Here is a 260957-nt window from a genome sequence, read left to right as displayed (position 1 = left end):
ATTTTATTGCTGAAATTCATCTTTTTAGCCTCCTCCGGAATCTGCTCTCCCTGCCGGATTTGCCTAATCATGATAAATTAATATTCATTTCCCCACCTCTTACCCAGCTCCCGCTCTTGGATAGAGTTGGGGAGGGTCTCTTTTCAGCCCCTCTGCCAGGCCTTGGTGGGAGCCTGCGGGGTGGAGACCCTGAAGGGGCTCCTGCAAGCAGGATACAAAGTGGAGCCTGAGGAGGGCTGGGGAGAGCCTGGGAGAGGAGGTGCCTGTCACCCTGGGTGGTGAGAGTGGGGGTGATGGACTTGGGCTCCCAGATGATAGGCTCCTGAGGACCCTGTCTCTCCCTGGGCAGGGTCAGCCCAGAGGGTCCAGGGTGCCAGGATCAACTACCCCTGCCCAGCTGGGGCCTGGGGAAGGGTCAGGAAGAGCCTGCCTGAGAGCACTCTTCTGGAGACTCAGAGGCTGAGACGGCGCAGACAGGATGGATTTGGGAGATGGATTTTGAAGGCCAGCTTGGGTTGAGAGGTGAGGGGAGAGGGTTGGTTTCCTACCTGACCTGGTGTTTGCCCATTACCCCACCAACTAAGTACAGGCCACCTTGCCCTCTGCAGACTCCAGGGGGGACCCATCCTCATCTGTGGGTCCTCATAGGTACCCATGGTCTCTGACCAACAGAAGCAGCAGCCTCTCTGCTTGCCAACAGCCCAGCCCAGCTGGATGACTGGGCGCCTTGCCCTGGGTGCCTTGGTTGTGCTGTGACTGTCCCCTCTACGGCTCTTCCTTAGTAAGACTTTTTCGAAGGCCCGCAGGAGGGTGTTGCTGGGAGGATAATGTAGTCCTACCGTTCTCTGGGCAGTGGGGACCCCGAAGTCCAAAAGATCAAAATTCTCTGTCTTCTTGCATCACAATTAGTATGTGAGGCCTGGAAGGAATTTTAGATTTCATCCAGCCCCTTGCTCCATTTTACAGATGAGGAAGCTGAGGACCAGAGATGGGAGGTGACTGACCAAAGGTCTCACAGAAGCTAGGGGTGCTGAAACCAGGAGCGAGGGATGCTTCCACCCCACCTGGGAAGCTGAGTGTGATGGGCAGGATTGTAAGAAAGACCCCAAGTGACCCTTGCTCTTGTAGACCCCCCCACCTTTCCTTTTGAGAGTGAGTGGAGCCTTTCGACTATGATGAGGTGTTATTCCCGTGATTATATTACCTTACATGGCAAAAGAGGAATTATTTGAATAGGCTTAGTCTAATCACATGAGCCCTTTCAAAGCAGTTTTCTCTGGCCAGTAGCAGGAGCAAACAGGGAGATTCAAAGCATGAGGAGGATTTGCACTGCCTTTGCTGGCTTTGCAGATGGAGGGGGCCAGGACCAGGGAGTGTCCTCAAGGAACTGAAAGCACCCCACAGCTGACAGCCAGCAAGGAAAATGAGGACCTTAGTCCTACAGCCATAGTGAACTATATTCCGCCACCAACAAGAATGAGCATGGAAGCTGATCTTCCCAGGAGCTTCCAGATAAGAGCTCAGCTGAGTCAACACCTTGATTTCAACTTTGTGAGACCCTCAGCAGAGAATTCAGCTGAGCCTGCTGGGACTTCTGGCCTACAGAACTGTGAGATGGTAAATTGGCCTAATTTTAAAGGGTTAAGTTTATGATAATTTGTTATGCAACAACAGAAAACTAATACATAGGGGAAGGGTGTCTTCGAATGCTCCTCATGGGGGGAGGAGATGAAGTTGGGAGAGATCTGGCTCTATCCTAATGCCACATCCCTTCCTCCATATTCCCACATGGCATAACTGACTGGAGTTGCTCCCCAGTTGCCAAAGTCCTCACCACTCCCTATTGGTTTTCCTGGGACCAAACCCTTGTAAAACATTTTCATTCATGACACCTGCTAGGAGGCGTCTGGACCCCTGGGTTATGATGGGTTATGAGGAGCAGTGAATTCACCTCACAGGAAGGGGTCCTTGACAGGAGAGTTTTCTAGAATGTCATGGAATATGGTTGGAGAGACCCTTCTAGGATGTGGGCATTATGAGCCAGCTGATAATTTGGTACCCTTTCAAACCAGAGTTTTAAAAAAATTATTCATGGGGCCTGTGTGGATACTGGTGAAAGATGTCTTGATTCCCATTAGAAATAGCAACTTCTCTGGAGTTTGGAGAACCCCAGTTGACATCTTGCAAGTTATGGAAAAAGAGACCTGGATTAGCTGCACCAGATTTCTGGTTTATTTCAGTGAGGTTTCAGTAGCATTTATTGATTGACTTCTGAGCCTGACCAGTCACCCTTAACCCAGTCCTGAACATGGGTTATATCATACAGCTTTCCCAATAGCACTATGGGCAGTTGTGTTATCCCATTTTGCAAATGAGGAAAGTGAGGCCCAGAGAGGTTCATGCACTTGTACTAAGTCACACAGTACATGAGGAACAGAGCTGGGTTTCAACTTACATCTCTGTGACTCAGGAAGCCCAGCTGTCTTCCTTTGCTCACCTCTGGGAGTGTCTCTAGTGAAGATCTAACTGGGTTTTCTCTTCTAACCTCACTCCTTCTTTCTCCCATGTATCCCATGGTGGGTTCTTAATGCTGATATTGATACCTGCTGGCACTGATACCTGGGGATCTGATTCAGCAAATGCCTACTTGCCCTGACCTCCCACCTCTATTAGGGAATTAGTGGGGGTGGGGGTAGGGGGACAGATTCCTAAGCTCTAGCCCTACTGGAGGCAGGGGTCCTGCCTCTATAGCTTACATATATCCCCATATATGCCTCCCTTGACTCCCATGGCCCCCACATGTGTCCCTGCATAAACCTGACCTTTTCCCTTCATTCTCTCACACATGTTCCTGCAGGTGCCTGGACCCTCCCTCACCATGCCCACATGCTTGAGCTGCCACATGGGCTCCATACAGGGCATGATTGGCCCTTGCCTGGCCTGAGACATCCCCTCCCCCAAGCTCCAGGCTTCCCCTGAGGAATCATTTCTGATCTCCATAACCTTGGACACAACACTATATGGGAGCATTTTGGGACTGGTTTGACAAGAGCCTCTAGTCAGGCTACCTTACCTACCTGCCAGACCAGACACCTCCTTGGAAAGGACTCACTCCCTGCTTGCCCCGCTTCTCTCAAGCTTCCTAATGGGAAGAAAACCCAGGCCCCTCAGGGTCTGGCTGCAGGCGTGAAGACCCAGAGGTTATATCCGTCCTCTCCCTGCCAGAGATCAGTGTTGGAGCTATGGGCAGCCCCAGCTTCCTACCTCAGGGGCCAAGGACAGCAGTCCCCCTCTCAGAGCTTTTGAGAACCAACGTCCCACCTTAAGGGCCTCCCTGAGCCTCCCCGACCCAAGTTCCTATGGAAGCTGCAGGTTCAAGTGATGGAGGAGGGCCCCAGGGAGATGGCCTGAAGAAACCCCACCTGCCGCTCTGTGAAATATATTCTCAGACTGAAGATTCCCCTCCGGAACCCGGCTTCACGGCAAGAAAAACTCTCTCTTCACTCCATGCTTCAAGTCCTGTCTTCCTGAAAGAACAAATGGGCCTCTCTGGTATCTGGAGTGGCAGTGACTGATCCAAAGCAGAGTGAAGGAGGGACAGGGGAATTCTCCATGGTGTATCCTCAGGTGCAGGGGCGTCGCCGCAAACAGGTATTTGGGGGCGCGGGCGAAAACTGTGTCGCCCAGGGGCGTGGAGAGCGTATCGAGGCCGACGAGCGCTCTTCCTGAGAATCGCCAGCAGAGGGCGCGCGAGGACCGGCGAAGAAGTCCGGCAGCCAGCCAGGGCTCGGGATGGGGGTATGGTAGAGGGGGCGTCAGGTGCCGCCGAGGAACCGTCCAGGGGGGCTTTTTTCCGAGCTTGAGGTGTGGGGAGTGGGGCTGGAAGGGTCCGGACTACGCTGCCGTGGTGCCGCTCCTCGCCCTGGAGAAGGCGGCCGATGCGGATGTGGCCCAGCGCGCCCCGCGGAGGGTGGGTTGACCCTCCCATCACCCGGCAGGGGAGCGGGGTCTGCGGATCCAGGACTGGTGATGTGGATGCTGAATCGAGGGGGACTCATTTCCCAGACTCGTCTCTGGTCGGGACTCTGTGCTTCAGTTTCCCTCTGGGTGAGTTCTGCTCCTGTTCCTGGAAGCTCTAAACTGAGAGGCCAGGTGGGGTGAAACGGCCCAATGAGAGAGAACCAGCATCTCCTCAGTGCCGCCTACCCACCCTTCCCTCGTCCACCTTGTACGCAGAGCTTGGTGGGAGAGTAGAGAAAGAATGGGAGAGGAGAAAAAAGTGAGCGATGGAGGGAGAGGTGGCCTGGAGAAGCAAATGGAAAGGGACCGTGGAGGGGGAGAGAGGGAGGCAGGTGGGGTGGCTGGGCAAGGAGAGGGGTCCAGCCCCCTCATGGAAACTCCCCTGAGACTGGGGCCAACCTAGCCGCTCCGGGCTGTGCAGGGGGCCAGCTCTCCGCTGTATCCTGGGAACCATCGCTCTGCCCAGAGCCCCCTCCAGCCGCCATGATTTATGGCTGGGCCAGGCCTGGCGACCTTGGACGGATAACTAATGGCAGGTCAATAACGCTACAGAAAAAGTGAACTGGTGAGAGAGGAGGGAGGAGGCCCATTAGCTTGCCGCCCCTTTCCTCCCGGCATCTTCTCTGTAGTCCTCGGCCTGTTGTCGCAATCCCCTTGCTGGGGGTTTCCCCAAGGGCTCTTAGCAGGTCTGGTAGGTGATAGTCAACACAATTAAAATAGGGGGAGGAGGCAGGGACCAGAAGATACTGAAGAGATCCAAAGTGGGTCACGTGAGGGTGAGGAAGACAGGTGGGGGGATCCTGGGACTTCTTCCTCCCATTCTGTACATAGAAACAGGAGAAGGTTACATGCTGGGAAGCCAAAGTCAGTAGGTGGAGTCCCTCTCAGGCAAAAGGCAGAAATAGGAAAGAAATAGGGAGAGACCATGGTGCCCTCTACCCCCCTGCATGCCTCTTCAACCAGGTTTCCTCCCCTAGCCCATATCTCTGGAGGTGTCCTCTGTCTACCTTCACCCCAAGCTACCTGCAGTCAGTGTTTACTTCAGTCATGGGCACTTCATATTTGCCCCATGTCTCCAATGGCAGGTGGGTTGTGGTTGGTGGTGGGCCTGAGTCTCAACTCCTAGAACATCTGACTCTATTGAGAATGGACCAAAGCCTCCTCATCCTAGGTCTGCCAATTCCCCTTCCTCTGTTAGAGGTCACCTGGGTAGTCCTCTGAGTCCCCACTCTATTTTCAATACCCCAGGAACCCAGAGTTGAGGGGAAGGAAACAGCTGTCTCAATACCTGCCTTGATGAAATCTTTCTCTAATAATCTCTGTTAGCATCAAGGTGCCTGTAAGTGTGTTTCCATCTTAAGAGTCCCATTGTGTGGAACTTGAAGAGGAACAGTCAGCGGATGGATGAGCTGACACTTGAACTCAGATCCCCTGGCTCTAAATCACAACCTCTCCCTCCTCATCACCCCAGGCTCATGGGCTGCTCCCTCTGCAGGCTCCTCCTTAACCCAAGTCCAGTTTGGTCTGCAAAGGAGACACCCAATGTGGGGTACACCTAGGCAAGGACATTCTTACCTCAACGTGGACACCGGGTGGCAGAACAACCCTGGAGGGCTGTGGATATGGGCTAGAGCAGCAATTGTCAACCTTTTTCATCTCATGGCACAAGTAAACTAATTACTGAAATTCTGCAGCACACCAAAGAATATATTTTTTGCCAACCTGACAAAAAGTAGGTATAATTTTGATTCATTCACTCTGGACAGCTATTGTTGTGTTGGCTGTTGTCATTATTTTATTTGACAATCTAAGGAAAAAGAGGTCAGTGCTTTCAACTAAATAGTCAGGTATTGTATTTTTCAAAATTTCTTGTGGCACACTGGTTGAAAATTGCTGGGCTAGAGGAACATAGTGAAGCCTGCATGTACCTCTCATGGTGGGGGACTGGATGCCCAGTGTGCACATGTGTAGATTCATGTATACATACTCATTTAGTCATGTGTCATTCCTTCAACAAACAGGTATTGAGTGGCAAACACATGCCATGCCCTGGGGAAGAAGGGGCAACACTGGGGGAGCTTATATTCTAGCAAGGGGAGCACGTAGGATAGGTATACTTAGGAGGCACTCCTGCGGTGTGTGGCCACATGCAGACTCGTTGTAGAGTGGAAACAAGTGTGGCAAAGGTATGTGCAAAGCCCAGATCACGCTCTTTGGGTGGAGACACTGAATCCTCATCTATCACCTCAACCCCTCACTCCACACCCAGATTCTCACACACCCCTGAACCTGACCAAACACTCTCACCTCCACCTGCTCCTTCTGCTGTCTTACTCAGTCAACCTAGAAATCTGAGGGATCCCTGGCTCCGGGGCTGGCTACATAATTTTCGGGGTCCAGTGTCAGATGAAAATACAGACTCCTTATAACAAAAAAATTGAAGACTATTAAACTCAGCACAAGGCCTTTTTAAATGTAGAGTCCCGTGGGACTGCACAGGTTACATGCCTGTGAAGTTGGCCCTGCCTGGCCCCTCCCACACATTTATTTTCACATTCATTGTCTTCATGGTCCTCCTCTTTTCTATGTCCAGTGCTAACTCCTGCCTCGTTCGTCCCTCATGTGGACTTGCCGCCTTGCTGGCTCCGTAGCCTCCAGCCTCCTGGCCCCAATCTAAGTCTCATTCCCCCCACACTCATTCAACATGATTCTCCTGGACTCCTGGCTTCTTAGACTTGGCCCCAAACACTCCTAATGCTTTTCCATTTTCATAACCCCGCCCCCCAGCCCAATTCAATTCCTTTTGAAAATTTACTCTTCCTTTAATGGCCAACTTTTCTTCTTTTATTTTTTATAGGTTTGTTTTGAGTTTAGAAATCACAGAACTTTATTAAATAATCTTATCTTCACTTTCTTTTTTAAAAATTTTATTTATTGATTTGAGAGAGAGGGAGAGGGGGAGAGAGATGTCCATTTGTTGTCCCACTTAGTTGTGCATTCATTAGTTGATTCTTGTATGTGCTCTGACTAGAGATCGAACCCGCAACCTTGGCATATTAGGACGATGCTCTAACCAACTGAGTCACCCGGCCAGGGCTAGCCACCAACTTTTCTGATTTTCCAGTGGGAAATCTCACATCACAAACTGTGTACTTGGGTCAAAGCACAAATCATCTTCTCCTTCACTCGTAGCCATTTGTCTGGTCCCTCTAATAGACTTGAAATTCCAGACAACAGAAATGGTGTCATATTCATCATTGTAACTCCACAGCACCTAGTTGACATGCGCATGGTAGGGGCTCAGTTAATATTTGTTGAGGCAACTGTTGGTATCTTTTGTGTGGGGAGCTGTGTGTAGGGGCTGTGTCCACACACACACTTCTCCTATTATCCTTGCATGTGCAGGCATGTTGGGAACATACATGTGCCCAGACATAAGTGCTTTCTGTAGGCATGTGCATGAATTGCAGGTGTAGAGGTATGCATGGCTCTATGTGCATGGGTTTCTGTTGGTGGGTGTGTCCCCAGATCTGGGCGTAGATGTATGCCCATGCCTGGCACAAAAACATGTGTCCGTGGTCCTGTGAGGTGGGGGTTGCGCCTGGACAGGAGCTGCAGGTGCACCGTGCAAGGACACAGGCGGCTGGCGCGCGTGCAGGCCATGTGTGTGCACAGCTGCGTGTCCTGGCCTCGGGCAAGCCGAATGCCCAGTGCGCCCCCTGCTCCCGCTGAGCTCGCCGCTTTGTTCCTCCGCTGCAGGCAGCCGCGTGGGCTCCAGGCTCCTGGCCTGGCCCATGGTGATTGGCGGCGGCCGGCGGTTTGGCTCCCTCCCGGGAGGGTGGAGCCCGATGATCGGCTCCGTTACCGGCGCAGGGGGGTGGGGGGTGGGGGGGCGCCAGGCCATCCATCTTCTGTTATTACAGCGTAATGGGGCTGCTCGGGCGCCCGCCCATTTGTCATCGGCCTCGTTCGCTGATAACGGGCATTTGTCATCACTTTCCTCTGCGCCAATGTCATCAGCTCCGCTGACAGGCCGAGGTGGGGGTGGGGGGTGTCGCGTGCATGAGCACAGGCGCGCACACATGCACGTGGACCTGCTGGACACACGCTCATGCACATATAAATGGGCACACGGAACCAGAGGGGGCACACTGAACCTGGGGGGACACATGTCCCTGTGTGTGGATCAAAGCTCCCTGGAGACAGACACACGTACAGATACAACTCAGAACAGCCTCATCTGTCAAGCAGATATTCCCAGCTGGAGATCCTCTCCCTAGCTGAGGAGAGTATGCTAGGGGGAAGGGCTGGTCTTTGTGGTTAATGGCAGTTTGAGTGCAGGTGGCCCTCTGCCAGCTCCCTGTGTGCACATGTGTGACATCAGCCACCAACATTTATTGAGCCCGGCACAGGCTCTACAGGCTTGTCTGTGACTGTGTCCCCCATTGGCAGAGTGTGGCAGCACAGGGACCGCCAAACGGCCATACTCAGGCCTCCCAGACCTCTCAGACACAAGGACTTTGAGCAAGATGGCAGGACAGGGTAGTGGGGTTATGGGGTGGTGGATGTGCAGTGGTCCCCACAATGCCTTCCTCCCAACCTTCCAGAGACAGTTTAGTCTGGGAGTTACCCTTCCACTCCTGGCCCCACTCAGGCTCTGAGCCTAAGTTGATCTGCAGCACGAGAGACTCAGGAAAAACTTGAGAAAGAACTTCCCGCCTGGAAAGGGTACAAGGCAGTTTGGGGGTAGTGATGGCGCCAATAGCCAAGAGGGGAGCTTGGAAGGGAGAGATCTCCTGTCCATGTCCTGTCCCTCTGGGCTGCGCCAGGTACCCGCCCACCTGGGGCAATTATGATGTTTCTTCCTGATTCTGCAATCTAACGCATTCTCTTCAGGATGGCAGACAGGGTTCCTTTAGCCCTTATTAGGGAAGGAGCGCCCTCCTCCCCCATCTCTCTGGTTCCTGGTTGTCTAGCACATATTAGGTGCTCAATAAGTAACTGTTGAATGAATAAAATGATTGAAGATAGGGTGTGTGGAGGAGGTGGGGAGGTGTCTTTCTAGCCCCTCCCCAAGTGGCCATCAGCCACTGATGACCCAGATCTCACCTCCCGTCCTCCCCCTAATTCCCTTCTTCACTCCTTTGTAGCCCCCTAAACTCCCCTTCTCCCCCAGCCTCTCTCTCCTGGGCTGAGGGGGAAGGGTGGGGGGAAGATCCCCTGGCAAAGCAGGGCTTGCTTGTTCCTTGTAAATGAAGACCATAATTAACATTAAATTAAGGTAATACAAATGAAGGCAACATAGAGGCTGACAAGATGAGCGTTTGGGGAGGCAGTGGGGAGAAGTGATTCATATTTTTAATTTACTGTATGGATGGGCCGTGTGGCTGGGGAGCGGGCTGCTCGCGTGGGGGGGTGTCGCCCCGCGATGTTTGCTGGGCTCTGAGTGAGCACACAATGACTATTAAACTCAACTGTCCATATAATGGGACAGATTCGACATGACGCCCACCGGAGCACCAGGAGTCTGGCCAGCCGGGCTGTAAATCCTACCCACATCGTGCTCGCCTGCCCACCTGCCCATTTATCCTGGCTTGGCCCAGGCCTGGGGTAGGGTGGGCACAATCCCCAAAGGGCCGGAGAGTGGCCTTGGACCTGGGGAATCAGGAGGACCAAGAGGGCCCAGGCTCTTTGCCCTGGCTGAGCAGTGTTGGGGGGCAGTGGAAAGTCAGGCTTTGATTGTGTTGCGGGTGAGATGGGCCCTGGTATCCCCCTCTCAGCCCAGGGCCAGGATGGGGCTGGAGCTCTGTGGCCCACACACACATGGTCTGTTCTAGGAATTGAAGAGAGACACTGGTGCCCCACTCCAAACAGGGGAGCTAATCGTCATCTACATTGTTACCACCCCAGCTCCCATTTAGCAGTCACTGACTCGGCACCAACCCCTCCTTCTGACCCACGGAGTTCTCACAACCTCCTGAGGAGGAAGATGCTTATCCTCATAGGGAAACGGAAGCTGAGAGACAGGGAATAACTTGGTCACGGAACTTGCAAATGTCCACTGTCCCATCCCACACATCCAAGCCCCAGAGCCTGGGGCGACCCCTTGATCCTATAAATGTCACACATGAAATGAAAGCCAGCATCCCAGGTGTCCCTCACCCTCTGGACTCTAAGGCCTTAGATGCGGAGCTCTCTGGGGACTTGGGTGTGTATTGGGGCACAGGCATGCATGTACACCCTCACACCCTCCCCCTAGTCAGAAGAAAGGTGTCAACAAGTCCCACGCAGGCAACGAGGGATCCCTGCTTACTCACTCTGCAAATGGAGCCAAAAGATGCTCGTCCCTGGGATGAGAGACGCAAGTGTAATTTAGGTTTTGATATTATGAAAGTCTCGCTGCTCTAAAACAGCGGGGCACTCGGTGCCTCATTAATAAAGGATAAACTCGGAGTCTATTTACAAGGCGCTTTTTGGGGTTATTTACTCTCCAATATACATATGTAATGTTGTGCATACTTACCGCTAGGTACAGCTCATCCTTCCAGCTGGGGCCTTGGAGTCACCCAAGGGAAGGGAGTCCCTGCAGGGTGGAGAGGGTCCCTGGAGAAGAGGGAAAGTGGAGGGGGCCGCCTCTGGGAGTTGGTTGGCTTTGTGGGAGATGACAGGTCCCCATGGAGAGAGGGGAGTCAGAATTTCAGAGCTGGAAGGGAGAAAGGTCAGAGGATTCACCCCCTCCATCCTTCCTGAAGCCCAGCCCCCTTAAAGATACGGTACAGGCTAAGCTCCCTGCCTGGCCTCCAGGCTCCCCCTCCCAGCCCTTCCCCCTATAACAGGCAAGGGCACTGCAGCCTCCCTTACCAGGGTCCTGCTCTGACCAGATCCTGACCCACACTGGGGAAGAGCCCCCGCAGCTTTGAAAGGTCAGCTAATCCCTATCAGCTAGCTCCTCTGTGCAACAACTGCGCACCTAACCTTACACCAGCTTTGTCACAGCCCTGCCACCCCACCATTGTGCCCAGTGGTGCCTGGAGCGAGCAGGGCGTTCCTCAGACCGAGATGGAGACCGCCTCCCAGCATCTGGTGCCATTAGCCAGCCACAGTAGAGATGGTTCCCTATAGCTGCTCACCTGCCACTCTTCCCTGCAGCTGCCACCTCAGCCTGGCCTCCTCACCTGACCTGCTGTGTCCCAGTGACTGCAACCATCTACGAGGCTGGGAGGGCACTGTTTTTGTCTCCATTTTATAAATGAGGGAACTGAGTCTTAGGTTAGGGAACTCCCCCAACGTCATACAGCCAGCAGATGTCAGGCTGGGATTTTAAGCCGGATTAAGGCTGTTACCCCAAAACACCTCCTCGAGGGCCCTGGGCCTTGGCTGCCCATTCTGGCCGCTCTGCTCAGCCTGGCTTCCAACCAGCCCATAGCCTCCATTCTCCTGCAGCAACTATCTCTTCACTGGCTGACCTCAGTTCATTCAGCCATTGAACACCCACCACGTGCAAACTTGGGCATCGGTGTATGGAAGTGGAGACCTTGGTCAGAGACCCTGGTTAATGCACAGAGGAGCTTGGAAATAGGGCAACCCACCCATGTACCCCACAGCTTAGAGTTGTGAGGCTTTCTGAGCTTGTCACCTCCTCAGATGAGGACTGTATGGTCTAGGGCCCAGCCTGGGGTGGTAATGGTGGCATGTGAACCAGGCAGAACCAACATAACCCCGTCCCCCATACCTGGTCAGTTTGGACCAAGGAGATATCTGGTGGCCAACAGATCTGCAGCCTTTTTGCAGAGAGCCCTGGCTGGAGGTATCAGGGTCCAGCCAGTCCCTTGGGAGCCCCCAGGGGTCTAAAAGGACATAATCACCCTTGGGATGCAGCCATGGCTGCTCCAGCCTCAGTGCCCAGGACTCAGTGGGAAGAGACCATGTTCCCTGTATCCTTCCCAACCTGAGAGCCCAGAGTCAGGGGAGAGCTGACCTGGACGGTGCTGGACAGAGGGAGGATGGCAAGCAAGAGGATCTGATCCATCATTGTTGGTGAACAATGAGCCGTCACCAGCCTAATTAAAGATGTAATTACAGCAAATACATTCTGGGCTGAGAATGAATGACGGATGGCAGGAAGGCACCTTGTAGCCAGCAACCAGGAGGTGTTGCCTAAAGCTCTTCCCTCCTAGTTGGGGAACCTCCCCTCAGCATGCATGGCCCCCTCCCCCAGGATGGTCACAGGGTGTCCTGATGCCTCCCAAGAGGGTGGTGACAGACAGGTGGGAACTAAAGCTGGAGCCCAGGGACCAGGCAAGGGCCAGGGCTGGTGTGATCACCTGCCGGGCAGTGGGTCAGGGTCAGGAAGGAGTGGGTGTATCTGTGAGTGCATCACTAGAGCACAAAACAATTGTTCAAAGCACCCCTGCTTGGGGGGTAATAGAGCCCCTGCAAAGGCCAGAGAGACTGACAGCCATTGACCCTTGGCCCTAGCGTGACTGCAGGGGCCAGGCTGAGGGGACTCAGCCTATGAAGAGTAACCATAGCAGGGATCTTGTGGGCCACATTGGCTTTTAGGTCTGGCCCAGGTTTCAGGGATCAGGTGGCGAGGGACTCTCCTCATTAGTCCTGGGGGTTCAGGGTACAGGGCAGGGGACTGGCCATATGAAAGGAAGATAGGTGGGCTCCTCCCACTGCCCTAGCTGCTGCTGTTCCTTCTTTCAGCAGGAGAGGCCCTGCCACCCACCCCAGCGCCTGTCCAGGACATTCAAAGGCATGGGCACTGGTTGCCCCAGGGTTACCTGAGTTTGGGACATTCCTCTACTTGGGATCTGCACATCTGGATTCCAAGGTCTGTTTGCCCTGGGCCCCCACCCCCACTTACGCTCAGGGAATAGGAAAACCCTGAGCACAAGGTCAGGTCACTCCAAGGCCAACCTGAGCTGTGACCATCCCAGGGCCACAGCACGAAGAAGGCCTGCCCGGATGGTGAGCTTGGTGGCCTCAGCCTCTTGGCCTATCTGCCATAGTGGCCCCTGGCCAGGGGCCTTCAGGGTGTGTGGGCTGACCCCAAGGGAGGGTGGGCTGGGTAGGGATGGTGGGGAGCGCAGGCAGCAAGCGGAGGGGAGGGAGGGAAGGCCACTGACAGCAGAACAAATGCTTGTAATTTTATAACCAATCTCAGCGTGTCCATGGGGGGCCGTTTGTGCCTCCACTAAGGACCAATCAGCCTGACAGAGCTATGAGTCTGCCTGAGTGAATGTGAGCAGCTTCCCCCCCCCAACACCACTTACTGCAATCTCATTACCCGCCCAGCCCAAGACCAACCAGAGCTGAGGGGCTGCAGGGAAGGGCACCCAGCCCAAACTGGAGCAAAGCCAGGTCAGAGCCAGGGCGGGGCCTGGTGCCAGGAGGGCAGGCCTTGGAGATCCAGGTGCCAAGGGGGGAGGAGATGGAGGTTTGGGACATTTATTTTGCACCCACTGGCTGCTGCGCATGTAGGACAGGATAGGACACAAGCCCCTGCCCTCAAGGGGCTTGCAGTCACTAGGGGCAGATGGGAAGGTTACAGAGGAATGGAAGGTAGAGATGGAGAAGTGACAGGAGGGCGAAGAGGCTGAAGGACAAGAGGGAGGCAAGGAGGGCAGAGCCCCACAGCAGAGCTGGCCTTGGGCAAGGGTGGGAAGGAGAGGGTGAGAAATCGAGAGGGAACCAGAGAAGCCCTGGGCGGAGGGATGCAGGCCACGGGGGAGAAATGCCTGCGGAGGAGAGGGGAGGCTGGATGGGAGGGGCCGGCCGGCCAGTGGTGGATATTAAAGGACGGCCTTGCTGGATATCTGGCTCTGGGGATGGCTATGTGCCCATTAGTCTCTCTAATTGTCAAAAATCTAATTTAGTGTCTGGAGCCTGGGCTGGCCTCAGGTTAAATGGAGAAAGGCAGGCCTAGCCATAAATCTGCCCTCCCAGCCCGGGCTGGTGCTAATTCTGCAGTTAAGTGAGGGGGTGAGGAGGGCAGCAAGATGGGACAGGAGGGTTCTGGGAAGGGGTTATCTTTGACCCTGCTGCCTGCCGCCTCTTGCTAAGTCATGGCCAGGCCTCCCTCTCTTGCTGGAGGAGAGGGCAATGCTAGAGGCTCCTTTGAACCATGCAGGAAAGTGCCTCAAAGAAGAGGCGTCTCGGGGCCCCTGAGACTGGGATTGTAAAACCATTGGCAGTCCCTCCTCATCCTGGACCCACTCAGGGTCTAGGGGTTCACAAAGGCTCAGCTCTTGCAAAGGGATTGGGTCACATTTCCTAATAACACTGTGAGCCTTTTGTGAGGAAGGGGGTTCAGACCCTGTGACCAAATGACTGGTCATCCTATTCACTAGGTGGCTGCTAGTGATGGCCCCAGAGATGAGACCCCTGGGCCACTCCTCAGTAGGGAGTACAAACATGACCCTTGACAGCTCAGACTCCAAACTAGGTGTGTGGGGACAGGACAGCCCCCTCCCCCCAGGGCCTGTGTGGCCTGAGGCAGGGAAGGGCTATCCACCCAGGGTTTCCTAACGACCTCACTCCCCTCGGAGCTGTTAATTGAAAGCAAGGGGTGTGGTAGGCGCAGCAGGAAGGGTTGGGAGGATTGGGAGTTCCTGAGAGGCTCTGCTTCCATAGGGGGAAGGAAACGATTTCTCCTGGCTTCAGCTCCATCTCACCAGGCACCCACACGGTCTCTCCTGCTGCTAACGAAGTGCCTTTAATTAGCAGCCTAATAAAATGCTCTTAATTGGCAAGAGCCAATCAGGAAGGAGAGAGGTCTCCTCCCCTTCGTCATTGCTGATGGTGGCACAGCTTTAGGTTTCAAGGGGAGAGGGATTCCAGACCCAACCTGGCTTTGGCAAACAGTGACTTCAGGGCTGAGTCTTCCAGGGGCGTGCCCTAGACCCCAGCCTTCTTGGGGGAGGCTGACCCTGGGTTTGAAGGTGAGAACCTACCCCCCCTCCCTGCCCCCCTGGCTCAGGAGCCCAGCTGGTGAGTGACCACTGATTAGGGGCTAGAGGCCAGAGGCCTGAGTGGGCACCACTGACTCCCCTCCCCGTCCTGTGTTCAGAAGTATATCTAGTGTGGTCTCGGGCAGTGTGGGGAGCCCCTTTTCCTGCGCAGGTCCCCCATCATCAAAACGCTCGGTGCACCTGCTGCTCTGCTATGCCTCGAGAGCTCCGGCCAGGGTAGCTCTGTGGTGGGGCCCTGCTGCTTTGCAGTCCGAGAGTGCTCTCACGGCCAGTGTCAGTCCGGGTACGACAGGCACTGAGACCACAAGGCTGACGGAGCTGCAGAGCCTGGTCAAGCAGGAAGGACACTCCTGCTAAAATTCCACAGATGTAAAACAAGGACGGGTTTATTTTGACAAGGGTCCTGCTTGCAATTCTAGGAGGGGAGAAGAGGGAGATGATGTGCACCCCTGTATCTGCCCAGGTTTGGTTTCAGAAGGGAAGGCGGGTGTCTCCCCGAGATGGCCAGTGCTCCCTTCGTTTTTATACTTTGTTGGAGTTTCTCTGGAAATTGCTCTATAAATATTCTTACCCTCTCAGGAGGAACAGTTCTGGGCTCAGGTGTGGCTGTGGTAGGCTGAGGATATGGGGACCAATTCCCAAATTAGATACCACTTTGGCTTCAGTTTAATTCACCGTGGAACATTAACTGTATGCCAGGGGCCCCATGTTTATTCACACCATTTGGCCCTAACTTCTCGCCACATTGTTTTCTCACGCCAGACTGTCTTAAAAAGTATTTGTGCACTCTCTCAATTTGCATATTGAAAAACTCACCATCCTAGTGATGTTGGGGCAAAGAGACAAGACACTTGGAAAGTTAACTTTAATCTTATATTTGTAATTTAAGTTACTTTTTTCTGAACAGTTAAAAAAAAACAAAACACACCATATTACCATGATTCTAGGTTGTGAACATATTGGTACACTGACTACACACCACCAAAACATAATCACAGAAGTCAAAGCAGTCAATACTTAGTAAGAGTCTACAGAACAAAGGGCTGAACCAACTGAAGGCTCTCAGGGAAGCTCACATTTGTTGCCAGGCCTGCCCACAGCTGGAGTCCAGTGAAAATCCCTCAGGGCAGTCTGGGCTGGGCTTGAGTGATCACTGACTTGGGAAGGTCTTCATTTTCCTGGTACCCAGAGGTCTAACCCTCCTTGTTGGTCTTTTCCTTCAGTGTCCACAAGGGAAAGGGACAAAGGGGAGGTGACACTTTATAATGCCATTTACTGTGCTTATTCTTAAGCGCACACAGAGCCAATCAGGAGCTGAGAGCCAGAAGAGTGGGCTGGAGAGCACACAGTGTTAGATGTCATCCGCCTCCAGGATATTCTGGGACCTAATTGTAGGTACTCAGCTTCCAATAGAAGAGGTTTCAGGATATCAATGCATTAAGTTCCACCTGAAACCAGGCTGCCACGATCATACTTTTTTTGGTTTCTTTCCTTAGTTTCAAGAATATTGAAGTCACAAATGAACTATGGGTAAAAATAAGAAGCAAAACTCAGCCCTATTCCCCTAAGAGATGGCTGTGTGGAGGAAGCCCAGGGAGGACTCAGCCTGCAGGCTCTGGGTGCCCAAGGTAGAAGCGAGACTCATTCTAGGAGGGAAGAGGGGAAGGCAAGGAGAAGCAAGGGCACCTTCTCATGTTTTCACTTCTTGGCAAGCCTGTTGAATTCATCCAAATGGGGAAGGAGATCATAAATGTGGATTAAAGTCAAATGGTAAACCTGAGCATCAAAGAATGTGATGGTCATAGGTGGCTGGTATCTAAGCATCCCCTTTTTCTCCCTAGAAGTGCCTTGGATTCCTCCATAACCGAGCTTGCAGCCTAACCCCTCAGGCCAGCATTTTAGGCAAGAAGGTATTACCATCTAAGGTAAATGGAGGACACCAAGAAGGTCAACAATTCAAGGAAAGAAAAAATTTAAAATTGTCATTATTTCCAATATCCCCTACCCCCGCCATCCCAAGCCCTTTGCTTATACACCATCAAGTGCTAAGTAAGGAGACCAACCCTAGCATTCAGAACAATGGGCACCAAGAGATGGCAAAAGATAACACTGTATTTCCTTCTCTTCAGCTTTTGATTTTACAAAAGAAAAATAAAAAAGGATTTTTCTTACTCAAGCAGAACACAATGATTTAGGAGTCCCAGTGTCTTTCCAGTTCAGAAACAAATTATGAGGGCCAGACTTTATAATCCGTCAATAGAGTTCCAGAGAGTACCCATCTCTCAAGTTTCTGGTGAAGAGTCACCAGAAAGAATTTTGCCCAGGGACAAATGTAAAAGGCTTCCCATCCAAAACACACGTCTACTTTCAAACTGCACATAAGAAAGCGAAAGGATGTTCTCAGTGGTGGAAATACATAGCTGTGCATCAGGGCATGCTGGTTTTGTCCAAGCAGCCCTGTGTGAACAGAGCCCGCATGTCCCACAGAGCTCCCGGGGCAGGTGCACACGCCCCTTGTCCAATTCTGAAGGGGCTTCCTTCTATCTTTAAGGAACATTTCTTTCATGTGCACATTGGAATTTTAGTGAGAAGGGACCACTCTACAATGGAGACATTTCATTTCAGAGCCCAGAGACACCTTCAGCCCCTTTTCTACCATTCCTTTAAATGTATTGAGACTTTCTTTGTTTCTCTTTTTAAAAAGGTCAAACTTTACATTTATTCTAGCCCAGTTGGGGATTAGTGATAATCAATTCCCACTGAAATCATGCAGAGATGGTTAAGTGGGGTTTACCTTCTCTGGAAATGAACTTCTACTTACCTGATTATTTCTTCTACAATGAACTGGTAAATGACCCCCAAAGCTGAGAAATGTGACTGACTCAAGTTTTTCAGACCACTTAACTTCATTCCCATTTCCATCAGCAGCAGAGGACAACTTGAGGAATATCCTCACGGAGCTAATGGCTCCAGACTGCAGGGCCCATGTCAATCTCATTTATGATGTACTGGACAAGCTTCAGAACAGTCTTAGAAACAATCTACCTTCAAACCTAGATGGGAAAGCAAAACCCCAGGCACCAATGAATATTCAACAGCTCTCACTTTAGAACAGCAGCATGTAACAGAAGGGCTAGTTAGTTATGGCTATTGGACAATATTTTAAAACAGCTTAAAATCCATGCCTTTAATGCCTGACCTGTGTGTTTTTCAGGGCTGATGATCCTCTGCCTCATCTGTAGCAAAATCCTCAACCAATCAAAAAGGCATTAATAGTGAACACAATGGACAAGGAACCATGACAAGTGACTAGATAGAAAACATCTTTCTATAGCATTTGGGTAGTTGGGAAGGGAATTATACTCAGAAAATATTTCCTAGGCAATGACATATCATTACATTGGGGGATATTTTCAGAATATAACCTGGAACTAAAAGTTTAAAAGCACTCATAAAGCAAGAAAGGAAAAATGCATATGCATACCTGCCTCTTAATATGTAATAACATTTAGTCTGGGCACACTTTGGGAAGAGGACACCTTTCTGCAAATCAGAGGGACCAGTGAAGATGGCTTTCTCTCGCTGAAACAAAGGTGGCCTGGCTTTGAGGTTACTTGCAACTGACTCCCATTCTGATGTGTTTATAGCAGCTGGTTAAAAAGGGGCTTTCTTTTACTCAACTGCTTTGATCAGGAACGGAAACAATGGGCCTGACAGCTCAGCTTCCAAGGGAAACTTGAGACTGTACTGTGGCCTTGGGGATTTTGATGGACGTGCCCATGCCACCAGAATTGGCTGATGCAGGTCCATTCCTGCCCCTGGGAACAAACTAGGCACATGCTGATGGCATCCTCTGTGGTCCCAGGATGGGTGGCACATGTGCCCTGCACCTGAAGCCCCTACAGCTGCCTTTCAAGTGGCTGGGTCAGCCTGGCCCTTGCTGAGGTCCATTTGTTTATGTTATTCACCAACTCCCAGAGAAATCTTACTAGTCGGGGGTGAATGAAGAGTAAAATAAGACCAGAAGGGGGAAGAAAAGGAATAGAGAAGGCAGTTTCTGCCCCAGTAATAAACCCTGTGTGCCAAACTTCACCCTGATCTGCTCTCTCTGGCAGCTTTGCCCTTTATAAATATTGGGTTTGGGAAAATAGAAGGAAGGTTCTGTAGTGCAAGGCTGAGGTGATTATCTTGATTTTTGAAAAATTCTATTTACTGGCCTAGATGAAAAAGAAATAAACTTTTACTCCCGACCACCTCTTAAGCTACTCTGACCATGGTCTTGGCAAAGGTACAGGTGCCTTGCTGCTCACAGGCCCTGGTGAGGAAACCAGGGATCTGAACCATTATGTAGAACACACCGGGCGACCGGCTCTGGCCATTCAAGTCTTTCTGTAGGCTGAGCCTTGCCAGTGATTTAAGATGAAGTACAATGCTTTTTATTACACATCTAATTGTTAATGAGAGAAAATGCAATCAGCAATTTCTTTCCACACTCTACATGGTATCGAGGAGACTGCTGAGTCCAGAAAAGATGTGACCATTGATGGAGCGCAGGGACTTTTTGCTCCACCCCCCCTTTTTGGTGGGGCAGTATTAGAAGGAGAATAGAGTTGCAAATAGCATGTCTAAGAACCCACTGTTGTCATATATGGTCACTTACAGCAAAAGCCTCAATTTGAAATTCTGACTGAACAGCGTTTAACTTTTCTAAGTGTTGCGTTTTCTAGCTGATCTGCCTCATGCTAACTGAAGACACTCTTCATATCCTTTCTTCTCAGGTGGAGCAGAGAAATAGGCTGAAGAGGATGGAGGGAGGCAGAAGAGGTACAGAAACAGAGCAAAGAGATGGAAGAAAAGAGGCCCAGATCTTCGTGTGCTCATTCTTGTTGTCTCTCTTTCCTGCCCCAGAGACTGTACAGACACTGTCTCCCGAGCACAGTGGGGCTGCGCTGATCTTGCCAGGCGCTGGGCATTCCTGTAGTTCACAGGGAGACACTGGGTGCTGTCTGGTTGAATTTGTGTCCCTCTCTCCCCTACAAGTGGGTCTCTCCCAGCAGGCTATATAGGGAAACTAGTTCTTCTGCTTAACAGCAAAGCAAGAGAGATTCTGGCAAAACACTAAATATATTTATAAGTCATCTTTGTCTGGAACCAAATGAGGAAAAAACAGGTGCAGAGGGGAAAGGAGGAGGGGAAGTAAGGTGAGGTTTAAAAGTTCCAATCAGTCACGAAAGATAAAAGATCTTCTGATAGCAGCATGGAAGCAGTCAGCTGTGCTGAGTAGACCCTCCTGAGTCGACTGCAGACCGACTGTGTCCCGACAGGAGTCTCAAAGCCCCACTCCTCGGCTAGTCCGGGGAAAGCGGGTAGTATTTTGATTTTTACTGTTGTTGCTCATCCTGGTATTGGCAGATACGTTAAATACCGCAACTTTAATGAGTCCTGTGTGAAAACAGAGGAAATAGTCATTAGTCCCTTCTCCTGTATTTCTCACTTGCTCTATGAGAAAAAGAATATTAACGTGGCTGTCAATTGGGAGAAAGGCTCAGAAATCCTTCTCAATGCCTGCTCTTGGCCCCTGCCAAGGATGAGCTTCTTTTAAAGACAACATGGCCTGTTTGGGAACTTGGCAGGGGCTCACTGACATGTTCAGAGTCACGCAGAGTGACTATGGTGGGTGTAGCATCAAGCTTTCGCCTGCCCCCTATAAAGGTATAGCAGGTGAGGACAGCCCCGAGGTTCTGGCCGGAGTGGCCTTCAAAGACAGATGTGTAAGTGGTGGCTGGATACCTGGCCTGGGGATTAAGGCAGAAGCCAGGGAAGAGATGAGGCAGCCAGAGAAGGGGGTTTAGATAAGGAAGAAAAGCCTGAGGCAGACTCTTAGGGGACATGTATGTTTTAGGGGTGAGAGGGGAAGGAGACGTAAGCCATAAGAGCACCAGGGAAAACACTAACTACAGCAAAATGCCATAGAAATCTCAGGAGCAGCAACTTTTGGCAAAAGGAGGGGATAGGTAACATGATGATTTCAATATTGATACTAATAAGCCACTTTTACTAAGGGCTTATCAGGTGTTAGGCATTGTGCCAAGCACTAAGAATTTTATATATGATATTTCAATGCAATCCTCTGTGTAATACGGACTGCAGCCCTCCTGTTACAAACAAGGAAACAGGCTCTGGCAGGTTACTTGCCGAAGGGCACAGAGCTAGGACTGTCACCCAGGCCTGCCTGTGTGACTTGTTTGAGGGGGACTAGGAAGCAGCGTGTCCCCTGTGAGAAGTGAGCACTGAGATGAGCCCAGCAGGGCATGAGCCACCCCACTTGGAAAAAGCACTGTAAAAATATGTGCAGGAAAGTGTGCTAAATGTGTACTTCTGCCACAAGCACTGGAGCAAGTGTGGGAAATGATCCCCAGCAGTGGTGTAGTTTTCCTACACCAGCGATAGCCTAATGTGTTTCAACTGGTTAGGACACCAGGTATGATTGGCATATACCATGATATAGTTGAAGATGAATTTTAGGACTTTTTCCTGACTCAGAGGGAGGATGAAAACTTGAATGGGCGAACACATGGAGTCCTCAGCAACCCGAGGGCTACTTCCAAGGTCAAAAGACAGTTCTTTTCATTTTTAGAGGGAGTAGAGAGTGGGAAGAAGGATAAGAAAAGCTACCTCTTATAATCAAATGACACTAACAAGGCAGAGCTGTGAGAAATCAGCATTTTTCACTGTGAGATTTTTCCCATTCATACATTAGATTACCTCCCTGATTTAAAGAGTCTTTATTATAGGTACTGGTTTAATCTGGAAACTACAAAGCCACAGGCTTTGGGTCAATTACTCTTAGTTTTGAAACTGATTAAAATCTCTTACTTTCTTAACATTTCTATTAAATAACCAGGGCAGGAATTATTAGCTCTACTGCACAGGTGTCCGGCTAGATCTAGTTCAAGAACTGAGGCTGGCTACCGTGATGAAGGCAGCATTCAATACGCAGTCCCCAACCCTATCTCATAATGTCAGCTTCCCTTGCTTTACAGGATTTGGAAAGATAAAGGGCATGAGAAAGCTCCATGACCTGGGAACACCTTATAGCCAATATTCCACCTCCTATTCACAGTGCTATGTATACATTCTTTTTCATACCTGGGCAAGTATATGAGGTCAGTGTATGATTATTTATCTGGAGATATATGTGTATGTTCGAGAAGGTGAGCGAGGGGGTTCAGCTTGGGCAGTTGGATCGTTCAGAAAGTCCCAGATGAGGATTGTGTCATCATGTGAACTACTGACAATCTGGAATTCGTCAAACTGGAGTCGGAAAACTCTTCCAGAATGCTCCTAAAGAAGCAGAAACAGAAACTTTTGAACTATTCAAAATCAAAAGGACACAAATTCAGCATCACGTCAAAAGGAGTCTATGGTAAGGCTATGTTATGCTGATAATTTTCTCTACCGTTTAGCTGTTTCAAGAATACAGAGAAAAAACTTAATTTGGATTAAAGGCAGGATGGAAAAGTCAAATATTGGACAGCTGATTTCATGCACAAAGTAATATTCACTAGATCTGAGGCATGTCAAGTAGTATGCTAGTTTCTTATTGCTAACTCTCCCAGGCTTAGGCCAAACAAGACCATTACTTGGTACCTCCCTGGCCTTATCCTCCTCTCTCTGTACCTCTAGGATTCTTCTACAACCACAGGCCAAGGACCGATGCGCAGTAATAAGTGGTATGCTGGTAAATGTTTATCAATTAACTCTCCCAACTTGTAAAAGCATCTGCACATTTTCATGGTGCAAAAGTTCCTACCCTGGCCATTTTCAAGCTATTTGTATGAGCTCAACCAGCTTGCAAAATTCATGACAATTTAATATTTGACTCTCAAAAGCAGTTATAAGCATATATAGCACACCATTGTAGTAGCCACCACTCTAATTACTTTCAGCACCCCAGAAGGCTTCTTGTGCCCCGTACTAGTCAATACTACCTTCACCCCAATGGTATCATCAATTCACTTTTCCTATTCTTCAATTTCATATAAATACACACAAAAAAGCATGTATTCTTTTTCCTGGTTTCTTTTACTCAACAGTGTAAGATTCCTCTCTGATACTGCATGCAACAGTAGTTTCTTTCTTTCTTTTTTTAAATTACTGGTTGTGATTCCATTATATGAACATACTACAATTTATTGTCTCCTGTGATGAACATATAGGCTGATAATAGTTTTGGCTATTATAAAGTTTCTATGAACATTTGTGTTGATAAGATATATGCTCTCATTTCACCTAGGAGTAGAACTGCTGGCCCATGGAGTAGGTGTATGTTTAGCTTTAGCAGACATGGCAAAAGTTGTTTTTTTTTTTAAGTTGTGCCAATTTATACTCCTCTCAGCCATGTATCAGAATTCCAGTTGCTTCACATCTCCAACAAATTGACACTTGCAGTCTTTTAAATTCTGGCTATTTTGATAGATTTGTAGTGGTCTTTTATTGGAGTTTTAATTTGCATTTCTCTTTATGAGGTTGGAACAGTTCTCTTCTATTCCTAGTTTGCTGAGAGTTTATCATGAATGGATGTTGGATTTTGCCACATGCTTTTTCTGCATCTATTGATATAATCATGTGATTTTTCTTCTTTAGCCTTTTGATGTGATGGATTACATTAACTGATTTTTGAATATTATACCTGCTTTGCGTAAGTGGAGTAAGTCCCACTTGCTCATGGTGTGTAATTATTTTTATACATTGTTGGATTCAATTTGCTAATATTTTGTTGAAATTTATCTTAATATAAGTTACTTCATTTCATTGGCACATTACTACCTTTTAAATAATTTCAGAAAATTTTCTTATTGTAAAATTACTAAACCTATGGAGAGTTAACAAGATCACACTTAAATCTGAAGCAAATGTTTTAAAATATTACCAAAAAATCCTACCAAATAAACTCATATTACTTATGAAATTGCATGTTCGCCTATTATATTAGTATTTTTTAAAAATATATTTTATTTTGAATTACGGTAAAAATCACGTAACATTTACCATCTTTGCCATTTTTAGGTATACAGTTTGGTAATGTTAAGTACATTTGCTCTGTTATGCAATCAATCTCCAGAACTTTTTCATATAGCAAAACTAAAACTCTATACCCATTAAACAATTCCCCATTCCCCTCTCCCCACAACTCCTGGCAACCACTCTTCTAGTTTCTCTTTGTGTGTATCTGATCACTTTAGATACCTCACAGAATTTGTCTTTTTGTGACTGACTTGTTTCACTTAGAATAATAACCTCAGGTTTCATCCATGCTGTAGCATGTCCAGTATTGCCTTTCTTTTCAAGGCTGAATACTATTCTATTGTACATGTGTGTGTGTGTATACACACACACACATTTTGTTCATCCATTCATCTATTGATCGACACTTGGACTGCTTCCACCTCTTAGCTATTGTGAATAATGCTGCTATGAACATGAATATGCAAATATCTCTTTGAGATCTGTTTTTGATCTTTTGGATACCATATACCCATAAGTGGGAGTGCTGGATCAAATGGTAATTCTATCTTTAATATTTTGAAGAACTGCCATTCTATTTTCCATAGAGGATATACCATCTTACATTCTTTACAAGATGCAAATATACTCATAGATGAACATCTGTGTGCATGAGACATATTGGTCTGTAGTTTTCTTTTCTTGTAATACTTCTGTCTCATTTTGGTATTAGGGTAATTCTGGCCTCATAGAGTAAGTTAGGAAGTGCTCACTGTGCTTATATCTTCTGGAAGAGATTGTAGAGAACTGGTATAATGTCTTCTTCCTCAAACATTTGGTAGAATTCAACAGTAAACCCATTTGGGCCTGGTGCTCTCTGTCTTAGGAGGTTATTAATTACTGCTTCAATTTCTTTAGTAGGTATAGGCCTATTCAGATTGTCCATTTCTTTTGATGTGAGTTGTGGAGAATTCTATCTTTCAAGGAACTGTTTATCAAGTTTGGGGCATAGAGTTGTATTCATAGTATTTCTTTATTATTATCCTTTTAATGACAACAAAATCTGTAGTGATGCAAAGTTGTGTTTAACATTAAAAAAATCAATGTAATATTCCAATTAATAGAATAGAGGTGAAAATATAAGATCATTTCAATGGGTGCAGATAAATGCATTTAACAAAATCCAACATCTATTTCTAATAAAAACTTTTCAGCAATCAAGGAACAGAAAGGAGCTTCCTAATCCCCTGATAATGTCTATCTATGAAAAACCTATAGCTAACACATCTACATACATGTATCTATAAAGTGGTGAAAGACCAAATGTCTTTTCCCCAAGATAAGGACATCCACCCTTATTAATTTTTTTGGTCTTAGTACAATAAAACAAGAGAAGAATAAAAGTTATACAGGTTGAAAAAAACAGAACAAATGTATTTCTATGTATTTGCAATGAACAATCCAGAAACTTGAAATTTAAAAATACCATTTACAATAGCACTAAAAATATGAAATACTTAGAGATAAATATGACAAAAAGTGTATAAAATATTTATACTGAAAGCTATAAAACACTGCTGAGAAATTTTAAGAAGACCTAAACAAATGGGAAGATATACTGTGTTCATGGATTAGAATACTCAATATTGTTAAGGAGTCAATTCCAAAGTGATCTAGAGTTAACACAATCACAATAAAAATCTTAGCACATTTCTCTTTCGGGGGGTGGGACTTACACTACTTGACTTCATGAGTTATTAAAAAGCTGCAGTAACCAAGATAGTATGATACTGGCATCAAGATAGACAAAGACAAACAAATAGACCAAAAGATCAATGGAACTGAGTAAGTCCATAAGTAGACCCACACACATGTGGCTGACTGGTTTTTGAAAAAGCTGCAAAGGCAATTGAGAGGAAACAGGATAGTTCTGAATAAATGGTACTGGAATAACTGGATATCCATGTGAACTTTGAACCTACCCTGTACCAGCCACAAAAATTATCTCAAAATGAATCATAGACCAAAATGTAAAAACTAAAATGGGAAAATCCATGTGATTTTGGATTAGACAAAGTATTTTTTTCTTTTTTTAATAAAGATATAATATAGTATCAAATAACACAAACCCTAATAGACAAAGTTGATATACTGGGCTTAATCAAAATTAAGAATTTCTGCTTTTTAAAAGATTCTTTTAAGGGAATGAAAAAACAAAATGGGTATCCTGGATATGTAAAGACATCTCAACGCTCAATAATAAGAAAACCACTCAATTAAAAAAATACGGCCAAAAGATTCAAACAGATACTTCACCAAAGTAGATACATGAATGGCAAATGAACACATTCAACAATGCTCAACATTATTAACATTAAGGATATACAAATTAAGATCACAATGAGGTACCATGAGACACTTATTTGAATGACTCAAATTAAAAAAAGACTGTACACTAAGTCTCTGAAACTATCATTCACTATTGTACTATAAAGTTAAATGGTACAACTACTTTGGAAAACAGCATGGCAGTTTCTAAAAATATTAAATATACATTTGCCATATGATTTAGCAATTCTGCTCCTAGGATTTACCCAGGAGAAATGAAAGCATATGGTCACATAAAGACTTGCACATCATGTTTATAGAAACTTTATTTGGAATAACCAAAAATTGGAAACAACCCAAATTTTCATCAACTGTCAAGTGGATAAATGAATTGTGGTATAATCATACAATGAAATACTTACTCAGCAATGAACCACATGGGTGAATATCAAAATTAGGCTTAATGAAAAAGAAGCAAAAAAGAATACATACTCTTTTTTGATTCCATTAATTAAACCCTAGAAAATGCAAACTAATCATAATTGACAGAAAGCAGATCAGTGGTTGCCTGGGGAATGAAGCAAGGGGAAGTGGGTGGAATGGGAAGGAGGGATTCCATAGGGGCCATGAGGATAAGTCCATTATCTGGGTTGAAGTGATAGTTTCATTGGTATGTATATACGTTAAAATTTATTAAGTTATATACTTAAGTATGTCCACTTTATTGTATGTCAATTATATTTCAATAAGTCTGTTTTTAAAAACTTAAGACAACTCAATAAATGAGGATAAGATTTGAACAGACACTTCACAAAATACAAAAAGAAGTTCTACATCATCAGTTATCACAAAATGCAAATTAAAACTATATCCACTACACATTCACTAAAATGGCTATAATTTTAAAAAAACTGACAGTACCGAGTGCTGTCAAGGATGTTGAAAATGAACCCTTCAAACATTGTTAGTGGCATGCATTTGCAAATTCCCAAAATGTCACTTTGAAAATGGCTTAGTAGTTCTTTTAGGTTTAAACATACACTTATCATCATCATCATCATCGGCAGCCGTCCGTCTCGAGAGACGATGGCGTAGCTTCCTGAGAGTCTATCTGCACCGCCGAGAATGGCTGTGCAGTCCGACTCGGGAGTGACAATCCCTGCCGCACTTGTTACAGGTGAAGGCAGATGGCTGTTGTTGCTGCTGTTGACGCTGCTTCCGCCTCGATCTTTTCTGGACCGCCTCCTCTTTAATTTACTACTTATCATAGTACCCAGAAATTATACTTCTAGGTGTTTACCCAAAAGATATGAAAACAATATGTACATACAAAAACCTGTATGGGAATGTTTTCAGTATCACCAAAAACTGGAAATATTCCAAATGTCCTTAAACCGGTAAATGAATAAATGGATTAGTTTATCCACACAATGGAATACTACTCAGGAATAAAAAAAGAACAAAGTACTAACACATGCAACAACATGGATGAATCTTAAATAAAGTGAAACGAGCCAAAGGTAAAATACTATATACTGTATAATTTAATTTATATGACATTCATAAGATAGAAAAACTATAAGGCCCTCGCTGGTGTGACTCAGTGGATTGAATGCTGGCCTGTGAACCAAAAGGTCATTGGTTTGATTCCCTCTCAGGGCACATGTCTGTGCTGCAGGCTGGGTCCCTGGTTTGGGGTGTGCGAGAGGCAACCAATTGATGTTTCCCTTGCACATTGATGTTTCTCTCCCTCTCTTTCTCCCTTTCGCCTCTCTCTGAAAATAAGTAAATAAAATCTTTAAGAAAAAGAAAAAAAGAAAAGAAAAACTATGGGGACAGAAATCAGATGAGTAGTTGCTAGGGGTGATTTTAAGGAACATAATTTTAGGGGAATGATGGAAATTTTCTATAACTTGATTATGGTATATACACCTCTGTATAATTCATAAAAGTACACTAAAAATGGACAAATTTTGCTGTATGTAAATTATATTTTATTATTATTTTTTAAAACCTATTTTTCCCCATTTAGTTTTCTTTGTTATTTTATTTATTTATTTTTTTAGAGGGGAAGGGAGAAAGAAAGAGAGGGAGAGAAACATCCACCGATGTGCAAAAGAAACATGGATTGGTTGATTCTTGCATGCCCCCAACTGGGGACCTGGTGACTGGGGATTGAACCAGTGACTGGTTTGCAGGCCAGTGCTTAACCCACTGAGCCAAACCAGCCAGGGCTGTAAATTATACTTTAAAAAACCAGACTTAGATTAATTGTAAATGAATGACAAAACACATTTTTAAAAACATGTGTGAAATATGAAGGTAAAGCATGTTTGGTGCTGAAAGAATGAGCTTTAAATCCAACAAGGAAGATATGTATCCCTCTCTTTTCCAAAGCAGAGACTGCCTAAATGTTGAGCCAGGACTCAGAATATTGGGGCTTCAAATGCATGCTCACATCTTTTCCCTGTCCGAAGGACTCCCTCCTTCCTAGGGCCCCACCTAGTCTTTTTCTAATAGAAGCAGCTTTTAACTTTAGGACATTTTCTAGGCCAGGCCTTTGGCAAACACCATGATAGAGAATTTAGTACTTTCAAAAGTGACATTAGTTGTTTTGAATCACTTTTCCCCTGAAATGTCAAGATGTTCAAGCAAGGGGGTATACAAGGAATAAAAAAGATGGGATTCAAGGTGCTGGAGGCAGCACGCCTTGAACAGTATACATAAATAAGGGCCTGACCGGGGCTTCACGCAGACTCCCATGGCACTATTTGTAGGCACAGGTGTGCAGGTCCTCAGATTCTGGACAGGTTCCAATTTGAGTAATTATGCTCCTTGTCCCTAAATATCCCCTACCGTTTCTGGTGGATACAGAATTCTTACTCACTTATTCACTTCCTATACTAAACTCATGTGTAGAGTTGCTGTGCAGCTGCTAAACAGCTGCTACATTTTCCCCCATATATAGTCTCTAAAGCACTTTTGGACGAAAGGTGCTAATATAAACATATTTTATTATCATGTAGTGGATGCCTTTCCACTTGGTAGTAGGTTTTGTGAGGTTCTAGCTATCAAATCCGGACTGTATTTCATAGCACATCAGTGTTTAACTTCTTCTCCTTTCTACTCCCCAACTCCCTTTAAACAATAAGACTTACCACAAGGGTCCGTAGACAGAGAGTCCCTGCAGGAGCACGGGGGTCCAAAGCAGCTACAAGATCCCACACTTTAATTTTTCTAAAGATCAAAAAGGGGACAAAAGTCTTAGTTAAAAGCAAAATTAAGGGAGCACAGGAAGAATAGTAAAAAGTCATGGTGATAAATATGTATGGTGAATACAACTTGTATGATAAATGCAGCTCAGGAATATACAAAAACTTTCTTATTTTGGAGACCTGGTTCTTATAGTCATTCTTGGACAGAGGTTATTGGTCTAAACAGGGGGGAAAGGATGTGATTAACCTAAAAACAAGAAACAGGTTAGCTTTAACAAAACTGATGAAGATAGTGAATCGTAAAGTTATACCATACTTGGGGGCTAAGAGGAAACCTTATACATTAAACCTTTCAATTATAGAAGAGATCACTTAGACCTAGAAACCTATAATTCTGAGGCATCTTCTTTTTGGTCAGTTCTAAGAATGGCACAAGTCACCTGTACTAGAGAACTGGGTCTATATAAGACTTGGAGTTTATATAAACAAATCCTTATATTTTGATTTAAATAAGAAAACTCTAGCCCTTCTAAAAATTAATTATAGGTCATGTCTCCTCATGATAAATAACAGACAAAACCCAGGAAAGGTGGGTACAGATCAAAACCATGGGAATGAGAAAACATAATCTTGGACCTAGCTGGAACATGTCATCACACCCTGAATAATTTGCCAAGGGCATGAGAGTGATGGTTGATTCAAAGCAGAAAAGGAAGGTCTGCTACACTTCCTGCTGCTTGCACTGTCTTAATATATCAGTATAGTCAGTTCATACATTACGATAAAGTTGTTAAGTTAGTTTCTGATATTTATAAAGCTGCCAATATGTAGCTGTAGCTTTGTGCACCCCCAAATCAGGTACCTTGACAAGATGAAATGATAGAGAAGCCTTCATAAGCAAATACACCTTTGGAAGAATTTACTTTGTGTTTGGCATTGCTAGACATGGGATCCATCGACAACATGAATGGATTCTGTACCTACTGGAAATTAGACTAAATAAAATAAAGATTACTGAACTTACTGTAACTGAAGTGCCAGAAGCGAAGGGAGCTGTACTTTCTGGAATCATTCAAAGATATTAAAATTTAAGATCCTACCACACTAAGCCCCATAGATATTACCCTCTAATGTTTTAGTTTATTAACAAGTCACTATTTTATATGCATATCCTGTTATTCTGAATTTGTTCAGTTCTTTGTATTATAGGGATAAACAGACAAATATATAACCAAAACCCCAAATATCAATAAAAATCATGAGCAAACAAGTGCAATTAAATAACTGGAAAAGAATATTTTGGAAAAGAGTAAACAAAAGAGAGGTGAATATGTAGATTGGACACAAGAACTATTGGATTGGGTCCATCTACAGTCTTTTAGAGGCAAGGAAAGGCCATATGTATTTAACATCCTGAGGCAGGAGGGATTCAGATATAGAGGCAAACTCACCCATCATAGGCCCCACTGACTATCCTCTTGTTATCAAAACGAATACACCGCACCAATTCCTCATGGCCTTCTAATACTCGTAAACATGCACCACATTCTATGTCCCATAATCTGGAAAAGAAAATTGAGTCAAGTGAATGTTCATTTATTCTTTCCGAAGCTTTGAATGTTAAAATAATATACGTCAATGTTTTTTTTTAAAAATCAACAAAAATAAAATAAATCAACACCCCATACAAAAATGTACTGCTTTCAATGTAATTTATGTCCTTTCTGCCATGTAAGTCAGGTAGAAATATGTATGATTTAAGTTCAAACACAGTACATATATTCAAAGCACAATGCTTTATATAATTCTGTAATCAGGGTCTCCAAGGCATAAAAAGGATGAAGTCAATGCACATAGTTGCTTGTGAAGAAAATGACCAAGCTAAAAAAAGTAATGCTTCCTGAAATCACCAATAAGAACGAGAAGAAGAATGTCAGTGACATCTTGCCCTCACATAGCACATCCACGTCTTTCGCTGAGGACACACTCTGCTTTCACCCGTTGTCCAGGACAGTCTTTCTCATTTAATCGTAATGCAGAGTAAGTTCTCAAACACTTTTATATACTGATATACAAAAACTACATGCTTTCACATCAATCCAAATGATTCCTAGGAATGATAATTTCCTTACACACAGTAATAGCTCTATCTGTTGTTTTTTTTGTACATGGCCTTTTTCTTTGAATAGAGAGGATTGATAAATCATCCAAATACAATTCATATCTGTGTCATTCACTCTGTGAAGAGAATACACCAAAAATACTTCAATTTGTGGATTTCTTTATAATTTCAAAGACTGGTAACTCCCTGGTCACTTATGCAAAACTAAGAAAACAAAATGTACATTTCTAGTAAGGAAACAAATCTTGTTTCTCTTTTTTAAACCAGTGGCAGAGAGAAAAGGCCTTTAGCTATTTGTTAGCATTTTCCAGCTGTAGACAGGTGAAATTAAAAGAGAAGGGCTTTCAACCTCAATCTACTTATCTCTCTTGCCCACTTCCTCATTTAAGCAGTACCTTTTAAATAGGTCTATCTAGTGATAAAACTATTACAGGAAGGAAACACATCAACAGAAGGCTTTGCTGTGCTGCCTGTCTGCTTGGGGCAAACTTTTGACCTGCAAGAAGCTACAGAAAGGCAAAACATTTATTATAAACATAACACAGTTGAATACTTGTTTGAACTGTGCACAAACAATGAATGGCAGGATAATATTGATCCCTTCTGGGCAAGGGCACCTGCCGCTCACCTGATAGTGTTGTCAGATGAGCCACTAACGACCAGCCTGTCTCTGTACTGCAAACAGGCGATGCCGCGTTTGTGCCCATTTAAGGTCCTTACAAATTCACAAGTACTTGTGTTCCATACCTGAAACAGGAAATGACATTTGGCAATTAATTTGATGCTTTCACTAGTAAAATATATGGCAAGTGGAGTCTTGGAGAAGCACAAAATAGGTCTGAACCAAGTCAATTTCCCAAACCAAACCAAACCAATCAAAAGTCTGATTCATGGTAATATAGGGCTAATTTGTAGCTTGCTACTATCACACGAGGATACCTCAAATTGATTTACTCTCATGGTGTTAATCTGGTCTTACAAATTTTCTGGAACCTAAATTTACCCCTGCCTTTTTTACACTCACCATTATTTACAGCATCAGCTATCAATCTTTTTCATCTCATGGCACACAAACTAATTACTAAATTTCTGCAGCACAGTAAAAAATATATATTTTGATGATCTGACACAAAAAAATAGGTATAATTTTGATTCATTCACACCTGATGGCTATTGTAATTTTTTTTTATTTGATAATCTAAGGGAAAAGAGGTCAGTGTCCCTGACTAAACAGTCAGGTACTGTATGTTTTAAAAATTCTTGTGGCACACAGGTTGAAAATCGCTGTTTTATAGTAATAAAACATGTAACCAAAATTGTCACACAAATTGCTCTGACTGGTGTAGCTCAGTGAGTTGGGCATCGCCCGCAAACCAAAGGTTGCTGGTTGGATTCCTGGTCAGGGCACATGTCTGGGTTGCAGGCCAGGTCCCTAGTTGGGGGGCGTGCAAGAGGCAACCAATCGATGTTTCTCTCGCACATTGATATTTCTTTCCTTTTCTTTCTACCTCCCTTCTCCTCACTAAAAATAAAATCTTTAGAAAAATTGTCACACAACGTGTCTCGTTCATTACCTTTTTACACATAGACTAGTATTTGAATTAAATATTAAATTAACCTACAGTGATGTTTCAATATGAAATAGTTCTTGATCAGGTTTTCACATGAATTTCCCTACTCTTCAGTTGGGGACTTACTGAAAATGTCTTTTACCTTTATAGTCCTATCTCCAGATGCAGAAACAATGTACTTGTCATCAAAGTCTACAACATTGACGGCAGCTCGGTGTCCGACTAGCACCCTCCGGAGGGTGATGTCAGTCGGGGAAGCCATATCCCATACAGCAATGGAACGGTCTTTGGAGCAGGTCACCATCATGCCATTATTGAAACGCAAGTGAAGAACTGCTTCACAGTGATGAATCAGTGTGTTTAGCATTTCACCTGTATTTACATCCCACACTCTGGAACAAACAACATTAAGAAGGCTATCTGAGATTTTGATGGTACTGATGTTACAATCTATGACCAGTATTTGATCATGGCACTTCCCACCCCTCCTGCTCCACGTTCATAGTTAGTACTACACCTTACTCTTCTTCTACAGCTTAGAAGTTGAACTAAGGTACAGAGTATGGGTGGACCACAAGGAAGTAGTAGGTAGAGGGCAGGATTGGGAGAGTGGGAAAAGGGAGGAGGTGGAATGCTGCCAATGTGCAATGCTTAAGACACACTACTTGAAATGTGGGCAAGTGTCGGGGCAGGAATGAGGTAGCAGCCACCATCACCTACTAACTGGACCCAGATCTCAAGATTATTACAAAACTTCTGACATTCAATCTGATGCTGTTAATAAGATACATTTAAAACTGGTAGTCTGATTAATAAGAGAAGCATTAATTACTGTCCTATGGATAGCCCACAGGAACTAGAACTGATATAGGCCAAGAAGCTTCTGTAACAGACTGATTTAGTTAGTACCATGGATTTGAGTTTGATGACCCTAAGTCTTATATTTCACCACACAGATCAAGGTCCAAGATTACTTAGACTCTAAGTCTAAGACACCACTTCTGTGCTTTGCATGGGGTTGGGATCAAGAATAGCTATCCACTGTAAATATGGGCTTCACAGCAGAGCATGGGACCCCTGTCTAGCTTGAGAATTTTGTGTGAGAGATACAGAATTTGACTTTGATTACTCTAGTTTTATGTGATGAGATACAGTATTTGACTTTGAACACTATTTTTATAACACATTTTATTTCCTTTTCCAGTTTAACCCCCTTTTTCAGAAAATCATTTTTTCCTTTATCCTATATGTGATGTTAGCCTCTACACTGTTTCGGCTTCCTTGAGGCACTCCACATGCACCAATAAATGTTAAATGTCGATAACTGTAAGAACGGAGTTTGCAATGCCTTTAAATCAAAAGACAAGAACAAGAACAGCCTTTTCTATTCTCAGAGGATAACTGGGAATGGTAAACATTTAACTTCAGAGACTCTAACAACGCAGTTAACTGCTTTTTCCCATTTAAAAAAAAGTTACTTTTGATGCATTATGTTTGTTAAATCCTTTAGCTTAAGGCAAAATTCCTCACAGAGGTTTCCAGTAGTGCCTTTGGTACCCAGAACTCAAGCTACACTGGACTCCAGCAGCATAATGGCTGTGTCATCAAATCACTAATGCCCCTGGAAATTGAAGGCCCCTCCCTGTATGAAGCTTGCAATCAAAAACTGCAGGGACAGCAGGAGAGCACTGCTCACCTGTACACATTTTAAAGGCGAAAATGCATGCCTGCATTGCAGTTATAACTCTCTGAAAGGAAGGCCTCGTTCCTGTCATGTCATTCCCTTGCAAAGTGGTTTTTGTAAGGAATGCAAGGTTTACCAAGGGTATAAAATACAATGTGTGGTTTCTTAAATGTACAAAAATATAAACTTACCTTAATCATTTCTAATTCAAGTTTTCTAGTTCTAGATTGACACAGTGATGGGGGGAGCTAATGGCTTATTCTTCTTTAGTTATGAAGTTTCAGAACTGTGTTCATGCAGATATATACAGAGTTACTATCTATGACAAAGAACAGAGTGGATCTAATATTTAGAGTTCAAAAGCTCATTTAAAATTTCCTACCTGACCGTGGAATCCGATGATCCAGTTATGATCACCCTCTCATCATACTGGAGACACAGGACAGAACCCGTGTGGCCTGTGAGAATTCGCTTGCATTCCAATGTGCTTTTATCCCAGATCTAGGATGGCAAACAAGATCCTTTTGATCACTGTTATAATGGGGTGCTGCAGAGACTTGCTGGCTCTATTATGTGTTTGATTCCCCAAAAGAATCAAAGCCCAGAGTAGTGTGGAATGCATTCTTTTCTCTACATATAGCTAAGCACCTATATATATGTAGCTTTGGTACTAATGCAGACTTTATCCTTTTCATTAAGGAACAGGGGTAGCCTATAATTATGTGAGGGCCAAGAGTAACAGCCCATTCAGTGCACTTCAAGAAGAGAATTTAGCAATCCATTTGGATGCTCTTCTTGGGAAAGCTGGTATCTGTCCTTTAGGGAAATGATTTTGGCTTTGAGACTAGAAACAACCTAAAATGCTCACTTACTTCCTGAAAATAATATTTAGAATTTATGCTTTGGATAGTTTTATGAATGTGGTCACCCTTGCTTCTTCAGATCCCTTCCCACAACTGCAGAAACCTCACCTTGATAGTGTTGTCTCGAAGGCCGCTGACTATCTTCTGATCATCATACTGTAAACAGTAAACTCCTTTGCTTGTTTCACTTCGGCAGTGGATTCTCTGTAAACTATGTCTTCCACATCTCCAATTAGATTCTATTGTCTGAGAAGAAGGAATGGTAAAGAGGCAGTAATTAGGAAAGGACCAGAACTAAACTCTTAATCTGGTGTTCATGGCAGCCAATGATAAATGCTCAATGCTTCACTCTACTGGTTATACAGACTCAAGGCAAACTAAAAATTTGTTTTAAGAGAGCCACTATTGAAAATTATAAAACATTTTTCCATCTGTAATTAAACATTTATTTTCCAGAACTCTTCTGCATATAATTCATTCAATTACATAATAAACCTGGTGGAAAGAGACTGCTCACCAGGAGAGGGCAAGCTATGATCCACCTGAGGTTATGTGCTCAGTGCTCTTCTTATATGCATGGTGGCCATTTCTACTAGTGAACTTCCATGGAGGTTCAATTCAGAAGACACCTGAATATCAGGTTAAAAGTGCAACTTTAGCAGTCTCACTGCTGTTATATGAAGACAGCATAGTCTTTCTCTCTCATCTATTTATTAGTAAACAACTTTTAAACACAAATTTCTGCCTAGCAATTTACTATATTTTACCTACTCTATTCTCTTACAAAGAAACTGATTTTTAACCCACATCAATAAACTGTAACAGGTTTGCTGTAATAAAGCTGTTACTGAAGAATGATGATTCTCTAGTATTTGGCAAATACCCAAATATACATAGATTCTTACCTCAATGTCTTGTATAATTTTAGGATAAAGTGCTCTATAAAAAGAGTTGGGAGGAGCATTCCCGTCAGGAGGTTTGTTTTTGAATAAATACTGTCCCCTAAAAAACAACAAATATTTCCCAATAAAAATCATAATATTATGTATTCACAAGAAGCTTCCTATTTCTTCAAAGTATTCTCACAATTATCATTCCATATAGTCTCCATAACTAGCCTGGAGAGATGTGAAGTTAAGTTTGATTTCAGGAGTCCCACTTCAAAGGAGTAACTTTCTGGGCTCTAAGGAACTGGGCCAACATTGGTTTGCTTTTGTGTGAAACATGGTGATTTCCAGTGTAGAACACGTGAGTATCAGGTCTTCAGAAATATTACAATGTCAATAGATAAACAAAATATGTATAATCAGAATTCATCCATCGGGTCTATCAGACCTCTGGATAGACAGATTTATTGGCCTTATCTTTTAAAAATTTTGTTTGTGATAACTACTATCTTTGAACTAAGTACATGCCCCAGTCTTTTTTCACTAAGTAAAGCTGTGCTAGTCAGTGGAGCCTAGCATCAGGGGCAGCAGGAATGCCTCTCTGTCACAGAGAATACATTTTTGTCTTCATTTATGTGGGTTAAGGTGTGTTGGCAGCTCAGGTACCCAGGCTGCTGGTTAGTGATCAGTGTAGCTATGCAATTCAGTTCATTTGCATAGAAAACAAAGGGATCACAGGGGTGTTCAGAAGCAGGTACCAAAGAAGATGAAAAGAAATGCCTAAAAGCACTGTGCTGTCAAGTCTAAGGCATGAAATTGACTTTCACAGGTGTGTTCCTGGCTATGTACATACATACATACATGCATTTTACTGCCTTTGCTTGATTCCAGAGAGCTACATTTGTTAGTCTCTTTCCTTAAGACAGCACATCTCTGGAATACTCATATCCCAAGCTAGATCTTTGCTACCAAAAAAAAAAAAAAAAAAAAAAAAATCAGTAAATGGCAATCACTTCCTGCTGGGTAAAAAATTTAATTCCTTATCCTGAAGTTAAGAACCCACCAAACACGGTGTGGAAGCTAGTAAACCCCACTATGGGTGTACTAACTGCTGTTCTCACTGGCACCGTGCCTTGCAAAGTGGAGACAGGCAGAAATGCCTCTGAGTGTAATCCTGGCACCAGAGAAATCATGTTTTCTCTGGGCCAGTCATACACACTCCTCCCTCTATAGCTCCATTACAATATAATTAATTGTTCGATGTCTCCAGGAGCTCTTCTCTCCTGCCCTCTTCCTATTATACACCTTGAAAATTAGTTGAGAAAATTTCCTATCAGGAAGGTAGCTGTTGGCTTTGACTTCAGTGTTAATACAGAAAGGGAAGTCTGCAATGGAGAAGCTAAAGTAACAGTTTTTAAAAAGGGACAAACAGGAGCAAGCAACAGGATATACTACCATAAAGAAAGGGGTTAAACAAGATACTCTGAAATAATTCTGGCTTAAAGGTATTCTTCTCTAAACAATCTTATTTTAGAACCGCATCGTAGACAAACAGTAGATTGTAAATGAAGAGATTCTAAGTCTGGTTAATAATTATAATACTTTCAACTCCAACATCATTTAATGAGGTAGGAATCACTATGTTAATTTTACAGATGAGGAAATCTAATGTCAGGGAGGTTAAGTTAACTTGCCAAGGTCACACAGCTAGTGAGCAGAGCTGAGATTTGAATCTAAGTTGGACTTCATATCCCATACTCTTGAACTACTTTATTGTCTCTCAGTCCTCACTATTCCTCAAAGGTTCCTGTCCTCCTTTTAATCTCTGGCAGTTATACACAGACACTCTAGGATTTTCTTCATAAGCAATGAAACTATCTACATCCTAAGGAAAGAGAAATCATATAAATCTCGGATCTCATTTTCTGCTGCACGGCAGTTAGCATGACTTGCTAAAGTATCTAAATTTCTTCAAATCAAAAGAGTGGCAAGGTATTAAAACCAGGTTTCTCAGTCTATATGTTATAAGTAAAAACCCTTTATGACGGAAGCTCTTTGACAACAGGGACCACTGCTATATGAAATGCCTGGCACCACTGAGAGTGTGAGCACCTGATAAATGCTAAATATTAAACTCAGAATGTTATCATAAAATGTGATCTGCTGATTAAGAAAATGGACTTTTCCCAAGCTGTCTTTTATTATACTTTTAAGAGTTACCACTGCTGAGCAGAGAGAACATATTCAGTATCACTCGAGAGAAAATGACAGAATTCATGTCATATAGAGTCAGACTGTCAAATCCATCTAGATATAAATTACAGCAGCGAAGTAGAAGTTAAACATAAGGCTTTATTAGAAAACTGTATTTACTTATTTATTTTTGGTTGGAAGAAATGGACGGAACTATCATTGACAGCATTTGGGGAAGGGTATAACGGAAAGACTTTATTGATGTAGTAGGCTCAGTAAGATACCTTGAAAGAAAAAAATGAAAAACTGATCATAGACTAAAATTTAAAAACAAAGTGGGGGGAGGACACTAGCACAGGAAGAAAGGCAACATGTGAAAACAGAAGCAGCCACAGAAAGTCATGGGGATACTGGAAGAGGTCTTCATGCGGTAGATAAATATTTGTAATTTCATGGGGCTGTATCAGGCTAAGATGATAAATATGGCCCAAAACAAAGGAATTTAGTCAGAACTCTGATGGGTACTCAAAAGAGCAGGAGTGGGTTCCTGTGGTTGAAGAAATAGGGGAAAGAGTGAAAATTAGGGCTGGATCCTGGATTATTCCTCAGCTATACCTTCGCATATCTCCTTTAAAAGGCCAAAAAGCCACCTCTTCAATGATCTTTGCCCTCCCCTCTCCCCCATAGCTTAACATAACAGATCTTGCTATTTGGTGTCAACTCTAAGCAAAATTGTGAAACCTGTGTTTATCTTCCGCATTTTCACACACCATCTGTCAAAATCTGCCCATGTATTTCTTCTTCTCCCTATCTTCAAAAAAAGACTGTAAACTCTCAATGCCTGATAAAGGTTCACTGTCCTTTACAGTCCAAATGGGAACGAAGTGTATTTTAACAGGGAACAAAACCTTTATAGCTATGGAATAAATCTCTATAACAGAAATTTCAAGTCAGGAGTTATTTGGAGGAGAGTTTCTTTTCTTTTTTTCTCCCCCATGAGGGGTAGAGGAATGTTCCTAGCTGCCCTGAAATTTTCCCATGTAAGCAACTGCCTGGTTTATTTCTAAGGCTGATCTTGGCAAGCTTAACAAAATGACGGACTTTGAATACCATATAACTATATACTATTCTGCTTTTTTCCTACTATAAAGAGTTTATTTCCAAAGTATAAAGTAAGTTATGAAAGATAAGGTTTCTATTTTTCTATATAGTGAAATAAGTGAGGATAAAAAACACAGTTGGGAAGGAGATATAATATACTTTCATTGATGCAATTTTTAAATAGCCAAAGAATTGCCTGGCATTTGCGTCCTTTAATTAAATGTGAGAGACATTTTAAAGTCTTCCTAATAGCCAGAATGACAGAAATCTCTTATAACACTTGGTATAATATTTACAGACCATTTTGTTTACTACATATTAATTTCAAAGATGGCAATAAAAGGGAGCCAACTATATTCTTATGAAATTGCTAAGAAAACCTGATCCGCCATTCTGAACTGTTTTGTAAATCTTTACGATCCAAGATAAACAATTGACAAAATTAATTGCTCGGATAACACTGAGCACACATATGCCTGCTGGTGCATATCTATCAACTAAAATACTTAATGTCACTTTTATTTTATGGAAATATTCACCTGACTTTCTTAGAGTGACAGTCTAGAGGCATCCTCTAAGAGAAAATTATATATAGAAGATATCTTCCAAAATTTCTAATAAAACGATACCATTATGTTACGAAAACAACAAAACTGGTGAAGTCTCAGGCTACTAACTATATAATGCCTTAAGGAAGTCAAGATTAAGCAGTAAAATCTTCAGAAAATATGAGTCTTATGAAGAAAGAATTATTTATACCAAAGTCCATTTTTCATTTTTCTGATGGCTATAGTTCTTATTCTAGTTGGGCATTGAAATAATTTTGATTACAAAGGTGATAAAACACCACAGGCATGAGCTAAAGGCAAGGAATCTTCTGAAGGAGAAAATTATTTGTTCAGGACTGTTTTAGGGGAAAGCTGAATCTGATGGCTTCTATGTGATTCAAAGTCATTTCCTTGCCTTATAAATTGTTCCTCAGCCCTTTTTCAGGACACTGTTTCTATCCAGAGAACAGAATGCTTTAAACAGGAGGGCTGGTCAGTTTTCCATTATTTTCTGCAAAGCAGTATTAACACATTATTATGTCACTTATGTGTGATTAGTCAGAAGAAAAACTGCTGAGTACACGAACTATTTGACATTTTTTGCTATAAACCAGCAAAATCACTGTGTTAAATGAGAAATACTCTCACTGGTTTCCAGCAATATTCCAATGACTGAATGGCCAAATCCCAAAACTCTATAATAGTTAGAAAGTTAAAAGGCTCACCACCCTCTTCGTTCTGCCAGGCCTCTCCACAGAGAATCTGTCCTGACCATTCTCTCGATGAGCTTTTTCCATAACATGCCATCAGATGTCACTCGGTACCATTCCTTGCATACAAGTTCAGCAGCACACAGAGATTTGGCATCCAGGTATGAAAGAATGTTCTCAGCAATGTGATCCAAACCCCGAGCTTTTGGCGGGGAGAGGAGGCAAAGAAGAACATACGTGGTAAATGATTTTTTACGAATGCTTCTTTAAAACAGAACAGCATTTATTCTATGAAGGCACATTACTGTCTCTAGCACGGTCCAGTTTCTTTTTCAAACAGAGACTTGGGTCAAATGAGTGTCAATAATTTTTCCATAAGATTACAGAAATGAATGGTATTTTCTATCTTCCTTTAGATGAGGAAGTTAAAGCTAACATCCAGCAAACCCCCCAAGACATTAAAAATAAAAAGGATTTCAGAAAACAATTCACATCTATCTGTATGGATTTCAGCACTAGGGGATGTTCTATGGATGGCATCTCAAACTCTGTGATTCAGACCCCCCAAATCTCTATATTAGGTCCATTTCTCATTCTGTTTCTATTACTGCTGCAGTTCCAAAGCTGTGCAGAGAAGAAATATCCTTTAAATGTACTGGGGGAGAGGCACTAAGTCAGAATGTGCTGGGTTATAGAATTTTGGGCATGCAGAAAGGAGAGAAGGAAATACAGATCGGTATAAGAATATCCCGAGAGGGAAGACAGAGAGGTATGTTTAAGTTCAAGGATGAGTTTAATTTCGGATGTTTAAAAAAAAAAACAAACCCATATTTGAGAATAGTTGCTGCTATAAAACCCAAATGACAGTTGACTAAAAATGAAAAAAAAAAAAATCCCAGACCAAGAGATAACTTGGTTAGAATTTCAGAGTCTGTTTTGTAGGAAGTACAGGAAAAAAAAACAAACAACAATAGTGGAAGTAGATCTTGGGCTGTGTAAACTAGATGGCTTCCCAATTAAAATTCTCTACCACTCAAATCTGTACTGAGGCCCCAAAGGAATAGAGTCTATAAAATAGGATGATCACACTAATAAACCTTTTGGCTGCTGTTCTAATTCACAAGTGAAACAAAAACATTCAAGGTTATTTCTCTTTATGGGTTACATATCAAAGGTTTGCTAAAGACTTAAATAGTGCAGAAGGATTCCTTCAAACTTTCACTCCCCTAGGCACAAACTTAATAAACAGAAAACAATACCACATTTCATTTTCTGCCTTTCTCCTGAATCATATACAAAGACACACTTGGTCGCCATTAACAATCCAAAAGTGTTAAACATTATTCTAATTATAAAGATTGTGTGGATATCAGTCACATTCTTCAGCAGATTTAGAAAACAAAGCATTAAATGAATCTTGTTTGGCTGGCATCACATGTTCATATTTAAGCATTAGCAGATGGAGGCATCCATTGCCTCATTCTTATTAAAAGAACATGATTATAAGCCAATTAAAGATATAATAATTAGTTCTTCATGCAACATACAGTGATGAGACAATCCCTGCATCTTTATACTGAAACTTTCTACACCATCAGAAGTTTCCAAAATCTATTCCTGTGCTTTAAATGGCTGCCTCAAATTGCTCCTGATCTTTCACAATGCCCCTATAATAAGTCTTTGGAAGTAATTTCACCTAACATTCCCAACAAACCCATTACATTAGCAGACTACAGGCAGTTTTTGAAGTAGTTTTGTTTACTAAATGTAGCCAGATGATGTAGGTTTATAAAGTAAAAATGGACGTAAAGCATTAGACTGACGATTTAAAATCTTATAAAGTGGTCAGCAGATACACACTAGGGATCAGTATTAGGCAAAGGGATACACTGGTCTAATCAACTCCTGTTCAATTCTTAGTGGTATATGCTTGAGATAGTAACATGTCTCAGTGAACAGGGCAGAGCACAGTAATGAGGTACACACAGGTTGCTCGCACAAAGAAAACTGTTTGCCTTTGGCTAAAACAAAATTCAATGAGTGAAGAGGAGGCAGAAATATATTCTATTTAATAAAAAATACAGGTACAAATTCAGCTTTAAAATGGTTATTTCTAAGTCATACACAGGCATTTCTTTTGTTTAAAACAAAAGGGCAATTTAAATCACAATTTTTGAAAAGTAAATTTTTAAAAAATCTTTGGCAAAGATTAAGCAAAGTGGTCATAAGCAGATGTGTGGAAAGTATAAGTTGGTATATTTTTCTTAGATGATAGTTTGGCACATGTAATAAAAGCCTTAAAATTCTCATTTTTTAATATAGGAATCCCACTTCTGATATTTTTTCCTAGGATGCCCAAAAGATTAGCGAATAAGAATGTCTACCACAGAATAGTTTATAAGAGGAAAAACATTTAGAACTACCTTAATGTTCAAGAGAGATTAAATAATATGTGCTTTAACTATCACAAGGAATTAATCCTATAAAAATGTTTTTAAAGAACAAATACTTAGAAAATATAGTAAGAGAAATATTAAGAAAAATGTTACAAACACTTAAGATCCCAGCTTTAGAAGGAAACATACACACACACACACACACACACACACCTAGAAATAATAAGGCTACATGGCAAAATATTAATAACACATTAGTAGTTCTCCCTGAAAGGTGGTGCTCTAGGAAATTTTATTTTTATATTTTAAATTTTTGTGAGTTTTCTAAATTTCCTATAATATAACCTCTATAATCAGGAAACAACTGAAAAAAGCAAAAACTAAGATATGCTATTTTGGAGATTCATTCATCCTTGCACTTTTTTTTTTTAAAGCTTTTTAATGCAGATGAGATAGGATTTCCCCCAAATACTGATGTCTATGTTATATCCTAGGCTCACCATCAAGCATTCAGTAAAACCACCACAGCACCGTCCAGAAAACAAGTACATATTTTAAGTTTGTATGTGTGTGCATATATGGATACTTAAGTGTGTTCATAAAGACACACACACATTAAAGCATATGTATTTAAAACACACACACACACACACACACACACACACACACACAGAGTTTACAACAGCCATTTGGTTACTATGCAGTGAGATTATAGAGCCTGGAATTTACACCCTGACATACCCTCCTTTCTAAAATACTAAAAAATGTTTCTTATTCATTTCTACAATTTAAATATTTTGCTGATAAACTTTCTTAGAAATCCAAAGTCAAGTATAACAAATTAACATATCTTGAAACTAACACACATCTCAAACTAGGTAACACCTCAGAAAAGATGTTACTTAACTGGTATGTGGGTAAAAAGGGAGAAGGGAAAAGAGGAGTTTCTATTTACAGAGTTTGATTGGTTGTATTTATACTCCAAGAAGGTATGATTAAAGAACTCAGCTTGCAAAAGTCATGCCAATAAAGACTTTTAAAAATAGAGATGTATAGCTGAAGATCCAGCACCATTACCATTGTAACATATCTTCCAGGCAAATCAATGGCTCACAAACACCCGTGGACATACCTGGTAAAGCAGTTATGAAATCCCTCTGCAGCATAGGTTTAAGATATGAGTTTATGTGCCCATGTTGATAATGACACATTTGGGATATAAGATGTTCCACAAATTCCACTTGATCGGACTCTGACCACTGCTCAAAATATTTGACGCACAGTTCCTTTTCCTTCTCATAGCTTGCCGAGAGTTTCCGTTGCTTGGGCACAATCATACTGGAAGTGCCATTGGCAAGTTTTGTCTGTAGAAGGAGTGGATTAAAAAATATATATATAACAATAAGTACTGAAAATGAGGGAAATATATAATTTGCTGGTCTTGCATGCTATGTTACATCTATATGATGGACCGCACTGTTACTCTATTAGTAAATGAATGTTTGTGAACAGCAATTGCAAGGAAAACCAAATACCCCAGTAAGCTGGTAAATTGGAATACTGCTGTATGACTAGGCACCCATCTCTAAAAGTTCACAGGAAGACATTATTTGGAAACATACAGATGAAAACCAAAAGCTGAAAGCATGTTATTACTAGCAAGTAAGAAAGCTATTTTTTTTATATACACCAGTTAATAAACATTTATACCATTACTAACAACTTATTTTTTAATAGTCAAATAAGAAATTCTCCATACAAAGAATGAATAATTTGAGACTGGTAAATTTGGAGCTAAAGCTTAAATAACATTCATATGTTTCATCTACCTTTTCCTTCCCCCAAATCCCATCTCCACTGTCATCAAAATTATATGCTCTAGCCTTGGCCAGTGTGGCTCAGTTGGTTGGAGCACTGTCTTGTGCACCAAAAGGTTGCAGATTTGATTCCTGGTCAGGGCCCATACCTCAGTTGCAAGTTTGGTCACTGGTCAGGGTACATATGGTAGGCAACTGATAGATGTTTCTCTCTCACATCTATGTTTCTTTTTCCCCCAACCCCTTTCTCAAATCAATAAATGTATCCTTGGACAAGGATTTAAAAAATTACATGCTATAAAGTCTTTATTAATTGGTTTAGTAAATAAATATTAATTGAACATTTACAATGTGTCAAACACTGTCCCAGGTGCTAGGAATATAACACTGAACAAAAATAACAGTCTCTATCATTGGGGAAACTTATATTCTACTGTGTATAGCAAGTTAAAAGCATAACCAAATAAATAGAAAATATGTCTATAATGCTATGAAGAAAAATAAAGCAGGATAATGGGACACATAGAATTGTAAGATGATCCCTAGATTCTCGGCTCCTGGTGTATGTACATCTTCTCTCAGTTTTTCAAACAAACATGTAGGTACTGCTGTGATTTAATTAAGGTACCAAATTAGTTGACCTTAAGATTGGGAGATTACTCTGGTGGATCTGACCTAATCAAATAAGCTCTTTAAAAGCAGAGTTTTTGCCAACTGGTTACAGAAGAGGAAGAAGACCATGTGGTAAGGAATGTAGTTTGCCTCTAGGAGCTGACAGCCAGCAAGGAAATAAGGACTTCAATTCTACAAAGGCAAGGAACTGAATTCTGCCAACAACAATGAGCTGAGAAGAGAATGTTCTCCCAGAGTCTCCAAAAGAGAAGTCAGCTTGGCCAACCCTTGGTTTCAGCTTTGTGATACGCTGAGCCAAGGATCCAGCCATGCTGCCCCAGACTTCTGACTTAGAGAACTGTGAGCTAATGGATGGGTGTTGTTTTAACTTGCTAAGTTTGTGGTAATTTGTTATGTAACAAGTAAAAACAAACAAACAAAAAACCTAAACTAATCTAGTTATTTAAGTCTAAGGGGTGAGAGAGCTTTCTTAAAGAGATGATGTTTCAACGAAAACATGAAGGAAATAAGGGAACTATATATTTTATTACATGGAGGAAGAATGGTCTAGGAAATGGAAATTTTGAGAGCAAAGGTCTTGGGTGGCAGTCTGTCTGGCACATTCAAGGAACAACAAGAGGTCCCAGAGAGCAAGGAAACCGAAGTTGGAAAAGTAGCCCAAGCCAGATCATGCAGGTCAATTAGGTGGTGGTAGCTAATCTCTAAAGTGGGCTCCAAACAATTCCATTCCTCCTTGAACACAAATGCTGTTTCTTCCATCAAGAGGTCGAGTTTGTCCTCATCTTTGTGGGTTTTGACTAACAAAATCTAGAGAAAGTGACATTCTGGGACTTCTGAACCCAGACAGCTTCTACTCATTCCTTCTTAAAGCTCTGAGCCACTATGTAAGAAATTCTGGCTCCCTGCTGGAGAGGAAAGACTGGAGGATGAGAAACTAAGAAGAGGTTACATGGAGAAGAAGCACCTAGAAACCAGAGTGACATGATCTGACACCTTTTAAAAGGATCGCTGCTGTGTGGAGAATGGACTGTAGAGAATATGAATGGAAAAAAGACTAATTAAGGGACAACTTTACAAGAGTCCATGGAAGAGATCGCAATCTTTTAGAGTGGTAGCTGTGGAGGTGAGAAATAATTTGGATTCAATGTATATTCTGAAGGCAAAGCCAACCAAATTTGCTGATAAACTGGGTGTGGAGTATGCGGGGAAGAAAAAGAAGAGGAGAATTCAAGATGTTGGCAGAGTAGGTGGACTAACTGGAATTACAGATAAATTATAGATCATCTTGAATAACTAACTGAAGACTAGTCATTTTTTAATTTATTGATTTTTTTTATAGAGTGAAACACTGATCTGTTGTTTCACTTATTTAAGCATTCATTAGTTGATTTTTTTTAAAGTATATTTTATTGATTATGTTGTTATATTTGTCCCAATTTCTTCTCCCTTTGCTCCCCTCTTCCCAGTAACCCCCTTTCCTCCAGCAATCTCACCCCCCTTAATTCATGTCCATTGGTCATGCATATCAGTTCTTTGGCTTCACCCTTTCCTATATTATTCTTAACTTCCTCCTGTCTAGTTAGTACCAACTAATTATGCTTCTTAGTCCCTGCAAAATTTCCCCATTTCTCCCCCTTCTCCCTCCCAGCTGATAACCCTCCAAATGATCCCCATACCTATGATTCTGTTCCTTTCTGGTTGTTTGATTAGTTGAATTTTGTTTTTATTTTTTAGATTCAGTTGTTGATAGTTGTGAGTTTGTTGTCAATTTAATGTTCATAGTTTTGATCTTCTTTTTCTTAAATAAGTCCCTTTAACATTTCATATAATAATGGCTTGGTGATGATGAACTCCTTTAGCTTTATCTTGTCTGGGAAGCACTTTATCTGTTCTTCCAGTCTAAAGTCAAGCTTTGCTGGACAGAGTAACCTTGGTTGTAGGTCCTTGCTTTTCATCACTTTGAATACTTCTTGCCAGTCCCTTCTTGCCTGCAAAGTTTCTTTTGAGACATCAGCTGACAGTCTTATAGGCACCCCTTTGTAGGTAACTCTTTTCTCTTGCTGTGTTTAAGGTTCTCTCTTTATCTTGAACCTTTGGCATTTTAATTATGACGTGGTCCTCTTTGGGTCTAGCTTGTTTGGGACTCTCTGTGCTTCCTGGACTTGTATGTCTATTTCCTTCGCCAAATTTGGGAAGTTTTCCTTCATTATTTTTTCACATAAGCTTTCAATTTCTTGCCCTTCCTCTTCTCTTTCTGGGACCCCTATGATTTGGATGTTGGCACGTTTAAAGTTGTCCCAGAGGTCCATAAGCCTCTCCTCATTATTTTCAATTCTTGTTTCCTCATTCTATACCGGTTGACTGTTCTTTTCTTCCTTACGTTCCAAATCATTGTTTGAACCCTGGTGTCCTTCCCCTCACCACTGGTTTTGTGTGGATTTTCCTTCATTTCATTTAGCATAGTCTTCACTTCTTCCCTTATGTTTTTGCCATATTTAAGCGTATCTGTCAACTCTGAGCATCTTTATCACCAGTGTTTGTGTCTGTTGGGTTGGCTATCTCCTTGTCATTAAGTCCTCCCATTGGAACCTTGATCTGTTCCCTCTTTTGGGCCATACTTCTCTGTCTCCTCATCTTGACAGGCTCCTGTGTTTGTTTGCCTCTGTGTCTTAGGTAGAGCTGTTACACCTGTTATGTTGTAAGGGGCAGGGCCTTAGGTATTCATCAGTACAGGGTGACCTGTTTTCACTGCATTGTGTTGTTGTATGTGGGGGAGGGGGCTGAGAGGGAACAATGTCGCTTGCCAGCACTTGCCTCTTTTCCAGGCACTTCTCCAGCTTCCCATATGGAACTGGAGCCCCTCTAGCTGTTGTCCTGGCCGTCGTTCACAGAGTGGGTGGGTCTGTGGATGTTCTAGGTCCACGGGAGCCCTTTAAACAAGTGGACTCTGCTGAGAGACTGGCAGTTTTCTCCTCTGCCCCAACCCTCACTGGTTTTCACAGTCAGAAGCAAAGAGGTTTTATTTTCCCTGGCCCTGAAATCATGAGCTGTGAAGTCTGGTCTGGTGCTGGGAGTGCTCCCCAGGTGTCCTTCCCTACTCTTCAAAATGTGTGACTGCTCTTTCTGCCAGTCTGCCGCTGCTACTGCCGCTGCCACATCCACCGTCACACTGCTTCCTCTATGCCCTGGCTCTGCCCCTCCTACCTGTCTGGAGGAGTATTTCTTATTTCTATCTTTGTTTTTTAGACTTTCATGCAGCTTGATTTTCTGCAACTTTCGGTTGTCTCTAGTTTTGAGATAGCTGTATTCCTTCTTAGTTGTGGAGTGAGATGCAGCGTGTCTATCTAGGCCTCCGTCTTGGCCAGCAGTCCATTGGTTGATTCTCGTATGTGCCCTGACCAAGGATCAAACCCACCACAGTGGCATATCCGGACAATGCTCTAACCAACTGAGTTATCTGGCCAGGGCCAAGACTAGCTGAAGAGAAGGCTTATAACCAAGGACTTACAGAAGAAGCCAAATCGAGACTGGCTAGGAAGGGCAGAGGTACAAAAAAGTCTGGCTCTGCTATTATGGGTGGTGCTGAGGTTCTGGGGAAATATCTCAGCTGTGGGCAGGTTCCCCCTGAGACATGTAGGGTCTCAACCCCCAGCTGGACCCCCAGCTCAGAGCACCAGAGCTTGGAAGAGGCATCCACATAACATCTGGCTGTGAAAATCAGTGGGGATTCTGTTTGCCAGAATCAGAGGCACCCTCTTAAAGGACTAACCCACAAAATTTCATTCACAACCACTCACCCTGGGCTACAGTGGAGGAAGCAAGGACTGGACTAGAGTTGCATGAAGAGAGTCTGGGATTTGGGGCTCTGGGGAGAGCTGAAAGGACAGCTGCCAGGATTCCTGTGCTGAGTCATTCTCCCATAATACAGATGACATCTTTCTTGGGTGAAGCACTCCTCTCTGTGTGGCAGTCAGGCTGGGGCAAAGCAATATCTCTACCCTCTGGAATCTGTCTGGCCCCTCCATACAGAGCTTACACCCAGTGGAGGAGTCAGATGCCTTGGCCAGGATGTAGAGCTCTGGGCAGACTCAGGAGGTGTCAGTGACTGAGTTATATGGCTTTGGGGTTGGGGCCATTCTCCTCACTTTCCCTTGAACTCAACTGGCACCTCTTCCTCATGGGAGATCAACTAGCCCCACTCTCCTGGCTTTTGGCAGACCCACCCAACAGATTCCTAGTGGCTTTGCCCTGCCAAGGTTGGGACAAAATCTGGGTTTGACTGAATTGTGTGGCTGTAGGGAAGGGATCACACCCCCCACCTTCCCTGAGGTCCAACGGGCACCTCCTCTTCATGGAAGATCCACTAGTCCCATCCTCCTGACTCCTAGCTGGTGACCCCATTCTTCTGGGTTCAGTCTCCTCCCAGCAGAATCTGGAGCAGACTGAGTTGTGTGGCTCTATGACAGAGGCCATTTTTCCCCTGCATGCATAACTAGAGCAGAGCCCTCCCTTCATAGGGCCAAATCTTGGTCTGTTTGGACCTGACAAACTCTGCTGGCCTCACCCTGATGATTCCCTGAGAATATATAAAGCAATCTTGATGGATATAAAGAAAAAAACAGTAATACAGTCATAGTAGGGGATTTTAACACCCCGTTGACATCAATGGATAGATCTTCCAGAAAAAAAAAAAATCAATAAGGAAACAGTGGCCTTAAATGGCACATTAGATCAGAAGGACTTAATTGATATCTTCAGAGCATTTTACCCCAAAGCAGTAGAATATACATCTTTTTCAAGTGCACATGGAACATTCATTAGGAAAGACCACATGTTAGGACACAAAACAAGTCTCAATAAATTTAAGAACATTGAAATCATATTAAGCATCTTCTCTGACTATAATGATATGAAACTAGAAATCAATCACAAGAAAAAAACTGAAAAACACACAAAGATGTGGAGGCTAAATAACATGTTACTAAACAATGAGTGGGTTTACAATGAGATCAAGAAAGGAATCGAAAGATACCTTGAAACAAATGAAAATGAGAACACAATCCAAAATCTATGCAACACAGCCAAAGTAGTCTTAAGAGGGAAATTCATAGCATTATAGGCCCACCTCAATAAACAAGACAAATTCCTGAACTATCTAACTTTACATTTAAAAGAACTATATATAAACACCAATTCAAAAGAGCTTATGCACCCCTATGTTCATTGCAGCACTGTTTACAATAGCTAAGTGCTGGAAACAACCTAAGTGCCCATCTGTAGATGAGTGGATCAAAAAACTGTGGTACATTTACACAATGGAATACTATGTAGCAGAAAGAAAGAAGGAACTCCTGCCATTTGCAACAACATGGATGGAACTAGAGAGAATTATGCTTAGTGAAATAAGCCAGGCAAAGAAAGAAAAATACCATATGATATCACCTAATACAGGAAACTAAAGAACAACACAAACAAAGGAACTAAATAGAACAAAGAGCAGAATAGCAGTCAATAGGGGGGAGGGGAGAGGGAGAGAAGGGGGATAAGTAAGGGAAGGGTTTAGTCAAAGAACCTGTATAAAAGACTCATGGACATGGACAACGGGGAGGGATATGATTGTGGGAGAGGGGGTGGGTTGGGTGGGGGAGAGAAATTAGGGGAAAAGGGAACAACTGTAATTGAAAAATCAAAATAAATAAATAAATAAATAAATAAATAAATAAATAAGCGAGCTATATATAAAGAACAATAAACAAAGCCCAAAGTGAGTAGAGAAAAGGAAATAATAAAGATCAGAGCAGAAATAAAAGAAATAGAGTCTTAAAAAAACAACACAAAAGATCAATGAAACCAAGATCTGGTTTTCTGAAAAGAGAAACAAGATTGACAAACCTTAACAGACTCATGAAGAAAAAAAAAGAGGATAAATAAATACAATCAGAAATTAAGGAGGTGAAGTAACAATTGACACCAAAGAAAAACAAAGGATTGTAAGAAAATATCACAAACAACTATATGCCAACAAATTGGACAAGCTGGACGAAATAGATAAATCCCTAGAAATATACAATCTTCCAAAACCGAATCAGGAAGAATCAGAAAATCTAGACAGACAGATTACAAACAGTGAAACTGAATAAGTAATTAAAAAACTCGCAACAAACAAATGTACTGGATTGAATGGACTCAGAGGTGAATTTTACCAAACATTCAAAGAAGAACTAACACCCATCCTTCTTCAACTATTCCAAAAAATTCAAGAGTAGAAAAGATTCCCAAGCTCATTTTATGAGGCTAGCATCATGCTAATTCTAAATCAGATAAAGATACTACAAAGAAAGAAAATTATAGGCCCATATCCCTGATGAACATAGATGCTAAAATCCTCAACAAAATATTAGCAAACTGGATCCAGTGATACATTAAAAAGATTATACACTGTAATCAAGTGGGACTTATTTTCTGCATCTCTGTTACTTTCTTCTGTAAAATAAGAATAATTACAGAATCGACTCCATTGGGTTTTTGTGAGGATCAAACAAAGTAATCTAAAAAAGAAGTGTGCTTAGCTCACCTGGCACATAGTAATGTGACCAATAAATCAACACTTTTAATGACACTTATAATTCTGTTGGAGTTGGATTCTCACTCTCTATGTAAAAATATACCCTTCTTTCTCACTATGTAATACATATATTTTCTATTTTAATTTCATTGAAGTATAATATACATAAAAGTGCTTAATTTTAATTGTACAGCTTGATGAATTTTCACAAGGTGAACATACCCATGTAGGCAGCACCCCAGATCAAGAAATGAATTATCACAAGCTCTGCCTTGTGCTCCTTTATTCAGGTCATTAACTGTCCCCCACCCCATTCCACTGCCCAAGGATAACCACTATATATATTTTTTCCTTTTCACTGAATTTATTGCGGTGACAGGTTTCAGGTGCACAATTCCACAAGACAATCATAGATACACTGTATTGTGTGTTTACCACCCCAAGTGAAGTCTCCTTCCATCATCATTTATTCCTCCTATACCCTCCCCCACTTCCCTCCACCCCTAGGATATGCCACACTGTTGTCTGTGTAACCACTATATTTTTAAAAACTATCTGCCTACAGCCCTGGTTGGTGTGGCTCAGTGGATTGAGCACCAGCCTGGGTTGCTATCTCTTGCATACTTCTGTATCTCTCCCTCTTTGTCTCCCTCCCTTCCCCTTCTCTAAATAAATAAATTAAAAAAACAAAAACCAAAAAAGCCATGTGATACTTGGAATAAATTTAACAGGATACCTGTAATACCTGTAAACTCAAACTATAAATATTGCTAAGGAAACTTTAAAAAGATTTAAATAAATGGAGAGCTATATTATATTCACAAATTGGACTCAATATTATGAAGATGTTCACTTCCTAACTGATCTGTAGAATCACTGCAACATCTATCAGTCAAAATCCCAGCAGGTATGGAAATGCAAGGGACCTAAACTTTAACCAAAAACAATCTTGAAAAATAAAAATAAAGACTAAGGACTAATACTACTGAATTTCAAGACTTACAGTAAAGCAAAAAGTAAAATCAAGATAGTATAAGGACAAATATGTAGATAAATAGAACAGAACAGAGTCCACAAATAGATTCACATGTGGCCAGCTGATTTTTGAGAAAGGTAGCAAGATAATTCAATAGGGAAAGGATAGCCTTTTCAACAAATAAATATCCATTTAGAAAATATGAACTTGTTTTTACTTTAGACTATATACAAAAATTAACTTAAGTGGATTCTAAATTTATATGTATAACTTTTGGAAGAAAATATAGGAGAAAATCTTGCTGCTGTTGGGTTAGGCAAATATTTCATAGATAAGTGAGTATGTGGCAAAATTTTAACCTGGTTTCCAAAAGAAACAGATAAGAAAATAAAAATACAAATCACAAACCAGAAGGAAATATTTGCAACATAAGTATTTGACAAAGGACTTGTATTGAGAATATATAAGGAACTCTCAGAGCTCAGTAGGAAAATAACCCTTTTTGTTTAAATAGGCAAAAGATTATAAGAGACACTTCACAAAATAAGATCCATGGAAGGCCAATAAAACCAGGAACATCATTAGTGACTAGGAAAAAACAAATTAAAATCACAAGACACCACTATATACTTACAAGAATGGTTACACTTAAAGAGAATGACCATACCAAGTACTGGCAAAAATAAGGAGCAATTGCTGGCAGTAACGTTTAATAGTACAACCACTTTAGAAAACTGGTTGACAGTTTCTTATAGAGTGAGATATATACTTACCACATGACCCAGCAAATTCACTCCTAGGTATTTACCCCCCTAAATGAAAACATTTCCACACAAAAACTTATACATGAATATTCATAGCTGCTTTATTCATAACAGTCCCAAACTGAAAGAATCCCAATGTCCATCAAGAGTTGAACTGATAAACAAATTGTGATATATCTGTACAATGGAACAGTACTCATTTATAAAAAGAACGAGCTATAGATACACAAAATGATAAGGATGAATCTCAAAAACATGCTGAATGAAAGAAGCCAGGCACAAAAGAGTACATACTTTATGATTCTATTTAAATGAAATGCTAGGTACAACAAATCTAAATTACAATGATAAAAACAGATCAGTGGTAGCTTGTGCCTGAATGTGGGGGGTGGGACTGACTGAGTAAGGGCAGACCGTAAGTTTCCGGGGCAATGAAAATATTCTGTAGCTAACTGTTACATAGGTGTACACATTTGCCAGAATTCATCGAGCTGTACAATTAAAATGGGTTCATTTTATACGTGAATTACCTTAATAAAATTGATCTTTAAGACACCTAAAGGATAAATGCCAGCGTAAATATTAATTTCATTTGCAAATAAGATATTACATTTATAGAGAACTCTGGAGATAAAGACTTTTGTTATCAACCCTCTTTCCTCTATCATTCTTCCATACAGATTTTCCTACTAATTTCTAAAGTAAATGTACCAAAATTTCAATTTGAGAACCTTTAAAAATCTACAAGAGTACAGTGAAAAAGTTCAATTATTAAAAAACCAAAAGGTTGTATATTACAGAGGGTAATGGTTACTGGTGGCAATAGAATTGATTTGGCTTTCCCAACAAAAGCCTGATGACTCAACCACTACTGTTCAAATGTCTGGGAAGGCTGACAAACAACCTCAGTTTAATGATAACACTAACTTTCTGCCACCCCTGTACATCTCCTTTTCTGTTTACAATGAACAGTTATCTCCAAAAGAAAGAAGAAAGAAGCTGTCAGGTGACAAGCACACAAAATGAAAGAACTCAAGTATTTATACGACTGTCCACAGCTTAGTCCTCAAAGGCTAAGGGCTAACATCCCGCCCACCCCCCACCAACCCACTCCTGCACAGCCCTGAAAACATATTACATGCATCACTTTCAAAACTACCATGAAATTCTCTGAAGCTGCTGCCAGGGCCAGGAGGGAAAAACACACACTTGCAGACACCAACTACTCTAACCAACACACCACTGTAATATCAAATGTGCTAACTTTGCTAACTGTGTAGGCTGGAGGATACAACATGGACTGGCTAAACTTGATGGTAAAATGACAGGTGTTTCTAGTTTGCATGCAAACCTTGTTTTGTTTAACCACTAAGAAAGGGTGGAGTAAGCAGAGAAAGAAAATGTTCCAGACATAGGACACCATTTGGAATTAGGGTATCACGGACTAGGTGAAAAGCAGTATTTATGACTAGAGAGATGCAAATGATACTTACGTATTCTGTTTGGTTTTAAGTAGGGCTTTGAAGAAAGACTGGCATTGAAATCCATGGTAGGGGAAAGGAAATATAATGACTGAGATGGTGAATGAATGTAAGAATAAAATGCACAAGGGTTGTGCTGGGAATAAGGCTAAAGCCTAGGAGGTACAGGATAAGAATTGTGATTAAGGCTGGAACTTTAGAGTTATCAAGCCACCAACAACCATTTATTGAGTGACTACTCTGTGCTGGGCACTTTTCTAGGTGCTAGGGAAATTGTGGTGAACAAGAACACAAAGTTTCTTCACCTTTTGTGGGGAAGAGTAGAGGGAGAATATATAATGAATATGTTAATTCCAGAAACTAATAAGTATTGTGAAGAAAACAAAACAAGGTAACGTAAAATAGGGAATGCGCAGTACAACCTACTTTAACTGGGGTGATCATGAAAAAATGCTGAAAGAGGCAATTATAAGTTGAGATCTAAATGATGAGTCAGTCTTCTGAAGATTTGGGGGAAGGCCTTCCAGACAGAAGAAAGAGCAAATCGAAGGTATGTTCAAATAAAGGAAAGAAAGAAGGCTATTATAACTGGGGCAGAGTGAATGAGGTAGACAGTGGTGGGTGATGAGGTTGGCGAGGTGGCCTGGGGCCAGATCATATAAGGTGTTCTGGCCTCAGTAAGGAGTATGGATTTCATCCTAAGTGTAAAGAAGAGCACCCGAGGTTTTGATGTAGTCAAATATGACATAGTCTGATTTATGCTTTAGAGATATTTACACTAGCTGCCACACAGAGAATGGTGGTGTTGGGGGGGAGGGGTTGCTGGGGAAGTGGGGAGAGGATAAGACCAAGTTGTAAGACCTGAGGAAGGAAGACCAACCAGAAGGCTGACAAAATAATCCAGCAAGTGGTGATCATGGCTAAAATAGGAAAAGGCAGATTAGGAAATGCTTAGGAGGAAGGTATTTTACCCTCACAAGAGAGGAAGGAAGACAGGGCCTGTTGAAAATTATAAGTCTGGGTTATAATACACATTTTGAGTTACGTCTTCAGGAAAGCTGATCCTTCAAATATTAATCCGGTACATTAACCTGAATGGAGACTGAACCAGGGTTTTTGCTCCTGTGGCCAGGAGAAACAGGGTAAAACATTCCACAGTTCTGAGGGGGAAGGAAGGACTTTTTTAAAGGTCTACACTATACTTTCTATTGTCTGTTGCTAGGCTTCAGTTTAACAAAAATATAAAAACACTGAATTTAAAGTTCTTTCTTAAATTGTTTTTCCTTGATTTCTTTTTAATAATATCTCTTTTTAAAAAGTCAACATTGTCATGGTATTGTCTACATTTTGATTAGGACTGAAAGAAATAAGTAAGCACACCTAGTGATGGAGGTGGTGAGAGCAGAAACGTCCCCAACAGCTCTTGAATTCCCAAAGAGCTAGAGTAGAAAAGGAACCAATAAGGCACAGAACCCATTGGCACGTGGGGATCTTTTAACAAGAAGACTTCAAGAGAAACAAAAAGAATCTGGCCATAAATTGAACATGCGGAATAAAATGTAATGAATGCTCCAAAGTGGGACATAACTTTCAACATTGCAGTTTTTTGTTCTTAAAAAACCTTTAAAACTTTTAGTGACCAAAGAAGTAGTCCATTGTCTTTTGGGGGTGGAGTGCAAATGAAAAGGAAATGGTGGCTGTACATATAGACCGGGACTTACATTTCAACAGAAGTAAACATCACATTTCACAGTGGGATTTATTGCATTAATATTTTAACAGCTTCTACTAAATATGATTACATATTAGGTGAACTCATAAATGTGTCAGATCTGATTAGTGAACATGGAAGACAGGAAGGGGCAGATTTGTCAGCAGAAGGAAAGTTCATGTTATGAATCTGACTGGTTTCTAATAACCAACAAGGAAAGTGAAGCTTGCAATCACTTCAATTCTTTTAAATAAAACTCACTAAGAAATGAACTCACAAATGTACCAGTATAAACGATTACTTGAAGACTGGATATTTGCTAATCTTTTTTTCTATTTACTAATTATAGGAAAAGCCACATAAAAAAATTCACCAAAGCCAAGCCAAGCCATTTTGATTATTTCTGGATTTTTAAGGTAAAGGGATAGGATAGTCACTTAATATTTTTAGGTTTCAAACTGGGACTCTTGTTTCTGTAGTGAGTTCCCTCATGCAACTTTATAAGCTTCCAGTGCTATAGGTTCTTTTGTTCTAAACCAAGAAACTCACAGCAGTTTAATTTACTGCAGCATTATTACAGCTACTAACTACATACACCTCCAAGGCTGGTAAACCCACTGATGTAGATAGTGCCACCTTAAAAGGATTTTTGGATGGGTCTTAGTAATGGGGGGTAGGGGGGTGGGGAGGACATAATGTTTAATTATAAGAAATGATTGAAATAGGCACAGACATACCCTGGGTGCCTCTGCACTGCAGCAAGCTCTAAACTTGTTATCGTTAATGGTTTAAATTTCACTGTGCTAATCATTTCAGGACACAAGCCCTTCTTGATAATCTAATGAATTATTCCAACATCCTTCAGCAAAAAAAAAAAATCCTCCATGACAGCACTAATTACAAGACGTTTTCCCAGTGCTTATGTAAAATATGACAGAGCAGCAGCTTAGGGAATTGCAGAAAACTGCTTCTAATTTCCACTGAGAAACTGACAAACACCTCTCTTTCATCTCTCCCAGCTCTCAAGTAAGATTTAACTTTCTCATTTAGTTAATTACCGAGTGAGGATCATCATTTCCCCCGATCGGAGCGGCACAGAGCCTTTATCGTGTTAACTTGTGAACTTGATCGATGGCTGCTGCTAAAACTTAATAACTTCACCCCCTGGCAAATTGTAAGATAAATATAATAGGAGAAACTCTGACAGTAAAAACCTGCCAGAAATGAGCACTGTGTTTATGTTTCTTTGCAGGCAGCAAAAAAACAACCAACAGCTTATTACTGGTTGCGTGTTACTTATATTTAAAAGACTCCAGGCAGTTAAGTTTCTATATACTGTTAAAACTTTGCTCACAAGATGGGGAAAAATGGGAAAATGCACCAGTGATGCAGATTTGGGGAAGTGAGGAAAGAAGGGGGGAAAAAATACAGGGAGAAGAACAAAGCAAGGGAACAAATATATTGTGTAAAACCTTTTAAAATGTCAGTTTATCCTATAAAATGTCCAAGTAGCATAAACAGGTGTAAAATCATTTTAAAAGAACCTGGACTTCTAGGATACTATATGAACTATATGCAGTAGTAAAACAAGAGAATTTCGCTCGCTTAAATTTTTTCAATGACCATAAGTTCATGCCTGAAGAATTCAATTAACTGCAGAATTCCTAGATCTCTTTTCAAAAACCCCTGCAGCTAGAAAACCATTCACTAACTACATCATTTAACCCTTTCTGAACTAAGTAGCCTATAGCTAGGAAACTCATAAATTTTTCTAGAACACATCATCTTCTACACCTAAGCTAGCCAAAGCAGAAAGAAAGAGTCTGGAAGTCCTTCTTTTGGTCAAACTTGAATCTGAACTTGGAATTTTAACATTTAACTGTGGAAGAGTTTGTATCATGGCCTAGGACAGTATGAATTTTATGCTTTTTTATAATCCATAGTACCAAGGACAATAGACAAAGTATAACAATGAGGTATAGCAGTAATAGAATGGCTGCTCACCAATGTCAGTCCCCTCTATCCCCCAAAACTGATGAACAGGGCTGAAAACAAACCTATACAAATTGCTACGTCTGTCACACTGACCACCCTCATAGTACAGAAATATTACAAAAAACAAAATATGAACTAAATTTTGGTGAAGATAGAAAAGGGCAGGAAAAGTCATGTAGGACATAGAGTTTAAGCCTAACTTGTGAGACTGTATTTAACATCCACCATGTGCTGTGAAAGCACCAAGAGCTGAAAGGATTTGGAAAACTGAATATCAAAATGGCAAACCAAATTCATATTCACTGGAGGATCAAATCTTATTCATCATTTTGTTTGGTTTTCACTTTCATTAAATAAGAATCTATTGGGGTCAGGTAAAGAAAGATCAAATGATTTTTTTTAAAACAGCATTTTATAATAGACACACTTTAGAAAATATGAAAAACATAGAAGCACAAAGAACATAAAAATTGCCTGTAATTTCCACCATCAACAAATAAACAATGTTCACATGTTGATAGGTATACCTTTCTGGTCTTTAAAAAATCAGTCAAGTATAATGATGCATGGGGGTGGGGGGCTGTTTTTGTGTTATCTAAAGGATTCTTTGTCTATAAAACCAAAATAGTCATAGCAGGCAAAATTTATCTTCTTTGCTGAACACTTTAGAAAAGTCAAGATGTGAGCCTGGAGGTACAGAATTACAGGTGATGGTGACTGTGGAAAGGAGGGGAGAGAAGAGGCGAAAGAGAAGGAGAAAGAAGGAGAAAAGGAAGAGAGGGAGGTCAAAGAGAAAGAAGGGGAAGAGAGGGAAGGAAAGCAGAAAGGGAGAGGAAGGAAGAGAGTAAAGAAGAAAGAAATGAGGGAAGTGACTGGGGGTGGGATAAAGGAGAAAGTGGGGATGGGGGGCGTGGGCAGGAGAGAGATGGGGAAGTAATAGGAAGAGTAAAGTATGGTTAGGGAGAGATGTCAAAGGGGAGAGAGATGAGGGGCTAGGCAAGAGAAGGGGGGAGTAGGGGTAAGGTAGAGAGAGATGAGGGGGAAAAGAATAAATATACCCAAATGCAAAATGGATCTAGCATTACCAAGCTCATCTGTTCAGAGAAAAACAATATGCTTGCTAGATAAACAGGTCCTCTCCCAACAATAAACAATAAACATCAAAAGGGAGAGGAGATGATGAACTATTTTCCTAAACCACTACCAAATGTCTCAGGCAGATTAATAAAGTTTAATTGTCTGGAATCTGGTTGCTCTTTCTGTAAACTTCCTCAGATAGAGGTTGATCATCCAAATGTTAAATAATGCTAATATTACCAAAATAAAATTTCTGTGATGGAAAAAGTTTAAGAGTCTTCTCCCTGACTTTCCCTTCATATCCTCCCTTTATTTTAGCATCAGAAAGTTAAGTTCTATAAATAACAGGAAATGATGGAGGCATTGGCTGCCAGAGGAAAACACACGAGACACTTCTAAAGCACAATTAAAAAGTACATGGGGAAAATATCGTCAGTTTTAAACAAGAGGAAAAACTACCCTCCTCTTCTTTGTGCTCTAATCCTTACATTTTTGTGTCCAATAAAAAGGTCTCAATGACTTGGTAAAACTTGTTCCTAAGGAAAGCCTTTGAGAAGCTATATCTAAAACCTGGATTAGGAAAATACAAGGTTTTGGGGATAGGATCTCAAGAAGCCAACTCAGCTTTCCAGAAGAAAGTCAACTCTTTCCAAGTGCTTGTTAATGCATGTTAAATGCAGCAAGAAATAATCCTATGAGGCAGCAGCAAAGGCCTCTCTTAGCTGCAGTGAACGAAGTAAATGACTTGTAACTTTTGGAAGTCTTGGTTATCTGCAGGTAAAACTTTAATAACCCTTGGACCATCAAGGGACTAAAGACATTTCTCTCTGGAATAGCTGGGTAATTGTTTTCTTAATTTATCCAGGAAAAAGCTTAGTTTGGATGCAGTGTCTGTTTTTTTAGCAGAGGTGATCAAAATAACTTGCTAAGATTCACGCAAGTTAGTTGCGTTGAGACAAAATTTTAAAATGCTGTTGTTACATAAAGTGTACTCTCTTTCTAAAATGAAATTCTGGCCCTTCTTCTTTTTAATGACAATAAAGCTCCATGTCAATGACTAAGACTAAATGCAGAAGACCTATAGGACTGCTTTGCATAGATGAATAAATACATTTTTTAAAGCCAAAAGCAGTTTACATGAGCACCAACATCACAATCACCACACTGAAGACAGTTCAAATGCACCTTCTGAAGGAGTTATGTTTCTGTAAAAACATAGCATAAAAAAACAACAACAACAAAAAAACCACACTGTAATTTGGAACCGCCTCCATCCTAGAGTTCTGTCATTTACTTGATGTGTAATCCTGGCTAAGTTACTTAACTTCTTTGTGCCTCAGTTTCCTCATTTGTAAAATGGTGATTCTTACAGTACTTACCTAGAAGGATTAATGTTAGGATAAAAATAAGATAATACACAGTAGGGCTTTTACAAAAGTATCTGGCACATAGTAATTGTCATTATACTTCTAACTAGAAAGAATTGTAATGTTGTAAAGTGCATAGTTACTGATAATAATTAGCCTAATACTTTATTAAATGCAATCTTCTTTGCTTTTACAATAATTTTATGCCAAAAACCTTTACTTTTAAACTCTGAAGGCAGAGATTATGACATAAGTAAGCCCTTCATATCTATGTAACAGCAGCTCAAAAATTAGTAAAATGAATTTTTAATCCAAACTAATGTAAGGAGTGGATATTGATTTTTGGAAGTGCATTGGTAAATTGCCTTGTAGTGTAAACATAACTGGACTCTTCTTCTCTCACCAACAAGGATGATATTACATTGATGCTTTTTCTAAGTACTCTAACCTGGTAACCTTTAATCCACTGTTTTCTAAGGTTAGTTTCAACACTTTTATGTGGTAATAAAACATGTAAATATTACCATGCAAATTTTAAGAATCAAAGTAAAATTGATTGTACACTTGAAACCTGTATGGTTTTGCAAATTGATGTCACCCCAATAAATTCAATTAAAAATAAAAAGATTCTGTCCTGGCTGATATGGCTCAGAGGGCTGAGCGCTGGCCTGAGAACTGAAGGGACACTGGTTCGATTCCGGGTTGGGGCACATGCCAGGGTTGAGGGCCAGGTCCCCAGTTGAGGACACGTGAGAGGCAACTGATTCCTGTTCTCTCCCTCTCCCAAAAAGAAGAGAGGGAAAAAAAAGAAAAAAAAATCAAATTAAAAGTAACTTGCAAAAGGAATAATGACCGACATTTAACAACTGGAGAAGACAGAAAAGAGCAAAAGAAAGACCTCAAAATATCCTACAATATGGAGTAAAAGACATCTGAACATTAATATTTTTCACTTTCAATGTTTCAGAGCAATTGCCAAAACATATTCCCATAAAACTCAAATTCATTAAGGGAAGATCAATAAAGAAATTATTAGAATGGTAATAAGACTTTTAATGTATTGCTGGTTTCTACCAAAGAGCTAACATTCTCTAAGTTATTGGGTTGGCCAAAAACTTTGTTTAGTTTTTTTCTGTAAAATGAAAGACTTTATTTTTACCAGTAACTTTATTGAGTTGGATATTTTGAGTTTGTTGGCTATTTCCTGTGTGTTATAACATTGTTTGTTCTCAATTTAATGTCTCAATTTGATCGCTATCATCTTCAACTGGTCTATGCAACTGTGGAGCATCATCCAGCGAGAAATCTCTGAAACAAAAATTCGCAAACCACTTTTGACACATTCAATCAGTCACAGCACCTTCTCTATACACTGCACAATCTTTTTGTGTGTGTATTTCAGTTGCATTTTTACCTTTCTTGAAATAATAAAGCATAAAATGCCAAAAATGTTGCTTATTTTCTTCCATCTTCAATATTAAAATGGCTACACAAAAATTCACCAGTTTTGATGTTTTAAAAAAAAATGCATGCTGATATGACAGCTGTCACAATACAATCTAAAAAAAAAGTATTTTGAATGAAATTAAAAGACAACTAAGCAATAGTAGAGCCATCTTACAGAAAAAGCCAAATCAACTTTTTGGCCAACCCAATAAAGAGTCCCACAACAAAAATGAGTGAGTGGATGGCCCAGTCCTATCATTTATTAGCTATGTGATTTTAGGCAGGACTCTACTGCCATGAGATGTCATCTGTAAAATGAGTGGGTGGGTGGGATAATCTGAGGCTCAGTCTGGCTTTAATATTTTGAGTCTTATATTCAGTTCCATGTTATATTAAAAGAGTTGAGCAAAAAAAAGAAAAACAAGAGGCTCATTCTGTGCATTTTCTTACTAAAAACTAACATTAGGGTTTAAGGATGCAGATCAAGTAAAAAGAAATATTTTTCATAATATTACTGGGGCAAACAATATATTATAAAATTATAAGAATAAGTCAAGCTTTTCTGCAACAACTGAATCTTTTATGCAAAGAAATGCTACCATTCTGAGTGACAGGTACACAGGTAACATTACTATTCTGACTTCTCTCCATGCCAAAATATTCCAAAATTAAGAACTTAAAACTTTATAAGTATTAACCTTTCTCAGGACTGACACTAGGATCTGAAGACCCAAAAAAATCTTCTTAAAGTTTTCTGTGTTTCAATTTGCCTCATTTTTTTCATATTTACTCTGTTATTTTCTCATCCATCTCCCTTCATTGTTCCCAACATATAAGGGAAGGTTTTCTAGAAAATGTCAATATATGAATGTATCTCTTTATTTAAAAAATCTTTTTACTGGACTTCCAGCCAAGATGGAGGCCTAGATAGACACACTGCGTCTCCCTCCACAACTAAGAAGAAATACAACTACCTCAAAGTTAAGACAATCAGAAGTTCAAAAAAACTGAACTGCATGGAAGTCCAACAAACAAAGATGTAAAGAATAAATACTCATCCAGACAGGTGCAACAGCTCTACCTAAGACACAGAGGCAAACAAACACAGGAGCTTGTCAAGATGAGGACACGGGGAAGTGTGGCCCCAAGAGGGAACAGATCAAGGTTCCAGTGGGAGAACTAAATGACGAGGAGACAGCCAACCTAACAGAGGAGATAGCCAACCTAACAGATGTAGAGTTCAAAACACTGGTGATAAAGATGCTCATGGGCTTGACAGATATGCTTAAGTATGGCAAATGCATAAGGGTAAAAGTGAAGGCTATGCTAAATGAAACAAAGGAAAATCCACACAAAACCAGTGATGAAGGGAAGGAAACCAGAATTCAAACCAATGACTTGGAACATAAGGAAGAATAAAACAGTCAACCAGTACAAAATGAGGAAACAAAAATTGAAAAAAATAAGGAGAAGCTTAGGAACGTCTGGGACAACTTTAATTGTGCCAACATCTGAATCGTAGGGGTGCCAGAAGGAGAAGAGGAAGAGCAAGAAATTGAAAGCTTATGTGTAAAAATAATGAAGGAAAACTCCCCAAATTTGGCAAAGGAAACAGATATACAAGTTCAGGAAGCACAGAGTCCCAAACAAGATAGATCCAAAGAGGACCACACCAAGACATATCATAATTAAAATGCCAAAGGTTCAAGATAAAGAGAGAATCTTAAAAGCAGCAAGAGAAAAGCAGAGAGTTACCTATAAAGGGGTACCTATAAGACTATCAGCTAATTTCTCAAAAAAAAGTTTGCAGGCAAGAAGGGACTGGTAAGAAGCAGTCAGTGTGATGAAAAGCAAGGACCTATGACCAAGATTACTCTACTCAGCAAAACTATCATTTATAATGGAAGGGCAGATGAAATGCTTCCCTGACAAGGTAAAGCTAAAGGAGTTCAACATCACCATTATTATATGAAATGTGAAAGGGACTTATTTAAGAAAAAGATCAAAACTATGAACATTAAATTGACAACAAACTCCCAACTATCAACAACTGAATCTAAAAAATAAAAACAACAACAAACTAAGCAAACAACTAGAACAGGAACAGACCATGGATATGGAGATCATATGGAGGGTTATCAGCTGGGAGGGGGAGGGGGAGAAAAGGGGAAATGGTGCAGGGATTAAGAAGCATTAATTGGTTAGTACAAAATAGACGGGGAAGTTAAGAATAGTATAGGGAAGGGTGAAGCCAAAGAACTGATATGCACGACCCATGGACATAAACTAAGGGGGATGGAATTGCTGGAGGGAAGGGGATACTGGGCAGAGGGGAGCAAAGGGAAAAAATTTGGGACTACTGTAACAACATAATCAATAAAATATACTTTAAAAAATCCCTTTACTTCACACAATGACAAAAAATTATATCAATTTAACATACCAACTTGTCTTATTTAGGGCCAAATCAAAGCAGTAGAGCTACATGAAGAGTCTGCAAATAGATATGAAGAGCCTACTGGGATCCTCTTAATGCTTTGTCAAGGTTATAGTGGTCATGACCAGATATGGCTGCTGTTCTCTGCCAGCTTAATTTTCAGCATTATAGCCCATAGCCTGCTATATCTTAGAGACCTTTTTCTTTCAGATTCCAAAAGCCAACAAATGTCCTCAAGGTCAAGGTAACATATTAGCTACTGTAATAGATAAATGAATATGGAAAGAACTGGAGCTCAATTTCCATTTGAAAAAATAAGTTTTGCTGAAAGCTACAAATAGAATTTGTGGCATCAACTTCCATGGTGATAGTATTTTTCAATAGTGAGTAATCTAATGGGCGTACATTTTAAGTAAGTAAAGCTGCAAGAGTGGGCTGACAGCAGAATGGACTTGGACTCAGAGTAGCAGTGACAATGTGGGGTAGGATTGGGTGGAAGACAGAATCAAGACATTTTGGAGGACATAGTCTTAAGGATAATAAATAGCAAGGACGCTGCGTATTATCTACAAAGTAAAATAAATGATTTTAAAGTTAGCATCCTACATAGTGTCACACAAGCCTAGGTTTAAGCCCTGTGTCTGCAATGTACAAACTATGTATGCTTGAGTAAGCTAGGTCTCTGTAAGTCTCGATATTTTTTCCACTGAAAAGGGGGATATTACCACCTATTTCCCAGGGTTGCTAAATGAAATAATATGATATTATTTATAAAATGCTAAGCACATTAAGTCTGGCACATAAATGCTCAATAAAGGTAGCTGTTAATATTTGCTATACGTAGAAACCATTATAGCAATTCAGGTTGCATCAGGACCTGCCCACCAAACTCTGAAACTACAGTTTTAACTGAAACTCCATACCAAATAACCTAGGAAGAGGAATTATGAATTGGGATGTTTTAAAATACACTAACTTGTCTGGCAACCATTATATGATGTGACTGGGGGTAGAACTGTGAAGAGAAAAAAAAAAAAAAATTTAAGATGTGATCAGATTGTAAGAGCAGCCCGGTAAGCCAGGCTCAAAGGTCTCTGGGCATAACTGGAGGAAACTACAGGATAGGAATGTTTATGTGTGCTGAGTTATCTCATTCAATCAAATATATTGAGAACTTTCTATATGCAAAGGTCACACAGATGGTAAAAAGTGACAAGCTGACTCTAAAATTTATATGGAAATGCAAATGGCCAGGAATAACCAAGGTTAATATTGAAGAATAACAAAAAACAGGAGGGTTTACTATGAGAGGTCAAGATTTGACAAAAACAAACAAACAAAAAACACCTATACAGATATGGTCATGTAATTTATGACAAAGAAAACAATCCAGTACAGAGGGAAATACATATTTTAATAAATGGTGCTGGGTCAACTGAGCATCACATTAAAAACAAAAAACTTCTTACCTGTACCTAGCACCACACATGAAAATCAAATGGATTATAGATCTAAATGTGAAGGTTAAAATATTAAAAATTTAAGAAGAAAACATAAGAGATCTCTTCATGACCCTGGCGTAGACACAGATTTCTTAAGCAGAATGGCAAAATACTAATTATATGCTATAAAGATTGATAAATTGGGAGTAAATCAAAATTAAGAACCTCTATTCATCAATAGACATCATTTAAAAAGTGTGAAGGCAAAACATAGAGTAGGAGAAAATATATCCAACACACAGCAGACAAAGAACTTGTACCCAGAATTTATTTAAAAACTACAAATCATTAAGAGAAATACATAAAGCCCAGTAGAAAAATGGGCAAAAGACTGGAACAGACACTTTACATTTAAATGGTCAATCGACATAAAAGAATATGCTCAATTTTAAATGTTAAGGGAAATTTAAATTTTAAAAAAGCACTAACAATATGAATATACTAACACTATTGAACTGTACTACTTAAAAATGGTTAAATTTTGTTATATGTTAAGAAAAACACCCATAATGTGATACTGCTGTTACACAACACCAGAATACTACAACAAAAAATCCACACAAGTGTTGGTTAGTAAGGAAAAGGAACAATGGAACTCTCATTCACTGCTGGTGAGAGTGTAAACTGGTACCACTAATTTGAAAATTCCAATTCCCCTCCTAGTTACATACCCAATAGAATACATGTATTCATTGTGCATATTCACCAAAGGATATATAGAAAATTTTTTGTAGTTGCCAAAATCTAAAGCAATCCAAATGTTCATCTACAGTAAAACAAATAAATAAACTTGGTATATTTGTATAATTAAATACTGCACATCAATGAGAATTTTTTAAAAACACGACTATATATAGCAATATGACTCTCAAAAACATTACACTGAGTGAAGTAAGTCAAATAGTAAATAATGTGCTGTATGATTGCACTTATACGAGGTTCAAAAACAGGCAAAACTAATGTGTGTTAGAGGTGACAAAGAGGGCAGGAGTAGGCTCCTGGAATGTTCTTTTACTATTCTTGCCTCCTTCCTTTAAAAAGAATCTTTGTGGTGGTTATATAGGTGTGTTCACTTTGTGAAAATTCACTGAGTCAAATTCAGGATCTCCTGAATACTGTAATAAAAGGAGATGATTATTTTCATAGAGAGAGAAGGGTGAGTTAAGTCCTGTTTGGTAACAGACAGATAGACCTAACCCTTTTTTCTGATATAGAAAACAAACAAACAAACAAACCAGGAAGTTGCAATAAAAAAGATTTAAATTTCTGCCACAGAACAGCATTAGCCTCTGTCTTCAATTGTGGCCCCACGGCCACATACAGACAATTGTTCCCATATGCCACTACTCTGAACAAGGTTAGAGCTCCCTCTAGCACTTTTAACTAAGGAAACACCACAGGCCCTTACAGAGCTGACACATTTTGGTGCTGCCCACGGTTAAATGCAATATGGCGATTTTTATTTTTAATTTGCTTTAATTGTTGCTATGATATGAATAATTAATAGGCTGCCTAAGCCAGTTTTGTAAAGTTCACAATACAGAAAGCCAGGAGAGAAATATCTACTTAGAAAAGAGGCTTAAAAATGGTTATAACTGTTAGGATATTAGAGAATTTGGAATATTTATTCATGCTTTGTGCCAGCATTATGTCTCACCAACAAAGAAACATGCTACCAAGCACTTTCTACAAAAAAATTCTTCTGGTCTTCATCTATTTCTCTTCTTGGCTGCATAACCACTGTACCTACAGTACTGGATAAGAACAAAGTAGGTCAGCGTGAGGAGAACCTTACTCTCTGGTGGAGGAGAGGAGAAAGGTTTGGCTGTAAACACTTAACCTAGTTCTATCCATTCTAAACAAGTATTTATCAGCATTAAATAACCCTCTGGACAATAGAGACGTATTCAAATTGAAGCTTGTACTCTTTTCCCATGCTTGTAAACTCCCTTCTCCACTGACACCTTAACCATTTGAAATTATGGTATCAATGCTTCCACTCAGCAATGTCTATTTCATGTATGGATATAGCCATAAAGTATAATTTAGATATGATGCTGTAATCCTATGCACTCCAGGCAGAATTTGAGCAGACTCTAAAAGTTCAATGATTGTAGTACAACCATCTGGGAATGCAGCTAGAAATAAAAGGAGCTTCATTTCTCATCCTCCCCCACCCTAAAAGAAACACTATAACTAATAAGTTCCTTGAATTAAGGAGAGAGAATGAGATACTGAAAAAGAAGAGACTGTAGAGTCACTTTAAAAGTAAGTTCATTTTAGTGAAGACTATATTATGTTATTCACTATTCTGCATTATAAAATTAAGAAATAATTTTTTGAGTTATAAAACAAAATTTCCTATGAACCTGTTTTTAGCATACAGATCCCCCCAAAAGGGTGCCCATAATTAAAGGAAACCAGCAGTTTCCAAAGGAAATTTTTACCACAGTCTTTTTTTTTTTTTTAGCATTCTAAATGGAGAATAATATTGGGTCAGCCAAAAAGTACGCTTATATTTTTCTGTAAAATAAAACACATTTTTCATTTTCACCAATAACTTTATTGATTTGGATATTTTGAGTATGTTGGCTATCTCCCGTGGGGTATAACACTGACTGTTCTCAATTAGTATCTCGATTTGCTCGCTATCAACTTCAACTGGTCTATCCGACCATGGAGCATCGTCAAGCGAGAAATCTCCAGCATAAAACTTCGCAAACCGTTTTTGACACGTTGTATCAGTCACAGCACCTTCTCCATATACTGCACAAATCTTTTTTTGTATTTTTACCTTTCTTGAAATAATAAAGCATAATATGTCAAAATGTTGCTTATTTTCTTCTATTGCAATATTAAAATGACTGCACAAAAATTCACCAATTCTGTTGTTTTTTTTTAAATGCACACTAATATGACAGTTGTCACAATACAGTCTAACAAAATGGTTTCAAATGAAGTTAAAGACAACTAAGTGCTACTAGAGCCATCTTATGGAAAAAACAAACTTTTTGGCCAACCCAATACAAATCAGTACAACTTCCTCGCTAATGCTTTGGTTACACACAAGCACCCCGCTGCCAAAGGCAGAAGTATGCCTTGAACATTAGTCCCGGATCTTTCCTGCACATACAACAAAGCCATGATGCCAATACACCACTTAGTTTGGTTTTGCATCATGCCTACTGGTCACATTAACATGGCCACATTCATCCCAAGGGCAGCTCAAACTAGGAGTGAAATATTGCCTGAAAACATTTATTCATTAACCTACTGAGAGCCTCAATCATGAGTTGTGTTTCTCCTAAGACAAGATTCACTACTGCTTCTTTTTCAATTCACCTAGTATCTGTTGGGAGCCCTGTATCATGAACTAGAACAAGAATGACAGGTCTAAATTAACATGACAGGAAAGCTATTTGATGCTGCCTCTTGTTTTCTCCACTTCACTCTCTTTCGTGGCATCCAAAGGCTTTAGAAACCTGGCATTAATTAAGCAACAGTTTTATTACACACAATCAAAGCCTGAAAAGAAAAGCCTAACAGACAACAGAGGAGATTACAAGGTTCAATTAACAATTTTTTTTTGTGGTTGCTAATTGAGGTATTTTTAATTTTTATCATCTCACATGGAATGCTGAAAAGGAAAATAATGTAAGTGCAAGAGAAGAACACAGACCTAAAATGTACTGCTGTACCATGATTTTTATATAACCAATTTGCTTACCTCTGTATTTTCAAAATTGTGGCTACACGTTAATAAACTGTTAATATATAACAGACACCATGGTGAACTTTTTAGATAATCCTCCCATATGCTACATCTACCCTAATCTCTGGGTACTAAAATTTACAAAACACAGTGGTTGAAGCCACGGGCCATGGGCCAGACAATCTCCATTCAAATTCCAGTTTTATAACATACCCTGGGCAAGTTGCTTGATCTCTCTGAGTTCTATTTTATTTGTATATAAAATGGGGTTGTAGCTTAATGAGATTGTGATGATTTAAGTGAGAATGTATATAAACCCCTTAGCCCAGTGTCTGGCATACTGTAAATATGCCATAAGTAACAGTGCAAAAAGGCTGTCAAATTTGATGACACAATCTCTAGGTTTTAATACTTTAAACATATATTACACTTTTTTGTTTATAAGTTAGTCAGACTCAATATATATGATTTGAGGGTCTAACTTCTAATTTACTTTTGCATCCAATTTCTTTTACAAGTAACTTAAAAATTTATTTAAAAATAGGATGTTTACTGATTTTAGAGAGAGAGGAAGGGATAAACATTGATGTGAGAGAGAAACATCTATTGGTTGCCTCCCATACGCACCCTGACCAGTGTACCCACAACCTAGATAACGTGTTCTGACTGGGAATCAAACCCCTAACTTTTCCGTGTATGGGATGATGCTCCAACCAACTGCCACAGCGGCCAGGGCTTTTATAAGTAATTTTTATCACACATTTTCAGTGAGGGAAAGCAGGAAGTAAATAATAGTCTAAATTTTAAACTTTTGAAGTTTCAAGAGCACTCAACAATCAACAGCAAGCTAAACGGCTGACTAAAAATAATAGTTATATTAAGCTCTCACTTAGAATCTACCCTTATGAAATGTTCTTATGGTTTAATGTTGAGATAGTGACTTCAACTGTGTCCCAGGCCAAATGTATTCAAGTTTACATTACTCAGTAACCAAACCTTTGAAAAGCGTCCCGTATCCACAAAAGTCTATCCCTGCAAATATAATCTACTGTAATCTGGATACATGTGATGTCTACACCTACTCCTTATCATTTATAAGAAAATATAAAAAAGTTATATATCTTGGATTTAATTTCAGAACCCTTAAGTATTACCCAGAGAAAAAGTTAAAGAAAACTCTTTTAACCTATCAATTTCAAAATCTAAAATGATACTATATTAATCCTACCAAAATTATATATATACACATATATTTATGTGTGTGTGTATATTAGGATTCAAGGAAACTGATTTTTTTTTAAAGTTCCCTAATTAAACTGTCAGGTTTGTAAGTACTGCAATCACAAGAATAAGAGAAAACACAAACTGAAAATGAACCTCACACATAGATGTAAATAAAGCCACTCTTTAGGTTGCCCATTAATCCACAAGTGGCATATTCATCTTATTTACAGTATTATACCCCCTGCCATGATATTCCATTACAGAGTCACGCTACACACTCCATAGTTAACACTGTAGGAACCATCTCTTTTTAAACATGGTTTTCTCTTTATATTTCCCTTTTGGCTTGCTCCCAAGTTTCAAAGCAACAACTTTATAATTAAATTTCTAATGCTATTAGATATTCTAAGAAAATACAGATAAAGTTAAAGAAGTGAAGTCTAAAGTATAAAACATAATTAAATTTATGTTCATTCTTTTAGAAATATTTCAACATTCTTGTTTGTCATGGTCTTAGAGCTCCATGTGAGCAAGTGCTCCTTACATAGTTTTACAAGCCTGAGCATGAAATTTATGTTAACCTTAACTATCAAAAACTTCTATTCTTTCCATTAGAGAATATCCAGGGAGATTTACACACACACACACACACACACACACACACACACACACACACACACACGCTCTCTAATATTCATGGGGTTTTTTTGTTGTTTAATTTGCTTTTGATGAACCTATTTCTTTTTAACCACTCACTTCTGTCCCAAGCCTCTCTCTTGTCTAAAATAGGATTTCAAGGTCCAACTATTAACCCTCATCACGTTTTCACAATCACCAAACTATCCAGAAGCATGCATAAAACTATAAAAATATTTACTGAAGTTCAATCAGAGCCTGGGTTTTGCAGCCTTAAGGGACATTTTTTAAACTGACAAAATTTATTACCAACCTTAACCAGGAAAAATAAATTTATGGAATAAAAGGACTGCCAATGTATGTTTACACTGTAAATTGTAACACAGACAGTAAGATGAGATCTGTATTCCATAACAACTTCTAGAACAATTACTAAGGTATAAATCACCCCCTTGAACAGTATTGAACTTAACTGTTCTACTCATTTTATATGTAGAACAACGGAACATGGAGCCATGAAGTCATCTTAGATCCTTTAAGGGCTATGTTTATAAGGTGGGTGATTATTATTGAGTTAAGCACTTAAAGTTATGCAGAACTACTGAGTAGGTAACCCAGAATAGATACAATTAAGTTTTCTGAATACAGTACTTAGCTCAATTAACTCAGAACAAGATATTTTATAAGCAGTAGAGGGGGTGGGGGAAAGAGCTGGAGATAAATAACATTTGCTAGATGTAAAAAGTGCTATAGAAAACAGCCCTGGCCAGTGTGGCTGAATGGATTGAGTGCCAGCCTACGAATCGAAAGGTCACTGGTTTGATTCCCAGTCAGGGCACGTGCCTGGGTTGCGGGCCAGGTCAATGTATCTCTCGTAGATTGATGTTTCTCTCCCTCTCTTTCTCCCTCCCTTCTTCCTCTAAAGGTAAATAAATAAAATCTAATAACAACAGTAATAATAAATGCTATAGAAATCAAAAGGAAAAAAGCTAAAGGTGTTTCTTAAGAGTGAGACTAAGTATAATGGCAGGAGAGATACACAGGACCTCCAAATACTACTGGAAAGGCAACCAGGTGTAGTAGAGCAAGGACTCTGAAGTCAGACAGATCTGATTTCAAAACTTAACTCTATAACTTAAGAGATGTGAAAACTTGGAAAAAGGTTTAACTTCTCCAAGCTTCAAGTTCCTTATCTGTAAAGTAAAGGTAATACCCATCTCATCAGGTTCATGTAAGGATTGAAATATAACGCATAGTTAGCACTATAGTGCCTAAACACGGACAATAAATATTAATGTATTCTCTCTACACCTCAAACTTAGAGTAGTACAAAATGGGAAAAAAGAATAATAAAAAAAAAAAGGTAAAGGTCTTCCATCCTGAAGATTCAAAAAAAGAAAATGAACATTTTTCAATTCCTTATATAGGAACATATCCCCAAACTAAAAATAAGGGTGCAGGGACTTAAAAAGGATTATAATAGCCTCAGAGATTCAACTGGTTTTTAATGTATTAAGAACTTTACATTAAAAAAAAAATTGATTCTAGAGAGAGGGGGAGGGAAGGAGAAAGATGAAAAGAATCACCAATATGAGAGAAAAAACACTGATCAATTGCCTCTTGCATGCGCCCTGACCAGGGACTGAACCCATAACCCAGGCACATGCCCTGAGTGGGAATCAAACCCGTGACCATTCAGTTTGAGGGATGACAACAAACTGAGCCACACGGGCCACATTAAGAACTTTAAATAAGGGTGTAAGGTGAACTCCAAAGGATGAGTCTAATAAAAATTTCTCTAAAGTGAACCCTACTGATAAGCTTCGGGATTTGTAGAATTTAAAGTGACTTGGTAAGTCTGCTCTGTTAGGAAATCAGAAAGGGAATTTCTTCATCATTCAGCAAGTTAGATATTTCTTAATTACTAGTATTTAAAAAAAAAAAAAAGAGGACAAAAAGGTGACGTCTATTTTAACACTTATCTCACAAAACAAATCTTACTGGAAAAGAACTCTAACAACAAGAACAAATACTGGCAAGACCACTAAGTAAAATGGAATTCAATATCATAGAAAAAAGAGAAAAATACTATTTTATTTGTTTTTGTAGGGACTTGGTATAGAGTAGAATAGTCATTTGAATTCACAGCTCATTTGCCTTATAAACTGAAGTCATGACACAAGAATAAAATTTAACATGTATGGATCCTGAGCTCATGGATACTAAAAGGTTCAAAAGGAGAGCTCGAGTTTCACAAGCTTTGTAAGTGATCTATTTATACCATATAACTAAGAACATATTTATTCATGGAGTGCTTATGAGCCCAAGCTTCTGAAACTGTCAATCTAGGAGAGAGAATGAAAAGCCACAAAAATCCATACAAGCTATAAGAATAAAAATCTCTCTTCCAGATTAAGAAGTGTAGAAAAATATCATGTGAAATTCTAACAAGTGGTCTTTAAAATATTAATATGCACATAGCACCATTCTCTTAAAGAATGGAGGGGGAAGTCCTAGAGACTATTTAGTATTAAGTCACTGATCCTAAAATACTGATACATCTCACTCTAAATAAATATTTTCAATAAAAGTTCACTATCAGTAAAAACAAAAAACAAAAAACAAATTCAGGTTTCTGACAAACTTTCAAAAGCTATACTAAAGATTTTGCAGGGAAGAGGGGTAGTGAGGTGGGTACTAGGTGGGAAGTAAAGTGCTTTTGTCCTATGAGTTTTGCATAGAGATATAATATCAGGGATATTATATTTACATTCTGTTAAGTACAGTATCTTAGGACTGCAAGGTTAAAATCACCATTAGTTACATATTATGAAAAAGTCTTATTGCCTATGATGAGAAAAGATAATCTTACACTTAACCTGAATATTTTGTAGTATACTTTAGGCTCCTTCCTGCTCATTCTGTACTCCAGATGGTACCAATAACTGAGTTTTATATATTAATACTTTAACTAAATGCTTAAGTCAGTTAACTGATAATATCAAGAAAATAAATTCATTTATATCTTTGGAAGATATCTAGATACCTAGATTCCTTTATATAGCCTATAATATATTACTTGCTTTTATAGTAAGTACTAAGGTTAAGGCATAAAGCCTAAAATGTCACAAATCCTCATGGCCTCATATACTTTCCCAAAGTTATAGCCTAGAAAACTTGATTTGGTAGAGAAAATTTGGCTCATTAATGTCTTCCATAGCCTTATACCATATTTTCCAATATTACAAAGATGATTAACAAGGTTATAATTTTAGTATAACTGAATGTTAAATGGATAAATCAGCCTTTAGTTGCAGTTACTGCACAGATTCCCCCCACCCCATCTTCCTCCTATAAATACCATTCATCAATATTCAATTTTCAATTATATAAATTGAAATAACACACTGCCCCCAATGCTGGGAAGTCAATGGCATAGGGGGAAAAACAAAACAAAACAGCAGATTTCCTAATAAACAGAATCAGGAAAGGAACACAATTTAAATATGCTATAGCTTACTTGCCTGGATTTTGCTCCTATTTTAAGTAACTCAAAAGGTGACAGAAGTGTTCCAAACTAGAAAACTCTCATGCTACTTGCAACTAAATTAGAGAGGTGGGGTGGTGGTAGGTTGACGAGGCAGACCACTTTAAACTTTAATTTCTCTGGTTATCTGATTTTTAAAAATTCAAAAGTTAAAACCCAGAGTGCAATGCCAAAGAAAGTGTGCTGGTAATCAAAATCCTAAATGACCCACAATAGAATTATAGCCTATAGATTATTAACACATCAACCATATTTGTGACACTACCTTGGAAGCAGGCAGTATTTCTTAGTCTGTGAACCAACTCTAGAGTGGAAACACAATACCTGCACACTGCAAGAAAAGTGTGATGTTAAAACCTACACATTTTTCCCCCTTTTCAGGAATTGTGCCGGGCATCGTGCAGCTGTGGAGCTGCCTTCATCACTCCCTTCATTCCCAGTCTTGCTAATTAAAAGGTTGATCACAGAACAATGCTCTTCTCATTAATTTCAGTGTTCCGATTGGGCAGGATCCCTGCTTACCCCACCTGATCTTTTCACACTGCTGAAGTTAATGTGACAGGAGCCCGAAGATGGATTACCTGCTGCCATATTGCCCATCGCCTCCAATCAGGAGCTATCTGTGTAAACTGATTGTTCTAATTTGCTCTCATTATTTTTACAATATCAGGAGAAAATAACGCACACAGCTCACTGTCAAAGCCATGAAAATCAGCCATTAGTTAAGCCCAGACACTGAGTGGCTTTATTAGAGGTACTGCAGTTTATCGATGCAGCTCCAGTCAAACAAGGCAGCATTTGCTTCAGAAAGAAATGTTTATACTGAAAGTAAATATTTATTGTAATAATACCCAGAGCATTATAATATTTTGAAGAATCCTGTTCTTATTTCAAAAGCTTGGTTTTGACATAAATGAACAACAATGAAGAGTTGGGCTGGCATAAAAAAAAGGAGACGACATTTAATGCACATTTAGTTGCATGAAAACCTGTTTATTAACTAAAATCTATGAGTACTCTCCATATCCTACACCCCGTATAAATAAGAAACTCTATTCTGTGACTACAAATGCTAATCAATCAATAAATAATGGAGGTTTTATTTTCTCCACACAACAAAAAATATTTTTTCCAAAACAAAAATTTTATGACTTAGGAATCAAAATTATTTTTGTAACAATCATACAAGTATAGTTTTAAATTTAAAAATCTATTTTTATACAATGTAAGTAGTCACCAAGAAAGATTACTAATCCTAGTACCACATATATTCACAATATATTTCAGAAATAGAAAATAGGCAGTGTAGTAAAGGCAGCTAAGCAAACAACAAGCTGGGTTTTAAAACCCTTCAGTAAGAGATGGTTTCTTAAAGCAGGAGACAGAAGTCTTCAGAAAGGGTTGATATTCAATTGAGATAGTAACCTTAAAAGATGTGTCTTGGTCACAAAGAAACTATATTTTTCTGTTATAAAGACAAAGCTAAACTCTAGAAGAAAATAGATTTAAACTTCGTATTTCTAGGCTGGCTTAGCTATGAGTATTTTGTAAAAACGTTAGCTAAATGCTGCCTGAACAGCATTTGGGGGGCGGAGGGGCTGAGGAAGGATAGAAACCGATGCATTTTACATACAGGAATTTAATCCACATATGCTCCCCCCGCCCCAGACCCCCTAGAATTAGAAGGAACATGGCTTCCTCCTGTTTTCCTTCTACACTAAGATTTGTAGGTAATGTGAAGGCAAGAGTGTGCCCTTCTTGCTGCTCCCCTTTTAATGGCCACTTTTCTTGTTTTCTAAGAAACGTGTGCCATGCTTTTCTCCTTAAAATTCCTGCACTACAAGGCTGCACCATACTGCACTCCGCAAAACGTGCTGATGGCGCCAATTACAAGCCCCCAGCCGAACGCTCCAGCCCCCACCATTCGGGCAGATTTATGCGGACTCTTGCCGACGTTATTACAAGTCAGAGTTTATTGGGAAATTGTTACATTATGCGGAGTGTCTAACAAATTGCTTATGCTGCTATAATTGGATTACAACAGCCGCTTGCTCCCACCGGTAAGATTAGGCAAGTAGGACTCCTGCCGATCTCTGAGCGTTAGCAGTAATTTTATTTGCCTTGCCTCTCTCTTTCCTAACAACATGCCTCTCTCCCTGCCAGCTGTCTGCTGAAAAGGCACAGGCTTGTTCCTTGGCCCTAACAATGCAATTACAGCCCCGCAGATCGCACTGTTTGTGCATTAAGTACAGAGCCAAAACGAGGCGAATTGATCGTTTGACTTTTGGAGAAGCCATGTGATCTCTCCGTGCGGGTGATCCGACATGCATCAGCAGGCAATACTGCAGTCAATTCTTGATAAAGAACTTTCTTCAGTCACCTCTCTCTCTCCCAACCTTTCCTTTTTCACCAAGGAAGACACTGACTGGGCTCATCTCATGCTAATCTAGATCAATCCACAAAGACAAACTCAATCTTATTAGCTCCCTAGCTAGAAAGAAATGTGAATAGATTTTAGCATCTTAAAGCATCGCAGTCAGATATATCAGTGGTTCCCAACAGTTGAACCACTGCTGCTAGCTAAAAAAAATAAAAAATAAAAAGGTTCATAAAGAGTTCACAGAGGAAAAAAGTTTACAGAAACACTGTAGTTCAAAAGAACTACAGAAAGTTTTAGATTTTGGCAAATAAAACTGCCTTGGAAAGGCTTTGTTATAAGCTCTGACTTAAATTCAAGGGGCCACCAGGAAATCAGCACTGAAAACCGTATCTTGCCTTTCTCCGCAGATCGGCCCTGCTGGAAGATGCTGGCAGCAAACGGGCAGAATCAATGCAGCTGACTTCAGGCTTAAAAACAGCCAGTCTGATCTCCACTCAGTGCAAAGTTTTAAACATATTTTGTCAACAGCTTTCCGTTTCTTGTTTCTTTCTCTTGTATGTTTAACAATGAATGCAGGTAGCAAGGAGACTGTGCAAATAGTTATTCTGACTCTCAGACATAATTCATGAAGATTCTCACTGGGGTCTGGGCTTCTTAAAAAAAAACAAACAAACCCAACTCTCTTGAAATAGTTGAAACCTTACCAATTTTAATACAGATCAGGAATCCTGTCTGTTTTCTTCTCCAATGGCATGCTACTTAGGGTCCCTAAAGCTGATTACACAACAAATGTGCAGTCAATCTGATCCATTTTGGTGTCCTTTGTATTCCTAAATATCACGTACATCTAGAAGGTTATGTATTCTTGTATCCTTAATCTGATAAACATACAAACTCTTGTCTAATAACAACAGTCCCTGATTCTATTATTACTTCAAAGTGAACTTGGAAAAGTCACTCTAATATTTTTCAGAACCTCTTTGTAACACCCCACCATTAACACTCATTAAATTCATATGAACATTTGAAGATGAAAGGAAAAATATTACTTCTGTACTTTAGCAATAAGCCTAATGTATAACACGTTACACTCCAGTTTTTCCAACCACATCAGTCTCAGTTATATGGTTAAATCTAAGTATATTCTCCACAAAGCTAATTGTTAGACCCAAAAGAGGAGTTGTGTGAAGAATGGACCACCTGACATGCTACTTGTGGAACAGTATATTAAAGAAGCCTGTTAACATGTAGTTTAAAACTCAAAAGAAACTCTGAACAGCTGAAATGCCTTATAAATAGCGCAGACCCAGAGGAAGTGCAAACGTCTGCATTGTGAATTGTAGATCTTAATTACCGACAATGGCTGGTACAGCAAGCAGCACAGAAAAAAAGTGAAACAGTTGCACTGTTCATGGCTGGCAATAATTCTTCAGGAAAATATTTACTATCAATCAGTTATGAGAAAAGGGACTCTGTGCTCATAAAACAGCACGTTGCTTCTCATACCAAGACCATTTTGCTTCAGCATAATCTGAATTTAAACAGCTTGTTTCCTGCGGATATAATTTTGGAAATAAATAAAACAAGTCTTCTATCAAAATCTGGAGTGAATGGAAAGGAACATCACATTTTTCTGTCTCAGTCAGTTGCAAAGAGATTATTAGTCTCAAGTAAAAAACAGTAACAACAAACAACAACTACGACAATACAGAACATCTACAAAGAACTACTGAAGTGGTTTGTTTTCCAAACACATAGGCAATACTTATTCCTACCTGAACAGGAATCTAGGTAGATATGTCCAAACAACTCAATTTTAACTGTGGGTGTGTGAGGGTAAATTAGGGAAAAACCTGAAACCAAACTTTTCAGTAATACTTAAATAAAGTCAATTTAAAAATAACAAATAATTAATGCTCTTCATTTTCCATTAGTTTTCTTTACCAATTAAAAAAAATCATGAAGGTTGACAAGTAGATACAATGTAATTATTGATTTTTTAAAGATTAAGTTGGCAGTCAATAATTACTATCTTTTTAAAGCTACAATAAATACAAAGCTAATCATGTTTCAAACACAAATCTCATGAAATACAGGGTTATAATTAGTAAGAAGAAAGGCTTTGGAAGAAAACAAAAGACATTTCAGTGCCTCCAAATATTACTTTGATTAAGTTATCCTGATAAAATGACCACCTCCTCCATTTTTATTTTTAAATCTTTTTTTAGGCCTCACTCTTCAAGTTAGAGATTCAGAAGATTATTATTAACCTAGGGTGGCTACAGTTTGTCTTAAAACTTTGTTTCCTTATATTCTAAAGAAGACTAATGGGTCACTTTGCATAGGCCTATTGTAAATCATTTATTGTAAGATCTTTCTGGCAATGACATACAATGTAACTATAGGGGTCCAAACATAACAACATTGCTGTTTTTAAGGGAATAGCTGGTATTAAAAGTTTTCTCTAAAACGCATATAAACAGTACTCAATATAAGGTTTTACATTATTATCTCCGCCCAAACCAAAGTCACTCCTACCAAAATTGAATGCTTTGAACTAGAGCCAAAAATGGTTGATATTACCATACGATAGTTGCTCTCAGATGGAGATGGCCGGACATTCAAGGCCACTTTGGAATACAATCTGAATCATTAATAGACACTTGTACCAAGTTAAAAACCACTGTAGCCATATCAAGTGTAGCAGATGAAACTATTCAGTTAAGGGCTAAAGGTGAAGAGCAGGAAATAGGGACAAGCTTGCAGACTTACAAAAATAGTAGCAAGTCATTACCTTTTAAAAGTCAAGTAATAAATGAGGCCAATGGGAACAGCACAGAATCATTAAATACACTAACACACGTAAATAAAAAAGCGAAAATTATTTTCTTATTCCCGTGTTATTAGTATCTCAGTGAAGGCTGTTGCAAGAAAAACAATTCAGCTACATGTTTTTTATTTGCCATTAATCAACTGTTTATTTGACTCAACTCTGAAGAAATTAACCAGAAGACAGGATGTGGGCCAATAAAAGGAACCAGAAAATTAGACGGGTTTCAGTAGAAAATGATAGAAATCATTATTAAATTAGGGTACTTAAGAAATCAAGGAAAAGATATAGATGTCAGAATAATGTTAAAATAAGCAAGAATGGGGTAATAGGGTCACCATCTGGGTGCAAAGGAAACAGACTGATGAGCAGCAACGAGCAAACTTATTTCTTCACCCAAGAGTATAAAAGAAATTACGCCATTATGCCAGATGCCAGAAGATTTCTAACCATGCACCACAGAAGTAGAGGGTGGGAGAGAGAAAAAAACAACAAACAAACCCACCACCACACCATAGACACAAACCAACATAACTACGTAGCTTAGAGATCCTGGCTTACAAAGTATGGAGAAAACAAAAGGAACAGATGCTCTCTTGGCCAGCTCTCAATGAAACTCATTAAAATCGTCACCCTGTCCTTGGATCGGTGCTCATGTTAAGATTTTACCTTGTTTAGCCAGAAGTCACCCACTTGTGATGAAACTGAGAGCAGCATGGCCAAAAAAGGAGACAGATTTTTTTAAAAGGCCCAAATAACTGGCTCCCCATCTCAATGTACAAATGCTGAATATAAAATGGGGTCAATCAGTACTTGCTAGTTGTAACTAAATTACTGAAAAATGAAATATATATAATTTATAATATTTATATTTTACAGCAGATCATTAAGGCATTCTAATTTAAGAGACACTTAAATGACTATCTTTTTAAACTCTAATTTTTAATAAATTCTGACATTTCTTATATGGATCATTTCCATTGGTTGTATTTTTTAGAATACATTTTCAACTGATAAAGTAGGTCTAGAAACCACTGCATGTTTTAAGAAATAAGATAAAAATAATTTAAAAAATACTGCTGTCCTTGGATTTTTGTAGCAAAGAATGGAAACTGCATGATATCAGCCCTGGCTCTAATAATAACAGTAAGTAATTGAAAGCCTAAGTGTATAATACAATAGATTAAACTTAAAGTAGTTAAGTAGGAAACATTGTAACAGTGACAAAAGAGTTATTGAAGGCACACTGGAAAAAATTCCATATTGGAATTTTACTTATTCTTGGAATAATCAAAATGACTGATATCTAAATTTAGGTCAAGGCTGCTGATTAATTTGAGATACTTAGAAAACTGAGTCATAGTTGATACGATTATTAGATTGTAAGATTTCTAATATGTAAGATTATTTTTTGTATCTAGGCTACAGATATGGCACACATTTATACATGAGAAAGAGGTAGGTCATATGCAAGATTTAAATATATTTGTCCACTTAGATCAAGATCACCAAAGGGGATATTCCTACTGTTACAGAGTGGGGGTCTCCAAAAATCCCCAGAGCCTGTGGGTTGGGGGATGGGGAAAAGGGAACAACTTTTAAGATGCCTTTGTATGACTATGGCTAGAAGCTTAGTGTCTCAGTTATGCAAATGACTTTGGTTCTTCTAAGGCCCCAAGAAGATGGGAGGGGTTTTGACCGTGAATGGTCAGAACTGGTTACCATACCCACTGCGTCAGAGGACGCAGTCAGGGTTTTAAAAACAGGTGGCAGACATTTTAGCTAAGGATTTCCATGCGGCTCTGAAAGGAAGGAGAGAACATCATGCAGCTTTGAAAGGGCAAAGGGAGAACCATGCGTGATCCAGTGCAACATGGCACGTGTTTTCCTGGACTATTATACAGAGGCTGATGACATCGTACCCCAGATCCTGAAGGAGACAGCTGACAGATAAGGGATGGGGAACTTCTGGGCACGTTTTTGGCTTCTAGCCTTTTGGGGAGCAAGGGAAGTGCTGGGTCCTGTGGGAGAACAGGACTCTGAGCTGAGGTGCTCACTGCCCTCCCCAGGTTGGAATATTGTAAATAAAGACCTGTTTTCCTCAACACTAGTTGTTGGGTTTTACACCAAGGCGCCACGTGAAAGAACCCCCTTTTGCTCTGTAACAGTTTTGGCGACCCCAGATGGGACTAATGGAACCTGTAGACAGGTTTGCTCTGTAACACTACCAGTAGGCCACTTAATAAATCATAACAGTGATATAATAATTGGATTTTCTATAGTATATTTCAAAATCTTTGCAATGGTGTACACTCTACTTAATTACATTTAAAACCATGAAAAAAATTACAAAAATAATTGTGTATTTTCTTACACAAACCTTACTTATTTGTGATAATCCAAAACTAGTATCAAGCAACGAATGTAATTTAGAGCAAAGTGTGACCAAAATACATAGTTGAAAAATTCCATTGCAGTTGAAGAGATAGGGATTCCAACTTGCAATCTAAGTTTTTGGATGAAATGATGCCTGCTGTACTCTATTTTACATATAAAATCCTGAAGACTCTGCAGTAGCAATAGTGAGTGAAGATGTATATAGATAAGCATTGTTCTGATGTGGTATAATATACATTGGGTAATATTACTTACTTTGGCCACACAGTTTTCAGTCTTCATAGCAGTGCTTGCTAGACATACTGTTTCTTGGTTTAAGCAGATTCTGGCACAGCTATTATAAGTCTGTAAAGAGAATTGTTTTAGGAAACAGGTTTAAATGTTAAAATACTATCACATACAGTTTTCAAATTCTGCCCTAATTCTCTAAAATCAACACACAGATCTTATATGTAAGTTCCAGATTTGTGAGCGCTGAGGGACAAGGTAGACAGTGGAAAGCAAAGAAAGAAAAGCCCACAAAAGCCATTTAGGTGCCCATGAACAAGTATATGAGCAGCAGTGGTTCACTGAATATATGGGAATGTCAGGGTATTAGTTATTCAAAATTGGGCAAAGGACTATCAAATGAACAACAAGCACACGAAAAGATGGTCAAAGTCACTAATAATGAGGGGAATACAAATCAAAACTGTAATAAGATACCACTTCACATCCATTAGGATGAGTATTAGCAAAAGAACAACAAAAAACAGAAAACAAGTGTTGGCGAGGATACGGAGGAACTGGAACCATTGTGCACTGTCAGTGGAAATGTAAAAATGGTACAGCCATTGTAGAAAACAGTATGGTGGTAGTTAATTAAAAATCAATTACCATATGACCCAACAATTCCACTTCTGGGTATATACCCCAAAGGACTGAAAACAATCCTGAAAGTATACTTGTACATTGTGTATTATAGAAGCTAAAATGTGGAAGCAACCCAAGTATCCATTGATGGGTTGGTTACAGGATAAGCAAAACGTGGCATATACACACAATGGAATAGTTTTCAGCCTTAAGAAGGAAGGTAAATTATGACATGTACTACAACATAAATGGACTTTGAGAACATTAGGCTCAGTGAAATAAGCCCATCATAAAAGATAAATGCTGTATGGTTCCACTTGTATCTTTAAAATAGTCAAAATCATAGAGACAGAGGTAGAATAGGGGTTGCCAGGAACCAGGAGAAGAGGAGAACGGGGAGTTATTGTTTAACAAGTACAGAGTTTCAGTTTTGTGAGATGAAAAGAGTTATGGGGATAATGGTGGTGATGGTTATACAACAATGTGAAGGTACTGTATTTAATACCAATGAATTATACATTTTTAAATGACTAACATGTTACATGTATTTTACCACAATTAAAAAGAAAACAGATTATACTTTATGGTAAGCAAATATTAACTGGCCAAAATATTCATTAAAATGTTTCCCTTTAGTCTTAAGCTTTTCCTGATGGTATAAATCATAGTCTTCAAACTTTGGCAAGCATTGGAATCACCTGGAGGATTTGTAAAAACACAGATTGCTAGGCCCCATCCCAGAGCTTCTGAGAATTTGCATTTTTAACAAGTTTCCAGTTGACATTAATGCTGCTGGTTTAGGAACATTCTTTGAGAACTACTGATATAAATATGTGTGTTGAAATTGGAGAGAAAAATCTGAAGACACAGGTAATTTCTTAAAACTAACAATAGGAAAAAAATTCAATAAAAAAAATTCTAGAACAGAACAGTTGCAAAAATAGTTATGAGTTTCTGTATGCTCTTCTCCCAACTTTCCCTTATGTGAATGAATGTCTTACACAACTACAGAACATTGTTATCAAAACTAAGGAATTAATGTGGCACAATATAAAGAACTTGAGTTTTACCACTTTTCCCACTAATGAATGCCCTTTTTCTGTTTAGGATCTAATACAAGATCCCACATTGCATTCAGTTGTCATGTCTCCTTAGTCTCCTCTAATCTGTTAATATTTCTCATCTTTCAAGGCTGTCACATTTGAAGACTACTAATTAATTAATCTATGGACTGTCCCTCAATTTGGCTTTGTCTCATGTTTTCTTATTATCAGATTGAGGTTATTCATTACTAGGAAGGATAACATGGAGGTGATGTGCCTATCTCACTGTATCAAGTCAGGAGGTGTGTTCTGATGATGTTAACCTTGATCATTTGCCTAACATTGTGTCTGCCAAGATTTTCAATTATAAGTTTATTATTTCTTCTTTGGGAATTACTAAATATTAGGGGAAATACAAGTATTATTTTTCTGCTTCAACTTTGCCCACTAATTTTAGCATTTGTTGCTGGATCTTGCCTATGGTAATATTTACTATGGTGTTCTACTGGTCATTTTTAAATCTCTCCCTTTTCTTGTATATTTATTAACTTGAATTTTTCTGTAAGGAAGAGCTATGACTTCTTTGCCAATTTACTTATTTATTCATTTATTTATAACAGCAATGGTTGCAAATATTATAAATAATTCATTTTTGGTCAATTATCATTATTTGGGAAGAGAATAGGCAGACAAAAATAAAGTTTAAAAAACAGAAAAAGATATAAAATTGGTTTTCCATTTATTTATTTATTTAGTATATTTTATTGATTATGTTGTTACAGTAGTTCCATTTTTCCCCCTTTGCTCCCCTCTGCCCAGTACTCCCCTTTCCTCCAACAATCCCACATCCTCTTAGTTCATGTCAATGGCTCATGCATATCAGTTCTTTGGCTTCACCTTTTCCTATATTATTCTTAACTTCTCCATGTCTATTTTATATCAACCGATTATGCTTCTTAATCCCTGCACCATTTCCCCATTTCTCTTCCTTCTCCCTCCCAGCTGATAACCCTCCAAACGATCCTCATAACTATGTTTCTGTTCCTATTCTGGTTTGCTTAGTTGGACTTTGTTTTTATTTTTTAGATTCAGTTGTTGATAGTTGCGAGTTTGTGTCATTTTAATGTTCATAGTTTTGATCTTCTTCTTCTTAAGTAAGTCCCTTTGACATTTCATATAACAATGGCTTGGTGATGATAAACACTTTTAGCTTTACCTTGTCTGGGAAGCACATATCTGCCCTTCCATTCTAAATGACAGCTTTGCTGGATAGAGTAATCTTGGTTATAGGTCCTTGCTTTTCATATCATTGAATACTGCTTGCCAGTCCCTTCTTGCCTGCAAAGTGTCTTTTGAGAAATCAGCTGACAGTCTTATAGGCACCCCTTTGTAGGCAACTCTCTGCTTCTCTCTTGCTGCTTTTAGGATTCTCTCTTTGTCTTTCACCTTTGGCATTTTAATCATGATGTGTCTTGGTGTGGTCCCCTCTGGGCCCAGCTTGTCCGGGACTTTCTGTGCTTCCTGGACTTGTACTTGTATGTCTATTTCCTTCGCAAAATTTGGGAAGTTTTCTTCCATTATTTTTTCACATAAATTTTCTATTTCTTGCTCTTCCTCTTCTCCTTCTGGCAACCCCATGATTCGGATGTTGGCACGTTTAAAGTTGTCCCAGAGGTCCCCAAGCCTCGCCTCATTTTTTTCAATTCTTGTTTCCTCATTCTGCACTGGTTGACTGTTTTTGTCTTCCTTGTGTTCCAAATCATTGATTTGCACCCCAATTTCTTTCCCTTTACCATTGGTTTTGTGTGGATTTTCCATTGTTTCACTTAGCATAGCCTTCACTTCTTCTCTTACGCGTTTGCCGTACTCAAGCATGTCTGTCAAGCCTGTGAGCATCTTTATCACCAGTGGTTTGAATTCTGTGTCTGTTAGGTTGACTATCTCCTCATCTGTTAGGTTGGCTATCTCCTCATCACTTAGTTCTCCCACTGGAACCTTGATCCGTTCACTCTTTTGGGTCATACTTCTCTGTCTCCTCATCTTGACAGGCTTCTGTGTTTGTTTGCCTCTGTGTCTTAGGTAGAGCTGTCACTCCCGTTACGTTGTAAGGGGCAGAGCCTTAGGGATTCGTCAGTACAGGGCGACCTGTTTCACCACGTTGTGGCGCTGTATGTGGGGGAGGGGTCTGAGAGGGAACAATCCCGCTTGCCCAGCACTTGCCCCTTTTCCAGACACTTCTCCCACTTCCATATGGGACTGGCATCCCTCTAGCTATTGCCCTGGCCATTATTCCCAGAGTGGGTGGGTCTGTGTTGGTTTTCCATTTAAACAAGTTAACTTGTAAAAATAAACCCACATAACTGTTTTATTCTTATATCATTTAAGTTGAAATTATTTCAAAACATATTAAAAAAAATAAGTTGGATTATTTGACATTAGTTAATAGGGTTGCTGGCACATTTATATTCTGGATTCAGGGATCAGTACTTATTTTGTAACTACTAATACCACATTTACTATTCATGTACAGACAACACACGATTTTTAAAAACACACTTATGCGATAAATGTGGTTTTAAAAGACATTTATGCAATAATTGGTACATATTTAATGAAATAAAATTTTAAGCCAAAAAAAATGGTCCCAATAATGGTAGAAATGTTTGCATTAAATTAACCTCTTTAAGATAATAATTATAAGACATAGAAAAAAAGGTTAAAAAAAAGTTTCCTCACCCAAGGATATTTGTTGATTTTAGAGATAGAGGAAGAGAGAGGGGAAGGGAGAGAGACAGACAGACAGACAAACATTGATGTAAGAGAGAAACATCGATTGGTTGCCTCCTGTACATGCCCTGACTGGGAACTGAACCTGCAACCTAGGTATGTGTCCTGAGTGGGAATTGAACCTGCAACCTTTTGGTGTATAGGATGATAATCCAACCAACTGAGCCACCCAGCCAAGGCCATAGAAAGATTTTAAAATAACTACTTAAAGGCAGGAGATTGACCTAAAGTAAGAAGAAACTAGGGGGAAGAATTGGTTGACTTTGAAAGAGGATAACCCTCTGGGTAAGGTCCATGTTTATGTGCTTTATCTCCAAGGGTACTATTCAACAGCCCACTTTGTACAACATGACTAAAATTCAGTTAGAAAGCCACAGTTTATTAGCTTGAGATGTCAGAGGATGAAGTTCAGGGCTACCATAATGGCTGGAAATTGAGAAGAGAAACCACAGAAAATAGGAAAAACCAAGGGGGAGGAAATAAATTCCCCTCAAATCCATGGCTAACCTCCAAGCTACATACATGACTGAGAGACTCCAAGGATTCCAATGGAAAGTAACAGTTGCAAGACTAAAAGATCTGAGCAGAGATTCTAGCTGCTGCCCACGAGGGGAGATAGAGTTTATAATTTGACTCTTACTAAATTAGAGGGGCTTTCCACTGAAAACTTAGAAAGACCCTGCATAAAGACTAAGCCTTAGGACTAAGAGATCTGCTGTAGGATTAAGGGCATAATCAAAACACACTTGCCCTAATGGATGCAAAACCAAAATCTATGAAGTCACAATTATCAGCCAGAAAGTTAATCAGTGGAGATAAAAGAATCCATAGTCTCTGCTATGAATCATCTATAATGCCCACTATATAATAATAAAAAAACTTCTATACATAAGAAAATAAATGGACCCATAGTCAAGAAAACAAAGAGATAAACAGAATATGACCATGAGAAGATCTAGTTGTAAGAATCAGCACATAAAGGCTCTACAGAGGCTATAACAAATACGTTCAACAACTTAAATGAAAAATATGGTCACAATGAAAATTTTGAGATGAAAATTTTCACCAGGAAAATGAAAACCTAAAATAAACTAAATAGAAATTCTAGAATTAAAAAGCATATTATCTGAAATTAAAAATGTGCTGGATGTGCTTAAAAACAGATTGGAGATGGCAGAAGAAAAGGTCTCTGAAATTAAAGACTGATAAATTGAAATGATCTAAACTGAAGAACACAGTGAGAAAAAGAAACAATAAAACTAAAACAAAACAATACACAGAATCTCAGTTATCTGTGGGACAATTTTGAATAATCTAACATATGTTTACTTGGAGACACAAAAATATATATAAAAATAGTGATGAAGTATTTCTCTAATTTGGTGAAAACCACTGGTTTACTAATCTAAGATCAGCAAACTCCAGGGAGATTAAATACAAAGAAAACAAAATTTAGGTCCAACACAGTAAAAACTGCTGAAACCACAAAGACAAAACCTTGAAGCAGCCAAAAGAAAAAGTAATTCTGCAACAATATAAATAGTGGCAGACTTTTTACCAAAACAAGGAAGGCTAAAAGACAACATTTTTTTAGTGCTGAAAGAAAAAGAAAACTCTCAAACCAAGTTTCTTACAATTAGAAAAAAGAATTACAAATTGTGAAAAGGGAGAAATCTAGAACAGGCTGTGGTATTGGATTAGAATTAGAAGTATTAATGTGAACTCATGGTTTTCAAAAATATATAAAAATAGGTGTAAAGTAGAAGTTAATGCTTAAATCTTGGCTTCTCAATACCATTCTGCACTAAAAGGAACCACAGCTCCCTGGAGAAATGGCTGACTTCAGGATTAGAAAAGGAAAATACAAAATGAACCTGGAAATATTCAAGGAATGATGAAGATATGTCAGAGGGGCACTGATTATCTTAATATGGAATAATCTTAATATTAAAATAAAAGATATTATTGATTGCAATGTGTTACACATTCCTAAAAAAATACAAGTTACTCAAATTGACACAATAAGAGAAAATCTGAACAGCTCTATACCTATTAAAAATTGAAATTGCTATTAAAAATCATTCCACATAAATTTTAAAAGATTTAAATTCTTTCCACCACAAAAAAAAAAACTTCTATCCCAATGATTTCACTGGTGAATTATATTAAGTTTTAAGAATGAAATAATACCAAGATCATACACAAACACTTTTAGAAAATAGAGGAGGAGGTAAAGACTTCTCAACTCACTTTAGGATGTTAGCATAGCTCTGACACCAAAACCTGACAGAAAAAAATAGAAAGAAAACTACATATTCCTTAGGAACACAGATACAAAAATTCTTATTAAAGTCAATTAATGTAATTCACCATAGTAACAGCATAAAACAGGAGAACGCATTTGACAAAATTAAACACCCATTCATAATTTTTTTAAAAATCTAAGCAAGGCAGGAATAAAAGGGAACTTCTACTCAAAAGAGAACTCAATCCCATTAAAGAATTAGATTACAACTAACCTCAAAACAAAAAACACCCAAAACTGCCAGAAAATTGAACTGTATGGAAATTCGACAACCAAGGATCTAAAGAAGCCACATTCATCCAGACAGGTAGGAGGGGTGGAGATGGGTAGCTGAGGTGGAGAGGACATGGTGTGAAGGCAGTCGCTGACAGAACGGGAAGTCCTGCATTCATCTGTGGTAGATAAAAAATCGGAAGAGATACCTTGGGAGCAAGTGATCCCAGCCTCAGGCCAGACCACACAGTCCAGAGTGCCAATGCCGGGAAAATAAAGCCTCAATCTCTGGCTGTAAAAACCAGTGGGGGTTGGGATGGTGGAAGAAACTGCTGATCTCTCAGGAGAGTCTGTTTAAGGGGCTTACAGTCCTAGAATGTACATAAACTCACTCATCTGGAACCACCACCAGGGCAACGACCAGAAGGGCGCCAGTCACATATGGGAAAGAGGTGAAGTGACTGGAAATGGGGCAAGCACCAAGCAAGCCTCCAGCAGCCAGGTGGTAGCATTGTCCCCTCTACAACCCCTCCCCCACATAGAGAGCCACAAAGCGATGAAGGGGGTTTCCCTACTCCCGTGAATACTTAAGACTCTGCCCCATACAACTTAACAAGTGCACTAAGACAGGAAGTTAAAGCAGCTCTACCTAATACACAGAAGCAAACATAGGGAGGCTGCCAAACTGAGGGGACAAAGATATATGGTTCAAATAAAAGAACAGAACAAAACCCCAGAAAAAGAACTAAATGGAACAGAGATAGCCAACCTATCAGATGCAGACTTCAAAATACTGGTGATAAAGGTGCTCAGGGAACTCATTGAGTACGGCAAAAGCATAAAGGAAGAAATGGAAGCTACACTAAGTGAAGAAAAGAAAAACCCACAGGGAACCAATAGTGAAGGGAAGGAAGCCAGGGTTCAAATCAATGATTTGAAACACAAGAAAGAAATAAACATTTAACCAGAACAGAATGAAGAAACAAGAATTCAAAAAAAGGAGGAGAGAATAAGACAACTCTGGAGCATCTCCAAAAGTGCCAACACCTGAATCATAGAAATGACAGAAGAAGAAGAGGAAGAGGAAGAAATTGAAAATTTATCTGAAAAAATTATGAAAGAAAACTTCTATAATTTGGCGAAGGAAAGAGACATACAAAGTCCAAGAAGCACAGAGTCCCAAACAAATTGAACTCACCAAGATGACCACACCAAGACATATCATAATTAAAATGCCAAAGGTTTAAGATAAAGAGAGAATCTTAAAAGAAGCAAGAGAAAAGCAGAGAGTTACCTATGAAGGAGTTCCCATTAAGACTATCATCTGATTTCCCAAAAGAAACTTTGCAGGTAAGAAGGGACTGGCAAGAAGTATTCAAAGTGATGAAAAGCAAGGACCTACAACCTAGGTTACTCTATCCAGCAAAGCTATCATTTAGAATGGAAGAACAGATAAAGTGCGTCCCAGACAAGGTAAATCTAAAGGAGTTCATCATCACCAAGTCATTACTATATCAAAAGTTAAAGGGACTTACTTAAGAAAAAGAAGACCAATACTATGAACATTAAAATGACAACAAACTCACAACTATCAACCACTAAATCTAAAAAACAAAAACAAACTAAGCAAACAACTGGAATAGGAACAGAATCATAGATATGGAGATCATGTGGAGGGTTATCAGTGAGGAGGGGGAAGAGTGAGAATGAGGGAAAAGGGTCAGGGGTTAAGAAGCACAAATTGGTAGGTACAAAACAGACAGGGACTTTAAGAATAATATAGGAAATGGAGAAGCCAAAGAACTTATATGCACAGCCCAGGGACATGAACTAAGGGAGGGGAGTCACGGAGGAGGACAAAGGGGGAAAAATTGGGACAACGGTAATAGCATAATCAAGAAAATATACTTAAAAAAAATAAATACTCAGCTGACAAATCAAATAAATAAATAAACAAAATGGCATGGTATTTGCATATAACATATACATATCCTCCCACATACTTTAAATCTTCTCTAGATTAGTTCTAACAACCAATACAATGTAAATACTATGTAAATAACTGTTATACTATATAGTTTAGTGAATAATGTTAAGGACAAAGTCTGTGCATGTTCAGTATAGATGAAACCACTGCAGGCCTCACTAGGTAGACCCATCAGCAACAACATAACGTTTTTCCTCAAATGTCTTTGATCTGCGGTTGGCTGAACCAGTAGATGCAGAGCCTAGGAATATTGAGGGCTGACTGTATTTGGTGTAAGGACAGACACCTCTAAAAACAAGAGTGTTATGTAGGAAATTGAAGTAGAAGTTGGTCAATGTGTCAGCCACTGTCGCCTTTTGCTCTGATCAAACAGCAGCCTCATTCTTCTCTAGGAGGTTCAGAAATAGGTGTATATAGCCAATAATACAGCTACTTGTACAGCCAAATGATTTTTGACAAAGGCGCCATGTAATTCAATGGGGAAAAGAAAGTCTTTCAACAATGCTGATAAAACAGCTGAATAAAAAAGCAGAGGGATGTTTCTATCTTTGTTATTACAAGGAAAATAAAGTTAATTGCAAAAAAAATAGCATTGGTAAAATAATCCCAAATTTACATAATACACATCAGAATTAATTTGAGATGAACCAGATACTTAAAAGTAAAACCAAAAGCTAAAACTAATCAAGCTTCTAGAGGAATATATTCACAATCATAGGGTAAGAACTGATTGATGGACTTCATTCAAAAATTAAATTTATCAAAACATACCATGAATAAATAAGCAAAACAGACTGTGAGAAAATATTCAGAACACACATATCTGACAAAGGACTGGTATCTAGAACTCAGTACAGTTTAGTTCTACAACTCAATAAGAAGAGAGACAAAGCAATTTGTTCAAATGACAAAAAACTCAGAAACATCACAAAAGAAAATATCTGAATAGCAAATAAGCACATGAAACATATTCAACATGTTTATCAGAAAAGCTTTATATAAGAACATCCATAGCAACTTCATTAATAAAAATGGCAACAACTCAGGTTTCCATCAAAAGAAGAATTGAAAATAAACTATAGTATATTGGGTTGGCCAAAAAGTTCGTTTGGTTTTCTTCCATATGATGGCTCTAGTAGTGCTTAGATGTCTTTAATTTCATTTGAAATAATTTCATTAGATCGTATTGTGACAGTTGTTTTATCAGCATGCATTTACAAAAATACTTTTCAAAATTGGTGATTTTTTTGTGTGCAGCCATTTTAATATTGAAGGTGGAAGAAGATATGCAATATTTTCAACGTATTATGCTTTATTATTTCAAAAAATGTAAAATCGCAACTGAAATGCAAAAAAAGATTTGTGCAGTGTATGGAGGAGGTGCAGAGACTGATCAAATGTGTCAAAAGCGGTTTGTAAAGTTTCTTGGTACTACTGACATTTTAGCCAAATATGTAATTCTTTGCTATGGGGCTGTCTTATGCATTGGAAGATGTTAATCAGCACCCCTGGCCTCTATGCATTAGAAGCCAATAGCAGGAGATAGTTGACATACTCAAAATATTCTAATTAATAAAGTTATTTGTGAAAATGAAAAATGTGTCTTTTATTTTATGGAAAAAACTAAATGGACTTTTTGGCCAACCCAATATTTATTCAATGCAATATACTACATTAGAGAATAAAGTACTGATATCCACAGCAGCGCAGATGAATTATATACATACTTAGTAAGTCAGACTCCCAAAATGTATGATTCCATTACAGGAAATTCTAGAAAAGACAAAACTAATCTATGGCAGTCAGTTGATTGTGTTTGAATCATTGTGGGTGGGGAACCTGTCTGGGAAGGAGACCAAGGAAATTTTCTTGGGCTGTGAAAGTATTCTATATTTTGATTAGAGTAATGGTTATATAGTAGATAGACTTATCAAAATTCATTTAGTTATGCAATCAATATCTATGAAAATTTTATTTCATTAAAAATATAAAGGTATACAGTTAACATATTAGGGGGAAAATACTGGATGTTTGTCCAGTTAATTAATAAAAATATTATGCTAAAAAAAAAAGGCCACAGCAGGTAGACAACTACCATATTTTTCACACTATAAGGCGTACCTGATCATAAGACACACCTAGGTTTAGAGGAGGAAAACAAGAAAAAAAAATATTCTGAACCAAATGGTGTGCTAAAATATTTAATAAAATATAACAGAATAATATTTCAACCATGTAGTGAACAGCAGTCAACAGCGGTATTAAGAACCATCATCATTGTAATTAACAAATGAGGAGAGACTTTAAGGTTCAAGTTTTCTAGTTTTCTGGGAACTCCAAGAACTCATCATCGCTAGTATCAGAATTTATGAAGCTCAGTTGCCCAATCACTGATATCACTTTTTTCACTATCTTCATACTGACCAGACACCCTGAGATTCAGCAGTAAAGTGGGACATTTAAGCGTCCCCAGGGGTTTCGCGTGGGCCCACCGCTTCCTCTTCTAACAGCTGTCGCCACCGCTGACAGGTCAGGTAATACACATCATGGTCTGTGACGCAATATTTGCTCCATAAGATGCACAGACGTTTCCCTCCACTTTTGAGGAAAAAGAAGTGCATCTTATTGGAGCGAAAAATACAGTAATTTGTTTTCCTCCAAAATTCCCTTTGCCCTCGTAAATAAATAAGTATAACACACATAGGGGGACATCAGATAGCTTCAGGAAACATATTCTAGGCTTACAGAAGTTTCCAGAATAAAGCTATATATAGGCCTTTATTTTCTAGACATTGTATCTGTAAAATGGGTATATGATCTTGTCTATCTCCCAAGGAAGTTACACAGATTAGTAAACTAAAACATCACAATTCTTAGATTACTTTGAGATAAGAAGGCTAAAAAATTCAATATTTTACATTATAAGACTCCTTCCAGGCTATAATTAAACTAGTGAGTATAATAGCCACAAGCAAGACAGGTTCTGTCCCCATGCAACATTTGAAAAGGCAGCTTCATTGCTGAACCAGAAGCAGAGTTTTGCGTTGGAGTACTTTAATATGTTTTTATATTGCATATAAAGCACATAAGCGTAAACAGTTTTCAGTAAGATGCCTTGCTGAAAACTACCTCTGTGAAGGCAGGCTGTAATTCTGAACAAGTTTTCAATTTTCACACTGCTGCTAGGGTAAAACATTTTAAAGAGTTTAATTTTTTACAATGGATTCAATGACATAGGATTATCTAACAAAGTAATGGCTAATCAATAGAAGGTTTAGTTGTCAGGTGAAACATATAACACACTAAAAGGGATTGATTGCCAGACTTCTCCTTATTTACTAGAAGGTATATATTTAAAATGACACAAACTTGTTATCAGGCTGCATTCTTTTAACCTTGCAAAAAGCTGCTTAAGAAATCTGTTCAGCAGCCCTATAGTGAAACAAGATATAGTATAATGAAAATGGCTAGCGATTGGGGGGTAGGGTGGGGGGAGACAGGGACCTTCAGATATATAGTAACATTAAATCAAGTACCCAGCAAGAATATGGGACAGAAAAAGCAAACTACAAAGCGACATCTAGGAAAGCTGGAACTGGGCTTTAAAAATGTCACACAGATCTACCGAATCTCACTCAACAGATGTAAAGCTGTATCTGATTTCATTCCATGTTGCTCTTAGGACAGATTTTTAAAGGACTCATACAACTGGGCACAATAGGCTACCCATTTTTTTCTCTCCCTCCCCTCCCCCTCCCTCTCCTTCTTCTCCTCCTTTACCTCCTCCTCCTTCTAACGGTATACAACCAGATTTACCACTGAACACAAAATAAATTGGGCCCATATGGACTTCAACCAGCATATAAGCTGTTTCTTTTATAATTTATTCACAATATCTCATCTCAATATGAAAATATACTTTTTATGGTCATTGCAACCCAGGAGTTCAATAATATTTTTTCTACTAAGTTAGTGATTACACAATTTATCAAAGCATGATTACACTGAAATAAAAATAAAACAAAACACCAACCTCCTATATAGTCTTCTTTCCTCAAAGTAATTTTAAGAAAGCTGGTTATTAAATTGCTGCTTTTTGAAGAAGGGTTTCTGTAACTAAACACAAATTGCCAAAGCATGTTTAAAAAAAAATAAAAAGTTATTAGACTCTAAAGGATTCAGCCGAAGTGGGAAGTTAAATAAACAAATCACTTCATCAGACTTGGAAAGATCACTTTTGTCTTACTTAAGAGACCTACATTAATTACCTTTAAGGTCTTTTACATGAACTGTTTAAAATAAATACAATTTATTTATTTATTTCAAATGAGGTGCTTCTTCCAAAGTATTAAATAATGTCTACAGATTCAAAAGCATTTTTATAAATAGGTAATTAAAACAGATGACTAAAATTAAGTCAAGCTGCAAAACATTACCCAGGATGCACTGTGATTTTTTTTTTTTTAATAAACATTTCAGGCTATTTTTTTTCCAACCAAAGCCCAAAGTGCTTCAGGGAAAAAAAAGGTAGGAAGTTTCATTGGGGAAAAAGTACACGTATATAATGAAATAATGCAAACCCCCAAACTGAAGTATTTACAATACAGTCCCTTAAGTATAGTTTGTCACATTGCAATTACACCTTGCCTACTGCCAAGTCAAAGTGCTTACTACTGCCACTAGGGGGAGAAATGTCTTAACAAAAAGCAACAGCAGATAGAGAATGGGTTTTCTTGAGCAATTATCAGAACAAAGCTCCCTTGGCTGTGTGTACCTTCTAATTACTCAATACAATTAAAATGACTAACCTAAAACAAATAAAAAAAACACAAAAACCCTGCCTGCCTGATATGAGACTTCATTAACCCCCCCCCCCCATCAATCAAATCAGAAAGAAGGGAATGTAATCATATACAAACATTGCAGAGCTATTAAAGGAGGTAAATCAGTGAGTTTGTTTTTAAAGAAAGGAAGTGGCTCTCTAGAAAAAAGAAATGTCATGGTATTTACCCATCTGGATGCTGCTTGAAAACAAATTGTCCTCCAAAGAGCAGAAATACAGTATGTTTTCTCTCAGTTCACTGGCTTATGAATGACTTTTTGTTGTTGTTGTTGTTGTTTTGTTAATACACACTATAATGTCATTTTCTATGTCAGTGATGTGCTTTTTCTTCCTAGTCATCCAACTGTGTAAAGGAGCTATGCCAATCACTTCCATGCTTATCCTGGGATGTTTTCACTTAGTTCTTCACTGATGGCTTTTTTTGGTGGACCTCCTCCAAGGTAATGTTCAGAAAAAAACATAGGAATTTGGGAAGGATGGCTACGGTAGGCAAGAAAAACAGCTACTTATTCCTCTTAAAGACTTATGTAGTTCCTTTTATAAGGCCCAGTCATTAACAGAACATGACAATAGAGTCATTTTTCTTTTAGCTGACAATTGTGACATTTTTCCAACAGCGTGCAAGGTGTTGAAAACCTGGCAGCTGTTACCTCCTGGGATGAGGATACTTTTTTATCCTCCCTTGACAGTTTAACTCAGTGGGCCAGCACCTTTAGACTGCAAAGTATCCTTGAAGAGGATGGAAGCTTGAATTACTGCTTCCTCCCTAATCAATGTAAACCCTCACTGCAGGTGAAGTCTCCATCTACAGAGGTGCATGAGGGAGGAAAATGTAATGCCCTGAGCCAGATGGTTTTTATCTTGTTTTTAAAGAATAAAGGAACAAGCTAACAAGGGAGACAGCTACTTTGTTAGCTTCTTGGCCTCTCTCATGGCTTTGCATCCCCAGGGTTCCAGCTACACAAGAGAAAGAATACAGAAAAACGTAAACACTTAAAGAAATATAACTAGAGGGCTGGCATCATGCTGCTTTCAAAGCACTGAGAAAGCTCTACTCAATGCTTTATTTATCACTGCCCACGTTCTCAGGATGGTAAGTGGACACATACACAAAGGGAATGGGGGATGGGGAAGGATTAGACAGAGGTCACAATTTACTCAATTACAGAGAAAGGCAGGGCTGACAGATCCTATTAGCGCCAATATGAAGCAAAGAAGGAGTTGCATGTTGTAAGGCCACATTTTCAAAAAGTAATGAGTACTTTCATGTATCCTCCCAGGCCTTTGCCCTTGTTTGCATATATGAATAAAAGCTATAAAAACAGTTGCTATGGTTTCCTTGGCTTCACATTTGAGGAATAAAAGTAGAAAGAAAATTGTAAATACTTTGTATATTCTTTAAATAAAAGTTCATACTTTACTTAATGCCAAGAGGTACGATTATTCTGAAAGATTAATCTGTAAGATTAGGAAATTAAAAGGATACATTGCTGCCCCTTCCCCCCTCTCCCAAACTCTCCTGCCTTCTGATGTTGGATATGAAATGGAAAAGCAGGTATAAAAAATGACTGGGTGATGCAGTGTCTCCTGACCTTCTCTTTCAATATTTTTTTTCTGCTAATGTCTTTTTCAGTCTTTGGAATTATGATCAGGAAGTGTTCTTTTCTTTTCTATTTTTTGAAAGAATTTGTATAAGATTGGTGTTATTTATTCCTTAAATGTTTGATAGAACTCACCAGTGAAGCCATATGGGCTTTTTGATAGCTAATTCAATTTCCTTCATAGACATGGGGCTATTCAAATTTTGTTTCACCTTGTATAGTATAGTTTTCAAGGACTTTATCCATTTCATCTAAGTTGCCAAATTTTTGGTTTAAAGTTGTTTATAATATTCCATTACGTTTTAATGTCTGTAAGAATTGTAATGATACCCCTTTTTTCAGCTCTTCCAATAATTAAATAATTCTCCAAGTTACCACACAGTGATCATATTGTATCAGCAATGGTAAAACCATACTTTAGAATAAAATATATAAACTATAAAATTAGTTTGAAATATTACTAAACTTGTTAGAATGTAACTGAGCATTTTAAAATCAATGGTGAAAGAGTTCCTGAAATCCCATTAGAAATTTGTACAAGAGAATCTCAAGTGAAGTATTGACCCACATGCTGCAAATCCTACTTACATCAATACTAGGTTTTTAAAAGGCAGCCTTCGCTTCTTTTTACCTACGTAACTTTACTAAAGTGGGGGGCGGGGGAAGAAGACAACACAAGCAAATGGCACTTCATTATTGTCATACGCAATAGAGAAGAAAGGGAGTTTAAACAGCTTATATATTATGTCCTACATTTAAAAAATCAGCAGTGGGGTAATCAAGTTCAGGACAGTCCTGGACAGCTGCCCTGTGACCCACTTCTATTGACCCCTGGTATTCATCACTCTCCCCTAAGATTGAGAGGGCAAGCTCCTAGGGAGTGACCACCACAATAGACAAACACAAGCCAACAGTAATCTGGTTCAAGCAAAAAACCAGATGGCACTGCAATAAATTTACAAATCTGCATTCATGGGGCTGTTAAAACACCCAGAAGCTAAAAGACTCTGAGGGCCCCAGGAGGATCTCCTACTTCCCTGTTTCTAAAGGCCATTTCTCTTTCCAAGAACACTGAGTTCATGCTCTTCACAAAGAGAATGGAGATAAAACCCTTTATAAAGAAAAGGGGTGGGGAGAGCCTCATGACCTAATTAATCTCCAGAGCTTGGATCTCAACACTGACAGAATCAGAAAAATCATTTCGGAGCACCAGGAGGGGAAAAAAAGACAAAAATGGTTGAATTAAATTGGAGGGAGTGAAGTGGACCTGCTAAAAAGCAATGGGAAAAAAAACAACAACATTACATTTCTTTCAAATACTGCACACAACAAATCTTGCAAGTAGAAAATGATTCAATAATGTATGCATTTATTTTTTAAATGAATCAGATTAGTCCCATGTGTGACCTGCTGGTCCATCTGTATGTGCTGGACTTAATAGGCACGATTCTCTCTCTTGCTTCAGTTTGAAGTATGAGAGAGATAAATTTAGTTTAATTTTCAACAGATCAGCCTATCCATTTTCCAAATGGGCCATCTGGATAAGCCTATTAAAATTAATTTATAACTTTGTAGAGTGAAAATTCGTTTGTTAGCTTAAATAAAGTTGCCAAAACTTTTTGTCGTGTCATTGTTTTCTGACAGTTGTCTCCACCTCCAAATTTCAAAATTCAATATTGTCCTATTATTTACATTTACAGATCAGCTGTTTATATCCAAATAATGGTGTGACGTGTATTAAATAAAAAATGAATGTCACAGTTTTAAGTACTTTTCTCCCAAATTAACACTGTATACAAACTGGAGTCAGAAGGGAGAAGTAGAAACACTTAGTGGCAACACTGAGATCTGGGTTTCAAATCACTGACTGGCTAAATAAGCCACCTAATCTCTCTAAGGCTCCATTTTCTTCACCTATGAACTGGAAATCATATCCAGCAACTTCACAGGATTATTGTGAGGATTCAATGAAATAAGTGTAAGGTTCATGGTGGATACTCAACAAATATTAGATCTTTTTTCCATAATAATGCCATAAATACAAGTAAATTAGAATTATTGTTTATTGCTGGTGCTCATCTTTTCCAATTTTGTATTAAAAATGAATAGGTGGTGTAATTGAAAAAAAAACTAACAAAAGGTAAAAATGTCACTTGTCAAAAAAATGATTAGGTGTTATACTTATTCTCTGACAACACTGTAAGAATTTGTTTTTGTTGCCAGTGGGAGATGGAAGATGTTATAGGTTGCTGCTACAGGTAGTAAGAAGAGCAAATTTTCGGACCAAGTATTTTTTGAACACTTTAATTTTTAAAAAGAAAGCACTATGGAATTGAACTTTTAACTAAAATGTGTTATCTTTGGAGAGTGTGGAGACAGTGGTGAGTAAAAAAATTTTTAAATTGTCATCAATAATGGCCTTTAATTCTAGGAAAGGCAAACAAATATTACTCAGACCAGAGGAGCTAACTCACTATAGGCAGATCCCTTCTAATTTTTTTTTTTTTTTTTTTTTTTGGTGTGTGTGTGTGTGTGTGTGTGTGTGTGTGTGTGTAGAATCTTAAAAGGAAAATAAGGTTTAAAGTCAGGTACTCTACTATCTGCACTTAAGAAGTGTTTCAAGTTATTTTTCCTAAACAAGAAACGTTTTCTTTGATTTAGTTTGCACTACTCATAAGCAACTGACTGTCTTTTTCTTATATACCTAGGATATATTTGAAGATTGAGAAAACAATGTTACCTGATTGAAATAGATGGCTACAGCCATCCTAACTTCAGAGTATTCATTTTGTTTTGTTTTTTATATTGTATTTATTTATTTTTAGTGACGGGAAGGGAGGGAGAAAGACATTGATGTGTGAGATACATCAATCAGTTGCCTCTCAGCACGCCCCCAATTGGGGACCTGGCCTACAACCCAGGCATGTGCGCCCTGACATGGAATCAAACCAGTGACCTTTCCGTTTGCAGCACAAGCCCAACCCACTGAGCCACACCAGCCAGGGACAGAGTACTAATTTAAGCTCTAATGCTAAGGAATGGCAAATTAAGGGTTTCCTGTCTTTTGTTTTGTTGTTGGTAGCCTTTTAAGTAAGACTGAATTTCATACCTGTCTAAGTGAATTCTTCTCTGGTATTATCTTCCTAGGGGGTTCGCCATTATTACAGTCTTCTCTCTCTGAGGAATTCTGTGAAAGAAAGTAAGCTTTAATTCACTTCTCATTATCTTCAATCTTATTCTGTGGGAGTAAACTGAATTACATTTCTAATTCGGTAAGCTAGAATACCACGTATATTTATGCATTTATTCATTGAAGATTTATATACATACAGACATACACTTATGTAAAGGAAAACATATGCCCATGTATATAAATAAATGTATGTAGGGACCTAGGTGGCAAGTATTTTATCTGTATTTAAGCAAACTCAGCAGATCATATTCATCAGAAGTCTGATTTATTGTTTTTTGAAAATGCAGCTTGACACTGGACACAAGAAAGCTCCGATCTATATTGAGCTGATAAAAATTTAAACCATCATTTTAAAATCCTCATCCAAGGATATGTTTTATTGCTTTTAGAGAGAGAGGAAGAGGGAGAGAGAGAGAAGTATCAATTGACTGACTCGTGAATACACCCCACCTGGGGATCAAACCCACAACCTAGGTTAGGGAAGGATGCTCCACCAACCGAGCCACACCGACCAGGGCCACTTTTTAAAAAACTCATCACCAGAGGACATGCTTATTGATTTTAGAGAGAGGGTAAAAGAGGGAGAGAGACATCGATGTGAGAGAGAAGCATTGGTTGGTTGCCCCTTGTACACACTCCAACAGGGGGACCAAACCTGCAACCTAGGCATGTGCCCTGACCAGAATCAAATCACAACCTTTCCATTTACAGGATGACACTCCAACCAACTGAGCCACATCCCCAGGGCTATAAAATAATTCGTTTTAAACTATACAGTAAATGTTTGGTTGGTACGAGTTCTCAAAGTCTGATTCCTAAAAGGTAGTTTCTCCTTTCTCTTCCTCCTCTTCTCAGATTTGATTTTCTTTTCTTTATTAAAAATAGCACAGTACTTAGCTCAAAACATTTAAACAGTAGTTTAAGATTAGAGTCCATTCTTGCCACTATCACCTCAAACAGCAGCTAGAAAACCCTAAAATGTCAATGGGATTTTTAAGTACTTAAGAAGGGGTGGGGGAATCCATTTGAAAGCAAGTTCAGAGTTCTAAATATCAACAGAGTAAAAAGCCAACCCACAGAATGAAAGAAAATATTTACAAATCATATATCTGATAAAGGATTAATATACAGAACATACAGAAAAATTGTAAAACTCAACAACAAACAACCCAATAAAAAATGAGCAAAAGACTTGAACAGACATTTCCTTAAAGAAGATACACAAATGACCAAAAAAACACATGAAAAGATGTTCAACATCTCTGATCATTTTGGAAATGCAAACCAAAACTACAAGAAAATATCATGTTACATTCATTAAGAAGGATGCTACTAAACAAAGAAAGAAAAACAGAATGGTGAGGATGTTGAAAAATTGGAACTCTTGTGCACTTTTGGTGGGAATATAAAATGGTATCTTTTGGTAAAATAGTATGGTGGTTCCTCAAAAAACTATAAGGAGAATTACCATATGACCTGACAATTCTACTGAAAGCAGTCTCTCGAAGAAATATTTGTACATTCGTGTTCATATCAGCATGATTCACAACAGTTAAAACACGGAAGCGATCCAAATATTCACTGATGAAGGCATAAGCAAAATGTGGTATATACACGCAATGGAATAATATTCAGACTTAAAAAGGAAGGAGATTCTGATACATACAACAACATGGATGAACCTTGAAGACTAAGCCAATCACAAAAAGATATATATTGTATGATTAGACTTATATGAGATACTTAGAATAATCAAAATCCCCTGAGAGAATGGGTGAAGGGGGAGTTATTATTTAATGGGTAGAGAATTTCATTTTATAAGACAAAAAGAGTTATGGATACGAATGGGGGTGAATGAATGTGTTTAATACCACTGGACACTTAAAAATGGTTAGACGGTAAATTTTATGTTACGTGTATTTCAACACAATAAAAATAATTGAAAAAATCTGGTAATCAACACATGTAAAGCACTATCTGCAAGGCAAAATACAGGAAATCCAAACAAATACATATTATTTGGGTTCTATTTTCTACAACTACATTTGTAATGTTAATATTTTAAAATTTACAATTGATATATTCATTATATTACATATACTCACCACATTCTAAGTGGGGAATTATTTTATTTTTAGATCAAGAAAGTCTTTCCTACATATGATTTTACCTGAAAATTTTCATTTAAGTATGAAATCATTAGTACAGTGTAGGATCATAACTGTATTTTAAACTTAGATATTATTATACTTTTTGGTTTGTATCAAATAATATATTTTAAAAGACATTAAAGGATAAATAGCACATATATAATGTCATTTAAAGGCTCCTGCACCTCTGTGGCTAACATCTCTTTGTGCTTCATGCATTACCTTTAGTTAGCTTGACAGGCCAGTACTGTTCCTTTGTACACTGTTGGAACTAAGGTGTTCCTTTTGGACAGAAATCTCTTATGAAGTTTAAGTTGGTATTTTATATTTGTGATGATCACTCTAAGGTAAAGATCCCTAAAATTAAGACAAAGAAGAAAAAACATGCTATGGTATAAGCAAGGGACAGAGACTCGATAAGTTAAGAGTTCTAACTGCTTTTCTCCTCATTTTGAAAAATAAAAATAAAAAGGAATGTAGCCTATCTACAAAAAAAAAGAGGAAGGAATACAGTTAATGACTATAAAGCATTCCAAATAAGGAAACTAGCAATATATGTCATAAGAGAATCAACGGAGGGCAAAGATCAATTTGTATAAAGGCATACCTACCTAGTCTTATTGCAACCTGAAGGCAAGACCCTCCACAGGCAAAAAGATTACAGCTCGCTTTACTGCGATACTCACTATTATGGTGGTCTGGAACCAAATCCTCAGTATGTACTCACTTTATTGGGATGGCCTGGAACTGAACCTACAATATCTCCAAGGGATGTCTGTATTTAACCCTTTTGTTTTTTTAAGTATAAATTCACTGTTTCAAATACTAAAATTAAATGTCCAATATAATAAAAACTTAAGCCAATATTCAATTATAACTATATTCAACTGAGCCAGTATTCAATTATAACTGTATTCAACTAAGACTGTATTCAATTATAAACTTATAATTTGCAAGTAACTATTCCCCAAACCATAAAGTTCCACTTTTCTTTAAATATTTTCAGATAACCAAAACCTGTTTAATTCAATGTAAGGTCCTACATTTCAAAATTAATTATGTTTTGTTAAAATGTCATTATAATAAACTTGAAAGCCTAATTACTTTTTGGTGGAAGTCTGTTATACTAAAGATATTATAAATCACATTTTTACTCTTCAGGTGCTTGGAATGAAACGAAATTGATGGTGAACTCTACACTAAATCACACAGTGAAAAACAATGATCTGAACCCTAAGAGGGTGACTAATAACTATCCAGCTCATGTCCACAATTTTCTTCCTCCTGACCCTCTATTTTATCTGATTTAGATGGGGAACTATTGAGTGGGTATTATGAGTACACCTAAGGTATGAAAAAGTGAAGGGAGCTTAATTACTGTCTGAGAGCAGAATACAGAACTGCAGAGGAACTCCTTTCCTACCGGGGCAAAGGAATATATGAATATATATGTTGTGTTTTAAAAAGAGTAACTCTTAAACAAGAAAAAGAGAAAAACAAACATTGTAATAGCTTTTTTTTTTTGATAGATTAACCCAACATTTTTTTACCCTGGACCATCCACCGTGAGAAAGCAAGTCACTACAAAAAATTCAACTCTTCTGTTATATAAAATAGAGGTAGTGATATTAAACAGTCACAACATAAAAACCAAGTAGTAAGGTACCTTCCCAATAGTGAAGAGAAGAACAAGAAAGCCAGTGAATAAGAGATAAATAGATCTACAGTCTTGAGGATGGAGGTACATGTGAAAGGACCATATATACCAGAGTGGTCACCACTGGTTCTCAAAGCCTGTTACTCTCCAACATTGCCCAGGAGAGCTCAGCAGCACAGTTATTCCTTGTATATTTAACGATGATGCATCCTAACAAGCAATGGCCACAAATGCCCTGGGTCATCAAGCTAAATTATATCCAGTAAGTTCTATTTAGGGGTAACTAATTAATGCAAGGAAGACTCATCACACAAATTAGCAGAAGAAAGACAAATAACAGTATAGTTACATAATGCCAAAATATTTCCCCATAAGATACTTATTAATTACAAAAAGTAAAAAAGTAACCCACAGTAGAGATCTGGCAGACACCATCTTTACCTTATGTACTTCTTGATATGATACAATGAGAACACGTTGTTACTTTTGAGATAACCTTGCCAAAAACATATAACCTCAATCTGATCATGAGAAAACATCCAACTAAACCAAATTGTGGGACATTCTATAGTCTGTACTTAACAAAAATGTCAATGTCATGAAATACAAAGAAAGATTAAGGAGCTGTTTCAAGTTAAAGAAAACTAAAGAGACAATGACAACTGAATTCAACTTGTGATCTGAGATTATTAGCGGAAACTGAAAGAAAATTGATGGTAAACCCCTTTAAACTGAATGATAGAGTGAAAATAGTGATCTGACCTAACAGAATGAGTAGTAACTACCTAGCCCATATCCACAATTTTCTTCCTCCTGACCCTCTATTTTATTTTATTTTGATGGGTAACTAATTAACAGGTATTATGACATAAAGGACATCACTGGAACTGGAAAATTTTACATAAGGTCTTTAGATGAGCTAATAACATTGTATTGACGTTAATTTCCTGATTGTTTCCCCATTAAAAAAATTTACATACAGAAAAATTCACTCTTTTTTTCAGGGTATAGTTCTATGAGTTTTGACAAAAGCATACAGTTGTGTAACTTCTGCCACAATTAATATGCCAGGCAGTTTTATCACTCCTCAAATTCTCTTGCACTGCCCCTTTATAGTCAACCCTTCTCCCCAATAATCACTTATTTATTTTTTTGTCTCAATAATGTTTTTTAGAAAATGTCATAAAATTGAACTATATAGTATGTAATTTTTGAGGCCCCTTTGTCACTTAGTAAAACATATTTGAGATTCATTTGTGTTGTTGCACATATCAGTAGTTCTTTTCATTGTCAACTAGTATCACTGTATGAATGTACCACAGTTTGTTTATACATTCAATTTCCTAATTTTGATAATTTGTACTCTGACTGTTTAAAATGTCCTTGTTTTTAGGAAACATACAATGAAACATTGAGGGGTAAAGGGGTATTATGTCTAACTTTCAAATAGTTCAGAAAAATAATAAGTGGGTGTAAGTGTATACATGTGTATATATAAATAAGAGATAAAGCCAATGTGATAATATGTTGACATATGGAAAATCTGTGTGAAAGTATAAGGGGATTCTTTGTACTTTTCTTTTACCTTTTCTATAAAACTGAAATTATGTCAAAATAAAAGTTAACAAAACAGATGAAACCTAGAAGAAAATATGTTAAGAAATAGAAAAATAGAAGTCAGCTAAGTGAAAAATAAAATTTGAGGGGGAAATTTCATCAAGTATAAATAAAAGTTATACTCTACCACTTAACCCTGAGCCAACTAGAAAAACCTGACTTCTTGCAACTCATTCACAACATTCAGATGGAAAGTTTCATTATAGTAAATTACTTGCAGAATGTGTAGTCCTAGAGAAATAATATTGTATAAACAGTAGCATTATATTAAAATATGTCTGAAAAAGATACTATAGAACTTACCATTAATATTAACTTAAATATTTATCTCTTAGCCTAGCACTTACTAGCTTAGAATTACAAGGGGAAGAATAAAAGCCTCACTGACAACTTTGAATTTAACTTCAAATTGAAAGCATTTGGGTTGTAACTCCTGCAGACACTGTAATTGAGGTTTGGGTAGGAAAAAGTTAAAAAAGTGAAATATTGCTAAAGCTCATACATTAAATCTCAGGGATGTATTTTGGATAAATGTTTCCAGAAGTAACCTGAGGATGAATAAAAAGGAATCATATCAAAAAACTATTTAGATGATGAACTGTCTCAAAATCAACATACCCAAATTTAAAACACTCTTCTATCATTCTCCCCCATTCTAGGCCAGCTCTTACCCTTCAAACTTTGCTTTGCATCCCACACTCAAGGCCTCAGTCAATTTCTACTCCCCTTTTCCCGCTTTTTTTCTTTGAATGTATCTAGCCAATTCAAGTCCTCAGTTTTTCCTGTGAATTGTCTACTTTAATAGTTTTGCATTTCCACTGCTCCTTCTCTAGACCAACACTCTTACAAAGTGCTATTATATTGAGATAGCCTTCTGCTATCCTTGCCTACATCTATATCTGATCCATTCTATACAATACTGTCAGAATCATTGTTCTGAAAAGATATTACTCCCCTACTCAAAAACCTTTTATAGCTCTATCACCTACAAAATAAATCCAAACTTCTTAGTGTAGCATCCACAATCTGACCAACTTATATTTCCATCAGTCTCTCATACCATTGACATGGCATTATTTACCCTTCTCCAAAATAAGAAAAAACATCTGAGCTTTTGTTTATTCGATCCCTTAGACCTATAATAGCCTTCTTTCCTAATCTCTTTATCTACTAACATCCTGATTCCAAGAGTCAGCTGACTCTGAGAAGAATATGCTTATCTCCTGCCCTACACCTCCATTTGGCCTAGCCCCCGTTGAAATTAATTACTCTGAATTATTAGCACTTGATTTCTATTTTGGCATTCATTCTTTATATTGTCTTTCTATGTTATATGTCTATATGAACGAGCTTCTCACCCCTACCCTACACTGTTAAGTTCCTTCAGGGCAGGGTCAGCTTCTTTTTCATCTTCATTTTCCAGTATCTCAGCATAAAGCTTGAGAATATAATGTAAATTGTAAAATGTTTGTTGGATTAAATACTATTACCAGATTAAATCTTTCTTAAACACCACTACTGTCATGGTGGTCTTTTTTTCCTCAAAAACTTTTATTGGCTCCTGGTTTCTATGAAATTAAATATGAACTTCTGGGCCTGGTTTTCAAGACCTTCCAGAATTTTCTGCTGCATACACTGTTACTTCCCTCAACATACATCTTATGCCCTAGTCAAGCAAGTTTCTTCATAGTCTGAATGGTATGTGATATGCTCTTGAAACTTGGAGGCTGGAAAAAACTTTAATTCTAGTCTAGTTCACTTTACAATTATAAACACAAGAAATTTATTTAATCTATTTAAGTCCTACCCTTAAAATGAATGTCAACTGTTATCTCTAAGAAACTATATGGTTCCATTTTACTCTACTGGAAATTCCTTAACAATTTTATCTTGGTCCACAAATAGAAAAATGTTTGCATGTTATGCTCAACTACCCAATAAAATGGAAAGCTTATTGGGCAAAGTCTTTGGGGCTCCCTCTACCTCCCAACACATTGGATAATATATAGATAATAAGGGCTTAATAAAAAAATTGAAACCCTATACCCACACTGTCCAGTTAGCTTTAAAGGTCATTTTCATAGCAGAGAAACTTCAAAGTGATAGCCCAACGATAGTCCTCCCTTCCCACCACTTACAATGCCAGTATTGTCATTTAGAGCATGAAATAGCAAGCTCCTGCATTAAATAAAGTTGTTTTGTTTTGTTTTTGCAAATAAAGTTTTATTGAAACTTAGCCACCCCATTCATTTGCCTTTTGTCTACAACTGCTTTCACATCACAATGGCAGAAGTGAGCAGTCATGACCAAGATCATATGGCCTACAGCCTCAAATGTTTATTACCTTGTCCTTTACAGATAGAGTCAGCAGACACTTGATTAAGGAGGAAAAGTTCTTCCGTGGATAAGCAAAGCACTCCTAAATTTTCAGATTTATAGTGTCTAAAACAAGAAGTCAGAGACGTTTTGAAAGTAGCAAACAAAAGTTTCAAACAAAAATACTCTCCATGACTTAGTAAACGGCTTATTTACTGTTTTCGGTTATCTATTCGAGCACACACTCCTGATGACATGGATAATTAAGAGTTGATTATATAATCAAATGAAAAACTAAACTAATTTACACAGTGATGAAAAGTCAAGTCACTCATAATGACTTATAATAATCTTCGAGTAAGCATCTTGCTCAAGGTTGGATGGTGCAAGAGAGCCTGAGCCTCTTTGAAGAGACATTTATTATAAGTGGAATAACCAGCTCCCAAACTTTAAGTAACATTTTCCACCTATGCCATGTTCTTCACTGGGAGAATTCAAAAGACTCTAACCAGGAAAATTATACCATTTTAGCAAAGCAAGTAAATTGTGGTGAATTATAACTCTGATTTTAAACACATCTTAAAAATTGAATGATTTGTTCATTATCATGTAGACTGACAACCCACATGAAGAAAAAAATCTTGAGACCCATTTCTAATAGCTAGTTGTAAACATCATATAGCAGGCTTCACTGATAAATTAATAACTGAATTAATATTTTTCCATTAACTTATTATATGATTTGGAACTAATTATAGCCTCCAAATATATATGATTTACACTTTTCAAAAGTAGAAACAATTATTCTTCTACAAGCTTAAAAGGTAATTAGGTTACATAAAAATCATTCAAACTCTTCAATGAAAGGTGACATAAATAAAACACTGTATATATGTGTATGCTCAAACAAATTTTAATCAATCCTTTTAGGATACAATTGGGAAAATTTAAGTCACTTAAGTTCAGAACTGACTGAGGAATCCTACTCAAGAATGAGTTTTAAGGAGGATATTATCAGATAATGTTTTCAGGCATGTTTTCATGAACACAGCTTCTTCAGCAGGTTTATTATTTAGCATACTCTATTAAACCACAACCATATCAAAGTCTCCCCATACTGCTAAACTTCAACAAGATCCACCAGTTAAAGCTTTCAAGAAGTGATATTTTCTAGTAATACACCAACTGAACCAGATATAATGGACAGCACTCTTGGAGGGACAACCACACACACAGGACTTTCATTAGTACTGCCTTCATCCCTATGAGAGAAGTAATAAAAAAAAAAAAAAAAAGCTAAGTAGGTTTTTTCCCCCGATATATACTGTCCAACACTAATTATAAAATACTACAGATGCAGCCTTTCTCAAATGCAAAGGGACTGTGTATATTTGCAAAGAAAAACTATTTTTTATGCTTCCAAATTCTTAATCCTGTTTGGAGCTGTCAGTGGGGGTTAATGGAAGCCTTGGATAGGAGAATTCCAATCTGGTTGGCAGATGGATAGGTTGGTTATAGCTGCATAACTATGTCTTGCCTGCAGGCACAATTCAGAACACTGTTAAAGCAATATAAAGTCTCTGTCAAGCTGAACCATTTGGATCAGTAGCAAGGAGAAATAATAATAAAAAAGAAGTTCATTTCTGGGCCTTGTGCATTTATGCTAGTATGCAGAAACTGATTAATTGTCATAGTGTGCTGGTCTTCTATACCTCAGATTTTTACTTCTGGAGTAGGTTTTGCATGCTAATATAATCATTCTCCCTCTTGAGACATTAGCAAATAATCAAATGAAAAACAGGATCATAATTTACTGAGATTCAAGCAATTCTCTATGCAAATTTGACTTGTTATTGCTGCTGCCTCGTTAATCTGAATGCCTTTGACAAACTCCTTTGATTTATGAACTCATGACAACTCCAATGTGTATATATTTTGCTAGATTGACATTATCATTAAGAGTGGGTGGACTGAGCTCACATGAATGGCTGGTTTTATTCGCTGGTGTCTGCTGCTCAACAGCTGAGCATCTCCTCCTCACAAAGCCCCTGAGCGTCAGGCTCTTCCCATCTTCCCATCCATTCATCATCTCGATGTTAATTGGCCCAGGCTTTAAGCAAATTTTCAACACGATTTAAAGGCACGATGACACTGATTACTGACCCTCTGCCATACGGTGCCTATTGATTAACCTGACAGAGATGATGAGCTTGAGGGAAACTAGGTGTGTGGGGACCTCAGGGGGGGAAATATATTGTCTATTCAGGCAAACACTTGTCATTACCTCACAAGCCAGAGTTTGCACAGCATACATTCTTAAAACACACTACTGCTTTAACACCTACAGCTAATGCAGAAAGTGCTCTGTATTCAGAGATATTACAGATATGTCATGTCAAAGCACATGGCACATTCAGTATTTAGAAGAACTCCCCAGATAGATGGCTGCCTTTCAACCAATTATGCTTGTGCTGGCTGATGTATTTTAGGTTAAATTCAAAGAAAGTGCTGGGAGGCCTCGTAGTGTTGTCTCACATCAGAAAAATAATAGAATAGGAAAACAAAATAGGTTCTTGATAATAAATAGATAGAAGAAGAAAGGAAGGAGTAAAATTGTCTGCCATTCCAGCACTACTATTACTAAGCTGCCATTCTATCATTATTAAAATAAGAGGTACTCTTAAAAAGGAAGAAAAAAAACCTGTTTTACAAATTATATTTTCTGTCCTTTAAATACTGCTACCTGATTCCAACTGTCAAACTATTCCTAGAGAGAAATTACCAATAACTGAATATTTAAAAATAAAGCAAAGTAACATTTAAGTCTAACAAACAGACCCCTTAAATTCTTGCTTGTCATTTTCAACAACAGCTGTACAAACTGCAATACTTAGGGAAACTGTTCAAGACATTTGAAGGTAAGCTTCATGAAAAAACCAAATGCTCTCTTATTCAAGAAAAAATATGAAAGTTCATAATAGTTACTGAGCATGCACATTCGTAACAACAACAAAAATCTGCTTTACAATATTGCTATATCTGCAAATTTACACAAAGTCATGCAGCACACTCTAAAGGATCCAACAGAAACCATCTTCAGATAGGCAAGGTTCTTATTTAAAACAAAGCTAACAAAATATGCTCCCTGTGGTCACACATATTACCTTGTTTACTTACGAGTCCTGAGGGGACAGCCAGTATACAATTTTAAACACGAAGATTTTGGAGCAGCACTAACAGTTATTTCAAAGCTAAAATAATAGAAAACTGAACAACAGCCCAGCTGTGGTCCCTATTACAGTGACATGGGCTGTTACTGTAAGAGATCAAATGTTTTTCAAGTCAAACAGCATTGGTGCCTGTTATACTGGAACATGTAGCTTACTCCCTAAAAGCCTGCCTCCTGCTCTTTTAAGATAAACAAGCTCAACTAAGCACTGAGATGCTCTGATAAGGAGGATGGAAGAGACGAGCTGCACCAGAGTGACAAGGCAAGGGCGTGAAGGACCAGCATTCCTTTTGTTAACTTTCGAGTTATAGAATATATACTAATACAGCATTTAATATTTCACCTTTAAAAGTATAGCTAAAGGAGAAGAACAAATTTCTACCAATAAATGTGGGGACAAAACAAGGGAAAAAGTTACCTCTGTTTTGTGAATACGGGAGATACTACACAGCTGTCTGAACATACTCAGCTTTGTGACTTCTTAATCAACTTAGCAATAACTATAAGTATACAAAAGAGTTTGTAATTACGTTAATATGCTCCATATCAAAAGTAATAGTCCATTTTAACTCTAAAGGTTTTTTGTTTGTTTTTTTTTTACTCTAAAGGCTTAATTTAAAAACAAACAAAATACTTCATACCCTGCACTTTCAAGGAGGTTTTTATTTTTACATTTTATTTTGCTTAACATCCCAATACAGTCACCAAACCACCTCTACTTATAAAATGTAGCTTAATGTTTTTAAAATCCCAATTGGCTTGCAAAGGGGGCTTTTATATACTACTTTAGGTTGTTTTTCTGGACAGAACTAAGATGACTCATTCATTCAGAAAGAAGTGAGTTTCATGTATATGTTTTTACTGTTTAAAATACAATGACAGCACACAAAGTAGTTAAACGAGCTCAGTAAAATGAATAAAAATTCATCAGGGGGAATTGGGATAAACATACATTAAAAAAACAAGAAGCTCATCTATCACACGAACCTTTAAATCTACATAAATCGCAAAGATTTTTTTTTTTCCTTTTCAAAATATAACCCTTATGATTAGGTATTTAAGACAAACACTTTCATGCCACTATTTTCTTTGCTGCCATATTTACACAATATTTCATCCAGAGATCCTCCGCATATAGTTTTGTGTAAATTAAGAGGCAAACATTTGCTTCTACTAATAAGGACATCTGGTTATTTTTGTAACTCAAAGACATCTGCATTCTGTAGATCTTCTTGATTTCTCAAAATCAAGAAGTACAGAACCCTTGGGACATAACGCCCAAATCCCTTCTCTCTGCAGAATAGTTACTTCTGTCATCCTTGTTCCTGATATTTTTCTGCTAAATGACTTTCATCACATTGGATATCTTCCCTGCTTTGGTGTTCCCATTTTAATACAATTCAACAATATTGTGAAAGAAACTTAAGGTTCCTATAAATTAAACTGTAACATTCCCAACTGTCTACCCATTTTGGAATGAAAATAAAATCATCCTATGTAAATAAGTAAATTTCTGAAAATCAGATTAGGTTAAGTTAAGATTTATGTTTAGGTGCATATTTTTACTATAAATGGTCCCTTATTTAATCACTCTCTTTTTCCTTCTTCTTATTTATTTATGCTCTACACCTGAAACTAATATACTATTGTATGGATATTGTAATTAAAAATGTAAAATATATTTAAAAATCATTTCAACAAAGTAAAAAAAAAAATCTATGGAATTATTATCCTGTGACTTTTCCCACTAATTATACAATTTTAATGAATTTTCAGGTCTTTAAAATTATAAATTCTATCTCCTCTTATTGACTCATATAGGCTTCTTGTTCCTAAGGGTAAAAAAACATGGTCCAACAAAGGCACTAAAGGGTATGCCTTAAAGAATAACAACTTACCAAAAAAATATCAAATATCACATTTTGCTTCATATCCCTTGCTTTCCTCTTAAAATTCCAAGAACACTAACTATATCCCTTATTTAAGGTATTTGAATTTAAAGCTATAACTTTTGCTTTTACTGTAAATTGTGCTTTCTCATTTTCTGCTCATCTCCACTACAAAATTTTTTTTTAAAGTACAATGAGGGAAAATATGTTTTTCAACAGGAAACAGTTAACATAATTCACACACTGTACTATCACAGGTCTTTAAGTAGCTAGATACCAAGGTAGAACTGGCCTAAAGGATTTAAAATTTAAGTGAGAAAGCTTCTATTTCTGAAGGGTCAAAAGCTAAAGACACCAATTAATGTCTTCAGATTTTTTTCCATTTGTTAGTATTACCAAACAACAAAATGAAAATAAAACCAAAATAAATTAACTTAGATTTCTACTAGGAGTAGTTTAATAAATTTATTTGGGAAGATGGTTAATTTTACTGCCCCAGCATAGACAACCTTATAGGCCTGTTTTTTCTATAACAAAGAAAATAGTTTCTACTTAAAGGATACGTTTGTGTGTTATTCTAACAAAATTGTTTCTCTTAACTGTGGTCTTACATTATTAGAACAGTAGAGAATGGTTATATACCTTAAATCTTCCCTTTTACTACATATACAGAATTTTGTTTGTGTACTTCTGAGAAATCCTACAAATAATTTGATTATGGTGTATTCACTTCCCCCCACCATAACGGTTTTTTATTTTTAATCCTCACCCACGGATATGTTTATTGATTTTTTTTTAAGAGAAAGTGGGGTGGCCATGGTGGGGAGAGAGACATTGATCAGCCTCCCATACATGCCCCAATGGGGGATCGAACCCACATCCTAGGTATGTGCCCTGACTGGGAACTGAACCTGCAACCATTTGGTGTACAGAACAACCAACTGAACCACCTGGCCAGGTCACTCACCATAACTGTTTTTAATCTAAAGAATCAAAAGAAATCGACATTATTTTCTCTTCTCAGAATTACCTGATTAGTCACCACAACTACAAAAAGCAAGTTTTACTATGATTTAGAAGGGAAAAAAAGTATTTTCTTTGGAAATAGTAATGATTATCTTTGTTGATTAAGAAAAAAAGTGAGAGATATTAATCCAAATGTCCTAGAATTATTCTTAGACTAGTATCTCAATTTTAAAATGGCCTTTTTATTTAATTAAATATTTTACCATAATTACTTAATTAAATAAATGATCAGCCGATTTAAACCAGGCTAATTTTAATCAATGATTTTTTAAAACCTGCTATTAGTATTATTAATAGCATTTGTGTTACGGAAAAATATCACTAACTTCAGAGTTTAATAATGGTGATTGAGTTGACAGATATCAAACATTAGTTTTAATACCATAATACTTGTTTTTATAGTACAGAACCTTTGAATATTATAATAGCCAACTTTGGTATTAAAGTTTGTTTTGTCACAAGTCTCTTGAAGAAACCAATGTACTTCTTGCTCCTGCAGACAATGAAGGAACAGCTGACTTCAAAACCAGTTGCCTATCACTGACTGCTGTACAAAGGACATTCTGGGTAGTGGTCAGTAAAGAAAGCAAAAGCCAATTCTAAATGCCAGTAGTTTCCAGCATCTCCTTTCCTTCTGGGTGGAATGAAGTCTGCAAGCACTGACTGGTGGGTCATTTGACTCACGAGGGCCTGGAAAGGTTTCAAGAATAACAGAGGTCATGTAATTGCCAAAAGAGCATTAGCCACTCAATCATAATGGATAATTAAATGACCTACATGATTCCTGAAATAGCTGCTCTATATTTGGTCTATTACTTATGTCCCTCAAGATAAGCTATTCGGCTGGTCTGCCTTGACCCGCGTAAGTCCAACCTGTGCCTGAAAACCAGCTGCATGCTTCCATTGCTTTGTAACCGCCACCCCCACCCCCTCACACAAGCAGTCATGCCCCAGACTATGCTTTCAAGAGGGTACACACACACAAAAAAAAATCAATCTTGTATCCTTCTCTCTATTGTGCTCTCTGGAATACAAATGACTAAAGAAAAGAAAAAAAAATTAGTAAATTCCTGGTTTAGATCTTTGGAGGATAGAAGGAACAAATATAAGAACTACAAAGAAGGAAACTCATGATACAATTTTTTGAAATTTTGCTCAATATGCCTCCAAAGAATTTTACGTTTGATTATAAAGCTAGTCAGGGATTTTTTTGTGGGCAGCAAGTCATTAAAACTCCAATTGCCTGGACTGCATTTTTGATGGTGTGGGCTATTAGATCTTTCCTGGCCTAGTTTTTTAGTCCATACAGAAAGGGAACTACCTCTCAAGAAAATGAAACATAAAGCCAACTGTTTATATAATAGCGGTAGCAAAAGTAACAAGAATCTATATGCTTCACATTTTCATCTAACAAGTTTAACAATCTCACTATATTTGATCAGGAATATAACCAAATAGAAGCCAAATGGATAAAAAGGCAAAAATGTAAAGAAGAATATGCTCCTTATGGAGAAAAAGGTCTGCCTGGGGCCACAGAGGTAGCTGCACAACAAACACACACTACTGAGAGGCAAGATACAAGTAACCAAAGACAACTCCACAATAGTGGCAAGGGACAAGGGATATGAGGGACAAAAGAGCTCACATTTAGAATACCTTGGAGGCTAGCAGGATTTTCCCGTTTCCACGGGAAATTATGTAGCCTGAGGCTACTGACTACCCTGATCTCTTACTAGTACACGAATGGCTTATTAAACCTAGAACATATCTGTTTTAGTTAACTTCTGGGCAGGGAGGGGGTTAGAGAGAGAGAAGAGAACAAAATGTACTTAAATGCTGATTTTTTTTCTCCAGGCTGAATGCCTTTCATCCAATAAGACATTCAAAGCAGTGACCCAGCAAATGGATTGAAAAAGCAATCTTCCATCCCAGTGCCACATTATCATTCCTATTCAGTATTCTCCATAAGATATCTCAATCAGCTGTGTGTAAGTGACAACGCAGCCCATTGCTGGGTTAATTAAACATTTGACTTTAACACCCTCCCCATCATTAAGCAAATAAAAGCAGATAATTCAAACTGCACTTCATCCTCAGGGTACACAACACACATGTCAAAATTAAGAGAGTCCAAGTCCTCTGGGGAATTCTGTTGGGGCTATAATCAGTTTAAATCTTATCTGGTTTATCAATTATTCTATTGATTAAACCAAAGCGGTTATACACAACTCCTCTGCCACATGGGATTGATGTCAGCAGAGCAAGAAAATAACTCCAGGAGGTTCCAAACTGATTTAAAAACAGATCAACAGACAGACCAATAATAGTCGATTATTACATACCAGTGATCCATATACTGAAAAGTTGATTCTTAGTTTCAGCCGGGTGAAGTGAACTGTTTCCAATCACTATGTCCCCTTGCTATACCATGCAGTTGGCTTGAGTAAATTTATGTCTTGGAAGATAAACATATTTTGTACCAATTTAAACATGCTCAGCAGTTAAAATACTTCATAAATACCAACCCTAAACTGTAATAGAGAAAAATCTCAAATAAGGAAAATTTTTTTCTAATTTTCTTACCTGTCTGCAAGTAACCAGGAACATGCAGGGATGAAAGGGGACATACTTGAAAATTGATTCTGTTAAAAATATATAATTACTCAGCTCTTCCAGGGTCCTAAAATACCATATTCTTGAAAAAAGATAATATTAAGAAATTAGAAATACCTTACCATAGATACAGAATCATGACTCCTTTTATTAATTCCAAGGGCAAACATCTTCAAAGCATTAATAACAGTGAAAATATAGAGCTGTAAGCTGTATTTTCAAATGAAATGTTGATATTCAAACCCTAATACAGTACTGAGTTTCTACTACAGTTTTTAAAACAATTTAGATACTCTTCTGCCCAATTCATTGTGTAATATCTCTTAAACATCCAGAACCCTTTTCACCTCACAGCCATGCCCTACTGTATATGAGAAAAGCACGAATAAAACCTACAAACAAAAAAGGGGGTTGTGAGGCAGGGGCAGATCACTTCACACCTGAAATTCATTTACTCATGGATGCTCTTCAGAAACAAAATTTGTTCACTTGTTATGTTGGCACCACATGTACAATAACTTCTCCCCTTCAGATTTTTTGTTTGCAGGCAGACTAAGTAAGAATCTGCATTAGCATGCTGTTTCTATGTTCACCACTAGAAATACTGAGGGTGCTATTTGTAATTGTATTCTTTTTAAGAGGTTTGTTCTCTGCAGCTGTTTTCTGCTTGCAGTGTATTTTGTGTAATCAGCACATCATCATAAATACATTGGCTGTTCCCCTGAGGGTAGCTGTCAGTGTTTAATTTACAGAACAACCTGGCCAATGTGAATTTTAACACTATAGCACTACAGCAAGAAGTTACCACACTCTGTGAAAAACACGTTTCTATGAATTTTTATATCAAGAGCTGGTCTCAGGACAATTTAGGTTCTAGAAATAGACTGTTAAAAGAAGTATTTTATACCTACTATGCAATGGACTCTTTCCCATTTATAGCTTTAGAAGAAGCCCTGAATTAACTACCAAAACACAAGTGGGCACTACCAATTCTGGAGACAAGGACTGAAAAATATATGATCACCAGCAGGAGGCACTATAATAAATGTTACCCATCTCTTTTTTTTTTTTTTTAAGCTACATGTGAAGCTATGAAAAACAAAAACAAAAAATCCCACTGCTACCTTAGAAGGTGTGTAAAGGTAAAAGGGAAAATCATTTAAGAAACAGACTAGTAATCTGAAATATGTGTATTACTCTTCTTACAGAGATGAGCTATATCTGATATGAACATAAGTATACTGCTTCCTTAGAGTTATGAAGCCAGAACTCTAGCTCAACAATGGGAAAAATACATGAAACTAATGCTTATTCAAAGTACTAGTAAACCGCCCCCCCCCCCGAATTATACAGGTTGGGGCAAAAACAGGTTTACAGTTGTTCATATAGAAAATGATACAATAAGTAATAATAATACAAGAATAAACTGTTTTTGCATACTCACAAATGTAAACCTACTTTTGCCCACCCCTGTATATGCATACTGCCTAGTACATAGGCTCTAAATAAATATCTACTAAGTAACTATAAGCTCCTTGAGGACAGGGTCTAAATCGTAGCTTATGTCTAATACTATGTACAATATCTGACACACAGAAAGTACATACGAATTAAATATGTAGTTGTGAATGGCAATGTTATTTATAAAGCTTTAGATCTACAAGGTGATTTTCTAAATCACTAAAATGCCCTTAAAACCTATCTAAAGAGTGAATATCACATATTTTAGTAATTTTAATTAAAGTTATTTATACAAGAAACCTAAGTAGCTCAGTCTTACAATAAAAAACTAGCCTACAAGATACTGAAATAGTCAAATGTACATTTTATTGTACTAATAGTATAGAAGAAATTAAAACTTTTTTATACTTTATATTTCTTTCATATGACAAGACTGAAAGAGATAATTTTAAATGCTTAAAAAGGTAACCATTAGCACTTTTCTATTATTGAAGTGGTATTACATGCACAAATAAACATTTTATAAAGCAAGTGATTTTATATATATGTATTTTTCTGTTAAGGGCTATTTTTACAAGTTAGAATGTCTAGAGTTAAACTGAATCAAAATATAGTTCATGCTGAGTTCTCAGTGTATTTGCTTTAAAGATGTAAAGATGTAAAGTTACATTTTAAATGATTAATTAGATTTGTAGAACTTGCTCTGATACTTCTATAATTAAAATATTTTTTCTATAATAACTTTTTAAAAATTTAGGTAAGCATAATTACATAAAGCAAAATTTGATAATACCCTTAAATCGACTCACCTCAGTATTTTGACACCAGAAATGAGTTTTATTTAGGAATACAAACCCTATACCATTCTTTCTTTCTGTGTCTTACATATGCTAAGGAATTTCATAAAGGTAATTCTTTTTCACATTTATGTCACATGAAATGCAAAATAAGAAAAAAACATGATCCATTGACTTGGTATATTTGAATTTGTTTTCATCAATTAAATTATAGGTCAGAAGTTTTTAATTCAGTTGAATATTTGCAACTTAATACTTCATAAAAACAGTCCTGGCTAGTGTGGTTCAGTGAATTGAGTGTCGGCCTGCAAACCAAAGTGTCATTGGTTTGATCCCCAGTCAGGGCACATGCCTGGGTTGCAGGCCAGGTCCCAGTTGAGGGCGTGTGAGAGGCAACTGATCAATACATCTCTCACACATCAATGTCTTTCTCCCTCCCTTCCCCTCTCTCTAAAAATAAATAAAGACAATCTTTAAAAAAAAAAAAAACTTCATAAAAATAGTATGCCTAATAAAACATACCTTAATTTTTAACGGAGAAATTAATCACGTTCTTTCTTCTTAAATTTAGAATTACAAAAATACACCCTGGGACCTTTCGAACTAAACTGGATGGGGTTAGACTAAGGTCACACTAGATCAGATGACTGCATTCTTTCTTCCCCGGAGACCATCTAGTAGTTCCATAGGCTGCCATTAGATAGCAGCACAGTACACACCATCAGTCATATCTCCCACACTCTCCAGGTTAAGGTTGGAATTATCTCAGTTACACACACACACACACACACACACACACAGATTCTAATTCAATTAGTGCAATCGGCAACTCCAGAAAAGAGTAATTCAATTAGTGCATTGTGGAGCTCTACAATATCTCTAAGCAGATGTTCACCATCTTCAGGAACTGGAGCTAGGTTTAAAATACCTGTACCACTCAGATATGCCACCACATTATGTCATTTGTCTGGTGCTTACATATGCTTTCCTGGCTTCAAAGAAAAGGTGAAGAAACAAACCCAGGCTAAAGTTCCTAGAAATTTTTCCATCATCTGCACCAAGGAAGAATATGCAATTTTAGGCTGCAGTAATTAAATTACATAATCCAAATTATGTTCAATACAGAATGTATCTATCACTGTATTCTAAACTATTACACACTTTTGCAGCACTGCCTCCAGTTATGCATGCCATATTGTAATAAGGACACTGTCAAGGTGGAATGCATTCACAAGGAAGGACAACCAGAATGAACCACCCCCTCAAAACAGGAGATTATGAAAATGGCAGGAATGATTATTGATGTTTTCCAAAGAAACACCAACAGAACCAGGAATACTCACTCTGAGAACAGAAAATATGCTTATAAACAACATGATAGCTATTCTCAAACAAATATACAAAAAAAAAAGATAATTACTTTATATTTCTACAAAATGCAGGATTAAAATCAGTAGATGAACAAAAAGCTTGACTCCTTGAGGGAAAACTTTCTAATAGAACCAACAGTGACGACAAAAACAAGATGCTTCAAGAAGTTGAGCTTGCCAAAACAATGGCAGTGATCACGCAGAAATTAGATAACCCACCCCTACCACCCAGCAAAGAACACTTCATAAAGAACTCCTGTGTGTGACTAGATGGCCTTCATGTCCTTTCCAATGCTGAAATTCTATGGTTCTATGAATACACTGATTTTTGCTCATGAGGCAAGCCTGGACTTTAATAAAGCTAATCATTATTATGGGGGTATGGCTATATAAAACCATTGGCTGTAAGGCATTTTCATAGTAATTGATGTATTAATAATACACCAGGGGAAGACGAAATTTTGTAGTTTCCGTGTGTTAAGATTTAGGAGATTCCATAAATGTACATATGTCTAATCTTATTATTTAGATAAGCACTTGCACTTTTATTCTTCCAAGATCGAAAAAATGGTTTGTTTTTACTCATTCTCAGAAAATCAGCCAATGAGAAATCAATTTCTAAAAGAATGATTTTTGAGAACTCCCCCACTGAGTCAAGACAGTGGGTTCTCATAAGCTTAAATGCAAATCTGCATCAATATTTATGCTTTAAAAATACAGAGCAGTACTTAAGGCAACAGTAACTAATTCTCTGTATCTCTCCCTTTGGTTTTGCTTTCCGTGCACTGTATTTTGTAAATGGGGACATAATTCTGGGTACAAGGGAGCAGGACATTATTTTACAAATACTATCTCCTCTCTTTCCAGCATGACCTCGAATCAGGGAACTAAGAAATGTCAGGAACTATTACCAAGATTTTTCCAGTGCATTTCACTATGTATTCATGACAGACTAGCTCCTACCTTTCACATTTGTAAAGAGAGAGGGCTAAGCTAAATAGCTGTCCTTTAAAACCATCAATAAGAGTTAATTCAAGTACTTTTAACACAAACTCCTACATTTCCATATCCCAGAAGAATTGCAAAAGGTCTTTCTCACTTAAAACTTTACCTGTAAGGTCTATGCCCCAAATGAATTAAGCACATATCTAACAATAGTGCTGCTTTCTTAGGAAGAAAACAATTTTTAACATAAAATATTTGTTGTTTTACGATCTCTGCAACTTAAAACAAATAGCGCTAGAAAGCTCTATTACTAGAAAATACTTTCCACGAATCTTGGTTTGGCTTTTTCAATGAAGATTTTCTATAGTAATACAAACATAACAGTTCTTCCATATTACCTATTCATCAACCTCCCTACTATAAACACAAATTTTGCATATTTTAAAAAGCCAAAATTTTTAGTCTTTCATAATGAGCCACTTGCCAAAGACACTGAGTACTTAGAGCAATAAATAACATAGCAGGGTTAATGCTGATCTGACTGGCAATACTGCCATATCATAGGCTCTCAGTTTAACAAACTAAGTCACTATGCCTTCCTAACTTCCTGCCTCCACAAAAATAGAACCAGAACCTAAGCTGATTCTTCCTTACAACACGGTGTTCCATAAACTCCAATAACAATGTACTAACCCAATTTTGGTCTCCTTTTGCCCACACCTCACAGCCTACATTTATGTTCCAGTGTTAAGTTTATTTGGCTCCATCAGCACCACTTCTCTTTAACATTGTCCCTTTTCATGCATTTAAGGCAACTACTTCCAACCCAATCAATGAAAGCAGACAAACGGGGGAGAAAGAAATGAACTGCAAACACCTCAAACAAGAAAGGTTGCTTAAAAAACCAAGTGTCACATTCTGACAGTTCAATATTTCATAGCCAATACAAGGAATGTGCAACGACACTGCAACTTTAAATCTTTTCCTCCTATGTCAGTCTCTCTTTCTCTCATTGTAATGCCAAAGGGAACAGCAATCAGAGTGGAGATGTTCAACGTGATAGAGGTCAGGACACCATCGGATCAACGTACCAGAAACACGACCTTGTTTATTTTTTTTCCCACAGTATTATTGTTTACAGGGTGCTTTGCTCATGTACCTTGTGGTTCTTAGCTAAAAGATGAAATTACAGCCCAGGATGAAGCGCTCAGGCACACATCCAATTTGTGTTTCCATCTCAGAAAACAAAAAGCTTCTAAGGCCCTCAGGCTGCCATTCAAACTTGGAGGCTGACATTTTTAACAGCATGAACCAGAGGCTGGCAGAGAGAATGATCTAATGCATTTCTGACTTGTCAATCAAAGATCTCACCTCTGCTGTCTTGTAAACAGTTGGGGGCCATCTAACTACATTCATAAACCTAGGGAGAGCTTACTGCCAGCTGGGGTGCTGGAGCCACATGCTCTGGCTTCTATTCACCAAAATCATGATTCAGTTTTATAATCTCACTGTAAATAGTCCATAGGCACATTTCCAGGACTACTGGGACAGAACCATAGTAGGGAATACAAAACAGATTTTGGTCAAATATGGCATTATTTTCAAGCTGCTGGAATCCTGGACCCAGTTTATCCTCATTTTACCAATTCTCCCCAAAGGACTGCACTATGCTGCAACTGAAACGCTAAAAAAAAAAAATTAACAACCTGCCAATTTAAAAATCTTGGGGAAATACACTAATATTTTACTAAGAATTTCCCTTGACTTTTATTACCAGGAAAGAAACAGGCACTCCCCAAACATGGCTCATGCAAAGGGCATAAACTGCAATGAACAATAGCAACTGTATTTTCATAAAACTAATCAGGTACTTTCTTTCAAATAAAAAGCTTCCCATGTTCATATACAAAAGCTCTGTATTTATTAGTTTGAAATAGTGCAATATATATTTTTGTGTGTATAAAACATGAAAACAAAATGAGTACTTAACCCTCTATACCTTCCTTTCTGTTTATGACCTTCAAAACACACACACACACACACACACACCCCACCCCCCACCAAATCAGGCTAAGACTTGAACTTTCTGCTAAGGATCATATATGAAAATGAATACACTCTTCTTTTATGTCAACTTTACAGGGCAATTTAATGCATACTAAGCCACAGATATTAGATCTGCAACAAAGGTCTCAAGGATTTGAATGATATACCTGAGAACTTTAAAGAGCACATAACAGATAACCCAGCAGGGGAGATATGCTGCAAAATTCTGTTTCATGATGATGTACTACATCCTAGGTCCAAACAACTATTTCAAAATATACTAGACTAGGTCCCCAGAGGACTGGGCCAGAGAATATAAAAAAGCTTAAAGCTACTCAACATCACTCTCAGGAAAAACAAAACTCATGGGTAGAACCTCCCAAAAGTATTAAATTCTAAGAAGCCTATGCAGCTAAACAAGAGATTGGTCTTTTTTCTCTTTCCAGTGAGGTTGTCGTAAATAACCTGGGTTCTCTCTTCATGAAACATGACCCCAAAAAGTTTCCTAAATGCTGCCTGTCTACCAAGAATCCAAATCTTGACAGTCCATATAAAATACCAAGTCTAGAAACTAACACAAGGACAGCAAGACAATAAAACACTACCACATAAAGCAGAACAATAAGGAAAGAAGGTACAAATGGCTGTGGCAGTCCCAAAACCATCAAGTGATTCCTAAACAGCACAGGAAGAACTCCTGTGGTACTATGGCATCTACTCAACACAAAGATGGCAATAACAAAAGGTAATCTCTGAATATAAAGAAAGTGATATGTACCTATCCAGAAGATGTAGGTTTATCTTAAGTGCCCACAGCAAAAGTTGGTCTGATAAGAACAGTGCATCCACAGAGGCTCCCATGACCCTTAGAGTTTTGATCAATTCCACTGTTCCAGTCTGTGCTTCTTATACTGGGGTAACCCCAGGTCCCCTTCTCCCCTCTGCTTTTAGAAGTCATGTTGAGGTTAGGGCAATTGGAAAAATTCAATATTATTCAACATAAACAAAGGCAATAAACCTTTATAGCATGAAGAATTTGATTTTTTAGATTCATCAGAAAAAAATTTTAAGGAAATTTGATCATCTCACAATAAGATGATTTGGTATACTTGAAAATTAGATAATGTTGCACATTAAGCCTACAAATAAACTCTTATCTGCATCACAGACATGCCACAATACTCAACAATAGAGGAATCTATTAACAAAACTCAAGAAATAAAAGAGTATTTAAATAACCAAGTAGGCATCTTAAAACACAAATAAGTGTAAATGATGTCATTTCTGCAAGATAAACTACTATATTTCCAGGATAATGAAGCAAATTCAGATCATGTCTATTTTTCTTGGTGAAATATATATAAGTTGAAAGGCTAGAAGCAGAACAATAAATTTCAATATCAGTTGACTAATATTTTAAAATCTATAAGTATACTTTCTTTTTAAGAAGCAATCTTTAATAGCATATTTCCAACAATTTGCACAGAAACTTTAATTCTGTATCTAAAGGGTCGTCACTTTCAGTGTGCCTACTGATTTCCACCTTTTCTCTAGACTGTTACCACTACATTTTAATTTTTTCAGTATCTATTCTTTTGTAGAATAAGGGTAAAATGCAATAAAACAGTCAAATTGCACAAACATACACTGCTGTGAAGACAAAGATGTTGACATAATTGAAACTGAACTGTTAGCTGGCTTGCAGTGCCACTATTTAATAGCTTGAAATGTGCATTTGTTCATCAAGAGTCCGAATTCAACATACAAAATCCAGTTCACAAGGGATCATCATGGTGTGAGTTGTATGTAAGCCAAATGTCTAAAATTTGAGGACTCAGCATATTTTCCCTTTTTTCCATGTAAATGTGTGAATTTTTGAGTAATTGTTTAAATATGACTTCCTTCTGAATACAGAACACTTGTGTGTATGTATGTATGTGCAGGTAATACCAACAACCCAATGTTTTCCCTCCTCCCACCCCATATATGTTATTTGATGGTTTTCTTCAAATTACCTAAGTCCATTCATTCATTCATTTATTCAGCAAAAATTCATAAAGCACATACTCTATATCAAGCACTGTACTTGAGACTGGAAATATAAAATGATCAAAATACAGTCCTGCTCTCAAGAAATGTAGTCTGGTAAGGGAGTGAAAGGTATCTACAGCATGCCCTGGTACAGATGCTCTGACTAGGTTAAGGAGAGTGAAAAGATCAGTGAGGGCTTTTCTTCTAGAAGTAAAACAACTTAAACTGAACCATGGAGATTAAAAATGAGCCAGGTAGATAAAGGTGGGAGGCAGGGTGTAGGCGGGGATAGGTATTTTTAGCAGGGTTCTCCCAGGAGGGAGAACAGGATATGCAAAGACACAATGCATGAGAAAACACAGCACCTTAGGAAAATTGTAAAATTGAAATAGCTAAGAATTACATGAGAGGAGAGTGGTAGGTTAGGAAGCCTTCAATTACATGAGTGGTAAACCAAGTTTAAACTGTTTAGTTTACAAACATATGTCCTACTGGCCATGAGATAAAGAGTGACCAAAATCAATGTAACCAGCCAACAAATAAATTTGGACAAGAATATACAGTAGTCCTCCCTTATGCGTGGGGGATACATTCCAAGACTCCAGTGGATGCCTGAAACTGCAGATATTGGGGAACCTTATATAAACTATGTTTGCCCTATACATACATAACTACCATAAAGTTTAATTTATGTTAGGCACAATAAGAGATGAACAATAATAACTCATAATAAAATAGAACAATTATAAAAATATACTGTAATAAAAGTTATGTGAATGTGGTCTCTCTCAAAATATCTGGAATTTTTCATTTAATATTTTCAGACTGTAGCTGACCATGGGTAACTGAAACTACTGAAATTAAAAGCAAAGATAAGGGGGGGCCTACCACAGTTGAAATTAAGAACGTATTAGTACCAATAAAATGGTAATGTCTGGAAGGAAATTTGAAATATTTCCTTTCTTCTACTTCTCTGTATTTTCTACAATTAATACTAAATGTTTAATTTTTATATTTTATTAAAATAGTAATAAAAATATTTAAAACTAAACTATATCTGGCTATGTATCTGTGTGTACATGCATGCATGAGTGGGATAAGTCATTCCAGATTGAAGGAAACTAACATATTGATAATTACTTTAAAGTGAAAAGATTATGGGTGATACTTTCTTGTTTATATATTTACCAACTAATTTACACATTTCATAATAAAAAACTAGTTTTATAAGCAGGCGAAATGTGGGTTTTTCCCCCACAAAACAAACACATTTTGATTTGTCGCTATATTCAACTCCTAACGTAAGGGGTGTAGGTGGGATAAACAAAGGTCAAATGTCAACACATGTAACAATAAAGAACTGAATTTTTTATTACATGGAAATTGTGCTGTATTGTAATTATTCATATACAATAGAGGGACTCATCAGCTAGGGCTTGATATGTGTTTCTGTCACTGGATAATTTTCCATATGGTATTGTTTTATAATAAGATTTGAATGTTAACTCACATTCAATGTGATAATACATATTCCCCTAAAACCTCAAATATACAGTCAAGTCTTATGTACATACATACATATGTTTTGAATAATGCTTAATTTTCCTAATATTGTTCCACTTTAATATTTTACTTAGTAGATGGTAAGATTTAGTAGACTTCCAAATATTCTTGAACAATAAAACACATTATGTCTCCTGACACCTACCTTCAATAACTTCAACCTTTGACAAGGAACCCTTGCTAATATTAAAATACTATATGTTTCATTTAGTTCAAGATTTTCTTAGGACTTCTGGCCATGATGGAGGCATAGGTAGACACGCTGTGTCTCCCTCACAACTAAGAAGGAATTTACAACCACCTGAAAACTAAAACAAAAACAAAAACAAAACACACTAGAAGTTCCAAAAAATTGAACTACATGGAAGGTCAACAAATGAAGAAATAAAGAAGAAATACTCAGCCAGAAAGGTAGGAGGGGAGGAGCCAGGAGGGAGAGGACTTGGTGTGGTGGCAGCAGCGGATACGCTGGCGTGACGGCACAGTGGCTGTGGCCGAAGCGAAAAGCAGTCATACATTTTAAAAGTAGGGAGGGACACCTGGGAAGCGATCCCACCCCAGACCAGACCATGCAGCTCACGGTTCCAGCACTGGGGAAAATAGAGCCACATTGCTTCTGACTGTGAAAACCATGGGGGGTGGGGGTGAAGGAAAAAACTGCCGGTCTCTCAGCAGAGTCTGCTTGTTTAAAGGGCCCCCACAGTCCTAGAACGTCTGCAAAGCCACCAACTCTGGGAACCACAACCAGGGCAACAGCTAGAGAGTCGCCAGTCCCATACGGGAGTGGGAGAAGTGACTGGAAAAGGAGCAAGTGCTGAGCAAGTGGCATTGTTCCCTCTCAGACCCCTACCATACCTACAGCATCACAACGTGGTGAAACGGGTCACCTGTACTGATGAACACCTAAAGCTCTGCCCCTTACAACAAAACAGGTGTGACAGCTCTACCTAAGACACAGAAGCAAACACAGGAGCCTGTTAAATTGAGGAGACAGAGAAGTGTGGCCCAAAAGCGGGGGCAGATCAAGGTTCCAGTGGGAGAACTGAGCAACAAGACAGCCAATCTAATATACATACAGTTTAAAACACCGCTGATAATGATGCTCACAGACTTAACAGACAAGATTAAGCACAACAAAAGCATAAGGGAAGAAATGAAGGCTATGCTAAGTGAAATGAAGGAAAGTCCACATGAAACCAATGGTAAAGGGAAGGAAACCGGGGTTCAAATTAATGAATTGGAACATAAGGAAGAAATAAACAGTCAACCAGTATAGAATGAGGAAACAAGAATTGAAAAATATGAGGAAAGGCTTAAAAACCTCTGAGACAACTTTAAACATGCAAACATCCGAATCATAGGGGTGCCAGAGGAGAAGAGGAAGAGGAAGAGGAAGAAATTGAAAACTTATCTGAAAAAATAATGTAGGAAAACTTTGCTAATTTGGAGAAGGAAATAGACATACAAGTCCAAGAAGCACAGAGAGTCCAAAACAAGCTAGACCCAAAGAGGACCACACCAAGACATGTCAAAATTAAAATGCTAACAGTTAAAGATAAAGAGAATCTTAAAAGCAGCAAGAGAAAAGAAGAGAGTTACCTACAAAGGGGTACCTATAAGAGTATCATCTGAATTCTCAAAAGAAACTTTGCAGGCAAGAAGGGACTGGCAAGAAGTATTCAAAGTGATGAAAAGCAAGGACCTACAACCAAGATTACTCTATTCAGCAAAGCTATTATTTAGAATAGAAGGGCAGATAAAGTGTTCACCAGACAAGGTAAGCTAAAGGAGTTCATCATCACCAAGCCATTATTATGAGATGTTAAAGGTACTTATTTAGAAAAAAGAAGATCAAAACTATGAACACTGAGGTCATATAAATCTATTTCTTCCCTTTCAATGTCTAAAGAACATAAAGGATCTTAATTACTCAGCTATTTTTAAGCACTTTCTCTCTACTAATCATTGTCACTTAATAATTATAGATTATAAAATTACCATTTGATAAGGATGAGCAAATGATTCCAAAAAATACATCTACTATTAATAAAGAGAAATTCTCTTAACCACCCATACACTTTCCAGGACAAACCAATGGAATGACGAAAGTGAAAATATGTATAAGCTAAACATATGTTCATAGGACCTATTTAAATAATATCTTCAGCACCTTCTATGTCACTAGTTTAAAATGTGTGATTTGAAACATCAATGATCAGTTAAACTGTCCCAAAGTTGCCATTTCCATCTGAGTTACTGAGAAAATCCAACAAATTCAACAACTCCATGGCTCTTCCTTATCTATTTTCACAGAATTTTGACTTCATAAAATGTTTCGAACTTACTAAAGGAATGCAATACTTTCAAGGGGGTAAAGATGCCATGAAGCTAGTACTGAGTCACTTCCTTAAACATTATTTGTCAATATTAGTAAACATAAGCATTCCTACTGGGGTACCTACTTTGAAGAATTCCTTGACTGCCTCTTTTAAAAATACACTTCCTCTATGATCCACAATTCCACTCTTAGGTACTTACCCAAGAGAAATAAAAACATGTCCAAAAGTCTTGTACAAACTGTATAAAATAGCTTTTTATAGTAGACAAAAATGAAAACAATTCCAATATCAATAGATGAACAGATAAACTAATTGTGATATATGAATACAACGGGAGACAGCGATACACAATGGATAAATCTTAAAAACATGTTGAGCTGACTGTGGGAGGGTCTGGGTAGGGAAGGGGAGAACAACAGGGGAAAAACTGGGATAGCTGTAATTGAACAACAATAAAATAAAATAATATATATAAAAAAACATTATGTTGAGTAAAAGAATACAGACATAAAAAATGTGTACTATATGAATGCATTTACATGAAATTCAAGAACAGGCAAAACTAATCATCTGTGACAAATCAGAATAGTAATTGTATACAAGGGATGGGTAGTCATTGGCTGGGGGATACAAAGAAACTTTCTCAGATTCTGAAAATGTTCTGTATCTTGAGAATGAGGTTACACAAACGTGTACATTTGTCAAACTCATGCCTAGCACACTTAGGATCTGTGTACTTCACTGTACATAAATTTTATTGTACATAAACGAAAATCTAAATGATAAAATAAAACCTAAACTAGAAAGATGCAAATGTACTAAGATTGTTATAATTGTAGTAGTGGGAACAGGAAATACCAGATTTAAATCCTGTATCTGTCAATTTAGTCAACCAGCAGTACTGAGCACTTCAGCACAACGAACCTGACAGAACAAATTTTGGAATAATAGAATAAAAATAGTACATAAGCCCATTTCTTCCATTTTTGCTACATACACATAATGGATTTCTCTGAGATAAGAAAAGAAAAATAAACATTCATGCTTATAGCAATGTTTGGAAAAACAAAATTTTTCATCGATACCTAAATGAAGAGTAGGCTTCCCTGTGATACAGAATTGGGCTATAAGGTACGAAGAATATTAAGACTTTACTTAGTAGGATACTGCTTTATACCAAGGTGAAAAACAGTATTTGCTGAAAGCTTCCAAACCTAGTCTTCTGTACATTTTTCTAATAATATAAAACCCAATAATCTGCCAGGCATTGTTCTATGGACTTAATATATTAAGTCAACTGATTTAATCCTAACAACTCTATAAGAGATCCTATTACCAGCCCCATTTTACTGATAAGAAAACTGAGGTATGTAGAGCAGTAAAGTACTTGCCCAAGGTCATATCTAGATACAGACTCAAATCTCAATCAGTCTGGTGCCAGGGCTCATGCTCTTAACCACGGCACTGTACACACTGTACACGGGCCTCTGGGCTTCTTTTCTAAGATGTTTCTTAAGCATCTCCTTTCTGCCTATATCACACAGTCTCACTCCTGCAATATAATTGAAGGACAACATACTCAAATTTGTTCCTGAAATTTCCAATAAAATCTCTAAATCAACCTTTCTTCAAATATACTCTAGAAGTAGCAACTTATAAGGGGGACTCAACCAATTTTTTAAAATAAACATTTATTGATTTTTGATTAAGACCAAATAGAGACCACCCTGACAGTGATGGTGAATTTGTTCAGAATTCTTTTCTACTGACCTTCAGATTCAGGATTGCTTTAGGCCAAATGAAAATTTGAATTTTTCTTGGGATCTTGGTTCCAAGTCAGATGATTTTAATTTGTACAATATTTTTAAAATATCCTCACCTGAGGACATGTTTATTAATTTTAGAGAAAGAGGAAGGGAGAGAGAAAAACATCAATCGATGTGAGAGGGAAACATCAATCAGTCGCCTACCCTCCCCACCTCCATACACGCCCGACTAAGGACTGAACACCAACCTATGTATGTGCCCTGGCTGGGGATCAAACCCACTACCTTTTGGTGTATGGGATGACGCTCCAACTGAAAAAAGCACTCTACAGAAAACTGTGGAGGTCAATGGATAAGTGTAAGAATTCTGCTTTCAAGGAATTTTCTAGCACACTTATCATTATTATGCTAGAATGTATTAACTGCCTAGGGTCTACAGCGTTCCCATCTCAACATTCCAGGGTGGGAAGAGGCACTGGGTGGCAATATAGCAGTATCTCATTGTGGTTTTAATTGGCATTTCCCTGATGAGTAAAAACACAGAGCACCTTTCCATATCATTATTTGCCATTTGTTTATCTTTTTTTGTAATGTATGCATTTAATTTTTTTGCTATTAATTGCCCATTATTTTATTGGGTAGTTTATCTTATTATTATGCTGTAAGCATTCTTTATATATTCTGAATATAAGTCTTTTATCAGAAATATATTTTACAAATGTTTTCCCCCAGTCAGTGCCTTACCTGTTCATTGTCTAAACAGTATATTTTGAAAAGCAGAAGTTATAAACTGTGATAAATCCAACTTACCATTGATTTCTTTAAGATTCATGTTTTTTTTGTTTCATCAAAATCTTTTGCCTAACCCAAAGCCACAATGATTTTTTCCTTCCTCATTTTCTTATGTTTTAAAATTTTAGCTCATATTTATGTCTATGATCCAGTTTGAGTGAATTTTTATACATTGTATAGTGTTAACAGTCAAGGGTCATTATTTTGCATTTAGATGACCAATTGTTCCAGCATGATTTGTTGAGAAGACTGAGAACAATGCATTTTAATATAACAGAACACAAGAAGTTCAGTGAGATGATTTCAGACTTTATACTGCAACTAATCTTTTAACAATTAGAAGTAACTGAAATCGGTATTAAAATATCTCTCCCTTTTCAAACTATATATATCTGTGTGAGGCTGGATATTCTGCATATATTTCAACCAAAACACCACATCACAACAGACTGAATGTGGAAACAGGAATGAGAATCCAGCTTTTATTAATCCAGACATCAAAGAGATTTATAAAAATGTAATTCAATTTCAGTCTTAATTTGTTTTAAAAGTTATTTTTCATAAAAATATTTTATTTGCATGAACATGTAATGGGTTTATTATAGCTATTTTAAATAAATTAATATTTAATTTTTTTCTCAGGTATAATTTTAATATATCAACATCTATAATCAACATAAACAAAAGCACTTTGAGGTCCTCAATAATTTTTTTTAATCATCACCTGAGGACATGCTCATTGATTTTTTTAGAGAGAGGGGAAGAAAGGAAGAAAGAGAAGAAGAGAAACATTGATATAAGAAACACCAATTGGCCGCCTCTAACACATGCCCAGACCTGGGACTGAACCTAGAACCCAAGCATGTGCCCCGACCAGGAATAACCCACTATCTCTCAGTTTAATGAACCACACTCCAACCAACTGAGCCACACCAGCCAGGGCAGGGTCCTCAATAATTTTAAGAATGCAAAGGAATCCTAAGACCAAACAAAACAGCCACCATCTCTTTCTTCAATTACTGAAATTAGCCTTATTATAGGTAGAGTAACACATCTAAATGCACATATAATACGTCAAACTTGTGTTTAAACCCTTTCAACAGTTCATGACTCTTCTTAGCATCAAGACTAATACTGCATGATCAAGATTCTCCATTCTCCTCATTCTCTGATACAAGTCTTTTTTCAATAGAGTCCTTAAATGCACCAACCTCCACCTGTCCACAGGGCCTTTGCACTGCCTCTTTCTTAGGACTTTTAATTCCTACTCAAATATTAATTAACTGATCTTCCTTACCCCTACCCTCAGGTAAGATTAGGTTCCTCTTTACTATATTCCTATGGTTCCCTACACATTTCCTTCATAGATTTATCAGTTTAGGAGATTATACTTTTGGGATTATGTGATTTATTAGCCATCACAGTAAAATATGAATATAATAATCCCATATATAAAACTATTAGATAAAATATTGCCTATGTGTTGCAGTATTTTTCCAAGAGCAATAGTTTTCATCAGATCCACAAAGGAGTCCATAATCCATATGTAGTGAAAAATTAACCTTACCCAAAATGAGTTATGGCCTTTGCCCTTGGCTACTGGGAGGTGATATCTAGGCCTGGAAGTTCTTACCTAACAGGATTGTCTTTGTTTGCCTGGGGCCTTCAGCCAACAGACAAATGTAATTCAAGATGGCCGTTTTGTGCTACACTTTAGCAGTTCCAATCCTGAGAGGAAATGAAGACTAAAAGCATTCATGTGACTGACAGGAAGGGCTCGAGACTAAAGGTCAGTATATGGGCACTTTGTAATGGAGTCCCAATAAAAACTATGGACACCAAAGGCTTGGGTGAGTTTCCCTGGTTGGCAATTTCCTATGTATTGTCACATAGTGTGGCCCAAAAGCAATGCCATTCATGACTACATGAGAGAAGACAGAAAGTTCTACATTTGGGTCCCTCCAGATTCTGCTCTATGTGTCTCTGCCATCTGTACCCTCTTCCTGCAATAAAACGTGAATATAATAGTTTTCAGTGAATTCTGGGAATCTTTTCTGGTGAATTATTAATCCTGAGGGTGATCATGGGAGCTTCTAAACTTGCAACTGGTTTCTCAAGTGAGGGCAGTCTTGTAGGGAATTTTCTCACAACTACAGTTTGATTATACTCACTGCAAGAAAAAAAAGAAGAAAAAAAGTTAAAAAACAATAAGCTATCCCTGGCTGGTATGGCTCAGTGGGATTGAATGCTGGCCTGAGAACTGAAAGATCACCGGTTCAATTCCCGGTCAGGGTACATGCCTGGGCTGCAGGCTAGGTCCCCAGTTGGGGATGTGTGAGAGGTAACCAATCAATGCATCTCTCCCTCTCTTTCTCGGTTCCTTCCTCTTTCTCTAAAAGAAAGTACATAAAATCTTAAAGAAAAAAAAAAACCAATAAGCTATACTATGAGTTCCTTGAAAGCAGAAACTTGATTAACACAATACATAGTAAAAAAATATTTGAAACAAATTTATATTCTCAGGATATCAATAATATCAATAACAGCAATGACGCAAATGATGATGAAGATGAAGATGATGATAAAACCCCAACCATTTCTTGCATGTCCTTACTATAGTCTCCATTTACAGATGAGGAACATGGGGATTAAATAACTTGCTCAAGATCATACCAGTAGTGACAGAAAGTATGTAAGCCCTGTTTTAACTAATTTTAAAGACTACACACTTTACTATATTGTATCTCATAACACAAGCAAAGTTGAATATTATATTTTGCAAAGGACAAATAGGAATATCCAGCATTATCATCACTAAAATAGTATCATTAAAGACTAGCAACTGTTTGCACTGTTCAGGAATGTGGAATACTTAAATTCCCTTCTTTTAACTAAGACTTGGTCATAAGCATTCTGATGCTTACTTACTACTTGTCTTTGAAATTCTTCTAAATAAAATATAATCTACATTGGTTAAAAGTAAATTTAAAAACTAATTTGTTGTGTCTGACTATCAAATGCTAAACACAAATTCCAAATACCTGAGGAGGATGGATAATACTTCTACCAAAACACCACCAACAACAACACCCCAAATACAGTACATTCATCTGCGATCAATGGGACACCATCAGGCTTTCGGGCATTTTCCTCTACAAAGTTTCCCATTTTCTTTCTCAGTAGTTTTCTCTCACATCCTGGAACTGTACTAATGGCCTTGAGGGAAGGCTGAAGGGAAGTAAAATCTGTTGATCCGGTCCATACAAGACCAGATTGATTATTTCAAGCTGAATACTGAACTCAAAGGTCTTAAAGGCCTTTCTACCTAGAAACTAGACCTGTTAATCAAGATTAAACACAGTTCTTACCCCCTGAAAAAAAAAAAAATCTATATAAACCTGGAGACACTCTGATAGAGCACTTTATACTTTTAGTGATCATAATAAAAGCAAAGGAGGTATTTGAGTAACTGGCTGAAAGTGATTAATTGCATTAATTGGCTGTATGTAGGTCCAGAGCAAACATTACACATTGAATGCTATTTGTTGAGATTACTTTAAAATTCACCATCACACTTCTACTAGATATGAAAAACAACAGTCAAGTTGTGTTATCTCAATTCTGGCAAACCAATCATGATGATAAAAACGTCTTAAGAGTGGATCAGTCTGGATCTACATTAGAAATTAATCATTAAAAGAGCACTGAGTGATGTGATATAGAGATAATATGAAGGAAAAAAGATGAACATAAGTAAAGCTTGGAAAAGGAGGGACACACTCATGAATTAGACACACACATTAAAGCCCACAAATAACGCACAGAGACAGAGAAAATACCTGGAAAGCTGTGAGTGCGCCAGTCCCTGGGTTATACAGGCATCGCAGCGAAGGCATGCTGTCCGCCAGGCTGGAGCAGCCCAGCCACAGAGACCTGGGCATAGAGCACTGCAGAGAGAGGACAACTATGAGATGGGACAGTATGAGACAGGATGGTACAGATTACAGGAATTTTCAAGGCTTGGCTGAATGCAATATTCCAGTTGTAGCTGCCCTTTATGATAGAAGTATCTTCAAGAAACATACTACTTATTAGTTCTAACCCCAGAGAGAGACTCAAAAGGGGCACTAATGCCCAAAAATCAAGGAGGAAAAAGTTGTAAATATTTAAACATTTACTAAATATTTAGTAAAAAATTTTGTCCCTGTGCTTCCATGTATGAATCTAATAAACCCACTTCTTAATCCAGTTAATCAATTTTTTTCCTCTATGCACCTGAATTCCTCTCCCATAAATTCACCATAGGGTGAAATATGGTGCAGACTAAGCAGAAAAAGAAATAGTTCACGTTAGCATTTCAATATTATGAAGGGTAAATTAGAAAACAAAATATCACAGGAAAGTTAAAATACTTTTTTGGAAGGTGGGAAGAAGGAAAAGTATTATATCCCTATAGCTTTGACAGCAACGAACTCCGCACAGTTTGCATATGTTTTATGTATCTTGTTAGTCTGCCATTCATTAACCAAAATGCATAGTTACCATAGCAGCTGCGTCTTCATCTTTCCAGATGGATTAAAGGGGAGGAGGAAAGCAAGAAACAACCCAAACAGAAGGGAAAACAGCAACAAAGAAAGAAGGAGAAACAAGGGGAGGAGAAAAAAAGAGAAAAAGAAAGAGAACCCCAAACACTGTTGGTATTAAACCTAAGCAAAAAAGTATGTGTGAATGTATATACATATAGTGTATTCAGTAGCAAAATAAGGTAAAATTTATGATTTCTAGTAATACTGACTGAACAATGATAGTGTTCTTGCTCCTACAGCTTTATAAAACACTTTATCTTTTAGAAGAAGTCTTATATTGTTCGAGCTTCACTAAAAGTATCCCAAGCTGAAGTTTTGTTCATCAACTTGGGTACTATTACAGCCTAATAATACTAAGAAAATTAAATACCTGATAATAGCACCTATAAAAACAGGAATACAGCCCTGGTTGGTATGGCTCAGTGGATTGAGTGCCAGCCTGAGAACCAAAGGGTCTCTGGTTCGATTCCAGGTCAGGGCACATGCCTGGGTTGTGAGCCAGGCCAGGTTCCCAGTTGGGGGCATGCGAGAGGCAACACATCTTTCTCGCATATTGATGTTTCTCTCCCTCCCTATCCCATTCTCTAAAAATAAATACATAAAATGTTTGAGAGAAAAAAATTAAATAAATAAATAAAATCAGGGATACAATTTTAAAATATAGCAGTTGATGCACAGAATACTAAACTTTATAAGCATGGAAATATTAAACATCATTATGGGATCTTTTTCTTCTTAAAATACTCTAGTTGTAAGAATTAATATTAGGAAACAAAATATAGGATTCACTGTTCACACTATCTGTAATTGAATAAGAATAGTAAGGACACCAAAAAATGATCTGGTCTAGACCCCTATTTTCATACCATTATTTCCTCATTTTATAGTTAAGGTGACGGATGACCAGGAAAAATTTAGTATTTATCCATGATCATGAATTTAGAAAGTAGAGAAGCAGGAACTAGAATCCTGGCCTACTACATTTTAGTGAAGAACTCTTCCCCCTGACTCCATCCATCCCTAGGTCATAAAGTGGAGACATTAGACTTCAAAGAAGGGTATCTGCTAAAGATATCTCTGGATAACATATCAGCCAACCACTCTGAATTCCTACAACAATCTCCTAACTCTCTTCACTGTTTCCAATGTTACAAAGAGCAGCTAAATAGAATAATTGTGTTCACTCTGTTATTATGTCACTCTCATCAATAATTCATAATGGCTCCCTGTTTCTACTGTATGAAATCCAAGGACTCTATTTAATCTGACCTTTCCCCACTGCCTACATTAATTCACCTTCTCTGTGCTTCCAATTGGCCTAGCACTCTAGCTAACTGACTATCTTGATTTTTTTTTTTTTTCAAATACCCATCTTACCCCCACACCTTTGACTTGGAAGCATCAAGTTCTTTGCTAAAATAATTTTTGTAAGTTAATGAGGTTAAATATTTCTAAGTAATGTTTTAGTCATTTATTCAGTAAGTATTGATTAAGCACCTTTCCTGCACTGTTCTAGGCACTAGGGATAGAACAATGAACAAAAGAGACAAAAATCTGTCACATTCAAGGGACACTCTCTCAACCTTAAAATTATTTTATATGTAAAATCTTGAATGTAAAAGAAACTCCTTGTTAGTGAGTTTCTCTCATTGTTAACAAGAGACAATGTACACATTATTAAGCAACTGGTTCTGTGTGCTAGACAGAAGAAAGTCTCATTCTGAAGGAGAAAATGAATTGAGAAAAGTGGAAGAGGGGGAGAGTATACAAAAAAGGAGAATGAAAACACAGAAGAGGAAAAAGGAAATAACAGAAGAAAATGGAGAGGCACTTTCTCAAGAGGAAGATGGCTCAAACACTTTCAGCCATACTGAAGCCACTCACATGATCTCCTCTTTTTTATTAAAATATTCATATTTACTTCTATTTGTAAATGGTCCTTCGTAAGTTTTTAAGTCATTCCTCTTTTGAATGTTTGTCTCCTTCATTTTTTTTTTTTCAGATTTAATGTGTTTTATTGATTAAAATATTACATTTGTGCCAATTTCCCTTCCCTCTGCTCCCCTCCACCCGGTGGCCCCCCTCCCTCCAGTTGTCCCTTCCTTTTAGATTATGTCCATTAGTTGTGCATACAGTTCCTCCCAACCTCTCTCCGTCTATTCCATTCCCTCCTACCATGATCCCCAATTCCTATATCATCTCCCTCCCTCTCCCCACTCCCCCTCCCTGTTGACCTCCCCCCAATATGCTTCCCGTACCCACAGTTCCTTTTCCACTCTCGTTGCCTGTTTAGTTTGCCTTTGTTTCATCTCCCTAGCTTCTGTTTTTTAAACCAGTCCCTTTAACATCTCATATAACAGTGGTTTGGATCTAATGAACTCTTTCAGTTTTATTTTGTCCTGGAAACACTTTCTCTGTCCTTCTATTCTGAATGACAATTTCGCTGGAGAGAGTATTCGTGGTTGTAGGTTTTGGATTTTCATTACTTTGAATATTTCTTGCCAGTCCCTTCTTGCCTGCAGGGTCTCCCTTGAGAAGTCAGCTGATAGTCTAATTGGGACCCCTTTGTACATAATTCTTTTCTTCTCTCTTGCTGCTTTTAAGATTCTCTCTTTATCTTTAATTTTTGACATTTTGATTATAATGTGTCTTGGAGTGGTTCTCCCTGGGTCCAGTCTCTTGGGAACTCTCCTTGCTTCCTGGACCTGCAAGTCTATTCCCTTCCCCAAGTCTGGGAAGTTCTCCTTTATTATATTTTCACTCAATTTTTCAAGTTCTAGTTCATCTTCCTCGCTCTCTGGCAAACCAATGATTCTTATGTTGGGCCTTTTATAGCTGTCCAGAGGTTTCTGATCCTCTCATTGTTGCTTCCCATTTCCTCTCTTTGCATTGGTTGACTGCTTGTTCCTTCTCCATATTCCAGTTTGTTGAAATGAACTCTGGATTTTTTTTCCTCACCATCTGTCTCGTATGTGGTTTTGTTCCTTTCGTTATGAATGTTTTTCGCTTCTTTCTTATCTTTTTCCTGCTCTTTTGTGAATTCTGTAAGCCACCTGATAACAATGGCCCAGAACTGAGCCTCTGACAGGTTTCTTATCTGTTCATCTGTCAGGTTCTCTATCTGTTGCCTGGTGAGTTGTGTCACCGGGATTTCTATAGTTGTCTGCCACATTTTGACAGATGCGTTTTGTTTTCTTGGGCCGGCTGTCCGGGGCAGTGCCTGTGTACACGTCACAAATCAGCGACCGGCGCCTGTCTGCGACCTATTTTGCAGCCCTGTGGTGCTTTCTTTGGGGGCGGGGGTCCAAGATGGATTCACACAGTTATTCAGCTAGGAGACTGGGATCCGTCCTCCCGCCCCCCTGGGCCTCACTGTTCAAGGCGATGCGATGCGGCGGCCGCTCTCCCCAGCGCCGGGGTCGCGCACCGCCAGGGGCTTGACCGCAGCCGGGATTCCTCGCCGCCCCGCCGCTGTCCCAGGTTTGACCGCAAACAGCGCTGCCCTCTTTAACTCTTACCTGCCCAAATGGCACCGCTGGTTTATAACTTCATATGTTGGGCTTCCGTGTAGTTTTATGTTCTGGAATTTCTAGTTATCCTTTGTTTTGAAGTAGTTGTATTCCTCTCTAGTTGTAGAGGGAGACCTAGCGTGTCCGTCTAAGCCTCCATCTTGGCCGGAAGTCCCTCCTTCATTTTATATTAGTTCCTGTGCTATTTTTGCAGTATGTAGAATACTTGCTTAATTACTATTTGACTTTCCTTATTGTAACTCATTCTAATATTCTTCTTCCTCATTCACACATCCCTATCTTCCATCAAAACTCCTAACAAACAACTAAGAATTTGAAGAGCTTACCCCATCCCCTTGAACTAAAATTTCAAATTAAAATTATAATCAATAATGAGCCACATACAGCCAGGAAAGCCACTAGATATACTGGTGTGATTTCTAAAATGGCATTAACTTGTAAATACCACACAGAGGATGCATTCCCGATTATTAAAAGACAATTGGTATGGGTATGAAAACTGCACTTGAATATAGTCAGATCTGCACATTACCATAAGTTTTTACATATTATAGCTCAATTTAATAACCAATTTTCAAACTGGCTTGTATTGTTAACAATTAATCTTACCCATACTGGTAAATGCCACTTAAAAACATTGAGGAAAAATATATATATTACAAAATTAATGGAATAAGTTATAACTTCTACTTCTTTTTCCCTTCTAAATTCACATTTAGGAACATTTTCTACAGAAAGGAAAGAAAATCAAAGGAAATTTGGACAGTAAATAAGAGAGTGGGAAGAACTGCAATTCTGGTTACTATTCTTATGTATTCTAAATACAGGGTGGCGCAAAAGTAGATTTATAGTTGTTCATATGGAAAATAATACAATGATTAATAAATATACAAGAATAAACTCTGTGTTTCGAATACTCACAACTGTAAACCTACTTTGCCTCCACCCTGTATTTCAGTGTCATCCCAAATGGTCAATTTCTGAAAAAGATGTAACACTTTTTCTGTCCTTCAAATCTTAATAAATAACCACCTTTAAAATAACCAAAAAGCACACACAGTTTTCTACTTAAACTTTGGGCTGCAAGTTTGTTTCTCCTTTCAAATTATATTTAAATTTCTAAGGTTTTCTTTATGAACTTAAAAAAATATTTTTAATTAAAAAAGCAGGTTTTAAACTAAGCTGCAATCCAGCAACTACATTCTCATGTTTAAATATTTAACTTCTACTAACTGTTAAAGAGCCTGTGAATTCTTTACATGTTTCTTCTATGCAATCTCAAAAGCTACCACAAAGTGTGGATAATACATGTACCGCCATCCTACACAAATCCAGCCACACACAGCACATATTGGCTCCTTCAGCTCATTTCCACTTAACTTCACTCCAATTAACTCTCCTTTGCAAAATCAAAGAAAGTTGAAGACTATAACAATGTATTACAACTGAAGTTTGTTATTCGACTGAATGAGTTTACCAGCTTTTTAAAAAGCATACACAGCATTAAAAAAAAAAAATTCTGAAACTTGTTTTCTGCTACTTGAAAGAATGAGAAAAGGAGATTGAAATGTTGCAACAAAGGTCCTCCAGTACTTCAAGAATACACCACGGTCCGTCCAGGAAGTATCCAGCCATTTACTATGAAAAATAAAGACATTTATTGAAGAAGATACAAGATACAAGAAATACTGTACACAGGACAATGTTGCCTCAGTCTTCTTCAAAGTTGGCACTTTGGGACCTCACAGAGTTCTCCCATCACCATCAGCTGCCTCGTCGTATTTTCTGAAATCTTTTCCCTTTCAAAGGTGATTTAAGTTTTGGGAAAAGCCAGAAGTTACAGGGCACCAAATATGGGCTGTAGTGGGACTGAGTCACCTGGGAGATTTGATGATGCATCAAAAAACTCTCGGCCAGGAGGGAGAGGACAAAAAAAAAAAAAAAAAAAAAAAAAAACTCTCCATGACACGTGATGCATGAACTGGTGCACTGTTGTGATGTAGCTCCCAATCACCAGTTGCCCATAGCTGTGGCCTTCTGAATCATCCAAATAGTTTCCAGAGAAGAATATTCAAGTTTAACACAAAATCTGATGCAGATTTGTTGCTCTACTTGCATTTCAAAATGTTCTGGGACACCATTATGAACTGAAGACCATTGAATCAATAAATGCATTCATCGATCAAATTCATTTTTTCTTTTAAAAGTTTTTTATTGAATTACTGGGGTAACATTGGTTAATAAAATTATACAGGTTTCAGGTGTACAACTCTATAATAATACATCATCTGTATATTGTATTGTGTGTTCAAGACCCAAAGTCAAGTCTGCTTCCATCATTTATTGCCCCTTTACCCTTTTATCTCCCCAGACCACCCTTCATCAATCAAATTTGTTATTTGTTACTAGAATGGACACAGGTAGAGTACAAAGATAGAACCAAAATTGATTCAGCATAAACTGTTTTCCATATATTGTGCTAGATTCTTTAAATACATTATTTTGTTTAATCATTACAACTTTGTCAAAGAGTTATTAGTATTTTCACTTTAATAGGAGAGGAAACCCAAGATCAGAAAATTATAGTGACTAAATGGCTAAGGCAAAAATGAGAACCCAATGTGTTTGTCTCTCAAAATATAGTCACAATATACAAGTTGTCTACACTCTATTTTAAGGAGATAAATTAACTAAAACAAGTAGTAACTATAAGAAAAGGTACTAAACTGTGTTAGAAAATAGCTGCTATAAAAGCTTAGTTTAAATTTTAAATTTTTTCAAAAGTTCAGACACTGACCTTAATTTTATTGTAGAATTTGTTACTGCATATAATTAAATATGTATTTACCTCCTCTACCAGACTATATTCCTCAGAGATGAGTCATATCTTACCTTTTTAAAATCCCCAGTATCTGGTCATAGTAGATTCTCAATAAATATACACTTAAAAGTGAGAGATCAGTGAGAACTACATATCAAAGAGAAGAAAAAAAATTTCTTGGTTTATGGAATAGTGAAAAAACTCAAAAAATAACATTAGTTACTTTATTGTGATTGATATTACTAGATTGGAAGGTACATATGATGGACAAAGCTTTCACAATTCATTATCATACTTAAAAAAAATCTAGTAAGGTAAATAATATCTAACGAAGTTAAATAAATTACTAAAAGTTGTTGGGTACCTAGCAAGTGGTAAAGACGGGATTCAAAAGTATTCTGACAACCTAGGATAATGCCACATAAAAATGGCAATTAAAAGGTCAGACAATGGGACTTCCGACCAAGATGGAGGCATAGACGGACACACTGCATCTCCCTCCATGGCTAGGAGGGAATGCAGCTGCCTCAGGACTGGAGACAACCAAAGGTTCCAGAAGGTTGGGCTGCATGGAAGTCTAGCAGGTAAGGGTGTGGAGAAGGGATACTCATCCAGATGGGTGGAGGAATGGGCGGAACCCGGGCAGAGAGGACACGGTGTGGTGGCGACAGTGGTGGCGACAGTGGTGGCGACAGTGGCGGCCGGTGGAGAGCACAGTCACACGTTTTAAGGTGGGGGGGGGGCATCTGGGGAGCAGTCCGGCTCCTCGCCAGACCGAGCGGCTTGGGGTCCCAGCGCCGGGGAGGGTTGGGCCTTATTGCTTCTGGCTGTGCAGACCAGTGGGGGTTGGGGCAGAGGCAGAAACTGCCAGTCTCTCAGTGGAGTCGGCTTGTTTGGAGGGCCCCCGTGATCCTGGAACGTCCACGGACACACCCACTCTGGAAACAATAGCCTGGGCACCAGCTGGAGGGGCACCGGTCCAGTACAGCAGTGGGAGAAGTGCCTGGAGTGAGGGCGGCAGTGGGAGAGGTGCCTGGAGTGGGGGGCGAGTGCTCAGCAGGCGGCATTGTTTACTCTCGGACCCCTCCCCCACATACAGTGCCACAACATGGTGGAACAGGTCGCCCTGTACTGACGAATCTCTAAGGCTCCGCCCCTTACAACATAACAGGAGCGACAGCTCTACCTGGGATGCAGAGGCAAACAAACACAGGAGCCTGTCAGAATGAGGAGACAGAGAAATATGGCCCAAAAGGAGGAACAGATCAAGGTTCCAGTGGGAGCTAAGCAACAAGGAGACAACCTAACAGATGCAGAATTCACAACACTGGTGATAAAGATGCTCACAGACATGACAGATATGCTTGAGTATGGCAAAGGCATAAAAGAAGTGAAGGCTATGCTAAGTGAAACGAAGGAAAATCCACACAAAACCAATGGTGAAGGGAAGAAAACTGGAGTTCAAACCAATGATTTGGAACATAAGGAAAAGAGAAACAGTCAACCAGTACAGAATGAGGAAGCAAGAATTGAAAAAAAATGAAGAAAACTTCCCAAATTTTGTGAAGGCGATGGACATACAGGTCTGGGAAGCACGGAGGGTCCCGGGCGAGGTGGGCCCAGAGGGGACCACACCAGGACGCATCATGACTGAGATGCCAAAGGTGAAAGATAAAGAGAGTCCTGGGGGCAGCGAGAGAGAGGCGGAGAGTTGCCTACAGTGGGGTGTATATAGGGCTATCAGCTGATTTCTCAGAGGACATTTTGCAGGCAGGAAGGAACTGGCAAGTAGTATTCAATGTGATGAAAGGCAACCTGCAACCAGGACTACTCTATCCAGCAAGGCTATCACTTGGAATGGAGGGGCAGATGAAGTGCTTCCCAGACAAGGTGAACCAAAAGGAGTTCATCATCACCAAGCCATTATTATATGAAATGTCAAAGGGACTTACTTAAGAAAAAGAAGATCAAAATTATGAACACTAAAATGACAACAAACTCACAACTATCAACACTGAATCTAAAAAATAAAAACAAAGTCCAACTAAGCAAACCAGAATAGAAACAGAATCATAGGTATGGGGTTCATTTGGAGGGTTGTTAGCAGGGAGGGAGGAGGGGGAGAAATGGGGATATGGTGCAGGGATTAAGAAGTATAATCGAATGGTTCAAAATAGACAGGGGGAAGTTAAGAATAATATAGGAAATGGATGAAGCCAAAGAACTTATATGCATGAGCCATTGACATGAACTAAGGGGGGGGGTATTGCTGGAGGGAAAGGGGGTACTGGGCAGAGGGGGGCAAAGGGGAAAAAAATGGAACTACTGTAACGATATAATCAATAAAATATACTAAAAAAAAAAAAAAAAAGTCAGACAATGGAGTGACTTCATTTACTAAGAAATGTGGAGCCAAAAGTGGTTTAGGGGCACTGGACTGACTAGAGAAACACCCAAGAGGCTGTTGTAATCATCAAAATAATGGTCATGGAGAAGACAAGTGTACATCAAAAGAAGGATCAACAGGACTTAATGAATGACTGTAAGGAAAAGAGGAGGAGTCAGAAATAACTCCAAGATTTCAAACTTGAGTGACTAGAAGAATGGTGGTAGCACTAACAGACACAAGTAAATTGAAAACTATCTGTGTGTGGGGAAGGGTGGGTTAGATAAGCTCAGAAATCATGAATTTAATATAATAATAAATCTCTAGTATGTGAGTAAAAATATGGCATGAAAGCTTGGGTATAAATCTGTAAGGATTATGTAGATGTGGGAACCATGGGCTTCTAAAAGTTGTGCATTACACGGTAAAAAAAAAAAACAAACAAAAACCAGCGAGGGCCGTGACTGGATGGCTTAGTTGGTTGGAGCTCTGTCCCATGCACCAAGAGGTTCAGGGTTCAATTCCTGGTCACAGAACATACCTAGGTTGCAGGTAAGGGTGCATACAGGAGGTGACTGATCAATGTTTCTCACATTGATGTGTCTCTCTCTGAAATTAATAAACATACCCTCAGGTCAGGCTTAAAAAATATACACTAGTGAGGTTTTGTTTTTTTTAATAAAATTTAATCAATTTCTCTTTCCTCGTCTCCTTTCCTACCTGAACTTAGTTCAACAGCCATTAAACGAATATAGACTAAGTAGGCATCAAGCTAAATGGCAGAAGTAGCTAGTTCTGTGATGTGAGAGAGGTGTCCTTGAAGGGACAGATCCAGCATCCAGGGAGGATAAAGAAAAACCTGCATGGCAGGGTGGCCTGCTATGGGGTGCTACAGTCCTAGCGGAGTAAGGAAGGCTTCCACCTGAGGGACTAGAGTGGTAGTGAGCAGGCCGATGGAGGGTGTCCATGTGATGGGGCAGAGTAGAGAGGGTTCCCAAAGCGGACAGAAGACATTCATTGATGGAGGCAGAGTGACCCAGCACTGAGTTCCGGACCCAGGGAGATGAGCAGGATGCAGGGGCAGTAGCCCAGTACAGTTTCAGACCCAATGGGGAGAGGAGAGTGAGAGGGGTAGCTCAGCGCAAGTAGTCAGAAATCCAAAGGATGAGGAAAGAAAGCACCTATGCAGAATATGAGGTGGGAAATGAAAAGAGAACTGTGTCAGCAACAGAAGATCAGTTTTATAGGAGGATTAAATAAGGGGTAGATCAAACTTTGAGGATAATGAGACCAAGTTTTATCATAATCAGAGAAAAGAGTTACAAATACAGAAAGGAAGAAAACTAGAATAAATAATATGCTGTTGAACTAAAATTGAAGATATTATTGTGGACTCAAAGCTTACTCTATAAAGAGACAGAAATCTCTAGGTAAATGATGTACACACATACATACAAACATCTCTATCAACAAGATGACCCAGTAACAGTAACACCCTAACAGCAATGAGTACATTTATGATTCAAAAGCACTCTCCAGGCACTGGCTGGTGTGGCTCAGTTGGTTGGAGCGTTGTCCCATAAACCGAAAGGCCACAGGTTCAATTCCTAGTCAATGCACAATGCCTAGGTTGACGGTTTGGTGCCCAATTGGGGTACATATGAGAGGCAACCAACTGATGTTTCCTTCCTTGGGTGAGGATATTAAAAAAATAATTACTCTTGACTAACAGAGTACTAGAGCAATGGCTGAGTGCAAGGATCATGCAGGAAAAATTTAAGATAAGCTTAGAATACATTCTTGTGGTACTCAGAGTAATGGAGAGACATGGCAAGATGACACATGAGCCAACGCGGAAGGCCCTCATAGGCTAAATCTGGGACAAACTGAACATCAAAACAAATAATGATAATAATAGATTACAACAGTGGCAGGCAAACTCTAACATGCCCCTCCAATGGATCCCCATCTCCCGGTATTCATAACCCTTATGCAATCCCATCTCTTCTACGTTATATAAAATAGTAACTTCTATCTTGCTAACAGACTCCATTTACCTTCTTGTCTTGCATGTTTTTATAAAGCAAGCCATCACATGGGAGAGGTCTGTAGGAATCTCTACAAACACAGTGGCAAGGAACTGAGGGTGACCTCTAGTCAACAGCTAGCTAGGAAGTAAGGCTCCCAGTTTAACAGCCCTTGAGGAAAAGGTATTCCTCAAAAACAATGTAAACTTGGAAGTGGATCTCTCCCCAATCAAGCCTTCAAATGAAACCTCAGCCCTAGCCAACACCCTGATTACAGACTTGTGAGAGACACAGGTTAATCATGCCCAGACTCCAGACCCAAAAAAACTGTGAGATAATAAATGAGTATTGTTTGTTATTATAAGCCACTAAGTTTGTGGCATTTTGGTATGCAGCAAAAGATAATACAATAAACCACTAAATAAAATAGAAATCCATCACTCTATCAATGATATAAAGAATAAACTGAAAGTTTGATAAAGAATATGATATTGAATAGTCTCAAAATGTCTCCCCACACTTATTAAAGAGAAGAAAATAGTAACTTAACAATGAAAAAACCTGGCTGACATCTTACTCAAGTGATAAACATCAATTATCACCAATAATGAAACCAATTAAAAATCATGTGTCACCTGACAGAATGCAATATGAACAATACAGCATCACCTCTGTGATACTTCTGCCAAAAATACATAACTTGTACCTAGTTATAAAAAATATCAGAAAAACCCACACTGAAAAACAATCTACAAAATAACTGACCTGTAATCCTCAAATAAATGTCAACGTCATGACAGTCAAGGAAAGACTGAAGAACTATCCCAGACTGAAAGAGACTAGAGCGAGACATAACAACTAACAGCAACATGTGAATCTAAACTAGGTCCTTTGGTTATAAAGGACATTTATTGGGATTGCTAGAAAAACTTGAATTGGGTCTATGGGTTAGTTGGCAGTCATATATCAATATTCATTTTCTTATTTTGATGGTTGTTATTGGGTTGTGTAGAAGAATGTTCTTGTTTTTAAGAGATACACATCAAAGAATTCAAGAGTGATAATACATCATGTAGTGCCTTATTCTCAAATGATTTATGAAAAAAATGTTATCTGCATTTTACTTAGGGAGTATAATGGGTAGCGAGTTTCAGTTTTGCAAGATGAGAAAGTTCTGGAGATTGGTTACACAACAATATGAATGTAAAGCTACTGAAATGTACACTTAAAAATGATTAAGATGGCCCTAGCTGGTGTGGCTCAGTTGGCTGGAGTGTCATCCTCTATATACACTGAAGGGTCACAGGTTCAATTCTCAGTCAAGGCATAAACCTGGGTTGCAGGTTCAATCCCCAGTAGGGGCACATACAAGAAGGAAGCCAATTGATGTTTCTCTCTCACATCGATATTTCTTTCTTCTTTCTTGCTTTCTCTCTCTTTCCCTCCCCCTTCCGCTCTCTATAAAAGCAATGGAAAAAATGTCCTCAGGTGAGAATACATATATATATATATTTATCACATATCATATATATGTGATATATCTGATATATATTTAATATTTATATACTATTTATCATATATATCATACATATGATATATACATATGTAAATGATTAAGATGGTAAATTTTAGCCCTGACACCCTGACTGGTGTGACTCAGTTGGGTTGGGCATCATCCCACAAACTGAATGGTCACCGTTTTGATTATTCAAGGTCTGGGCACATGCCTGGGTTTTGGGCCAGGTCCCCAGTTTGGGGGGCATGTGAGAGGCAACCAATGGATGTTTCTCTCTCATGTTGACATCTCCCCCTCTCCCTCCCTTCCCCTCTCTAAAAATAAATAAAATCTTAAAAAAAATTTTTTAGAAAGACAATGTATTTTATATGTATTTTAACACAATAAAAAAAAGCCCCCAAACTGATATATATCAGAATTCCCAGATACAGGCTTTAAAATAACCATGTTTCAGATATTCAAAAAATAAAGTGAAAAGTGAAGAACAGCACAAAAAATGAAAATTTATAATAAAATATATAACATGAAAATCCTATAATTTAAAAATACAAAAGCTGAAATGAAGAATTCTTTAGATTGTTTTAAGAGTAGGTTAGAAACAAACCAAGTGAGAATTAATGAACTGGAAGATAGGTCAGTAGAAAATCACTTGATTGTAAATAGAAATAAAGGATAGAAAAATACTGAAAAGAATGTAAGAGATATAAGTGATACAGTGGAGAGTAAACATATGTTTACTGGGACTCATAAAAGGAAAAAGAAAGAAAATGGCACAAAAGCAACCCTATGGAAATACTAAATTTTTCAAGACCTGATGAAAATCATCAAACCAGAGTCAGGAATCTCTACAAACACAGAAAGCAAGCACGTTTCTGTGCCTTGACAAACTGTCATTCTAAGTTTGAATCATCTTTACACTTTCTTTTCTTTCTTTTCTTTTTTTTTTTTTTTTGAGGAAAACAGGTCTTTATTTACAATATTCTAACCTGGGGAGGGCAGTGAGCACTCCTGTTCAAAGCCCTGTTCTCCAACAGGACCCAGCACCTACCCTTGCTCCCCAAAAAGCTATAAGCCAAACCCATGCCCAGAAGTTCCCCACCCCTTATCTGTCAGCTCTCTCCTTCAGGATCTGGGGTATAATGTCATCAGTCTCCGTTTAAAAGTCCAGGAAAACATGTGCTGTGTTGCATTGGATCATGGTGGAGTCCAAGTTTTAACAGAGTCCTTTCTGCCTGTCCCGAGCTTCAAAAATCTGAAAGTCCTGGCTTTGGAGCCCGCTGAAGTCGCAGGATTAAAGCAGCAGCAGGCCAGCTTTCTTCCTAGCCCAGGCCGCATGGCCTCCCTTTCCTTCTTTCAGACCACATAGCTCCGTGCCCTTTTGAAACCACATGGTTCTCTCATCTTTACACTTTCAATGCAATGAAATATCTTTAAGAATTTCTTTATGGTAAAGTTTTTTGCCCTTAATGTGAAGCTTTCCTCTGGGATAGCTTCATCTTTTTGTCACAGCCTTATTTATGTTAATAAATTTACCTTCACTAAGTTCTCTGCTGCATATCTAGAATCTATCAAATGGTGTCAGTATCAACATCTCTTTTAAGACTCCATTTACCTTCAACTCAAATTCAATTAAAGTATTATCACTTTTTGTTTATTTGTTTCATCTATCACATGGACTTAACATTTGGAGAGAAGGAGACAACACAACTACATACCATGTTGTCTGTGCATAAACTTACTAACAAAGGTGCAGTGGCTAATCAGACTTTGAAAGAAGGGACTGATCATGATGTGCATCTGTTTTCCACATAGTAATTTGTTGACTGGAGAGCTATCAATGAAGAATACTTTATAAAAATTACTCACAATTAATATACTATGGTAACTGAAATTTGAACCATATTATGCGGGATTGTTGTTATTTAACTAAACTGTAGCAATTAAAATTTGTGCACATCAGAACATGACAAATGAAAGATTTCACTACATTAAATTTAAACGAAATAGAAACTCTAAGTAAAAAAAGAACAACAGACTTCAGCTTCCACCGTAAGGGAGTAGCTATTAAACTTGCCCTTCCAGCACAGACAAGAGAACTGGAAAAAATATGGAGAGTAAATTACGCAGAAAAAAGCTCCAGATATCTGAACATGAAACCCCTTAATTTTTTTCCTGAACACTAAATTCTGTTTGCATTATGAGGGAACTATAAGCTCAACAAATCCTAGAACCCACACAGAGCTGGGAAACTTTTCTGTTCTGACCAGCCAAATTGCAGAAGCCTAATTTAATACTTGGGACACTGAACAGCAGCTCAAGAAAGCTCACACATCACTGGTATGGATATACTACACTAATATAAAGTTTACACACTAGACCTACCCTAGTAAAGCTTAAAATCAAGCCACAGCAGCAGCAAGCTAAACTGCAAGAAACTTAACTGCTGGCTGAAATAAATTCAACATTCTTTTTAAAAGACGATAAAATACAAATATTGAATAATGTAACATTCACAATGTCTAAATTTAAAATTACTAGATAAGAAACAGTAAAATGTGGCCCATAAACAGGAGGAACATCAGTCAGTAAAAGCAATCCAGAAGTGACAAAGATGATTAAATTAGCAGACCGAAACATTAAAACAGCTATTAGAACAGGAACATAGTGTAGAGAACTGTAGGATATAAAAAAATAAATGAAATAAAATTACCAGAAAAAAATAGTCTGAAATAATAATTTTCTGAGGTGTGATTAACAGCTGATTAAACACTGTGGAAAAAAAGATTATAGTGAACTTAAATAACAATATGCAAAATAAAGCACTAAAAGGAAAAAAAAACTTGAAAAAAACTGAGCAATTCCTCAGTGACCTACAGCAGGAAATAATCAAGTGGTCCAATATATGTATAACTGATATTCCATTAAAAGTAACAAGGGATGAGGGTTGGGCGGAAGCATAAAATATATAATCTATACAAAAATATGAAAAGTGTGAGAAATATAAATATGCAGGTAAATATTTTTTAAATCATTCTTACTTTAAAAGTTATTTTTAAAAATAAATTTAAGCAAAAATAACAATTATTTATGATGTTCATAATATATTTGGAAACAAAACATATCAAAATAACTGAGAAATACAAGGAGGAAATGGAAATACATTATATGTGAAGTAAAATATTATTTCAAGGAGGGCTGTGGTAAGTTAAAGATATATATTGTTTTGCAAATTATGTATCTGATAAGGGTCTCATATCCAGCATATATAAAGAACTTTTGCCACTCAACAACAAAATAATCCAATTAACAAATGGTCAAAGGACCTGAATAGAAATGTCTCCAAATGAGACACAGAAATGGACAACACGTACATTAAAAGGGTGCTCAACTTCATTAGTCATTAGGGGAATGAAAACCAAAACACAAGGAAGTGCCCTCCACACCCACTAAGATAGCAATTAAAAACAAAAACAAAAACAAAACAGGCATCCAGGTATTTCAAGAGAGAAGCATGCCAGGAGATCCAATAGACTAGAAGGAACTTTATCATCAAAGTCCTACCCAGTCTCAAAAGCATTTGAAGTTATGATTTAAAAAAGCAACTTTAGTTAACAGCTTGGTTGTTCCTCAAAAAGTTAAGTGTAGAATTACCATGTGACTACTTCTAGCAATTCCACTCCTAAGTATATTTCCAAAAGAAGTGGAAATAGGTGATCAAACAAATATATGTACCCATGTTCACAGCAACCTTATTCACAACAACCAAAAAGTAGAAACAGCCTATATGTTCACCAACAAATAAATAAACGAAGTGTGGTATATACATACAATAGAATATTTTTCAGCTGTAAATATTAATTAATGATACAAGCAACATGATACAAGCAACAACATGGATGAACCCCAAAACCATGCTATGTGAAAGAAGCCAGACATAAAAGATCACTTACTGTATTGTTCTATTTACATATAAAATATCAAGAATAGTAAATGAAGATTGGTGACTTCCAGGGCCTGGAAGTAGAGGGGAATGGAGAGAAATTGTTTAATGACTAAGAAGTTTTATTTGAAGTGACAGAAATGTTTTGGAACTAGATAAAGGTGGTGATGGCACAACACTGTGACTATACTAAATCATTCACTTTAAAATGACTAATTTTATGTTATGTGAATTTCACTTCAGTAAACATTTAAAAATGCATATTGTACTCTCTAGATCAATCATTAAAACAAAACAAAACAAAGGTACCTAATAAGCCAACAAAGGAGATAAGATGAAATACTAAAAAATAATCCAAAAGAGGAAGGGAAAATTTAAAACAAAAGGAGAAAAGAACAGTTGGGATAAACAGAAACAAAATGGTAGATTTAAACTTAACCATACTAAATATAAGTTATCTAAACCTACATTTTCTAGTATAGTGATCACTTGTCTCATGTAGATAGTGAGCATAGTAGTCCAGATTGAAATGTGCTTAACTGTAAAATCACATTGGATTTTGAAGACTCAATACAAATAAAATATCTCAATAACTTTACATAGATTACATGTCTAAATGATACTTAAAATAAACTGGATTAAGTAAAAAGCACTGTAAGAGATCGAAGATGGTGGAAGAATAAGTGGAAGCTACACTAACCTCCTCCCAGGAGCAGTCTGGACTTACAACTTAATTGTGGAGAAACCATCTGGAATAACCACCTGAACACTAGCTTGAGAGAAGCCTTATAACCACAAAGAGAAAGAAAAGGCCGCTTCATCACAACGTGACTGGCCATGGGCCTGTGATCTCACTGCCTGGGTGACTGTCCGTACATATGGGACTCACTTAATCCTGTCTGCACTGCTGCCTCCTGGGACTTGGCGTTTTGGCTGGGTTCATGAAGCGTGGGGTGGTCTGTGGGCTTCACTTTGAGACTGGTTTCTCTTTTCTATCCTAAAGGCTTGGACAGAGGGGGCCCAGAGGTCTGAAGGGGGAGACCTAGAATATTCCCCTCAGCCCAAACTAAGTGTAGTGGGCAAGGGGGTTTTGGACGGGTGTGACATGCCTTGCACACCTTCCTCCAGAGAGCTTTTTTCCCCCCCTAATGTGGGACATTGAAAAATTAATCCCTGCCTTTTGTCATCTAGTGGTTATGGACTGAATGATGCCTTTTGACCCTGTTGCCAAATCTGTTGCCCCCAGAATGCAACAAGGATGCCAACACCTGTTAACCAGGCATGCCATGGTCTGGGGACAGCCAACTGACCTGGAGTCTGCAGGATCCTTCCCCATGTGGGAGAGCCACCCTCCCCTCCACACCCCCACTCTTATTAGGGATTTCTGGACCCAAGGGTAGGTAGGATGAAGCAGCTAGAGGAGCATGAGACCTTCGCCCATTGTCCTTTATAGGACTGTGGAGGGTCTTGAGTCTTAAGAGGGGGGAATTGTTATTTTTTATTGTTATAAAAGATTAATTAATTATTTTAAAAAAGAAGAATATAGGAAAGGGTGAAGCCAAAGAACTTGTATGCATGACCCATGGACATAAACTAAGGGAGGTGGGATTGCTGGGGGAAGGGGGTACTGAGCAGAGGGGAGCAAAGGGGGAAAAATTGGAACTATTGTAACAACATAATCAATAAAATATACAAAAACAAAAGCACTATAAAATTTTCAAGTTTCTTTTTACTTTTTCAATGTGGCTATAAGAAAATTTTAAAATATATACTTGGCTAGGATCTGTGGTTAAAATTTATGTTGGACAGTACAAGTCAAACACTGGAAGACAGATTGTTAGAATGAATTTAAAAAGCAAGACACAATTACATATTATCACAGATAAATTAAAAGTAAAAACTTGAAAAAGATATCATAAAAGCTTTAAGAAAACTGAAATGGCTACATTAACATCAAAGTACACATCTAAACAAGGAATATTAACAGGGATAAACGGCCTTTTCATAATGATAAAGAGATCAATTCATCGAGAACTAACAATCTTATAAGTGTATGTATTAATAAAATTCCAAAATATAACAAGCAAAATACACAGAACTAAAGAGGGAACAAATCTACAATCCCAGTTTGAGGTTTAACATCCCTCCCTCAGCTACTTGATAGAATAAACAAAGAATAACTGCAGAGCACAATCAAGAATTTGACCCAATGACTTAGCTAAAACAACTGCAGTTGTTTTCAAGCACACTTGCTACACTTACAAAACAGAGCTTAAGATGGGCCAGGAAGAAAGTAACCAACAAATTTCACTACTCTGATCGTTTTTTCACAAAGGACTAAACTTGCAGAGCATGGTGTTAATGAGTGTTAATGAGCTATAAGTCAGTATCAAAAAGTGGTAAATAGAAGGGGTTCTGGTTCCAATTAAGAAGGAATAAGCCTACTCCCTCCTCTATCTCCCACTGAATGCAACTACTAAAAATGGACAGAATGCAAGATGTAGCTATTGGAGTACTCTGAAAAGTTAACAGCAGTGGGTGGACTGGGGACAAAGACTTCAACACAACACTGAACCAACAATGAATTTACCTTATTTTTAAAAATTCTTTCGGTATCCCACCAGCCTAGACTGCAGCAAGAAACCCAAAAGTAGATATATATATTGAAGCAGGTAAAGAGAGATCCAGGAGAGCCCTCTAGTTCCGGCCCAAGGAATGTAGGAGTATCATAATACTCTAGAGAATGGTGAAAATCTTCCATTTTTATTTCTTTAAAGTTCTCTTTATTCTAATAATCCCATGATGAAAGGCACAGTAGAAGTAGGGGGGCCCAGAAGAGACCCAAAAAAAGGCCTCTGAAGTAAGGAAAGTCTCTTTGATCAGACTTATGATCCTAAAAGGCTGAGGCAAAACCTCACTGCTTTTTTTTTTCCTGTTTTTTTTGTTTGTTTTTGTTTTGTTTTGCTTTTTAATTTATTACTTTTCCCCCCTCTCCATCTTCCTATCACTTACCCCCCAGATGCAGTAACTATTCATGTACAGCCACTTAAATAATGCCCCAGCTGGCTGGCTGGAATCATGAAAAAGGGAGTTCCAGGGAACTAGATAGTACTGGGGAGATCGTGGAGAGGGAGGAGTTCAGGAAAGCAAGCCCATAAAAGAGTTTATGAGGTCCTACGCTAACCTGCAAGCTTCACATGTGTGGGTATGACCCAAAACAGCAAGCCACAGATTTTGAGAATTGAACTAGAAGAAAGACCACCATCTTGATCCCAGGCTAGTCACTCGGTGGCTTTAAAAATAAATAAACCAGCAGCCCCCAACCTTTTTTGGCACGAGGGACAGGTTTTGTGGAAGAGGTGGGGTCTCAGGTGAACTCGCTAGCCCACTGTGGATGTGGGGGGAGGAGTTTCTCTCGCTCGCCCCACAGTGGATGGGAGTGGGAAGATAAGGCAGCCTGAGGGTTGGGGACCCCTGGAATAGACATTAAAACCACAACCCCACAGAAAGCTATTTGAACTTGTAGGTTGAATTTAACTGTGTTGAGAGCCTGATAAAAACATCAACATTTTCAATATGATTTAAACAAAATTCAGTCATATAATATTAAAAATGTCCAGGATATAACCTAAATATTACTTAGCATACAAAAAAAAGAGGGGGATCTCAACTCACATCAGCAGGTGCCAATGTCAAATTGACACAACTGCTGGAATTACCTTTAGAGACAAAGCCTTTAAAGTAGTATAAAAACGTTCCAGTAACTAAGGACGAACACTCTGAAAGAGATGGAAAGACAGAAAGTCTCAGCAAAGAAACAACAGATATAAAGAAAAAGAACCAAATGTAAACATAAGAACTAAAAGTTACTGAAATTTAAAAACTCATTGGATGGACTCAAAAGCAGATGAAGATGACAGAGCAATATTCCTTTATAAAGTTGCCCTGGCTGGTGTGGCTCAGTGGATTGAGCGCCGGCTTGTGACCCGAAAGTTTGCCAGTTGATTCCAGATCAAGGCACATGTCTGGGTTGGGGGCCAGGTCCCCCTTCTTGGGGTCGCGCGAGAGGCCACTGATCCATGTTTCTCTTTCTCCCTCTCTTCCTCTCTCTCTAAAAAAATAAATAAAATCTTTAAAAAAAGAAAAAGAATATACAGGCAAAATCCTAAACAAAATATGAGCAAATAAAATCCAGTAACAAAAAGAATTATATACCATGACCAAGCAGAATTGATCCCAGGAATGCAAGGTTTTCATGGTGTTCTAATGCCTAGCTCCAAGTCCGTGCGGTGCCTGACTGCACATCCTCCCTTTAGTTCAATGGGCTATCTCTGAACCCTTAAAATAGTTTCCCCTTCTTGCTTGAGGGGAGAATGAGGCAATCTATTACCTGAAATCCACAGTACCTGATGAAGACAGAAATATAATTCTAAAGTGAGTATTATCCCCAGAGTAGACAACCACAGAGAGCTACATTTATTCCAACAAGGCCATTAATACTCAAAAAAAAAATTTTTTTTAAGCCTTAAAAAAAAAAAAAAAAATGAGAGAGAGAGAAAGAAACTGAATTAACTTCATGAAAACTAAATGAGTCCCTGCCTTTAAAGGGATTATAATCTAGTAGAAAAATCAAATTTAAAGGTTTAGCCACCACATGTTAACATTTATAATCACTGGAAAATACCAGATAAATCATAATTAAAATGTAAAATATCACTAGTTTGATATCAGTATTGTTAAACTATATAAACATACTGTTCTTATCTCTAGATGCAGAAGAGTTCGAGAAATCCCTCATGAAATGAACTGTTGAATTATCATGACAACTGAGAGGAGGTATGACACTAATCCAGGAGTTAAGACATCAGGTTCTCATGCAGACTTGTCCTCAAACCAATTGTAAGATCTTGAGCAGTAACTATTCTATGCAACTCTGCCTCTTCAATAGTAAAATGGAGTAGATTAAATATTTCTAACAGTCCCTTGCAGCAATAGAATTCCATAATTCTGTGATTTACACCCATCTATAAAACTTCTAACATGGATTTTTCTATAGAATCAGTGTCACCACAAAATCTGGACTAAAGCAATGGAAATCTCTTTAAACAATACGGTGAACGGGGAGAGGAAGAAGCAGCTCTGATGCTTATTAAAAACAATTAAAATTCAAATTTGGCTGCTTTCTAATAAAATCGATTCTTCATTATTTATTAAGTATGCAATTAGTCAAATATAACACTCTGATAGACTAGAATTTTGAACAAACAAATGCTTTAAAATTCTAATAACTATGCATAAGCAGTAAATTATTCTTACTTGAATTTCTACTGCTGTGTAGCACAGGGTTACTAAGTACATAATTACATAAGAGAGCCACCCAACTTCCAAAGGAGCCATTCCAGTGAATTGTGTAAATAATATGCTTTAAAAAAACATAACCTTCTAACATATGAATTTAGATTTACCAGATATGCCGTAGCTATGTACCTGTGAGACTAGAACACAGTCTTAAAAAGGCCTTCCTAATTATGAATTTACCAGAGAGACTAGAATGACCCAAAGCAAATTAATACAGACTTTTTTTCATAACTTTCTATAAAAACATTTGCACTATTCTGCTTCAGTACAGAAAACAAAAGATCTTAAAAGTCATTGGCTTGAGATAAGAACTCCAGAGTACAAGACTATGAATAATATTTTTAAATTGATATTCTGGTTTTCTAATTACCAAATACTTGTATTTTATTTTTCTTTCATTTGTATCAATAGACGTTCTAAATATTTGGCCTATAGCTGATTTTACTGTAAGATTGTTGAGTTTAAAAAAATAAGAACAATTTTCTTTCTTTAAAAAGAATCATAAAATATTCAACATTAGCAGGCAGCAGGGCATAATAATAATACATAGATGCCACATGTTTTCTGTACCAAAAAAGCAATTTTTAATACCCATCTACAGGAAATGAACCAACTTAGTAAACAAATTTATGCATACAGCCAGGTGGTATCTTTATTCTCCCCATAACAGAACAAAAAGTAAGGATGTTCACTTACATTTTCTTTGCTCCATTATTAAAAATCACCTTATGCTAAGTAAAAAGAATTCCTGCATTTTTGAAGTTCTCATTTACTTGGTAAAGAGTAAAACTGCAATTATCTTAGATTAGGTTTTACAAGTTCAATTTCCTATACCTGTACTTAAAGACCTTTTAAATCATGCCACAAGGAAATTATTTGGTTATGCTGGAATTTCACTTTATTAAAATCAAGTCAAATCTCATTGCAATAAGCTCTAAGGAACTGTCTAAATTCTTTTATTGCCCTACAATTTATTGCATTAAATATTATTTGAAATAACTAGGCCACCAGCTGAGGCCTGGGAATCATGGGGTTACACAATTTTCAATGATGTGGGTTTGGCCTATACACAAATTCGAAATAATCAGTGGTCTTTGGCAGGATTAGGCTTTATATATTTTCTTTTTTAAAAAAATTTAATCTTTATTGTATTTTTTTTTCCATTACCATTTAGTCCCCCAATATCTTCCTGGCCCCAGCAATCACATTATTGTCCACATCCATGAATCCTTTTTCCTTTTTGCTCAATCCCTCCACCCCCTAACATCCCCACCCCAAGCTGTCAGCTTGCTCTCCATCTATGAGTCTGTCCCATTTGCCTTATTTGTTCAATTTGTTCATTAGATTCCACATATGAGTAAAATCATATGGTATTTGTCTTTCTCTGACTGGCTTATTTCACTTAGCATAATGTTCTCCAGGTCTAACCATACGTCAGGAAGGGTAAAATTTTCTTCTTTTTTACAGCTGAGTAGTATTCCATTCTGTAAATGTCCCATAGTTGTTTTACCCACTCATCTACTGATGGACACTTGGGCTGCTTCCATTATCTTAGTGACTGTAAATGATGCTGCCATGAAGACAGGGATGCTTATGTTCTTTTGAGTTAGTGTTTTGGGTTTCTTCGGATATATTTCCAGAAGTGGGATAGCGGGGTTGAAAGGCAGATCCATTTTTAATTTTTTGAGGTATTTCTATATTGCTTTCCACAGTGCATTCCCACCAAAAGAATGCAAAAAGATTCCCCTTTTTCTCCATCCTCGCTAGCACTTATTTGCTGATTTACGGACGACAGCCATTCTGACAGGTGTGAGATGGTATCTCATTGTGGTTTTAATTTGCATTCTCTGATGATTAGTGATGCTGATGTCTATTGGCCATCTGTATGTCCTCTTTAGAGAAGTGTATATTAGGTTCCTTTGCCCATTTCTTAAATTGCGCTGTTTTTTTGGTGTTGAGTTTTTTAAGTACTTCATAAATTTTGGATATTAACCCCTTATCGGATGTGTTGGAGAATACGTTCTCCCATTCTGTGGGTTGTCTTTTTATTTTGTTGATGACTTCCTTTGTTGTGCAAATACTTTTTAGTTTGATGTAGTCCTATTTATTTTTTCTTTTGTTTCCCTTGCCTGGGGAGATACATCTGATAAAATATTGCTACAGGCAATGTCTGAGATTTTGCTACCTATGTTCTCTTCTACAATTTTTACGGTTTCCAGTCTAATGTTTAAGTCTTTGATTATTTTGAATTGAATTTATTCTTATATGTGTGGTGTAAGGTGGTCTAGTTTCATTTTTCTGCATATATTTGTTCAATTTTCCCAACACCATTTATTGAATAAACTATCTTTAGCCTTTTGTATGTGCTTGCTTCCTCCAATATTGACTGTAAAGGTGTGGTTTAGCCCTGACCAGTATGGCTCAGTGAGCTGGGCATGGTCCTGCAAACCAAAAGGTCACCAATTCAATTCCTGGTCAGGGCACATGCCTGGGTTGCAGGCCTGGCTGGGGGTGTGCAAGTGGCAACTGATCAATGTTTCTCTCCCTCTCTCTCTCCCACCCTTTCCCTCTCTCTAAAAATAAACAAATAAAATCTTTAAAAAATAAATAAAGGTGTGGGTGTATTTCTGGGCTCTCTATTCTGTTCCACTGATGTATAGGCTTTATGTATTTCTCAGAGAGAAAGGGAGGGGAAGGAAAAAGTAAAGGGAAGGGAAAAGGAGAGGAGAGGAGAGAAAAAGAAAGCTTGGTTGTAACTAGAGGATTAAATAGAAGTTGAAGCAATCTTCCAGTTTGATGAAAGACATTTGCAACATTTTTTTTTCCCCCAGTATGAATTAACACATTTGTTCATAGCAGTTAGTATGACTCAACAGAAGCCAGTGTCATGTTAAGAATCCACATATTAAGTAAGTCAGGCTGGCTGGCATATGAGCAATCAGAATTCTTGTCCCTTGCTTCACAGACAAAAAGAGCAAAAGAAGCCATAGAGTAAAATCCTTTGATTGGGGGAACAGGGGTAAAGGAGACAAATCCTCACCTGAGGCTTCTGAATCATCCCCCTCCCTACAACTGCGTTAGCTCTAACAGTCAGTTAAAAAAGGGAGAGCTATCTGGAGCTTCCTTCTTAACTGAGAGGGAAATTGGGCTCATGAAAGGATCCCCTGATATCAAACAGTATTTCAATGAGTGCAAACCAAGTATCCCAGCCCTCTTGGGTACTCCTTAATCTAACTTATGTGTAGAAGTAGAGAAAAGAAAATTACTTGCTCATTAGAAAGAGAATAAATGCCTACATAAATAAATGGAACCATATTACATCTGACTTCCTGGGTACCACAGACCAGCAGAAAAGAAACTCATTTTCGGCAGTGTGTTTACTTCAATATTTGCAAATGGCTGGCTGACTGGCAGCTACAATATATGAAATAAATAACCATTTCAAAGATCAAGTGTCATGTTCTCTGGTAAGTAACAAAAATGAACATTATCTACTCTCCCCATCTAGTTTATGGAATGTAGCAGGAGAATAGGTTTATTGGCTATTTGATTGCTTGATATATTGTGAGGTTATTTACTGTGATGGCATGGTTATTATACAGGTTAGATAAGAAATTCTCCTTTCTCTCAGGACATCAGTATTAACAGTTACATATTCACAAGAAGGATCTAAAATGAATATTTCTGAAGCAAGTGAAATGTGACAAGAAATTGTGAAACGAGGAGTGATGAGTATACCTAATAATTTTTTCTCAGATTTTAATATAAAACATTTTTACAGATTTACGAACTAGCCTTAAAAACTGTCCCAAGATAAGTTAGGAGAAAAGGAGATTCAAATCCATGCATTGTTATATCCCAGTGGTGCTGCAACATCTAGGCACAACAGGATACTGGCACATATAGTCAGCTTTCATTTTCAAACTCCTTTACAAAATGTTAGCTAACTTATTAATGAAATTTTTGAAGTGTCTGCTGGGTATCTGAACCATTTAAGAGCTCAAGTATGTCTGATCTAAGTCATGAGTCAGATATAACCTACTCCTACTAAATAACATCAGAAAGGGATAAATATTATACAACTTTTTCAAAATAAACAAACTAAAAACTTTAGTTCTCCCCCCATATTTTTCTGCTTTTTAAAAAGAGGTTCTTCCCTATGCTTATTTGAAAGGACAGTTTCTAGTCAGGCAAAATTGAGCAATGTTTAAAGTGAGGAGTCTATTTCTAAAAATCAACTTACATTTAAATCAACATTAATATTTGGATTTTTGACTTAAAATACTCAATGATTACTTTAAAACACTGTTCTTATGGTCAGTCAATATTATCTCTCATACCTGACTTATATTTGCACCAGTTTCAACTGTAACACGAGAACATTAAATATAAAAACCTCTATCTACTAAAGGGCAAAAGGGTAATGGCATTAGTGTACTAATACTCTGGTAGTGATCATCTATTGGCAATAAAAGTGAAAGAAAATATGGGAGTTTCAACACAGTTTTTAGAAAAACTCCTCGCTTTTATGGATGTTTACAGCATGTGTCCAGTCTTGCAGAACTCCATCTTCCTCCACCTCATTTGTAATATAAACTGTTCTTAAACCACTTTAATATATTGTTAGAGATACTTCTTTTACACAGTATCTACCAAGCAGCAGGTCAATACTCGAATACAGAGATGCTGATTCCATTACCACAAAAACCTGTGCGAGCAGCCAGATGCTGAACAAAGAGCACAGCTTTCATCAGGATTATTTCTAACATGTCTCCACTCCACTGGGATGAAATATTTTGCTACGGTGGGCAAGTAGAAGTTGGGGAAAAATAAATGGCATTTAAAATAACAACTAAGAAGCTCTGATTACAGAGAAAGTTTGAAAGATATGGCTAAAATAAATTTATTCTCACCTACTGGATGCTTATCATTTATCATCAAATCCATCTGTTTATCTGCAATCATAATGCTGCACTTGATGGTTTCACAAACTGCCCTGACATTAGATGTTTACGTTGCAGTTCAACACTTAAGAATAAAATAATACAGAAGGAGGTTATGGAAAAGAATGAAAATAAAGCACTGGGTGAGAAATGGGGGGAAAGGAAAGGAGAGAAAAAGAAAATATTATACTGTTCTTTTAAAGACATTTTCAGTAACAAAATTTTGTAACTTCAATTTCTTTCTAAATTTGTTACCAAAAAAATCTTTATTCACAAGATTTTCATATAGTTGTTATTCAATACATTTTCCTTTCCTTCATATCATCCTTATAATCTGAGGAAATAAAACTAAGTTGAAATATAATTAAAAGGACAGAGATCTGCCTGTATCTATGCAGTGGTACTAGCAACTTGTGGTGCCAGAGAGATTTAACTTTTTTCTAAAACCAATTCTTTGTTTTTTCTTACACTACTTACTTTCAATGGACTAAAGCTGCAATACATCCTTTCTAGACCAGCTTTAATCATTTTCACAACTATGGTTGCTATAACAACAGGATGCAGTTTATCTGGACTGTTTTCATTTACCCCATTTGAGTTGCCATGACAACACAATCACTCTGCCTTTCTCCAATATATAACAACTTTATTTTAGGATTATATTCTTGAGGACACTGGATTTCCCCAGGAATAAAGTAAAAAATAGAATTTATATAAGAATTTATTTAAATAATGATACCAAATTTTAAAATATTTTGAGGGAAGAGTTACTTTGATATGGAGTTTTATCATACAAAAACAAACAAACAAAAAACTGTTTATCTGCTAAAATTGAAAGACTGTCTACCATTAGTAGTGACTGATTTTTGTACTGATTTCCCCAAGCAAAAGATAGTAATAACCATCACGATTATGGCTATGGGAAAGTGTCCACTAATACCTGTCTGAAGTAGAACAATCAGGAATGAAGATAGTTCTATTCTACATTATTAGATTTACCACATCTCAGAATAGTGGACTTAATACTAGGTAAACTTCATTCAAATTTTTTATACTTCATTCAAGGTTTTCCATGGTAGAATGCTACAGAAATTTATACAGTTCAAAAATTTTTATGAGTATAAAAATTCACACTCATAGAAAAGATTTTTTTAAAAGCATATATTGTTCTAAATCAGCAACATAAAATCTAAAAAATATTTTGGCCCTGGCTGCTGTGGCTCAGTGGATTGCATGCCGGCCTGCGAAACAAGTGTCGCTGGTTCGATTCCCAGTCAGGGTACATTACTAGGTTACACATCAAGTCCCCAGTTGGGGGCGCGTGAGAGGCAACCACACAGTGATGTTTCTCTCCCTCTCTTTCTCCTTTCCCCTCTCTCTAAAAATAAACAAATAAGTAAACAAACAATTTTTTAAAATATATATATTTTTTGGTTCCTGGATCACCATATCCAGTAGTAGGACCATTCATGTGAAGACATGAAAGTGCAAAGAAAAAACAAAACAAAACTTTTTTTACAACCTTTGTTTCACCAGTATTTGCTGTTTCAAGGGCTTTGTATATGCAAAAGATTATCTTAATTCAATAGCTTAAATCACTAAGTCAGATCCTTTAGCCCTTTGTTCAGCTGATAAAGATACACTAAAAATCTCTCCCATGCATAAATACCCGTGAATATATATACATATTTATTGCTTACAAACATGGTAATATTACTGAAAAGAAAATAGGCAAATATTACTACCCCACCTCCCAGTTCCCTACAGGCATTAAGAAAATATATTATTTATAATACTGTAGTATTTTTACAAGATAGAACTAATTTTCACATGTTAATGTAACAAGACACATTTTAACTTTAATCACAGCTGAGATAATTTAATCAATTTTGTGGTTGCAATGAACTGGAAAATATGGCTTATTTAACCAAATGTGAAGATCAAAAGAAAACTTAAGGTCTTTTAAAACATAATAATTTTCTTAAGTTCATTTTTTAGAGAAAAAAATTTACTATTCCAAACTCTGAAATAACAATTTAAAATTTTGTATTTTAGCCACTTTCTGAAAGGACTAAGAAGAAAGGTTCTGCAAATGTTAAAAGCAAAAATGATTGGCTCAAGATCTTTTTTTTAATAATCCTTTCCACACGAGAAAACGAGGAACTCCAAGACAATGATAATGAAAATAAACCAGTTGGAGCAAAAGGGTAGTTAACGACTTAGATGAGGGTGTTGAAAGAAAAGGAGAGAGACTGGGACAAAATATATTCAAAACCTAGGCAACCCAGCTAGACCCTTACCTCAAGATTAAACCAAAAAACTGGGCTAAAATCATATACAAAAGCCCAACTCTCTCCAACCCTCCTCTCCTTTCCTTAAGTTTGTTATATTGGCAAGGAACCTGGGGAAAATCCCCCCTTGTAAGGCCTAACTCCTCAAGCAAACACGACCTTGCAATGACTTCTAAATTAGCTCAAGCCCATAGGTCCTAGCAAGACGATGCAATTTTATTACAGTGCAATAATGTGAATTTAGGTACTAATGCTGTTGGAATCATATAAGTCTCAAGACTGGATTTCTGTGATGCATTCTGACAGGACTGGTGAATTATCTGTGCATGGGCAGCCTAGCATTCTTGGTAGCAGTTATGACTCATCCAGAATACAGTAATCCCTCTCTATATCGCAGTTCACTTATCGCAGCCTCACTGTATCGCGGAAATTTTTAAAATATTGTATTTAATTATTTATCGCGGATTTTTCACTATATCGTGGGATTTTGCAGTATTATATACACATGTTGTTTAAGTTACGTAGGTTTAAGAGTGTAAAATATGTTTAAGAACATAAGTAGTGTTTATAAAAGTGTGGGAAAGGTTAATAAGGGAGTGGGAAAGGTTAATAAGGGACTGGGAATGGTTTATAAGTGTGTGGGAAGGGTTTATAAAGTCTTAAAATATATGTAAATATTAAAATAAATGTTAGGTTCCTACTTCATGGATTTTCACCTATCGCAGGGGGGTCTGGAACATAATACCTACGATAAGTGAGGGAATACTGTATGTGCCTCTTAAAAGAAAGCCTCTGACATCATCCATGGAGCAGTTGGTTCTGAGTCAACATGCATTCAGATCTGCGCAACTGCTTTTACACCTGCTGAGACTCATTGGTGGAATTGCTATTCCTGCCCTGGTCTAACATGTCTAGCCATATACTCCATAGGGACTTGCCAGCTACTGGGACAAGCCCCTACCACTCTTATCAAGAGTGTATTATACCCTGTCCAGAGTGGTAAGAATTTTAACCCTTACTCTCTCTGTGCTAAGGCCTCACTTATTTCTCCTCTCTGTTCCTAAGGTTAAGAGGTAGTTTGCTTTTGTTTTATTCATAACTAGGGAATCTGTGTATTTTATGGCAACAAAGAGAGTGGGAGAAGAACCTACTTTTAGCTTACCTTTGATACTATAATAGATAATTGAGTCTTTAAGCAGACAAAAACACTTATCTCAAGACTAAATCAGTATCCCTAATAGAAACAAAGTGAAAAAACCACAAGCCAAGTCAGCTGCATAATGCAAAAGGTACTTGTTTCATGATTTTGAGGGCTAAGAATTTCATATACACATGAGACCTATATGCACTCTCATACTCCAAGATACACTATAGTGATCTTAAAACATTCATTATATCAGTCATTGGTAATTAGATCTGAAAAGATTTGATTCTAATTTTTAAAAATAATTTTACTGCTATTTAAACCAACCTAAATAACCTTTCCAAATTGAAAGAATACATTACCTTTTTAAAAGACTCATTGGAGTACTCTTATTTACTAAGAAATATTAATATACCTTTAGTCATAGATCTCATCTCTAGCCCTACAAAAACAGTAAATTCTTTCAAATAGAATTGAAATGGAAAATCTCCTTTTGTCCAGCTAAACAATGTGCACATTCTATAGTCTTTAATTTAGTTACTAAACCCTTGAAATGAAGGAAGACCTAGGTACAGATTTCTGAGCTTACACTTAAGTTTTAGAAAGGCACAATATGCAGTATAAAACGTTTGCATTACACATTGGTTATACTTGTTGTATTTGTTTTCTCACTCAAGTGTCTTTCAGTGATATATGAAATTTGAAGAGAATGTGAGAAAAGGAAAAGAACTCAATTCTGCCACAACACATCTTCCAAAATGGGGTGTGTGCATGCCAGGAGGTAGGTGAGATGATTCCTTGGAGTACAGGGGAAAAAATAAACTTTTATTCAAATTAATTTTAAAAAAGAACGTGTTTTCTAATTTTTTATGATATAGATTGACACTGGTTCCCTCATTTGATTTGATATTATATGGTCAAATGTCAAATATGAACCACGTGATCCAAAGGGAGACTGGGAGTTCCACACACAAAGTAGTTAGCAGTGGGGCCCCTCTGCCAATTATATTCTTTAAAAAAATATTTTTTTAAGATTTGATTGATTTATATGAGGGAGGGAGAAAGAGAGGGAGAGAAACATCAATGTATGAGAGAAATATCAACTGGTTACCTCTTGCACGCCCCCAACTGAGGACCTGGCCCGCAACCCAGGCATGTGCCCTGACTGGGAATCAAACTAGAGATTCTTTGGTTTGCACACTGATGCTCAATCCACTGAGCCACATCAGCCAGGGCCATTATATTCTTTTTCCATACTGCAAAAAATTACAGCATGCTCAGGATTTAAGGACATAACATAGTTTTGTTTTGTTTTTTTAATTTTTTTATTTTGGTTTTTCAATTACAGTTGTCCCCTTTTCCCCCAATTTCTCTCCCCCACCCAACCCACCCCCTCTCCCACAATCATATCCCTCCCCATTGTCCATGTCCATGAGTCTTTCATACAGGCTCTTTAATTAAACCCTTCCCTTACTTATCCCCCTTCTCTCCCTCTCCCCTCCCCCCTATTGACTGCTATTCTGCTCTTTGTTCTATTTAGTTCCTTTGTTTGTGTTTAGTTTCCTGTATTAGGTGATATCATATGGTATTTTTCTTTCTTTGCCTGGCTTATTTCACTAAGCATAATTCTCTCTAGTTCCATCCATGTTGTTGCAAATAGGACATAACATAGTTTTAAATAAGCTGTCAACTGACACTTCTCTAATTCCTTGCACAAGACTTTCATTAGTCACTTTACAAGATAAAAATAATATTAAATGAACCATACATGAAAAAGTGAGCCAAAGCCAGTATCTAAACAACTATTTGAAACATGAATTTATATATACTGTTTGTAAACATATATATACACTCATCACAATTTATATTCACAAAGTATACACAATATATATGCCTTGCCCTACGTGTATATACTGTGCCTTGACATAGTGGAGCTAATGACAGCAATGCATACATACAATTTGCAATTTGTAAGTTAACAAATAAAAATAGGAAAGGTACTCAAAATTATTTTTGATGGCCATTGTTCTAGATAGCAAATTACTTGGATTTATTTATTATCGATATAATTGACACATAACACTGTACAGGTTTAAGGTCTATAACATTAACTTGATACATTTATATTGCAATATGATTGCCACTGTAGTTAGCTAACACCTCTATAACCAAGTCACATAATTATTATTTCTTCTAGTGGTGGGAACAGTTAAATCATTTGAATTTATTTTAAAAATAATTTAGCAAATTATAGTATATGCCAACTTACATATGATGCACAAGAAGGAGCACTTGGTGATGCCTAAACTATGAAAAGCTGAAATCATGCTAAGAAGCAAAGGCATTTTCCATTTGGTATTTATCATAACAACTGATTTAGGGACAATTTATTAACCTAAGACATGCATACAAAAAATGAATTTTACATGTGGACAGTACTACATTTTATTACTATGAACTCCATTTGCTACTAAATTGGGTCTTTAGTTCCAAAAGTGATTAAATTTTATTTATTCCAAAGTAATAAATTTCAAAAAAAGTAGTTCTCCCATTTGAATACATTTCTTGTGATAATCATTTTTCTAATCCAAAAATATGTTCCACGAGCTTCAAATGAAACTGTTTCACATCTAGTGTAACTCCTCAAGGGTTGTAATATTGGAATCAGAGCAGGAGCTCTGTTTTAAGAGAAAAATCAGATTGTATGCTATATTAAGAAATTCTGATTAGGTCCTGGTGGGGTACCTCGGTTAATTTCATCCTAATATGCCATGATTGAGGGTTCGATCCCCAGTCAGGACACGTACAAGAAACCAACAAATGCGTAAGTGGAAAAACAAATCAATGTTTCTCTGTCTCTAGAATCAATACATAAAAATGTTTTTAAAAAAAGAAATCCTGATTATATACAGAGTAGCTTTTGGAAGTTTTTATTAAACCTTTATTAAAAGTAAAATTTCTAAAAAGGATACAGCACCACTTATGTTTACCTCCTTTCACACAAGCATCAAAATAAACATTTGAATTACCCACATGACTTCAAAAATATAAAATTAATGGATTGCAATCAATGTGACCACTTGAAAAAGTTTTGGAAGGTACTTGGGACCAAAAAATTAGAAGAGTGTTGGATTGTAAATTAATTTTTAAAAGTTTTTTTAAAACACAAAATAGTTCAAAGCAATTGTGTAAGGTGGCAAAGTGTTTACAATTGTTTTTACATTCTCAAATTTGTTCTAATGTCTTAAAAAAACAAAAGCTCATTTATCAAAATTATATGAAAAAATATTTTTGTAAAAAAATTATCATATAAGATATCCAAACTAATAAACAGTATTGTTAGATTTACTCCCTACAATGACTTCATGAGGTAGAATGGGCAGTTTATTATTACCCCCAATTTACATGATGAGAAACAGGGAAGGTAGATGATTTCGTACATATAAATCTGTTGCCTACCATGTGCCATGCACTGGGATATCCTGGAGGGAAAAATAGACAAAATTTACCCTCATGGAGTTTATTTTCTAGTAGAAATAACAGATAATAAAGGGAAGAGCATTTACTTTAGATAGGGTAGTCCTTAAAGAAGTGACATTTGAACTGAGAAACAAAAGAAGAAAGAAGGATTCAAGTGAAAAGGGTCAGAGAAAAGAGCAAATGAAAAGGATTTGCAAGAGATTAGCAAAAGGCCAAGGTAATTAGAGTGAAACTGAAGAGTGGCAGTATTAGCATTATTAGATAGTGAAAGAGATAAGTAGGAAAGAAGCAGAACAAAAGCCAAAGTCTTATCATGCGTGGCATAAGTACAAATGAAAGATATTGAAAAGTTTTAAATTAAGATTTTTAGAAAGATCACTCTGACTCATATATGGAAATTGGATTTCCATAATGAGGACAATGGTTAGAAAAGTACTGTATTCTAAATATAAAAGAAATTATAATAACCTATAGTAAGTTGATGACAATAGAAGCAGAGAAAAGTGGATGGATCTGAAATATATTTTGGAAGTAAAAGACAGAATCTGAGGTTGGATTGAGTATCAAAGTAAAGAAAAGTGAGGAATCAAGGATGATCCCAAGGTCTGAAGCTTCAGTAACTAGGTAAATGGTGTTACCACTTAATAGGATAGGAAGACTAGTAAAAAAAAAAAATCAAGATTCTGTTTTTTCTATATTAAATTAAAAGATCACTATGCAAATGGATAATAAGTTAAATATAAAAATCTGGAAGTAAGAGTAGAGGATGAGTTGGAGATCAATGCCACATTAAGGGTCATCAGCACACATATGGTATTTCAAAACCAAGGGAATAGATGAAATCACCAAGGAAGAAAGTATAGACAGGAAACAGAAGCCCTAGGACCAAGGACTAAGAAATCCAGGATACAGAAGATTTGTCTAAGAGTCAAATGCCTATTAAATGATCTGGCTCAAGAATACTCTTTCGCCCTGGCTGGTGTGGCTCAGTGGATTGAGTGCTAGCCTGCAAAATGAAAGGTCACTGGCTTGAGTCCCAGTCAGTGTATTTTCTCTTAATCTTAAAAGTCCAATAAAAGTCAGTCTTGCCTTAAAATAAAAAATTTTTAATTTCATAGCTTCAATTAAGCAATTAAAAATTCAGTCCAACAGTACCCTTCAATTTCAAAATCTTCTGTATCTTGCCCTCAGTTTATATTGTTACTTTTTAAGCCTCTCTAAACATACAAATTTTAACTACAATATATTTTATTTATTAATAAAAAAGAGTACCTCTCTTTGGTCTTTTTCACCAGGCATCACTCTGTCTAGATTCTGAGTACATTTTTATGTTAACTGAAAACAAGATATTACTCTTTCCTATTGCTTTATGCAATTAATTGGGGCTGTTAGTCCAACTTCATCAATCCCCAAATGTCTGAAAAAAAACTATTAGTCAACTCCTAGTCTGGCCAAAATTTGACGACAAATTTCTACTTTCACCTCATAAATACATACTTTAAAAATATATACACACAGAACTTACTAATGAGAACTATAATTTACTACCAACTACTTATAAGAAATAATAGCTCTGCTGACGGCAAGTAATTTGCAAAAACAGATCAGTTTAACTGCATAAAAGAAACATCCACCTGCCCCTACTAGCACTGATCAAGGCGTGAAATTAAACATTTTTTCAGAAGGAAATAACTGTTTCAAGGCTGTGATTTAGTCTGGGAAACAAATATTAAGGTCATCCTTTTCTCTCTGACTGTTACAGTATTTCTAATGGAGGAAGCAAGGGAGAAGGGCCAACTGGCCAAATTCTACAGAAGCAAAAATATCTCTATGACATAACAAATGTCTCACTTGCTTAACTAACTACACAGGCTTAACAGAACCAAGTTACTAGGATGTATGCAGAGATCACTTAAGTAGTGAAAGCCCAAACTGACCACTGGGGAGGTCTAACTTGGTCAAAACTAAGGGATCAGTGTTTCATTAAGTGAAGTAAAGAAAATTCAACAAATGTTAAGTGCCACAGTAAGTTTTAAAATTAGCCTATAGCCATTTTCATTACAACACAGTCGATTTTGGATTAGCCAGATTAATGAGATCCTATTCAGTAATTTAGCCAACTCCCAAATTTTTTCCAACATTTATCAAAATCAACTAATATAAACATCAACTTATTCCACTATGGTATATCCACACTACTCTCGTGTTCACAAGAGAAAGTAAACAAGTAGAAAAAGGGCGCAAATAACAATGAGCAAGATACTGGCTTGAAAGGCCTAGAGAAAACACAGTGGTTCCCAAAGTATGGTCCCAGAACCAGTAGCATCACCTGAAAACTAGTAAGAAATGCACATATGCAGGCCTCACACCATGCCTACTGAATGGAAAAACACAGCCCCTGCCCAGGAACTTCTGATGCAGTGTTTACTACTATAAGCCCTTAAAATCTAAACCCAATCCATTAAGCAGCTCTAGAAGTGTTTTCCACTAAAAATAAAATTACAAAGCACATACATAACTTGAAAATTAGAATATGAAAGACATTTTAATTAGTCAAAGTTCAAAAACAAAATAAAAATAATAAAGTCTACACAATGTCTTCCCCAAATAAGAAACAGTCACATTTCAAAGTCAAAGAGAAATTAAAAAATAATAATTTAGAACTGTCTAAAAGTAAATAGGCTGATTTTACAACTATCACATAAGAATCATCATCAAAGCATGCTAAAATTATTGGGACGAACAATGTTAAAAAACAAGACATTTACAATTTCCAAGTTTTCTGCCACTAAGCACTTATTAATTACAAATATACCTTTATAATTGAGACATCTGGTGAACACAAACTTAATAAAATGACCAAACAGTATCACCAATAAAGGAACAAATTGACATGATGTATCTTCTGATGTAATGCCCCGAGAAAGAAACCATACATATATTCCTGCCAAAAAAATTTTAAAGATTTTATTTATTTTTAGAGAGAGGGGAAGACAGGGGAAAAGAGAGGGAGAGAAATATCAATGTGCAGGAGATACGTCGATCGGTTGCCTCTCACACACCCCCAGCTGGGGACCTAGCCCGCAACCAAGGCATGAGCCCTGACTGGGAATCAAACCAGTGATCTTTTGGTTCGCAGGCCAGCACTCACTCCACTGAGCCACACAAGCCAGGGCCCGGCCAAATTTTTTCAACCTGAATTTAATCATGGAGAAACAATCAGACAAATCCAAATGAGAGATGTTCTGTAAAACGACTCTTCAAAAATGTCAATTTCATAAATAAAAAGACTAGGGAACTGGTGTAATTAAAGGAGATATAAATATATATGTGACTGGATTGTGCTTTAAAAAAAAAAAAAAAGGTGTACAGGATATTACTGGAATGGACTACATAGTAAATTTTTAAATGTTATAAAAAAAAAAAAAAAAAATTAAAAGCCCTGGCTAGTGTGGCTCAATAGATTGAGCGCCAGCCTGCAAACAAAAGGGTCGCTGGTTCAATTCCCAGTCAGGGTACATGCCTGGCTTGGGGGCCAGGTCCACAGGTGGGGGAGTGCGAGAGGCAATCCGTCAATGTATATCTCACACATTGATGTTTCTCTCCTCTCTTTCTCTCTCCCTTCCCATCTCTCTAAAACTAAATAAAAATCTTCTTAAAAAAAATTTTAAAATGTTATCACTATTAAATTTCCTGAGTAGGACTTTCCATTGTGGTTATGAAAGACAATGTTCTTGTTCTTAGACAATCCATGCTGAAGCACAGGTGAAATATGATGTCAGCAACTCAAGTGATTTAGAAAGAAAAATATAACTAGAGAGAGAGAAAAAAATATCAAATGTGGCAAAATGTTAACAATTGGCTGATCCAGGTGAGGGGTATTTGACTAACCATTATGCATTTTTCACAATTATTCTATAGATTTGAAAAAAGATATAAACTATCCATATTCCCCTTCAAAAGTAACTGATGATCTTGAGGAAGTAACTTAACCTCTGTGAGCTTTAGTTTCCACATTTGGAAATCAGGGATAATAATATGTACCTAATAAGGTGAGATAATGAGTTAATACATGTAGAGTGCCTAGACTCCTGCATGGTACACGTTAAGTTTTAAGTGTTTACCACCACTACTATTATTGTTGTTTTATTATTACTGCTACTTCCACCACCGAAGGTCAGAGAGAGTTCAAAAAACATAGCTTGGATGCTCACAGTCCTATATAATTTACAAAATATTTTCACTACCTATAATTTCACTTGATCCTCACAACAACTCTTTGAAGTAGGAAGAGGATTATTATCTCCACTTTCCAGATGAGGAAAATGAGACTTGGCAGTTAAGCAACTTGCCCAATGCTTTGACTTTTAGAAAGTAGTGTTAAGTGGGAAGAGAACAAGGTCTTGTTTGCACTCTAGCACAATGTAAAATTTACATTCCAATCTAAAATAATTACAAGGCATTTCAAGGAAAACACACTACAAAGACAGGTAGAACTCCTGTGTTGTCATTTATAGACAAAAGAAGTTATCACTAGTCTATTCAGCAAAACAGATGTCACTTTGCAGAGCTTTGATATTTTTCTTAAATACCCTTGAAAACAAGGATCAGGAAATATGAACTCTTATAAAAAGGGATTTATTGTATTTTTATAGCTTATTACATACCTTGTAACAATCATTTTGTTAAATGTGAATGTCAGTTTTATTTTCGGTCCCTTTTTTCCTGGCTATTTACAAGCTTTGTAAGAACCGTTTCTTAATTAAGTCTAAACATAGTTTTATATAAATGGATTCCTGGAAATAAAACGTTCAGACTTAAGAAATGATTGTTACAGAGACTGTAACAGGCCGTAAAACAAGAATGCCACTTTAAACAAAGATTTCTCATTTTAATTAAAAAGATAATCATCAGACCATTCTTACACTTAACAGAACCATTTAAAGAAGCATCTTTGGGGGAAAAAATATGTAGTATTTTATGCAGGCTTCCATGAATAACTTATAATATATTTAAATCAAAGTCTCAGTCAGTCCTATAGTATGAACTCTTATATAGTTACCTACACTTTAAGGATACATTAAAAGAAGAACAGGTCAAAATGAGATAAACATCATTTCTAATTCTTCTTAATATTAATTCCTTCAAAAGATTATATTTTCCCACAAGATATTGGTAAAATACATTTAAGAATACTTAAGAAACACTTTTTAATGAAGTTGAAATGTGCTGGGTAAAGAAAGGGACTATATTCATAAGACTACCACAATAAAAAAATGACACATACCAAGAGTTTCTCTATTCTGCTAAAAGCTCAAGCAATCATTTTAATTTTCAAAATGCCATACCTGGATATGACTGGAGGGTGTGAAAATATTTAAAGCATGATTTGATAAGGTGTGGTTCTTTTTCATTAATTCATTTGACTAACTTTTAAATTATCCATTTTTAATTCATAGCAGGTAAAATTTGTAAAGTTCAACAAAATTTCAAGGGTGAATAATGTGTATCTTATAAGCTGTCATTACAATTAACAGAAATTTGAAAAACAGATGCACTAATGTTCTTCTACTTAAGTCACCTTTTCTAAATTATGCTGAACACTAAACCTGAGTCATCACTCGACAATCTATTTCTACAGCAATATATTATTGGAAACTGCCTCAAAGTGGACTATATTTTCCCAGGGAAGCAAGTTATAATTGGGAGGCTATTTACTAACTAAGAACTTGGTATCAAAAAAAGTAATGACATGCCTAACAACATCAAAACAAAGATTTTATAACTATAAACTCTAGTCATTAAAACTAAGAAAATTACATTCCAGCTTCATAAAATGGGAGTTACATACCAATGATCAGCAAGTATGTGTTCAAAGTGTAAAAATAATGATAACAATAGCTCTTCCATATTTATTTTTTAGACAAATCTGACCTCAAGTTAATAACTATAATAAACACTAAACATTTACTTAGCAATCATTTGGTTTGCTTCTTATAATACAGACTACTGCTTGGAATGATTTATGAAGGGAGAAATAGAAGGGGGCCAAAAATATATATTACTCAAAGGAATGCCCTCCTTTCCTTATCTAAATTATTTTCCTGAATAAACAAGTTATTCAAAATCACACCACTGACCTATGCTACCAGGAACAGGCATCAATAAATGCTGATCTTGTTCATGGTGATCATGAGTGTTTCTCGTTTAGTTTGCTTTATTTCTGAAAATTATATGATAGCTAGATATTTTTCGTTCCCTATCTTCTCTGTTCACTATCGTCTCAGTTTATTAAAAGCCACAAGTGTTCTACTTAAGACCAAAGGCCACCAGAAAAAAAAAATACTCTTAAGTCACTCTTTTCATCCTCACTATCACAGGGCTTACTTAAAACACTGTAGACAGGTTTCAGAGTATCTCACACTTCACTGAAAAACCATGAACATTCATTAGCACTACAAACTCCTTTTAAAAATATTCACAAAGTCTTTCATAGAATGTTAAATTTAAGGCATATCATTCTGATGCCCATTCTTCTGATGCTTCTGATACTTATCTTTTGTTTGATCCCAATAAAGCCAACAAGAACTGAGGCATGCACTAGGAAAATGCAAATTAAAACCACAATGAGATACTACTATATATATATTAGGATGGTAAAATGAAAAATACTGACAATCCCAAGTGTTAGCAATGATGCAGAGCAACTGAAACTCATACATTGCTTGCGGAAATGCAAAATGGTACAGCCACTCTGGAAAAGTCTAGCAGATTCTTACAAAGTTAAACATGAACTTACCATATGACCCATTAAGTCCCCTCCTGGGTATTTACCGTAGAGAAATGAAATTTATGTTCATACAAAACCTATTCACAAGTGTTTATAGCAGATCTATTTATAATCACCAAAAACTGGAAACAACTCAAATGGATATACAATATGTGATACAATCCATACAACAGAACACAACGAAGCAATAAAAAAAGAATGGACTATTGATAAATGCAACAACTTGGATGAAACTATCTTAAAGGTATTACGCTGAGTCAAAAAGTCAGTAGCAAAAGATTGCCTATTGTATGATTTCATTTATATGACATTCTCAAAAAGATAAAGTTAAAGGGAGAGAGACTAGATCACAGTTCCGAGGAATTAAGGATGGGTGAACAGTACAAGGAAGTTTGGGGGTGGGTGATGAAACTGTTCTGTATGCTGACTGCGGTGGTGGTTACATAGATATATACATATAGGAGTGGGCAAAAGAAGGTTTACAGTTGTTCATATGAGAAAAGACATGTAGGTTATGGCTATTATAACAGCTTTAACTCAAAAGAATGTCACAATGCAACTGTAAATCTCCTTTTGTCCACCCCTACACACTAAAATTCTGAGACCTGTACACTAATAAGTTATTTTTACTTGATGTTACTTTAAAAGAAAATAACTAAGACCAAAACCTTCCATATGGCAGGCATAAATCAATATATGTTTAAATAGTAAAATGAAACAGGGGTGGAATGCCTATTCGATAAGCATCAGAAGTCTGTGTGAATTATTAAGAGTTTTGACAAAACTCACCAGCACCATATGGCCTAGAAAGCACCTTCACATTTACCTCTTTTAATTGTATTAAATTACATCTTCCTCTACTTTAAAGATGATGTGGCTGATGGTGATTACAATCAAAGGGATAGAGATTAAATAAAACAAAACAAAACGAAAGACCTTTTCAGATGGAATCTCCCACTTGAGGTCAGAGAGAGCCTAGGTCTGTGCCTGCCACTTGAGGTCAGCATGAGGCCCCAGCTCAAAAGAACAACCCCAGTCATGTAATAGTAGAAGAGACTAATCTTTCATCATAACTTTCTCTACCATTCAGTTAGCCTTGTGGCTTTAAGCAACATTCCAGTGATTCCTCAAACTTCTTCCTTTATTCCTTGACATTAGAGCTCTATAAAACAACTGTTTACGTAGTCTGTCATTTCTTTTCACCCATGTGATAGGGTCTTAGAACATTCATTAACAATAAAACGTTAGAAATATCCACAATGTTTTCATAGGAACAGGAAGGACTACCAGTTGTAATGTGATATGATTAACAGAATACCTAGAGTGGCTACATTTGGGGATGTTCTACTAGATATACCTCTTATAAATACCGTATCTTCCTTATTTTTCTGCCCCTCATAGTTCACCAATTTTTCCAGCTGCAAACAGCTCCCAAAAGTAAATTCTTTTTAGAAACCAAGTTATTATGAACCAGTCGGAATCTGAAGAGATTCCAAGCCTCTGGCATAAAGTTTGTCTTACTCTGCATTCACTTTTTTCCAGGATTGCTGAGATATAATTGACATTGTGCAAGTTTAAGGTGTACAAAATGTTGGTTTAATACAATTACATACTGCAAAATGATTATCACCTGCCTTCACTTCTGATTCCAGTTAACTCAGCTCCTTTTTCTTATGTTCCTCATGTACAAGGTGCTAGCCACAATATTTCCCCCACTCCCTCTGTGTTAGTACGTACACTGGCCAGGACAGAAGGACTAGTCATTTTGTCAAAGCATAATCAGAGAAATAACTACATCAGAAACACTGAGATGCTTGTTAAACATGCAGATTCTTGAGGCCTACCACATTAAATGGAGGAAGAGGAAGAGGAAGAATACACACTACGTTTTAACATGCTCCCCAATAATTCTTAAGCATAGTATAGGACTATTGCAGTGGACACTAATAAGTACAGGTTAAATGAATGAATGTATTCTTTAGTTCCCTGCTAGGTATTCTAGTTCTAGTTTTGAGCCCAAACTTGAAGCATGGGCCTTGCCACTTGTTTCTTAGAACTCACTGGTGCTGTCTCCCTATCTGGATCTCCTCAGAATATCTGCACACAGACTCCTTATCACTATTTCTCCCTAAAAGTATATCCTGCCCTTCCTAAAATTCCCTGATTCCACAAATCTGGTTGCGTTGCTAGTAGATACTGTTTTCCATCTGTCTGGCTAATTCTCCCCTCAACTCCTAGACATACCCAAGCCCTTGGCCTACCTCAGTTAGCATATAAAGCCTCTGTACATTTGTGTTCCCTGATCTTGATAAAACAGCGTCCTTAGTACAATAGACAGTGATTATGAAATTACTCAATACTAAATGTAATGTTTAGATGAACCCTGATCTTTCCATCACATAGGAATTTGAGTAGAGCTGGTCCAGAGAACTTCAGTTTAGCTCACTCTCTATGTGAATTCTTTTTAACCTCTTGTTATAGGTACTTTTATATATAAGAAAAATATGGGGTGGTATATAATGAATTCCCATCACTCACCTTTCTGCCTACCAAATTAAGTGGAGGAAGGAGACCTGAGAATCTGCACTATGTTGTTAACATGCTCTCCATTTTGCCCAATTTTATCTATGTAAATATATCTTAAATTTAGTCTTCTTATTAAAGTTAGGGCTATCTTTACTCATCAAACACTCATTTACCAATAGATACTGCTATGGCAATCTTCCCATTAACTAAACGCCTTGAACATGCTTGACACCAGCCATATTTTACTCTTCTCCTTTCTTTCATTCTTCATTTCTCCTATCCTACTCCAGACAAACCTTACTCATTCTATCTCTATTAATATGAGGTATCTAGAATACTCAGATCCACAAAAAGTAGAATGAATGGTGGTTGCCAGGATCTGGAAGGAGAGGAAACTGGAGAGAGGTTTAATAAGTACAGAGTTTTAGTTTTGCAAGATGAAAAATCGTATTCAGACTTTCCACCAAGATGAAGGCGTAGGTAGACACGCTGCATCTCCCTCCACAACTAAGAAGGAATACAACTACCTAACAGCTGGAGACAACTAGAAGGTCCAAAAAATCAAGCTGCATAGAAACCCAACAAACAAAAATATACAGAAGAAATACGCAACCAGACAGGTAGGAGGGGCAGGGTTGGACCGGAGAGGATGCAGTGTGGCGGCGGTAGCTGCAGCAGCAGCAGCAGCAGGCCGGCAGAAAGCTCAGACACACATTAAAAATAGTAGGGAGGGACATCTAGGGAGCGATCCCAGCCCCAGACCAGACTGCTCACAGTTCCAATGCCAGGGAAAATAAAGCCTCGTTGCTCAATAGTGTGCAAACCATGGGTGTTGGAGCAGAGGAAGAAACTGCCAGTCTCTCAGCAGAGTCCATTTGTTCAGAGGGCCCCCATGGTCCTAGAACATTGCAGACCCACCCACTCTGGGAATCACCACCAAGGCAACAGCTAGAGAGGCGCCAGTCCCATATGGGAAGTGGGAAAAGTGCCTGGAAAAGGGATGAGTGCTGAGCAAGAGACATTGTTCCCTCTCAGATCCCTCGGCCACATGCAGCGCCACAACATGGTGAAACGGGTCACCACCTACTGACAAATACCTAAGGCTCTGCCCCTTACAGCATAACCGGTGCAACAGCTCTCCCTAAGAGACAGAAGCAAACACAGGAGTCTGTCAAGTTGAGGAAACAGAGAAGTATGGCCCGAAAGAGGGAATGGGTCAAAGTTCCAGTGGGAGAACTAAGCGATGAGGAGATAGCCAACCTAACAGACACAGAGTTAAAACACTGGTGATAAAGATATTCACAGACACGACAGATATGCTTAAGTACAGAAAATGCAGAAGGGAAGAAGTGAAGACTATGCTAAGTGAAACGAAAGAAAATCCACACAAAACCAATGGTAATGGGAAGGAAACCAGTGTTCAAATTGATGATTTGGAACATAAGGAAGAAAAAAACAGTCAACCAGTATAGAATAAGGAAACAAGAACTGAAAAAAAATGAGAAGCTTAGGAACCTCTGGGAAATTTTAAACGCGCTAACGTCCAAATCATGGGGTGCCAGAAGGAGAAGAGGATGAGCAAGAAATTGAAAACTTACTTGAAAAAAATAATGAAGGAAAACTTCCTAAATTTGGTGAAGGAAATAGACATGTAAGTCCAGGAAGCACAGAGAGTCCAAAACAAGCTAGACCCAAAGAGGACCACACCAAGACACATCATAATTAAAATACCAAAGGTTAAAGATAAAGAGAGAATCTTAAAAGCAGCAAGAGAAAAGAAGAGTTATCTACTAAGGAGTTCCCATAAGACTGTCAGCTGATTTTTCAAAAGAAAGTTTGCAGGCAAGAAGGGACTGGCAACAGGTATTCAAAGTGATGAAAAGCAAGGACCTACAATCAAGACTACTCTATCCAGGAAAGCTATCATTTAGAATGGAAGGGCAGATAAAGTGTTTCCCAGACAAGGTAAAGCTAAAAGAGTTCATCCTCACCAAGCCCTTATTATATGAAATGTTAAAGGGACTTATTTAAGAAAAAGAGGATCAAAACTATGAACGTTAAAATGACAACTCACAACTATCAATAACATGACCTAAAAAAAAAAAGCAAAAACTAAGCAAACAACCAGAATAGGAACAGAATCATAGGCATGAGGATCATTTGGAGGGTTATTGGCCGGGAGGGGGAAAGGGGAGAAATGGGGATATGGTGCAGGGATTAAGAACATAATTGGTAGGTACAAAATAGACAGGGGGAAGTTAAGAATAACAGAGGAAAGGGTGAAGCCAAAGAACATACAGGCACGACCCATGGGCATGAACTAAGTGGGGTAGGATTGCTGGAGGGAAGGGGGGTACTGGGTGGAGTGGAGCAAAGGGAAAAGAAATTGGGACAACTGTAACAGTATAATCAATAAAATATACTTTCTAAAAAAAACAAATAAATACTCAGATAATATTAAAAGAACAACAAAAATGTACATCTGTGTATGTGTGTGTTCATATATATATATTTCCTTTCCCGGTCCAGTGAGATGGCCTGGGAGCAATGACATACCAATAGCAAAGAGCACACCTGACACCCAGATCTTGGCTCCTAAAAATCATTTTCCACTATAAGAAACCAGGGCTCCTTGAGAAATCACTGATTCCGGAGCTGGGGCAAAAATTACAAGATGAACATCTTCTCATAGCAAAAAATAAAATACTCAAAGACTGACAGAAATACATCATAAGACAAAGGAAGCAGCTTGAAAGTACTCTCATTAGCCAAAGAGGGAACAATTTAAGCATCAAATAATGATAGTATTGGATTATTACCCATCAAATAAAACAGGAATTCATCAGTTCATTCTGTTATAAATAGATTGAAAATCTGATTAATATAAAGTTACATGGTTTCAAACTACCAGCCCATAAATACTTACTACAAAGAAAAAAAAAAAACAAAAAACATTCATTTTAAAGGAAGAAACTGGTAGATGCCACCTTAATCAAGTAAACAAAATTATAAGACATAAAAAATCATGTGTCACCTGATAGGCAATAAGTAAAACACAGCATCACTTCTGAGGTACTTCTGCCAAAAATACATAACTTGAATCTAATTATGAGGTAACATCATCAGATAAATAAAAAGTGAAGGACCATTCTACAAAATAACTAGCCCATAATCTTCAAAAATGCCAGAGTTGGGAAAGTCAAAGAAAGACGAAAGAATTGTTCTAGACTGAAGGAGACTGAAGAGACATGACAACTCAATTCAATGCCTGATTCTGGACTGGATCCTTTTGTTATAAAGAATATTACTGGAACAACTGGCAAAGTTTTAATGGGGTCTGAGGGTTAGATCTATAATTGGACAATCTATAATTTTCCTATATGTTCATTTCTAAATTTTGATGGTTATAAAGTAGTTATGTATAATACCCTTGTTTGTAGAAAATACATGCTAAAGCATTTGGTAATAATGCAACAACTTACTCTGAAATGATTCAGGAAAAATGCTATTTGTGTTGTACTTGAAACTTTTCTGTAATCGAGACTGATTCAAAATTAAATGTTAAGAGAAAGATAAAGAACTGCACTGACGGTTAACAAACACTAAAAATAAAGATATTATATCTGTGTGTGTGTTGATAAATATCTGTGTGCGTATTTATCAACACACACACCCCTTTCTCTTGAGAAAGGCTGTACATATTAGTTTTCCCTCGTTGTTGTAACAAATTACCATATACTCAGTGGCTTAAAACAACATTAACTTATTTTAGTTTTGTAGTTCACAAGTTTGAAATGAGTCTCACTGAACCAAAATCAAGGTGTCAGTGGGACTGTGTCTTGTTCTTAGAGGCTCTAGCTTGTCCTTTCCAGCTTCCAGAAGCCACTCATTACTTGACTCTGCCCTACCTTCAAAGTCAGTAACAGCAGACTGAGTTCTTACATGGCATCACTCTGATCTCCTTTTCTGCTCGCGTCTTACTCATTTAGGGTCCCTTCTGATTACAGTATTCGTCGGCAGCCGTCCGTCTCGAGAGACGATGGTGTAGCTTCTTAAGAGTCTATCTGCACCGCTGAGAATGGCTGTGCAGTCCAACTCGGGAGTGACATGGTATCTGTCTCTTCCCGTGTTGAATCGACATCTTGCGATGACGCTGAAGCTACAGAGCCTGGGCAGGGTGATATGGAGGGTCTGCTGTTGCCCATGCAGCAGACCCCCCCCTCTCTTCGCAGCTGAAGGGTCCAAGGGAAAGACGGAGTCAATACAGCTTGGCTTCAGGTGCGCCGCAGGAGTTGCCGGTGTTGACTACAACGTCAAACCGCCTTAGGGACTCCGGCTCCAGATTTTCTGTCGGGGTTTACTCCCTTAGCCTTTCCCCTGAAGAGGTATGCCGCAAGGCAGCGGAGGTTTTTTGGAGTCAGAGTTTTCCTTCTCTGATGTACCCTGACTGGAAGATCGAACCAGCGACACTTAGCTCGCAGGCCGACGCTCAATCCACTGAGCTAAACCAGCCCAGGATAATCCACCTATCTTAAAGTCATCAGATTAGCAACTGTAATTCTTCCCCTTTGCCACCTGCACAAGTTTTAAGGATCAGGTTAGACATTTTGGGGTGTGGGGTACATTATTCTGTCTACCTCAAAGAGTTTCCTTTTTCTACTTTCATGGTATTAAAGTGCTCTTTCTTTTATAAAATGATGATGCTAATAGCAGTGATCTTTTTTTAAGTATTGGTATGTAGAAAATAAACTTACTAATCCTGTAAATCCTGTGAAGGTAGTACCAAATCTGTGACTTTTCTTTTTTTACTGATCTCTTAAGTGAAAAAGTGAAACAGAACATTGATTTCCCACAAAAACACCATATACTTGAAATATTTGTATTTTTCAAAATACAGTATTCCTCCCTTATCCATGGTTTCACTTTTTGCAGTTTCAGTTACATGCAGTCAACCACGATCTGAGAATATTAAGTGGAAAATTCCAGAAAGAAAACAATTAATTCATAAGCTTTCAGTTGTATGCTGTTCTGAGTACCTCACTTTATCTCATCACCTAGGCATTATATATCTCACGTCATCACAAAAAGAGTGAGTATAGTACAATATAATATTTTGAAAGACAACATTCACATAACTTTTATTACAGCATACATAATTTTTATTTTTTAAAGGTTTTTTTAATTCTCATTCAAGAGAGGGCAAGGGGGGGCAGGGAGAGAGAGAAACACTAATGCAAGAAAGAACACTGATGGGTTGCCTCTTGCACACACCCTGACTGAGGATCAAACCCGCAACCCAGGCATGTGCCGTGACAGGGAATCAAACTTGCAACTTTTCGGTTACGGGACAATGCTCCAACCAACTGAGCCACATTGGCCAGGTCTATTACAGTATATTGTTTTATTTATTTTATTGTAAGTTATTATCGTTAAGTTCTCACTGTGCCTAATTTATAAGTTTATCATAGGTATGAATGTATAGAAAGAACAGTAGGCTTTGGTACTATTCAGTTTCAGGCATCCACTGGGGGGACTACTTGACAGACTTGTTTCTGAGGTGGGCTACTGTAGATAAAGGGGGGCTACTATAAAGGAATGTCTCAATTAAAGAAAGGCAGATAAAGGGGGACTACTATAAAGGAATGTGTCAATTAAAAAAAAAAAGACAGATAATCCCATAGAAAAATCGACCAAGGGTTAAATAAACTTCACAAAAAAAGGATATCTAAAGAGCCAATAAACCTAAAAAGATGCTTGATTACCGTAATCATAAGAAATGTGAATTAAAACAGCGAGACAGTACCATGCACCCACTAATGTAGCTAAAATGAAAAAGACAAGATCAACTGATAAGAAATGAACAGCAACTGGAACTCTCATATGCTGCTGTAGGGAGTGTAAAATGAGTAAGTTTCATAGTACCTACTAAAGCTAAACATTTTCATACCCTATGTCCCAGCAATTACACTCCTAAGTATATACCCAATAGAAATATGTACATATGTTCAAGAAAAGATATATATAAGATTATTCATAATAGTATAGTTCACAGTAGCCAAAAACTGTAAATAACCTTAATGTCCATCAACAAGAGAGTAGCTAAAAATCTGAAATATATTCATACAGTGGAATACTACACAGCAATAAGAATGAACCCACTACAACTAACAAAACAACCTTAATGAATCTTCTTACAAATAATGTGAGACAAAAGATACCAGAATAAAGAATATATACTGGAATACTCCCATTTATATAAGAACAAATACCAATAAAGTTGAAACCAATCTATAGTTACTAAATAATGGTTACAAAGAAGTGATCACTGGGTAAAAAGCCAATGAGCTGTATATGCATGATTTGTACTTTTTTGTATATTTATTTTACTTCAATAAAAACCTTATATATATACATATGTAAACAAACTACACTAGAATCTTGATTTTACATACAACTAAATTCAGTCCAAATCCCCAGCCTCCCAATCTGTCTGCTACACACCTTATGATCAAGTCATACCTATCTACTCACTTTGTGCCTGCCCATCTCCTGATCTTCTGGCCTTTACCCAAAATACTCTCTCTGCTTGGAATTGCCCACCTCAGAAACAAGTCTGTCAAAATTTACTCCATAAGATTCAATATGAAGCTTTCTTCTTCCACAAAACTTCCAAAGATCTCTCCAGTTAAAACTGAATTCCCCTCCCTAAACTTCTATAGTACTTTGTGCCTCTATTTTGGCATTTACCAAAGAGTGCCTTAAGAGATTATTCATAAATGCCTATCTTCTCAAAAGACTGTGAAGCTCTAGAGGAGACAGAACTTCTATTTAACTTTGTGTCTTCATCCCCTGCCCTCATAACCACCTCTGCCCATGTATAACATGTTTTGCACTCAGTTTATGTTCATATTTTAATCAAATCACATTGTATGACAACAACTATGCCTCACCTTCAGTTCTCGAACCACTTATTTTGTCAAGTACCATGTCACAGGAAAACAAAACTTAGTATATACAGTCCTAGATTTCCAGTGAAAACCTTGGACATATATAGGAGTTTTACAGTATAAATTATCAATTAACATACCTGATAATTTACAATTTAAAGTGAACTGAGAGGGAGAGAAAAAGAGACCCTTTTAAAGTAGGTTAGACTAACAATAGGCCATTATCCAGTTAAGAAAATGAGCTCAGAGTGAGATGCCTTATTGAAACCACCACTGTCAGTCCACTGGCCAGAACACCTGCTACACTGCAACACATGATCAAGTACAGGTGTTGCTTTGGGGTACTTGTTTTATATACACTCAAAATATTAAATTTTAATTTTTCTGATTTAAAACAATACATATTAACAGTAGAAAATCTAGAAGACATTCAAGAATGTAAAGAAAAGAAAAATCACCTAATCAATGGTACATATTTGGATGTCATTAAATATTTTGAAATGTTTCCCCATAATCCAACAATTCACAAATAACCATATTAACAATTTAGTTTCATGTAGTGCTTCCTAAGTACAAGGATTTATGCATCTGTGCAGCAAAAACATTATCTACATGCTATAATTCCTGAAACTCCCTAAGACATCTGAAAATATCATCACCACACCTTTGCAGCCTTAAGTTTAGGTGCAGAGAAGGGATTGAAGAGCTCTAAACCTGCTACCAATGGAGTTGTTAGGGAATTAATTATGTATGACCTTGATTTAAATTCTGTTACATTTCAAATTATTACAAATGCCATTGGAGTAACATCAACCTTATCTTTCCCAAGGAGAGAATAGACAGCATTGTGATATAGATGACCTTTTCAGGGCACACTGAATTAAAGCCAAGATTCTGATTATTTCTTTACAACTTTTTTCACATACATAGCATGATGCAAAGATATCTGCTGCATTAAATTGTGATTCTTGGAAGTATTCAACCAAAAGGTGCTGTTCAGTAACCAAAATGAGAAAGTGCTAGTTGGGATAGTGTCAACAATGGGAAGCAGAGAATAAGTTCAACAGTTATCATAGTAAGCACTGTATCATTCTTCTATAAATCAAGTGTGCTAGATTATTACAGATTATTGCTACTACAGTGGATTATTATGCAAGTTATTGCCTCCTCCACTCCTTCTTTGGGCAAAGGATACTTTCCTGCCCCGTGACTCTGGGCTTTGACCATTAACTTGCTTTGGTTAATGGAACATTAGGAGGCATGATACAACCAATGACTGAAAGGCACTTTAACAACTGGGCTTGCTTTCATGTGCCTTTGCTATAGTTATGAGAAGAGTTTTGTCGAGGAAATCGCTGTCTCTTTAGTCTGGGTCCCGAGTAAGCAGCCAAGTCCAAAGTCACCCAACGAAGCCCAGTCTATATCATTCGATACCCAGCAAATCCACATATTTATGCAAATAAATATCTACCGTTGTAGGGTATTATATATTGTGGTGCTTTATTACATACCAAGATACCTGATGCAATGATATTGTGACAACTGTAAGGTCTTATTCCATTTCCTAATTCAAATGATCGGAAAACCTATATGTAAGTCTAGAGAGTAATGCTTCCACTCTAGCCATTATCTGATTAGCAAAGAAATAGGCCATGACATTCCATTGTTTCTCTGCTTTTCAAGGACAAAATACTATAGCGTAAGTCAGGGTCTCAAGTCAGACTGTCCAGGTTTTATCTCAGGCTTCTTGCTAGGAGGGTGACTTTGTGTAATTTACTTAACCTTTCTGGAATCAGTTTTTGCATCTGAAAAATGGCGGTAACAAGAGTACTGACTCTATCTTACAGAATTATTGGAAGGATTAAATGAAATAAAAATGTAAAAAAGTTAGAACAGCTCACAGTAAATAATAAATGATAGCTGTTAATTACTTACCGTTGACTATAGTTTAAAAACAATGAAAAACACAACTCTCCCTCTTCTACTATGGTTATCCTGTTATTGACAGTCAGGTCAGGTGAGGTGAGAAGCCTGGTAACAGAAAGGCAAGTATACCCAAATTGCAAAATCTCAGGAAGAAGCCAGATCTCAGATAGAAATTTCAGCTCAAAAATTGTTTTGTTTTTGTTTTTTATTTTAGAGAGAGAAACATTGATTTGTTGTTCCACTTATTTTTGCATTCATTGATAAATTCTTGTATGTGCTGCTGACCGGGAATTGAGAACTTGCAACCTTGGCATATCAGGACACACTCTAATTAACTTAACTACCCAGCCAGGGCCTCAAGTTTATTTTTAGGCAGACAGAAATTCTCTCCCACATCTGTGGCTTTTGCTCCCTTGCTCTCCACATCCCACCCTGTCCACTTATGAAGATAATCTAGAAACTCTTCATAGGAAATGTCGGCCAATGGGGAGTCAATACAGCGGTGTCAACCAGGACATGAAGGGGTAGCTAAGCAGGAAGGGCAATAGAAGCCATTTCTCCCTTTCAGAGACCCTTGGACCAAGATCTTGATCATGAATAGATAAAATTATTTTATGGCAAATGGCATAAGAAAAAAAAAAAGAATGAGAATGAAGAATGAAATAATTTTTGTGGTATTAAAATATTTTATAATCTCATACACTTTCTAGCAATATTTTAGTACAGCACAAAGATATTAAATACCAGAGAACAAGCCATATTCTTAGTTCAACATTACTCTTAATATCTATCTAGCACTGGCTGGTGTAGCTCAGTGGATTGAGTGAAGGCCTGCGAACTAAAGGGCTGCTGGTTCAATTCCTGGTCAGGGCATATACATGAGTTGCAGGCCAGGTCCCCAGTTGGGGGCATGTGAGAGGCAACTGATTATTTCTCTCCCACATCAATGTTTCTCTCTCTCTTTCTCCTTCCCTTCCCCTTTTTCCAAAAATAAACAAATCAATAATCTTGTTTTTAAAAAATCTATCTAGATGACCATTATCTCTCAGTCTTTGGTAAAATGGTCTAGCTCTGTCTCAATTGGACTTTAGGGAATTATCCAGAGATTCCCCAAGTACAAAGTGAATCTTGTGAAATACTAGCAGAAACTAAGATCTAATGAATTTTTCCCAGAGATTCCCCCCACCCCCACCCCCACTGCCAATTTTAGGATGCTGGGATTGATATATTAAGAAAAGCTTTTGCCCTAGCTGGTGTGGCTCAGTGGATTGAGCACCCACCTGTGAACCAAAAGGTCTCTGGTTTGATTCCCAGCCAGAGCACATGTCTGGGTTGTGGGCCAGGTGCCTAGTTGGGGGTGTGCAAGAGACAACTAACAGATGTTTCTCTCTTTCTCCCTCCCACCCTCTCTCTCTAAAAATAAATTCTTTTTTAAAAAATAGAAGTTTTCTTTATAGTGACCATGTTGTTAAAGTTTGGTAAATATTTTATTTCATCTTCAATGAATTCTTACTGTACACATTTGAAGACACTTCTGTGTTGTACTGAAATATTTCTAGAAAGTATGAGATTTTAAAATATTTTAGTATCACAAAAATTATTTCGTTCTTCATTCTCATTCTTTTTTTTCTTATGCCATTTGCCATAAGAAAACTTTATCTATTCATGATCAAGATCTTGGTCCAAGGACCTCTGAAAGGGAGAAATGGCTTCTATTGCCCTTCCTGCTTGGCTACCCCTTCATGTCCTGGTTGACACCACTGTATTGACTCCCCACTGGCAGACATTTCCTATGAAGAGTTTCAGAGAATCTTTAAGAATATATTTTGGTTAGGGTCAATATATATCAAGAGTCCCTAATTCTATTTTAAATAGCTATCTAAAAGTCAAAAGGCGAAGGTGAAATGAAGGCCTGCTATAAGATGAGGTGACAGTATGCCCCAGACTATGACAATTTGCTCTACAGCATGAGTAATTAAGTTCAGCAAGTATTTATTGGGTGCCTACTGCATGCCAGGATCATGCTGGTTTCTGGGGATACAAAAGTGAATAAATTCTTTATCTGCCCTGCCATCAGAGCATGTGGTGGGGTCAAAGAGAAGTAACCAAGGTAAAAGCTGTGATGAGGAAGCCTTGAGCTGAAGGACATTGCAGGTCATACGGTGGTCCGAGCTAAACCAAGGGCTGGGCAGGGGAAGACTGGGGATCAGGCTGTGTGCGGCCTGACCTTATTCTGGGGTCCACAGGACTGTGACCTAAGGAGATTCTTGGCAGGCCGTGAGTACAGGTTGGTGTCGGAATGACTGGTTGTGAGCCGTCACCAGATTTTGGTGAGTGGATAACTGTCAGCCTACGGTACAACAGAGGGAAAGAGGATGAGATGAGTTGCTGAGGGTCAGAGTGGCTATGAAAAGGATAAATAAATAATCTTCCATACTGTCCTGTCTCCCTGCAGCAAGGAAAAAATCCTTATCTGCTTCCCTTAAGGATTTAAATAGCATTCAAATACAGTAATACCTCGGTACCTGTCAGCTTCAGAACTGATCAAACCCTGTGCCCGTCGCATTTTGATGAGGAAAAAATGTTTCAGCATTCAGGGCTTACTAGGGACTCGTTGCACTTGCTAGAACTTGTATGAGTCACAATACCACCAGCCAAGAGAAGAAGTTTCATCACTCCTTGCTTGTTCGGTACTCATCAGTTTCAGCAAGCCTTACAAGCTCCGAAACGAATTAATGAGGAGTACCAAGGTACCACCGTAATATAGAACAACAAGTGGTCTCTTGGAAGTTCATTTTCTAATTTAGCAATAAAAAATCTGACAGCTATTGAAAGTAGAAAATTTTTACTCACATCTATAATTCATTTCCAATAATTTATTTTGTGTATCTATTCCAAACACAAATCAAGAAAATAAGCACACAAAAATCACTAATTTGTAATTTCATACTCCAATACCTATACAACACAACAGTATCCAGAAAGGAAACTGAAGGCTAACTTAAATTGGGAACAGGCATAGAAACTCTGATAAACTATGAACCAGTTTCAGTTGTACATCCAAATAGCTGGTAATCAATCTCACTGATTTAAAGCCTATCAGAGTGAAAAATGTGAGTTTTTATTTTTATTTATTTATTTTATCCTCACCTGAGGACATTTCTTCATTGCTTTTAGAGAGAGAGGAAGAGTGAATGGAGAGAGCAAGAGAGGGAGAGAGGGAGGGAGAGAGAGACATCGATGTGGAAGAGAGACATGAATTAATTGCCTTCTCGCTAGCTTCCTGATCAGGGATCCAATATGCAACTTGGGTATGTGCCCTGACCAGGAATTGAACCCACAACCCTTCAGTCTACCAGATGACACTACAACCAGCTGAGCCACACTGGCCAGGGCTAATCTGAGTGTTTATTTTTAAATGCAATTTCTTGCTTTTAGATATATATACTGCTCAAGCAAATAAGAAAAGTTACTGAATCATATTAATTCACTCAATATTATCTCTACAGTAATATTAGGACAAGTCATGCAGGAGATCACATTAGTTCCTTAAGAAGTTAACCTCCAAAAAGAGGTACTCCAAAGCATTCCTAGTGTTATAACCCACAAATATGGCTGATCCCATTTGTACTGGGTTGGCCAAAAAGGCTGTTTGGTTTTTTCCTTAAAATAAGACACATTTTTCATTTTCAGCAATAACTTGATTGATTTGGATATTTGGAATACGTCAGCTATCTCCTGTTATTGGTTGGCTTCTAGTGGGTAGAGGCCAGGGGTGCTGCTAAACATCTTCCAATGCATAAGACAGACCCGCAGTAAAGAATTGTTTGGCGAAAACGTCAACAGTACCAAGAAATTTTGTAAAACATTTTTGACACATTCAATCAGTCACAGCACCTTCTCCATACACTACACAAATCTTTTTTTTGCATTTCAGTAGCATTTTTACCTTTCTTGAAATAATAAAGCATAATATGCTGAAAATGTTGCATATTTTCTTCATCTTCAATATTAGAATGGCTGCACAAAAATTCAACAATTTTGATTTTTTTTAATGCATGCTGATATGACAGCTGTCACAATACAATCTAACAAAATTGTTTCGAATTAAGTTCATGACAACTAAGCACTACTAAAGCCATCATATGGAAAAAAACAAATGAACTTTTTGACCAATCCAATATTTTTAGCCTGAACAACCAACTAGATTAGCATCTATGGTAGTTGGTCTCAAAAAAGCATCCTCCTGCCCCCAGCAATTTCTATTTATGTTTGTCACTCTTCATGTCTACAGGTAGAGACTATTTCCCCTTACTCTGATCAACAGTGACATTCTTGGACTTTCAAACCCAGGACTTATGAGACTTGGCTCATTGTTTCTATCTCCTGTCTTCTGGAATGCTCCTTCTTAGAACCCATTCACCATGCTTTAAGGAAATCCAAAGGCAATGTGGAGTGAGGAGGCCTACATAATGAAGGCCTAAAGGCCTTTAAAGCCAGCTGAACTCTCAGGTAGGGGCCAGCCATGTTAATGTTGGGCATTCTGAACATTCCAACCATGCTGGTACCCCAGACAACACCAAGTGAAGTAGAAAACCCGTAAGTCAATAACAGATTTGACTCTTCCTCTCGGTCCCATATTGAACTCGAGGTGGAAGAGGCGAGTCCGGTCTCAAAATGGAGGGCCATGATCCAAAGGAACCAGAGCAGTTGAGAAAACTGTTTATTGGTGGTTTGAGCTTTGAAACTACAGATGATAGTTTAAGAGAACATTTTGAGAAATGGGGCACACTCACAGATTGTGTGGTGATGAGAGACCCCCTAACAAAACGTTCCCGTGGCTTTGGTTTTGTGACTTACTCTTGTGTTGAAGAGGTGGATGCAGCAATGTGTGCTCGACCACACAAGGTTGATGGGCGTGTAGTGGAACCAAAGAGAGCTGTTTCTAGAGAGGATTCTGTAAAGCCTGGTGCCCATCTAACAGTGAAGAAAATTTTTGTTGGTGGTATTAAAGAAGATACAGAAGAATATAATTTGAGAGACTACTTTGAAAAATATGGCAAGATTGAAACCATAGAAGTTATGGAAGATAGGCAGAGTGGGAAAAAAAGAGGATTTGCTTTTGTAACTTTTGATGATCATGATACAGTTGATAAAACTGTCGGTAAGTAGCAACTTGAATAAGAAAGCAGAAACTGCTTTTTCTATTCTAAATTTGCTAAACTGCTTATAATATTGAATTGTGCAAAATGGTATCTAAAGTGTATATTTCAGTTTTCATGAAGTGAGTACACTTGTAACCAGCATCTAGATCAAGAAATAAATGTTAACATCCCAGAGCAAAAAAAAATAAATAAATAAATAACAGATTTGAAGCTACTAAGTTTTGGAGTGGTGGGTTACACAGCAAGTTACCTTTTATACTGACTCCTTATCAACTGTACTAAAAATTCTTTTATATGCCCTCAAATTATGTCATCCAAGTTTCAAATGTTTTCCCAGTTCTAAGATTCTGGAACTAGCTTATCCGTCCATTTTTCTTAAACTTAAAAATTCATTCCCTCAAGAACAACACAAAGTAATTTTTTTAAAAAAATCATCCCTCAACTTGTCTTTCCTCCCCCACATATATATTAAACATATATCCTTATAAAATGGTGGCTACCTTCCCTCAATCATTTTCATTTCTTCTCTCCAGTTCTCTTCCAGTTCCCATTATCTTTTCTGAGGAATTATAATTTTGTTGACCAAGGAAGTATTAAGAAAAGTCCTTGAGGACCCGCTAAAGCTGAATGAGATATTAGCATGTAAGTTATTTAATGTTACCTACTGCTTTAATATCATTTGTTTCTAGAAGTTAAACTATTTTTCACAAGTATCCAAGAGTAAACTTTAAGTCTCAACCATGTGTGAATTATGATCAATTCTGAATTAGCAGTCTCATTAATAAAATGTTATTGTAAAATTCTTAATTGACATGCTACACTAATGTGGTAATGAGCAAAATTCATAAAACAGAATATCCATTCCATGTTGGCATTTTAAATAAATTACATTTTCTTAAACAATGGAAATCAGGACATCCATACAAAAATTGTCATTCAGAAGTTATAACTGAGGAAAGGGTAAGGCCAAAACAAAGCCAAATTCTTTACAAAATTTTCAATTTGATTAAAAGGATAGCCCTTCCATGTGTACTGTGCACTGATCACTTGGTGCAAAAATAAAGTATCTTCCTATCTCGAAATTGACTCTGAATAAACAGACATGTTATAACAGGGTAATTGGAACCATAGGCAAGTTGTGACTTAACTCAGATTCATAATCAGACTGTAACTGAGCTGAAAAAGAATACCAAAATCTCTAATGTTCCATTCTCTGCTTCAGTTATTAAGGTGTCATTCTTGGTGACCCTCTTCCAGTTGGCCTTTTCTCAAACAGCAGCCACAATAGCAGGCAAAATCAAAGACAAAAGTAACTAAAATTAAAGAAAAAATTGGCTTCTCCCTAGAGTAACTGACTCAACATCTAATAATATGCGATGCTCTAAAAGCTGCAAACTACTGAATGGCCATCTCCAGGTTCACTTTAACTCAATCAGAAGACCATTATAGAACCATAACTCACTGGTACAAAGCAGAAATCAAGTAGTTGAGGATGTTCCCAGGCTGAGGTCTAATGGAAAGTAAAGAAGATGATCTCATAATGTTTCTTTACAATTTGTAAATTACACTATTCCATAAATCTGACACCAAGCAACAAGATTAGGATTAAGTCAACCTCTAAGAAAACAATAAGCAGCTGCCACTTCTCCTGACTTCCTCTTACTTCTCTCTCTTTTTCTAAGGTTTATTTTTTATTCTCATTTGAGAGAGGGGAAGGGGGAGAGAGAAAAACATTGATCAGTTGCCTCCGGCACATGCTGCAACTGATGATCAAACCTGCAACCTAGGCATGTGCCCTGAATGGGAATCAAACCAGTGACCTGTGTACAGGACAATGCTCCAACCCACTGGGCCACACTGGCCAAGGGCTCCTCTTACTTCTAAAGTCCAAACAAATTTTGCCCTGGCTGGTGTGACTTAGTGGATTGAGCACGGGCTTGTGAACCGAAAGGTTGCCTGTTCAGTTCCCAGTCAGGGCACGTGCCTGGGTTGCAGGCCAAGTCCAATTAGGGGCATGCAAGAGGCAACGAACTGATGTTTCTCTCACATGTCGATGTTTCTTTCCCTTTTTTTCTCCCTCCTGTTCCTCTCTCTAAAAATAAATAAATAAAATCTTTAAAAATTAAATGAAGTCCAAAAATATTTCAAAGTCTTATCTCTTAGAACTTCAGTATTGGGAAGAAATTTAAGAACCTTCTTCAAAATGGAATTACATTAATGATACACTCAACTTCAGTTAGGTGTTTTTGAAAGCACTAATACAAAATAAACAAAGTTTTAGTAAATTTGACCAGTCTCTGAAAAGCGTATTCTTGTAAATAGGGCCATTTAAAGCCTAAATTCAATTAGGTTAGTGTTCATGTTTATTTAGATTTGTTTGGTATTTCAAGCAAAGACACAAAATAATAAAGAAATAAAATGTGGCGTGACAGGTTACAACTACTTCAGAAAAAGCAAGACTTGATTGCAAATAATGTCCCTAAGGTCATCTGTTAAGATGGAAGTCTATGCATCCCATCATTCTTTAGCTGTAACCACAAAGTCTGGTTTTACACTTAGGATATACAAGAAGCATCAGATTAAAAGCATCAAATATCAGACTACACAAAATTGCCAAACATGAGCATAGAAGAAAAGCATGATATAAAGTTAACAAACTAGGCTCCAAATGATTTCAACACACCTACAAAATTCCACCCAAGCCCATACTGTGCTTCAACCTAAAACTGGTAAGTAATAACCAATCCTGACATCTCCCATTACTTATATTCTCCTTTTTATCTCCTGAATTTCTCCACTGATCTCATCGCTTCTCATGAGTCCTGCGATTCTAATCTCCATAGCCTTTCCTTTCCCAGAAAGTGTTACAGGATCTGGCCCCTACATTTTACTATCTCTACAATTTAGCACTAACTTTTGTTTTGTCTTACCCTGTTAGATATTAATTTTGTCCCCAATCTCGTGTGCCCAGGTTTTCCTGACCAGTTCAACCTTGTCCTTTACTACAATGCCTAGCCTCTCCTTTCAAAGTAGAGTATGTATGTATGTATGTCTCCCCTTTTCTGACATTTGTAATTCTGGCTCATAGTCAACACCCTCTTCCTTTACCAAAGACTGCTGTCACCATAGCCCTCGGTCCCCATCCCGGGTCCTTATCTTCCTAAGTAAGGCCTCTTTCTTTGCAGAGTTTGTCAACATTAGTTTGGCCAAGCTGGGACCTGAAGGCAACGGCCAACTCAGTCTCCCCCATTGCACAAAACTACAAGCCTCCCACCAGCCCTGGCTTTCCTCCACCCTTAGATCCATCTGCATCCAGCCCTGCATGGCCCCCTCCCCTCTAACATCTTTTCTCCCACTACCCCGTGCTCCTTTTCCCCACTCCTCAATGCATCTCTTCTCCCAGGCCTTACCCGTCAGCCTGACACTGGGAAGGCCCGGTCAGAAGCCTCACCTCGTCTCTCCTCCGGGCTTCCTCGGCTCTTCAGTAACTGTCCCCACGCCCCTTTCTGTCCAGGGCCCCGCGCGGCGCCCGGAGCCCCCTCCCTGATTAAGCAGCCGCTGTCACTTGGTCTCTCATCCACAAGATGGCGGAGCTGCTGCCCCCACCCCCGGGTCCTCTCCGCAACCACCTCCCACCTCCCTGGAACTCCCCGTCCCATCCCTTCAGCAGCCTCCGCCGCCGGCTTCGGCCCAGAGTCCCCCTGTGCCCTTCCCCGACGGACCGGCGGCCCAGGCCCGAGCCTCAGCGACGCCGCTAACGCCACAGCCTCCACCGTTCCCCGGCCTGCACCTTCTCCTCACCATAAACTTGAGCGCTTTTTCCTGCAGCACCGCCTCGGCCGGGTCCATAATCGCCTAGGGCCACTGGGTCTGCACTTCGCCGGGGCCGCCCCCTTGGTGCCAGACCGCAGCCAACGCAGCGCTCGGATCCCGCCTCCTCTTCCTTCCCCCCGCCCTCTCTCACCTCTCGTGCACCGACGGGGGGGCAGGCCAGGGAGGGCCAGCTGTTTCATGCGCATGCGTGAGCCCGCTGGCTCGCTGGGTGTGTAGTTCTGGAGCTTCCCGTAGCAAAACGTGAGGCCTCAGAGTGAACTACAACTCCCGCAGCCCACTGCGGCAGGGTCGCGGCGGCCGGCAAGCCAAATCTAGACATCTCGCCTTCAAGCAGAGAAAATCAGCTGATGGGAATCGTAGTTTATAGCCTCCAAGGACTGGAAAACGGGAGCGGCGGGGAGGGCACGTGTGTCTCCGTGGTTACCGAGCGACGCCAGCGGCGGCTTGCTGGGCACTTGATATCATGATGGGGACCAGTGCCTCACCTGTAGCCCAAATACTGGAAAAACCTGTGAGAAGACTCAAGAGTTCCTAGGACCTCCCTAACGGTGTTTTTAGAGAACTGGATACCTCCAAATTCCACATATCTGATATCTGCCGGATGAATTTCGACAGAGAGGCTCTAGGCCTATGAGCTCCCGGCAGCATTTCACAGACCAATGCAGAATTTCAAGGTTCTAAGCCATCGCCCCACAGTTTTCCTGAAGACCTTATTTTCCCGTACAGCAAGTCAGGGCCGAATAGAACTCGATTCCGAAAATTTGGGGGTGTTTAGTATTCACAAAGTTAGCCTATAACTGCTAACCCTGAGATGTAAGCTCTGCATTAAGGGTCAGATAAGTACTTATCAATCATGGAATGTAATGGCTATCCAGCAAATAAAGCATGTAAATATGTAGTTTGGCCTCAAAAGGGAAAATACAAATTTATTTTGGACATTGGGTCTACCCTAGGTGGAAAGAAAACACTAGAGTTGACCTAAAAATGAAAGGCTGAATGGTAATGGGGGGAAAACACAATAAAAGTTTTTATATGGAAAAAAAGTAACAGTCTTGTGAAAAATATCTGAATTTTTAAAATAAGTCAATTACAGAAATGCCTTTTTACTTATAAGGAAAAATTCCAGCCCTGGCTGGTGTGGCCTAGTGGACTGAGCGCCGGTCTGCGAACCAAGGGATCACCGGCTCAACTCCCAGTTGAACTACATGCCTGGATTGCAGGCTGGGTCCCCAGTTGGAGCTGTGCGAGAGGCAACCACACATTGATGTTTCTCTCCCTCTCTTTCTCCCTCCCTGCCCCTCTCTCTAAAAATAAATTAATTAATAAAATAAATTTTTAAAAAAGAAAAAGTTCCGCTCTCTTTCTCTCTCTCGCTCTCACTCTCGCTCTCGCTAAAAAAAAAAGAAAAAAGAAAAAGTTCCAGTGTAAATTATTTTATTTGTTCATTCAATAACAACAGTAAGCACATAACCGTGTGCAGACATCATCCCAAGAAATGGGGATTCATTAGTGAAGGTGATAGACCCAGTCATGTAGCACCTACATTTCTAGTACAGTGATACTTTGTCCTAGTCATCATCCCTGTGTCCACAAAACTCAGAATAATACCTAATACATATTAAAAAAATAATTCTACACAAGTGCAAAATGGGGAAGAATTAAAACTCACTCATATGAAAACTACCTGGAGGTTTTCATAGAACTAAGTTAGTATGTGACACAGTTGCTTAAAAAGCTAAAGGAGGGCTGGTGCATCACTCCACAGCAGGCCCCTCTCCTTTCTTGGAGAGTGAATAAAACTTTATGCTCTGCACTTCTTCTCTTTGAGAATTCTTTCACAGCCTGTGTCACCAACCATGCTAACGTTTTGGTGGCCTGTACAGGGAAATTCTCTATTTCTCCCTCTCCTCTGACCTCCTGAGACTTGTGACTAGGGGAGCAGAGGGCAGCAGAAGCTCGACCCAGGCTAACACCTAACCCTGTCTCTGTGAGGTTTGAAGAGAGGATTCTAATCCTTCTCCATCTCTCCAGACCCTGAGGACAGCATCCTTCTCACCCCCCTTCTCAGCCAGCGATCAAACTGGAAATTACTGGAAAGCAAGAATAGAATGTGACTAACTGCTCCTTACAGCCACAGGCAGAAGATAACATTGGAACAAACTGCAGCCTCATGTTACAACGCCCCAACAGCCCAGGGGCCACACAACAGCAACCCCCGACCCTTTTTTTTAATCCAATTATAATCCAATGAAAGCTCAAAGCCCCCACCCCTCAAAAAAACAAAAGCTAAAGGAGGCCTGTGCAGCTTAAGAGTGTCATCTGAGGGATAGAAATTTGGGACTTACTCTTTTGAAACACTCAGACTGCACTTGGAGTACTTTGTTAATTTATGGACACCATGTTCTACAAACATCACATGCAGGAGCATAGTCAGGGGCAGGATAACCAATAGAGAAAATATTGGTGAATGCTTACTCGGAAAAAAAAAAACAAAACTTAGAAATAACATGACAACTAAATTCAAATATTTGAAAGTATTGAAAGGCATATGTACGTAACACCACAGAGCAAACTAGGATCAATGGGTGGAATAATAATTATGATGATGATGATTATAACAACTATCCCTTTATTAACTCCATGGCAGGCACTGTACTATGCATTTTACATTCATAATCTCTAATATTTATAGTAACTCTGTAAAACAGGTATTATCCCTAATGTACAGATGAAGTGAATGATACTGATAGAAGATAAATAACTTGCTCAAGTCGTGCAGCAAATTACATAGTTAAGATTCTAACTCAAGTTTGCTTGGCTGCCCTGTGCTATTTTCACTGAATCACACTGCAGTGACACAGGACTGAGTTTTCTAGTAATCAGATCTGTCCTGGCAAAGGAATGGCCTGCTCCATTCCTGAAAACATACAGAGACAAGATGACCATCTGTTGGGGGGTATCGTTTAGGGGGTTTCCATTTGGGTGGGAGGTTAAAATCTTTTAAACTCTAAGATTCTGTTCTTTTTATAAGTGATTTATTTTACTTTTTTATTCAGAGAGGAATATGAAAATACTGTCTGATAAGGCTGGCAGTCAGTGACAGTCCTCACTTTGTCCAGTCATGTCAAGGTAAAGATTAGTAAAGCAAACGCCAGGAGTTTTGTTCAGAAGCCCAACCAGTTAGATGGTTCATATGCATATGGATTGAAACTGACCTGGCAGGAGCTGGGTACAGAAAGGGTAAATCCTCATTCTTGAAAATTGACCTCTCATGGTCAGGCAAATGCAGAAATCCAAATGGTACAGTAGTTGCCTTGATTCTCAAGCCCCTCATACCCAATATAGTTTAGGAAAGTTCATCGGACCAGAAGTTAAGAGGCCCGGTTCTAGCCCATCCTTTTTCCACTTAATTGGCTGACTTGGGGACATTAACCAAACCTCTTTGGTCCTCTTATCATCTGTAAAACAAAGATCTCTGCCAACTCTAAAATGAGTGCACCTGTGAGCCTACTTGTGGTGCATGCTCAAGGAAATTACTGAATTATTAGAACTTTTAAAGCTCCACTTTACTGGAAAACTGTATTTCCAGCATGAGAAATCACAGCTATTACTGGACTCAATTTCTTCCCCTAACTTCCTGGTTTAAGGCCACAGAGTACTCTGACTTAACCTTGTCTATTTGTGTCTGTATTCAGCTAGTAATCTATTAAAATATCTTTTTCAACCTCCACCTCCAATGCTTGCCTGTTCCAGACTACCTACCTTCATCTGTTTTGCTTAGTTCACTCTAGTATTCACCTCCAATCCAGTTCTCCGACTTCAGGCTCTTCCACCCACCTCATCTGACTTCACTTTCATCTCATCTTCCCCACTCAATCCTTTTATGGCTCTCTGACCTATTTTATCGTTGTTTAAATTCCTTTGTCTGGCTTTCCAGACCTTTAAAATCTTATCCAATCGTCTGTCTCCAGCCTTACTCCCTATTGTGCTTTAATACACGCCTCTGCTCCAATCAGACCTTTCTCCTACTCCAGCTGCTCATCACACTTCTGCCACCTGGCCTTAGCTTGTGGGAGTATTTTGTCATTTTAGAAAGCTTCCCTTTCCCCCTCTTTCCTACTCATCTTTCAAGACCTGATTTAAATCTTACTTTTAAAAAAATAGTTATCTGGTTGCCTTTTAGCACCATAGCCTGCTCCCTTTTCCCTCCCCCATAGGCAATGTTTATCTTTTTATTTGTAAAATAAATACTGTTTTGTGTGCTACATTTTTTGTGTGGGCTACATTTTCATTCATAAACTTAATATTGTTTTATATATATCATTATGTTTCATACTTTTTGCATTCACTACCTATGGTTTTAAGATCCACTCATGTTGCTATGCGTATATCTAATCTGTTGCTTCTAACCACTGAATAATGGTCTGATGGTGTGATCTCCCGCATTCTACCTATCTACTCTCCCAGCAAAGCCTTTAGTTCTCAATCACCCCCACTAACGCTGTGGTGATAAATCTCCTTCATGCCCCTGAGTGAGACTATCCTTGAGAATATATACCTAAAATCATACTTACTAGTTCATGGGCTATTAAGGATACTTAATCGGACTATGTAGTGTCAAACTGCAATACAGAAAGACCATAATAATCTGGACTTCCACCACACTTGGCATTAATGAGCTTTCCACTTTTTTGCCAGTTTATACATTTTACCTTCTCTAGGCAACACCCAACCCTCAAGAATCATGCCCTTCTTTAAGCACACAGCTCTGCTCTTCTAGCCGCCATCCCTGTAGTGTGTGCTTACAACACATAGCAAGCTGGAGTCAGAGATATTCCATGTATGCCTGCACCTTCTTCTCATTCCATGGCATTCTTTCTCCTGTGCCTGGTGCAGTACTCTGATTACACAGTAGAGTCATTTGAGAAGCTTTATGAAAAATATTTATGCCCAAGCTCTAACCACCAGGTATTCTGATTAAAAGATGTATAGAAGATCCTTGGCAATGATAATTTTAAAAGATCCCCAGGTAGTTCTAATCTGGTCCCAGATTTGAGACAACTGCCTTGGAATTTAAATACCCAGTGCCTTCTTGCTGACCTCTGGCTACCAAGAGTCTCCTCCATGCCTAACTTGCTTTCCAAAACATTACTCCCTCCTGCCCCCTGTCCCCACATACCCCCAGTTCCTGAGAAGATGAGACCGAATGAGTCCAGATGGAGGGATTAGCCACCAGTGACAGAGGAGGGAAGAGAGTATGGATGTAAAAGTAGGTCAGCTATAGAGCTGGAGGAGAAACATTGAGGAAATCCCCTCCTAATGGAAGCTAGAATAGACAACTAGCACTCTCTGCCACACAAATGGAATTCTTGCATTTTCTGCTCCTCTGGACAATGTTTATCTCCTTTCTTTCATTCATTAGCAACATAATCAAAAAGTATTTTTTCTTAAATTAAATTAATATTGTTGTAGACCAGTAGTTCTCATTGAAGGCAATTAGTCCCCAGAGGACATTTAGCAATATATATCTGTGCTCCAGGCCTGCAACAGAAAGACACAGGATACCTAAGGATAGTCTAGAAGTTCAATAAAAACAGTTCTGCTATATCTCATTAGCAACAGCCTGACCTTGGGCAAGTTACTTAACCTCTTTATGCCCCTTCAGCAAAATGGGGATCTTAATAGTTCCTATTTCATTAGGCTGCTCTGAGAATTCATAGAAAATCCTTAGAACATTACCTGGCACATAGTAAGTACTCAATAAATGTTAGCAATTAATAGCTCTAAATTTTACATAGTTTGCATATAGCATCAAGATGGGCTCAGTTTTCACCTTCTCTTTCCTGAACAATTCAGTCTTTTAAAAATTTTTTAAGATTTCATTTTTTTAGAGAAAGAGAAAGAGAGAAACATCAATGTGTGGTTGCCTCTCACATGCCTCCAACTGGGGACCTGGCCCGCAAGCTAGGCATGTGCCCTGACTGGGAATCAAACCACCAAACCGGCAACTGGCAACCAGCAACCGACAACCCTTTGGTTCGCAGGCCGGTGCTCAATCCACTGAGCCATACCAGCCAGAGCTAGTCTTGTTGTTGTTGTTTCGTTTTTTTTAAGATTTTATTTATTTTTAGAGAGGGGAAGGGAGGGAGAAAGAGAAGAAGAGAAACATTGATGCGCAAGAGATACATTGATTGGCTACCTCTCATATGCCCCCAAGTGGAGGACCTGGCCTGCAAACCAGGCATGTGACCTGACTGGGAATCAAACTGGCAACCTTTTGGTTTGTAGATCAGTGCTCAGTCCACTGGGCCACACCAGCCAGGGCTGAACAATTTAGTCTTAAAACTATTATGCAGGGTAGAAAAAGGTTGAAGTCCATGCAGAGAGGACGTCTCTGACATGGGCTGTTGAAGCCCAAGTGGTATGGTAAGGACATCCATGTGGAGGAAGAAGCTCACATGGGAGATTGGTTACATATTACATAAAAGCATGCATACATACATTCCCTAGCCCTGCCCACTGAGTGGACCTTGGAGCAGCAATACCCAAAAACAATGGAGTACAGTTAGCATCCAGATCTTAGCTTCTAAATACCATTCTCCACTAAAAAGAACCATTGTTCTTCAAGAAATGGGTGATTCCAAGGCTGGGACAAGGAAAGTACAAGATGAGCCCACAACATTTTGTGCCCAAACACAGAAAGAAGTGCTCAAAGAATAATGGAGATATGTCAAAAGAACTCATTGTTTCATCTCCCAAAATATTTAATAATTTGAAAAACAAAGAGTAACTCCACTGAGAAGAAGCCTGGTAGATATAACTTTAATCAAGTGATCAAAGTGAACATCATCAGGAAAGGGGCAAATTGAAAGTGTGTGTCCCTGATAGAATGCAATGAGAAGAACAAAGGTTGTGGTGGCTGCCTCGAAGATGACCCCCCAAAGTTCTTGCCTTCTAGTGTTAACATCCCTTCTTTATTGATTAGGGCTGGTGTGTGTAACCAATAAGATATTACGGAAATGATAGAGGGTAACTTCCAAGGCAAGGTTATAGAAGATACTACAGTTTCTCCCTTACCCACTTAGATCACTTGCTCTGGGGAAAATAAACTACTATATTGTGAGGAATTTCAAGCAGCCCTTCAGAGAGGTCATATTGTAAGGAACTGAAGCCCTCTGTCAACATTCAGCACCAAATAGCCAGTGACATGAGTGAGCTATCTTGGAGAAGATCCAACAGCCTCAGTTAAGTCTTCAGGTGACTACAACCCCAGCCAACACCTTGAGTATAATCTCATGAGACACTGTGTAGACACTCAACTATTCCTGAATTTCTGACCCATGTGAGATAATAAATGTTTATTGTTGTCTTAGGCTGTTAAGTTTTAGGGTTATTTGTTACGCAGCAATCATAGATAACCCATACAGATTCTCTTATAGGTAGCCTAACCCCAGAGCCTAAATGCAGCGACAATGTCTCATTTACTAACAGTAGTATCCAAATCAGAAACTTTTATCCAAACAGATAAAAATAATATTCACTTTGATTATGAGAAAATACTTTATATATTTGCTGCATGTTTTTACCAGTTTGGAAGATAAATTAGTCTTTTGTGCAGACAATGCTATCTTTCCCATGATTTCTTTGCTTAGATTTATTAGGCACTATTTGACCAACAGTATTTACCACACTTAATTTTATAGACTTTATGCAGGTTCTTTTCTTTTTAACTCTCCTTTGTTCAGATCCCATTACTACCATTCCTTCAAGTTGATGATTTCCTTTATCTGGCCACTCTCATTTCCCAGACATTTATATTATCAGAAGCTATTTTTCTTTGAATTCCCCTTGCCTCCCAAAAAGGCTATTTGTGGAAGAGGTGATCAGGGCCAGGTAAGAGATGGGCCTCGCCTTCAAGAAACTTTGTGCTTTCTAAGAAAAACAAAACACAAAAATGTATCTTTACTAACTAGGGCTCTCCTGGCAACAGTATGGTTCTGTATCAGTCAGGGTCCTGGCACATGCAAACTTGATTAATTTGAGGAGGGTTTAATTAAAAGCCTATTTGCAAAGGTGTGGGCAGGATATAGAAAGACCAACAGTGAGAATGCATACCATGGGCTAGCAACAGGTGGGAGCCATACCACACCTGGACCTGAAGGGTTGAGGGGATGAAGTGGTTACCAGGTCCAGAGAGGTAGCTGTTGGTAGAGGCCACTTGACAAAAGCTATGGCCTTCAAAAGGGGATGCAGCCCTTACCCAGTAACTCAACAGGGAAGGATCTGGAAGGATTTATGCCCCAACATAACTCTCCTTCTGTCATCTAATTTTCTTATATCTCCCACTGGCCAAATAAACAGAGCCAGGGGGTAAAATGCAGTCAGTATGGGTTGTTCGCCAAGGTCCAGACAAGATAGAAACAGTGTCTCTGGAAGGGCAAGTGGAAGATTTCAGCATGCGACCAGCAGATCTGGAATCTGGATAAACCTCCAGGGCTGGGAAGGTCATTCAGGAAGGCCCCAGGGAAAAATCCAAGGAGAACTTTCAGCTGGAAGGAACTTCCACATGGGACATGTTAGTCAGCAGGTGAACAGAGACAATCCAGTCAGGCTGTCAGCCTCAGACAAGTCTGGGAGCAGATTGAGGCAGGAGATGTTGGAAAGGCAGGACTACAACGTCAAAGAATTATGCCTCAAATCAAATGCAATCTCCTCCATGTATCAAGAGATAATTTTTTAGGGGAACAACTCTGAGGAAGGGTAGCAGTATAGACGAGGGAGCCAGGACAGCAATACAAAGAGGTCTGTATTCCCTATCCCAGAAAATTTGCCTTCTTGGGGTTCTCCCACAATGATCCTTTCTATCACCACTGCTCCTGGATCCTGGGAGCCTTTTCTCTTGGCCCAAATGCAAATGAAATCCATTTGACTTGGTTTATCCTTACCACAGCTAAAATGGGCTGACATTTTAAAAGTAAATAAATAAAGGCGCCTTACTTCAGAAGCAATAACAAAACAACCAAGAAAAAGAAAACAACGAAAATGGAAAAATGCATAGTGTACGTATTTAACTTTCAATTATGCAAACTTTCAAACATGTAGAAATGTAAAGAGAAGAATATAATGAACCTCCTTTTGCTCATTACTCAGCTTCAAAAATACTGACTTACAGCCACTTTTGTTCCAGGTATATCCCCACCCTCTTATTTCCCCCGTCCTCTAGATTATACTGGTGCAAATCTCAGATATATTATTTCAGCCATGAATATGTCAGTAGCTCACAATATATAAGGTCATAAAGCTCGGTACTGATTTCTGATCTCAAAGATTTCCTGAGCACAAAATTCCCTTATCCTCACCTAGTATCCTCCTACATTGTTATTAACTGAACACAGAGAACTGTCCCAACCATGTCCCAGCTGTCAGAGAGCAACCTTTTTAAACTTTATACCCAGTCCCTGTGTTCTCTCTGTTGGTACCAATTCTGGTCTAAGAATGTGCCTCATACACAACAGAGCCCTGGAGACTGACCCACCGAACCACTGTCCTTGTTCAGGCTTAGCAGTCCCGATTTGGCTGGACCAGGAGGAAAAGATGTATGTAAAGCACTTTGTCTGGGCCCCAGCTCATGTTAGGGACTGAGTAAATGTTTGATGGCGGTGAAGATTATGATGATGATGATGGTAAGGACCTGACAGAATTTTGTCAAGGCCTGGGGCCCAGAGAAGACATAACAAAGATTTGTTTACCACGATTCAGCTTTGAAGCCTTGACTTGAATCTAAGTATAGCAGCATAGTTTTTTGTTTATTTGTTTTAATTTACCTTCTTCAGAACATGTACAGTTTAACGGAATGAGACGCCCTATCACATAATACAGAGACATGTAAAGGGTTGCAAAGCTGGGCTTTTGAAAGATCCAGTTATTTTGTTATGAGGGCTCATCTCCCAACATTCTCCCAGTTCAGTCACCTGTCAGGGAATCTGACTGAAGGAGTTCCTCACAGAAGAGGTCAGTCAGATCATGGGAGAACTGAAAGAGGATCTGAGGATGGGCTGGTGGGTGGAGGTGGAGAAGGGAAAGAAGAGGCAAGTTGAAGGACATGCAGGAAGGCCCCACACTGGCATGGGCAGAAAGAAAGCCAAATGACAGAGCCCATAACTACTTTTGAACCCTCAAGTCTCTTTGTGATTCAAGTCATCAGTGCTAAGTGAGAATTTGAATGGCTCACAGCCAAACCCTTTGGGACACAGACTGTGCTGCCCCCTCCCTTCAATGCTAGGGGTATCAATGACAGTGTTACTTTGGGAACAAAGCAGTGTAGCTGTTGACGCTGCCGGTGAGACTTCTTGATTCTAAACCTCAAAGCTCCTGAACAGAGCTCCTCTGTGATTCTCCCAGTAGTAACTGTGAGAAACCAGAGGAAGGAGACAACTCAGAGGCTTCCTGCAGACCTAGTTCAGAGACATCTCCGTTGAAGACAAACTGAGGGTTGATTCCAAAGTGAAAGTGGATGAATCCTACTCAAATATTTCTGGGACAAAAAAAAAAAAAAAATCAAAGTGCAGGTTCACATTTTTTCACATTCCTCTTCTCTACCTCACTAAGCAGTCAGGCCTTGTGCTGGTGAACCTTTCTTATGCTGTAAGAGCGAAAGTGGTAGATTGCTCTATTATAAGTAGAAGCAGACAGGGTAGAGAGCTTCTGGTGGCAAAGGAGAGATTCTAAAGGTGGGAAGAGGATGCTGAAGAGAGGCTACCAAAGTCAGAGAAAGGAAAGATTCCTCCCTGAGCCAAGGGCATTTGTTTTTGCTGTTTACACTTTCGCCTAAGCTGCTTCATTCTCCTCTCCTGGTTGGTACTCCTCCCATTTCTTGCCACAGAACTCCCAGTTAGTCTCTCAGAGCATCCATCACAATTTATATTTCTTGATTGCTTACTTGTGTTTCATTTGTCTCTCTCATGAGACTGTAAGTGCCATGAAAGCACAACCCAGTATACCTTGTTGGTCATTATCCACCCATGGTAAGTACTCTATAAATACACTATTTGTGAAAGGAATGAAAGAAAGGGAAGAAAGGAGAGAGATTTCTGTGGGAGAAGCTTCTATAAGGAAAGGTCTTTAAGAAGTGAAGCACCATGTAATTTCCCTTTTTGCTGCTCCATTAAGAGACTAAAGACAAACTACTCTTCAGTGCTATTTAGAATCAAATTTGTGGCTCAGTTGGTTAAAAGTGTCCTCTGGACAGGGCAAGGTTGCAGGTTCCATCCCGTTAGGACACATACAGAAAACAACCAATGAATGTATAAGTAAATGAAACAGCAAATTGAAGTTTCTCTCTCTCCCATCCTCTATCTCTCTAAAATCAATTTTTAAAAAGTTATATTTTTAAAAACTCAGAATACTTCATGCTGACTATACTGGTATATTCACTCTGAAAAAATTCATTGAGCTGTAGACTCCTCTGTGACCCACAGGTGACTGCCACATGAGTCCCACATGACTCCTGGGTGACCAATAGGTGACTCCCATGTGAACCCCACATGACCTTGCGGCCCATGTGACCCCCCACATTACCCCGGGTTCACCTTGTATTTGAAATTCTTTCTGTTCATATTATTTATTTATCTCTAGGAGCCAAAATTCTCTTCTGAGAATCTCAGAAGAACTATTTCTTTCTTTTTTTAAAGATTTTATTTATTTATTTGTAGAGAGAGGGGAAGAGAGAGAGAAAGAGAGGAAGAGAAACATCAATGTGAGAGAAACAGCAATTGTGTGCCTCTTGAACACCTCCCGAACTGGGATCAAACCCACAACCCAGGCATGTGCCCTGACCAGAAATCAAATTGGCGACCTTTTGCTTGGTGGAACAATGCCCAACCAACTGAGCCACACTGGTCAGGGCAGGAGAACTATTTCTGAAGAAGGTTTAGCTAATACTACTGTTCTTTTATATGTATAGTTCCCTTCTAAGGACTCCACAAGTTGCCAAAGCAGAGTCTGCTAACTACATATGCAAAATTATTATTCTGTGCACTTTTCTGTATGTATCCTGTACTTAAATAAAAATTACATTAAAAAAAGAAAGAAGGAAAGAGACCACACAGGCCCAGACGTGTAAAACACAAATGTACGTAAGGAGTAGAAGGGAAAGTATAAGTGAGGGTGGGGACCAGGGTGAATTAAAACAAAGACATGAGGAAGAAATGCGGTTGGCACGTTTGAAAGACCGAAGAAGTCGGGAGAGCAGAGGTGAGGGCTGCCTAGGGTCAGACAAGTGGCCTGGATGCCATGCTGGGGAGTTTGGATTTATATAGAAACTATCTGAGAGCAGTGTTCGTAGTTTATCACAATGGTTTTCCAATTTTGGATGCACCATAATCATCTGGAGAGCTTGTCAAGCAGCACACTCATGAGTCCTACATTCAGATCAAGAAGGTTAGATGAGGCCCATGAAAACCTGCATTTTAACAAGCTTCCCAGATGATTTAGTTTAAAAGATTGTCCTCTGGCCATAATTTGAGAAATACAGAATACTGCCTCCTATTTAGCCCTGGATCCTGGGTTCTCATCAGATATTTGTTGATTTTGATGAACATCAAACATAGTATCAAAGTGAGCATGACTCTGAGACTAGGTCAGAATTTAGATCCTGCCAAAGAAAGACACTTTTTGAACCTAGAATTGTATGACAATTTTCACTAACTTTATAGTAAAGAGCGAAGGCTCTGGAACCAAAACCTGGGTTTAGTTATTTAATTTCTCTCAGTCTCAGTTTCTTCAGCTGTAAAAGTAAAATGGGAACAGATAATAGTATCTACTTCATAGTGGTCTTATGAGGATTAAATAAATTACTAAGTAAAAAACACTTACCACAGTACATGGCACATGGTAAACTTGCATTAAATGATAACAGTGATCCAATTTTCCTTTGTAGTCAACTTCTCCTTGTCATGGGCTAGAGATTGGGCCTGGGGTGGGTATGCCTCAGACCAGCCTGTAATGTATGGGTTCTTGACTTCATGCAGGAAAGATTTCACAACACCAGTTTAAGTGATTTTGAGAGCATGTTTATTAAAGCTGGGGACAGTGAAACAAAGGAAGGACTTAGGGAGGAAGAAGAGACAGGAGAGGGTCCAAGCAGTGCTCTCCTTTGGCTCCCTAGAAATGTTATAAGAAAGAAGAGAGACAAGGTAGGCCTGCAGTTAGCTCATTGGAAAGTCAGAGAAAAAGCGGGCCTTGGAAATAGGATCATGGGTTAAGTCTGGGATGAACTGCCACTGCTTGTTGCTACCCTGGTTGCAAGTCTCTTAGAGTTTAGGAGAAAGTAAAAAGTTCACACTCGAGAAGGGGCATGGTCATGCTCTAGAGCAGTGGTTCTCAACCTTCCTAATGCCGTGACCCTTTAATACAGTTCCTCATGTTGTGGTGACCCCCAACCATAAAATTATTTTCGTTGCTACCTCATAATTGTAATTTTGCTACTGTTATGAATCGTAATGTAAATATCTGATATGCAGGATGTATTTTCATTGTTACAAATTGAACATAATTAAAGCATAGTGGTTAATCACAAAAACAATATGTAATTAGATGTGTGTTTTCCGATGGTCTTAGGCGACCCCTGTGAAAGAGTGTTCAACCCCCAAAGGGGTCACGACCCACAGGTTGAGAACCGCTGCTCTAGAGCAAGCCCGCACTGGTATCCTTTGTCTTGAGGGTTTTAGCTTCTTCTGCAGGTGAGCATCTCAGGGGAGAGTGTCAGTAGAATATTTATCAGCTTTCCAGGTATCTTTTTAATATGCAAATATATCAAAATGAGCATATAGGGGAGTTTGGGATTATTCTTTAGTCTACTTTACTGATTTACTTTTATTTTTGGTGTGCCTGGCTCTAATTAGGTTTTTGTTATTTGTTCCTCTGACTTTATCTGGATTTGGCTGGCACAAGTGGCATTAATTGGGTCTCTGTCCTCTATCTACCTGACCGGGTGATTTAAGCTATGTATTTTCTGGTTAGGGAGGAGAGTCATAAACCATTTGCTCTCAAGTGTCTTAGTTAGGGAAGACCAGGTCTTGCGATTCACTAGCTGACTCTAAGTTCAAATTATTTGGCCTTGATTAATTATCTTGTCTCGGTTTCCCCATTCCACTTGCCTAGGAATTTTCCTAGCTTCTTACTGTTCTGCCTCATTCTCACCCTTCCTCTTGTTGTCTGCGTCTCCAACACTGAGTAATAGAAATAACTGGAGAAGGAATTGGGCCTTAGCTTTGCAGCCAGGGTCCAAAACGTCTTGCAGCCTCTCGGCCTCCCCATTGTCAGGGGAACTGGGCAGGAAGAAGTCCTGCCCCCATACACTGTCAGCAACTGTGCGGGAGTTTTCCCTTGAGACTCTTGGTCTTACCTATCCCCACGTTTTATTAGTGCAAAGCCTAATTTATTTTAGGCCCTGGATTTGTGACTCCAAATTAGTTAATGAGCTGATATGGTTGTCCCTCATGAAAATACAGGTCTCCTTCCCCTGGATTTTCTCTAGCAGGAGGTCCAGAAATGAGAGGAAACCAGGAAAATTCCTCTGAGGTGGCAAGAAGGCAAGAGTCAAGATTATTATTGATATCTTTAAAAATTTTTTAGGAACAAAACCAGCAACCATTCCTCATTGCCCCTCCACCCATAAGGCTTGGGTGCCAATGTCCGAGCATGCTAGAACTCACAGACTGGACCTTATAAATTCAGGCAATAGCTGGACAATCAGTCAGCTGTGGAACAACCCTCCCTTCCCACAGCAGGGCTTCAGCTAGTGGATCTGGCAGTTTATTTGTCAATATTATTTGTAGTTAGCTTAATTGTAGGAAAATTGAAAAGTGTAATGCTTAGCCATGAAACCCTTAAGGCTGGTTAATCTTTTTGGATTGTAACTAATGTAATTTTATTAGCTGATCCCATCTTGAAAAGTTGCTGAAGGTTCCAAGTCATGGGGTACACAGGGAACAGAAAGCCTTCATCATCTGCATTTTCTGCCAAGGAGAGAAAAAGGGCAGAGGGGGCTGAACTAAAAGAATTGGGCTTGACATGACAGTGGGGAGAGGAGCACAGTCTCCAGGATAGAAACAGAAATGATCCTGGCAATCATTTGGAGAGGGGAAGGCCAAGCCAGGTTAGATCCTGTGCCTTACATGCTAGAGGTGCTCAGGCCCAGCAGTGTGCTACAATAAGAACATTTGAGTAAGGGTATAGCTCAGAATTAGGCTTCAGTAGAAACAAATCCAAAGGACCAAAGAACATACATGTTCTTTCCATTAGCATCAGTTTTTTGCGATTGTTTGAAAAGTCCTCCTTCTTCAGTTTTACAGTTCAGGAATCAGAATTGTATCTATACTTGAGAATTTGAAATGTGTAAAGGATGACTCAAACAGTCTCTGGTCCTCTCTGGACTTTGATTTCCTGCACCAAAGGATGGGAAACAGACATTCTCATCCATTCTACTGCCCCTTTCTTAGCTTTGACATATGAGGAGGACTCCTTTTTTGTGCTGGCATCTCCAGAGAAGAAAGGGGCTTTGCCTTCTCTTTGGTACTTCTAAATACCCAATCCGGCAATGAGCCCTTTTTGAAGGATGAAGTTGGAGGCCAAAAACACTGGAATTCTACTGACACTTGACTGATGTCCTTGACCCCCCAACTATACACCCTGGAAAATGAGCCAGCAGCCTATTCTAGACAAATGGGGAGACTACAAGCAGCATGTGATCTTTTTTTTTTTTCTTAGCCCCTTTATGAATATAAATATTTAGTGCATGGTGTTTTGCAGAATTAAATCTCTGAGCCTAGATTAGCCTAGTAATATCATTATGTAGATGCCAGGGATGAGCTACCTGTGACTGCTGTGTGTCTTCTCATTCAAAGATGCCTGTGATGACTTGATGCACTTCCATTTGCCAGGGCAATCATTAATTGCACATGAAACAGTTGGTGTTTGGCTTTAAGGGAAGCTGATTGGGTCAGTCACCAAGTGTTTGGCTCAGTGATCTACAGCTGGCTCTTTGCTCCTGCACTCCTGCTTTCCTTTCAAAGCATTCTCACTCAGTGTTTTTGGGACCCCCTGAGGAAGAGACTGAAACATGGGGGGTTTTAATCTGTGTTTTCCTTTGGGCATTATAGCTTTAATTTTAATATTTTGGATAATAAAGAATGATTTTAAATTAAATTTGTAAGTCTACCATCTGTGATTGTTTGGACTTTTTCCTCCTCTCTGGTGGTTTTTTTTTTTTTTTTTTTTTTTTTTTACTTAATTCTTTCTGAATAGTTTACAGGAGTGGGTTGAGAGCAGGAGGAGCAAGGGGCAGCAGAGTAGGTCAACCTGGGGAACTTAGAGAAATGAGAAAAGGCTTTGATCCCTGGCCTTTGGCCCTGGGGAGATTGGTGGAGGAAAAAATACTTGATGCCCTGAGTCAAAATTCGAAAGTTAACTCAGATGTAATTGCAGCCTCCTGTCATCTCCTTTTGATTTGACTTCAAGTAATTTGCCAAGGTTATGCCTCAGTTTGCCCATCTGTTAAAGAGAGAAGTGATTTTCCCCACAGAGATGTTACTGCAGTTTTGATGCAGTTCCTCATCTGAGGACAGTATCAGAACCCAAGGCATTATCATTATCCACCAAAGGCTAAAAGGATCTGAGGGCTTATATGTGTTTTCAGGTATAAAACTAAACCCAAGAAATCTCTACCTAGAAATATGTTCTTAATCTTGTCAGTGAAATCCAGCACGAAGAATTTTCTACCCTTCCAGGGAAGTGAAGACACATCATCATCACCACTGCAGACCACGGCATTAATGAGTCAGACAGCACCACTGAACACATAGACAAATGCTGAGCGAATGCCAGAACAAAATGAAAAAGCACCTGCCAGCAGAGAGGTTGGTATGATGAGTGCTTAGCTAGGAAAGAAAGAGGCAGGGCCTTACATGGCAAGGCAAGTAACTCCCTCTCCTCTATTTAGTGAAATGAGTCTTCATGGAGGGGTTAAGTTTTGCATTTGGGGGTGGGGGGAGTTTGAGGAGCAGTGCTGGCAGAGTATTTCTGGCCATATATGTGGACCGCCTGAGCAGAAGCCTTAGGCACGGGGAGTGGAGTGGGGTGAGGGGTGTGCAGGGATCAGCGCCCGAGGAGCTAGGAGGGTGAATAGAAGGAGATAGTCAGGGACAGAGATAAAGTAGAAGGTGAAGAAAATCATCTTAAATGCTCTCTGGAATCAGAATGGGGTATAAACAAAATTCCAGGAAGCTGATAGAGCCTGAAGTTGTGTGTAGGTCAGAGGCTTTGTTAGCCTCAGAGTGGATTTCTTGATATCTGCTAATTTCCCACTGTCTCCACTCCCTCACCCCAAGTTCTGATTTTATCAAATCTGGATGGGACTCTCAGGCACCTCCCTATACAGAGAAGGGCCAAAATCATTGCTGCACAGATCAGAGCGCAAAGGTTAATGAAATGACCTTGAAAGTCAGGGAGGCAATACCCATGGCTCTGAACAGGATGGAAGCTCAGATAAACAGGTACTTATCACCTTTTTTAAGACCTCACAGGAGCATCCTTTGTCCTGCACGACTCCTAGACTAAGAATCTTGATCTCTCTTTCTCTTCTCTCTCTCTTTCACACACACACACACACACGCACATGCACTTTCCTTCCTTCTCTTCCTCTCTCCTTTCTAAAAGCCCTAGTTCTTCTAAATACCACCCTAGTATCCCCCCAATAGTAGAAGACAACCCCAACAAGTGCCTGTGAAAAAAGCCTTTAAGACTCATGAATATTTAGCTCGTCCTCATGTAAAATATATGACTTTGTGTAAGGATCAGGCGAACGAGGTGCATGATTTTTTTCTGATTTATGGGACTGGAGACGGATTATTCATAGCAGAGCAGCTGTGTGGAAAGATTCATCCGCTGCAAAATGTGATTGTACATCAGGCAGTGTGTGGGAACGGAGCTATGACTAATGGCTGCTTTACATATAAATGAGAAGGTTTGTGCTAGGAACTGTAAAAAAATACAATCACTCAGCTGACGGGTAGCCTCCTTATCATGGGTGCAGGAGAGGGACCACAAGAAAAACAGGCAAATTAATGTCTCACCCCCAAAAGCTGAGCCAGGTGGGGGTAAGAGTCAGGGAGCACAGGAGAGAGGGGATGGAGGGAATTTGGAGAAGCAGCCAACTCTCCGGATGTGGCTGTAGTCAGTGTTTGTATCTGTAACTCCATCTTCCAGGCCCCACTGTGACCCCTGAGCGCCTGTAAGGGCAGAGATGTGGCCCAACAGAAGTGGCTGCATTGCCAATACATCCAGGGTGATGATCAGGCCCTGAACTCTTCAGAGCTTGGAGTCAGGCTGCTGAAATTCAGGTCCATCTGAGAAGTTAGCACAGGATTTATTTAGGCAAACCTCTGAAGAGAAAAATTGTGTGGATCTGAGATTTCCCTCTACCACTCCACGTCTCCCTCATTTTCCCTCGTTCATCTCACTCCTCTCTTGTAGCTGAGACAGGCTGTCTAGACGTTGCAGATGTGGACAGATGTTGGGTCTGTAATTTATAACAACGGCCTCCAGAAGGCAATTCCAATTTGTTTCGGTAAGGCTTTGAGTTACAGGCAGAAAAAATATCCTGTAAATACCGTTGACTTACATGGTAACTACACCAAGGGTTTACTTAGTGAACAATCACTAACTACAGCATAATTGCATATCCCTGCAGATTACCAGGGCATTTAATGACATCAAGCAGGTAATGATCATCAAACCAAGTTTCTGGCTTTGGAAGGGCCTAGAGAACAAGGGAGATGAGCCATATTTAACAAGAATCGATGCCCATTTCTTCAAGTCATCAATTAGTCTCCGTTTTGAGGGCCTTTCATTTTCAACTACACACTAGACATCCCCTCACCATCATACCGAACTCCAAGCAGGTTGGCTGCTGGTTGATGCTTTCTGCTGATACAGTTTTAAACCATATAGTATCTATAGGTACTCACAAAGCCCTCCGACAAGCCAGGAGACTGGAAAATTACTTTTGCTGTTACCATAACAAGTCACACACTCAGCAGCAGGGCTGAGCTACACCAATCTACTCTCACTCCGTCCTGCTGGCTGGTGACTAAACAGCTGTCCAGGTCAGCAGTAAAGAGGACTGGTCCACCCAAGGCCAAACTAATCCTCCTGGAAACTATATTCTGATCTGGTAATTATGATGGGAAATGGAAAGGTAAATTTCTAAAATTGTTTTTCAGGAAATTCAGGATGCTTGTCAGCATCATCTGGAGTGGTGTATGTGGAGGGGGAACAGGAGGCTAACAAAAAGGTCAAACACAGAGAAGTTAAGTGATCTGGCCAGCATCAGCGTCTGTTGGTAGCAGGAGCCAAATTTGCACTTGGGATCTGCCATGCCTGAGAACTATGACCAGTTATTCCCTCTGGGTTTAGAGGATCAGAGCTGGCCAGCAGCTGGGGAGCTCAGGCTTCCTTGGACATATAAAGTTGCAGCTGAAATAGCCATCAGGGTATTATGTATGTCAGTCTGGGGGAAGGGGAAAGAGGAGTGGGAATAAAGGCGATAGAAAAATGTGGAAATCAAATAAGTACATTAACAGGATTGGATTCCAATTTTTAATTCATCACCAACCTCTTCTGGTTTATCTGTTCCATAGACTCTTCCATCGCTCTCTTGCCTGTCCAAAGACAATCAAGCAAAACTTAATCTTAATACACTTCTAGGCACAGACTCTAGGGTTTCCACAGACCCTGAAAAGAATGCTTGATGCCAATTTAAGAATAGATATTGTCTGGAGAATCCTGACTCTTTGAACTCACCTTGTTCGGTTGTATCTTGCTCTCTCATTTCTCCCCTCTCTTGCTCCTACTTACTGAATGCTCTGTATCCATCCAACTTCAATGATATCTTGCTTTACCTGAAGAAGTGGGTCTGGTTTAGAATATCAACTCATGGCAGATCCACAGAACAATCACTGGCTAGGAGGATAGGTCACCTGAGCCAAGGGAAGGGTGCTAGGATTATCAGGTGTCTTGGCTGAAACTGCTCATCTCTGGTAGGCATTAGCCAGTGGGTCTGGCTTCAGGTCTGACCTCAGAAAAAAGGTGTCAACTGCAGAAGAATGGGTTAGCCTTGCCTGGTGTGGCTCAGTTAGTTGGGCATCATCCCACAAAGTGAAAGGTTGCCAGTTCAAATACCAGTCAGGGCACATGCCTGGGCTGTGGCCCTAGTCCCCATTTGGGGCACATGCAAGAGGATACTGATTAATGTTTCTCTCTCACATCAATGTTTTTCTCCCTTTCTTTCTCCCTACCTTCCCCTCTCTCTAAAATAAATAAATAAAATTTTAAAAACAAACAAACAAAAATAAACCCAGATGGATTTAGGAAACAATCTGTATCTTAGAAGTTTAAGGTTTTAGATGTAATGTCTAAAGAGACTCCTGAGACTTATTTTATGGGACTTTAAAAATATGAGTTAGTCCTGCCTGTCAGGGGTGTGTGAGATTTTTGTCCTCCTGAGAAATATAGATTGCAACGGCCTGGGGCCCTCTAACCTCAGGAGATCCTCATGAGTGCACCAAGCCTCACACAGCTCCCTGGCAGGAGTGGATATGGGTACTTGTACTTCCAGCCTTAGAAGAGCTATGGGGAGAAGGAGGGAAGCCCTCTGGTCAAGGAGGATAAATGAGCTATAATAATGTTAATAGCTAACATGAATTGAGAGATGACTGTTTGCCAGGCATATATTATATCTTCAATGATATATCTATGCATTAGCTCTTTGATAAAGAGAAAGTTACTCACTGCCAGGGAGTAGAACTTTTCTCAAAATAAGAAGAAGCACATGGCACACAGTACAACTCTATGACCTGACAGCATTAGCTGGAAGAAACTTCAGGGTGCAGACTCAGGTGTCTGCATATGCAGAATATAAACCAGTGGGCTATGAGAAAACTAACAAAAAGATGGGTTTATTGATACGTGTGTATACATACTTGAGCACATGTCAACACAACATGCACACATAGACATATATCATGTGGAGAGTAAATATCCTTGAATTCATGAGAAAGGACCACATATCTTAAGCACAAGAGACATATAACAAGACATGATTGATTCTATACACAGAAGAATGATATTCCATCTCCCACAAAAAAAGACTCCTTCCCAGACTTCTTGATAACCTAACCTAAGCCTGGGGTGTTGGAGAAAGGAGAGAAAAAGATTGGGAAGGGTTTGCCTTACAGGCATCTCCTCAGAGATATTAAGGTCTGGTCTTCTCTAAACCTAATCTTCCTGCCCTGGCCAGGCCTGGTATCTGAGGTATCATGTATATCTATAGAAAGGGAAATTCTAGGGTCTGGGTCAGGGGAAAGCATGGATCGTGAATCCAACCTCCAATTATTTCTCTAATTTTGACCAGACCCTGAGAAGCCAAAAATAGTTGCCTAAAATAAACAGTAGAAAGATCAGGGACTTTGAAGGCTGACAGTCTAGGTTTGACTCCTGTCCTTTCTAATTATTAGCTTCTCATTCATTCATTCACTCAATAAATTCTTATTGAGTACCCATTGTGGGTCAGGTGTGTGACCTTTTCTGAGCAAGTTATTTAAACTCAGTTGGCTTCAGTTTCCTCATCTATAGAACAGGGTAATAATTCCAAGATGTCACAGTTATAAGATTAGATGCTTCACACATAGTTGATTCTCAGTTAATGCTTCTTGTTTTATCACTAGTAAGAGGATTCAAATGATGACTCTTTAATAAAATCTCTTTCTTGTGCTAATTTTTCCCATAAAGGTGACTGAGCTTTGTCTGGGGGGAGTTTAGGGAGAATTTTATATGGCCCCAGAAGGTCAGCCACATCTCATAGATGACCATAATGATGGGCTTGGGTTGTGGCTCTTCCCTGGAGTGAAGCAGCACAGGACAGGTTTAGCACCATGGTAGCCTTATTTGCTTGTCTGTCTCTATGCCCGGACTGTGAGCACCTCAGGGGCAGGGACTGTGTCTTCAGTTATTTAGCATTGTGGTCACAGTGCTTCTGACAGTGCCTGCTACACAGGAGGCATTCAGTCAATGTTCGCTGAATGGGTAGAAGAAGGAAGGAGCCGAGTTTCTGGTGGTTGTGCAATCCCTTCACTCCTTCACTCAATGAATATTTACCAAGCATCCACTTTGTCTTTGGCTACTGTACCAGGTGCTGGAGACATAATGGTGAGCAAAGTGGAATGGTCCCTTCCCTCGTGGAGCTCAGAGTCCAGTGGGGGAATATAAGCTGTAATAAAATAATCACAAAAGAAAACATATTCTCATTATGTGTGGTCTGTCTTGTACAGGAAGTAAATTATGCTAAGACAGCAAATCAAAGGAAAGTTAACTAAGTCTGGATAGTCACAGAAGGCTTCCCCCAGAATGCAGCATTTCAGCTGACATCTGAAGTGGGAGTAGGAGTGGAGGCCATGCTGGGGTGGAGTGTTCCCCAGGTCCCAGTGGCTGTTAGAACACAGCACATTCAGACAACAGGAAAAGGCCAACACGGCTGGAGCACAATTTCCAATTGGGAGAGTGGAGCAAAGAAGTTGGAGATGTGGATTCCGGTCTTTTTTTTCATAAGAGCAAGGCGACACAATAGCAGGGTTTCAAGTTAAGCAATGGTAGTAGTGACATGGCCACTACCTGGCTCAGTTGAGGTGGCAAGAGGGCACATGGGGAGCCGAGTCAGGAGGGGGTTGCTGAGTTTGCCAGGCAAGAGATGGTGTGGCCTTCGACTGGCATGGTGGAGACAGAGAGAAAAGGAGGAATGAGAAAGACACAGGGCAGGAGGACCCATGGACAACTCCTAGGTTTGTAGAACTTGCTCCTAAACATCTGTCACCTTTATAAAGGTCTCCTTTCTCATCCACAGGAGAATTTGGTCCTGATATCCTTCAGATGTGGATGAATTTCCACTCCAGAGAATGAGAGAGACCCCATGGTATCTGACAGGCACCTAGAGGGCCGTATTCCCCACCAAGCTCTTTGCTACTTCAGCACTCATTTATCTTCCCAAACTCACCCCAACCCAAACACGCATGCTCTCAGACTCTCTGGCCCCCCAGACTTACACAGACTTCCAAATACTCCCTCCAGACCACTTCAACTTACCCTTATTTACCCTGGCATCCCCAAAGCCCTCCATGCCCCCCCATTCCCACTCCTCCCCCTGCCCCGCCCTAGCCCCTGCCTCCCTCTGCCTCCATTTCACCCTATTAAGAAACAACAACCCCCCAGTACCCCTGCCTTGGCTGCTGCGCCAGGAGCCCCGCCCGCCCTCCCTCCTCCTGCTCCTCTCCCTGACAGATGCCTCAGAGCCCCGGGCCGCAGTTAAGGTGACGAGATGCAGCAATTCTTTATGAACATTTCATTCCTGCTCGCTACACGACGTAAATTAGATGGTGTGTTACATTCGGGCAATAAGAGAGATATGTCACCACGACGCTGGCCCATTGGATGGAGAGGGTAATCCTGCCGTGAATTTCATTACTGCTTTTATATAGACAGAATTAGCTCGGTGACAGCGAGCCTGATTGTCTTTCACTAGGGGTTTGGCGAAGAGCTGAAAGGATTTCACCCTGATGGGCACACTACTGAGTGACCCCGCTCACCAGCGGCTCTGCTGATTGCTTTGCACCTTGCAGACCCGCGATTGGCTCAGCCTCTCGGCTGCCTCGCCTCCCTCCCTGGTCTCCAACCCTCCCCACTTTTTTTTTTTTTTTGAAGCAAGAAGAAAGGAGACCTAATGGAGGAGTCACAAGGTCATGAAGGGAAATGTGCATGTGGGGATGAGTAAGTTGGCAAGAGTTTAAAAAAAAAAGTCCTTTCTGATCAGAGTCTCCTGGATAGAAAGAAGCTGTGGCCACTCACTCTTGCCCCCCAGAAAAGGGCAAGAAGGACCTGGTCCCTGGAGCACATGCCCATTGCCCTCAGAGAAAAGGAGAAACTGGGTAGGGGCTGGTAGATCCTCTCCAGTCTCCTTGGCAGAGACTCTGGAGCTGCCATTAGTTTCCTGTTCCTTTGCCTCTTGTATCTCTGGGTCCTTCTCCTGTGGCAGCTCAGCTCTTTCCCCCTTCCTAGCCAGGGAGAGAGAGTCAAAGGAAAAATAAATGAAAGCAAGAACCATTGCCACCCCCAGCCTGTGGACCTAGCAATTCCAATGTGAAGGTGAGGAAGGGGCATGGATCCTCTTTACTCCATTTCTCACACTCATCTGCCCCTGTTTTGCCCCCACCCCAACCACAGGCCATATGTACATAACACTCTTCAGTAACTTCCAATATCCTTAATCGGACACTTAGACGGCCCAGCCCAGCAGCCTGCCAATAAGGCCAGACTTCAGTTTGTTTCTGTGGGAGTGGCTGGTTCTGAGTAAGCCAGTCCCATCCCTATTCTCTTGGCCTCCACCTTGATATTTCTGACCTTCTCTCACCTTGTCCACCCTCTCGCCTTCTCTGCCCTCTCTCAATCCCTCAGCAAGTGTCCCTGAGGCTGGCCAGAAAGGTTGACCATTGCTGAACCTCTGCTGACTGCTCTGCCCCCTTCCAGAAGCCCCCAAAGGGTTCCATTGCCTGGGGACTTTGGGGCCAGGCATCAAACAGACAGAATAATCTCCTCAAAGCCCCTCATCTTTTGGTCAACCGACACATCTGTCAGGAAGATTTTTCTCGCGACCCGATCAGCCAGCTCTGAAGTCCCTGAGCTGAAAGGGATTAAGGCCATAGTCTCCACTTTCCAGAAGGGGAGGAGGCTCCCTGGACCTTGGCAGAACTGGGCAAGCCCTCCAGAGGCCTGGCACAGGGTCTCTGCAGCCTGACTCTCTTACGGGGACAATGCACAGAGCTCCCAGGCCAAGCCCCCAGCCAGGGCAACTTCAGCTCGAACCGCCCGTCCTCCATGAAGTCCAGGTCAAGGGTTCCCTTAATGATTTATTCATGCAGTCACCCTGGATGAGTTTTACACCATAGGCCCTGTGCTGTGAAGCCAAGACTAAGTCTACGATGCTAAAACTGTACCTTAACCTGCTTGTATGGTAGCTGTATGATGAGGCAAGTCACCACTTCTCTCTGAACTTCAATTTCCTCATCTTCAAAAGGAGAGTGATAAGTGCCGTGGTGGAGCCTGCAGCGTGAGGCCACAGCACAATGCCGAGCTTCCCTCAGCACTGAAGGACGTCCTCCAGCTGTTGCCTTGACCTGTCAGGCTTTCTTGAATTTGTCTGTGCTGCAGAGAGCTGCTTCGCCTAAGGTCATGCCCCTTTCCCTAGGCAGCCAGTATCTAATGCCTGGTCATGATGGGTATGTGAAGGCCCAGCCACCTCTCCCCAATTCTGGACAGTTCCAAAGGGCCATCCAGCCTCACAGCCCCACCTGTGGTGGGCTAAGGCTTTTGGGGGACTGCAGCACAGCATAACTTCTTCCCCTGGCCAGAACTCCTTTCTAGTCCCTTCCCTTGCACTGGTGATGGTCCCAGGGGCATGCTCCGTACAGCTCTTGCACAATACTCTTTATCTCGGAGTGTGCTTCCAGACCCAACCTGCAGACAATTCCTGCTCTACCTACCAGTTGGGCTACTGTGAGAATGTTTTGTAAAGTAACGTGCTGTGAAGAATATAGCTGCTGCTGTTTATCATCATAATCATCATCGCTGTCCTCTTCACCACCTTCACAGCGGGGCCTGCGCAGCTGGCATGATGGCTAGCACATTTTGGTCAGGAAGTCCAGTAAATGAATGCCCAGCCTTCTTTTTCTCCTAAGGACAAAATCCTTTGCATTCTGTCTTTTATCCTTTGATTAAAATGATCTTTCCAAATTGGCCAGAATGCCCCTCAGGAAGTCCAGCCATGGTCCCAAAGATCTAGGGGTTCAAAATGCTGGAGCTCTGTTTCCCATATTTTATTCTTTGCTCCAAGGATCAGTGAGCTAAGTACCCATTGGATTATCTCTCCTGCACTCTCAGGATGCATTCCTAGCTGGGCTTCCTACTCCTTTACTTAAATCATGTACTTTCCTCCCATAGTCTAAAGCATCCAGCCTTGGGGGAAGGGGCAACAACAGGTCTCGAGTAAGGCCTGAGAACAAAGTCTCTTCCCCTTTGAGCCAAGGCTCCTTCTGGACCTTGCTTATCAGCCTCCCAAATAAAGAAAGAGGAGGAGCCCTCTCTCCTGAGGACAGGGAGGGACCTGCACAATGATCTCCTACTCTTGTTACCCTTCTATGTGTGCTCACACTGTACACTACTGGGCCCACAACCTTGCGGACTGGCTGACAGGGATACCGTCAGGTGAATCAGATCTACAAACCAATCCCTACTCTTGGGCCCTAACCCAGAACCTGTGGTCCTCAGGAGTGCAGTTCGTGCATCTCTTCTGAAGCTTTCCTTGCAAGGCTGTAGACCTTGAGCAGGGAGCCAAGAATGTGAGGGGTGGAGGTTTCTCACCCCACCCCCATCCTGACATCACAGCCCTCACTTGCTGACACTAATTGGTTGCCATGGAAACCAGTTCCTTAAAGTGCACAATGACTTGAGGTGGTGGGAGGGAGAGCCAGAGGAGCCAGCCCTGCCACGGAGAATCCACAGAGCCCCCAAGAATCAAGCAGGGGTATCCAGAGTCCCCGTCTTCTGCTAGTACACATGCCTCATACATAAGAAGAAAGGTTTGTCAGCTCAGGAAAATGTCCCAGGACTACACCAAGGTAATCCTAATTCACTGTCACTATTATTTTCCCCTTTATCTGGGAGTCTGTCTTATCTTTGAGTGGGGAGATCTTACTGCAAAGTCAGAGATAGTCCAAAGCAGGAAAAGTCGGCCATTTACTCTAGAACAAATGGATATCAGATGTGATGTGGGTCCCTCTCTTCCAGTCCCAGATCAGGTCATATATTCTAAGAAACTGTCCTTAACTAGCCAATCTCTAGTCTTCCTCCATCACATGCATGCACATACACACACCTTACCACTTACTCTAGAGCCTACACATTCTTTCATATTCTTTTAGTCATTCAGAGACTCAAGATTTACAAGTCTCTGGCATATTGTAGACCCTGTGCCAGGTCCCAGGGATAAAGCCAGGGGCTGATAGGTCCCTGCCTTTATGGAGCTCATTGCTAACATCTTACACCATGTCTTTCTACACTTACATGCTCATCCCTTTAATAAACATCTCTGGGTTTTCTTTTTTCAGTTCCCCAAATGCAGTGAGCTGGTAGGGTAGAGAGCAATTTGCTTGTTATCCCCTTCTACTCATGGGCATTCTAAGAGCCTGTTAAATGTACATCTTTTCCTGACACTAAACTCCAAGATTCGGGACCCCTCAGCCTCCCATGTTACTCTATTGCTTCCAGCACCAGTCCTCCAAGGACCCAAAATTCTTCCATTCTCTTTCAAGGCCAATGAACAGAGGAAAGAATGGGGCTTTAGCATGGGAGCGGAAAGGTGTGTCTGCCTGTGTCTGCTAGAGCACATGCACAGGCGCCAGATACAGGGCTGTGCTTCCGTGCATCTGTCCTGCTGCCACACGTGTGCACTTACGTTGGCCAGTATCTGTGATTTTTCCCACAATGGCCAGTACATGGGTATGAACATGTGTGTGATTCCACTTATGAGCGTGAGTGAGCATGTGTTCAGGGGAAGGGGAATTTTAGGGGTATGTCTCTATGTATGTTTTTTCCAAATGCTTGGCTTTTTTCAAAATGGCTTAGAGCACTACTGTCATTTATGGGGTTTAAAATGTCAGAACAGGGCCCGCGGGGAGGCAGGGGAGATTAAACTGCAAACAGTGAAGGTTATAGATGACGTTTCTGATAGGCTGACAGGCGGACTCAAATGATGCCACACTTTAGCAAACATTTAAACACACACACACAAACCCCAGATAATCTCTCCATATTTTAATGGCATATTCTGAAGGCTAAAAACATAAAAGGCCATGCTTAGAAGACCACAGCTCTGCTTTCAGAACTCAACCAGCAGCCGTCTGGGTGTGTGTGTGGGTGTGTGAGTGCGCATGCGCTCACTCAAGTGCCCCTACCTATGCCAAGTGAACACATGCACTTATTTGTATTTTAATGTCTATATTGGTTAATTCCACCTCACTTTTTATATAATTACCCTATGTAAACAACAGAATACATTACATCCAGCGATCTACCTGAGCATAAAACCTGTATAAAGTAGTCAGGGTCAAAATTAGTACCCCCATTTTACAGATTAAGAAAACTAGGGCTCAAAGGGGTCCCATGGGTTGCCCAAGACCTCCCACCTAGGAAATGACAAAGCTAAGGTTAGCATCAGGCAGGGTCTTCTATGCTTATCCAGAGCTCTTTTCTTGAGGTTGTGGTTCTTAAATCTGGCTACACGTTAAAATCACCTGGGGAGCTTTCAGCATCCACCAGTGCCTGGGTCCCACCCCCCAGAGATTCTGATCCAATTGTTTATGAGATATCACGGTTTTCTGAAGTCCCCTCATCCAGGTAGACTGGTTAAGAACCACTGTTTTCTCCAGGGCTTGGTGATGTCAGGCAGGAGTATGCATGGGGATGTCCCAGGTGTCTGATTACACTTACATCCCCTCCATGTGGATGTGAATTCCAGTCTTTTTCCTCTTCAAGGTCTATCTCTGCAACTACTCTCTTCTGCATCAACCCAACTCCCTGCCCTTTCCCAGACTGTGGAGACTTGAAAAGATGCTCAGTTCAACCTGGTAAATGAAGAGGCTATTGGCCAGGTGCCCCACAGCTGTGACCTCCTTTCATGGCCAAACTGTTGTCTCACCAAGAGAGGGAGGAGGACCAGCTCCACCTAACCCCATCAGCCAGAAGGCCAGGAGGTAAGGTGCAGCTAGCTGCCTTAGTGACCTAGGGGAAAGGAAAAAGGGAGACAGAAAGAAGGGAAAGAGAAGAGGAGAGCTGTTCCCTTTGACGGTTGTACTGACCAGCTAACTGCTAAAGCCATGGACAGTGCTCATCTGACTCAGCCCTCTGCGGGAGAGGCAGCCTAGCACAGTGTTTAGGAGCACAGACTTGGCAATGGCCTGCGAGAGCTAGAATCCTGGTTTTTGCTTACTAGTTGTGTGACTCGGGGCAAGTATTTAACATCCCCATGCCTCGGTTCCCTTATGTTTTAAATGGCGATGATAATAATAGCACCTTCCTCCCAGGGTCTCTGGGAGTTCATGTAAAGTCCCTGACATAGCACAAATACTGGGTAGGGGTTAACCACTATTATTCTGCATCATTTGATGCTTTGGAACTCTCCCTTCCGGAAACTCTTTCTATCTTCCTGAACATTCCTTCTAAGTCTCCTTTCCTAGCACCATTCCTCTGCCCTCCCTCTGAGTCATTGGTTCTCAGCCCCACAATTCTATTATTAGAATCACCTAAGTAACTTTTACAGCTCACTACTGGAGATTCAGATTTAGTTTGCTTAGGGCGGAACCCAGACACTAGGGTTTTTCAAGTTTCCTGGCTGATCCAAATGTGCTGCCAAGGTTGAAAACCACTTCTCTAATTGCTGATGTTCCCTAAGACTCTTGGCCCTCTTCTCTCCTTACCTGTCTTTCCCATGGCCTTAATTATCATCCATACACCAATGATTCTCAAATCCGCACATCCTGACCTCTCTTAAATGCCACACACATATTATCAACTCCCTACCAGACATCTTAATTTCCAAATTTAGGCAGATTAAGTTGTTCTTAATAGTCTCTTCATTTCCAGAATATCTTTACCGAGATGTAGTCCAGACCCCCCACCCAAGTACATGTCCTAATCAGACCTCAATATCTTTCGCCAGACTTACTCCCTCTTCTATTCCCCATCTCTGTCACTTCCAACCATCCACCCAAGGCATGAAGCAGGTGGTCATTGACCTCTCCCTCATCACCTCCCACATCCAGTCAGGTACAAAATCCTGTCAGTCCCCTTGTAGGACCCTCTCCAATCTCACTCCATGGTATCCCTACCACCACTGCCATAACTCAGGTCCTCTTTGTCTCTTGTCTATACAGGTCTCTTGGCAGTACAGCTGTGCAAGCCTCCTCACAAGCACCCAGCCCTTAGCTTTTTTTGGCTGTACCCTTCCCCCATCCTCTTCATCAGCCTCAGAGTTATTTTTCTCTAATACAAATCATTCCACTGGTAAAGCCCCTCAGGATAAAAGCACAACTTCACATGGCCTTTTACTATCTGTCCCATTCTGTCCACAGTTATAAATTAGCTGAAGCACTACCTCCTCTAGAAGTGTTACCTGATTAGTCAGGTTGAACTGACCTCTCTCTTTGTGTTTTTACTGCGCCTGTTGGTTACCTCTATTAATGTTGTTCCTCACTCTGTACTTTACTTCTTTATTTTGATTCCTGTCTCCTACACTGGACTGTGATCACCTGGAAGGCATGGGCCATGTCTTATTTGTCTCTGAGGAATGAATCAGTAGGGAGGAGATCAGACTCCAAGGCCTGTAAGGAATTAACAGACTGTTGGGTTCCCTTGGCAAAAGTACTTGGTTAAGAGTGCTTTGGCTTAGGCTCTTGCCTTGGCTGGTGTGGCTCAGTTGGTTGGAGTGTTTTCTCGTACACTGAAAGGCTGTGGGTTCAATTCCCAGTCAGGGCATGTATGGGAAGCAGCAGATTGATGTTTCTCTCTCACATAATATTTCACTTTTTTTCTCTCTCTCCCTTCCTCTCTCACTAACAGCAATGAAAAATGTCCCCCAGTGAAGATTTAAAAAAGGATTGCAACCTGGCTGCTGTGGTTCAGTGGATTGAGCGTCGGCCTGCGAACCAAGTGTCCTTGGTTCGATTTCCAGTCAGGGCACATTGCATGTCAGGTTGCATGTCAGGTCCCCAGTTGGGGGCGCATGAGAGGCAACCACACAGTGATGTTTCTCTCCCTCTCTTTCTCCTTTCCCTTCTCTCTAAAAATAAATAAATAAATAAATAAATAAATAAATAAAATTGATAAAAAAAGGAATGCTTTGGCTTGGGCTTCTTTCCTTGTGAAGCCAAGCAGAGAGGCTAAGTATGAGCCAAGAGACCCAAATAAGCCACTGGCCAGCCACGGTGCCCCTAGTCTCCTCCCATGGGTATGCTTCTCCAGGCCCTAGAACTAGGAGCTTTGACTGCCATAACACCTGGTGCCCCTTCATGGCTCAACCAAGGTGAGAGTAGAGTCTTCTTTCCCCTCTTACATCTGAGATCAGGCTGGAATGCCTCCAATTGAACCTACAGAGAGAAACCAAGTAAAACTAAAAGCAAGCAAGTAAGCAAACAAGACCCATAAACATTTAGATATATAGAAAGGGACAGAAATGCAGAGGTCTGACTAATTTGTCACCTCTGCCTAAGGGAGCACATTTTCTCCCCACCCTTGCCCAGGGAAGGGGCTAGGCAGGAATCCTAGTCCCACTCCAGGCAAGTAAACAGTTAAGAAGGTACAATTCTTTTATTATTTTATTTTTATTGATTGATTTTAGAGAAAGAGAAACATCAATTTGTCGTTTCCCTTATTTATACATTCATTGGTTGATTCTTGTATGTGTCCTGACTAGGTACTGAACTCACAACCTTGATGTATTGGGATGATGCTCTAACCAACTGAGCTACTTGGCCAGGGCCTAAAATGGTGCAATTCTTACAGCCAAGGAAATTAAAGCAAGCCCTCATCCTCCACTGAAGTGAAAGGTCAAGACCATCAATATTCTTGAACAATAGAAAAAGTCAGGTGCCCAGAGAATCACCCACAGACAAAATATGGTCTCAAGGACACCCAGGGCAGTATTGGCTCCTTCCATGGCTGGATCCGCTATGCCCAATTCTTACTTGCTAATATTCCTAGAGCTCTTGCCATATGTCAGCACTGTGCCAAGTACTATAACAGCCTGAGTACCCATCAGAACAACCTTATGAAATAGGGATTATTATTATTCCTGTTACAGATGAGGAAACTCAGTCGGGTTAAGTGACTTTTCCAAAGGTGATACATAAGTGGCTAAGCTAAGATTCAAATTCAGATAGTCTGACTCCAAAACCCTAGGCTCCTAACCAAGGTGTAGTGCATAACACAAATAGCAGGTGGTCATTCAATATTTGCTAATAGTAACAATAATAGCTAACATTTAACAATGTGCCAAATACTTTTAAGCACGCTATATACATTCTCTTTTATAAGATTTTATTTATTTATCTTTAGTGAGAGGGGAAGGGAGGGAGAAAGAGAGGGAGAGAAACATCAATGTGTAGTTGCTTCTCACACATCCTCAAATGGGGCCCTGGCCCACAACCCAGGCATGTGCACTAACTGGGAATTGAACTGGCGACCTTCCAGTTTGTAGGCTGGCATTCAATCCACTAAGCCACACCAGCCAGAGCTATAGCCATTCTTTTATTCACTAAATAGGTACTCTTATTCCCCTTTTATAGATGAGGACACTGAGGCTTAGAGAAGTTAAGAGCATTGTTCATGGCCCAAAGCTAGTAGGTGAAAGAACTAAGATGCAAATAGGGGGTGGGGGGTGGTGTATAAATGAATGACCAGAGGCACAGATGATCTCCCCCATGAGCACCCCTACCATCCTGGAGAATGTCCTTGAAGGCAAGAGAAAGCCTTTCCAGGAGCTCTCATAAGGTGGCTGATACCTTGATTAAGTCTGCCTGTGGTCTATCATCCCATGTTCTGGCAAAGGGAGTTCCAGCCTGGATACCTTTGCCAAGATCAGGGCCCACAGTACTCAGAAGTGACCATAGAAGGGTCTTTTTCTCCAGGCCTCTCCGGAGCACCCTCTCACCAGCTATATCTACTTATGATAGTCTGGCACTTAAAATCTGGTTGGGTTTGGGGCTCCCAATATCTAGAAAACCAGAACCTCCAGGACCCTTACCCAAACAAGCAGTTTTCAGCCTTCCCTGCTGCTTCCTTTGGTCTCCACCTTTGCCATTCCTGATGGGAATCCTTGCAGAGAGCCATGCTGGCCCCAAAGGGAAGAGGGAGAGCAGAGGGAGGGAGCCACTTCCTAGCCTCTCCTCTTCATCTCCTTACCCTCCCCAAAGCCTTGCAGGCTGACCCCACCACCTCCAAACCCAGTTTCTCACCTTTAGGCAAAGGCAGATGATCGCAGAGCTGGGGAGCAGAATTTAACTGAGCCCTCAGGGCAGTGCAAATCCCTGCCATTAGTATTTAGGAAATGTGAGTCCTGGAGGATGAGGGAGAAAGGGAGCGACTGGGAGAGGAAAGCTGCAGATGCTCAGAGACGCAGAGATGGAGAAGGACACAGAAACCAAGAGGTGTTGCAGGGAGAGACAGAAGAGGAGGGAGTGAGGGAGGAAGAGAAAGGAGACTGAGGAGGGTGGGAGAGAGGCAGAGAAAGGGGGGATGGGGGAGAGAGACAGAAAGAGCCAGTTGCTTTATTCATGGTTGGTGATATTATAGACTGAGTGAAAATCACATTATCGTAATGGGAAAGTTAGAGTTGCTGAGATGATGCCCTGAAGCCTCGATGCTGATTGGGGTGTGATTGCTATCTGTATTTATATGTAGAAAGCAAAGTTCACTGCCAGTTCAAGATGGTGGCGGCTGCTTTCTGCAACATAATTCTTCAGTAGGGAGACGCCCCAAGCAAGCTGAGCAAGCCAAGCAGGAGTGGGAACTGGAGCCTCGGAGCCTGAGTGGGAGCTTGATGCCTGAGCAGGACTGGAGCAGGCGATGGAGCCTGGGGCGGAGCTCAATGTGGGCAGGAGGGGACTGCCAACCAGAGGAAGAGCTCTGGAAGGAAGAGCTCCTGCAGGACCAGGGTCTGGACCTAGCCAGAGCCTGAGGACTAAGGGGTGAGAAGGAGCTGCTTCCATCATCTTCCCATCCCAGGCCAGCCCAGAGTTAGGCCTGCCTTGAAAAGAGGGCAGGACTAGACCTCCAGAGGCCAGGAACCTTGAACACATTGTGTAGTTGACCCACCCCATCCCCATTGTACAATTCAGTGCTAAGCTGTACAATAAATGTCAGGAAGTTTTAATTTTCCCATGATGATTTCTTTTTACATCTCCAATTTCTTGATTTCTGTGCTTTAATTTCTTTTTCAGGGACCCCTGCTGTGCTGCCTCCTCCCCAACTTGTGGTCTTTGGAGCCTGTTGAGCAGCCCAGTGCTGGAATGAAGCAGGACCCATCCCTACTGATTGGTGAAGGGGTGTGATCTCTGATCCCCAGGGCAGAGCTGGGGGGAGCCTGGCAGGTCACTCAGCCCAGACTCCAAGCCCTGCCCCACCCTTGGAGGTGTCAGCCACCATCAGGGAGAGAGAAAGGGGCTGTCAGTGCGGCCTGAGCGGTCTGGTGAGCTCAGAACACTTTACTGGAGACCTATTTCTCTCAGGGCTTTCTGGGGAAATGGGGCAGGGCTGGGCTCCACAGTCAAGCTGCCAGATAAAATGTAGGATGCCCAGTTAAATTTGAATTTCAGATCAACATCAAACTATTTTAACATAACTATGCTAACTTATATTTAAAAAACAAACAAACAAACCAGCAACAACAACAAAACCCAAAACTACTTGTTGAACGACAAGTTCCTCTGCACATTCTGTAGAGCTGATTGCAAGGGTGAAACAAGGACCAAGAGCAAGCCCTGTCCCCAGCTCCAAATCAAGCCCCAGACATTCCCAGCCACCTCTCCTAAACTTCCAGAACAAAATAGAATCTTCCTTCCTTCAGGTCCCCAAGTTTTTCCTTTCTCTCAGGAAAATCAAGGGTGGTTGATATGATGCTGGATGGGAAGAGGGGCCATGCCTAGCCGTGAGGCACCAGAATGGGTTGTTTGAGGAACCATTCTTCCTAACAGCTATCCCATCAGTGCTTCAGGCCAAACCCCTGTCCATCCTCTGGCAAAGGCCCAAGACCAAGCACACAGCAGCTGAAAATTAGTGAATCCTTCAGGATCTCTGTGTTTGTTCTCTATCTCTTGTAACTGAACCTCAGCTCGGAATTGACTTGGTAAAGGGAAGAGGCAACATGCAAAGAGTCCTGAGTTCCACGGAGGGAGCTGGGGTTCCAGTCTCACTGTGTGATCTTCAGCCTCTCTCATAGAAAGATGGGACTTGTTTCCTTCCCTCAGTAAAGGCGATCCTAACTGACTGTGAAAAAAACAAAAGTGGATCCCAGTACCCCTCAGCCGCAGAAAATCTGGTGGTTGGACCCCAGCCTTTGTCTCTGAAGGAGGCTAATTAATTATTCAGAAACCAGTTTACGGGCAAATAAAAACATATCTCCTTAACTACAGAAGTCACAGAATCAAGACTTCAATGCCAGATAGATTATATAAATGTGAAGCAACCAGTGAGATGCAAAGGGGGAGGTGGAGCCTGTGGCCATACCTCAAAAGCACATGCCTCTCCAAAGACATTCAATATCATGTTTGCTTGCTTGTTTTAAACACTGTGCTCAGCTAACCAAAGACCCAGGTGGGCCTGGTTTGGGTGTATTGAGTAACTCCTTAGTTTATTGATCTTTCTAATGACATACCTATCTTTAGCCATAGGGTCACAAAGTATTGACATGTAGTAGAGGTACATGTGCAGAGACACACTGACCCATAAAGATGCACATGGCATGAATATCAGACCACAAATAATAAGAGTGACTGTGTAAAAGCATAAGGATGCTCACAGAGGAGCTGCCCATCCACAGCTTGCCTTCCTGTCTACCTCTTGTCAGCCTGCCACCTCTCTGCCTCCTTCTCTTTGTTGATCCAGTGAGACCCAAGTCTGCTATTCACATTCTCCTCTCTCCCTGGTATTGGCAGTCAGTAAAGCCCAAAGAGTGTAAATGGAAGTGGGGCGGGGGAGAGAGTGCTCTGGACAGTTGGCCCATATAGTAGAGCATCTGGGGCTCCTGGAATGCACCTCCTAGTTTTTATCCTCATATGCTTATATTGGGGAAGGTGACTGATAAGGAGTGTCCACACACTCCTTGGCCTTGATATCAGGAAGCTAGTGTCTTATTTATTCAGATTCCTCTAAGTTCCTATTTTATGTCCCTTTGGGCTTGTGTCTGTACAGCCCTGCTGAGGGATTGTGCTATGTCTCCAGTCCCTGGATTGACCCACAAGGGAAACTGAGGCTTGGCAGTGAACATTCTGCTTGTGGTAGAGTGTGCTAGAGGGAAAAGAGATAAGGCACTTGCCCCAGAAACACCCCTTGATCAGGGAAGAGAGAGCAGAAAATCTCCCAGTGCCCCCGGGACAGAGGAAGGAGCTAATCTGCCCAAAAGCCAGAGGCTAGATAAAATGACCCCTGCTTGGGATGGCTGTGGAAAGGAATGTCTCTGAGGAAATGTCACTCCACTGCCCTGGAGGGCCCTGGATGTGGCTGGCAATCCACCCATCTCCCCCTACTCCTGAGTCCCATTCCCCAACACACACACACACACACACACACACACACACATATATAAATCTTAATTGTGTCTGGGGCTTTTTACAGCGTTAATTAATCATATTTAGGGCTGTTTCCAGCTGTTGCTGAGGGAAAGAAGGTCCCACACGCCTGTGACTTAGGGTAAATCCAATCAGGCAGAGGAATTCTTTGATTCTAGAGAAGCTGAGCATGGGAAAGACACCTCTAATCCCAGTGCCTCTCAGGCCCCTGACTGCTACCTCCCTGATTACTGCCTTTGGAAACTGATCTGTGCTGGCGAAGGGGAGGGGCTGGGGCTAGAGAGAAGCAGGGAGGGATGAAGGGAAGAGGAGGGGCGCAGGGCACTGTTTGAAGTGGCCAGGGGTTGACTGGAATCAGGGCCTAGGCCTGCCCTGCTGACTAGGAGCTTCTGTCCTGCACTTGGGCTGTTTAGTGGGCTCAGGAGAGCCTGTGATTCCTGAATAGCCACTGGGCCCAAGAGTTATTACAGGAGGCTGGGCCTGGACTAGTCAGACCAGTGGGTGGGCAGCACTGACCTAATTACAGTTCTACACGGCCATTGTGGTCTGAGAAAGGGCCTTGCCAAAGCCTCTCTGCTTTCGTGTGACTTCTCCCAAAGCATCTCTCTCAGCTCCCTGCGTCTCTCTTGTCTCTCTATTTCTGGCTCTGTGTTTCTCTCTCTTCCTAGGGCTCTGTAGCTTGAAAGCTTGAATCTCTTTCACTAATGTCTCTCTCTGTTGGTATCTCTGAAATCATAGCCCATGACCTCAAATCTTCACAGAGGCACACTTTAAAATAGAGACACATCTTAAGGGAAGGGGGCATGCCTGGGTGGTGCTGGTAGCACCCACAGGAAGAGGGTAATAAGGAAGGTGAGTGGGGCAAAGGAGCTGCTGCTGAGAGCAGAGGCAGGAAAGGGACTGTCCCACCCCTTAGAGACCCAGATGGGAAAGGGAAGCTTCCCCGAGGTGCAAGAAGGCCTAACAGAGACCAAGTAGTGGCGACCCTTCCTCCCCCTACCATGACCTCACCTCAGTCTATCCTCTTGTTGGGGCCTTCTGGGTCCTGGCCTAACTGGGCCTAAATAATTGAGGAGCCCATTACAGCCTTGCTGTTTCCTCACTGTCAAGTGTAAATGCTGCACTGGTTGGGTGGGGAAATGGGGCTAATTTGAATTGATAATAGGAAACGCGGGGAAAAGTCATCTATAGTGAGTGAGGAGCAAGCGATCCCCGAGCAGATGCTAAATCTTGTATAATGAAAGAATCTGCCGATGTCAATTATGTACGAGCATCTTTGCAGTGGTTGGAGGCGGTGGGCGGGCGAGGGAACGGAGGGCTGGGTGCATCCCATAAACCCAAACACCCATCAAAGGCTCATACATATGGAGCGGCGGAGATTACGGCATAAATTTGAATGTTATGAATGTACATGAGGGACAGGCAGGAAGCCCACCTCATAAGGGGGTAGGAAAGGGACTGTTTTACAGTGCATGTGTACAAGGGAGCTTTTGTCCTCTTGGTCCCTCAGCTGCATCTCCTCTATCTCAGCTGTGCCCCTCTGCGCACAGGATGAGAAAGAAAGTCTGGGTCTGGAGCCTGAATGTGAGTCTCTTGAGGGCTTTGGGCCCAAGCAGCCCTTGACCCATTCAGAGTGCTCCCAGGATGAGATATAGAGATTGATGTATCCAGAGATTCAGAGGGATATATTGAAATATCCGTGATGTGAGCACAGCTTTCCCTCTTGCTCAGTGGAAGAAGCAAGTGAGATCAATGTAGACAGTGATGCCCCCTATGGAATGGGCAGGGTGATCCTGGAAGACAGCCTGGAGGCAGAGGTCACAAACTATGCTACAAAAAGATCGAACAGCTCAGAATCACAACACGAGGGGCACATCTTCCTGTTCCTAGTGTAAGCCCACACCACAGATAGGAGTGTGTGCTTGTGAGTGTCTGCACACACATTCACACCCCGTAACAGGGCCCAGACCCTTCCATAGATTCCCAACCTGCAGCCGCTCCCTGAGCAGACTCTGTGATTTGTGGTGCAGGCCACCCAGGGACTTTAATCTTCACCGTGACAAATGCAATAAAAGGAACAATTTGGAGATCAGAGCTAAGGAAGACACATTTACAAACCCTTCCCCAAAGGTTGGATGGGGCTGTCACCATGTGATTTGTGCCAGAGATGAAGCCGGGAGGGGGAGAGGAGGAGACAGAGAGTTAGAGCAGGCAAGCTGGGGAAGAGGAAGCATGCCCACCCCTCTCCTCCTCACCCTCTCTGCTGGATCACAGTGGGGTGGGAGGGTAACCCAGAGGGAGGAAGACCACCACCAGAGGCCCCTGTCCTCCTCCCCCATCACAAACAGGGAGCACAACTCAATTACCAGAAACACAGGCCAGAATCACGAGCCTCAGAGATTCATCTCAGCAGTTCAGAGGCTCTATCTAGAGGAGGGATTGGTGGGGGTGGGGGAGGATTGAAGAGGAGAGAAAGAGGGAGAGGCAGAAGCAGAGTAGGAAAGACATTTTCATAGAAAGACAGTGACATCTCAAATTGCAAAGGGAGATCCTAGGAAGCCCTAATCTGGAATAGGAAAGGGAGGGGAGGTTTACCAATCAGGCATCCTCAATCAGGCAGATCTAGAAGGGTCTAAACATAGAGCAACAACAGGGGCAGGGAGGGAGGCACTTAATCTGGGAACAAATCTATGGGGCAGGCAGATCTGCTTGGAGTTCCATAGGATGAAGCTAATTTGGGGTCTGAGAATTCAGCTGGGGGATAGCCAAGCAAGACTTAAGGTGGTAGTACAATCTGGGACCAAGGACTTCCTTTCCTTCATTGAGTCTCCTTTTCCCTACCTGTAAAATGGGTGCTAGCCTAAATTATCTGTAAGGTGCCCACTGCCTCACATCTTGGAAGCTCTCAGCTCCAGGTTTCTTGGAACCAACAACAGGAGACTGGGTAAGAGAGACAAGTGTCATCCTGCTGCCCCCTCACCCTGCCTCTCTATAGCTATAAACCAGATAAACCAGTAATAACCAGTAGGTTACTAACACATGGGCACCTTTCTCTTAGGATCTCAGCTCTACTTCCCAGGGCTTTCAGGCCTTCAGTTCTCAGCCATTCACTCTGGTAAAGGTTCTAAAGGAACTCCTTGGTTCTTTCTTCTCAAAAAAACCCTGCTGATTCTTACCTTCCTTTTGGATTAGATCACCCTTCAACCAAGTCCATTCTATCCCTAGCTCCCTCCACCCCATACCCAGGTGGCCTCTTAGGATATATTCTCTCCGCCTCAGGGTCTAACTTTGAAGCCTCTGGGTTCCTTCTAGTTTTCCAACTTAGAGCAGCCAGAAACTGAAATCTTACTTTCCTTGACCAGCACTGTCCTCTCCTCTCTGCTAGCCACTCTCTCCACCTGTCCATGCTCCCCCAACCCCCCACCACAGCCCCATTTCCAACCAGAGTGAGGAACCATGGGGCTGCCATGCTGGCAGAGAGGGAAATGTCTCCCAGCCAGGAGACATTGATTTTGTGTCTCATGCAAGGCCACACCTCAGCTCTCCTCCACCTAGCTGCAGCCCCTGTGCCAGCCTGATCCACAGCACGGAGAGTGGCTTCCTGTACATCTGCTGCTCCACACCTGGTCCTCATAGCAAGGTAAGTGGCCTGGTGAATACCTAGATGGGGGCAGGGGGAAGGGTGCTTCAGGACCCTCATTCAAAACTCCCTAGGTAAGATTGGGGATCAGATGCAAACAAAGTCTAGTCTTTGCTGTGGCTCAGCAGGCACAGAGCAGCTCTCCCAGACAGGTGGGGCCTCTTCAGGGTGCTGACTCAGCTGGATCATGGCCACCCCCAAGAGGATGTGGGAGGTAGGGAGTTAGGGAGGTTGAGGGTGAGAAATGTAAGAGATGGGAAGAGTGGACAAAAATACGTTTTCCAAACTCTAGACATGAAAGAGAGGAGCCCCTACATTGGAATGAATAGAGGGGCTTGTAGAGGCCAAATCAAAGACTGGCTGACTTCCCCAAAGTCTCTTGCCAGAAGAAGGGCAGGGGCTAGAAGTGTGAAAATTTCAAACCAAGTGAATCCTTTCTATGGGCTCCATGGTAGACAGCGGACTGAACCACTAATTGCCTGGTGGGGCAATTCCCATGGTCCTCTGCTGCCTCCCTCTGGGGGAGGGCAAGAGGGTGAGCTCTGTCTTCCCAGACCTGTGCAGTCCCGCCTGGCTTCTCTCTACTGTACCCAGCGCTGCCCAGGTCCCTGATTTCTAGTTCTCACACACCTGGCCTACATTTTCCAGATCCCCCACTCCCCACCCCATGAAAGCACTAGATGAAAATTAGACTAGTAGATGAGTGAAAGAGACTCTCTGGAATCAGTAATCTTCTCTACTCCCTGCCTCTCCTCTTCTGAGAAGGAAAGGACTTTGATTTGGCTGATTCATTTGCACTCCCAACCCCAAGGATGAGCTTTGCTGGGAAAGAGGGAGGGAGGAGTGAGCCTGAGAATCAGGCTATTTGCCTGGAACCTCCTCTTTTCCCTGGAGTATACCTTACCCAGAGCCTAATCCCTCTCTGAGGCCAAAACCAAAGTCATACTCAAGTGGAGTCTATGTTGACTAATAATATTTCAGTGTCCTGCAGTGCCCCTCCCCCCACTAGAAGATTGATCCCAGCTGGCCAACCCCTGATCCCCTACTCTGCCTGCTTCCCACCAGGTTTAGTCCAGTCCTGAGGGGCCTGAGACTGCAGATGCTAGTGGGGAAGTGACGGGGGGTTGGGGGGGGGTCAGAAATGGCCAATGAGTCACACAGACTCTAAAAGAGATTCTTCCCCTTTGCAAGCCCCCAGCTGTGGCCCAGCAGTCCAGAGGTTGATGAGAAGATAACAAAACAGTCAAGGTGAAGGTCTTTCTGGATTTTTCCTCTCCTTCATGTTCACACTCATTTGGCCTGTGACTTGTGACTCTGATCTATCTACCCAGCACATTCACACACATGTGCACACACACACACACACACACACAGAGCTAGGTCCAGCCTTAATTCTCATGTGATAAATCATGGGGTAGGGACCAATGCAGAGAGTTGGGGGTGGTGTGTGCAGCAGAGGGCTGGGATAGTCAGCATAGGGAGCAGGGACAGCAGGCACAGTGCAGGGCATTTTGTGGGGAGCAGTGGAGTGAGAACACATTGGGGACTGGAAGGCAAGAAACAAAATAGAGGGTTAGCCAGAGGCTGAGGAGGGGTTGAATCTACAGGGAAGGAGTTAGGCAATGAGCTGCTCTAGCAGAACTCCATGTTGAGTGGGGGCCCAGGCCCTAGTTAACCAGCATACTCTGTCCTGAGTGAGAGGTTGGCCAGCTCACCAAAGGCACCCCCAGAATGCAGCAGGGGCCAAGAGTGCTCCAGTTTTGATTCCTTCTTCCCTTCAGCTGGTAAGTAAATGAGCAGGTGGGAGTTGGGTTGCAGATCCCATCTCCCCTCTTCCCTCAAAAGGCAGAATTTACCCACTCTCTCCAAATTCAATCATCCCCTGATGAGATCCACCCTCCCCCACTGAGCTTCCCTACCCCCTCCCAAAGCAGAAAACAAGACCAAAAAAAAAAAAAAAAAATTCCTCTCTAACTTGCTCCAAATCCCTAAACTGGACAAGCTCAGAGTAAGAAGTGTCAAGTGATTGTGCTTTCCCATGGACCTTTTTTTTTTTTTTTTTTTTTGCCTGAGTCTGGCCTTCTGACCTTCTGTGCTGTAGTAGGGTGTAAGGTTAGCAGGGATGGGAGGGTGGCCATTTTGACCTTGGGAGGCCTGCCTGTGGCTTTATTCATTCCCTGCCAGCTCTCAGTGCCCTTTGGAGGTTTATAGTCATATAAATCGCAGAGTCCCATGCCAGGTTTGGAGCCTGCAGCTATAAATAGGCACGAGGTAAACAAGGTGGCAGATGCAGGGGCTTGGGACAAGGCAGAAAACCTGTCCCTCTTTGCCTGGGTAGGGGCCAAGGCACATCCGTGGAAAGGGATATCTTCCCTCTCCTCTCCTCCCCTGCCCTCTGGCTTCTAGCTGCCTGTGCTCTGGGCTTCTAGTCTTTGCCCTCTGGCAATTACCTTTAAGGCAGCTCTCTGGGGAAAGGCTTCCCTAGTCACCTGCCCTGTTTCTTTCAAGTCAAGATGGGAGGAGAGGTGGTGTCTCCATTACTCACAGTGTTCCCCCACTGTCTCCCTCCAGCTGCTTCACACTCTGTCCCCAGCAACTCTAGCAAGTCTTGAGGTGGTGCTGCTGCTGCCAACCACCAGGCTCTGCCACTAGAGGTGTCCTGATGCCTTCTCCATGCTAATAGCCTAGGGGATATCCTGCTAACCTTTCTCAACTAGGAAACTTCTCTAAGAAACTCTGGAGAAACAAAACAAAGCCCCCTACCTCACACTTATTGCCTTCCAAAGTACACCAGAGTGCCCAAATTTCTCAGTCTGGATTGATCAACAGCTTCCTGGCCATTTAGAGTTTCTACCTGGGGTCTCTGGGCCATGAGAGCTGGATTCTAAACAGAGGCCCTGAGCTTGAGACAATTTAGGTGTCACTGCTTTCTGGATCTATCCCTGTTCTTCCCTCTCCCCAAGGTTGCGCTGCTTTCCTGCTCTTTCCTTGTCCTAGCCCCACTCCAAGAGTCCTCTCAGCAATTTCAGGCCCCATTGGCCCCACAATTACCTTTCCTTATCCCCTTAAAAGACTCTGGGTCTTCAGCCTTTAAGTTTCTCCTTTCATTCCAAGTTGGGCTCTCCAAACATATTCACTTACCAGTTTAGAACACAGATATTAGAGCTGATAAAGGCCTTAATTTTCTCATTTTACAGATGAGGAATCTGAAGCCCAGAGAAGTTAGGTGACTGTCACCATAGTCACACAACTAATATTGGCTTCGTTGCTAATGCTGGAAATGCTCCTCTGTGAAGCTTGACTTTGCCAGCCAGACCTCCACTTCTAGCTCCTAATGGCCTTTTTCTTATTTTTGCCCCTGCCTCCAAAACAAGCTTTCTATGATATCTTCCAAAAGTCGCTCTTCTATGAGCCCCACCTCCTGCTTTCCTTTTACATAGGGAGAGGGAATGGACAGGTTATGAATTGCAATGAATGGTCGAGCCTTACATGGCTCTGTTTGTAATACCTTCAACTTCCCACTTCCCTGGGTCCACTCTGATAGCTTACTCACTGAACAGTGGATCCTGGAGGAATGCCTTATCAGAATTCCATCTCGATAAGATCTAGAGGAGTAAGAGGCATCTGTCCCACTGTGGGAAGAAGTCACTTCTCTGGCTACTCCTTCATTTTACTTCTAAATGTCAATTCCTAATTTGGAGAACAGGGTGGGACCAAGTCTGGTTCCATGAATGGTGACCTTGTGCCCTGGGTGTGTAATACCCAAGTGAGCACAGGTGCACATGCATGCACACGTGCACACACACACACACACGCACACACAAGCTCATATTCTCATCACCAACCTGTTCAAGGGTCCTAGACTAGGAGTGAGACCAGAATCTCAGGCTACATATGTCAAATGAGACACAAGAAACAGAAGACAAATCCAGGAGCAGATTTGGGAGATGGAGTCCCTGTGGTTCTCTGAGGGTAGCGGTGAGCATGAGGCATAGGTAACAAAGGTGAGTGGCAGTGTCCAGGCTCCCAGAGAGCTGGGAAGGGTCTCCCTGCCCACAGGCCTGTTATGATGAGTGTAATTTTTAAGAAAGAGGGAAGATGCTGATGGAGGTCTGAAGGGAGCCCAGTTACCCACAATACTCCCATCTTACCTCGGGATTGGAGCTCCCAGATGCCATCTGGGAGTGCCTGGGATGTGGGGAATCTATCCAGCACCTGTCCTGCACCCACAAATTGATGATGTAACAGTATAACAATGTGACAGAGGACAAAGGGGGCTTTAGAACCTGAGGAAGGACTGGTCCAGTTTTCAGTGATGTGGCTGGGGTAAGGCAGCTGTTGTCTCTGCTATGAACTCAGAAGGAGCCTCTACTCCTTCAGTGAACAGTCTGAGCCTGGTCACACACACCTTAATTCCAGTCTTTCCATCATGGGGTGGCTCATGAGAAGCCCTCCTTCCAAAAAACAAAAATGATTTGAGCTGCAGCTGTCAGACACACATTCGAAATAGGGATCAGGCAGAGTACAGAAAAGACGCTGCTCATGACTGAAATAGAGGTCTTCCTATGAGCTTGGGGGCATTCAGACACTGGAGGATTCTTTATCCTAGGCCCTAAGCATCTACTTCCTCCTTCTGACACCTACATCTCACCTCCCTGGTCTTCTGATGCCCCTCACTTGCCCTTGTGCCTTCAGTTTAGGCCTCCAAAGGGCTCCTGACCCAAGTTCTTTTCAACCTTGTACCTGATCTCTCTGAAAGGCCTCATTTTGGTCCTCAATGATCCATCATCAAGACCTCCACAGACTCTCAGCAGGATTCCTTGCAAACAAACACCTTGGATGTAAACTTGCCTATAGATTCAGTGGCCACAATTGTCTACATGTTCCCTAGATGCTCTGGTAACCAAGCCCAAGAGGGAGGCACTGACAGGTTGATAGTCCCTCATCCACCATACTTCACCAATTTCCCTTCTGCTTCTTCATCCAAGCTCCCCAGCTAGTCAAGCTCTAGAGAAGTAATCTCAGCACCCATTTCCCCACCTTGCTCCTTCCTTGTTCCTGTAAACCCCAGGTTTCTCCAAACTGCCCTTGAAAGAAGCAGCCATGACTAACTTACTCCTCTGCCCCAAACACGAGACCACACAAAGGTTCAATAAATATTCATTGAGAGAATCAATCCTCAAACTTCTCCAGTAAATTTGCTTCCTTTCTCAGTATACAGCTCTGCCAGCAATTCCAAACAATCACACAATTTTTTAAATTCCCAAAGCAGTTTTTGAGGAGCTGTTCAGAGGCATTAACCTCCTTTAGTCCCAGATGATAAGGGACAATTGCACTGATGTCCAGGTCTGGGACCCAGAGCTGAGCACATGGCCTGCCTGCCTCCCCTGAGCCTCCAGGCCCCAGGCAGGATTGTCTCGCCTCACTCATTCTTGCCGCCAAGGCCTCCTCACTTGTATTTATATACACTAAAGCCTCTGCTCGAATAAAACATCCATGTAAAATCCAATTTCCTCAGAATCTCTTTTGGAGTCTGGGCCTAAGATGGAGTAGGTAACCCTGGCAGTAACTGCCTGAACCACTCCTGCTGGCTGCAAAGGTGAGGCCCATTTTTCAATTATCTATCTGCTGTGACAGCAGCGATCCAGCCACCGAGCCAAGATAAGGGGGAGGGGGCAGGCAGAGCTGGGGAGAAAGGAGAAAGAAGGCAAGGGCATGGTGGGGAGAGGAGAGGGAGAAACCTGGAGAAGGAGGCATGGGGGGAGAAACCCCTGTACGTGGCACCCAGTAGGTGCTCAAGAATTATTTGGAAAATGAGTGAAAGAGTGAATTGGGATGGTGGGGGTGAGGCAAGGAGAGGGGGAGAGCTGGAGAGACAGAGTAGGTGGAGAGAGGGCGGGAGGGGGAGAGGGGGAGGGGAGGCAAGCGCGGATGGAGCCAACAAGAGGCTCCTGTGTCAATCCGTGGAAACGGGAGGCAGAGTGATGCGGTCACAGCTCCTGCCATCAATATCCTCTAATATAAATGTCAGTGATGCTATTTTCCGCGCAGTCATTTCGCACACTGCTGATTACATTAACGTATAATGGAGGGGCGCCGGCTCCACTGCTTTCTCCCCTAACCCTCCCCCCGGTGATGTGTCAATAGCCGCCTCCATGAACAAGTCAATTTTCTGCAGGCTTGGCAGCGGAATAAATCTGCCCGGCTATGGGGAGAGCTGGAGATATTTATATACCCGGCTCCTGCCTCGCGTGTGCGCGCGTGCGTGTGCGCGGCGGGCGCGGGCGCGCCGCCGAGCCGAATGATTTCCAGCCCGGACTCAATAAGAGGAGAATTTAGAGCGGTCCCTGAGCTGGGCTCCCAGAAACAGCCTTACACGTTTATTTTCCTTAGCTGAACAGGAAAGGCGAGAATTATATGTGGATTTATAGGACAGGCGCAGCTCAACCCAAATGCTCCAGCTCCGGGGGGCGGGGAGCGCGAGGGCGAGGTGGGAGGGAGACGGCGGGCAGAGCGGGCCGCTGGGACCCCAGCTCGCGCCTGTGCTGGCAGGGGCGCACCCCCCTCGCCGTTCGCTTTAATTACATTTGTTCTTGTCCTTCGTGAGGGCGAGACTTGGTGAAGTCCGTATGGGAGGTGGCGGGGGGGTGGTTGGGGGAGACAGCTTAGGCAGAGACTGCCTGGAGATTGTGGGGGGCGGGGGGCGCCGGGAAAGGGGACGAGAGAGACCGGGAAGGGAGGGCTGTCAGCTTCGGCTCAGAAGCGGATCAATAGTACGAGATCTAATGGGCTAACTGCCAAGCGGGCGCACCGAGGCGCTGCCCTGAGGGGGCGGGAGGGGGGTGGGCGAAGGACGAGAGAAAGAGAGGTGGGTAGGAGAGGGAGTGCGGACAGGGATGGGGGAAGGACATGAAGAGTAGGAGAGATGGGGGAGGAAGAAGAGAAAAACGAAGAAAGGGACAGAAGGAGAGCGGAAAGGAAGGGACAGGACGGGACAGACTTCGAGGGGGCGTCTCTTCAACATCCTACACCTCCATCCCCAACCCCCAACTCTGGCAAGGAGGAACCTGTCCCGGAGCCGTAAGACCCCGAAGCCGCCCGCCCCTCTAGCCTCAACTCTGCCATTGAGCCGCCAGGGGGCGGCGCGACCCTGTGTTGTCCCCGGGGATCTCCGCGCCTCCAGGCAGAGGCTCAAGTGACCCTATTGCCTCTGACACCTAGTCCCTGCGAGGTTCTCTCGGCCCTCTCCAAGAGGTCTTCCGGCGTGTGTGTGTGTGTGGGGGGGGGGGGGGCAATTCCTCGAATAGAAGGACGTTTCTGGCTTTCAATAGTGTAGAGCATGACATCCTGGGACCTTGAAGCAGGGAAGTGCCCTAAGGGCTGGATTTCCCGGCTAGGGGCTGGCCAGTGACTCCCAAAGAAACCCAAGCAGCGGCAGACACGGCCTCAGAGGTGGTGTGGGATTTGGGCCTGTGCATCCTGGTGGTGGATCGCAAGAGTCTCTAGGTCAGTCCCCACTAGAAAGGTCCTTCCATGTGTGCTGTGTGGGAACTAACTAGGCCAAGCCAAAGTCGAAGGGCTGGGGGATGGGGCATCAATGCCCAGTTTTAACTCTTTCCGTTCCAGGTCATTGTCTGACCCCTAATCTCCTAGCCACAGACAGATCCTTTTCTCAGCTCCTGCCTGTCCCTTCCAAAGCTGAGAAAATAAAATACAGTCCAACACCACTGCCAGCAAATTCTGCCACATAGTACAGGGGAGCCTGGGGCATCAGTTCAATGGTTCTCAACCTGGGGACATATCAGAATTTCTTTAGGGAGTTTTCAACATAAAAGTGGCTACCCACAAGCACTCATATTGTAAGGTGTGTATGGGCTGGCAGGAGTTCCTGGAAACGTGCATTTTGTCAGAGCTCCCCAGGTAATTGATATATTCCCACGTAGGCATTGCCTGAAGAAAGGTATTACTATTGCATATTTTCTTCATGTTGGATTTGGTAGTTTTGCCTGGGCTACTTGCCCTCATGGGTATGCCTGTGTGAATATTATTATGTGTGCATATCATTGGGTAAGCATTGTTTTAAGCATCTCTTTGTGTGTCACGTGCATTGTCCTGAGTGACGATGGTGTTACCAGCATTTATTGAGAGCACCTATTGTGTGCGTGTGTTGTTGTACATGCCTGTCCTGATGAGAGCAAGTGTGGGTCCCGTGGTGTGTTTGTGTCATGTCGAGCACATCTCTATGGGATCCATTGTGAGGCACAGCCATTGTCTCCATGTCATTGAGAGTGTGTGCTGGTAAGAGCTCATGACACAAATGGAACGAAGCTGATCTGCCCCAGAAGCAAAGGCAGCAATGACCTTCTTTTTCCAATTATATCCTGGTCAGAGGTGAGCGACCTCTCCCCACTGAGGCCACTTCTTGTCATGCAAACTGAGCAGAAGGATGGAGATTAGAGGAATGTGACTGAGTCACGTGTGAAAACAATCAGCTACCAATGGATCCTGATCAATGCCCCAGATTACAAATGAGCCCAGGGCAAGAGTCACTTTGGAGTTTTTCCCAAGGAGGGGAAAACACACAGTACACACCATTCATAGCACACTGCTGCATGCATGTCCCACACCCCTGGTGACCCATGTGTACTTCTACAAACTGAGGACAGTTAGGAAGTGGGTTCGGGAGAACTGAGCAAATGAATGACCAGTCATTCACTCTGAATTGGTGGGCAACTATTATTAGAAGTAGGTGGTTATTTTGTTTTTGCTAAGGACGCAACCTTTATTCAGCTGGTAGCAGGAAGTGTAAAAGCTTGTGTTGAGTGTTTTCTATTTTAAGTCTGGAGAGTTAGGATTCTAAGTGGGTCACGGAGACAGTATGGGGATTTGGAGGAAACTCATGTCAGGAACAGAGCAATAGAGGGCTTGTATTGGGGGGGTGGCAAAGGAAAGTCTTTGGTCAGCTGTGGACAGGGGGCAGGTGTGCAGCCGAGGGACTCCTGGGGCCAGAGCATCTGTCCTCAGGACAGCTTGAAATTAGGCTGTGGGTGAGGAAGCTGTGTTTCTGAAAGTCAGGGCCTAACCACAAATATGCTACAGGATAGTAGGCAGAGCAAAGAGACCTGCACTGGGGTAACAGGGACCTCTGAAGGGCAGGGCCATGTGGGGGCCCTCATAAAGGTTGACTTGTCTTTGGAGGGAACTAGAGGCAGGAATTGAGGGGGAAGCTATAATGACCAGTTGAGAAGCCTAGTACAGGGTCAAGGGAAACCAGAGAGAAGATGGGAAGGATTCTGGAAGGGCCTGAGGATCTCATCACATCTGGCTCTCATATCAGCTGAGTCTACCTCTGGCCAGAAGTCAGTGTGGCTGGTTCTAGTACCCAAGCCAGCTAGAGTTGAGGCAAGGGGAAGCACCATGTAGTCTGTGCCCATGGAGTGTAACAGGTAATCCTCTGTGGCTTTTAGCTGTCTTAGAATTCCTTTGGTGTACATTTATGGATGTCCCTCTCTGTCTTACCCTATAGGAATGAAATGATGGGCACCCAGGGAGCTGACAGTCTAATTTAGAATAAAGAATTTGAAGAAATTCCCTTCCTTCTTTCCTTCATTCCTTCCTTCCTTCTTTCCTTCCTTTTCGTTTTTTCTTTGGAAAAAGAAGTGTTGCATAAGAGCAGACTGCCTAAATTCAAATCCCATCTCCGCCATTTATCAGCTGATGAGTTTTTAGGTCCTCCTCTCCTCCACCTGTAGAATAGAGGTACCTACTTCTTAGGACTTCGGATCACTGTGCAAATTTTAGGCAAAGCCCTTAGAACAGTGCCTGGGCAGAGTAACATATGTTGGCTTTTCTAGTCTTTCTTCCAGTTTTCTAGTATAGTGCCTTTGGAAAAGTCCCATTCCTGTGTCAGCAGAATTAAAATAAAAAGGACAAAATAATGGATTATTAGAAAACCCTGAGAGGCTGGAGAGTGGGATGGGGTGAAAGCAGTGATGAGGCTTGTTGGGGGATGTGGGAATCCTGGTGTGGACCAATGGTGTAGCTGAGATACACTCTTTTTCTAGGTGGGGCTGAGGACGCACAGGGCAGAAAGGGAAGTGGGGGGAGAGGGTCCTCTGTGCAAAGCCCATCCTGCTTAGTACAGTTCAATGGTGCAGACTCTGCCCCCTCTCTCTGGAAGGGCCCCCCTCCACTGGAGCTGCTAGGAGGGTGGGGGCTGCATGGGGAAAACTGCCAAACACCACAGGGTAATCAACACACTTTCTTTTCTGGGATAGGCCCAACCCAACTTCCCTCTCCCACCACTGGACTTCAGCTACAGTAGCCCCCTCTGCTGGCCTCAGCAGGACTGGGCCCATTCTCCGCTGCTCTTCCTTCCAAACAGTTGTGAGGTGAGCTGAGAGGTCACAGCAAACCCACTCTATAGCCTGAAACATTTAAGCCAAAAGATCCCTGAACTAGGTCCACTTGTTTAACAGTAACACTTGGGAGAGATCCGCGCAAGATGATTAAATTGTAGGCTGTAAAATCGGGGTCCCAAGCTTGAGTTTGAAGCCTGATTCTGCCACTTATTAGCGATATGAGCTTAAGCCAGTCATTTAACTCATTCAGCCTCAGTTTTCTCATCTGAAAAAGGGGAACAATCATACCTACTTTATGGGGTTGTTGTGAGGATCAAATAAAGTAGTACACTTTAAAAAATGTTTAGCACTAAGTAATTTAGCACCAACCAATTCTTGAGGAATTTGCCCGAGGAGTAACTTCCTGCTGTGATAGCACTGTTGTCCTCTAGGGTCTTAGCCCAACAGCAGACTTCTGGGGACCTCACTATTCCATGTTTGTTTATTCTAATCCCAAAGCACCAAATGACTGAGCAGCTGCCAGAAGCTGCTGCTTCTTCATAGAATGATGCATGAAGGGTGGGATAGGGAAGTCCTGGTACTATTTGGGGGATAAAGGGTTAAAGTGGGACAGGGGTGGGGGTGAGGGGGTGGTGGCACAGAAGTGGGTCACCCCTCCCCTTCCATCGACTATTCTCCTCTCCAGGTGTTTTTGTGGCATTTTTTCTCCCTTGGGGTGGGAGTGGGGGCTGCTGGGTCCACTTCGGGCTTAGTTATTGTTTTAATTTTGGTGCTGGCTCCCTGGTGCCCGGAGTGGATAATGAAAGAGGAAAAGAGAGGTCAGGGTGGTGCCCAGGCAGACTGGGCTGGGGCGGGTGTAGAAGTGGGGGCGTGTGTGTTAAGTTAATATCAATAAAGCAACTGGAGTCTCAGAAGTGAGAAGCTGCAGAGCCAAGCACAATGTCTTTGTGCTCTGGGAGCCTAAAGGGGCACTTTGCTTTCCACCATGAATCCTCAGAATGGGGCTGGGCATAGGGGTAGGGACACAGTGAGCATATAGACTGGACAGGTACAGCTTAGCCAGCAGCAAGGGGTGACAGTGGAACAAGTGAGGAGCTGGGAAAAGAACCAAGTCTCAACCCTGTCTGACATTGCCCTACATGTGTTCAATCACATAGGGGCAGGTTTTGGGGGAAGGGTTGCTGTGGGGCTACTAGAGATGGAGAAAAATGGAGAAAGGGAACAAGAAAGTATAGGAGTTACAGTCACAAGCTTTGCTGTCAGACAGACCTGAATTCTTAGCCAAGTTCTTCTTACTGGCTGTGTGACTTTGGGCAAGTTACTGAACTTCTCTGAGCCTGTTTCCTTGACTATAAAATGGCACTAATAGTAGTGCTAATCTCGTAGGGTCACTGACATTGTATGCAGAGAACTCAACACAGGGCCTGGCATTCAGCGAGCACTCAGGACATACTTATTAAATATGTTTCCTCAGCTGTGAAATGGGGATATCAGTTGTAACTTCCCCATAGGGGCCTTATGGGGAGCAAATTAGATAAAGCCTCTAAGCGCTTAGCACAATACCTGGTACATAAATAAGCCCTCAATACATGTTAGCTGTTGTTATTATATTATTTTTATCTTTATTATTCCCCACTGTCTTGGAACTGGTGATTTAGTTGAGGAGACTGAGGCCAGGCCACTCCCTTAGCCATCAGAGGTATTTGGCTCCTTTCATAAGAGGTTTCTGAAGCGCAACCCTACTTGGAGAACCCTTCTGGTTTATCTTTTATAATCTGGGTGGACAGACAGAATGACAGTCCCCAGGAGCTGAGACCATACCTGGACTTGTAATAGAATGGGACCACTAAGGCCACCTCTGTCCCCAGGAGAGATGTGTCAGCAACATGGCTGTCTGTGGGAGGGCCAACGGGCTTCATTCTGATCCCTCCTGGAGCTGAAGAGGCATATGGGCTGGATGAGGGTACTCACCTAAGTTCCTCTGGGGAGGCTCAATGGGCATGTCAGAGAACATGGGTCTCAGGACACCCCCACCCTATCCTATCCAAGCTCCTCCAGTTCCCTCTCCCAAGGCTGGAGGTGGGGGCGGGGGTTGAGCAGATCAAAAAAGAGGGTAATGTTTCCCACTTGACCTTTCTTTCCCCGCCCCCTACCCCACCCCAGCAGGCGGGCAGGCTGAGGGGATGAATGGAGTAGAGGGCACGATTTTCACATTAATGGCAGCATATGTTGTGTTTATTGACACCACAGGGTCGGTGCTTGTGGTGGTTGGGGGGAGGGGTTGCCTAGGAGGCCAGAGGCAGGAGGGGTCTAGGGGAAGAGGAGGCAGAGGGGAAGGCTGCTCACAAGTGGGGAGGGGGAGAGGAAGGGGAGCCTGGGGCCTGGGGGGAGGGAGGCAGGAACAATATTGTTGCAGGAGCACACCAGGTGCTCGCTGTCAGCCCGAACAAAAAGGAAGAGTCAGCAACTCTGGGGGGGGGGGGGGGGGAGGCAGGAGCCACAGCCTGCTCCAGCCCTGCAGCCTCTCCCGTTAACCCCTGTTCTGCTGTGCAGCTGAAGAAGGGAGGAGCATCTGGGGCTGTCCCGAGGCCCAGGATCTCCCCTCAGCCCACGTCTATTCAAAGACACCACATCTCCCAGTGACTATGGGGAGATGTGGTTCCTCTGGGGTCAGCAGAGACAGGACTTTCCTTTCCCTTCCTCAAAGCCTGTAGGAAAAGAAGCTCCTCTCTATTCTACCCTTTCCATCATGGAGGAGCTTATGTGATCCTTGGGGAGTTGGCAAACCAGAGTGGCAGGAGTCAATGACATTGGGTTGCCTAAACAGCTGCAGGTGAGGGGTTGTGTGAAGAGGAAATTTAAAAAGGGAATGATGAGCCCTCTGATGGTTGGTTGCAAAGACCCCCCAAATTTCTCTCTCCCAGTCCTGGTGGCAGATTCCTTGTCCCCTGGAAGTCTCTCCAGGGTTGTCTGGCCTGGGGCAGGGGAAGCAGAAGGGACTAGGTCTGTTTTGTAGAGATGGCTCTCAGTTGGCTGAGAAGACTGGGCTTGCTCGCTTCTTAGTGTGAAAGGCACTGGGGGCTCATCCTAGAATACCCAGGGGTGAGGAGGGTAAATAGCAAATTGAGCTCCCCACCCTGGACCCCCATTCTGGAGGTCTGGGAGGGGCTCCTGGCTTCCTGGCTGGGCAGCAGAGCTGCAGGTGTCTCCCGCTGTCACTTGTCCTTCCTGCCTCCCTTCCCCTTCCTGCAAAGCCCTGAAGGGAAGCAAGGTGCTTAGAGCTGCTCAGGACTCAGCTTCCAGCTTTCTCAGAGCTTGGGGCCTTCCCCTAGGGTTGGGGGTGGGGTTGGGTGCAAGGGGAAATGAAAGGCTGTCAGAGGCAGAAGGACCTGTGAGGAGAGGACTGGGACTGGACTTTCAACCCAAGGAGACAAGAGTTACTTACTGCTTATAATGGTCTCCTCCAGAGCCTGTGACCTGCCATTCTGGAGCCTTCCATCTGGACGTTAACTTTCATCCTGGCTATTCTAGTCTACAGTCCACTGTCTTGGTCACTCTGGGTGTTTTAGTTGCCCAGGCACAAAGATCACGGAGACACTAGAGGAGAAGGGTGTTCTTTCCATATCCCCACCCTCCTGTCCCACCTCTGTCAGGCCACCAGAGGTCTCCTGAATTTAGGCTCAGAGGCCTCAGTGGATGTTCCCACACATGGCTGCCCAGGAGGCCTCCTCGACACCTTTCTCTTGCAGAGAAACTCAGTCCTCACTCCTCGTCCTCCCGGACCCTCTCGCGCGCGTGGCGGCACGAAGGCCCAGAGCAGACTCAGCCGCTCAGCGCCGCTCGCCATTCTCACCTCGGCTCCTCTCTGGGCTGCGGGCCGGGTCCGCGCCCCCCTTCCCGGCCCTCTCGCCGGGCTCCAGCTGCGAGCGAAGCGGTCCCGGCTCGGCTCCAGCTCCTCAATGGCCCTGCTCCCCCATTACCCTGATGTCGGCCCCTCTCCCCCTCGGCTTTATCGGCTCTCAGCCGGCTCCGCCAGGGTAATGAGGGCCCTCCTAATTACCATTGCAGAAACTCCACTTACATTAACAGCTCCATGCGAGGAGCAGCAACATCTGCTGCGCGCAGGCAGGCGCCCCACCCCCGCCCCTCGCTCCCCTTCCCTCTCGGCTCCCCTCTTTCCAGGTCCAATTCCCCAACTCTTCTCTCCATCGTCTCTGACCCCCCTCTCCTACCCTTCCCTTCCAATCTCTTCTCTTCCATTCACTCTCCACCACCCTACCAGCCAGGCCCTTTTCAACTTCATCATCCCAGGATGAGAGAGACCCACGTAGAGACAGGGCCCCAGAGATACTGAGAAACGGAGACAGGAAGGCCAGGCCTGCACTTCAAGAGACCCCGAAAACTCAAGACCACAGAAACACAGACAGGTAACCCAGAAACAAATAGAAAGTAGGAGCAGCTGTGATTGTGAAAGATATAGGGGGTTGGGGAGACAGACTGCCTATGTGGAGGGGGGCAAGTGTTCTCATGTCCTTGGGCATGTAAAGGTATGTGCATGGTATGCATATGTATGCATGCACACGTGTCGTGTATTGTGCATGCTCATTTAAGCATTGTGTATATGAGTATGTGTGCATGTCAGTGTTTCTTTACATGTATGTGTCTGCATTTGTGAGCATATTATGCATTTGCATCACACATGTAACTATTTGTCTATATGTATTCCTATCTATGTGCTTGCATTTTGTAAGTATGTATTTGTGTATATACATATACTTGACTATCATATGTGTAACATCTTGTGTGGCTTTGTACCCATGTATGATCTATGTTGAAAGTCATATATGTGCTCTGTGTGGGTTTGGGTGAGGGTGCATATGTGCCTCTGGGTGTGTTTGCATCTCTGCATGCATGCCTATGCATGTGTGTATCATCTGTGTAATTATTTGATGAGAGTGGGAGCATGTGTGTGTTCCTGCTCCATGGGGGATGACAGGCAGTTGGGAAGACGCTGAGCCCATTTTATCTGAGGTTAACAGGGGTCACATTTCACTCCTGGAAGTCTCCTACCCTCCCCCCAACACCATACAATTAAGCCTCAGTGTGGTGGAAAGACAGCCAGCAGACATTAAGAAAGGTCAACAATATTATCAGCTCCTAATCCAATTAGTTACTGTTTATTTGGGAATCCAGCTCCAGGTCAGCTTCTAGGAAAGAGGCCTGGGAGAAAGAAGGGAATGGGATGGGGACAGGCTGAAAGAAACTGTGGAAGGTGTCCAAGGCTGTGGCCCCATGGCAGGACTGCAGGTGATTCCCCAAAGCACTGTCCAATAACGCACCTCCCACTGGCTACTCGGAGGCTGGGTAGCTCTGGAGAAGGACCTGCACTTCATGGAAGGGGCTGAGATCTGGGGTTTCATCTTCAGAGGTTGGGGTATAAGAGAAGAGTGGTTGTCTCCCTTACCTGTGAGATGTCCTGCCTCTCTCCAGCTGTGGGATCCCTAAAAGGTGGACTGGGAGCTGGACAGGCTTCCTCAGGGCTGTGGCCAGCTTCCCCCTGGATGGGAGGCAGAGGAGGAGAATGTCGGTAAATGCACTATTAGCTCGTGAAGCCACTTCATTAATCCTGCCCTCTATTTTATTTCCTCTTCTCTCTCCCACATCCTTTTCTGAGCCTTGGCAGGTCCTCTACTCCCTCCCACCACAGGACATGCAGGGGCACTCGCTTAGTCCCATAGCATCCCCAGGGTCCCTCTCCTGAGTGTAAACAATGGCAGAGACCTAGAACATTGTCTCCTGTTCTTGGACAGGAAATGGCCCTGTGGGGCAGGAGCAGGTAGGTGGGGTGGCCTTTGCCTTGCTCTGACCTTCTCCAATCTCTCAGAAACGGACAATATCCTGGGGGTGCCCAGGATATTGGGGGAGGGGCAGCTAACGGGAAGAAGAGGGTTGGCTGCTGGAATCTCAGGCCAGATCCCAAGACCTTCCCAGCTCAATAGACAGGGGCAGGCAGGGCTAACACTGTGGTAAACTCAGACCCCAGCTGTGGTCAAATCAGAGTGACAGGAACAGCCATGCTCCTGCAGGAACCAAGTCTGGGGCCACTTTTGCTTGTTTCTGGTAGATAAATCCATTGGCCTGAATCCACAGGAGTTAGAGTGTTGGTGTTTCCTGCCCTCAGTTCCCCTCTCTCGATATGGAACCCTCACATGATTGCCTTTCTTCTCGCTGCCCTTTCCAGGCACATGTTTATGAAAACACACACACAGACCCTCATACTCACTCATGACAAACCTGCCTCTGAGACTCCATGTCAGAGGTGGCCAGAGTATGAAGACATTGGCCATGGTCCTTTTCTAAGCACTTACAGTAGATCTCCTTGCTTTACAGAAGACCTCCCTGATTGAGGGGTGAGGAGGGCAGGGAAGTGGAGAGCAATGGGGGAAAAATTGAGACAATGGTAATCGAACAACAATAAAAAAAGAAGAAAAAGGTGTCTCTCCATTTCCAACCCCCAGCCCTGCCCCTGCCAAAAGATAACAATGATGATAATGCTTTAACAGTAATGATAACAATACACATCTTGACCCTAGCAGTTCTCATCCTTAGCTGAGCCTTGAAGTCACCTTGAGAATCTTTTAAAAGCCCTGGCTCAGTGGATTGAGTGCCGGCTTGCAAATTGAAATGGCGCTGGTTAGATTCCAGGTCAGGGCACATGCCTTGGTTGTGGGCCAGGTCCCCAGTTGGGGGCGCGCGAGAGACACCCCATCGAAGTTTCTCTCACATATCTTTTTCTCACACATCAATGCTTCTCTCCCTCCCTTCCCCTCCCTCTAAAAATAAATAAAAATAAAATCTTTTTTAAAAATATGTACATGCCTAGGATCAAGCTAATCTATATCTCCAGGGTGGGTCCCTGGAATCCATATATTTTATAAAGTTCCAAAGATGATGGCTATTGTTACAAAAGTCTGTCAATTTTACAAAATTACAGTTTACAAAAGACAAAGCACTGCCTCTCATTCTGCTGTTAACAAGGCAGTATTATTATCTCCATTTTACAGATGAGGAAGCTGAGGCCCAAGTTAATTAAGGGTAGTGGACTGTCCTTTCTCCCTACTACCCCTTCCTTTCCTTTCCTTTCTTTCTCTGTTTCTTTCTTTTTTAAAAAATTTTATTTATTTTTAGAGACAGGGGAAGGGAGGGAGAAAGAGAGGGAGAGACGCATCAGTGTGTGCGTCTGATTGCCTCTGCACACCCCTATCAGGGACCTGGCCCGCAACCCAGGCATGTGCCCTAACTGGGAATCAAACCAGTGACCTTTTGGTTTGCAGGCTATTGCTCAATCCATTGAGCCAGCTGACCAGAGCTCTTTCTCTCTTTCTTACAACCAAGTCCCCAAGGGCAGCCTGCCAGATTCCACCTGAATCTAGTCAGTCACCAGGATTTACAAAAGCTAGCTGAGTCTCTCCCTTTGTGACATCTGCTTCCAGGAACAGCCTCTTCACAGGCATCAATTCATTCATTCATTTATTTATTTAATATTAATTATTTTTATTTATTGATTTGAGAAAGAGAGAGAGATCAATTTGTTGTTACACTTATTTATGTATTCATTGGTTGCTTCTTGTATGTGTCTTGACCAGGGATGGACCCCACAGCTTTGGCATATAGAGACGATGCTCTAACCAACTGAGCTACCCAGCCAGGGCCCAGTCATTTAATTTAACAATCCTTTATTAAGCTCTTACTTAAGCACCACAGAATATCTCAGAAGGAATAAGACAAGGGTCTTTCTCCCTAATGTGACAGAAGAGAGGCAATACAAAGTATTTGGGCAAACAGGGCCTTTGCTATCATGCCAGACAGTTCTACCTTTGTATTCTGGCTTGACTGCTTATTATCTCTGTTGCTCTGTTCAACTTATAAGTTGTTCAGAGCCTCACCTGTAAAATGGAGATAATGATACCTTTTTTCTACAGTTGTTCCTAGTGCCACATCTGACCAATAGTTGATAAATATTATTATTTTGAAATATAAAGAAGTAACTATAACACTTGCTAAAATAGCTATAATTAAAAAGACTGACAATACTGGAAAAACTAGAACTCACATACATTGCTGGTAGTATAAGTTGGACTCATGTCTGGCAGTACCTACTGAAGCTATGTATATCCTACAAAACTCAGCAAATCCACTCTGGGCTATATGCCCATGAAAAATGATTGCTTATGTCCAGCAAAAGTCATGTATAAGAATGTTCACAGCAGTGGATTTTGTAATAGTTCCAAACTGGGATAACTCAAATGTTCATCCACAAGAGAACAAGTAAATAAATTTTGATATATTCACACAATGGAATACTATAAAGCAAGAAGAAAGAATGGACAACTGAAATAGACAATAATGTAGGAAATTCCCAAAGATATGCTGCATAAAATAAGTTGGGCACAAAAGAATATATAGTATATGATATACTTATATAAGTTTCAATAACAATCAAAGTTAATCTAGGATGATAGCAGTTAGGAGGTACTAGGGAAAAGAGCAAAAGGATTCTTTCAAGGTGCTAGAAATGTATTACAGCTGATTAGAGGTTACATGCATGTATGTGAAAATTCATTTAAAATTCACTTAAGATCATTGAATTTGTATATGAGGGGGAGCCCCCTCCAGAAAAAAACAGAATTATCTCCTGGAGGGCAGGCCACTTGTAATACAGGCTTCTCCCTCTAGGTGAGTGTTCTAGGAACCCATCTGTATCAGTGTACCACCTGATGCTGTTGTGAGAGGCTGTGTTCAGCTTTGGTGAATTTTTTTTAAGACTCTTTCAAAGTGTTTGCCCATTTCATGATGGGTGATTTTTTTTTTTTTTTTTTTTTTTTTATCACTGTGTGGTTGCCTCTCACTCATGCCCCCAACTGGGGACCTGACATGCAACCTAGTCATGTGCCTGACTGGGAATCGAACCAGCGACACTTGGCTCGCAGGCCAATGCTCACTCCACTGAGCCACAGCAGCCAGGGATGATGGGTGATTTACCAGCACACCTGCCCACACTGCACTGAGTGTTCAACCGTTTTTGACCAAAAACAGCATGATCCCCATGACCCACCTCCCTATTCACCCAACCTCTCCCACAGCAACTTTTCTTTGTTTCCTGAGGTGAAAAAAGTCCTCAAGAGAAAATACTTTGCAGGTGTGGAAGAGATGAAACAAAAACGACATAAGCACTACAAGGCATCAAAATCGATGAGATCAAAAACCGTTTGAGCAGTGAAAAAAACCTCTTGATCGATGTATTGCATCAGATGGAGAGTACTTTGAGGGTGACTAAGTTTAAACATGTAAGAATAAAGACACAATATTTTATAAATAGATTCTGGGTTTTTTTGCCCTCCCCCCATATGTTATACTTCAATTTTAAAAGATAATTATGCTATCAGGCAGCCTAAGGCCAATGCCTTAAGAGGAGTAAAAAGTATGATGGTGACCTGCCCAGGTGGCTCATTTGGTTGCAGCATTGTTCCATACACCAAAAAGTTGTGGGTTCAATTCCTGGTCAAGACACATACCCAGATTTTGGGTTCAATCCCCAGTCAGGGTGCTTGCAGGAAGCATCCAATCAATGTTTCTCTCTCACATTGATATTTGTCTTTCTTTCCCTCTAAAATCAGTGAAAACATATGACCATGTAAGGATTAAAAAAAAAGAATAGAAATATTTTTAAAGTACGATAGAATTCAAAGGAAGAAACTGACAATCATTGTGCTTAGGGAGGGTGATCAGGAAAAGTTTTGTAAGAAGAGGCATTTATTACAGGACTTAAAAAAGATGGGGCATTGATAGGTAGAGAAGGAAAGAGCTATTGAAAAGAAGGCATTTTCCAGTTGGGGTGTTATTGTGTGACAGGTGGGCAGAAGAAAGAAGGCTGCAAAGGCAGTTTGAAATTAGATCAGAAAGACCATCTCTGGATGCCAGCCAGAAAGTTTGTACTTAACTGGGCACCACAGTTTTTGAGAAGGATGGAGACGTAATGGAGTGTGCTTCAGTGATTCATTTGGTGACAGGCAGGTTGGTTGGACAGAGGTGAGAGAAGCAGTTTGTCCCTGTGAGACAGCTTGTGGCCTTTTGCAGCCCCCAGGACTGTAGGGTTCTCCGTGTCAGGCCCTTTGGGTGTCAGGGCCATACATACCCTAGGAGGAGCCAGAGTACCATAATGGGAGTCAGGAGAAGTGGACCTTAGGCTCAGCTGAGGGTGGAATCCTCAGAGAGACAGGTTCCTTCCCAAGGCCACACTGGAGGCATCTGTTGCTGTTTCCTCTACATTTCATCACTATTGTGCCCTGCTCCTTGCCCTACAAGGCTGCTACTGGAAGCGCTTCTCTGTGCCTGCATTTCAGCAGAGCCTAGAACTTTGCTGGGGATGGAAGAAGTGAGTAATAAATATTTGTAAAGTGAAAGCTAAAGGTCTAGCTCAGCTAAGACATCAGTGGCTATAAGACGCCAGTGGAAAGTCCTTGTAAAACAAAATAGTAAAAAGATGGGAAGGAAAGTGTAGTCTGCCTGAGTTCATATCCTTCCTATAACCACCTACGAGCTGTGTCAACTTGGGCAAGTTGCCTTCTGTCCCTCGGCTCCTTCCGCTTAAGTGGGAATAATACTGGTGCCCATTTCCCAGAGTTATTGTGAGAATAAAAT

The 260957-nt window shown here is 40.0% G+C and overlaps 1 protein-coding gene across 6 annotated transcripts; it reads right to left on the bottom strand.

The window, feature by feature from the left end:
- Positions 1–20101: 20101 nt before the first annotated feature.
- BTRC (beta-transducin repeat containing E3 ubiquitin protein ligase) lies at positions 20102–199868 on the bottom strand. 6 transcript variants are annotated; one of them, XM_090278436.1, is made up of 15 exons: positions 199726–199868; positions 138388–138495; positions 102858–102935; positions 84373–84462; positions 44753–44984; positions 41240–41426; positions 36691–36787; positions 35894–36031; positions 35305–35423; positions 33381–33630; positions 32296–32414; positions 30997–31107; positions 29489–29567; positions 22146–22340; positions 20102–20438 (listed from the first exon to the last, which is right to left on the bottom strand). In XM_090278436.1, exons 1-14 carry the CDS (start codon positions 199771–199773, stop codon positions 22179–22181), a joined length of 1818 nt encoding a protein of 605 aa, XP_090134562.1. In that variant the 5' UTR covers positions 199774–199868; the 3' UTR covers positions 20102–20438; positions 22146–22178. The 6 variants fall into 6 exon arrangements, with proteins under 6 accessions (XP_090134562.1, XP_090134564.1, XP_090134561.1 ...); XM_090278438.1 differs by lacking the exon at positions 102858–102935; XM_090278435.1 differs by lacking the exons at positions 20102–20438; positions 22146–22340 and adding an exon at positions 27875–28105.
- Between the last annotated feature and the right edge of the window lie 61089 nt (positions 199869–260957).

The sequence above is a fragment of the Furipterus horrens genome, unplaced genomic scaffold (assembly GCF_987537825.1).
Source record: "Furipterus horrens unplaced genomic scaffold, mFurHor1.1.pri manual_scaffold_5, whole genome shotgun sequence".
NCBI classification, from domain to species: domain Eukaryota; kingdom Metazoa; phylum Chordata; class Mammalia; order Chiroptera; family Furipteridae; genus Furipterus; species Furipterus horrens.
The sequence above is the reverse complement of the archived record's forward strand: the minus strand, read 5'-3'. Positions and strand labels throughout refer to the sequence as shown.

Bases quoted from the DNA above. Each gene is read 5' to 3' on its own strand.
- BTRC (XM_090278435.1), bottom strand. From the start codon at position 199,773: ATGGACCCGGCCGAGGCGGTGCTGCAGGAAAAAGCGCTCAAGTTTATG. The intron at 138,496-199,725 runs GTGAGGAGAAGG...CTCTCTCTGCAG, and splicing joins AAAAAGCGCTCAAGTTTATG to TGCTCTATGCCCAGGTCTCT. The intron at 35,424-35,893 runs GTGAGGTTTCTG...TTGCCATCCTAG, and splicing joins TTCGAGACAACACTATCAAG to ATCTGGGATAAAAGCACATT.